The sequence below is a fragment of the Mobula birostris genome, chromosome 8, assembly GCF_030028105.1.
Source record: "Mobula birostris isolate sMobBir1 chromosome 8, sMobBir1.hap1, whole genome shotgun sequence".
NCBI classification, from domain to species: domain Eukaryota; kingdom Metazoa; phylum Chordata; class Chondrichthyes; order Myliobatiformes; family Myliobatidae; genus Mobula; species Mobula birostris.
Genome location: NC_092377.1, coordinates 136,099,700 through 136,372,763, shown reverse-complemented (window position 1 = coordinate 136,372,763; position 273,064 = coordinate 136,099,700). Strand labels below are relative to the sequence as shown.

General features: G+C 42.4%; 6 protein-coding genes and 2 long non-coding RNA genes across 11 annotated transcripts in view; 4 read left to right on the top strand and 4 right to left on the bottom strand.

Annotated features, from left to right (window-relative positions):
- Window positions 1–14,332: 14,332 nt before the first annotated feature.
- LOC140201756 (gamma-glutamyl hydrolase) lies at window positions 14,333–37,950 on the bottom strand. 2 transcript variants are annotated; one of them, XM_072266378.1, is made up of 9 exons: window positions 37,558–37,950; window positions 33,123–33,237; window positions 32,197–32,247; window positions 30,582–30,666; window positions 29,653–29,791; window positions 23,726–23,826; window positions 22,427–22,520; window positions 16,761–16,898; window positions 14,333–14,730 (listed from the first exon to the last, which is right to left on the bottom strand). In XM_072266378.1, the coding sequence occupies exons 1-9, from the start codon at window positions 37,649–37,651 to the stop codon at window positions 14,615–14,617; spliced, it is 933 nt and encodes a 310-aa protein (XP_072122479.1). In that variant the 5' UTR covers window positions 37,652–37,950; the 3' UTR covers window positions 14,333–14,614. The 2 variants fall into 2 exon arrangements, with proteins under 2 accessions (XP_072122479.1, XP_072122478.1); XM_072266377.1 differs by having other exon boundaries at window positions 23,726–23,832; window positions 37,558–37,943.
- Window positions 37,951–68,357: 30,407 nt separating this feature from the next.
- On the top strand, window positions 68,358–81,000 carry LOC140202324 (uncharacterized). Its single transcript, XR_011887074.1, has 3 exons — window positions 68,358–68,390; window positions 79,341–79,539; window positions 80,067–81,000. It is a non-coding gene; the product is annotated as an uncharacterized lncRNA (long non-coding RNA).
- A 4,818-nt stretch (window positions 81,001–85,818) lies between these two features.
- ncaph (non-SMC condensin I complex, subunit H) lies at window positions 85,819–155,930 on the top strand. Of its 2 annotated transcripts, none has more exons than XM_072266373.1 (18): window positions 85,819–85,972; window positions 105,242–105,465; window positions 105,777–105,864; window positions 110,691–110,783; window positions 115,920–116,040; window positions 116,351–116,484; window positions 116,902–117,091; window positions 122,582–122,670; window positions 130,194–130,381; window positions 131,526–131,674; window positions 132,219–132,322; window positions 134,613–134,735; window positions 140,430–140,534; window positions 140,636–140,800; window positions 141,212–141,325; window positions 142,649–142,728; window positions 152,314–152,389; window positions 152,610–155,930. In XM_072266373.1, the coding sequence occupies exons 2-18, from the start codon at window positions 105,248–105,250 to the stop codon at window positions 152,667–152,669; spliced, it is 2,097 nt and encodes a 698-aa protein (XP_072122474.1). In that variant the 5' UTR covers window positions 85,819–85,972; window positions 105,242–105,247; the 3' UTR covers window positions 152,670–155,930. The 2 variants fall into 2 exon arrangements, with proteins under 2 accessions (XP_072122474.1, XP_072122475.1); XM_072266374.1 differs by lacking the exon at window positions 85,819–85,972 and adding an exon at window positions 104,550–104,677.
- tmem127 (transmembrane protein 127) lies at window positions 154,746–162,357 on the bottom strand. The gene is made up of 3 exons (XM_072266376.1): window positions 161,994–162,357; window positions 158,001–158,165; window positions 154,746–157,282 (listed from the first exon to the last, which is right to left on the bottom strand). Exons 1-3 carry the CDS (start codon window positions 162,232–162,234, stop codon window positions 156,975–156,977), a joined length of 714 nt encoding a protein of 237 aa, XP_072122477.1. The 5' UTR covers window positions 162,235–162,357; the 3' UTR covers window positions 154,746–156,974.
- Window positions 162,358–162,428: 71 nt separating this feature from the next.
- Window positions 162,429–175,348, top strand: ciao1 (cytosolic iron-sulfur assembly component 1). Its single transcript, XM_072266372.1, has 7 exons — window positions 162,429–162,603; window positions 162,689–162,837; window positions 165,917–166,028; window positions 169,978–170,066; window positions 171,846–172,047; window positions 172,936–173,023; window positions 173,482–175,348. The coding sequence occupies exons 1-7, from the start codon at window positions 162,465–162,467 to the stop codon at window positions 173,714–173,716; spliced, it is 1,014 nt and encodes a 337-aa protein (XP_072122473.1). The 5' UTR covers window positions 162,429–162,464; the 3' UTR covers window positions 173,717–175,348.
- A 79-nt stretch (window positions 175,349–175,427) lies between these two features.
- snrnp200 (small nuclear ribonucleoprotein 200 (U5)) lies at window positions 175,428–238,839 on the bottom strand. The gene is made up of 45 exons (XM_072266371.1): window positions 238,737–238,839; window positions 237,051–237,214; window positions 234,850–235,021; window positions 230,335–230,527; window positions 228,907–228,962; window positions 225,722–225,820; window positions 225,251–225,403; window positions 224,906–225,005; window positions 222,174–222,310; window positions 221,996–222,079; window positions 220,757–220,930; window positions 219,886–220,023; window positions 219,638–219,793; window positions 217,643–217,813; window positions 217,127–217,320; window positions 216,707–216,830; window positions 215,481–215,630; window positions 214,932–215,042; window positions 214,526–214,657; window positions 213,707–213,895; window positions 208,852–209,049; window positions 208,436–208,588; window positions 203,920–204,000; window positions 202,230–202,313; window positions 201,600–201,706; window positions 200,893–201,011; window positions 200,428–200,582; window positions 200,007–200,196; window positions 197,109–197,282; window positions 195,600–195,760; window positions 193,601–193,828; window positions 191,345–191,536; window positions 190,557–190,735; window positions 189,622–189,773; window positions 188,907–189,015; window positions 187,176–187,284; window positions 186,869–187,058; window positions 184,220–184,384; window positions 183,963–184,084; window positions 183,689–183,832; window positions 183,420–183,596; window positions 181,042–181,202; window positions 176,574–176,655; window positions 176,388–176,480; window positions 175,428–176,005 (listed from the first exon to the last, which is right to left on the bottom strand). The coding sequence occupies exons 1-45, from the start codon at window positions 238,779–238,781 to the stop codon at window positions 175,856–175,858; spliced, it is 6,417 nt and encodes a 2,138-aa protein (XP_072122472.1). The 5' UTR covers window positions 238,782–238,839; the 3' UTR covers window positions 175,428–175,855.
- Window positions 238,840–251,649: 12,810 nt separating this feature from the next.
- On the bottom strand, window positions 251,650–264,739 carry LOC140201750 (sodium-dependent phosphate transporter 1-like). The gene is made up of 11 exons (XM_072266370.1): window positions 264,488–264,739; window positions 262,357–262,922; window positions 262,074–262,214; window positions 261,447–261,532; window positions 260,370–260,466; window positions 258,982–259,101; window positions 257,667–257,945; window positions 254,800–255,358; window positions 254,059–254,244; window positions 252,608–252,692; window positions 251,650–252,323 (listed from the first exon to the last, which is right to left on the bottom strand). Exons 2-11 carry the CDS (start codon window positions 262,619–262,621, stop codon window positions 252,168–252,170), a joined length of 1,974 nt encoding a protein of 657 aa, XP_072122471.1. The 5' UTR covers window positions 262,622–262,922; window positions 264,488–264,739; the 3' UTR covers window positions 251,650–252,167.
- A 4,603-nt stretch (window positions 264,740–269,342) lies between these two features.
- Window positions 269,343–273,064, top strand: part of LOC140201751 (uncharacterized) — a 19,620-nt gene continuing 15,898 nt past the window's right edge. Inside the window, exon 1 of one of the 2 annotated variants that reach the window (XR_011886953.1) lies at window positions 269,343–269,422. This is a non-coding gene — a long non-coding RNA (uncharacterized lncRNA). Of the gene's footprint in view, window positions 269,423–269,461; window positions 269,507–273,064 lie in introns of those variants that run through there. The other variant, XR_011886952.1, reaches the window with a different exon arrangement.

Sequence of the window (273,064 nt, the reverse complement as noted above, 5' to 3'; positions counted from 1 at the left end):
AATGTGCTGTAAATTTCTACGTTCTATGTTTATAAAACTCTGGTTAGGCTTCATCTGGAGTGCTGTTTACATTTCTGATTGCCCCATTACAGGAAGGATGACAAAGTCAAACCTACACACCTACGCTCTGTCTGCCAGAGAAAGCAGGATCTCCCAGTGGCCACACATCTTAATTCCACATCCCATTCCCATTATGATATGTCTATCCACGGCCTCCTCTACTGTAAAAATGAAGCCACACTCAGGTTGGAGGAACAACACCTTATATTCCGTCTGGTTAGCCTCCAACCTGATGGCATGAACATTGACTTCTCTAACTCCGGCTAATGCCCCAACTCCCCCTCGTACTCCATCCATTATTTATTTATATACACACATTCTTTCTCTCTCTCTCCTTTTACTCCCTCTGTCCTTCTCACTATACCCCTTGCCCATCCTCTGGTTTTCCCCCCCTCCCCTTTTTCCTTCTCTCTGGGCCTCCTGTCCCATGATCCTCTCATATCCCTTTTGCCAATCAACTGTCCAGCTCTTGGCTCCATCCCTCCCCCTCCTGTCCTCTCCTATCATTTTGGATCTCCCCCTCCCCCTCCCACTTTCAAATCTCTTACTAGCTCTTTCTTCAGTTAGTCTTGATGAAGGGTCTCGGCCCGAAACGTCGACTGTACCTCTTCCTAGAGATGCTGCCTGGCCTGCTGCATTCACCAGCAACTTTGATGTGTGTTTTTAGGAAGGATGAGGAGGCTTTGGAGAGGGTGCAGGACAGGTTACCGGGGGGGGGGGGGTGGCTGCCCGTTTGGAGGACGTGTGCTAGGAAGAGAGGTTGGACAAGCAGTGGCGTTTTCTCTGGTTTGACAGGGGCAGAGGGGAGCGGCACAGAGAAGAGTGGACACCCAGTGTCTTTCTTTCCAAGATTGAAATGTCTAGTATTAAAGGGCATGGGTTTAAGGTGAAAGGAGAAAAGTACAAAGGAGATGTGTGAGGCATATTTTTTTTAATCAAAATACAGAGAATGGTGGGTGCCTGGAATTCACCGCTTAGGGTGATGGCAGCAGATAGGAGTAATTCAGAGGGTAATGCAGAAAACAGATTGAGATGGTCTAATGTGTGAGGAAGAGGGATTAGATTAATCGGAAGTCATTGGTTTCAGCACAATATGGTGAGCCAAAGTGCCTGTCCTCATCTACCTCCCATGTCAACGCATTCTCTGCTGGGTGGCAGTAGATGCCAGTACAATTGGCCCTCAGACCATGTGTTAGGAGAAAATAATCTTCCAGGGTTCGTGTTTGTAATTATTCTCCCTGACTAAAAATTACAGTTGCAAAGACTGGATCGGGCTTGCTGTATTCCATGGTCAAACAGCGCCTGTGTACTGGGGAACAACAACTGTCGCGGTTTCTCGTTTCTCACAAACGACAAGGGGACACAGAAAACTCGTCAAGACGTTTTAAACTTTAATTTGCAAATCAAAGCTGAGACAATCAGAAAGCTAGTAGCTGACTGCCCATCGAGGCTTGTATACAACATTTTTTATAGCAATTTCCTATCTTAGCTACATTATCATATCCAGTCGGCCTGTGATTACATATCATCAATATATCCACTCTCGACTTTCCGCTATTGTTTTACTCCCCAATTTAATTATGTCTTAGTTTACATTTTAGACCATATGTCCTCTCATCCCTAACCACAGTTATTTCTTAATTAGTCTTGTGTTGACATACTACCACATATTTCATCACCTTACTCGCCACCGTTATCTTTCTACTTGGTTTCATTCTAGTTCTCTTCATGAATTAATAGTGAACAGGTCAAAAGTCATGGCTACATAGTGAATACCTTCTATTGAGCTAGCAGTGGTTACATAGTAAATATAGAAAATACGATGTGTGCATTTGAGTAAATACTGTAATACATAGAAAATACAATGCATGCATTTGCATTTTCCAATATAATTCTCCCTTTGAGATCCACAGGGTCTCATACAGAGAGAGAGAGGACTGAGAGTCTATGCACAAAAGCTCAAATAAAACCCCGCATTTACTCCCAAATTTGGGTTAAACTATAGTTTCTTGCACTTAGGACTCAAAGTGTTCTCTCCCTACCTCCCTAGGCCGCTGAGCCAAAAACCCGTCCCTTCGTATCTGAGACAGGGAAAAAGACTCAGGAGCCTTCACAGCCTAATCCCCACATATTTCATCTCTCTCCTGTTCGTCTTGCGTGTCTCGTAGACTGTACGACTGCATCATCGGTGTCTCCCTCTCCATAGGGCTCGACCCAACAATTTCCAGGAGCATCGGAAACCGTTTCATTGCAGCACGCACTACAAGCGAGTTGAGGCGTGGAAGAAAACAGCACAGAATGACCGCACAGCTTAGCCACACAATACCGATGGTTACTGCAATCTTGGTCAGCCATGCTCCCCATCCTCCTAGTTTACTATTTAACCAGTCAAAGAACTGGTGTCCAAACCCTGCATTTTGTTTAACTTCCTTTCTTAGATTTTTCAGTTTATTCATTGCTCTGGTAAACGATCCCTCCGGACTAGTGTTATTCGGTATAGAAGTACAGCACTGTTCCCCAAACATTACACAAACCCCTCCTTTCTCTGCCAATAGCCAGTCTAGTACCTGTCTATTCTGCCACGCCACTCTACTGGTTGCATCTAGCTGCTGCCCCAAGGCCTCTAGTGCATCATCAGTGTAGTTAATGAATCTCTGTTGATTATAATATATATAATTTATCCATTCAACATTTTTGCTAACCCCTATCATAGGTATAAATGCTTCCCAGCCCGCAGCAATCTCATTCCTTGCCTTAAACTCATTAGGTATACCCCTCGGTTGTCCTATACTATCGATCCGAATCGTCAGGTCGGGCTCATAATTTCTCTTCCTCCGTTTTAGTGTCTGTTGCCTCGAGGTGTCAAACTGTGTTTCAGGGGATACTACAACTTCTTGAATCAGCATAACACGCGTACATGTACCCGCCCAATTAAGGGGAAGCGTGGATCTCAGACCCCTCTCCTGTCCACACAGCCACCAGGTATCTGCTAACGGGATGGTCTGGGAGTTCAGTGCACCCTCGGGCAGAGGGGTACCTGTCTGGTATCTTCGGCCTGGGGTTACATCCCAAATCTTAACACAGTTGCCGCTGAAATGCCCAACCGAGAGGTCACCCGTCCGCGTGAAACATTCATAACTCAAATGTTCCTGCATTTTAAGCTTTCGCAATGTGGGTGTCTGGCTTCTTTTATTCATAGCCCAGGGTCTGCTGTAATTACAGTTAGAGGCAAGCTTGTTTTGATCAAACTGCGAGGAAGCCTGGTATAACATACACCAATAAGGGCATATTGCTGTGTTATCAATACATTTCTGATAACAGGGATCCGTCCCGCTACAAATTCCCATACTGCAGGTCTTGACTACACTTGGACACTGCCGCGCACACTGACCCTCCGCTCCTTTCGCCATTGCGTGCAGGTGGAGGGGTTATAAGACATGGGGGCTACGTGTTGCACCGGACTTGCCCTTGAGTATAGATAACAATTCTGTCTCCATCATCCCTGCTGTATAATTTGCCCATTGGTACCACATGTTCTGGTACCATGGTACGGAGGTAACCGTTGTGCTCCTCTTACTGCTTTCTCTCAGGTTTTGTGGGATCCTAACAGTCCCATGCCACATCTGCCAAATTAATGGTCTCCAAATCTGCACAAGAGTATCTGAGTGTATCCTCCCGGGGGGCGGGACTGGTCGCCCCCAAGTCGTCCCCATTATCTGAAAGAGCACTACCATCCATAACCCCATCCTTAGGGTCTTCGGGCCTGTCCTCAGGACCAAAAATTTCCCTTATTACTTGGTCAGGTTCCTGCGGTTCAGTGTCAGCTTCTTGTTGCTCTTGTCTGTCCCCTACTGTTTGTTCCTCTTCACCACTTACCTCGGGTGGCCCACCTGACTGTACCTGCGGGATTGCTCTAGTGCAGTGATTGAGATGATACCAGGTGGAGCGTCCTTCCACTTGTACTGCGGTGGGTGATGCTTTGGTTACTGTAAAGGGCCCTTCCCTTCTCGGTTCGTTCCACTTTCTTTGAAACACTCGCACCTAGACCTGATCGCCTGGCTTGATTGATCCTTCCCCTTGATCGATCTCTGGCTCTTTCTGTTTTTCCTGTGCATAAATAGACTTATGTATTGTAGTTAATTGCCGCATGTGTTGTTTTAATTCCAATTCCAAATGTTCCAAACTAGGCCCTTTATATGGTCCTCTCCACTGGGGCACTGGTATGGGCCTTCCGGTTAGTATTTCATGCGGTGTGAGACTCGTCATCCGATTAGTCTGCATGCGGTAACCCATCAATGCTATCGGTAGTGCATCGACCCGGTTGAGTTTAGTATCTGCACAGATTTTGTTTAGTTTGGTTTTTAAGGTCCCATTAATTCTTTCCACCATACCCTGCGACTGAGGGTGATACACACATCCGAATCTCTGCTTTATTCTCAGTGCCTGCAGTACTAACTTGACCACTTTTTGAATGAAAGCTGAACCATTGTCTGAGCTCATTTCTGTCGGTATCCCAAACCTTGGAATCACTTCGTTTGTCAGGAATTTCACCACTGTTCCTGCCCCTTGATCTTTCGCGGGTACTGCGTCTACCCATCTGCTGAATCTGTCGATTACCACCAACGTGTATCTTTTCCCGCTCACTGTTTTTATCATGTCTACATAGTCAATCACTAGGTGTTTAAATGGCCCTTCAGGTACGGGTATATGACCTATTGGGGTTGTAATTCCTTTCCGAACATTATTCTGCGCGCATACCTCGCACTGTGACAATGCATGGTCTACTGAAGCCTGTAAATAAGGCGACCAAAATCCAACCTTGTTTTTATTTTCCTTTATTACTTCCCCCCTTGCACAATAATCCATCCCATGTGCTTCTGAGATCCAGTAGGCCATCTTCCGTGGTTCATAGGCCTTCTGGGTTCTGCTTGGCCCTCCTTCGTCTCCACAGTGTTTGTTCTGCCAAAGTTGCCTTTCTCTGTATTTCAATTAGGTCCTCTACCATAGGTTCCGGCTCTAGACTTACCTGGGGTGCAATAACAGCGGATGTACACCCAGACGCTTTCCTGGCTGCTTCATCTGCAGCTTGATTTCCCTTTGTTACTGCATCATTTCCTTTTTTATGTGCCTGGCATTTTACTATAGCCAGTGCTTTAGGTTTCATCAGTGCTTTTATTAGATCTAAAATCTGCTGACAGTGCTGTATGGGATCTCCACTGCTCTTTTTAAAACCTCTCTGTTTCCACACTGCCCCAAACAAATGACACACTCCATGAGCATATGCTGAATCTGTATAGATATCTACTTTCTCTCCTTCCATCATTTCACACGCTGCCGTCAAAGCTCTGATTTCCGCTAGCTGGGCGGAGCACGGCTGGGGACACGCCTCTATTCTGATGACCTTGAAGTCTGCCTGATCCTGTTGCACTGCTGAGAACCCTGCGTGATTCCCATCGTGATCCCTGTAACAAGAGCCATCTACGACCAGGACCTTTTTATCTTCGTCCTCTAATGGTTCTGATCGTAAATCTGCTCTCAATTTAGTGAATGCCATTGTTTTCCCTACACAATCATGGGGTTCTCCTTCATACCCTAAAGGGACATAATCAGCTATGTTACTGGTGGTGCATCTCTGTATAGTTCTATGTGGAAATGTCAGTAGCATCTGATATGCTGCTATCCTGGCTGGTATCAACATGAATTTCCCTCTTCCCAGTAATTCTGCTACCTTGCGGTGTGTGTGTACAGAATCACAGGATAGCCCATGGTTATGGATGATACCTTTTCATATGCATAGTATAGTGCCGCCAATCCCTGATAACAAGGTGGGTACCCCTGAGCCACCTCATCCAGTTTCGCACTGTAGTATGCTATCGGTTGCTTTGCTTTACCTGTGCCAGTCTCCTGCGTTAGAAATGCCGTGGCATAACCTTCCTGTCGGTTGGATACGTACAGATGAAAGGCGTTCTCGTAGTCAGGCAAAGCTAATGCTGGGGCTGACTGCATTATAGTATTGAAAGCCACTTCCGCCTCCTCATTCCACTGTAGATCATTCCTCAAGCTTGTATGTCCTGCTTCCTTCATTAGTTTCCTTAGTGGCGTTATAATTTCAATCCAATCTGAACTATATCCTGTCAGTCCCAGAAACGTCATCATCTGTCTCACTGTCTGGGGCTTGGGAGCTTTATTTATAGCCTCAATTTGATCCGGCGCTATCGCCTTCACTCCCTTGGATATCACTCTACCTAGGTAGTCTACCTGTTGCTTGCAAAATTGCAGCTTCTTTCTAGATACCTTATGCCCTCCATGCGCCAGTCTCTCGAAAAGGGTTATGGTATCCTGTTCACACTGTCCCTCACTTTCAGAGCAAATCAACAAATCATCCACATACTGTATCAATGTACTTTCCAACGATATGCCCTCTAGGTCCGCCTTTAACACTTGATTAAATGTGTGGTGAATGTTTAAATCCTTGAGGCGTTCTAGTGTAGGTATGCTGGTTGTTTCTGTTTGTAAATGCAAATAGGTACTGACACTAATCTGCCAGGCGAACGCTGAAAAAAGCCGAACACAAATCAATCACTGAAAAATAGTCTGCCTCTGGTGGAACATTAGTCAAGAGCGTGTGTGGGTTGGGAACTACCGCTGGCCAGTCCTCCACTACCTCATTCACCTCTCGCAAGTCATGCACCAGTCTCCAATTAGATTTATCCGCTTTAAGGGCAGGTAACTGTGAAGTATTACATGGGCTGTCTGTCCTTTTGAGTACTCCTGCCTCCAGTAGCCCCTGTATCGTTGGCGCTATTCCCTCTTCTGCCTCTGGTTTCAAAGGATATTGTGGTCTCCTGGGTGGAACTGCTCCCTTTTTCAGCTTTATTTCTACCGGACTGGCTGTTCTTATTCTCCCTACATCCGTGTCATGTTGTGACCACAGAATAGATGGTAACCTATCCAGCCTGTTATCTCTATGCTGGCCTTCCTCCTTTCCCAATAACGTCAAGTGTGGTTGGGGAGTTACTTCGACCTCCTTTGTTGTTCCTACCATATCTATATCTACCTCTATTTTAAAGTAGTCGTTGTCTCCCGATACCCACATCTGCGGCATAATTTTCCTCCACACTGCCACGATTCCAGCGTGCTTTACCAAGGGTCCCAGGTCTTTAGACTGATGTCCCTCATTTACCAGCAGCGTTATGTGGGGCTCAGCTTCCAGTATCCTGTACCATTTCTCCAAGAAGGTATTCCACCTGACTTGCAGGGCTGCCCCTTGTCTCCCAATTATTATAGCCTCTCCTGTTAGGTGCTGCGGGTTACCTGCCTCCTTGTGCCATCTCTCCTCTAACTCTTTGTTCTGAGTTTCGTCAAAAATCACTGTGCAATGTAACTCGGGTTTGGGCGCTGGAGCCTGGGGCAATATAGCCTGAACGCCCTTTTTCCACTTTCCCCAGGTTTCCCAGATCTGATCTTCTATGTCTCCTATCCAAAAGACATTAGCTTTCTTGACTTCCTGCACTAGTAATTGAGCATTTACTCTTTCCACACTCAACCCGCTTCTGGTACATTCTAATTTTAATTCTAGTCTTAATAGGGCATCTCTGCCTAGCAAATTCATCGGAGTTCCTTTGGACACTAATATCGGCAAAACTATTCCTTTGCTGCCCATCCTTAATCTCACTGGAGCTGTACATTGTGTCAACTGTGTTTTCCCCGAGAACCCTACAGTCTTAATAAATTTTCCTGACATGGGAAGGTGAAGGGCATACTGCGGCTGTACGCAAGTATACGTGGCTCCAGTATCTATCATCATTGGTGTCAGCTGCCCTTCTAACACAACCTGAACAATGGGTTCCTCCTCTGCCTCCCTTGTTATCACTGGGTAGTGTCCCGTCCCACCTGGGTTCTCTGGGCACCCCTAATGTCTTTCATAGGGGTTCACGGGTCCACTAGGACCTGCAGGGACTGGTCCTGGGCTGGACTGTGGTTCCCATCTCATTGGTTCCCGCTGGTACGTGACGGCCCATGGCTTACGTGGGCAGTCCCTTCTTATGTGTCCTGGCTGGTTACATCCCCAGCGCAGTCTCTGTATCTCTCTTCCCCCCTGTTTCCTTACTGGTCCTTCCTGCCCATAACCTCTCTGCCCCCCTCCTTGGGATTTCCAGTCCTGTCTGGGTTGCTGTTTAAATTTATCCTGTCCCTGATAGGGCATTTGCGGAAAAGCTCCCCCAAAGACGTTTATTATTGGCATGGGGTTTTCTGGGCCCTGTCTTACGGCACGACCGGCCCCTCCATATAATGGCATTTCATTCATTTCAACGGCTTAAATCGGTCATTGCTGGCAGCATCTTCTTGCCTTTTTCTTTTTCCTTCTTTTTAAGTTCTTCAAGCTGCATTCGTATCAGCTTTCTTTGCACTTCTTCCTGCTGCTCAGTCAACTTTCGTTTGTCTTTTCCATATTTTTCGACCGCGTGGACTACGTGGTCCCTGAATTCCTGTGGGGTCATTTACATCAGTCCGACCATTTCCTCAAGTTTAGACTTAACTTGGGAAGGCATCGCATCCAAAACAATATTTCGGAACATCACGGTCATAAATGGGTTGCCTTCCACCTCTTGTTCAGTTTCCAGTCTCCACCTTTTCAACTGATTTTCTATATCGGCTGCTGGATTTTCAGTGTCTCCCAGTGGATCCTCTTTCATGGCTTTGGGGTCCATTTTGGGTGGATAGAGCTCCCTGAGGGCCCCCCACATACCCTCTGCCTCACTGTGTCAAATCTGGCCCTGTCAATCAGTGTGCTGTCCGCATTCTGTATACCAGCCGCTTCCATCAGCTCTTGTAGTTTGGAGGTTCCCATCAACCTTATCAGCAGCGCCTTCAAATCTCCCATAGCCAACATTCGTCCCGTGGATTCCTCCTCAAAGGTCCCAATCCACGTCCCTGCACCCTCATGTAGGCTGGGCAGGGTGTTTTTCAGCCCTTCCAGGTCCTGGGATCCCCAAGGAATATACTGTACTTGTCCCAATCCTTTTACTAACAACGGCATCATTCTCCCTTTCCTTTCCCACATCTCCTGACCCTCCTCCTCGCCTGACTCCCCATCTGTTTCTGAGCACGTTTTTACTGGCTGCCACATGATTCTTTCCGGGGTTTCCTTTCTCCCTTGGCCTCCTCGTGGAGTTCTTCTTTCTGCCTTGAGCTAGCATTTGCTTTGGCCCATGCGAAATCCTCAAACTCCCCTTTAGAAATTCAGTCTCCGCTGTAATTTCCTAATCTCTCCCTCTGTTTCTAATATCTGCCTCTTCACTCTCTCTTTTTCCCCTTCAAGGCTCCTATCTCCTATCCTCTGCCTACACTCTCTCGTACCCTCTCTTTCGCTACTTAACTCTTGCTCTCCCGACAAGTTACCTTCTGCTTTGGCCTGTTCAGTTCCGTGCCCACATAACAAAGATTTCTCTTCATCCCTTTTCGCTTTTAATTCCTGTAACCCTTTGATCTCCTCTTCTATTTCCCTTTTCTCCTGTTCTATCTTCGCCCTGTCTTCTTCTATTACCTTCCGTAGTTCCTCCTGCTGCTTTTCGTGATTCTTTCTTTCCTGCTTGGTATCCCAGACTTTAATTTCTCCATTTAGATCCACTCTTCCTGTTATCATCGGACACTGCTTAAGGGTTTCTTTCTCATAATAGGGAGGAGATTTTACTACGTCTTTCAGGTCTGGGTATAGAGCCGAAGCTGACTCCCTGTTATGCTTTTCCTTCTCTTTATCAGACTGCTCGTTGCGTTTCTCAGTGTCTTTTTTACTTACTATTAATATACTTCCCGTCTTTCTTAACCTTTCTACCTCCATCCTAAAGAGTTTTAACACTTCCATTTCTTGTTCCCTTTTTCCCTCTCTTTTCTTAGATTTATCTTTGGGTTTGTGATTTTTAATTAGCGCTTCCATTTCCTCACATAAACTTACATCAAACGTTCCTTCTCTTGGTCATTTCGTGACCAGTTTTTTAGTTCTTTTTTCCCATTTTTTCTGAAATTTCCGCGATCTTACCTTGACACACCGGGAATTTCCTGCTCAATATTTCTACTGCTGCTCCTGTCTCTGTCATGTTGTTCTCTTTTTCCTTTTTCTATTATGGTATTTTTAGAATCTCACGACTTGCCTATTTAATAATACTATTTCTCTAACTCTATTTCTATGCCTAGCCTTATGGTTTATCTCACCAGCGTCTGAATTATCTATTAAACTATCTTTATCTCTTATTGCATTCTGCCCGTGCAGACCCCTACTTAGGGCGGTATCCACAGAACCTTTTCCTTTTACACCTCACCTATGCAGACCCTTACACTTCTTAACGCGGTATTCACGAGGATTTTTAATTCTCTTTCCCTGCCCGTTCAGACCTTCGTTTTGTGCGAAGCGGTATCCACAGGGACTTACCAAAACCACGTGGAATTTTCTTACTTAACTTATTATTACTTTATTCGTACTTAACCCCACTGCCGTGCTCTTGATTAATCCTCTGAGCCTCCTTTTATCCCCAATCCTGCCAGATTCTTTGGATCGGAGAGACCCTTCGGCAGTTGCTTCACACTTCTGAGTCCACGAGACCCCCTAAAACCAACAGAATTCTTAGTCCAAATTATCGCAAAAAGCGCTCAGCTTTTTTCTTTGGGTGCACCCTTAATTCTGTTAACCCCGTGAGGGTCCCCAAGGGACTGAGAAGCGTCCCAATCTGCCGTTCCCTTCCTCGCGGGTCTCTATCCGATCCCGTTCGTGACGCCAATTTTGTCGTGGTTTCTCGTTTCTCACAAACAACAAGGAGACACAGAAAACTCGTCAAGACGTTTTAAACTTTAATTTGCAAATCAAAGCTGAGACAATCAGAAAGATAGTGGCTGACTGCCCATCGAGGCTTGTATACAACATTTTTTATAGCAATTTTCCTATCTTAGCTACATTATCATATCCAGTCGGCCTGTGATTACATATCATCAATATTCCATGGTGAAACAGCGCCTGTGTACTGGGGAACACAAACCAGTATTCCATGGTCAAACAGCGCCTGTGTACTGGGGAACACAAACCAGTATTCCATGGTCAAACACCGCCTGTGTACTGGGGAATGAAAACCAGTATTCCATGGTCAAACAACGCCTGTGTACTGGGGAACACAAACCAGTATTCCATGGTCAAACACCGCCTGTGTACTGGGGAACGAAAACCAGTATTCTGTGGTGAAACAGTGCCTGTGTTCTGGGGAACACAAACCAGCATTCCATGGTCAAACAGCGCCTGTGTACTGGAGAACGAAAACCAGTATTCCATGGCAAACAGTGCCTGTGTACTGGGGAACGAAAACCAGCGGCTGAAGAAAACAAAACTGGCAATACAGTGAGCTGCAGATTTGCTGCTTTCAAATGTTTTGTTTAGTGAAAATTCAGAATTAGAATCATTGGATCGTGATATTTGCTAATTTAGCGGCAGCAGCACAATGCAATATATAATAATACAGAAAAAATGTGAAGTACAGTAAGTATATATATATATTTATAATAGTAAAATTAAGTAAGTATTGAAAACATTTAAAAAGTGAGGTAGTGTTCATGGGTTCAATGTCCATTCAGGAATCGGATGGCAGAGGGGAAGAAGCTGTTCCTGAATCACTGAGTGTGTGTCTTCAGGCTTCTGTACCTCCTTCCTGATGGTAACAGTGAGAACAAGGCATGACTTGAGTGATGGTCGTCCTTAATGATGGACACCATCTTTTTGAGGCATCGCTCCTTGAAGATATCCTGGATGCTATGGAGGCCAGTGCCCATGATGGAGCTGACTAAGTTCACAACTTTCTGCAGCTTGCTTCGATCTTGTGCAGTGGCCACCCCCCATACTAGATAGCGACACGGCTAGTTAAAACGCTCTTCATGGTATACCTGTAGAAATTTGTTAGTGTTTTTTGGTGACATTCCTAATCTCTTCAAACTCCTAATGAAATATCGCCACTGTCGTGCCTTCTTTGAAGCTGCATCGATATGTCAGGCCCAGGATAGATGGTCAGAGATAGTGACATGTAGGAACTTGAAATTGCTCACTCTTTCCACTTCTGAATCCTCTGTGGAGGACTGGTGTGTGTTCCCTCATCTTACCTTTTCTAAAGTCCACATTAATTACATGGGCTGTCATGTTATAGTTCTGCAAGGTGCTGGCGGGACTGGACGTGGAATACTGTGTGTGGTTCTTGCAGAAAAGATTCAAAAAGATGTTATTGAGACTAGAGGACTTGAACTACAAGGAGAGATTGGATAACTGGAGCAAAGGAGACCTATATAAACATGAAGGGAGTAGGTTTCTTTCCCCAAGGTAGAGAAATCTAAAAGTAGAAGGCATGCCCTCCTTTATGAGTATTGACTCCTAAATCCTATGTGTCATTTTGCTTCCTTTCTAGTTAATTTATTCTTAAGCATTGACACAGACTTTTACTTCAACCACAAGCTCCAGTAGTGCAATCCACGGTTTCATAGACACAGCCCACATAATGTCCTTCTCTTGCTAGAGTTCCTCAAAATCATTTGAACTCAGCAAGGAATCAGCTCCTAACCTCTGGGCCAACAAGCAAGAATACAGTAGTCGGTTTTTAGATGTGGAAACACTCTCTTTTCTTTCTCAGGCACAGCAACCCAGAAGACGCAAGTTCAATCCTAATATTCACTTGCGTTTACAGGATAAGCAAATCAGTGCAGCCTGTGAACCATCTTCTACCTCCACAATACAGAAAGATCCATGGTCAGGTATCTCACCTTTAATGAGTATCAGAGGGCGTTTACTCAAAAGAACCTCCATGCTGCTTCCCAATTCTGCCTACATGAAACTCAAACATTTGCCAAAAAGTTCTGGTACCGAAGATGTTGGTGAGGCATAATTGTACGTGCAGTTCTGGTCACCAACCTACAGGAAAGGTCTCAACAACTTTGAAAGAGTACAGAGAAGACTTAAGGACTTGAGGACCTGGATTATACCTGATTTGCCTTTGCAATATCAGAACCCAAGTGCAGAGGAAAGATAGACTTCAATGTAGAGATGAAGACCACAGTTTATTCATAGTAGTTCCAACACCGCGAGATGTTACATTCTCAAAAGTCGGACCCCTAATTGGTGCTGATCAGGCGTCTGCTTAACTAATACAAGTAACACGCAATCCCCGAGCCTATCAAAATAACCTTAACAAGCTTAAGCAGAAAGCACCAGGAGACCACTTTCCAGAGTCGCTGGAGAAAAACACAAGGAAATCTAACTGATAATGACTCATTAAACAACAATTAACCAATCCAGGTGTTCTTAAAAACCTCAGAGGCCAACACTCTCCAGCTCACCGCACAAGCCTGAAGAGCTCATTACAAGGTTGAATTGGTTAGGACTTTATTCTCTGGAGCGTAGGAGAATGAGGGAAGAACTATACAAAATTATGAAGGGTATACAATAGGGTAAAAGCAGGCAGGCTTTTTTCCAGTGAGGTTGGGTGAGTCTAGAACTAGAGGCCATGGGTTAAGGGTGAAAGGTGAAATATGTAAGGGGGGCATGAGGGGAATGTTCTTCATTCCGAGGCTGGTGAGAGTGTGGAACGAGCTGCCAGCAGAAGTGGTGGACATGGGTTTGATTTCAACATTTAAGAGAAATTTGGATAAGTTCATGGATGGGAGGGGTATGGAGGGCTATAGTTCAGGTGCAGGCCGAGGGGATTAAGCAAAATAATAATTTGGCACGGAGCAGATGGGTTAAAGGAGCTCCTATTCTCTTTAGTCAGAACACAACAGCACACAAGGAAGAAATATTGGAAGAAAATATCCTAGTATTTTTATTTTAGGTGTGCTCAAAGTTTTCCAGTCTGTTACTGCACTACATGCGAACTCTTACGGGCACTGCTGCTTGGAATCTGCCATCAACCAGTCAGTAATAAGGTTTCCTGTCCTGCCGCTCTAAGCTGGTTTGTATTTGTCTGTCTCTGCTGTCACTTTCACTCTTTTCTCCCTCACTCTGTCCACCTGTTTTTAATTTTGCTTCAGTGGTACTGTAATTTTGGTAGAATTGAAATTTGAAATCTGTCTTGGGTATTGCTTGGATTTCCAGCATCTGCAGGTTTTCTCTTGTCTGTGATTAAAAAAAGAACATAGTTCGGTTGTGTTCCTTCATCAAACCAGGACGTTACCTAAAATGAACCAACATCACACCTATTTTCTGTGGTTGCACTGGGATGCAGTACCAGTGAATTAAGAGCTAAAGCATCCAACCTGTGGAATAAATATTTATTGAAGTAATTACATCAACATACAAATAATGTAGACAGAACAAAGTAGAGGAGAAATTACAGAGGGGGTTTTAGGAATGGCAAACTTCAATTTTTGCATAATGTATTAATAGTGCACATAAATTTACGCATGTTCAGGGTCTGAATCCATAAGTGATGTTCACATTCATTCCAAGCAGATGAGCTCGACAGTCAGGTGACTATAATGCGGATTTTACTAAAGGAAAGGTTATCGCAGTAACTGATACCGTCTTTGTATTTGTTTAGAAGAAATAAACTTGAATATAGCTGGATGCAGGTACATATCGTGGATTGTAGTTATAGATCAGAGATGCGCTCTCTTCTTCTGGGCTTGGGAAACTATGCAAGTTCTTCCTGGCTGTGAAAGAAATTTTGTAGTCAGCGGCAAGTAAATCAGGAAGGGGATTTATCAAAATAATGGTCTTTGAGCTCAGGAACAGGTTCACAATGAACAATGGGAGAAATGTTGTCTTCAGCCTGTGACTGGTGTTATGACTATCATCCTCATTCCAGAGACCAGCAGGAACAATCACAGTCTCAGCTGAAACAGTCACCCAGTGATCAATCCTCAGAAAGCATGACCTCCCGTGAATTCGAGCTTCTCTTTGTACCAGAGAAGGTAAACGCACGTACAGGAAGTAAATCGGGAATTTATATTGAAATCTGAGAAGTGAACCGTAGTAACAGAGAGCTCAAATCCAATACCTCAATCAAATTTTCATGTCTGAAAGCGCTCGCCAGCAGGGCATTTAGCTGCGTTATAATTATAGTGAAGGGAGATGCTGTATTCTGAAAAATCTACACCAATACATTGACAAAGGTTACTGGACAGTGTTCAGGAACAAAGCATGGTATGATGGTTCTTCCTTCAGGAGAAGCTGGGGAGGGGGTGGTGATAGGTGGAAGAGGCGAAGGAATCTGATTAAAGAGGGCAGTGGACCATGGGGTAAAAGGAAGGAAGTGGAGAACCAGAGGGAGGCGATTGGCAGGGGTGAGAGGGCCACTATAATGAGGGAGGACAAAGGTGGGGAGCTGGGGGAAAACAGAGGGAAGCAGTTACTGGAAGCTAGAGAAATCGATATCGATGCCACCAGCTCGGAATGAGAGGTGTTGCTCCTTGATCCTGCATCTGGCCTCATCGTGGCAGTGGAGGAGGCCCTAGACATGCAGTTTGGTGTGGGAATGGGGAGTGGCCACCAGGGGGCAGTTGTGACGGTGCTCGGCGATTAGATTTGCCTATTCTTCTTCAGCCCTCTTCCATCACTTCCTTACCTCTCTCACATCATACCCTTCCAATACCCTCCTACCTTCCCCTCTCTCCTGGATTCACCTATCTCCTACCAACTTACGTTCCCCCCCCCCCCCGCCAACCCACCGACCCTTTTATTCTGGCTTCTGCCCCCTTCCTTTCCAGTGCTGATGAAGGGTCTGGGCACAAATGTTGAATGCTCACTTTCTTCCCACTGGCCTGCAGAGGTCCTCCAGCATTTTGTGTGAGCTGCTCACTGTCTCCGGCACCCGCAGAATCCCCTTGTGTCACCCCAATTAACCTCAGCTAAATCGGAATGGAGAAAACAATAAATCTGGGACTATCCTGGGTTTTTTTTTTAAGCGTGTCGGACCAGACATTCAGCCATTCCTGTCTGGCATGTGGTGTCAGGATTAACCGGGTCACGTTATGAACGTTCCTGACTCGACCTTTGTATTTTTTACAAGGCCGAGTGGCTAGCTCAACACTCAACCCGGCACGGATGGAAAGCGTGCTCGGGGGCGGCCCGACCTGGATTCGAATTCGGGGACCTTCGCTCCGGAGTCCGTCGCTGATCTCAGTGCGCCACCAGTTGGTCGAGGTGCAACCCTCCCAGCACCAGCTGACCACTAGGAAGCACCAACATTTTAGCTGCCCTACAGTCAGTTCCGTTACTTGAACTGAAGTAGGAGAACTGGACATACTGCTCATGACATCTGTGTAGGAGATTTGATTCGCTCCACGTTAAACACTTATGTGAGGGCCTAATTCTTTTGGTTTTCACTTCTAGATTATTCATCAGCATACAAAAAAGAAAAATAAGTTTTTAAAGATTTAGTTCGGAGATACTGCATGGTAACAGGCCCCTGATGCCCAAGTACGCCCATGTGACCAAGTAACCTGCGTCTTTGGAAAGTGGAAGGAGAGTGGAGTATCCACCTGGTCATTGAGAGAAGATACTAACTCAATACAAACAGTGGTGGGAATGGAACCCAGGTCACTAGTGCTGCAATAACATTACGCTAGCCATTATACTACCGTGTTGCCTGCCACCCCTCGCCCCCCCCACCCAAATTGAAATTCTGTTTTCGGATATGGTGACCTGCTATCTTTCATGCTCTTGGGCGTCAACACAGTACCTTCATTCACTAAAAAATCAGCGAGGAGAAAGGAGACTTGAACCGCATATGGAGAGTGCGGGAAAGCCATATCCGGCTGCCACTGGAACCGATTTACTTCTGGATGCCACTGGACCCCGTAGAAAGGATAATGGACCCCTGGAGTGATGGACGAATGAAAAATCTTCATTAGGAACCTAAGTGAAAATAGCCAGGTTTACCATCTACTCATCCTGACTTTAAAACAGATCATCGTGCAATTCTGTTATGCTTGCAGCTCCAAGTTCAAGTTCTTGGTTACAGTAATTTCATCTGTGTGCACATATATAATACCACATGAAACGATCAATGTGCACACAACCCATCCACAAAACATACAATAATACTGCCACAGATAAATTAACAAACAGTAAGCTGCTTTTACGTCACGAGTGAAGAAGTGAACAGTGTAACACTATTGGTGCTTCATACATGATGAGACCTGGGTGGTGGCGGAGAGCCGAGTAGTCTCACGAGCTGGGTGGAGAAGATGCCTGCCGTCCTAACAGTGCTTGTGCTGGTGCTGTGGTGTCTCCTGCCGGATGGTAGGGGGTCAAGGAGATTGTCGGACGGATGGGAGGGATCATTGACAATGCTGAGGGCCCTGCGTACACGGTGCTCTTGGTAAGTATCTGTGATGGGTGGGCCTCGATGGTCCTGTCAGCAGTCTGCCCAATCCTTTGTCGGGTCTTGCGGTCAGTTGTAGCTGGTCAGGAGACTCTCAGCGGCGCTGCTGTAAAAGTTGGTTAGGATGGAGGGTGGGGAGATGCCGCAATCACCTCAGCCTCCTCAGGAAATGGAGACACTGCTGTGCTTTCTTGTCTAAAGAGGAGGAATTGGGGAATCTTGGTGCTCCTAATTCCCTACACAGAGGAGGTGTTTATGGTCAGTGAGGAGCGGTCAACCTGCACCTTCTTGAAGTCCACAATCATCTCCTTAGCCTTGTCCACACTGAGACTCAAGTTGTTGCGCCCGCACCATTCTAGTAGTCACTCTATCTCCTCCCTGTACCTCGTCATTGTTGATGAGGCCCAACCACTGTTGTGTCATCCGCAAACTTAATGATCTGCCAGTGTAGGCAGCAGGCCAAGCACGTAGCCCTGAGGGGCGTTGGTGCTCAGTGTGATGGAGCCAGAGACGGAGCTACCAACACAGATTGACTCTTTCTGTCAAGAAGTCCAAGATCCAACTACAGAGAGAGGTGTAGCGATTATTCCAATAGAAATACAGAGAAAAGTCCCGTGGAATATTTTCAGAAAGTCATTGAGAAGCACAAGTTCTCTGGCCCACCAAGTCCCTGCAGATCATCAGGCACCGATTTCTACACCAATCCTACACTAACCCATCAATCCTATTTTATTCTCCCAGGTTCCCTTCAATTCCCTCCGTCTACTCACTGGAGGGAATTTATAGAGGCTACTTAACCCACTGACCGTCACATCTTTAGGACGTGGGAGGAAACCAGAGCACCCAAAAGTAACTCACACAGACACAAAAGAATGTACAAAAAAATTCACAAAAAGCCCAACCCAATCTTTTCACAAAAGGATCCCGTTGAGCTCGCTCCACATTATTAACACGCACCCAATTTCCTTCTCCTGTGTATCTACTTGGCTTTTATATTACTTTTATTTTGATTGTTCACTTCAAATGCTTCTTACATTAAGAGGTTCTTGGAAAAGAATATTCTACTCAATTTCTTAATTTTCATATCCCTGGGGGTGTGGAAGACTCCCCCCCCCCCCGGTACAGGAGAGCTGGCTGTGTGAGAAGACATTGCCCACGATGGAACTGTGAGGGTAAAAGCATTTACCAAGAGGCTGGAGAGACGATTAGAAGCCTTGGGGATTTGGAGAAAGGCTTAGGGAGGTGGTCAGGCAGAAAAGTGGAGGAAATGAACGGGCCAATGACCTGGTTGCTGGCTAAAATAGTCAGATTATCATTAACAGGGGTCCTGATTCTCAGTTTCGCGGTGTGAGAGTCTCTCAGGATATTTATTGAATATATTTCAACATCAGCTTTCATCTTTTCAAACACCACTGGGTATAGGATAATCTTACTCGATGTTGCAGGATTTAAATGTTCAACCGTGACAGAGAGGGATGTGAAAGCGGTGGGGAGCTGCATTATAGATCAAGGAGAATGTCACTTAGAGGAGGCTCCATCCAGCAAGGTCTATGGATGGAATCCAGGAGTAAGAAAGGGGCTTTCACTATGATGGGATGGTACAATTGGCCTTCCAATAGCCAGCAGGAGCGATAGGAACAAATGTACAGGCAGATCATGGAAAGATATCAACATAAGGTAGTTGCAGTGGATGATTTCAGCTTCATTAATGTTAATTAGGACTCTCCTTTTGCTGATGGGGAAGAATTTACAAGGTGCGTTCAGAAGGTTTCTTTGAACGCATGTAGATAGTCTAATTTGGCTTACTAGATCCTGAGCTGTGAAATGAGCCCCATCAGTTTTGATGGCTATCATAATTCTCTAAGATTTAAAACAGTTATGGGTAAGGATAAGGTGGGCCGTCATAAGGAATTGCTAACTCAGGGGAAGAAAGTATGAGGCAGGAACCAGGGAGAGTAGCATGGGAGTGGTTATCTAGGGGTAAGTCCGTATTTGTCAGCTTTTAGGGCCCAGATGGTTGGAGTTCAGGATCAGCAAGTTCAGAATCAGATTTATTATCACTGGCATATGTCCTGAAATTTGCTGTTTTGCAGCAACAGTACATAAAAATACGTAATAATAAAAATATATATTATAATAAGATATATATGTAAATTAAATAGGTAGTTCAAAAAGAGGAACAGTGTATTGTCCATTCAGAAATCTGATGCTGGAGAGGAAGAAGCTGTTCCTGAAACATTGTGTGTCTTCAGGCTCCTGTACCTCCTCCTTGATGGTAGCAATGAGAAGAGGGCATGTCCTGGGTGATGGGGGTCCTTAATGATGGCTGGCACCTTTTTGAGGCATTGCCTTTCGAAGGTGTCCTGGATACTGGGGAAACCAGTACCCATGATGGAACTGGCTGTTTGCCACGCTTTGCAGCTTTTCCCAGTCTTGAGTAGCGAACCCTTCATGCCAGACGGTGATGCAGTCAGTTAGAATGCTTTGTATAGAACAGCTATAGAAATTTGCCAAAGTCTTTTGGTGATGTACCAAATCTCCTCAAGCTCCTAATGAAATATAGCTACTGTTGAACCTTCTTTGTAATTGTATCAATATGTTGGACCAGGGTAGATCTTCAAAGATGTTGACACCCGGGAACTTGAAACTGCACACCCTTTCCACTGCTGATCCCTCATTGAGCACTGGAGTGTGTTCCCTCGACTTCCCCTTCCTGACGCCCACAATCCGTTCTTTGGTCTTACTGACGTTGAGTGCAAGGTGGTTGTTGTGACACCACCCAACCAGCTGATCTATCTCACTCCTGTATGCCTCCTTGTCTCCTTCTAAAATTCTGCCAACGATGGTGTTGTCGGCAAATTTATAGTTGCCCTGTCTGAACTGTGCCTAGCCACACAGTTGTGGGTGTAAAGAGAGTACTTTTCATCCTCACATGTTCCCGGTAAGGTTTGGGAAGAGATACCATGTTAACTTCAAAAGGCAAAAAATAAGCTATAAGATTTAGGTCAGGACTTGAGGAATAAAAAGGAAGCAGGAAAGAACCTAATCGATGAATTAGGAAGTCTAACAAGGGCCATGAAGTTCCTTGGCCAGTAGGATTAAGGAGAATACTAAGGCATTTTATATTTGTATTAAAGCAGGAGGGTATTTAGGGAATGACAAGTCCATTCAAGGACAAAGATGGGCATTCATGCTTGGAGCCTGAGGAAATGGTCAAGTCCTAAGTTACTACTTTGTACTGGTATTCACCAAGAGGGTCTTGGGAGATGGTGAGGCTTATGGGAGTGTGTGTTGATATTCTAGGACATGTTGATGCTAAGAAGAAAGATAGTTTGGGTCCCAGAGTCCAAACAGGATCCATCCCAGGATACAGAAAGAGGTAAGGGAAGAAATACCTTGACAGAAATCGTTGTGTCCTCTTTAGCTGCAGGTGAGGTCCCAGAGGACTGAAGAATAGCTAATGTTATTCCTTTAAGAAGAGCAACAAAGATAAACTAGGAAATTATAGGCAAGGGGACAGGATGGGGTAAAAGGTGACATATAGTGAGCTTGCCTTCATTGAGTACAGAAGTCAGGAAGTCATGTTGAGGATATACAAAATTCTAGTTAGGCCATGTTTGGTGCATTTCCGGTCACCTCATGGGGGGAGAGTGCCGAAGAGGTTCACCAGGAAATTCCCTGGATTAGACACTATTAAATAGAGGCTGGGTTATCTTTGAACGCAAACAACAGGAATTCTGCAGATGCTGTAAATTTAAGCAACACACATCAAAGTTGCTGGTGAACACAGCAGGCCAGGCAGCATCTGTAGGAAGAGGTACAGTCGACGTTTCAGGCCGAGACCCTTTGTCAGGACTAACTGAAGGAAGAGTGAGTAAGGGATTTGAAAGTTGGAGGGGGAGGGGGAGATCCAAAATGATAGGAGAAGACAGGAGGGGGAGGGATGGAGCCAAGAGCTGGACAGGTGATAGGCAAAGGGGATATGAGAGGATCATGGGACAGGAGGCCCAGGAAGAAGGACAAAGAGGGGGGGAACCCAGAGGATGGGCAAGGGGTATATTCAGAGGGACAGAGGGAGAAAAAGGAGAGTGAGAGAAAGAATGTGTGTATAAAAATAAGTAACAGATGGGGTACGAGGGGGAGGTGGGGCATTAGCGGAAGTTAGAGAAGTCAATGTTCATGCCATCAGGTTGGAGGCTACCCAGACGGAATATAAGGTGTTGTTCCTCCAACCTGGTTCCTGTGTTTTCACCTGTTTGTTGCCAGATTGTGCTAGTGAATTTTCCTGAGCCTTTCCAGCATTCATATCTATACTCTGTCCATCCGAATATCGACTCTGCCTGTTTCCCAATTCTGGTTTTTGGATTTCTCTGGAATTTTTGATCTACGCCTGAACTTTGACACCAACTTAGTTGCCCCTCTGGATTTGCTACTCAGTAAATATGACAGTGCACACAGTACTTGGTCTGTGATTGGGTCCCTGCTTCAGCATCCTGACAGTAAAATCTGAAAACACAGGACTGGAATACACTGAGCAATACACAGAGAGGCAGATGATAGGTGGAGCACAATGAGATGCAGGTGGCAGTAATACAGGTAATAATGAGAAACGGGTGAGAGACGGAGTACTCAGTAATCCAGGGGACGGAGTAGAGCAGGGGCGGGGACAGGAGCACATGGGGCATGAAAACAAACAAGAGCACATGGCAATACAAAACCACAGACTGATGGCTCGGAGGAAAACACACAAGACAGAGTTCAACTGGAGGTACTGACAGTTCTGCAAGTTCTACAAAAAACAGTTCTCAACCTATTACTTCTACAGTGAGGGTTGATAAGGTACACGGAAGAATGGTGAAAAATACACGCTGACTTCTTCTGAACAATTCTTATCGATTTTATATTTCAAGAATGACTAATTCGCCTGCAGGTGGATATTAAGGCAGATAAGGAAATTGTGCTAAACAACCAGTTACCCTCTTACTTTCATTCTACAACAGCAATCACTTCATTCGCCTTACCCTCCATCGTTGACACAAATTGAATGCCCTTCCTATCGGTATTCGTGGTCAGGATCGAAAAGAATGTATTTAGCTTCTCATTTTCCTGAAAGGCCTGTGAAAAAGCAGAAACAACTGTACACAGAAAGCAAATGCAGTACATGCTTGCTACAAGGGAGGAAGGTGAGCATCTTTCTGGATGGTTACATTTAGATAAGTGAATTGATTTTGCTTGCCAATGACTGTTGTGTGAAAGAGAAACTTCCTTAATCTAATTAAATGACTGATGTAAGAGATTGCAATATCTTCCTCATTCCCTCAACTGGTTCTTCATCCCTCTTCCCCCTAAAGCATTTAAATTTGCTGGAATCGACAGCAATGCTGTTAATTAACAGGTCTGAGTGCAGTGGATGCATACGATGAGTCACACCACTATGTAGTTATACTTGGGGTGATATACTGCGTCCAGTGCTCCCGATGTGGCCTTCTATATATTGGTGAGACCCGACGCAGACTGGGAGACCGCTTTGCTGAACACCTACGCTCTGTCCGCCAGAGAAAGCAGGATCTCCCAGTGGCCACACATTTTAATTCCACATCCCATTCCCATTCTGACATGTCTATCCACGGCCTCCTCTACTGTAAAGATGAAGCCACACTCAGATTGGAGGAACAACACCTTATATTCCGTCTGGGTAGCCTCCAACCTGATGGCATGAACATCGACTTCTCTAACTTCCGCTAATGCCCCACCTCCCCCTCGTATCCCATCCGTTATTTATTTTTATACACAGATTCTTTCTCTCTCCTTTTTCTCCCTCTGTCCCTCTGACTATACCCCTTGCCCATCCTCTGGGTTCGCCCCCCCGCCTTGTCTTTCTCCTCGGGCCTCCTGTCCCATGATCCTCTCATATCCCTTTTGCCAATCACCTGTCCAGCTCTTGGCTCCATCCCTCCCCCTCCTGTCTTCTCCTATCATTTTGGATCTCCCCCTCCCCCTCCCACTTTCAAATCTCTTACTAACTCTTCCTTCAGTTAGTCCTGATGAAGGGTCTCGGCCCAAAACGTCGACTGTACCTCTTCCTAGAGATGCTGCCTGGCCTGCTGTGTTCACCAGCAACTTTGATGTGTGTTGCTTGAATTTCCAGCATCTGCAGAATTCCTGTTGTTTATGTAGTTATACTGATTTAGTTATATTGCATCAACCTACAGTGCCAACCCGGTCCTTACGTTAGCCTTTCACAGAATTCCTTGTGCGCTGCACAGTACCTGCCGACTGCACAGGCCGCAGAAACATACCAGACTTCAGGCAAACTTTACCTGCACGGAAAGAGAAAAGTGATGGAAGTTTGCAGCCAGAGGCTCAGTGGACAATGCTCTGTAAACATCGGGTGGAAAGCTCTGAAACATTTTGCTGGATGCTGCAGCTGGGAAGAAAGAAATGGTGCTGATGTGAGTTGACGAATGAAGTTCAGAATACAAAGTTCAAAGTAAAATTGATTATCAAAGTACATATTTGTTACCTTGTACCACCTTGAGATTCATGCTCTGCAGGCATTTACAGGAAAATACAACAGAACTTTATGAAAAACTGAACAGATGCAGACTGATAAGCACCGATCTGCAAAGAAGACAGACTGTACAAATAAAAATCACACTGAGATCAAGTTGTAAAGTGCCCTTGAAAGTGAGAGTGCTGATCATAGCATCAGTTCAGATTTGTGGTGAGTGAAGTTATCCGCACTGGTTCAGGAGCCTGCCTGATGGTTGTAGGGTGATAATTGTTCCTGAACCTGGCGGTGTGGGACCCAAGACTTGTGTAACTCATACCCGATGGTAGTGGTGAGTGGCCTGGATGGTAGGGGTCTTTGATGATGGATGCTGCCTTCTTGTGCAAATGTACTCAGTGGTGGGGAGGGCTTCACCTGTGATGGACGGGGCTGTATCCACCACTTTCCGTAGTTTTTCCTGCTTCTGGGCACTGGTGTTTCATACAAGGAAGTGATACAACCAGTTAGGATACTCTCCACTGGGCTTCTATAGATAGAGGCGTCAACATTTTTGGCGACATCAATGCAAACTTCTAAGAAAGTCGAGGCACTGCTGTGCCTTCTTTGTGGTGGTATTTATATGTTGGTCCCAGGACAGATCCTCTGATCCACCAAGGAATTTAGAGTTACTGACTCTCACCAACTCCAATACCCTTAATGAGGACTGGCTTACGGGCCTTTGGTTTCTTCCTCCTGTCATCAATGATCAGCTCCTTTTGCTTACGTTGAGTGAGAGGTTGTGGCACCACTCAAGCACGTCTTCAACCTCCCTCCTTTATGCTGCTCTGTCAACACCTCTGACTCAGCCGAGGACGGTGGTGAACTCAAATGCGGATTGGAACTCTACTTGGCCGCATAATCCCAACTATAGAGTGAGTAGAGCAGAGGGCTAAGCACACAGCTGGTGCACCTGCATTGATACTGAGTGTGGAGATGTTGTCCCAATCTGTAGTAATGTTGGTGTGTTCTTCTTCAAATAAGTGTAGGGTTCTGGTTCACCACACATCTGAAAGATTGCACCTGCCAGTGCACAAACAAGTCAGCCCAAACCGGCAAAGCATTTGGTTTGGGGCACAATGTGGTGTAGGGGTCAGCACAACGCCATTACAGCTTGGAGTGTTGGAGCTCGGAGTTCAGCCCCGATGCCCTCTGTGAGGAGTTTGTGCACCCTCCCTGTGGAATGTGTGGGTTTCCTTCAGATGCTCCAGTTTACCCCCGCCCCCAGTCCAAAGACATACCGGTTAGTAGATTAATTGATCATTGTCAATAGTCCCGAACAAGAGAAAATCTGCAAATGCTGGAAATCCGAATAACACACACAGAACGCTGGAGGAACATTTCGGCTGAAACGTTGACTGTTACTGTTTTCCTAGATGCTGCCTGGCCTGCTGAGTTCCTCCAGCATTTTGTGTGTGTTGTCAACAGTCCTGTGATTCAGCTAGGGTTAAATCAGAGGTTGCTGGTGGCACAGCTCGAAGGTTGAGAAGGGCCTATTCCCCACTGTATCTCTAAGTTTAAAACAGAACTTCCTTCTGATCTGCACCAAGCATGTTACCATAGAGGTTCTTACCCAATTTACATAATGAACACCTGTCCAAAAATGCAAATTAGGAGCACGTCTACTCCACCATTTTCCACGTAGCCGACCTGATTGTAACCTCAACTCTGTCATTCCGTCTGCTCACAGTAACCTTTCACCCCTCACATACAGGAACCTGTCAGCTTCTATCTCAAAGCTATTCAAATAGTCTGCTTCCACTGTCCTCCAACGAAGAGGGCGCCAAAGACTCACAATCCTCTGAGGAAGAAGAATTCAAGATTCAGGATTGCTTATTGTCATTTCCAGTACAAAAGTGTAAAGGAGAGTTGTAACTCCAAATCCAATGCAGCACAAAAAGAACACAGTACGATATAGAACACAATAAGTATAAATATATAAGAGATCTTATATACAAAAACTGATTGTATGTCCATATGTCCATAATACACACAAGGCCTGAGTGTCTGTACATCAGGTAACTCCAACAGGATATGATAAGGTAGCGGTGGTGGAGGGCCAGATTAAATGCTTGGTCCAACCAAGCAGAGTTCACGCCAAGAAGGCCCACCAGTGCCTTTACTTCCTGAGAAAACTAAAGAAATTTGGCCTGTCCCCTAAAACCCTCACTAATTTTTATAGATGCACCGTAGAAAGCATTCTTCTAGGGTGCATCACAACCTGGTATGGAAGTTGTCCTGTCCAAGACCGGAAGAAGCTGCAGAAGATCGTGAACACGGCGCAGCACATCACACAAACCAATCTTCCGTCCTTGGACTCACTTTACACCGCACACTGTCGGAGCAGTGCTGCCAGGATAATCAAGGACACGACCCACCCAGCCAACACACTTTTCATCCCTCTTCCCTCTGGGAGAAGGCTCAGGAGCTTGAAGACTCATACGGCCAGATTTGGGAACAGCTTCTTTCCAACTGTGATAAGACTGCTGAACGAATCCTGACCCAGATCTGGGCCGTACCCTCCAAATATCCGGACCTGCCTCTCGGTTCTTTTGCACTACCTTACTTTCCATTTTTCTATTTTCTATTTATGATTTATAATTTATATTTTTAATATTTACTAATTTTTACTATTTTTAATATTTATTATTTGTAATCCAGGGAGCGGGAAGCGCAGAATCAAATATCGCTGTGATGATTGTACGTTCTAGTATCAATTGTTTGGCAACAATAAGGTATAAAGTATAAAGTTTGCCTTATTTTTAAAGTGACTGTCTAGTTGTAGATTCTACCACATGATAAAATATCCTTTCCACACCCAACACGCACAACATCATCTATTTCAATCATGTCCTCTTTCACCTTTCTGAACTAGCAGATACAAGCGAAGCCTGTCCAGCCTTACATTTGGGTCCACTCCCCCCACCCCCCACTGTTCCCATCTGCCCTCCCCACCTCCTTTATTTGGTTCCATGCTCCACCTTCCCACATCACTCCATCATCTGGCCTTCGTTACCTTTAGCCATCACCTCCCACCCTTCCCTTTTCCATCTGCCAATCATCCCTCTTCACTGAGTAAAATTTATTATCAGAGTACATATATGTCACCACATACAACCCCCAGATTCTTTTTCTGCGTGCGTACTTAGCAAATCTATAGAACAGTAGCTGTAAACAGGATCTGTAAACATCAGGAACTGTAAACTGTAAACAAACTATGCAAATGAAGTTAATAAATAAATAGCATTAAATAACGAGCATGAAATAACAAGATAAATGAGTTTTTAAATGAGCGTAGTTATCCCTTTTTTTTTCCAAGAGCCTGATGGTTGAAGGGTAGTTACTGTTCTTGAGCCTGGAGGTCTGAGTTCACCCATTGCATTGCCAGATCTTGACCCACCCCTTCCCTTCACTTATCCATACTGGCTATCTTCCCTCTACCCTCTCAGTCCCAATGAAGGGTCTTGAATAGAAATACTGACTGTCTATTTCCCTCCACAGATGCTGACTGGCTGCTGAGTTCTTCCAGCAATTTGTCATTTGCTCACAAGATAACCCACGTGTAATCCAAGCTTACTTAAAGAAGGAGGTCAATCATTGATTGTTTTGTGAGCAAATTTAGGGGTATATATTTGTATTAATTACAAAAGGTTGAGGGCAAAGCACCATTCCTGGGGCACATCAACTTGCCAACCAGATTTCAAAATTCAAAGATTCAAAAAAACTTTATTGTCATTCTAACCGTACATCAGCTCTGCAGGGCAGAATGAGACAGCGTTTCTCAGGAGCAGTGCAACCATAATGGCCAATACACGATTACTCTTTAGCCAGCCAATTAAAACCAACGTTACCTCCTACACCATGAGTATTTATCTTCCACAATAACATGTGAAGTGGAACTTTACCAATGCCTTGGGAAATCTAAGACCTTGCCTTCCCTTTCATAATAACCTTGTGCATGGGATGGGGGGGTCTTTGGGGTTCTGATGTTGCAATCATTCATTCTTTGGGGTTTCTTGTTCCATAGATGTCTCTGTGAAGAGCAAGAATTTCAGGTTGTATTCCGTACACATTCTCTGATATTAAACTGAACCATTGAACTTTGCCTGGTTACTTTGGTATGTTTTCTAAGGGCCCTGATATATAAAGTCATTTGTAATAGAATCTAACATTATCCCTCTGGGAGATATTAAACTAAATGGCCTGAAGCTTCCTGCTTTCTGTCTCTCTCCCATTCTCGATAAATTGAATTATATTTGCAATATATATATAGAATCTTCACAAAAAGTAGAAAAACAGAACCTCCCCCATCAACTAAGACAGACCATAGCATCTCCAAACTTGTTCAGCTGTAGTTCCATCTTTTCTTTTGTAACATTTTCTGCGTGACTGTAGTTTTTTTTTGAGATGGTTCCTCTCTTTCAATTCCTGGCTTACGGCTGCTTCTGGGAAGTTAGCTGGGTCCTCAACGTTAACACTGATGCAAAACACTCATGACTTCTTGGGCACCTCCCTTTATTTTGCATTTTTAATCACCAGACTTTTCCAACAGGACTGGCAGACTGTTAACACTTTTTTAGAATACCTACAGGCATTTTTACTGTCTTCCTTGCAGATGGAGTACAATGTTGGTAAATGTGAGGTTATCCACTTTGGAAGGAAAATAGAAGATTAGATTATTTAAATGGTAAAAGACTGCAGCGTGCTGCTGTGCAGAAGGACTTGGGAGTGTTTGTGCATGAATCATGAAAGGTTGGTTTGCAGGTGCAGCAGGCTATCAGGAAGGCAAATGGCCTTCATTGCTAGGGGGATTGAATTTAAGAGCAGGGAAGTTATGCTGCAACTGTACAGGGTACTGGTGAGGCCGCACCTGGAGTACTGTGTGCAGTTCTGGTCTCCTTACTTGAGGACGGATATACTGGCTTTGGAGGCAGTGCAGTGGAGGTTCACCAGGTTGATTCCAGAGATGAGGGGTTAGACTGTGAGGAGAGATTGAGTCCCCTGGGACTGTACTCGCTGGAATTCAGAAGAATGAGAGGAGATCTTATAGAAACATATAAAATTATGAAAGGGATAAATAAGATAGAGGCAGGAAAGTTGTTTCTGCTGGTAGGTGAGACTAGAACTTGGGGACATAGCCTCATGATTCAGGGGAGTAGATTTAGGCCGGAGTTGAGGAGGAACTGCTTTTCCCCAAGAGTGGTGAATCTGCGGGATTCTCTGCCCCATGAACCAGTGGAGGCTGCCTCAGTGAATATATTTAAGATAAGGTTGGAAAGATTTTTGCATAGCAGGGGAATTAAGGGTTACGGGGAAAAGGCAGGTAGGTGGAGATGAGTCTATGGTCGGATCAGCCATGATCTTATTGAATGGCAGAGCAGGCTCGACGGGCCAGATGGCCGACTCCTGCTCCTAGTTCTTATGTTCTTATGGTTTACGTTTCTGACTGGCTTTAATTGGCAAATGATTGAAAGATTATCGACCTGTTTATGCATTATATACTTCTTTAAGTTTGATATCAGCATTTTCGGCCCTGATTGGTGTGACCTCCTCTCTTGCTGCTTGGATTAAAGTGATGCAGCACTGGAGTTTTGTTTACAATATTAACCTGCCCAAACTTGTAGTGCAGTACAGTCCGACTGCATTCCTTTTACATAGCAAATTCCCAGCCACGGATACTTTGTCACAAAGCGTTCTTACCTTTGGTCAGATTAAGTGGGAGAGCAATGTTCTCACTGTCAGTGTGTATTAGTAAGTTCTTTCCAGCTGTCAACATGGCCAGGGCCTGTAGTCCCAAACAGGTTCCCCATATAGGAAAATAATCACCACTATCAAAGGCCTGTAGAAACAACAGAGAAATGGGATGAAACTCAGAAGAATGAACTTAATAAACATGGGTTGCAAGCAATAATCTATACCTGTTAAACTTTTAAAGTAACAAGGCACTTGGCACATCAAGCCATACCAATGACTCTGACAAAGCTTGTGAGAACCCCATGACAGACCTCACATTCATTTTAGAAATCTGAGATCAGTAGCAATAGGCAAGAGAGAATTGAACTTGCAGATGTGTCAAAATAGTTGGCCAATCCTGTCTTAATTAAATTCAGAACAACTACGCGATTACCTCGGTGTCCTCTTCCACTGTCATGACGCTCCCCACCCTCAGTTTGGAGGAACAACACCTTATATTCCATCTGGGTGGCCTCCAACCTGGTGGCATGAACATCAATTTCTCAAACTTCCAGTAATGCCCCCCCTTTACCATTTCCCATCCCCTCTTCCCTCTCTCATCTTATCTCCTTGCCTGCCCATTGCCTCCCTCTGGTGCTCCTCCCCCCTTTTCTTTCCTCCATGGCCTTCCATCTCTTTCCCAGCTCTTTACTTCATCCCTCCCCCCTCCCAGTTTCATCTATCACCTTGTGTTTCTCTCTCCCCCCCACCACCACATTTTAAACCTACTCCTCAGCTTTTTTTCTCCAGTCCTGCCAAAGGGTTTGGGCCTGAAATGTCGACTACTTTTTTCCACAGGTGCTGCCTGGCCTGCCGAGTTCCTCCCATATTTTGTGTGTGTTGCTCGAATTTCCAGCATCTGCAGATTTTCTCTTGTACTCGATGACTAAACTTACCTTCATTGCAAGGTCATAGAATATTTTTGCAACTTTAACAAAATTGGATGTCTTCAAGTTAGCTTCTCCACCAGGAAAGAGAACGCTAGGAAGAGGAAATGGATGATAGAATGTTTTCAAAAAGTTCAAAGCAATATTTACTATCAGAGTACGTACATGTCACCACATGCAATCCTCAGATTCTTTTTCCTAGGGCATCCTTAGCAGTAACTGTAAACAGAATCAACTTATGCAGCATTATGTCCGTTTTCTTTGTTCCTCCATCCACATAATATTTTAACCCATTCATTCTTCATGTGGTTCATAGCATTGACAGCAAAGACTGGCACAACTCTTTGATCAGATGCCAGCGACTTGGGAGCCCGCCGTCTCTTCATTCAGCAGGTTGTGGGTTCAAACTGCACCTTCAGCAGATAACCTTGGCTAACAACTCAGTGCAGTGTCGATGGATATTAAATCAAATCCTTCTCTCCTACGTGGACATCAGAGTGACTCTGGAGAGAGAGCACAGGGGCGTGCTCTGGGTGCCCAGCCCAACATTTATCAGAGTCACATTCTCAGTGACGTTCCCACAAGGAGTGTTGGGGAAGGCGGAAGCGGGTATGTAGAATGGTGATGTTGAGGTGCAAGAGGAGGAGGGATACTAGTGGATTTGTTAAATCACAAGATGTGCATGATTGCACTGCAGAGGGTGGAGAGGTGACTCACCAGGATGTTGCCTGGGACAGGGTAATTATGAGGATGGAGTCAGCCAGCTGCTTTTGGAGTGGCAGAGAGTAAAGGGCCAAACAAACTGGGAAGTGGAGGTATTAACTGGGTAGTGGATGTATAATTTGTCCATCAGTGCTGATCACCCTCATCCTTGACCAAGCTGTTGCACCACGAACACCATCTGTTACGAGTCAACATGATGCTTTCAGATCAGGTCATGCATAGCACATACCTCCCCCGCACCGCTCAGGTGTGTTTCTGGGGTACAGGAGCGAGCGACCCTTGTGCCTGCTCTATGTACTTGCTACGACCTATCACTGAGCAGCAGTGAACAATCTGATTGGCCTATCGGAGTTTGCTTTGAGAACTAGTTGACCTGATCAGCATTTCTGATCTGGCTATTGTTCACGATTGCACTTAAATAACGAAAAAAAAAATTTAAAGGTCGGATGATAGAGTGGATGAGAGGAAATATTTCCCCATACCTCAGATATCTAAACTGGAAGTTGCAGGTTTAGCTTAAGGGGCAAGAAGGGATGAGAGAAAGAACTTATTCACCCAATAGCTGGAATCTGGAACTCACTGCTTGAGTGAAACCACACAACAAACATTAGAATCAGTAGGGGACAGAAGCTTCGATCCAAGTGGCACTACGCGGATGTAAAATTTGTACTTGATGGTCAGCGAGAGCCAAAGAACCTGTTCTGTGGATCAGTACAGGTTCAGGTATGAATGTAGGTACATAGTTCAATAAAGACTCAGGATATTTAATTAACCGCAGATAATTCACAGGACCATTAATTACAGCACAGGAACGACATGTGGCAGCATGTCTGTGGTTTAAATCAAGTAGTCAGATTTTGACAGCTCACCAGTTATAGGATTAAATTATTAATTTACGTACCCATTGATTGAATAGAATATCCTTTCATACTCTTCATGTGTCAAATTCATCCTGTGTTCAAAATAAGCATGTCAACCCCAAAGTTAGTGACATATTTTTCACTCTTTACAAAAACATCCCTATATTTCATTACCTAAATTAAAAGCTACTGAACACTTTCTTAATTATGAACCTGGATTGATTTCCTCTCACCCCCAACAATTCTCTCTCCTAATCTTTGAAGTATATACTCTTGCTGGTATAAAACTGCACACTTTAGACAGCCTCCTGTCTTTGCTGCAGAAGTTACTTCAGAAAGGAAAATGTTAGCTAGTAGCACTGATGGTATGCACTTTATGATCTCAGGACTTCCCAAAATGCTCACGACCCATGGAGTACTGTAAATCCTTCCTGAAGGTAGTCATTGTTGTCAGCTAAATAACTCTGATCAACTTCCCCGTGATTAGCTTCAGGGCATTCAGGCAACACCGAACCGAGAATATATATACTTGACAATAGATATACACCATTTTGCTCGACCATTGTTCACACATTTAACTCGACAATGGACAGTCCCAAGCCCAGCTGCGAGAGGAGGGGGTTTGGGCAGGGGGCGAGCAACCCCCTCCCATAAAAACTCACAGCTACAGAAGCTCCAAAGACTGGGAGAGGAAAGGTCTTTGCCTGGAAGATCTATGAAGTCGTGTGGTGAAAGTGGAGGCCACAGGGCCAGTTAACCTTCAGCCCAGGACAGAGGACTCCAGCCAGCTGCTGTCGCCCCAGTAGGGGTGATGGGCTCAAGAAGAAGACATACACACACTTAAAAAGTAGTTGGGCTGAGAAAACAAAAACTGCTCTCGTTATGGGATGTGTATCTAACCCAAGTGTATTTATCGAATTCAATACCATTTGTTGAGAGGAACTGATCTAAGGACACTGAAGAGTACCTGATTGGCGTCACTCTGCAGCCAGCTGACTCCAGGTACTTCACATAAGGTGCAGCAATGTAAGTCTTCCCATATGGATGGAGGACTGGATCATGGGATTCCTGTGCCAATATTCCTATGGAGAATGCAAGTGTAGAGAAAGCTAATAAACAGCATATTAGGGAAGTTTGCCTTCCACCTTTTCCTCCTCGCCGGAAGGTTTCACTGTTGCATGGTACAGTTGTACAAGTAAAAAGTTCAAAAGTTCATTTATTATCAAAGTATACAACTCTGAAATTCTTCTCCTCCAGATAGCCACGAAACCAGAAAAGAAAAGAACGGCAGCCCGATTATCAACCCCGCAAATCCTTCCTCCCCGCACAAAAACGGAACAGGCACATTGGCCCCCAAATCCCCCTGCACACTCACAAAAAGCAAGAAAGATCAGGCGAAAAACACAGAATATAAAAAACTGTAAGACCAAAGAAAAGTCCATAGTCGAAATCCAACAGCACTTTACCCAAGAATATCACCGTCCAGCAATAAAGAGCATCCATGGAAGGTGATCCCAGAACTGTCTTTATTTACTGCTCATAAAATTGATTCCGGTGGACCATTTGAAATGTAGTGAAGGCTCTATATTAAGAAACGTGGTAAATTCTGAAAGGCAGCAGGAAGATGTAGAGATGCTGGCAAATGAATTGATTCTATGTTTAGAATAGGCAAGTAACATTTTTCAAAAAGGAAAGGAAATGCATTTTTCTTCAGTCCTTCTGAAGGGTCTCAGCCTGAAATGTTGACTGTACTCTTTTTCCATAGATGCTGCCTGGCCTGCTGAGTTCCTCCAGCATTGTGTGTGTGTGTGTGTGTGCGTGTGTTGCTTGGATTTCCAGCATCAGCAGATTTTTCTCTTGTTTGAGAATGTAGAAGTGGCCCTCCATCACAGGGTAGTGCACCCGGTCATCGGCTGCACAGTGCTCTCAGTGTTCCTGTAAGCGGTGCTGGTATGCCCCACCCTCAGCTCCTGTGCCGTGACAGTCATGTGGGGCATCTTCCATTTCATACAGAGATCCAGGTATGCACTAAGTCATGTTGTACAAGTCTTGAGAAAAAGTGGAGACAACGTACCTGATATAGCCCCAGTTCTGACGGCCACCTTTGTGTTTAGTGTAGCAGGCTGTGTGTATAGAACAGGAATAGTCAAACAGTGAGAGTCATTACATGCCAAGGTTCTCTGTTTTCCCAGTGTCATGAAGGATGAACCTGGCCTCACTGCAGTGCAATGTTTTATTCAGTTGTATCTGGCAACACCCAGGGGGGATTTCATTGAAATGATAGAATATCAAAAGGCCCTAGTAGAGTCAATGTGAAGAAGATGTTGCCTATAATGAGGGAGTCTAGAACCAGAGGGGACAGCCTCAGAATAGAAGGACATCACTTTAGAACAGAAACGAGAAGGAATTTCTTTAGCCGGAGGGCGATGAATCTGAGGAATTCATTGCCACAGGTGACTTTGGAGGCCAAGTTTCGTGTGAGGGAGCTCATGTCTGATGAATCTTTTGAAGTTTTTCAAAGAGGTAATGATGGGGATAGATGAAGGTAGTGCAGTAGATGAAGTCTACATGGACTTCAGTAAGACTTTGACAAAGTCCCACATGGCAGACTAATCTGGAAGATTAAGGTTCATGGGGTTCAGGGGTCAGTTAGTAAGGTGGATTCAAAATTGGCTTGATGAAAGAAAGCAGTGAGTGATGGTTGAAGGTTGATTCTCCCACTAGAACCGAGGTAAGGAGGATTTATTTTTTAGCCATAGAGAAGTGGCTCTGCCACAGACTGCGGTGGAGGCCAAGTCCGTGGGCATATTTAAAGCTGAAGTCGATAGTTTCCTGGGTACTTTGTAGGCTAGTACACAAGATCCAGCTGACTAGATTTACAACCTTCTGCAGCTTCTTTTGGTCCTGTGCATTAGCCCTCACCACCCACCCCCCCCCGAATACCAGACAGTGATGCAGCCTGTCAGAATGCTCTCCATGGTACATCTATAGAAGTTTTTGAGTGTATTTGTTGACATGCCAAATCTCTTCAAAGTCCTAATGAAGTATAGCCGCTGTCTTGCCTTCTTTATAATTCCATCAATATGTTGGGACCAGGTTAGATCCTCAGAGATTTTGACACCCAGTACTTGAAGCTGCTCACTCTCTCCACTTCTGATCCCTCTGTGAGGATTGGTATGTGTTCCTTCATCTTATCCTTCCTGAAGTCCACAATCAGCTCTTTCATCTTACTGATGTTGAGTGCCAGGTTGTTGCTGCAGCACCACTCCACTAGTTGGCATATCTCACTCCTGTATGCCCTCTCGTCACCACCTGAGATTCTATGCTGACCGTTGTCAGTAAGAATAATGAAATTAAGAGTAGGGACATTATGTTGTTGGTACACAAGTTGCTGTGAGGCTGCACTTGAAGTACAGTGTATGGTGTTGGACGCTGTGTTATAGGAATGATGTTGTCAAGTTGGGAAGAGTGCAAAAGAGATTTATGAGGATGCAGCCTTTGATCAGAGGCCTGAGCTATAGGGAGAGGTTGGCCATGATTGACCTTTATTTCTTGGAGCACAGTAGAATTGGGGGGGGGGGCATCTACTCACAAAAATGTATAAAATCATGAAGGGTATGGATAATATGGACAGTCATAGACCTTTCTCCAGGTTTGACACATCCAGACCTAGTGAGCACAGATACAAGATAAGAGGAGATTCAAACAAGACCTGAGAGGTAACTTTTTAGCTAGAGGTTGGTGAGTATCTGGAATGAGCTGCCAGAGGAAGTGGTCAAGGCAGGAATAATTACACCACTTAAGAGGCATTAGGATGGGTACATGGAAGGGTGTGGCTTTGGAGGGTTATGGGCCAAATGCAGGTGACTGGATTACCAGGGAGAATACTGTGGTAGGCTTGAACCATTTGAGCGGAAAGGTCCGTTTCCATAGCAACACACAGAGAATGCTGGAGGAACTCTGTGGGCCAGGCAGCATCTACGGAATAGAGTGAACAGCCAACATTTTGAGCTGTGACCCTTCATCAGGTTGCAGGTAGCATCTATGGAAAAGAGTAAACAGCCAACATTTTGAGCTGTGACCCTTCATCAGGACTCAAGCCTGCTTCCACGCCATATTATGTAATGTTTCTAACTAGAAGCTGGACAGGCAGTTTCAACATTCTAGAAACAGAGGAAAACATGAGGAGGAAAGGAGCATCATAGCAGAGCTGTGGGTCTCTGCAAAAACCAATGTATTTTCATCGAAGACATCACCTAAGTTGCGTATAGAGTTGAGAAAGGGGAAGGAAGCCAAGAATGCACAGTTAGGAAACTGACATTAAGTTTGCAGGAAACCATTGCTAGATATTGCTGTTTTTGCAGATCTATGGGCTCATATCCTGTAACTCACCACCCACTAGCACAATGGATATATCTGACCAGGAAGACTGAAGCAGGTCAAGACAGCATACTACCCCTTCCGAAGAGCAGTTAAGTGCTGGCCAAGTACAGTATATCCCCTAAATGAGAAAGAGTGTGGATGCATTAGTAGCAGCACAATTGCTATATTGAATTGAAAGAATTGGGGGGCAGGAATGGCCATTAGGAGCTTTGATCTTGCTCAGCCACTCAGTGTGGTTGACGATTCAAGTTCAAGATCATCTTCCTACTTTCTTCCCATATCCTTTACTTATGGATACAGCAATGGGCCAGCGTGAGCCTTCTGGCCCAACGAGCCCACGTCGTCCAATTATGCCCATGTGACCATTTAGCCCACTGACCCTCATTGGTATGTGGGGAGAGACTGGAAAACCCACAGGGAGAAGGTACAAACTCCTTACAGGTGGTGGAGGGAATTGAACCCAGGTCACTGGTGCAATAAAAGTTTACCTACCGTGCCACTCCTATCCCACCCTCTTAGCCAGTACATCTAACTTCTCCCCCAATATATATAGCGATTTGGCCTCAGTTCCATCCAGCGGCTCAAAATTACACCTTTGTTTAAAGGAATTTCTCCTCTGCTCAGTTCTGAATGACCCAGCATGTGACTTCTATGTTTCACAGCGATAGCTGAGGAGTTCCGCAACCCATATAAATACTGTACATCTGTGATTTCCTTGCACGTTCCTGGGGGCGGGGGGGGGGGGGGGGGGGTCGAGGATAACTTGTTTCCACTCCAGTTCTGAGGTACTCCAGCTATCAACAATAGGGGCAGGAGATGCCTCCTGAGTCCATCGGGTAACATGGGAGTTGGTGAGAAGTTCACCGATGCCAGGCCATAGACTTGGACTGATTTGTGTAGCTGATCTGATTGTTTTCAACAACCGGAACAAGAACAAGAGGTGCCAGAATCACGGGAATTAAGAGCGGAGAGATGGTGGCAGGGAGATCCCTTTGGCAGTCCCCTCTGCAGAAACTTACCGATGATGGGTCTCTGGTTGACTTTCAGCGCCCTGAGTCCAGCGAGACAGCTGCAGCCGAACGTGAGGAGGAATAGCGCCCCTGCTCGAGTCATTGCGCGGCTGAACAGACTGGCAGGGAGATCCGACAGCTGGAGGTTACCGGCGGCGGCAGTTCGGCTTATCTCACCAGGTGGGGCGGTCTGCGAGCGACTGGCGATGCGCTCACCCGGCTGTCAGGGTCAGGGCTCCTCGGGATTCCCCGCGGCGTGACGTGACGGCCGCTGACGTCAGAGGGGCCGGTGCTGTAGCGAAATGGCAGCGAGGAGCCGGGGTCTGCCTTCCTGCTGATCGGCTCTGGGGCCGCTGCGTTACAAGTGCTCCATTCTCCGCGGCAACGCACACAAAATGTTGGAGGAACTCGGGTCGGGCAGCATCTGTGGAAAAGAGTAAAAGGTCCACGTTTCGGGCCGAGACCCTTCTTCAGGGCTCCCTACAAAGTAGCCAGCGCCTGCAAAGGTTCGAAACTGTCGGGCCCAATTAGCAGCCTCAGCGCGTTTTTTTTTGCTAATCACCACTTGGTAGCATCTTGCATTATTTTGCATTCTTTACCGCTCTACTGATCCGCCCAAGCGCTTTGTACTCCTTTCGGTGACAATGATTTGTCCACAATAAAGCTATCTTAACGATGTTGATTGAGGAATTTGTCGAAGAGAAACCTCCTGCTCTTCTTCGAATGGTGCCACGGGATCAGAGAGAGCAGACCGAGCCTCGGTCGCATCTGATCCAGAAGACGGTGCAGCACTCACTCAGCGCCACACTGGAGCGCAAACCGGGAGTTTCATGCCTGAAGGTAGCCGGAATAGAACTTGAACCCACTATTCCAGCAGAGGGCTATGCCAAAGGGATCTCCCTGCCACCATCTCTCCGTTCTTGTAATCCCGGCACTTCCTGTCCTCTTCTAGTTGTTTGTTCAAATCAATCAGTTCATCTACACAAATCAGTCCAAGTCTATGCGTGGGGCACAACTAATTCCTTTTGTGATTTAAAAACAAGGCAAAATACATCCTTGTTACCTTAAGCTAAGGTAAGGTAACTTTCAGCCCCAGATCAGGCCAGTTCAAACCAGTTTAGCTAGGTCAGCCAAATCTGGGTTCCTATTACTTCAAACCACAGGCTTTTGGTTTTACAATCCTGCCACTTCTGCATGGCTAAATACCGTGGGAATGTTATTTATTTATGTAGAGTTACAGTGCGGAATAGGCCCTTGATCATCAGGCTCCTGAACCAGAGGGAATAATTTCACTCAATTTCATTTGCCCCATCACTGAACAGTTCCCACAACCTATGGACTCACTTCCAAGGATTCTTCATCTCATGTTCTCAATATTTTCTATTTTATTTTTTGTTGCATTTTCTTTATTTTTGTGTTTGCATTTTGATGTCTTTTGCACACTGGTTGGCTGCCCCATTGGTGTGGCCCTTCATTGATCCTATTATGGTTATTGGATTTATTGAGTACACCGGCAAAACATGAATCTCATCGTTGTATATGGTGGCATATATGTTATTTGATCATAAATTTACTTTGAACTTTGAAGCCGCATCACCCAGTTTCTTGAGTTTAGAAGGCCATCGGCAGGAAAATCATTGTGTCCAGTTTAATTTGTTTTAATTAGACCATCAGTGAGCAAGAACTAGTTAACTCAACAGTTCACAAAATGGCAGCCTCCATTTCTTCAACGACATTTGCTTTGTTTGCCCCCCAGCTCATTCCCGCTTGCTGATTTGCAGATTTTAGTTCCTTCTGGCCAACAACAGGAACATTCCTACACCTCACTTCCACCTCCAGGCAGTAGAATTTGCCACGAACTTCTTTAAAAACGAGTCTGTTTTCCCTAGTTCCCATCTCCTCCTGTCAAACATCTTTCAAAAAATTACTTAATATTTACTTTCAAGAATAATGTATGAATGAAGCCTTTCTTGTAAATGGCTGCTCTTCCAAGATGTGTTAAAATACTTTTTCAGGAATCAGGTTTATTATCACTGGCATGTGATGTGAAATTTACATCAATTATAGAACAGTGAAGTGCCAAGGCAGGCCATTCAGCCCATGACGTTGTGACAATCTAGATGCCAATTTGTTCTAATTCTCCTCCTCCTCCTCCTATGTGTTATCCACATCCCTCTATTCCCTTCGCAGTCATGTGTCTATCTAGGAGCATCTTAAATTCCACCAGACTGTCTGATTCCTCTACTACCACGGCAACCAATTCCAAACACCAACTTTATGTGGAAAAAAACTTGACCTTCGCATCATCTTTGAACTCCTCACCCCACCTTAAAAGCATGTCCTCTGATTTTTGATCTTTCTACCCTGGAGAAAAGATTCTGACTTTGCCTGTCATAATTTTCAAAACCTCTATCAGGTCGCCCCTTGGGTTCTAACACTAGAGGGAACAACCCCAGTCTGTCCAGCATTTCCTCATAACCCATACCCTCCAATCCAGGCATCATCCTGGTAAACCTCTTTTGCACCCTCCCCACATCCCCACATCCTTCCTATAATGGGGCAACTGGAACTGCACACAATACTCCAAATGCAGTCTGACTAAAGGTTTATGTCGCTGCAGCAAGACTTTCTCACCCTTATACTCAACACCTCTACCAATGAAGGCAAGCATCCCATACACCTTCTTCACCATCTGGCCCACTGTCAGTGAACTACAGACCTGGACCTCAAGATCCCTCTGAACCTTAATGCTATTGAAGTGTCCACCAGCTTGCAGACTTGCTTCTTTCATTTGACCTCCCAAAGTGCAACAGCTCACACTTGCCTGGATGAAATTCCATTTCCTTGTGTGTAACTGAATTATATCCCCCATGGTATTCTTTGATAGTGCTTTGCACTGCCCACAACTCCAATGCTGGTGTCATCCACAAACTTGCCAATCCACCCATCTGCATCTTCATCTAAATCATTGAAATACTGTGAACGCCAGTTAACTGGGACCAGTACATTTTGGCCCAATTAAGTGGCTGCCCCAATTAGCTGAAGTTTTATGAAAATAGTTGCAAAAGGTATTAAAAAAAAGGCAAACTACCATTTAACTGAGTAACAAATTATGTATTTAAATGAAATATAGAACAGATTAAAACACAACCAATACTAGTATAGTACTATAAAATTGTGTATTTTTTCCTAATAGTTATCAGTGGATGAATTAATCCAGTGTTCACTGCCTTGTTCATTTGATTGACTGTAAATAAACAAAATCATCTAATGTGGATAGCGCCTTCATTACCTTCCTGCCTGAAGTGGTGTCAAAAATCACTGCTTTTTAATTTGGTGTCCATTGGCCCAAAAGTATAACATAATACAAGCAGATGCAACTGACACTATTGAAAAATCATTCATTCTAAGCACAGTGTAGTGTCTAACCATCACACAGGTGAATGTGACTGATGCCAGTTAGGAACTTTAGCAGCAGTCTACTGTTCCAATTAAGTGGCATAGTATCCCAAATAAACAAGGGGCATCCTGGCTATTTTCTTGATCTTTAAGAGTGGGCCCAAATAATCGGCTGCCCCGATTAACCAAAGGCCTAATGAACCAAAACCCACTGTTTATGACAAACAACAAAAGGTCCCAGCACTGATCCTTGGGGAAAACCTCTGGTCACAGATCTCCAGCCAGAACAGCCTTCCACCCCTACTCTCTGTCTTCTGTGGGCGAGCAAGTTCTGAATTCAGTCTTGGAATTCACCCTGGACTCCATGCATCCGTATCTTCTGAATCTGCCCACTGTAAGGTACCCCTTATCAAATGCTTTACTGAAGTCCATGGAGATAATGCCCACTGCCCAACCCTCATCTACCTCCTTTGTCACCCCTCAGAAAAACTACAAAAAGTTTATAAAGCATGGCCTGCCCTGCACAAAGCCATGGTAATTGTCTCTTTCCAAACTGACATAAACCCTATCCTTTACAATAGTTTCCCTGTCACTGATGTAAGTCTTACTGGCCTATAATTACATGGATTGTCCCTACTTCCTTTCTTGAACAAAGGCACGACATTTGCTACTGTCCAGTTCGCTGAGATCTCATCTGATGCTAATAAGGGCACAAAAAAATCTTTGTCATAGCACCGGCAATTTCATCACTTGCCTCTTCCAATATTCTATGATTTATACCATCAGGCCCTGGGGGCGTGCAAGTTTAATGCTTTTCTGAAGACCCAGCACTACCGTCTTAATCTCAACATGTATCATGCCCCACTCTGCCTTCACTCACCCTCCAAATCCTTCTCCTCGGTAAAAAACAACACTAAGTACTTGTGTTTTGTAATTGCATTTCTGGTGAGTCCCTGCATTGGGCAAGCATGCTCTTGAAAGGACTCTCTGTGTCCTGTATTCAGCAATTAGTAATGTGTGTTTATTTTCAGTTAATCCCAATAGAAAACAACAAGCCAATTGCTACCAAGTCAACAGGATATGTGTATAAAATGATGAGAGGCATTGATCGTGTGGATAGCCAGAGGCTTTTCCCCAGGGCTGAAATGGCTAACACGAGGGGGCATAGTTTTAAGGTGCTTGGAAGTAGGTACAAGGGGGATATCAGAGGTACATTTTTCACACAGAGGGGTGGGTGCGTGGAATGCACTGCCAGCTGCCGTGGTGGAAGCAGATACAATAGGGTATTTTAAGGGACTCTTAGATAGGCACATGGAGCTTAGAAAAATAGAGGGCTATACAGTAGGGAAATTCTAGGTAGTCTCTAGAGTAGGTTACATGGTCGGCACAACATTGTGGGCCGAAGGGCCTGTAATGTGCCGTAGATGTCTATGTTCTATGAATCAGAATCTGGTTCAATATCACTGACATAAGTCATGAAATTTGTCATTTCACAGCAGATAACAATACGATATCAGAATCAGGTACAAAGTCACAGACATATGTCATGGAATACATAAAATATACTATACACTCAGTGGCCACTTTATTAGGTACACCTGTACCTTAACGCAAATATCCAATCAACCAATCATGTGGCAGCAACCAAATGCACAAAAGCATGCAGACATGGTCAAGAGGTTCAGTTCTTGTTCCGTCCAAAGATCAGAATGGGGAAGAAGTGTGATCTAAGTGGCTTTGACCATTGGCATCAGACAGGGTGGTTTGAGCTTCTCAGAAGCTGCTGGTTTTCTGGGGTTTTCATGCACAACATGCTCTAGAATTTACAGAGAATGGTGTGAAAAGCAAAAAAAAACACCACGTCCGTCGAGCAGCAGTTAATGAGAGAGATCAGAGGAGAATGGTCAGACTGGTTCAAGCTGACGGTGGTGTGTAGAAGAGCGTCTCTGAACGCACAACGCGTTGAGCCTCAAAGTGAATGGGCCACAGCAGCAGAAGACCATGAACATACACTCAGTAGACACTTTATTAGGTGCAGGAGGTACTTAAAGAAGTGGCCACTGGGTGTAAATGGCAATAAGAAATATATATTAAAATAATTAAATTAAATAACTAGTGAAGAGAGAGCAATGTACTGAGGTAGTGTTTGTTGTCCATTCGGATATCTGATAGCAGAGGGCAAGAAGCTGTTCCTGAAACACTGGGTGTGTTTTTAGGCTCCTGTACCTCCCCCCCCCCCCCGCCCCGATGGTAGAGGTCACATCCAGGGTGATGGGGGTCCTTAATGACCGATGCCACCTTTCTGAGGCATAGCCCTTTGAAGATGATCTCGGTGCTGGGGATGTGAGTTCTCATGCACTCTTCAGGGTTTTTAATGAGAAGGGCTTGTGAAACTGCAGAAAGTTAAGTAAAGTGTATTAGATTCAGCACAGAATCATCGTGTGCCTGAATTTGCCAAATGCTATTGATTATTCTCGTGATCAGTGTTAACCAAGCTAGTTTACACGTGCAACATACCAGAACTATGCCATGTAGACCAAAGCAAAGTTGTAGTTCAACAACAGCTTACTAGTGATAAACGATAAACATAATACTTCCTTCAAAGTACACCAACTAAGTATTTACCAATATTAACACGGACTTAAGACTCACAGATATTGCTGTTTTAAGGGCAAGTAACGAGCGCATGGAGGGAAATTTCTTTCCATCAGGTGCCTCAAAACAAAATCCAAATTACCCGCACAGGAAATGATGTAAAAATGCAGCTTGCATACAGGAAGTGATGTAAATACAAAATGAACAGCACCTCTGGAGGCCGGAAGCTTACTCGTTATTTCATTACCATTGGCAGTAATCCAACTTTAACCCTTAGCTGTAACACCCTGGCCCTTAACACCCAGAAGACCGAGGAGATCATTGTGGAACTCAGGCATGCTAGGAGTCACACTCACGTCCCCATCTACATCAACGGAGCTGTAGTGGAGCGTGTATCAAGCTTAAAATTTCTTGGTGTCCACATTTCCGAGGATCTCACCTGGTCCCTGAACTCCTTCATCCTGATCAAAAAGGCGCAACAGCACCTTTATATCCCGCGGAGCATCAAGAAAGCTCACCTCTGTCCCAGGATACTGACAGACTTTTACCACTGTACCATTGAGAGCATACTCACCAACTGCATTTCAGTGTGGTATGGCAATTGTCCCGTATTGGACCGCAAAGCACTCCAGCAGGTGGTGAAAACTGCCCAGCGAATTATCAGCATCCAATTGCCCACCATTGAGAACATCTAACATAAACGCTGCCCGGGCAGGGCGAAAAGCATTATCAAGGATGCATCTCACCCTAACCATGGACTTTTTACTCTCCTCCCAACCGGTAGGTGCTACAGGAGCCTCCGTTCCCGCACAAGCAGGTACAGGAAGAGCTTCTTCCCTGAGGCTGTGACCCTGCTGAACCTCTCATCACAGCGCTATGCAGTATTGCACCCATGTTGTACTGTCTCAGTACTTTTATATTTGTGTGCTGTAGCACTTACTTTTTACTCACAGTTATTTTGTAAATAACACTATTCCTTGCATTTCTGGTCAGATGCTAACTGCATTTCATTGGCTTTGTATCTGTACTCGGCACAATGATAATAAAGTAGAATCTAATCTAATCTAATTTCCACTAGTAAATTCAAAGCTTTAAGCAGTTTGAATTGAATTGAATTGACTTTATTTCTTATATCCTTCATATACATGAGGAGTAAAAATCTTTACATTACATCTCCATCTAAATGTGCAATTTTCAGTAATTTATAATAAATAGTATGTACAACAGAACCATCAATATAGTTTAGAAATACAATTGTATCAGTATAAATTAATCAGTCTGATGTCCTGGTGGAAGAAGCTGTCCCGGAGCCTGTTGGTCCTGGCTTTTATGCTGCGGTACCGTTTCCTGGATGGTAGCAGCTGGAACAGTTTGTGGTTGGGGTGACTCGGGTCCCCAATGATCCTTCAGGCCCTTTTTACACACCTGTCTTTGTAAATGTCCCGAATAGTGGGAAGTTCACAACTACAGATGCGCTGGGCTGTCCGCACCACTCTCTGCAGAGTCCTGCCATTGAGGGAAGTACAATTCCCATACCAGGCAGTGATGCTCTGTGCTAAATCTGCACGTGCACATCAGTTGTGGGGAATTAGTAAAATGACTGTCTGAAGGATTCCAGGGTTTCAACTTTTCAAACTGTGAACTAGTGCAGATGAAATTCATTTTATGTGTAACTACATCCATAACCTGGTAGTGTTGTATTAAAAGGCCAGCAACCCAGATTTAATTCTGTGAGGAGTTTGTCCATTTTCCCTGTGGCTGCATTGGTTTCCTCCAGGTGCTCCTGTGTCCACTGCAATCCAAAGACACACAGGTTAGTAGGTTAATTCGTTACATGCATGTAATTGGGCATCATATGGTTTCAGATGGCATGGCCTCCACAGAGCTTTGATCTCAACATCATTGAGGCTGTCTGGGATTACCTGGAGAAGCAGAAGCAAGCGAGATGGCCAAAGTCTGCAGAAGAACTGTGGCAAGTTCTCCAAGATGCTTGGAACGACCTACCAGCCGATTTTCCTATAAAACCGAACTTAAGAGAATTGGTGCAGTTTTAAAGGCAAAAGGTGGTCACATCAAATAATGACTTGATTTAGGTTTTTTTTTAACTGTTTACTGCTCTTTACAATAATTTTTTTTGATATTTAGAAACTTTTCACTTCATTGTTTTTGCAAGCATCTTTGCTTTACAGAACTTGTTTTACAAAGCAAGACAGTTCTGTAGATTGATAAATGAAGACACGACCGAGTACAGATGTTGGAATTTGGATCAAAAAAGCAACAACTGAAGGAATTCAAATCTCTGCCATGGACGGTCCCAAGCCCGGCAGCAAAAGGAAGAGACAATAGGCAATAGGTGCAGGAGTAGGCCATTCGGCCCTTCGAGCCTGCACCACCATTCACTGTGATCATGGCTGATCATCCACAATCAGTACTGGGCATCATCATCATCATCATCATCATCCACAATCCACGAAGGCACTGGACTAGTAACCCCATCCTGTGAAAACCCAGAGCTGCAGAAACTCCAAAGACCTCATACCTGGGAGCTTTGATAGGCTACACCTGGATTGGCTTTGTAGTTGAGGACTCACTCTCATGAACTTCAGTTCTGATTGTTATTTGCTTGCTTTTATTGTTCGCAGGACCTGTTTTATTTTCCTCAGCACAATGGGTGTTGGACAGTCTTCTTTTTAATGGGTTCCGTTGGGCTTCTTTGCTTTGTGGCTGCCTGTAAGGGGACGAATCTCAAGACTGTATATAGTATACATACTTTGATAATAAATACACTTTGCACTTTGAACCTGGGGGCAATTTGAAAGACTGGCGCAGGACAGAGCTGCTATCAGAAGCCTATGCCCCAAAAGAGGGAAGAAAGGAGGAACTTAGAGGATCTAGCAGCAACCTTAGTTGATTCCAAACTCTGCCCCTTTTCCGATAAGATTCTACCGTTTGCAGACCTGTGTTGCCTCAGCCCATCACCTCAAGCCTCTGACACTATTTCAACTTTTCCCTCCCCACTTGACTCCATCTGCCAATCACCCCTCCTCAGCTGGATCCACCTATTCCTTGCCAGGCCCTCCCCACCCCCAGCTCTTTATACTGGCTATCTCCCCTCCATCCTGTTCTTTTGCGGGATGTGAGAAGTTGGGGCTTGGATGGAAAGAGCTGTACAGTCAATATCAACAGCTACTGTTGATGAGGTTATTGGGCTTCAACCACAGGGCACGTGAAAGAGACTTTGGCTATCTAACCTCCACGTGCCTCTCAGGATTCCTAAATCACGAGAGGTATAGTTAAGGCGTGTGGGCAGAGTCTTTTTCCCAAGGTCGGTGAGCCTAACTCGAGAGGACAAAAGTGTAAGTTGAGAGCGGAAAGATTGAAAAGGGGGCTGAGCGATGAGCTTACCATGCAGGCATGGTGGATATGTGGGACCAGCTGCCAGAGGAGATAGGAGAGGCAGGTACGATTGCAATGTTTAAAAGACATTTGGTCTGGTACGTAGTTTGGAAGGTTTTAGAAGGGTATGGGCTAAGCAAAGACAAATGGGACTGGCTGGCAGAGACATTATGGCTGGCAGGCGGGAGTGGGCCAAACTGTAAGATTTTATACGCATATAAGTGCTTGGCCACGTGGTGAGAGATACACTGAGTAATTTGGATACTTGCTGTGTACACATGATTTATTGTTGTTTTCTGTTCCAGATTTTTCTGCAGACAAACTCTGTAATGTGGCAATTCCTAACGGCCCGTGTCAGCAGTTTCTCCGGCTCGCTGAGGCCAATCCAGCCCGAGGAGTGGAAACCGGTGGGACACTCTGTGGAACATTGGTAATTGCAAACTGAGTCACCAACAGGTGTTCTCATTTCGTAGTTGGCGAGCAAGCACGAGGTGTTCAATAGGACAGCCTAATCAGAACAGTGTACAGCCACGTATTCATGATTATGTCAGGGTGTTACTGTGAGCTTACTTAATTATTCATTAAGCCTTCTATTTTGAAATCCCCTATTTAGGAGTGACTATTTTAGACTCCTCCCTGTTCACTGCTATCTTTCCATTAGATCGCATCAGCACTATCTTGGCTGGTATACAGTATGTGCCAGCTTTCTCTAAACTTTTACCAATGTTGGGAAGGTGTTGGAACTGTCCACTGGAATCTAACACCACGTCTTCTGTCACCACCCCAGCTCATACTCACCGATGGGTCATCTGTCCACTTGAGCTCTCTCATCCACCAGCCTTCTCCAAGGGATTAAACTGACAGACATCTACATCTTCAGAACACCACACTTTGCAAAGAACTCCCACACCATGTCTTCCTCAGACCTCTGAGACTCCCCGTCTCATTCTCGCCACCAGCCCTTCCCCTCCCATCCATCCCTCTTCCTTTTAAGTAAGTCATTGAACTGCATCCTGCTCCCTGCATCCTCAATTCCCTTTGGAAGGTTCCTCAGCCCAGACTTTCCACTCATGTCCGCTGCATTTACTGCTATTGACCATTCTGAGAGGGATAACAAATCGGTCATGACTGAATGGCTGAACAGACTTGATGGGCTAAAATCTAAATGACAAGTCAGTCCTTTGTCTTATGGTCTTATGCTTGCTACTGATTTCAATCCAAATGCATCGTCTCAACCCAAATTGTTGACTGTACATGTTCCTTTACTCATGCTGCCCAACCACGGAGCTCCTCCAGAAAAAAATATCTTTTTTTACACCTATGATAATGTTAGATACATATGATAAGAAGATAACCAAAGTAAAAATTAAACCAAGCATCTGCTTATTTTCTCTTGTTTGTGATAAAAAAATGAATCCATTGCTTAAGAATAATGTTTTAATTTCATCCATTGGTTAGGTAGGGCTCGGGTTGTGCAGGCCGGACCACGAACATGATGCTTGAGGGAAAATAGCTCAACTTGAACCTGTGGTGTGGGGCTTCAGGCTTCTGTACCACCTGCCTGATGGTGGCTGGGAAAGGACGGCGTGGCCCAAATGGTGGAGACCTTTGATGAACAGATGCTTCCTTCTTGAAACAATGCCTCCTGTAGATGCCGTCTGTGGTGGGGAGGGCGGATGCAACCTGTAGGAGACTTTCAACGGGGCATCTGTAGACGATTGTGATAATATTTGGTGATGTGACAAATCTCCTTATGCTTCTGAGAACGCTGAGGCCTTCTTTGTGATTGTATCAAAGTTCTGAGTTCAGGACAGGTCATCTAAGATCTTAATACCCAGAATTTTGAAGCTGCTTACTCTTTCCACTTCTGACCCACCAACTGGTAGTAACAGTTTAAAATTTGCCTCCTGTTGACTCATATACTTGGGTGGCTCTCTGCTCAGAAGCAGGTTCTATTCCCAGTTCCTGTGCTCAATCTAAGTTAGGTACACTACTGAAAGACGAAAGAACAAAGTTCCTAATGAGAGAGGGTAGATGGGTGTCAACCACTACCTTCACCATGATACTTACAATAACCTCTAGCTGCCTATGTTATTCATCTGCTGCACCTATCATAATTTACAGTGCACTTTGCCTTCAATATTCCAGGTATAAGGCATTTGACAGGTGGCTTCCTAACTTCCAAAGAGATGTCAACATATAATTCTCACCTATATTATTCCTAGGTTGTGAAAATTGTAACTTACCAGAGTAGATTTACGGAAATAGTGTCTATTAATGACCTTCACTAGAAATTACTGGAATTTAATATAGTGTCATGGGTTGCTTAATGCAAAGGGCTGACATATGACATGACACGAGTATCCAGATTTGAAATGCTTATTAGAGAAGGCAGCTTAAACAACTGTCTTAGCTGACTGTCATACCAAAACTAGCAAATCTGACTTCCCAATTTTTGTAATTTCTTACATGTGATTCAAAATGTGTTGGAACTCGGTGCAGTCACGTAGCATTTTTCATATTCCAAGTTTCTATCTATAATGTGGTGTCATGGTTCTGAGCAGTTGCATCACCGTCTGGTATGGGAATTACAAGGCATTGGATTGCCAGGACAGCTGAGAGGATAATTACTGTCTCTCTTCCACCCATCCAAGGTATTTTGTCAGTACCTCCAGTTGAACTCTGTCTTTTTGTGTGTTTTCCCCCTAGCTGTCAGTCTGTAGTTTTGTATTGCCATGTGCTCCTGTCCCCACTCCTGCTCTACTCCGGCCCCTATATTATTGAGTACTCCGTCCCTCACCTGTTTCTCATTATTACCTGTATTGCTGCCACCTGTGTCTCATTGTGCTCCACCTATCATCTGCCTCTCTGTTTATTGCTCAGTGTATTTCAGTCCTGTGTTTTCACCTGTTTGTTGTCAGATTGTGCCAGTGAATTTTCCTGTGCCTTTCCAGCATTTGTATCTGTACTCTTTCTATCTGAATATTGACTCTGCCTGTTTCCTGATTCTGGTTTTTGGATTTCTCTGGATGTTTAGATCTCTGCCTGAACTTTGACGCTGACTTTGTTTGCCCCTTGGGATTTGTTACTCAATTAATATCGCTGTGTGCACAGTACTGGGTCTGTGATTGGATCCCTGCTCTAGCATCCTGACGGTATTTCTCAGAAGCACTGTGCACTCTGGGCCCTTAGCATTGTCAAGGATCCCTTCCTTCTGTCCCACAATCTCTTTGACCACCCTCCCCACCCCACCACCAACCACCAGGCAGGAGGCACTGTAGAATTAGGGCAAGGACAGTAAGGATGGGAGACAACTTGTACGCAGGGGCCGTGAGACTACTGAATTACCTCCCACCACCTCAGTCTCATCACTTACAAAGTGCCAGGAGTGTTATACTGTTTACTTTTTAACTTGTGTTATAAATGCACCTCATGCTAAACGTCAACCTCCTGGAACCTATTTTATTAATTGTTGATTTATTTGTGGTGATATTACTTTATACATAGAAACATACATAGAAAATAGGTGCAGGAGTAGGCCATTCGGCCCTTTGAGCCTGCACCGCCATTTATTATGATCATGGCTGATCATCCAACTCAGAACCCCGCCCCAGCCTTCCCTCCATACCCCCTGACCCCCGTAGCCACAAGGGCCATATCTAACTCCCTCTTAAATATAGCCAATGAACTGGCCTCAACTGTTTCCTGCGGCAGTGAATTCCACAGATTCACCACTCTCTGTGTGAAGAAGTTTTTCCTAATCTCGGTCCTAAAAGGCTTCCCCTCTATCCTCAAACTGTGGCCCCTTGTTCTGGACTTCCCCAACATCGGGAACAATCTTCCTGCATCTAGCCTGTCCAATCCCTTTAGGATCTTATACGTTTCAATCAGATCCCCCCTCAATCTTCTAAATTCCAACGAGTACAAGCCCAGTTCATCCAGTCTTTCTTCATATGAAAGTCCTGCCATCCCAGGAATCAATCTGGTGAACCTTCTTTGTACTCTCTCTATGGCAAGGATGTCTTTCCTCAGATTAGGGGACCAAAACTGCACACAATACTCCAGGTGTGGTCTCACCAAGGCCTTGTACAACTGCAGTAGTACCTCCCTGCTCCTGTACTTGAATCCTCTCGCTATAAATGCCAGCATACCATTCGCCTTTTTCACCGCCTGCTGTACCTGCATGCCCACTTTCAATGACTGGTGTATAATGACACCCAGGTCTCGTTGCACCTCCCCTTTTCCTAATCGGCCACCATTCAGATAATAATCTGTTTTCCTATTTTTTGCCACTAAAGTGGATAACTTCACATTTATCCACATTAAATTGCATCTGCCATGAATTTGCCCACTCACCCAACCTATCCACGTCACCCTGCATCCTCTTAGCATCCTCCTCACAGCTAACACTGCCACCCAGCTTCGTGTCATCCGCAAACTTGGAGATGCTGCATTTCATTCCCTCATCCAAGTCATTAATATATATTGTAAACAACTGGGGTCCCAGCACTGAGCCTTGCAGTACCCCACTAGTCACCGCCTGCCATTCTGAAAAGGTCCCGTTTATTCCCACTCTTTGCTTCCTGTCTGCTAACCAACTCTCCACCCACACCAATACCTTACCCCCAATACCGTGTGCTTTAAGTTTGCACACTAATCTCCTGTGTGGGACCTTGTCAAAAGCTGTGTTGTGCACTTCAGTCCAGAGGAACTTTGTTTCATTTGGCTGCATACATGTGTACAGTTGAATGACAATAAACTTGAATTATTTCCTCAATGTTAGCTGTCTGATTCCTTTGCAATGGTCAACATCGAGGAAGGGAGTGGGAATGTCACTTATAATTAATTGCTGTATTAGTGCCAGGGAGGCCTGGATTCCACTGATTTATTTAACTAAATGCTGACTAAACTTCTAGTGTGACTAAGCTGTCTAGTGCTGATTACAAATTTATTTAACTGTGAGTTTTCCAAAAGAGGGGTATTTTGCTGTGTTCTCTTTAGCTTGCTTGAGCTCTGGCTCCGCAAGTGACAGCAGCCCGGTGACCGTCACAAGCATCCATCTCCGAGACGAATCTGGGGCAGGAAATATTAGTACTTGTTCGTCAGTACAGAAAAGATGGAACTTCTTAATGGATCAGGGAAACTTTGCCTGCTAGATCACCAAGACGGGAAGATCTGCGGCGCTGCAAATCCAGAGCAACACACACAAGATGCTGGAGGAACTCAGCAGGCTAGGCGGGAAAGAGGAAACAGTCGGCGTTCTGGGCTCAGACCTTTCATCAGGTGATAAGTGAGAGCAAGAAGGTGCGGTGAGGGGTGGGGTGGAGGAAGAAGTACAAGGTGGTAGGTGAAGCTGGGAGAGGAGGAGGGCTGAAGTAGATCACTGTGTAGAACTCCTGACATTTTGCTATTTCATTCGGCGAGTATTTGCTGTGCTCCTCATCTGAAAGATGCATAGAAGTAATGCAAGGGGGGCTCTTCCTCCATCACCGATGCTGCCCTCGCCCGCACCTCCTCCATTCGCCCCCGCCCCATCTTGCCACCGCGTTAATTAGAAGAGGGACGAGGAGAAATTCCTTTAGCCGGAGGGTGGTGAATCTGTGTCATTCATTGCCACAGATGGCTGTGTAGGCCAAATCAGTCGGTGTATCTAAAGCAGGAGCTGATAGTTTCTTGATTAATGAGGGCGGCAAAGGTTACAGGGAGCAGGCGGGAGAACTGGGTTAAGAGGGACAATAAATCAGACGTGATGGAATGGCGGACCAGACTCGATGGGCCAAATGGTCTAATTCTGCTCCTATGTCGAATGGTCTTATAACAGTGGTCCTTATCTACCACCCCACTAGCTATTGCAGCCAGCATATCATTCTCCATAACTTACGGGATCCGATCGCTAAATACATCTCTCGTAAGACCAAACAACCATAAGACTTAGGCGCAGAATCAGGCCATTTGGCCCATCGAGCCTGCTACACCATTTAATCATGGCTGATCCTTTTCTTCCCCTTCTCAGCCCCATTTCCCACACTTCTCCCTGTAACCCTTGATGTCGTGTCCAATCAAGAACCTATCAATCTCTGCCTTAAAGACACCCAATGACCTGGCCTCCACAGCTGCCTGTGGTAACAAATTCCACAAATTCACTACCCTATCACTCCTTTTCACCTCCCCCGCTCTCCATTTTCCTCAGGGATTGCTCTCTCTGTGACTCCCCCCCCCCATCCATTCATCCCTCCCCACTGATCTCCCTCCAGACACTTATCTCTGCAAGTGGTACAAGGCTTACACCTGCCTATTAACCAGCTCTCTCACCACCATACAGGGAGCTAAGCAGTCTTTCCAGATGAGGCAGCACCTCACCTGCAAGACTGCTGGGATTATCTACGCATCTGGTGCAGCCTCCTCTATATTGGCGAGACCCAACGTAGTTTGGAGAGCCGCTTAGTCAAGCACCTCTGCTTGTCTGTAATAGGTAGGATTTTCTGGTGGCCACCCACTTAAATTCTACTCCACATACTTATTCTAACCTGTCGGTCCATGTTCTCCTCTACTGCCACGATGAGGCCACTCTCAGGTTGGAGGAGCAATGCCTCGTATTCTGTCTGGGTAGTCTCCAACCTGACATCATGAACATTGATTTCTCTAACTTCAGGTAATTTCTTTCTTTATCCACTCCCTATTCTGGCTCACCTCTTATCCCTTCTGTTGTCCTCACCTGCCTTTCACATTCCTGGCACCCCTCCTTCTTCCCTTTCTCCCATGTTCTATTCTCCTCTCCTATCAAATCCTTTCTTCTTCAGCCCTTTAACTTTTCCACCTATCAGCTCACAGCTTCCCACTTCGTCCTCCCTCCCCCACCCACCTACCTTCCACCCCACCTGGCTTCACCTATCACCTGCCAGCTTGTACTACTTCCCCGCTCTCAACCTTCTGGCTTCCTCCTCCTTCCTTTCCAAATCTGCTGTCATAGAAAATCTTTCCTACCAAATGCAATAAGCATATACAACAGTTCATCTCTGTGCGACAGGAGAACACACATCATAGTACAAGGTAGCCACACATTTTAATTCCACATCCCATTCCCATTCTGATATGTCTATCCACGGCCTCCTCTACTGTCAAGATGAAGCCACACTCAGGTTGGAGGAACAACACTTTATATTCCGTCTGGGTAGCCTCCAACCTGATGGCATGAACATTGACTTCTCTAACTTCTGTTAATGCCCCACCTCCCCCTCATACCCCATCCATTATTTATTTATATACGCACATTCTTTCTCTCACTCTCCTTTTTCTCCCTCTGACCCCTCACTATACCCCTTGCCCATCCTCTGGGCTTCCCCCTCCCCCTTTTCCTTTTCCCTGGGCCTCCAGTCCCATGATCCTCTCATATCCCCTTTGCCAATCACCTGTCCAGCTCTTGGCTCCATCCCTCCCCCTCCTGTCTTCTCCTATCATTTTGGATCTCCCCTCCCCCTCCCACTTTCAAATCTCTTACTAACTCTTCCTGCAGTTAGTCCTGACGAAGGGTCTCGGCCTGAAACGTCGACTGTACCTCTTCCTAGAGATGCTGCCTGGCCTGCTGCGTTCACCAGCAACTCTGATGTGTGTTGCATAGTACAATAGTCTCTGTTTCATTATCTTGTACATTAGTATTGCACATTGGTAAATTATTACTGTGTATATTATTATTCTGTACTTTATTATTAGTTCTCGAGCTGCGAGAAGCAAAGTGCAACAGGCTGCAAGGCAGTACTGTACGCAAGTGAGCACTGGCTCCAGCTCAGTGAGGACACTCAGACAGCAGCTGTGACAGGCAACATCAGATCGATGTATGATGGTATCAAGAAGGCCCTTGGCCCATCGCAGAGCAAGACAGCACCCCGAGGTCATTCAGTGGTGAAATAATCACCGATAAAAGCAAGCATATGGAACGCTGGGTAGAACACTACTCTGAGCTCTACTCAAGGGAGAATGTTGTTGTTAGTTTAGCCATTGATGCCATCAATTGTCTACCAGTCATGGATGAACTCGACTCCGAACCAACCATTGAGGACCTCAGCAAGGCAATTGACAGTCTGGCCCCAGGGAAAGCTCCTGGCAATGATGGGATTCCTCCTGATCTGATCAAACACTGCAAGAGCTCACTTCTCCAGCCTTTACACGAGGTCCTCTGTCAGTGCTGGAAGGAAGGAGCTGCACCACAAGATATGCGCGACTCCAAAATCGTCACTTTGTACAAGAATAAGGGTGATAGGAGCGACTGCAACAACTACAGGGGTCTCTCCCTCCCGAGTATTGTCGGCAAAGTCTTTGCTCGCGCAACTCTGGCACATCTACAAACTCCGGCAGAACGGGTCTACCCTGAGTCCCAATGTGGTTTTCGCGCAAGGAGGTCAACTGTCGACAGAATCTAACATCCATTGGATAGTCAAGCTTGGTTTTGTGTCTGGGAGGTAATCTCTGATGAAACTTCTGGAGTTTTTCAAAGAGGTAACTGTGGGGATTGATGAAGGCAGGGCAGTGGTTGGTGACTAATGGAATTTAGTAAGGCCTTTGACAAGGCCCTGCATGGCAGGCTGATTAGGTAGCATGGTCAGGTGGATTTAGAATTGGTTGGATGATAGAAATTCCTCCACTGGAGATATTGGGGTGCCCTAGGAGTCATTGGTTGAACGAGGCCCCCGCGCCCAGTGAAGTGAACTTCGGGCCATATTCGACCAGGTCCCATGGGTCGGCTCGGGGCTACTGCTTCAGGCCAGGTTACAGTTGCCCCATCCCCTCTCCTGCCCTCTGTCAGTGCCTGCAGAAGTTAGAATCTGTGTACTTTTCTCAATCAGCGTGTTTTTTTATTGCTGATCTCTTCTTCCGCACCTTTTGTCCCATAACAAACGGAGCTCCCATCAATTTCCCTCCCAGATTGTATTTGCACCTTGTACTCCACCAAAATGCTCACTGATTTTGATTTAAGTAGCATTTTCAATTCGTTTACACTGGGTACTTTAGTATTATTTATTCACCAAGTGCGGTGTCTTTAACGCTCCTTTCAAGGTATCCTAAGCGCTTTGCACTCATTCTTTTGAAATATTATAATTTAGGGACCAGAGATCATTTGCACGTAGCATTGGCTCCCTTGTAACAATGTGATAATGTTAAGCTTTTTTTTAAAACAATGCTGATGGAGGAATCAATTGGAGTAAACACCCTGCTTTTCTTCGAAGTAGTGCTGTCGCATCTTTTACTTGCATCTGAGAGGGCGGACGGGGCTTTGGTCTAACATTTCATCCAGCAGGCAGAACCTCTTATGGTCTAGTACGCCCTCCACACCGGAGCGCAGACCGGGATTTTTATGCCTGGGTAGCTGGAATAGAACTTGAACCCACTATCTTCTCGCTTTGGAGATGCAAGTGCTACGATCAAGCCCAAAGTAGGTAGGACATCATAAACCCTAATCCTCAGTATCCCCTCCAGTCGCACTGACATGAGGCTCACTAGTCTATCATTACCTGGATTATCCCTGCTTCCTTCCTTGAACAAAGTCACAACATTTGCTACTCTTTGGACCTCACCTGTTGTTAGTGAGGACCCAGACATCTTTGTCAAAGTCCCAGCAATCTGATCACTTTCTTTGTTCAATATCCCGGGCTACATGTGGAACACCTTGGGAAAGGGTTCACTGCTAACGTGATGGTCCTTCTGTAGAAGCAGTGTTTGGGTTATGGTGAGAGATAACGGGAGCTTTGGAATATGAGCCGTCCAATGACGGGAGGGTGCTTTCAGGCTGTCTGCCTGACACTGGGATGAGCCGGGTGGGAGATGAAAGAAGACACCGGAGAGAAGAGGTGGTAGGACTCAACCCAGAGTGGCGCCATGGTCCGACGAAGCCCGGGGAGATTGAAGGGGGATCAGCGAAGGGGAAGCCATGAGCTCCAACTTGAGCACGTTAGACTGTTCCATTAAAATGGGCCCTTTTCTTTATTTTTGCTCTTTCTTCACAAACCCTTTAGTCAAATTAAGAATTATAAAGCTAAATGGTTTAATTGTATGCGGTGTACTGTTTGTTAGTTACTAATTTGTAGCAGGGTGACACATCACGCAGCATCCACACAAACAGGAGGGGTTTCAGGGTGGACTCGCACCTCAATCTCACACGTTTGGTGGGGCCAGAGACAGTCTTCCCTAGACTTACACAGCCAACAGAACCTGAGGGTTACATATGGCATCAGGACCTGGTGACTTTACAGTTAGAAGCTCTTCCGAAAACCCGGCACCATCTCCTCCTCAATCTCAACCTGTTGCGGCACATTGACAGATTACACTGTGCCTTCCCTATCCTCTAAATCCTTCTCTTCCGTAAATAGCGACACAAAGTACTCATTTAATACCTCAGCCACTTCCTCTGACTCCAAGCAAAATTCCCATCCTTTATGTTTGAACAGATCCACCCTCTCCTAAGTTTTCCCCCTTTTGCTTAATATGAGCTGCCTTGTGATTCTCTGTGATCTTGCTTGCCAAGATCCTTCTTGCTGAGACTTTAGAAAGCTCTGCTCCAACCACATTTGGAGTATTGTAAGGAAGGATGTGGCTGGCATTGGAGAGGGTCCAGAGGAGGTTTACGAGAATTATTGCGGGAATGAAAGGGTTAACATATGAGTAGCGTTAGATCGCTGTGGCCCGTACTCAATAGAGATTTACAGGATAAGGTGGGGTCTTATTGAAACCTACTAATCATTGAAAGGCCTAGACAGAGTGGATGTGGGGAGGATGTTTCCAATAGGATCAGAGGGTACAGCCCCAGAATAAAAGGAGTGGATGTTAGGAAAAAAACTACAAACATTTCTAGATAGACCTTTGGTTGCTGCCCTATTAAAAATAATCCATTTAGTCTGTGCTCGTTGTCATTCTACTTACCAAACTCGCAGTATTACGGGAATTCTTGATTGTTTACAAGACATAAAGAATAATTCTGTTTCACTTGGCACTTCTTTCAACTCAGAAGGTTTTTGGAGAAATGGTTATAACTTTAACAGTGAAGTGTCTTTTCCCCTGGGGAATAACAGTACAGAAGTGGACTGGAACCTTTTTGGGCTGGGATGGAGCTCAGCAGGAGTAAAATAAACATGAAATTTTGAACAGAGTGGCTTCCTAGTCTCACCACGAGGTCGGAGAGGAACAGTTTGTATTCCCCCTCCACTTTTGTTAGCTCCTTTTACCTGACTTGTCACCTTTCCACTCTGCAGAGTCCTCAGAAAAATGTGTTCACAGTGTTATGATGCCCGCACACTGAAATTGTTAGGGGAAAGTGGATCTTTTCTTGTTGTTGTGTTGGCTTTCTGACTAATGTTGATTTGCACACTACCAGTGCTTACCCCCTCCCCCACCCCCACCCCCCCGCCTATTCTGCAGCCTGTAATGACTCATTTATTAATAGATTGGGAATCTTCCACTTCTTCCCAATTGTGGTGCAACATTCTGTCTTTAATCATCTATTGACAATGAAAATACAGCTTTTCAAAGTCTAATCTCGGCAATATATTGGCGTCAGGAACTTAGCTCTGCCTTCCTCCTAATCAGAAATTTTTAATGGGTGCAAATGTTGTCATCAGTTATAACTGTATCCCGGTGTTGGTAATACATGCTCTTGAAGTGTTTGTGTCCTGCGTTCAATAATTGCTATCCAGCTGCTAGCTCCAGAGTTCTGCTTGTTGTTCGTAGGATGTTAAGGGTGTTCATGGCGTGCTTCCTGATTATCTCGGGGAACTTGTTCTATCCCCGCTTCCTGAGTGACAAAGGGAGAGGGAATACATCCAGATGAACGATCAGTGCAAGGTGGAAATGAAACAGCTCCATAAAGATCTGCAGGAGAAAGGTAACCAGGATCATTATATGAATGTGAATACATTTGCAAAAATGGAAGCCTCAGTAAAGGTGGATTAGAGGATCCGTGATATTCTCTCAATTGTCATGAATCTATTGTCGGTACTCTGGCATTATTCTCTTATCTCCAGAGAAAAGACATATAGCTATGTATTTCCCAATTGTAACAGCGAGGAAGAGGACAAAGAAGAGACGGGAAATAAATTTTTTCAAAGAACTTACAGGAACATTTTAAATATTCCTGACGAAAGCGTGCTGGATCTGTTTTACCACATCTGTGTTTCTGGAGGTAGGCCAAGAGTCAAGGCAGACCCGTGAGTTCGTAGAAAGTTCTGTGGACAATCTTTTGGATATCTGCAGAAATCATATCTCGTGGGACTCTGAACTGATCGCTGAAGATTGCCTGGGTATTGGAAGTCATTTTGGAAAATGGGGCTCCAAGATGCCATTGCTACATGCTCAAGGAGATCTGTTTTTTTTGGTGAGAATGCTTTGCAATGGTCTTTTGGAGGTCACCTGATGTGATTTTCCCGCCGATGTGAGGTCACGTGATGACATGTGCCCCCCCCCCGTGACTATATAAGGGTCGACTCAGGTGACGCAGTAGGGTTTTTGAGTTTGTAGATTTCCGGGTAGAGCGTGTTGTATCTCCGTTTCTGTTGCGTTTGTTTCTGTGACGCAGTTTCAATTTTAAAACGGTTGTACGTTCTGTTGAAAGATTCCATATTACTTGGACTGGAAATTTGTGGCTGGAAGCGCCAATTTACTCAATTCCGACAGTTTTGAAGGGAGAGTGAAGAATTCATCGAAGTGAAGGATCGAGAGAAGTCGGCATCGTTTGGTAGTTTAATAAAGGATCGACCTTATTGAGTCTTCGTTGAAGAGAAGCTGTATTGAGATAACTCTTGCAATAGAGCAATGAGTTCATGCAAAGGCTCTCTCTCTCTAAAAGGAATTTAAGGTCAGTCGATTTAAACTGTTTATTTTCGGCATCGGGAATCCTGTGGACAGAACCGGCAGTAAAGGTTCGTCGGTGAAGAAATTCTTCTCCAGAGAAGTCTCTCCCAATTGAATGCGTAAAACAGTTGGACTTTGAAGTTACCGCTTTAAGAACTGTATCTGACTATCACTTTAAGAACTGGTTCCGCATTTAACTCTTTAAGAACCAGAGCCGAGGGGAGTTGATGAACGGCTGCGTACCTGTTTAACCTCCGGTTAAAGTTTTCCTTTGTTTTTTTTTCCTTATCGCTTATATGTGTTTAATAAATGTTCGGTTATTTTTATAAAACCTGTCTCGATTAATATTCATTGTTGCCGGTTACGTAACACCATCTTGTTATATTTAGGTTCCAATTCTTCTCCAGGATGGATATTGTTTTAAATCAGAGATCTCTCTCTGTGATGTCACGTCTGATGACCAGAGTTATGGCAGGATTCTCATCAGACGAAACTGCTTAGTTTGAACAGCCAATGCCAAACCACAGAAGCTGAAAGAAGTGTTCTTTCCCTTAGTCATACCAAATGATTTCAATCTGATTTTAATGCCAATTCTATCAAGTGTTCTGAGTGGTATTTGGATTATAAAAAAAAAGTTGTGAAATGGTTCAGGTTTGTATTAGCCAAGTCCTGGGACAACATTTGTTATAAACATGATTTTGAAATTTTTGGTGCAGTGTTACTAATATTACTGGTTACTGTGATTTACAAATGTATTATCATTCAGAACGAACCATTCACATAAAGGTCTTCCCTGCTGTGAGGCTGAAGGGTTCGGATGTCTATCTTGTTCTGAGTTTTTCAGGACGCATCAATAATACTTCGATGCCCACTTCATACTGGCATAATTTCCCGCGCTGTTTTAAGAGCATAGGTTTCTGAAAATCATGCCCAAAAGTGTCCCCAAGAGCAGCTGCCACCCCAAAGACCTTCAAATATTGATCTTTCTAACTGGAAAGCTACACAATTATTCAGGTCAGCAGTGTGTTCCTGGGTCCTATCATTTTAAGACTATCCTCATGCATCTGTTGTTGTCAGCCATTTTCAAACTGGCATAACTATCAACTAGAACATAGGCTTAGGGATGTTTTGAAATATCTTGGAATATCCTTGAATAAGAAATAGCTCCACTGGTATATGATTGGGAATTTTCTAAGGAAATTGTGATTCCAGAAATGTTTCTGCATGCAGAACCGATAAACCTCTTCCTGTTCTTTGTAACGCAACATGATTCTTACTATTAGGCAATTCTGGAGTATCATAAAATATTAAGTGTCATGGGTCCATTAATGATGGAATGCATTAAAATAATAGATCTCTGACTGAAAAGACAAGAGATTCTGCAGATGCAGGAAATCTTGAGCAACACACAAAATGCTGGAGGCACTCAACATGTCAGGTAGCATTAGTGGAGGGGAATTAACAGTTCATGTACCAGTCTGAGACTGTTCATCAGGACTGATTGACTGAAAACCTTACCTTTGCTCCTAGGTTGGGAGTAGTTATTGAAAATCTGTAAATAATTAGTTCTGCTCAGAGTAGAATCTTCTTTAATCAAAATGAATATTATTAATAAAAAGTACTTTTAAGTATAAAACTGTTGAACGTCTTTTCATTCTTTCTCTCACAGACAATATATTTAGTGTTAAATAACATTTTTTTTCCCAAACCAATACCACCATTACCATTCATGTGGCTCCCTGTGGCAATACACCACTATCATACTTGAGCTTCCTCACCCAGCCTGGCCTCTTCCTATCCAATAGCGAGCAAACCCTACACTGTTGTCTTCCCGCACAGAGCCCAAACTTCAATGTGGCCCTCAGGACGTCCTTCTGCACTCTGGAATGTGCATTCAGCTGTGGACGCCTCGACGTGGTGTCAACCGCACAAGTTTCAGGCAGACGAAATTCATCTTTCACTGAGCTGATGATCTTCCAGCTAACAAGACCCTGGTCAGACCCCACTTGGAGTACTGTGCTCAGTTCTGGTCACCTCCCTATGGGAAGGATGTGGATACTATAGGGAGAGTGTAGAGGAGTTTTACAAGGACGTTGCCTGGATTGGAGCATCTATAGAGGGGGATAAACAGTCGACATATTGGGCTGCAACCCTTAATCAGGACCGGAAAGGAAGTGAGCAGAAGCCAGGATAAGAAGGTGGGGGAGAGTGGAGGGGAAGGCGTGTAAGCTGGCAGGTGATAGGTGAAGGGGAAGGAGGGAGGGGATGAAGTGAGGACCGGGAAAGCTATCGGTGGAAGAGTAAATGACTGAAGAAGGGTGGGCACCTCAGTTTTTTTGTATTTTCTCTCCATTTTGAAAATAGTCTACCCTTTAATTTATTTTACCAATGTGCATGACCATATACTTCCCAATACTGTATTCCATCTACCACTTCTTTGCCCATTCTCCTAATCTGTCCCGAGTCCTTCTGCAGCCTCTCTACCTCCTCAAAACTACCTGCCCCTCCATCTATCTTCATATCATCCACAAACTTTGCAACAAAGCCATCAATTCCATCATTCAAATCATTGACACATCACGTAATGAGAATCAGTCCTAACACAGACCCTTTGGAACACCACTAGTTACTGGCAGCAAACCAGAAAAAACCTCCCTAGTTCCCACTCTTTGCCTCCTACCAATCAGCCACTGCTTTATCCATGCTAGAATCTTTCTTGTATACTATGGGCTGGTAGCTTGTTAAGCAGCCTCATGTGTGGCACCTTGTCGAAGGCCTTCTGAAAATCCAAGTACACAACATCAACCAATTCTCCTTTGTCTATCCTGCTTGTTATTTCTTCAATGAATTCCAATAGATTTGTCAGACAAGATTTTCCCTTGAGGAAACCATGCTGACTCTGACCTATTTTACCATGTGCCTCCAAGTACCCTGAGACCGCATCCTTAATAATTGACTCCAACAACATCCCAACCACTGAGATCAGACTAACTGGCCTATAATTTCCTTTCTTCTGCCTCTCCCTTCTTGAAGAGTGGACTGATATCTGCAATTTTCCAGCCTTCCAGAACCATTCTAGAATCTAGTGATTCTTGAAAGATCACTAATGCCTCCACAATCTCTACAGCCACCTCTTTTAGAACCCTGGGGTGTAGACCATCTGGTCCAGGTGACTTAGCTACCTTCAGACTTTTCAGTTTCCCAAGAACCTTCTCTCTAGTAATGTTAACTTCACATACTTAATGACCCCTGACACCTGGAACTTCCACCATGCTGCTAGTGTCTTCCACAGTGAAGACCGATGCAAGATACTCATTCTGTTTATCTGTCATTTCCTTGTCCCTCATTACTTACCTCTCCAGTATTGTTTTCCAGCGGTCCGATATCTGCTCTTGTCACTCTTTTGCACGTTATTAATCTGAAGGAAATTCTGCTATCCTCTTTAAATTATTGGCGAGCTTACTTTCATATTCCATCTTTACCTCCTTAATGACTTTTTTAGTTGCCATCTGTTGGTTTTTAAAATCCTCTAACTTCCCACTAAATTTGATCTATTTTATGTCCTCTCTATGGCTTTTATGTTGGCTTTAATTTTTTTTGTTAGCCACGGTTGTGTCATCTTTCCTTTAGAATACTTCTTCCTCTTTGGGATTTATATATCCAAAGCCTTCCGAGTTCCTTCCAGAAATTCCGGTCATTGCTGCTGTGCCATCATCCCTGCCAGTGTTCTTTTCCAATCAATTCTGGCTAACTCCTCTCTCTCATGCGTCTGTAATTCCCTTTACTCCACTGTAATATTGATACATCTGACTTTAGCTTCCCCCTCTCAAATTTCAGGGTGAATTTGATTGTATTATGATCACTTTCCCCTAAGGGTTTCTTTTACCTCAAGCTCTCTAATCAATTCTGGTTCATTGCACGATACACAATCCAGAATAGCTGATCCCATAGTGGGCTCAACCATAAGCTGCTCTAAAAAGTCATCTTGTAGGCACTCTAGAAAATCCCCCCTCCTATAATCTAGCACCAACCTGATTTTCCCAATTTACCTGCATATTGAAATCCCCCATGGCTATCGTAACATTGCCCTTTTGGCATGAATTTTCTATCTCCCATTGTAATTTGTATATCACATCCGTACTATTGTTTGGGGGTCTTTTTACCCTTGCAGTTCCTTAGCTCTATCCATAATGATTCAACACTTTCTGACCCTATGTCACCTCTTTCTAATAATTTAATTTCATTTTTTTTACCAACACAACAACACCGGCCCCTCTGCCTTCCTGCCTGTCCTTATGATACAATGTGTACCCTTGGACTTCAAGCTCCCAGCTATAATCTTCTTCCAACCACGATTCAGTGATGCCCACAACATCCTTCATGCCAATCTGCAACTGTGCTGCAAGTTCATCTATCTTGTTCGATACACTGCGTGCATTCAAATATAACGCCTTCAGTCCTGTATTCACCTTTTTCAATTTTATTTGCCTTTTATGTTGCAATTCATCCTGGTGACTGCAATTTTGCCCTATCAACAGCCTCAACTCACTACACTTTGCCTCTGTTTGTAAACAAGCTACCTCATCTTCAGCACTACCATCTGCCTTGCCTACGATACTTCTAACATTGAAATATATGCAGCCCAGGACACTAGTCGCACCATGCTCAACGTTTTGGTTCCTAACTTTGAGGTCTTACCAACATCTAATTCCACAATGCCTCCACTAACTCTTCTGGCACTTTGGTTCCCATCGCACCGTAATGACTGTATGGGGCCCTGAGTGGTGGTGAGGAAGGAGGTGCAGCTCAAGTCTCACTTGCAGGGATAATTAAATCGCAGAACCAGAAAAGTAACAATCTCTGGATTGTTATTTAAACCTCCTGCAAATTGGGATAGGGTGAGTAAATCACAGAAATAAATGTATGACTCAAAAATTGTTGTGGGAGAACTGGATTTGCATTTTGTGGGATATTAGTGCCAGTGCTGTAAAGGAAGAAGTTGTTCTGATGGGAGGGCCTCCACATGAACCTTGCTGGGATCAGAGTCCTGGCGAATTACATACCTAGATATCTAGGGCCCTGAATTGGGCTTTACACAAAATGCTGGTGGGGAACAGCCAGGAAGAATGAGGATAAAGTAAAATGGAAGGAGAGTGCAGCACAGGTTACAGTATTCTCCAGAATTTAAAAAAAAGACAATAGTTTAGAAATGGATAGGAATTTAGCAAATGGAAAATGACACTGGAGAGGTGGTAATGGGAGACAAAAAATGGTGGATGAACTCAATAAGCATTTTTGCATCAGTCTTCTTTGTGATAGACACCAGCAGCATGCCAGAAATTTGTGAGTGGAGAAAACAAAGAAATACAATAGAATCAATTAATCAATAGCATCTGACCCATATACTGTACCTGAAAACTTTTGCTATCAATGAACCTGTCCAAGTGTCTTTTAAGCATCGTAATTGTACCCGCCCCTTGGTACCCTGCATCCTCAGATGGTTAGTGCAGTGGTTATAATCCTTCAAATCTCCATAGTTCCTCTGGAACGAAGGCAGAAAATGTAACCCTGCTTTTTACGAAGGGATGGGGAAAGTGGGGAGGCAGGTGAGGCACTTGTCCCACTTGCAGGGATGAATGCTAGGAGGGAAATCAGTGGGGAGGGACGAGTGGACAAGGGATCACATATAGAGTGATTCCCACGGATCACAGAGAATCATGGGGAAGGATTAGATTAGATTATGAGGACACGCAGTCCTCTTTTATTGTCATTTAGTAATGCATGCATTAAGAAATGATACAATTTGTTCCCTCAGAATGATATCACAGAAACACAAGACATACCAGGACTAAAAAAAAACTGACAAAAAACACATAAGTATTAGATACAGTTACAACAGTGCAAGCAATACCGTAATTTGATAGAAGAACAGAACATGGGCACGGTAAAAAAAGTCTCTCAGTCTCTTGAAAGTCCCATCTTCTCACGCAGATGGTTGAAGGAAGAAAACTCTTCCTGCCATGAGTTTCCAGCGCTGCAAATTTGCCAATGCAGCATCCTGGAAGCACCCGGCCACAGTCCGACTCCGAGTCTGTCCGAAAACTTCGAGCCTCCGACCAGCTCTCCGACACCTAGCACCGAGCACCATCTCTGCAGAGCGCTTCAACCCCGGCCCTGGCAACAGACAATAGGCAAAGCCAAGGATTTGGGACCTTCGTCTCCGGAGATTAATGATCGCACAGTAGCAGCGGCAGCGAAGCAGGCATTTCAGAAGTTTCTCCAGATGTTCCTCCGTGCTTCTCATGGCTGTCTCCATCAAATCAGGATTGTGCATGGCCCCCTACTTGACAAATATGATACAATTCGGAGCGGCCGTGTGCGTTGCATCGCACCTCCATCTTCTCCTCCCCCTCACAGGAAAAGATGTTCTTAGTGGTAGGATACCATTCTAGATCAGGGGTTCCCTACCTTGGGTCCACAGACCCCTTGGTTAACGGTAGAGGTCCATAGCATAAAAAAGGTTTGGGAACCCCTGTTCTAGATGATGAATCATTTGCTGGACTCATGGAGCCTCAGCCCTTGAGCTTACCCAGTAGATCCGAGATTGTTCCTCTCTGTGAGAATGAGTGGGAATGATGAACAATGAACCATGGCACCATGGTTTGGGGGGGGTGGGGACAGGGAAGAGAAATGTAGTTGTAATTGGGGATAGTATACTCAGAGGAATAGACGCAAGTCTCTGTTGCAAGGATGGAGAATCCCGAAGGCTGTGTTATCTGCCTGGTGCCTGGGTCCTGTTCATCTCATCTGACCTGGGAGGGAAATGACCTAGTCGTCGTGGTCCGTGCTGGTACCAAGGACATAGCAAGAACAAGAGAGGAAGTTCTGCTGAGGGAACTTGAGCAGCTAGGGGCTAAATTAAAATGCAGAACCAGAAAGGTAACCACCTCTGGATTGTTACCTGGGTCACCTGCAACTAGGCACAGGGTGATTAAGATCAGAGAGTTAAATGCATGGCTCAAAGGCTGGTGTGGCTCTTTAGTCCAATTTGCTCACGCTAGTGGAAGTGCCTTCTGATCGAAACGCACTTGTATGCATCTGTTCAAAGTTCAGGGTAGATTATCAAAGTACATATGTACTAACCTAAGATTCATTTTCTTTATGCATTCACAGCAGAGAAAACAAAGAAATACAATAGGATCGATGAACTCAATAGTATCTGACCCGTATACTGTACCTGAAAATTTTTACTATCAATGAACCTGTCCAAGAGTCTTTTAAGCATTATAATTCTACCCACCCCTACTACTTTTTTTGTTGGTACCCTGCATCCTCGGATTTGGAAAGGAGATGGTTAATGCATTGGCTGTAATCTTTCAAACCTCCATATTTTCTCCAGAAAGTGGGCAAATATTGTAACCCTACATTTGAAGAAAGGATAGGGAAAGTAAAGAAGCACTCTGGATCATTTAGGCTGATATTAGTAGTGGGGATAATGTTGGAATTTATTATTAAAGAAATGGTAACAAAGCACTTGAAAAATAATATGATTGGGAAGTCAATGTTGATTTATGAAAGGAAAATCCTAGCACTGGTAAAGATGAACCAATTGATTAAAACTTTTAAAGCATAATACTTGCAGTAATATGTTGACATGTGTTGAGATTGGAACACAGAAAACAGCGGAAACAAAGGGGCCATTTAAAAATTTGCAATCTATATCAATGGTTTAGATGAGAAGGTCAAATATAGATTTGTTGCTGATAAAAAATCAAGATGGTGGTATGGGTTTGAGGAAGATGCAGAAAGGATTTGGAAGATCTAAATAGGGTAAGTGAATGGACATGGACAAAATTTAAAAAAATGAGGTGTTCCACTTTTACATGAAAAATAAAAGTGTACTTTTAAAAAATATTAGTGTTCGAGGGAATGTGGGTGACATTGTACACAAATTGATGAGAGTTAATATGCAGTTTCAGCAAGCAAATGATAGGTTAGCTGTTTTTCTATGAAGCTTTAATTACAAGAGTAGCAATATCTTGTACCAGTTTATGTACAGTAAATCCGGGTGAGACAGTATCTGGTATATTATGTACAGGCCTGGTCTCTCCATCAAAGGAAGGATGTATTTGCCCTGGAAGATGTCCAGTGAAGTTCACCAAATTGATTCCATGAAAAACAGGCTTTTTCACAGAGATCAGAGAATTCATCTGTACTTTCTGAAACTGAAAGTAAAAACAAATCTAGATGTAGTTATTTCAAGATGTTTTATGCACTTCCTCGGTTTCAGTGTGTGGATGTGTGTGTGCGTGTGTGTGATAACGCTGGTGCTGCAAGGTGCTTGGGTATAAAATTGGGGCTAGAACTGCAATGATCCAAACTGAGCTGAGCTTAAGTGCTTATGGTCTGAGCTGACACTATCTATGGGTGCTGTAGGCTCAGACATACATTCCAAATATAGCAATGTGTGGAAGTTCTCTATCTGGATGATGTGCCAGCCGAACCTGGTCCAACCCAAGTGTTGCATGACACAGTATGGACCCAACATCAACACAAGAAAGTCTGCAGATGTTAGAGCTCCAAAGCAACGTGCACAAAATGCTGGAGGAACTCAGCAGGTCAGGCAGCATCCACGGAAGTGGATAGATAATCAACGTTTTGGGCCAAAAACCTTCTTCAGGACCGAGAAGGAAGGGGGAAGATGCCAGAATAAAAAGGTGGCCTCATCTTAGCACAAGTGGAGGCCATGGACCGACATGTGCGGATAGGAATGGGAATTGGAATTAAAATGTTTGTCCACCAGGAGGTCCCGCTTGCGGTGGATGGTGTGGAGGTGCTCAACAGAGGTGGACCCCCAATTTACGGTGGGTCCTGTCAATGTAGAGGAGGCCACACCAGGAGCACCAGATACAATAGACAACCCCAGCAGATTCGCAGGTAACGTGTTGCCTCACCTGGAGTCCTGAATGGAGGTGAGGGACAATGTATATGGGCAGGTGTAGCTTACAGGGAGATTAGTGAGGAGGGATGAATGGACAAGGGAATCGCGGAGGGAGCAACCCCTGCAGAAAGCAGAGGGGGTAGAGGTAAAGATGTGTTTAGTGGTAGGATCCCTTTTGAGGTGGTGGAAGATGCAGAAGCTGATGGGGTGGTAGGTAAGGACAAGAGGAACTCCATCACTATTAGGGCAGTAGGAAGACTGGGTAAGTGAAGATGTAAGGGAAATGGAGGAGATGTGGGTGGGGGCAGGATCAATAGTGGAGGGAGGGAAACACCGTTATTTAAAGAAGGAGGACATCTGTGATGTCCTGGAATGGAAAGCCGTGGAGGAGGCAAAGAAACTGAGAAAAGGCAATAACATTTTTACAGGAGATAGGGTGGGAAGAGGTATAGTTGAGATAACCGTGGAAATCAGTGGGTTTATAAAAGATAGCTGATAGTTTGACTCCAGAGATGGAGACAGAGAGATCGAGAAAGGGGAGGGATCTGTTACCATTCTGATTCTGCATCTTATTTAACTTAGAGGTAAAGTTGGTAAAATTGACGAGCTCAACATGGGTGCATGAAGCAGCATCAATAGTAGAGAAGAGGTGGGGAGTATAACAGGGGAAGGCTTCAAACAGGGACTGTTCTACGGAGAGGCAGTCATTGCTGGGGCCGGTGCAAACGTGAATGGCTTCCTCTCAAGTTTGGAAAAAGTGGGAGGAGCCAAAGGAAAAGTTGTTCAGGGTGAAGACCAGTTCTGCCAGATGGAGGAGGGGGTGGTGGAGGGGGATTGGTTGGTTCTTTTATCAAGAAAGAAGTGGCGAGCTTTGAAGCCTTCTTGATGGGGGATAGAAGTGTACAGGGACTGGACATACAGGGTGAAGATGAGGCAGTTAGGGCCAGGGAATTGAAAGTTACTAAAGAGATCGAGGGTATGAGAAGTGTCATGAATGTAGACGGGAAGGGACTGGATCATGGAGCTGAGGAATGGGGACACGAGTTCTGTGGGGCAGGAGCAGGCAGAGACAATAGGCCTACCCAGACAGTCAGATTTGTGGATCTTGGGTAGGAGGTAGAAGCAAGCAGTGCGGGTTAAGGGAACTATGAGCTTGGTGGCAATGGGGTTGTCCGGAGTGGATGAGGTCAGTGATGGTGTCGGAGACAGTTTTCTGATGGTGTGGAGTGTGGTCCTCTTCAAGGAGGTGTCTGAGAGTTGCCACCTGGCCACAGCAGGGTAGAGGTCAGTGTGCCACACGATAGAAGCACCTGCTTTGTCTGCGGGTTTAATGGTAAGGTTGGGAGTGGTGCAGAGAAAGTGGAAGGCAGTGCGTTCGGAGGGGATAAGGTTGGAGAAGGACAGAGGAGTGCTGAAGTCAAGATGGTTGACGCCTTGCCGGCAATTTGAGTTGAAAAGATCCAGAGCGGGCAGAGAACCAGGGCGGGGTATGCAAGAAGAGGAGGAGGAGTCATTGGTGCGGATTGTGGAATCTTTGTCAAAGAAGTGGGCTCGGAGATGGAGGCGACGGAAGAAGAGCCTGACATGGCAGTGGGCATGGAATTGCACAGAGGGAAGTAGAGTTGGTGGTGCCAGAGGGGTGAGGATGGCCGGGGCGTTCAAGGAAGGAAGGGAAGGAGGAAGACGAAGGTGCAGAGGATGCAAGGGCTGGTAGTAGGGCTTGAGAAACACATTACTGCATAGCGGTGGTGGTGAAAAGTGAGACTGGGGGTTCAGCGGCAGCAGGTGCTCTCGGAATGGGGGTGCTGCTGATCAAGGTCCAAGCTGGAGCTGGAGCTAGAGGCCGCACAATTAGCAGTCTGAAGTTGTCTGGGGTCATAGGAACTGACATTGATGGAGGTGAATTTTACATACGTGGCTAGGTCTTGAGATAGGTTATGTTCGACCTATTATTTGTTAATTTGTCTATTAGCCTATTATTTGTTAATTTGTCAGAAAGCAGCCGATGGCTATATACTGACACATCTGATCAAACCTAAGGACATCATGAACACTTGGAGACTTCTTGACCTCTCTTTGTATTGGAAAACATGTCATTGTCACTCACATAAGTCTGTAAAGCAGTGGTTCCCAAACTTTTTTGTGTTACCACCCCCTTGTCTCCCAGACTACATCCTCATGTGCACTGCACCCCCCCCACCCCTTTCTGGCCATTGCATAAAAACTAAACAGAATTTTGACTTACAATGCACAGTGAACAAAAATAGAAACTGCAAATTCAAATTAGTGACAAATAATTGCAAAATATTATTCAAATTTATTAAAAGCTACAAAATTATTTTAATTAATTACAGTAAAAACAATTTTCATCAACAATTTTAGAGCATATATTAGTAGTACAACTCATTGCTTTTTCACCTTTCAATGAGATGGATGGGCTTGGTGCAGTGATATCAGCTTCTCAACATCAGGCTGACTGTCACTCAGAGGGAGTCTCAGATCCCCACATTGCAGTCTGTTTCCTTGCTTTGAAAGAAGTTGGGCAACTGCATTGAAACCACAATCCCCTAAATGTGATGTTGGAAAGGCATTAAAGAACACCTTGACCTTTTCCCTCAGTGCAGGATAGTGTTCAGAGATTGCTTTCTGCAACCAAAAGTCTTAATATGACTTTTTGAACCTTGGCTTCAGCTTAAAGTCATTTTGTAGTGAGATCAGTTCTCCCTCCACCTTCTCCTCCTTCATGTGCCTCGCGCGTTACATGCCTGGGTGATCATGGCTTTCCACATCCAATGATCCCACGCAGCGTCAATGATATCTCACACACTTAGATCTGTTAGTTCTTTCACAGTGTCCATATATTTTCTTCTTTGCCTTCCTCTCCCGTGTTTCCCAGGCATACAGCCTTGTAATGTAAGGCATTCTATTTCTCCCTTTCTGATGACATGGCCCAGGAATTTAAGTTTCCTCTCATTTAATTTTCTCATTACAGATCTGTTTGTATGGGCACGTTGGAGTACTGTCTCATTAGTTACCCTATCTCTATATGATATTTTCAGCATTCTTCTAAGAAACCACATTTCTGTTGCTACTAAGTTTCTTTGGAATTCTGGTGTTATAGTCTCCATCCTTCCTGTTAATTCCTCATCCCAAGTGTTCAGGAATGGATTTATTACCCAGGCTGGAATTTGGATTGAGAGATGATGCTCAAATATCTCTGGCATGTCTTTATGTAGCTCACCCAGCTGGGAACAATTTACCTGCTGATCATCATCTGGCATTCCTTCTTTCTTTCCCCTCCAACTCAGAGCGGCTTGGAAATTGTACGAGGTTGCAGCAATAGGGTTAACTTGGACAGAAATGTGGAGACAACTGATTTCACTTTGATAAGCTTCACATCATTTTCTTAGAAAATGAAGATTGATTTAATTAATCTTTGCAAATAATTCTGACAAATAAGCAATGCCATGCCTAATATTCTTGAGTAATTACTAAATGAAGCATTAAAATCTTTAAAGAATTTTATTACAGTTTTGAGAGCTATCAGACTTCTGTGTATAACGGCAAGCATTCAAACTATTCATCATGCTCAATACAAAGCTCTCAAAATAGTTGAGAACCGAGAGCATGGGACTTGATTTTGTTGTGTAGCTGATCACATATGGTTTTTTTTGCTACAAGATGTTGTCTATGAACTACACAGTGAATTTTGATTTGCTTTTTAGATGGTTCAGTACAATATTGTGGGCTGAATGGCCTGTTTCTGTGCTATGCTATTCTAGGTTCTATGTTCTATGAATGGTAAATACGTTAGGTACAGCTTTTTTCAAGAAAGTATTAACCCAGTGGTGGCATCCTATTTGTTGCATAAACAAGAATATTGGTGAGCAGAATGTCCTTCCCTTTGAAAAATTTCTCAACAATCCGATATATTGACTACACCTTCACATCTGTTTCTAGTCCCTTTGCAAATAACAACTCCTGAACCATCCTTCCATCTTTTATGAAGCAAAAATAACTAAGAAGCAAAGATTCATTGCCTGGCAAAGTTGACTCATCCAACTGCAGAGCAACTTCTGTTGCCCCAAGTATTTTGCACAATATGTCTTCCACATTCTCAGACATTTCATCCATTAATTTTTGAACAGAGTTGTCTGTGAGAGGAATTGGTTTAATTATTTGGCCTGGTGACTTATGTAAAACTGTACTCAACCTCCTTCACAGCTGGAAGTATTAGTTCTTCTCCAACTGTATGGGGCTTTCCAGATTTAGCAATGAGCAATGACATGTTGTATGAAGCACGTAAACCATCACTGTTCTGTTGTGAAGTGCTGAAAATATGCTTTGGAGTGGTTTCCATTTCTGAAAGTTTTCATGAAGGATTGAAAATAAGCCAAGTTCTTGTTTGCTTTATCAGAGTGTATTCTCTTCAAATGTTGAGGAGCCTGACGGTTTTATTATCTCATTTGAAAAAACTGTATTAAAACAAGATTGTCTGCTATTGGTTGCTTGGTGCTGGTATAAATCCACATGTCAGATATTCCACACTATACTGTCCACGCTTCTTTTTCGTTTGGTCTGCTTCTGCCATTTTCGCTATGGATTAATGACCACGGTCAATCACCCATTGTGACTCTCTGTCCGAAAGTACATAAAGTGGGGCAGTGATATTTTGCTAGGGCCATGGGCTAGAGAAATGTGGTTAAGATCATCGAAAGGGCAGATTCGGAACTTTACCCCATTGAATGCCATATCCTAATTCCCAGGAATTGTGTCACTGCATGATTAGTGTATGGGAATTGTATTAGCTAACACTTTTCCCAGTAGTGAACGACAATGATGTGTGGGCTGATTTCTTCAGTCCAGGTTTCTGAAGATATGCTACGTGCAGAGTGTCACATGGCTTTTCAACAACTATAATGTCTTTCAACCAAAATCTAAGAGAACAGTGGATTAGCAAGAGATTAAGATGAGGTGATTAAGTGATCGTTGTATTCAATTGTGAGGCACTGAGGATCAAATGCTTGTAATAAGTAATTCCTCTAGCAACTGAGTACTGCCTTAACACTCCCTTTATTTTTATTACACTCATAGAGACTCCCACCACCCCTGGGGTGGGCAATATCATCCACCTTAGGAACTACTGCAGACATCCCATGCTGCAAAAACTCATTTTAGGGAGGTAGCACCCCCGCCCCCCACAACCCCATATCACACCCCCCCCCCCCCAGTTGACCTCCAAGGGTGTATGTAATACTTAGTTTAGTGATTTTGTCTAATCTGTAAACCAAGTTGGGTATATGCAGAAAATATGACATTAAAATATGTACTTATGTTTATTCTATTACAACTTTAAGCAAGTCTACAGGGAGTTTGGCCTCATCACGTAGGACATTAATAGAGTAGCTCCTTAGCAGCAAGCCAGCTAGTTTAAATAACTTTAGCTGTGCTAATGAACGAATGACACCTGTTAAACTCACCTCAACATGTCTTTTACATTTTAACCCACCATGGGCAATAGAAAAGTCACTGTTGCAAACAGTGCAGCGAGCAACACTGTCATTATTTTTGAGGTTGACTGTAAAGCCCGCCCACAGAGAAAACTGATAGGTCTACTTAGCAGGGGTCCCCAACCTTTTTTGCACCGCGGACCGGTTTAATATTGACAATATTCTTGTGGACCAGCCGACCGGGGGCGGGGGTGTTAATCACAACTGGGAAATAGGTGATAAGTCAACTATAAGTCACTTATAAGTGGCTAATACACTCAATTTCGTTTCTCTAACGAATTTAATATTAAACACACAGTGCATATTTTCTTCACGTGAATATAGTGATAAGTCAATTATAAGTCAATAGCATCATAACATTTTAAGTAACGTTTGGATATTAAACACACAGTGCGTATTTTCCTTGTATGAACATATAAAATCTTTGCAACACACCAATATCGCTGAATCAAGTGTGAGCCCTGGGCTTGTTTTCCTGCAACATGACGATGCCATCGAGGGGTGATGGGAGACAGCGATACTCGAAGGGGGTTCCTTATGTCCAGTCTATTTTGCAATTTAGTTTTCGTTGCATTCATTGCAGAAAACCCTGCTTCGCAGAGATATGTTGGAAATGGAAGCAATGTTTTCAGTGCTTTTGTTGCTGTCTCAGGATATCCAGCCTTGACTTTGAGCCAGAATGCTGGCAAAGATGTTATGTCAAACATACTTTTCAGCCCGCCATCATTTGCAAGCTCAAGGAGTTGTTCTTCCCGCGCTGACATGGATGACGCATGCGTAATGACCTCGCGTGCGTTCAAGTTCAACAGTGCGCGTGACAGGGAATGAGGAAAGGTGCAGCTGACTCATATCGTTTCATATCGCCAAATCAAGGGCAGATCGTGTCTAACAAGCCTGATAGAGTTCTTTGAAGAGGTGACCAGGCATATAGATGAGGGTGGTGCAGTGGATGTGATCTATATGGATTTTAGTAAGGCATTTGACAAGGTTCCACACGGTAGGCTTATTCAGAAAGTCAGAAGGCATGGGATCCAGGAAGTTTGGCCAGGTGGATTCAGAATTGGCTTGCCTGCAGAAGGCAGGGGGTGGTGGTGGAGGGAGTACATTCAGATTGGAGGATTGTGACTAGTGGTGTCCCACAAGGATCTGTTCTGGGACCTCTACTTTTTGTGATTTTTATTAATGACCTGGATGTGGGGGTAGGAGGGCGGGTTGGCAAGTTTGCAGACAACACAAAGGTTGGTGGTGTTGTAGATAGCGTAGAGGATTGTCGAAGATTGCAGAGAGACATTGATAGGATGCAGAAGTGGGCTGAGAAGTGGCAGATGGAGTTCAACCCGGGGAAGTGTGAGGTGGTACACTTTGGAAGGACAAACTCCAAGGCAGAGAACAAAGTAAATGGCAGGATACTTGGTAGTGTGGAGGAGCAGAGGGATCTCGGGGTACATGTCCACAGATCCCTGAAAGTTGTCTCACAGGTAGAGAGGGTAGTTAAGAAAGCTTATGGGGTGTTAGCTTTCATAAGTTGAGGGATAGAGTTTAAGAGTCGCGATGTAATGATGCAGCTCTATAAAACTCTGGTGAGGCCACACTTGGAGTACTGTGTCCAGTTCTGGTCACCTCACTATAGGAAGGATGTGGAAGCATTGGAAAGGGTACAGAGGAGATTTACCAGGATGCTGCCTGGTTTAGAGAGTATGCATTATGATCAGAGTTTAAGGGAGCTAGGGCTTTACTCTTTGGAGAGAAGGAGGATGAGAGGAGACGTGATAGAGGTGTACAAGATAATAAGAGGAATAGATAGAGTGGATAGCCAGCACCTCTTCCCCAGGGCACCACTGCTCAATACAAGAGGACATGGCTTTAAGGTAAGGGGTGGGAAGTTCAAGGGGGATATGAGAGGAAGGTTTTTTTTACTCAGAGAGTGGTTGGTGCGTGGAATGCACTACCTGAGTCAGTGGTGGAGGCAGATACACTAGTGAAATTTAAGGGACTACTAGACAGGTATATGGAGGAATTTAAGGTGGGGGGGTTATATGGGAGGCAGGGTTTGAGGGTTGGCACAACATTGTGGGCCGAAGGGCCTGTAATGTGCTGTACTATTCTATGTTCTATATTGTTTCCTCACGGCCCGGTGGTTGGGGACCACTCTTAGCACAAAGAGAGACCAATCAGGGTGCTCGCTCTCCCTCTCCCTCGCTTTCTCAAAAAAATTGATTTCCGGGATATTGTATATAATTTCCGGACGTCAGGGAGCCACTATCAATATGCGGGAGACTCCCGGAACTTCTGGGCGAGGTGGGATGTCTGCCACTGTAAAGCAAAAGCAGGTTAGGTTTGGTGTTGGAGATGCACATTTATCATCCAAGTTGCATAATTGTTCAACGGTATTTTAACCTTTGTGCCTTTCTCCTCCCAACAACAGTGGGAGCTCTGTTCCAAATGCACGGAGACTGTGAATAGGCTGGTTAATGGTGATTGACATGGCTGTTGTTAAGGTATTTATAGTAATACTATATGTAATTTTATTCCGTGGCTTTTGTGGGAAATTAGTACCCAGAATGCCTTTGGTCTTCATCTATCGTAGAGGAAGAGGTGGTCCATAGTGTTCCATTACTTAGGTGGGGTTAGAGTTCAAAAGCATGGTGGTTGAAGGAAACTACGTGTCCATGAACCTAGAGGTCTGGGATTTGAGGCTGAGGCAGCAGTGTGAAGAGGGCATGACCCAAATGGTCGGGATCTTTGTTGATAGATGCTGCCTTCCTGAGGCAATGCAACTACGGATGCTGTCAGTGGTGGGGAGGGTGGATGCAGCGATGATGATGATGAATGTGAGTGTGTAGAATGTTCATACCTTTAGGTATAACTGTGCAATTGTATTTTTTTGCAGTTTAACAATAAATTATCTGCTTGTATTTCAAGTAGCCTTCATATGCCTAACATTTCATATGCCTCTCGCAGTTACACAAAGTATAATTCTGGAAAGCTCTGGAAGCTCTCCATTCGGTGAAAAAAATGTTCTTCTCATTGGTTAACTTTTTACAGCAGTATTGACTAAATATTTTCTAATTAGATTATTATTCTATAGATTAGAATGGAATTTTCCTTATCCCTATTCATATAAAATAGCCGTTTTTGTGTAGGCACCATATTCTTATTTGTGAATCTTAGCTTTCCCTGTCACTGTCTCTTCAGTTTCCTCTATCAACTCTTAATAATATAATATGCCTTGCTCCTGACTTCTAAAAGGATCTTGAAATCTAAACACCAGAATCCAACATACCATAGATGTCAAGCACATGATCTGGCACTCATATAGAGGCATGAGTTTCCAGTGAGACATAAACTTCACAGTGGCCAACTTCCCAGTTTCCAGAAGCTCTTATTTAATTAAAATTGTATTGTAATACAGTGAGCAAACCAGGGTGAAATATAGAAGAGTACAGCACAGGAACAGGCCCTTCGGGTCACGTTGCTGAATTGAACTAATCGGACAGGTCTACTGAACTAATCCCCCTACCTACATAAGTTCATATCCCTTTATTCATGTGCCTGTCTAAGAGCCTCTTAAATGCCAGTCATGTTTGCTTGCAGACATGTCCTTTGCACAATTCTACCACCAGGGAGGAAGTATAGGAGGCTTCTTCCCCTCCACCATTAGATTTCTGAGTGGTCCATGAACACTACCTCACTATTTAGCTCTTTTTGTGCAACTTATTTATTTTTTTTTATATATATATATATATTTCTTAATGTAATTTTTTTCTTATGCATTGCAGTGTATTGCTGTTGAAAAACAACACATTTGACGTCCTCATGAGGAATTCTGCAGATGCTGGAAATTCAAGCAACACACATCAAAGTTGCTGGTGAACGCAGCAGGCCAGGCAGCATCTCTAGGAAGAGGTACAGTCGACGTTTAAGGCCGAGACCCTTCGTCAGGACTAACTGAAGGAAGAGTTAGTGAGACATTTGAAAGTGGGAGGGGGAGGGGGAGATCCAAAATGATAGGAGAAGACAGGAGGGGGAGGGATGGAGCCAAGAGCTGGACAGGTGATTGGCAAAAGGGATACGAGAGGATCATGGGACAGGAGGCCCAGGGAGAAGGAAAAGGGGGAGGGGGGGAAACCAGAGGATGGGCAAGGGGTATAGTCAGAGGGACAGAGGGGGAATGGGAATGACATGTCTATCCACGGCCTCCTCTACTGTAAAGATGAAGCCACACTCAGGTTGGAGGAACAACACCTTATATTCCCTCTGGGTAGCCTCCAACCTGATGGCATGAACATTGACTTCTCTAACTTCCGCTAATGCCCCACCTTCCCCTCGTACCCCATCCGTTATTTATATACACACATTCTTTCTCTCACTCTCCTTTTTCTCCCTCTGTCCCTCTGACTATACCCCTTGCCCATCCTCTGGTTTCTCCCCCCTACCCCTTTTCCTTCTCCCTGGGCCTCCTGTCGCATGATCCTCCCATATCCCTTTTGCCAATCACCTGTCCAGCTCTTGGCTCCATCCCTCCCCCTCCTGTCTTCTCCTATCATTTTGGATCTCCCACTCCCCCTCCCAGTTTCAAATCTCTTACTAGCTCTTCCTTCAGTTAGTCCTGACGAAGGGTCTCGGCCTGAAACGTCGACTGTACCTCTTCCTAGAGATGCTGCCTGGCCTGCTGCGTTCACCAGCAACTTTGACATTTGACGTCCCAGTAATAAATCTGATTCTGATTCACCACCGACCCTAGTAGCACATTTCAGTGTTAATAAATAAAAAAAAACTTGCCACGCTCATCTGCTTTGAACTCCCTCCCCAACTTCTACCTCACCACAAATACATGCCCTCTAGTATTAGACATTACTTAAATAGTATAAGTCACAATAATCAGTATGTTTAAAATCAAGTAAAGTAGTGCAAAAAGAGAGCAAACTAGTGAGGTAGTGTTCGTGGACTGTCCAGAAATCTGATGGCGGGGGGGGGGGGGAGTTGTTCCTAAAATATTGAGCGTGCACCTTCAGTCTTCTGTTCCTCGTTGATGGTAGTTATGAGAAGAGGGAATGTCTTCAATGGGGAGGGTCCTTCTTGATGGATGTTATCATCCTGTGCATTGCCTTTTGAAGGTGTCCTTGATGATGGAGTCGGCTGAGTTTACAACCCACGGCAGCTTTTCTCATCCTGTACACTGGCACCTCCATACCAGATTCTGCGGACGAGAAAGAGACACCCATTTGCCAGGATCAGTGAGATCTTGAACCGAGACCACAGCATTCGAAAGGCGGAGAGTGAATTGTCAAAAGATTACTGGTACCAACAACATAGGTAAAATAAAGGATGAGGTTCTGAACAGAGAATATAGGGAGCTAGGTAGGAAGTGGAAAAGCCAGACCTCGGGGGTAGCAATTACTGAGCCTGTGCCACATGGCAGCAAGGGTGAGATTAGGACGATCTGGTAGATGAGTGTGTGGGTGAGGGATTTGTGCAGAGGGCTGGGTTTCAGATTTCTGGATCATTGGGATCTCTTCTGGGGAAAATACGATGTGTACAAAAAGGATGGGTTACACTGAACTTGAGGGGCAGGTTTTCTAGATCATCGGGGAGGGTTTAAACTAATTTGGCAGGGGGATGGGAAACTGAGTGATAGGGCAGTTGGCATACAAGTAGAAGCAGTGTGTAGTGAGATTGTGAGGAAGGATAGATATGTCTCCGATGGTGGGGAAGCTAGTGCCTAGAATGGAACTGGCTGCGTCTACAACCCTCTGCAGCTTTCTCCAATCTATACCAGATAGTGTTAATGAACCAATACTGATACCAAGAAATCCTATTTAATGTTGATTATCCCTCTGCAGTATCAGTCCTGATGCAGGGTCTCATGTCCAATATCCCTTTGCCTCTACAATTATTGCTCGAGCTGCTGAGTTTCTCCATCAGTTTGTCTTCTGCACCATACGTACATAGGGAAGGATGTCTGGTTGGCACGCAAACAGAAGTGTTTCACTGTGACGATAATGAACCAATATAATATTGAACAAAACTTTTCAAACTTTCCATGTAAAAAGGATAACATTTTAAGCCTTATTGTGCCTTGTTCAATGTTTTCATGAACAATTTAAAAAGCAATCTATCTTCATTGTACAATCTATTTCCTGAAAATTCCATGATCTCCATTCAAACTGCTTTCCATGCATTTTCCTTGAGGAGGGAGGAGAAGATGGCAGCGCGACGCAGCGCACACGGCCTCCCCGGTGAAATGATATCGTATTTGTTAAATAGGGGCCGTGCACAATCCTGATTTGATGCAGACGGACGTGAGAAGCATGGAGGAACATCTGGAGAAACTTCTGAAATGCCCGGTTCGCTGCCGCTGCTACTGTGCGATAGAGGATCTCTGCAGGGGAAGGCCCCAAATCCTCGGCTTTGCCTGTTGCTTGGCGGCCGGGGCTAGGGTCGAAGCGCTTGGCAGAGATGGTGCTCGGTGCTCGGTGTCGGAGGCTTGAAGTTTTCAGATGTACTGAGAGTCGGACTGTGGTCGGGTGCTTCCAGGATGTTGCATCGGCAAGTTTGTGGCGCTGGAAGCTCATGGCAGGGAGAGTTTTCTTCTTTCTACTGTCTGCGTGAGATGTTGGGACTTTCGAGAGACTTTGAGACTTTTTTTACCGTGCCGATGGTCTGTTCTTCTATCAAGTTACGGTATTGCTTGCACTGTTGTAACTATATGTTATAATTATGTGGCTTTTGTCAGTTTTTCAGTCTTGGTCTGTCCTGTGTTTCTGTGATATCACACTGGAGGAACATTGTATCATTTCTTAATGCATGCATTACTAAATGACAATAAAAGAGGACTGCTTGTCCTCATAATCTAATTATGAGACTTTTACCTTCACCACACTTCATGCAACATACGTTTTTGTCTTGACCATTGGAGCTGAGATTCTATATTTTTCAGTTAATTCTAACAGAAAAAAAAAACAAGCCAAATTGCTACCCAGTGAACAGAATGCTTTTTCTCACAAAGCAACTGTTCACCCACTGTATACTATGGGTATGCCTAAACCAGACTGCCTTCTTAAACTCACCACCAGAGTATGCTAGTCTATTTAAAATAGTCCTGTGCCTAAACCTGAACATCACTTAATGGTGATTATAAAACTATTAACTCCAGATGGTGGCCATATTGATATGGTGTGTGATGCAGCAAAAAGTTACATCAGCAAAAGAGGCATTGTGCTAACTTGTAGTTCCATGCAGTTATTTTACAGGATAGCTGAGATACCTAAATGAATCAATGGTTAAACATTTTCTATATTTGCTTGCAAACAAAAAAGGAATGTACATGATTCATTCTGAAGGCTGCAACAAAATCTGTAGATGCTGGAAATTCGAGCAACACACACAGAATGCTGGAGGCACTCAGCAGGCCAGGCAGTGTCTATGGAAAAGAGTACAGTCGACATTTTGGGCTGAGACTCTTCATCAGGACTGGGTAAATTCACCTCTAGCACCATTTCCATTAGTAAGTTCAAAGCATTAAACAGTTTAAAAGTTCAATGTTCAAAGTAATATTTTTATCAAAGTACATACTGTATATGTCACCATATATGTACTTTGGTAATGGTTTGTATTAAATCTGCACTCTCACATTTATGACTATAAATATTAATTACAGGAATATTAATTTCCCGTCAATTGTGGGAAATCAGTAAATTGACTGGCTAAAGGATTCCCGCGTTTCAACTTGGCCTTACTGAACTAGTGCAGATGAAACTCACTCTATGTGCAACTGCACTGATGCCAAACGAAGGGAGTACAGGTGCTGGAATCTGGAGCATTAAAAAAATCACTGGGGGAATTCGGAGTCATTTACTTGGCTCCAACATCTACCCACCTTCCTTTGAGATTCCACCATCTGCAGCCTTTTGTTGCCTCCACCCATCACCTCCACACTTTTGTTTCTTTTCCCTCCTCCACTTGACTCCACCTGCCAATCACCCTCCTCACTTGCATGCTCCTATTCTTTGCCAGATCTGTCCCAGTCTCCTGAGCTCTTTATACTTGCCATCACTCTACTAATTTCAGTCCAAATGAAAGTCTCAACCCAAAGAGTTGACTATCCATTTCCCTTTACAGATGCTGCCTAAATGCCATTCCTCTAGCAGCTAATTTCTTTTTTCCCCACTATGATAATGTTAGATAGATCTGGTAAGCTGATAGCCAAATAAAAATTAATCCAACACTGACTTCTACATTCCAAGGAATAAAGGCCTAATCTACTTAATCTTTCATACAACTCAGGTCCTCCAGATCCAGCAACAGCCTTGTAAACTTTCCCTGTACGCTTTCGGCCTTATTTACATCTTTCCTACAAGTAAGTCTCACTAATGTCTTGTACAACTTTAACATAACATCCCAACTCCTGCACTGAATAGCAAGACACACAAAAATTGCTGGTGGAATGCAGCAGGCCAGGCAGCGTCTCTAGGAAGAGGTACAGTCAACGTTTTGGGCCAGGACCCTTCGTCAGGACTAACTGGAAGAAGAGATAGTAAGAGATTTGAAAGTGGGAGGGGGAGATCCGAAATGATAGGAGAGGACAGGAGGGGAAGGGTGGATCTAAGAGCTGGAGAAGGGAGAGGATCATGGGACGGGAAGCTTGGGGAGAAAGAGGAGAGGGTAGGGGAGTAGGCAAGGAGTTATAGTGAGAGGGACAGAGGGAGATGAAAGAGAGGAAAAAAAGGGGGGGAAATAAAAAATATATAAAATAAATAAGTAAGGGATGGGGTGTGAAGGGGAGGAGGGGCATTAGCGGAAGTTAGAGAAGTCAATATTCATGCCATCAGGTTGGAGACTACCCAGATGGAATTTAAGGTGTTGTTCCTCCAACCTGAATGCCCCTCCTCCCCTTCACACCCCATCCCTTATTTATTTTATATATTTTTTATTTCCCCCTCTTTTTTTCCTCTCTTTCTTCTCCCTCTGTCCCTCTCACTATAACTCGTTGCCTGCTCCCCTCCCCCCTTCTCTTTCTCCCCAAGCTTCCCGTCCCATGATCCTCTCCCTTCTCCAGCTCTTAGATCCACCCCTCCCCTCCTGCCCTCTCCTATCATTTCGGATCTCCCCCTGCCCCTCTCAAATCTCTTACTATCTCTTCTTTCAGTTAGTCCTGACGCAGGGTCCCGGCCCGAAACGTCGACTGTACCTCTTCCTATCGATGCTGCCTGGCCTGCTGCATTCCACCAGCAATTTTTGTGTGTGTTGCCTGAATTTCCAGCATCTGCAGATTTCCTCGTCCTGCACTGAATACTTTGATTTATGAAGGCCAGTGTGCCAAAAAAGAATTCTTTCCAACCCTGTCAACCAGTGATGCCACTTTCAATGAATTATGGACCTGTATTTCCAGATCCCTTTGTTTTACCACATTTCTCAGTGCCCAACCATTCACTGTGTAAGATCTATTCTGGTTGGTCCAAATGAATTGCAACACCTCATACTTGTCTGCACTAAATTCTATCTGCCATTTTCCAGCTAATCCAGATCCCTCTGCAAGCCATGATAGTCTTCCTCGCTGTCCACTACACCCCCAATTTTGGTGTCATCCACAAATCTGCTGATCCATTTAACTGTATTTTCATCCAGATCATTGATATAGATGACAAACAACAAAGGACCCAGCATGATTCCTATGGCACACCACTAGCCACAGACCTCCAGTCAGAGAGGCGACCAAATACTACCACTCTGTAGCTTCTCCCACAAAACCAATGTCTAATCCAGTTTGCTACTTTATCTTGAATACCGAGCGACTGAACCTCTTAACCAACCTCCCAAGCAGGGCCTTGTCAAAAGTCCACGCAGACAACATCCACTGCCTCGTTTTCCTCAACTTTCCTGGTAATTTCCTTGAAAAACTCTGTAAGATTGGTTAGACAAAGCCATACTGACGATCATTAATCAGTCCATGTCTATCCAAGTACTTATATATCCGGTCCCATACAATACCTTTAATGAATTTCCCAATACAGACATCAGGCTCACTGCCTTGTAATGTTATGGTTATATTTAGAGCCTTTCTTAAACAGTGGAAGAACATAGACTATTCTCCAACTCTCCGGCATCTCACCGGTCGTTAAAGATTTAAATACCTCTGCTAGGGCCCTGGCAATTCCTGCCTCCTGCAGTTGTTGGATATCAACTGCATTCTGAAAATATTTTGTTATTTTTAATGCTTTCTGATCTGTGACTTTGGAAACTTTGCACTAAAGAGCTAATGAATGTAAATTGAAAGATGAGCATCAATTCCTGACATAGTTCCTTGAAAAAAAGCTACTCTATTATTTTTCTCTTCATGCTATTAATGCCCGTCTACGGAGATCAACACTGAGGGCAACTCCATGATGTGGCTCCTTATCAAGTGGCATTTGGAGGTCCAAATATACCATATCACTCTAAGTACATTTAGTATCAATATCAAGAAATTCTTCACAAGAGACTAATACATGAAATGCATCTGAATGGGAGTAAGTGGGAAAGAAAATTCAGAATTCCTTAAACAAAAACTGGAAGCTGTAATGACAGGATATAGGACCACAAGCTATAGGAGCAGATTAGGCCATCTGGCCCATAGAGTCTGCTCTGCCATTCAATCATGGTTGATCCTTTTTTCTATCTCCTCAACCTCAGTTCCTGGCCTTCTCCCCGTAACCTTTGATGCCATGTCCAATCAGGAGCATATCAACCTCAATCTCTTTCTTTTCAAATATTTTTATTGTTATATTATACAAAAGAAGTAAAACGAGAACATTGAAGTAACACTTACAATGTCTCAAAAAAGACATTATCTTAAAGATTGAATAAAAGTGATAACAAAAAAAACCTACTAAGCAGAAAAAGTGAGAAAAAAACCCATTAGGTGTACAACCCTGGAGCCATGCGTCATACAAAAAGCTTCTAAAAATAAACATCAAACCTCCAGCAAGAAAAGAAAATATACCAAAAAAATTTACAATTCGATCGTGGAAAAAATCTATCAATTAGCTCAAATGATAATAACAAGCAAATGAGCCCCATCTTTTCTCAAAATCAAGTAACGGTTCAAAGGTTCGACTTCTAATTTTCTCCAAACTAAGACATAGTATCACTTGAGAGAACCATTGTGACAAAGTGGGAGCTGATGTATCCTTCCACTTCAACAAAATGGCTCTCCTAGCTACCAATGTAACAAGTGCAGTAACATGTTGGTCAGACACATTAACTGTGCTTTTTGGAATAATTCCTCAAAATATTCATGGTATTTCTGTGTCTGATCAATCTCAATCAGACCATGTCTCCTTCATCCAGGAATTAAAAGTAAAAAGTCAGCTTCTTGACAGCCAGACAGTGCTGTCTTCTGAAAGGATTCTCTGCGAACGACAAGCAATCTGAATAAGACTCAAACTGGGCTGGAACAACTCAGCAGGTCGGGCAGCGTCTCTGGAGAGGAATAAAGAGTCGACATTTCAGACAGAAACATAAATAAACTACGATCTTTGAAACCAGCCCGCCAACGACCCAGGTGCACGCATGCGCGGTCCTCCGGCCAACCACGCATGCGCGGGCGTTAGTCCTGGGCGCGCATGCGCGGTGTTGGGCCGCGGGAGATTTTGAATTTTCCTTCATTAACGGACGCCGGTCGGCGGCGGGACCGGAAGTGCGGCGATCGCTGGTCTAGGGTGGCAGAACTGACGGACAGCGGCGTGTAAACGGTGTTCTAGTGAGCCAGGTCAGTGTGGTGTGGGAAGGGGTCGGTGATTGCCCATCCCCGGTCGGGTGCGGGAGCCCCGGGCTGTGGGTGGGGGCGTGTGTGTGTGATGGCAGGCTCATGTCATCACACACGTTCCCATAACATTAGTTATATGCAGAGTGCTCTACGGCTGACGATGAGGTGCACTGACTGCTGTGAAGCAGAATAATAGAAAATGTTTATTAATTGCGATGAAATGGTCAGCAAGTCCCAAAGCAGCTCGGTCTACAGGAACTTCCTATTGCCACCCCACTCGAATCTGTCTGTAGTCACAATCACAACAGGAGCATCACCTCATCTTCCTTCTGGTTACGTTACACTCTTCCAGATTCAATGGTGGTGTCTTCAGCCTCTGAAAACCTGTTATAATATTTGGTGACTTCTGTAAGTTATCAAGCTGATTTTTAAAGTTGTTTTTCTTGTCTTTAAATAGCTCAGTCCTGATGATGCAGGGTTTCGACCTGAAACGTTGACAATTCTTTTCCTCCTACAATTGCTGAGTTCCTCCAGTAGATTGTTGTTCCAATGTGTGCAGGTTGCTCTGATTTTCGTTTTTTTGTTGACATATAGAGTGACTGCTGCTTCTGATTTTTGGATCAATGGGAAGCTTAGGTCTGTTTGTTTTCAAATCAGACTCTGACTACTGTATGTCCGTCTTAGAGAGATATTTATGACGTTTACAATGTTTTGTTTTTCAAGTGCAAAGAGATTTAAAGAAATGATCGAAATCCACTTCTGCACAGGGTAAAACTTTGCAATGTTGGGAAGAGATATCAGTCTTAGTGGATGGCACTGTCATTTCATGTATCAGCAGGTTATAGATGCAAGTAGTCTAACATACACTTATTGTAGGAGGTACTTTAGTACTCTGGCAGTTTTGCTGTCTTTCCCATGTGCTTGGAATTATGAGATTCTAAGAGTGACTATGCAAGAAGGTGACTAGTGAAGGAGCCCACCAAGAGACCTAGGATGACGCTGAAGGAGTTAAAAGTGGCTGAGATGGGAGAGACTGTGCATACAACTGTTGCCCGGGTGTTTCACCAGTCGCTGCTTTTACAGTGGCTGTTTTGAGAATCATAATGGTGGTCATGGACGCTAATTAAGATGTAATTCATCGAAGATTTATCTGATAGGTTTATGCACTGTAGAACATGTGCTGTTGCTGCTTAACACTTTGATCACCAGCAGTTAATGTGAAAATAAATCTGGAAGTATTTTAAGAATAAGTGGTTAAGGCATTGGACTACCTACCTGAAGGCCGTGAGTTCGAGCCCAGCCGAGGGAACGTGTTGTGTCCTTGAGCAAGGCACTTGATCACACATTACTCTGCGACGACACTGGTGCCAGGCTGTATGGGTCCTAATGCCCTTCCCTCGGACAGCATTGGTGTCGTGGAGAGGGGAGACTTGCAGCATAGGCAACTGCTGGTCTTCCATACAACCTTGCCCAGGCCTGCGCCCTGGAGAATGACGACTTTCCAGGCGCAGATCCATGGTCTTGCAAGACTAATGGATGCCTTTACTTTATTTTAAGAAAGGTTCTAAACATAAACCCGGAAACTATAGGCCAGTGGTCTGACATCAGTAGTGGGAAAGTTGCTGGAAGGTATTCTAAGAGACCAGATACAGAGCCTATAAAAAGTATTCACCCTTCTTGGAAGCTTTGATGTTTTATTGTCTTACAACACTGAATCACAGTGGATTTAATTCGGCTTTTTTTGACACTGATCAACAGAAAAAGACTCTTTCGTGTCAAAATGAAGACAGTTCTCTACAAAGTGATCTAAATTATTTACAAATATAAAGCACATAGTAATTGATTGCATAAGTATTCACTCCCTTCAAGTCAATATTTAGTAGATGCACCTTTGGCAGCAATCACAGCCTTGAGTCTGTGTGGATAGGTCACTATCAGCTTTGCACATGTGGACTCTGCAATTTTCCCTCATTCTTCTTTACAAAACTGCTCAAGCTCTGTCAGATTGCATGGGGATCGTGAGTGAACAGCCCTTTTCAAGTCCAGCCACAAATTCTCAATTGGATTCAGGTCTGGACTCTGTCTTGCCACTCCAGGACATTAACTGTGATGTTTTAAACCATTGCTGTGTAGTTTTGGTTTTATGATTGGGGTCATTATCTTGTTGGAAAACAAATCTCCCAAGCTGCAGTTCTCTTGCAGATGCAGTAGGTTTTCCTTCAGGAATTCCCTGTATTTTGCTGCATTCATTTTACTCTCTACCTTCACAAGCCTTACAGGGCCTGCTGCAGTGAAGCATCCCCACAGCATGATGCAGCCACCACCATGCTTCACGGTAGGGATGGTGTGTTTTTGATGATGTGCTGTATTTGGCTTACACCAAACATAGCATTTAGACTGATGGCCAAAAAGCTCAATTTTTGTTTCCTCAGACCATAGAACCTTCTTCCAGTTGACTTTAGAGTCTCCCACGTGCCTTCTGGCAATCCCTAGCTGAGATTTCATTTGAGGTTTTATTCCAACAGTGGCTTTCTCTTTGCCACTCTCCCATAAAGCAGCGACTGGTGAAGCACCCAGGCAACAGTTGTTGTATGCTCAGTCTCTCCCATCTCAGCCACTGAAACTTTTAACTCCTCCAACATCATCGTAGGTCTCTTGGTGGGCTCCCTCACTAGTCACCTTCTTGCATAGTCACTCAGTTTTGGAGGATGGCTTGCTCTGGTCAGATTTGCAGCTGTGCCATATTCTTTCCATTTCCTGATGATTGACTTCACTGTACTCCAAGGGATACTTAGTGACTTGGAAATGTTCTTGTATCCATCTCCTGACTTGTGCTTTTCAATAACCTTTTTGTGGAGTTGCTTGGAGTGTTTTTTTTTTTGATCAAAGTATTTTTATTAACAAAGAAAAATAGCAGAACATATGTTATAATACAACCAACCATTTTGTACCAGTTACAGAAAGAATCCCTCCACCCCTCAATAAACAAGAACAAATAGAACCAGCCAGACTAGTCAAAAATAAATACAAAGGCCTAGTGTACATATAAAGATACAGCACCTACACACTCAAATAATTTTTCCAGCATCCATATTTTTGACAAAACTTAAAAAAAGGTTGCCAAGTGGTGTTGAATCTTGCAGACTTCCCCCTGACCGAATAGCGGATCTTCTCAAATTTTATAAAGTACATGATATCTTTGATCCAGTGTCCATTGGTTGGAGGGGAAGAGTCTTTCCATTTGCACAAGATGAGCCTTCTGGCAAGAAGGGAACAAAAAGCGATGAGATTGGTTTGGAATTTGCTGAGGTTAATATTCTGAGAAGGCACTCCAAATAGTGCTATTGACCAAGATGGTGTAACTAATTGTCCAAAAATTTTGAAAAAGTTTCAAAAATCAAACCCCAGAAATTTACTAATTTTGGATATGACCAAAACATATAGCAGAGTGTAGCGGGGAATTGTTTACATCTGTCACACATTGGATCAAGATCTTTATTAACCTTAGCCAATCTAATTTTAGACCAATGACAACGATGCACAATTTTAAACAGAACAACAACATGACTAAGACACACAGGATGAATAAATTCTCTGAATTTGTTCCTCAATATCCTCTTCCCATTTATGTTTTAATAAATCCAAATTCTCAGGATTAACTACATTAAGTAGCTCATAGATTTTGCTTACAGATTGTTTCACATCAATTTTGCACTTAAGGACTGAACCTAAGAGTGATGAAGGGGGGCAGTAGGGAAAGCACCCAAGATGAGAGGCCTTAAAGCTTCCAAGTTGTAAATATCTATAGAAGTGTGTCCTAGGGATCTCAAATTTCTGAACTAGCGGTTCAAAAGAGGCAAAATTGCTGTCAATGTAGAGATTATACAATGAAGTGAAACCACGTTTAGATGAAATATCAAATGCTGCATCCATTATTGATGGGGTGAACATGTAAATTTTTGCTACTGGTGCAGCAAATGAGAGGTTATTAAGTGCAAAATGACCTCTAAATTGGAACCAAATTTTAATGGAATACATTGCAACTAGATTCAGTGTGAAACTAGATGCAGGTTGTGACAGTGGTAGTTTAGCATATATTACCAACGAAGAGGTAAATTGTAAGGATGACTTCTCCATAATCACCCAGCTAGGAGCAGCAATATCATCTCTTGTCCAATATAAAATTGCTCTTATATTAGCTGAACAGTAGTAATATAGAAAATTTGGAAGTGCCAAACCCCCCATCTTACGAGGCCTCTGTAGTATTTTTTTTCCTTTACTCTGGGCTATTTTTTATTTCAAACAAAACTTGAAATTTGACTGAAAGTCTTTGTTAGTAAAATTGGGAGGCTTTGGAACATATATAAGAATTTGGGCAGGGCAGTCATTTTAATTGTATTAATCCTCCCGCTAAGAGAAAGAGCTAAAGAATTCCAACGTTCACATTCCTGTTTAAGATTGGAAAGGAGATGTTGATAGTTGGCTTTATAAAAGTCCTTGTAATTATGTGTTATCCAGACCGCCCAAGTATTTAAGTTTCCTATAGCTGATTCTAAAGGGGGTCACAGAAAAAGAAATGTCCAAACATGTGGTCCCAATTGGCATTAGTTCACTCTTCTGAAAGTTAACTTTATAATCAGATATTTGACCAAATTTAATGAGCAATATTGATAGATTTGGGAGACTTCAAGTTGGATCTGAGATATACAGTAGCATATCATCCGCGTACAGAGACACTTAACGTTCCAAAGCTCCCCTTTGGATGTCCTTTATACTAACTGATGTTCTCAGGGCTATGGCGAGTGGCTCAATTGCCACAGCAAAAAGGAGTGGAGATAAAGGGCATCCCTGTCTTGTGCCACGTTGCAGTTCAAAACAGGACAACATACAGTTATTTGTACGCACTGCTGCCAATGGGGACGAGTAAAGTACTTCAATCCATGAGATAAATGTAGAACCAAAACCAAATTTTCGGAGAGTATAGAAAAGAAAGTCCCCTTTCACACGGTCAAATGCCGTTTCAGCATCAAGTGAGGGAATAATCTCTGGGGTACTAGATGCAGAGGAATCATATAGTATATTTAGAAGACATCTTATATTTAAAAAAAAGAGTACCGATTTCTTATAAAACCTGTTTGATTGGGTGAGATAATTAATAGAAACATAGAAAATAGGTGCAGGAGTAGGCCATTCGGCCCTTCGAGCCTGCATCGCCATTTATTATGATCATGGCTGATCATCCAACTCAGAACACCGCCCCAGCCTTCCCTCCATACCCCCTGACCCCCATAGCCACAAGGGCCATATCTAACTCCCTCTTAAATATAGCCAATGAACTGGCCTCAACTGTTTCCTGTGGCAGAGAATTCCACAGATTCACCACTCTCTGTGTGAAGAAGTTTTTCCTAATCTCGGTCCTAAAAGGCTTCCCCTCTATCCTCAAACTGTGACCCCTCGTTCTGGAGAATGGTAGAATCTTCTCCATTCGGTGTGCCAGAACTTTTGCAAGGATTTTGGTATCCGTATTTAAAAGGGAGATTGGTCGGTATGAACTACATTCAAGGGGGTCTTTGCCCTTTTTCAAAATTAATGAAATAACTGCTTGATGCATTGTGGGAGGTAGGGAGTGGGATAAAAAAAGACTCTTCAAAAACAGATAATAGTGATGGGGAAAGTTGAGTGGAAAACTTTTTTAAAAATTTGGAAGAATATCCATCTGGGCCTGGGGATTTTCCACTCTGCATACTCCTAATTGCTGAGTCTATCTCCAGAGTCGTGATTGCCTTCTCCAGATCAGCAGCTACATATGGATCTATACATGGGATGTTCAGCTCTAACCAATATTATAGAATTTTTTTGAATAAGTTACCAGGACAGAGAATGAAGGCAAGGCAGTGATTGTTATCTACATGGACTTTAGCAAGGCATTTGACAAGGTCCCGCGTGGGAGGTTAGTCAAGAAGGTTCAATCGCTGGGTAATCAAGATGAGGTAGTAAAGTGGATTGGACATTTGATATGTGGGAGAAGCCAGAGATTGGTAGTAGATGGCTGCCTCACTGTCTGGAGGCCTGTGACAACTGGAGTGCCGTGGGGATCGGTGCTGGGTCCGTTGTTGTTTGTCATCTGTGTCAACAATCTGGATGATGTAATTTATTGGATCAGCAAATTTGCGGATGACACCAGGATTGGGGGTGTAGTGGACGGCAAGAGGGACTATCATAGCTTGAAGAGGGATCTGGATCAGCCGGAAAAATGAGCTGAAAAATGGCAGATGGAATTTAATGTAGACAAATGTGAGGTGTTGCACTTTGGTAGGACCATCCAGGGTAGATCTTACACAGTGAATGGTAGGGCACTGAGGATTGTGGTAGAACAAAGGGGAGGAGTGTGGTAGAACAAAGGGATCTGGGAATACAGGTCCCTAATTCATTGCAAGTGGCATCACAAGTAGTTAAGGGTCATAAAGAAAGCTTTTAGCACATTGGCCTTCATAAATCAAAGTAATGAGTACTGGAACACGAGGAATTCTGCAGATGCTGGAAATTCAAGCTACACACATCAAAGTTGCTGGTGAATGCAGCAGGCCAGGCAGCATCTCTAGGAAGAGGTACAGTCAACGTTTCAGGCCGAGACCCTTCGTCAGGACTAACAGAAGAAAGAGCTAGTAAGAGATTTGAAAGAGATATGCCCCACCTCCCCCTCGTACCCCTTGCCCATCCAAGGGGTATAGTCAGAGGGACAGAGGGAGAAAAAGGAGAGTGAGAGAAAGAATGTGTGTATATAAATGACAGATGGGGTACAAGGGGGAGGTGGGTCATATCTCTTTCAAGTCTCTTACTAGCTCTTTCTTCTGTTAGTCCTGACGAAGGGTCTCGGCCTGAAACGTGGACTGTACCTCTTTCTAGAGATGCTGCCTGGCCTGCTGCGTTCACCAGCAACTTTGATGTGTGTTAATGAGTACTGGAGATGGGATGTTTTGAGATTGTATAAGACATTGATGAGGCCTAATTTGGAGTTTTGTGTGAAGGTTTGGTCGCCTACCTACAGGAAAGATGTAAACAAGGTTGAAAGAATACAAAGACAATTTATGAGGTTGTTTCTGGGTCTGGAGGACCCGAGTTATAAGGAAAGGTTGAATAGGTTAGGACTTTATTCCTTAGAATGTAGAAGATTGAGGGGAGATTTGATAGAGATATACAAAATTATGAGGGGTATAGATAGGGTAAATACAAGTAGGCTTCTTCCCACTGAGGTTGGGTGATACTCCAAAGGGGAAACTTCTTAACTCAAAGGGTTGTGAGAGAGTGGAATGAGCTGCCAGCACAAGTGGTGCATGTTCGCTCGATTCCAATGTTTAAGTGAAGTTTGGATAGGTATATGGTTGGTAGGAGTATGGTGGGCTTTCATTCCTGTGCAGGTTGATGGGAGTAGGCTGTTTAGATGGTGTTGGCATGGGCTAGATGGGTTGAAGGGCCTGATAATGTGCTGTACTTTTCCTTGACTCTTTTCTTTTGATGACTTTCCTTGAATCCGTGACTTGTTTTGCTGAGAATTAAATACTCCAGGATGCCTAATTTTAGGAAGAGGTAAAATGGCGTATGTGGTGGGCTGACCCTGACTTTAAAGAATGGGCTAATAGGATGGATTTTAATAATAGACAAATGGAATCAGTTTCTGTGGAGCTAGGGAAAAGCGAGGGACAAGAATCATTGACGGGAATTGGATGTATAGGGCATTGTACCAATCAGGAAATTAGTGGCGATTGTAGCAAGGGTAGTAGAGCAATTGTGGGGACTTTAACCTTTATAGACTTGGCAATCAAATATGTGGTATCAGTGTGAGATGGTTCTTTAATAAATTAATCTTGGAAACAAGCTATTATCAGTCAAATATTCTTAAAGTGCTGGAGGAACTCAGCAGGCCAGGCAGCATCTACGGAAAAGAGTATATAGTTAACATTTTGGGCTGGGCCGAGACCTTCGTCAGGGGTCTCGGCCTGAAACGTCGACTGTTCACTCTTTTCCATAGATGCTGCCTGGCCTGCTGAATTCCTCCAATATTTTGTGAGTGTGGTTTTGGTTTTCCAGCATTGCAGGTTTTCTCATTTATAGGTAAAATATTGTCCATTTTCTGATAAGACACACATGATAAATTGTGTGCCTTATGCAATGGTACTGGTATCTCAGTACCTTGGATAAAGCGAAAACATGTTTGCTAAGTTTTCAGATAATACAAAGTTGAGCGGAAAGTAAGAGGGAAGAAGGAAGTTGTAAATAGATATATATGGGTCAAAGGGGTGACACATGGCATATAATGTGAAATTAACCATTTCATCAGGAAAAATGTTATTTTAGTGATGAGAAAAAAGCTAGATACAGGCATCGCTAGGGATGGTTTATCAGACCTATAACAGGAAGTAACACTGAAGAAATTTAAAATAGGCTGGGCTTCAAAAAGTGAGAAAGGACTTGATTGCAAAATTATATCCTGAAGAATCTTGATACGTAGGATGTGAGGATGATTCCTGTCGAGGTATTCTGGAACTAAGGGGTAACTGTTTGATAATAAGGAATCACCTGTCCGAGACACATGCAGTGAAAACACTTTCTGTTATATGTCTTTGGAACTCTGTCTCTATAATAGTGGCAGAAGGGGAGTTTTTGACCATTTTTGAGGATGAGTCAGATAATTCTTGATTAGCAAGGGGAGAAAAGTGACTGATGTTGAGATTATTATCATACCAGTCATGCTTTCTTTGAATAACATGGCAGGTTTGAGCAGCAGAAGTACATTTCCTGGTCCTAATTATGTTAATATATACAAACACAAAGAATTATTTGCTGATCTGGTAATAAAAGAGCCTTTAGGAAGGAATGATAATATATAATTTTATATGAAAATTGAAGGTGATGAAGTTCACATGGGAACATTAGTCTCAGATTCAAATGAAACAACTATGATGGTATAAGACTTTAGTTGGCTATAATAAATTGTGGAAAGATAGGATAGTAAACCAATAACTGAAAAATTGTGAAGATTTTACTGTATATATGTTTTAAGGCAAAAAAAGGACAAATAGTCAGCAGGTCTTGCAGCATGCAAGACTAGAAAAATGTAGTTAATATTTTAGGGCTGCAAAATTGTTCAGTTGAAGGGTCGTTGATCTCAATTGGTAAGTTTGATTTTCTATCCACAGATGCTGCCTGACAGCTGAGTAGCTCCAGAAGCTTTTATTTTCATGTTGGGTTTCCAGTGTGCTTTTTTCAGCCCAAGAAATAAAGTGGCCATAGTTATCAAAAGAAGTTAAAGATAGTGTTATCATAAATGCAAGAAATTCTGCAGATGCTGGAAATCCAGAGTAACACTCACAAAATACTAGAAGAACTCAACAAGTCAGGCAGCATCAATGGAGAGGATAAAGAGTTGAAGTATTGGGTTGAGACCCTTCATCAGCACTGGAAAGGAAGTGGGGAGAAGCCAGAATAAGAAGGTGGGCGGTGGGGAAGGAGTACAAATTAGATGGTGATAGACGTAACCAGGTGAGGAGGAACGTAAGTGGTTATGGGAGGTGTGGATGAAGTGAGAAGCTGGGAGGGGCTGAAGAAGAAGCAAACTGATAGGAGAGGAGAGTGGACTGTAAAAGAAATGAAAAGAGGTGAGGCACCAGAAGGAGGTGGAAGGCAGGTAAGGAAAAGGAAGAGGTGAAAGGGAAGTGAGAATGGAGATTGGAAGTAGAACGAGGGGAGGAGAAATTACCGGAAGTTAGAGAAATTGATGTTCTTGCAACAGGTTAGAGACTGAATATGGAATATGGGGTGTTGCTCCTCTAACCTGAGCGTGGCCTCATCGTGGCAGTGAACCGATATGCTGGAATGGGAATGGGGATTGGAATTAAAATGGTAGCCACCTGGAAATCCTGCTTGTTACAGATGGAGCTAAGGTTCTCGACAAAATGACCCCCCCCCCCCCCCAACTACGTCGGTTTGCACTTGTTGTGTTCGTTATTGAGGGATAGTGCAGAGCACACCAGGATTCCAGCATGCAGGATACTCGACTGAACTTTATTGATAACCCTGCTTGTATAATATGTGAACTCCTCCCTTGTCGGAGTGGCTAACTGAGTGGACGAGGAATAATACTATTAACTACCATTAAATCTCCCCTTCTTGGGGGGAAGAAAAACTAGGTATGCACTTCTTGTTCATAGAACTGCATTGAAATTATAGTCACTGAAATTGACTATATCTTTCTCTCTCTTCCCTTTCTGCCTCCTTTATATCAATAATTCCTTTTTTTAAATTAAGAACAGTCTCATTTTGTAAAATATTTTCAACATTAGAACTTTTTAAAACAACTCTAAACTTAATGGAGGTTAGGGTAGACTACCTGAACACTCTGGCAAAGATTTTTCTGTTTCTTTAGTCACTTGCCCTAAGCTTTTAGGCTGAGTAAGGATCAGGCCACTCTATTTCTTTCTCTACCTTTCGTGCAGGAGCGCACGCCTGTTCCACTTAATTTCCCCTTGTGATATTCTGATCACAAACGTTTGTGGTGCATGCTGCTGGACTATTATTTCTTTGGTGGATTGGTCTGAAACCCAAACAGCTTCACCACTCTTGAGTGACAACAAAGATTTTGCTCAGTGTCTGAAATCATGCATGCTCTTTGTTTTCTTGCCCTGTGTTGCCTCAAAATTTCTCACTTTGTCTAAGTCCGGGAAGTGAGGTTGGACAAGGGAAGGAAGAACAGCAGGCTTGTTCTCAGTCTCACCAGCTCTGATGGACTGTAAGCATTCGCCAGAAGGAGACTCTTAACAGTTTGCACTACTCTTTCTATTTCTCTATTTGCCTGTGGGTACTGAGGACTGCTTTCTGGTGTTTGAACTCATAGTCCCTAGCAAAGGCTTTGAATTCTGAACCGCTGAATTGTGGACCGTTGTCTGACACAAGTGTCTCTGGTATTCCATGGTGAGTGAATATAACTTTCAGGTCTGTATAACTGCTGCTGAGGATTTAGAGGACGGCTCAGGCACCTCCACATTACATGAGTAGTAATCCACAGTGAGAAGATATTTGTCTCTTTTCAGCTCGAAAGTGCCCGTGCCTGCAATTCTGTGGGGCAGAGAGGTTCAACATAATTTTTGTGCAGTTTTCTGCAAGCTTCAGTTTGCTTTACATAATCTCCCAGTTGTATGCTTAGGCCAGGCCACCACACAGTTTGCCTTGCTCTTAGGCGATGCCTTGGTGGATTTGACTGATGATTCTGGCGTGCATAGAAGCAGGAATCATAAGTCTGGAGCCCTTTAACCACAAACCATCAAGGATGGTGAGTGTGTTTGTTTCAAGCCAGTAATGTCTAAGTTTTTGAGCTTCTTTTGGAACAGCTGGTCATCCGTGCTCACAGTATTGCATGATCTTGCTGATCTTGTGAATTTCATCCAGTTTACTCTGTGATGCAGGAAAGCTGTCATGTACCTGAGCGAGGCAGTTGTTGATATCTTCCATGAGGGTGGAGTCAGCTTCTGTCCACTCACATTTGCATGGCACCCTCGACAGACTTTCTGGTGTTGTGAAAGATTCATCAGGGACATGTTTGATGTCTTAACAGTATTGCATAAACCTCAACTGAACTTTGGTAGGTGTGGAGGTAAGTTATCCAAGTGCTTTCGAGCTGAGGAGGCTGACAAGTGGCTTGTGGTCTGTTTGAAGTGGGAATTTACTGCCAGTCAAGTAGCACCTGAAATGTCAACAAGCTCACACAAAAGCCAGTGTCTCCTTTTCGATCTGGGCGTAACACTATTCAGTTGGAGTCAGGTTTGCATGAGCACTCCCCCCTAGGCCAAAGGAAGAGGTGCCTGATGAGACCTTGATTATTTTGTTCGGATCAAAGAACGCCACTGTTGGCGGAGAGATAAGCTCTGTTTTAAGTGATGAGAATGACTTTTCTTGTGGTGTGTCCCAGGTCCAAACATTTCTCTGGGAGAGGAGGTCACGTAGTGGCTTTGTTTTCTCTGCCAAATCTGGAATGAACTTTCCCAACTGCTTTACCACGCCGAGGAAACTGCTGATCTCTGATACGTTTGTAGGTTGTTCCATGTTCCAAACTCCTGCCGGTTTGTCTGAATCTGATTATAGGACAGTTAGTGGTGAATGAACATCACCTCCTACTTTGCAAACTCACATTTCTTTTCGTTCAGGGTGATTGTAGCCTGTTTCAGTTTCTCCAAGGCAGCTTCCACTCTTTTGTCATGTTCCTCACTTGAGTCTCTGACGATGAGTATATTGTCCACGTGGCAGACTACTCCTTCCAGTCCCTCTAAAATTTGGTTCATCCTCATCTGAAAGAGTTCAGGGGCTGATGAGGTGTGAAAGGGGAGTCTCTTGAAGGTATAGTGTCCATATAGTGTGATAAAGGTTATGAGCTTCTGTGACTCAGGAGCTAAATGGATCTGCCAGAACGCTGAATTTGCATCTAGCTTAGTGAAGAACTTTGCTCTACCCAGCCCTGTGAACGACTCCAGGTACTTCTCCTGCCCCGAACATTGTTTAGTGAATCCATTCTTGCAATGAGCTTCAGCTTCCCGATGGAATGTCGTCCCAGTAGTGGTGAGAAGAGATTCTGACAACCTCTTTTAACTGCTTCTCATTTTTACGGATGGAAGGAAAAAACATTCCTTTCACACTGAGCTTGTGTTTCCTTGTGCCCATGAGCACTTCTTTTGTTGGCTTTAGCATAATGCCTGTTTTCTGAACATTTGAGGATGGCTGTGATATCTGGCCCAGTGTCCATTTTGAATGTCACTGCCTCCTTTTGCAACTGAACCGTGGTATACCAGCCTTGTCTATTTGAATCCAGAGCCCCAAGGAAAGCTCTCTCTCCATCTGACCTTTTGAAGAACTGATTTTTGAGTGATACTGGCTTTGTAATGGCCCACTCTATTGCATTGGTGGCATTTCACTCTTTTGCTGCAGAGCTCTTTGAAGTGGAATGGAGACTTCTTGCATCTCCAGCAGCTGGACATTTTATCTGCTCTTTATTTTGCTTATCTGTTTTGTTTGAGCTGAGCACTACTGTCACCTCTTTCTGACTGGTCCTTGTTTGTACCCTTTTTTTATGCACAGCTTCTAGCTTTACCTCAGCATCGTTTTTGTGCCTGAGTTTTGCCTGTTGCTGTTGAACGTTCTCACTCTGCCTAACCATAGTAATAGCTTTCTTTTGTGTGAGATTTGCCTGTATCTGAAATCTCTTTGACACTTTGACCCCCACAGAGGCACAGGTGCCCTGAATGTAGGTGAGGAGGAGCTAGATGGGCAGGTGAGCACTTCTTCCACTTGCAGGGATAAGTGCCAGGAGGTAGACCAGTGGGGAGGGACGAATGGACAAAGGAATCATGGAGAGAGAGAGTAATCCCTGTGGAAAGCAGAGTGCTAGAGGGGGATGGAAGTAAATGTGTTCGGTGGTACGATCCTGAAGTTGCGGAGAATAATGTGCTGGATGCTGAGGCTTATGGAATGGTAGATAAGAACAAGAGGAACCCTGTCCCATCTAGGTCGGCAGGAAGATGAGATGAGGGTGGATGTACAGGCGATGGGGATGACGCGGTGAGAGCAGCATCAATGGTAGAGAAAGGGAAACCCTGTTCTTAGAAGGAGGAGGACATGTCTGATGTTCTAGAAAGGAAGGCCTTATCTTGGGAACAGATGCCACATAGGCGGAGGAGCTGAGATAGATGAGAAAAGGAAATGGCATTTTTACAAGTGACAGGGTGGAAAGGTGTATAGTCAAAAATAGCATTATATCAGCTTATAATATTGTCAAAAGATTGGGAAAACTTAAGAATTCAGCAATGATAGGTGGAGTTAATAAGAGAAAGTAGAATACAGGAATATTCTGACAAGGAACATAAAGATTGCATGAGCCTCCAAGGACTATATAAAGGAAAGATTAGCAAAAGTTAATGTGCGGTGCCTGATAGATTGAAGAAAGATTAATTATATTGGTGAATGAGGAAACAGGGAAAAAAATCAAACCAATATTTTGTTTCTGTCTTTATGGAAAAAGGCACAGGAACCTCAGGCCTTGAATAAATGAAAAGTTGAAAGAAATTAGTAAAATAAAAATACTAGAGAAACTAATGGAGCTAAAAGGTAATAAACCAAGACCTAGATTCATTGAGTATTATAGCACAGAAACGGGCACTTCAGTACAACTTGCTCATGCTGAACAAGGTGCCTTCTTGAGTTAATCCCATTTGTCTGCATCTGGCCCATATCCCACTAAACCTTTCCTATCCATGAACCTGTCCAAATGTCTTTTATACCTGGTAATTATAGTCGCCCCTACTACTTTCTCCTGTGACCCTTGGTGCCTGACATCCTATGATTTAGTAAGGAGATGGCTACCAAGATGGTTAATGCACTAACTGCCACCTTTTATATCTCCTTAGTTCCTGCAGAACGAAGACAGAAAATGTAACCCTACTTTAGAACATTACTAAGTTTTTGACAAGAACAGGCAATTTTGCCTGACAAAGCCTGCCAAGTTCCTATTCACATAGTGTGTTGAAATAACTATTGAGTTTAGATTTGAAAGTCTTTAAGGCGCTACCCTCAATTACACAACTAGGTAGTTTGTTCCATTGTCCAAAACTCACTGTGTAAAGAAATGCTGATGTTCGTCTGAAAACTGTCCTTAACCGTCTGTGTCCTTGATGATGGATTAATTTTGAGGTAGCTGCTGACATCCACTTTACTTATACCCTTAATAATTTTAAAAACTTCTATCATGTCTCCTCTCATTTTACATTTACTGAGGCTAAGAAAGGTTTAATTATTTCAATCTTCCTTCATAGCTCATAACCTACAGACCTGGAATGAATCTGGTTGCCCTTCCCTGGACTCTCTCCAGCGCCTGCTCATCCCTCGCACAATATAGAGGCCAAAACTACGCAGTATTCAAGGAGTAGCCTCACAAGCACTTTATACAGCTTAAGGAGAACGTCTCTTGATTTGAACTTCATTGAGTGCATTATGTAGCCTAAATTTCTGTTAACCTTCCTAATCGCTTCTGTGCATTGTCTAGATGTTGATATTGGTGGGTCTCCCAGGACACCCAAATCCTTCCCATCCAATTCACTTTGTAACTCAAGGAACCCCCCCCCCATTTTATATTTATATCTAATATTTCTACTTTACTTTACATTTACTTACATTAAATTTCATCTGCCATTTATCTACCCACATCTGGATTTTGTTTAGACCTAACCATATTGATTCTGCTGCCAGAATGTTATCAGCCCATCCCCTAATTTTGTGTTATCTGCAGACTTTACTAGTTTACCTGTTATGATGTGCTTATTCAAATCATTAATGTAAATTAAAATCAGCAGCGGCTCCAAAACCGGTCCCTGTGGAACCCCGCTTTTAACTTCTAGGTGTGAAAATGATCCGTAACTTGTTTTCTGTTTTTGAGCCAATTCTGTATACATTCACAAACATTACCCTGAATCCCTACCTCTTGTAATTTGATTATTAACCTCTTGTAGAGTCTTGTTAAAAGCCTTCTGAAAATCCAGGTAAATAATATCAACCACTCTGTTGTTATCATATATTTTAGTTGCCTCTTCATAGAACTCCAGCATATCAGTAAAACATGACTTCCCTTTTCTGAACCCATGTTGGCTTTATGCAGACATGCCTGTTCTTATCAGCTGCTTTTCCATCTCATTATTATTCTTTCCATTATCTTGCCTGCGATGCACGGTAAGCTTACTGGTCTCTAGTCACCAGGGTCAGTGCGGTCACCCTTCTTATATACTAGCCCATGTTAGTCCTTGGGGATTTCACCAGTCGTCAAAGACTTTTGAAAAATACATGTTAGGGATTTGTACAGTCGACCTTCACTAATCCGACTACCTGTAATCCAGTTCCTTCAATAATCCAGCACTGATTATGCTTAATGTGATCCTTCTGTAGTTCGGCATTTTCACTAATCTAGCATTCCTCAGGTCCCAATGATGCTGGATTAGTGAAAGTCGACCTGTACAGACATTCACAGACCTCTTTAAGTACTCTTGGATATATGTTGTCTGGCCCTGAAGATTTATTAAATTTCAGCTGAAGCAGGACCTCAGTTTCTAAGATCCCTAAGTCACTGAAAACAACCTTATTTTTCTCTAAACATATTGGCATATTGCTTACATCTTCGCAGGAATATTTTAGCAAAATATGAGTTAAGAGTATCTGCTATGTCCTTCTCTGCATAAGTTGGCACCCTACTATTATTCCTGATAGACTTAACTTCCTCCTTGACTTTCCTTTTACTACTAAAGTGTTGAGAAAATCTCTAGGTACAATCTTAGCATTATCAGCAATACCCTTCTCAGCCTTCTTTTTGGCAATCCAAATATTCCTCTTGATTATGGCTCTCATATTTTCATCTGCCTTACGGTTAACATCATTACTATTTTTTAAGAAAGGATGGACAAAGAAAAGAAGTAACTATGGATCATTTCGTCTGATATCAGTATTGGTGGAAACGTTGGAATTTATTATTAAAGAAATAGTAACAGGGCGCTGAGAAAATAATATGATTGGGAAGTCGATGTTGATTTAGGAAAGGAAAATCCCAAATTCCAAATGACAAATTTGAGAGTTCTGATTTTGTAGCTAGGGCTGGCAGCATTAGTAAAGATGAACCTATTGATCTGATCTTTTTGAGAGCCTTTGATAAGATGTTCGATTATCAAATAAAATTATATAGCATAATATTTGCTGGTGTGTGTTGAGATTGGAAAATAAAAAACAGTAGAAATAAATGGCCATTTGAAAAATTTGAAATCTATATCAATGGTTAGATGAGAACTAAATGCTGATTTTTAAAAAATCCAGGTGGTAGAAAGGGTTGTAAGGAAGATGCAGAAAGCATTTTGAAAAAAAATGAATCCTTGTACTTTTATATGAAAAGCAAAGGTGTACTTTTTATAAGTGATTGAAAGAAATTAGTGTTCAGGGGACTGTAGGTGACATTGTACACAAATAGCTGAGAGTTAATATACAGGTTTGGCAAGCAAATGATCGGTTAGCTGTTGCTGCAAGAAGCTTTGAATGCAAGAGTAGCAATGTCTTGTACCAGTTTATATGAGTCCAGGTGAGACAGCATCTGGCCTCCAACCTGATGGCATGAACATTGACTTCTCTAACTTCTGTTAATGCCCCACCTCCCCTTTGTACCCCATCCGTTATTTATTTATTATTATTTTTTCTCTCTCTCCTTTTTCTCCCTCTGTCCCTCACTATATTCCTTGCCCATCCTCTGGGCTTCCCCCCTCCCACTTTTCCTTCTCCCTAGGGCTCCCATCCCATGATCCTCTCATATCCCTTTTGCCAATCAACTTTTCAGCTCTTAGCTCCATTCCCACCCCCACCCCCGTCTTCTCCTATCATTTCGGATCTCCCCCTCCCCCTCCCACTTTCAAATCTCCTACTATCTCTTCTTTCAGTTAGTCCTGACGAAGGGTCTCGGCCCAAAACGTCGACTGTACCTCTTCCTAATGTTATGTACCCCGTAACTGGGTTGCCAAACCAGCAGAAATGGATCACTCAGTTGGAGTCTGGATTACTGGAACTAAGAAAGTCTTATTAAAGAAATAAGCAACACAGTACTCTAATCAAAAGGATAATAAATGCAACAGTTCAGCAATGATAAACACACATGTACACAGAATTAGGATAACAGGATCAATCAAGCTCTATCGTCGTCTAGGGGTAAATGACCAGTTTTAAAGTGACGCAAAGTTCAGTTCAATTGAGTTCAGTTCAGCTCACAGTAATCACTGCCGTGGCGATGGATGGGGGGGGGGGAAGGAGGGAGAGAGCAAAAGCGAATGAATATTCAAACGGCTTCCACGCAGACCTTTGATATTCTTCGCAGTCAGCTTTCGGGCGAGCCCTTTGTAATGTCTTCTGAGGTCACCGACTGTGACCCCTCCGTTTTCAGATACGATCGCTCCTCTGCAGTGAACATGGCACCCAGGCAAGGGTGGACACACACCAGGTTCCCGCCGATCGTACCTTTCCACCCTGTGCGTCTCTGGCTTGGTCCCGCGACCAGTCCTCCAAAACTCCCACTGACTTGTGGGAGGCGCACCGCTTCCAGGGTCTCGTTATCTCGTGGTGTCGTGTGTGTCTTGCCTTAGCGAACCTGTCCCTTTTTATCCCCCTGCTGGGGTATCGCCTGTCCATCACTTCAAGCAGTTCAGGGTTCAAAGAGAAGCCGATCTTGACAGCTCTTAGACCATGTCTCCTTCCGTTAAACTCTCCCGTCCCTTCATTAACATCTCCAAATGCTGCTCCATTGTTTTCCTTATCTCTCTTTCTCCTGAAGACAGGTGGCAGACCAACTGCTGATCCCACTGGTGCCAGCACAGAACAGTTAACATCTTAGTCTATGTGTACTTTTGTCACACTAGAGATGCTGCCTGGCCTGCTGTGTTCACCAGCAATTTTGATGTGTGTTGCTTGAAATTCCAGCATCTGCAGATTTCCTTGTGTTTGAGCATCTGGTATATTCCTGGTCTCCACACCCGAGGAAGGATGTAACACACATCAAAGTTGCTGGTGAACGCAGCAGGCCAGGCAGCATCTCTAGGAAGAGGTACAGTCGACGTTTCAGGCCGAGACCCTTCGTCAGGACTAACTGAAGAAAAAGTTAGTAAGAGATTTGAAAGTGGGAGGGGGAGAGGGAAGAATGTACTTGTTATAGAAGATGAAAAAGTTCACCAAATTGATTCCAGGAAAGGCAGGCTTTTCCAATTAGGAGAGATTGGAGAACTGGCCTGCACTTTCATGAGTTTAGAAGAATGAGAGATGTTCTCTTTGAAACATAAATAATATTTCTGTAGTTTGTCATGGTAGGTGTCGAGTTGGTTCTGCAGGCTGGGGTGCCCAAAAGCAGGGGGTTGTAGTCTCAAAATAAGGGGTCAGCTGTTCAGGACAGATGAGAAGTTTCTTCACCTGGATGATAGTGAATTGTTGGAATTTAATAACTTGGGGATTATGCGTACTCAGTTACTGAGTATCTTTGAAACAGAAGTGGATGGATCTTTACTTAACAAACAAATCAAGGGGTATTCAGTTAGCACAGAGAAGTAGTACTAATGTAGAAGCTCAGCATTGGCAAAGTAGGTGCAAGGGTCACATGGCTTGCTTCTGTTATTTCTTATGTTCCAATGACAGGTATTGGTGATCTGATCTGGTGTTTGTTTCCCACAGGCCAAAATGAATACTTCCACACCAGTGTCCTGCATGAGCCCTGCTGGCCTAGTGTTTATATCTCCATCTACAAAGCGGCAGGCTATTCCAAGCTTAAAGAGCACTGTAAAAATGGATGTTGCAGCAAATGATGATGAGCGCGAAAGGAGGGAGAGGAGACGTTCGAAGGTGACTGACTTACAACTGAGTGGCATAGACACCCCACTGGTATCCCCAGTGCAACGGTAGGGCTCATCACTTCATTTTGTTTTGCTTATTTGTGATAGGCACCTAAGTGCTCTTTTGACTGTCAAGAGTAAAACTCCCTAAATTGCAGGTCCTGGTGCTTATGACCATGTAGCAAGGATTCTTTCTTTCTTTCCCTGGAGCCCTAGCATCCCATGGTGATTTCTAATTATATTTGCATGGGGAAGTGTATTGTTGGCTGCAATGCTAGTTTGATTATCTCATGTGTTTTAAGTTTCTGACTAGCTCTGAGCACTGTGTAAGCAACTCTTATACACTGACTCATTCTAATTTTCATTCGTTGTTCCAGAGGGACCCCCCAATCCTTTGAAGCTAAGTTATCAAATAATCAGATATCTGAACATTATTCTACCTGCATCAAACTGTGTTCAGAAAATGTAAGTAGAGGACTATCTTTGTGCTAACTTTAGAATACTGGGTGAAGGGTACTGCAAGTCTGTGTCTTTGCTGATGCTTTGCTGCACGCTTGCGTGCTCAGTGGTGGGTGCCGATGCTTTTTTTTTTGCTGGTGAGGGAGGGGGGATCGTTGGTTTGCTGCTGCTTACCTGTGGGAGGGGGAGCTGGGGGAGGCTTTGGGGTTCTAACATTTAACTGTCATTCATTCTTTGGGGGCACTCCTCTGTTTTCGTGGTTGGTTGTGAAGAAAAAGTATTTTAGGATGTATATTGTAAACATTTCTCTGACCTTAAATGTACCTTTGAGACCTTTAAATATTTGTGCATGATATAGCCTGTTAATTTGCTCATTTCTGGTAAATGATTCCACTGTGAGATGTGTCAACTTTTGGGTGGTTAAAAGCTTTGCATATAACACACCTTTCTCAGTATCCCGGCAGGTAGGAACAAATGAGGTCCTTGTATAAGAAATGCAAGAGAACGTCATCGTCGTTGTTGTGGCTATCCCTCGAGGTTGAGGATGATGGTCTTCATTCTGTTGATCTATTTATGGGCTCTCAAGTGGCTTATGAGTCCAATCTTGGCTTTGAAAGTTCTTCCGCATTCAGGACAGCTAGTTCCAGATGGCAGATCGGGCTTTGGTTGTTGCTGCCTCTCTTTCTATTTTCTTCTCTTTCCATTTTCTTGTCTTTCCATTTTCTTCTCTTTTCTTCTAATTCTGCACATCTGTTGGCTTCGAAAGTTGCTGTTCCTTCTCGGATGATGGTTTGCCAGAGTTTCCTGTCCTTGGCATTGGTTTCCCAATTGTTGATGTCGATGTTACATTTCTTCATGTTGGCTTTTAAGACGTCTTTGAATCTCTTCTGTTGTCCGCCTCTTTTACGTTTGCCTTCTTTAAGCTGGGAATAGAAGATTTGTTTTGGCAGACGTTTGTCTTTCATCCGAACAACATGACCGCTCCATCTTAGTTGGTTCTTGATGACGTAGGCTTCGATGCTTGTTGTTTTTGCTTCATTTAGCACACTGACGTTGGTTCTTCTATCTTCCCAGCTGATATTTAAGATGTTTCAAAGACAGCATTGGTAGAACTTTTCAAGTGCCTTCAGATGTCGTCGGTATGTTGTCCAGGTTTCTGATGCATACAGGAGCGTTGGGATCACCACTGCTTTGTACAATAACATTTTGGTGTCCGTTTGGATGTCACAATCATGAAAGACTCTTGTTCGGAGACGTCCAAAAGCTGTTCCAGCACAATTAAGACGATGTTGGATCTCATCATTAAGGTTGACATTGGAGGAGAGGTGACCTCCAAGATACGGAAAGTGGTCCACATTTTCCAGGGTTGTTTCACCAAATTGATGGTTCTATCTGATTTGTCTCAATTGGTGACGGTTGGTAGATGATCTGGGTCTTCTTGGAATAGATGGTAAGTCCAAGTTTCCTGTATACACTGTTGAAGGCAGTCAGAATCTGCTGTAGGTGGTTTTCTGAAAGAGCTGCAACACTGTTGTCATCTGCGTATTGGAACTCGATGAGGGAACTTGTGAATGTCTTGTTTTTGGACGAGACGGGCAAGATTGAAAAGTCTGCCATCTGTTCTGTAGACAATTTCGATTCCTGGGGGTCGGTCACCCTTGATGATGTGGATGATTGTTGCAATGAAGATGGTGAACAAGGTTGGGGCAATCACGCATCCCTGTTTTACTCCTGATCTAACTTGAAAAGGCTCACAGTTACTGTTGCTGACCATGACTGTGGCAGGCATGCCATTGTGGAGGAGTCTCAGGATTTGAATGTACTTTTCAGGGCATCCATAGGTAGATAGGACATCCCTTAGGACTTCCCTTGATACCGAGTCAAAGGCTTTGGTGAGGTCGATGAATGCCATGTACAAAGGTTGAAGTTGTTCACGACATTTTTCTTGTAGTTGTCGCATTGTTCAGGTCATGTCGATTGCTCCACGTAATGGTCTAAAACCGGCTTATGTCTCTGGAAGGATCTTCTCGGCTAAAGGCTGGAGCCGGTTGTTCATGATGCAGGTGAGGATCTTTCCTGCTGTTGCTAACAGGGAAATTCCACGGTAGTCTCAGCATTCAGATCGATCGCCTTTCCTTTTGTAGATGGTAACGATTGCTGGGTCTCTAAAGTCTGCTGGTAAGTCTTCATTTATCCAGATCTTGATGAGAAGTTGATGCAGTTGGTAATGAAGCGGGTTACCTCCAATTTTGTAGACCTCGGCTGGTATTCCACCGAGTCCAGTGGCCTTGTTGTTTTTCAAGGTTTTGATGGCTTCCTTGACTTCTTCAAGTGTTGGTATTTTGCTTGGGGAGTTGTCAACAGGCTGTTTTGGAATGTTGTTAATCACATTCCTGTCAAATGAGACAATTTGATTTAGAAGATCTTTAAAGTGCTCCCTCCATGTAGAATTGATGTCAGCTTTGCTCTTCAGGATGGTTAAACCATCTTTGCTTTTGAGACTGCTTGACCGTGAGTGGATGGGCCAAAAATAGCTTTAGTTGCATTGAAAAAGCCTCGAGTGTTGTTAGCGTCTGCTGGTTGTTGGATTTCCTGAGCTTTCTTCCTCCACCATGGGTTTTTCAGGTTTCGGGTGCTCTTTTGGACTGCAGCCTTGCATTCCTGATAGTGTTTCCTTTTGGTAGCTGATCGTTGGTCATTTTGTAAGGTGATGAAAGCTTTTTTCTTTTCGTCAATGAGTTGTTGGAGTAGTTTGTCATTATCATCGAACCAATCCTGATGCTTTTTCGTCTTGAACCCAATTGTTTCTTTGCAGGAGGTGATGATAACATTCTTCAATTGATTCCAGTTCCAGTTCTTCTACAGATGGTGGGACTTGTTGAGGCAGTTATCCTTGAAGATTTTGTTGGAACTTCTGTACATGGTTGATGTCTTGAAGGATGTCAACATTGAATTTCTTAATAGTGTTCTGATTTTGGTGTTTCTTTTTGGGCTGAATCTTCATTGTCATGGTGGACGATATGAGTCGATGGTCTGTCCAGCACTCGTCAGCACAAGTAACGGCTCTTGTTATCAGTACACCTTGTTGGTCCCGAGATCTTACGATGATGTAGTTGATGAGGTGCCAGTGTTTGGAGCGTGGATGCTGCCAGGAGATTTTGTGCCCGTTTTTCTGGCAAAATAGGGTGTTTATAATCACCAGGTTGTGTTCAGCACATTTGGAGAGGAGGAGTGTTCCATTGGCATTGACCTTGCCAACTCCTTCCTTGCTTATTATTCCAGTTTAGAGCCTATGATCTTTCCCGACTCTGGCATTGAAGTCTCCCAAGGGAATGATCTTGTCGTTGTTGGGAACAGAGGAAAGGACGTCGTCAAGTTGGGCGTAGAAGTTCATCTGTACTTCATCTTCAGCGTCCAGAGTTGGAGCATAGGTGCTGATGATGGTGGTGTGTTGGTTCTTGACAAGCTGGATTCGCAGAGTCATGAGACGTTCATTGATTCCCAGTGGTTGCTCTGTCAGCTTCTGAAGTAGGCTGTTTCGGATGGCAAAACCTACTCCATGGATCCTCGGTTGTTCAGGATCAAGTCCTTTACAGAAAGAGGTGTATTGACCTTGCTCTTCCTTTAGTTGCCCTTCTCCAGCTCTGAGGGTCTCACTCAGAGCAACAATGTCAAAGTTGAATTTTTGGAGTTCCCAGGCAACAAAGGCAGTTCTCTTCTCTGGTCGGTCTGAGATTGGGTTATCCATCAGAGTTCGTATATTCCAGGTAACAAATTTCATAGTTTCACTTCTCAATGTTTTTCGACCGCATGATGGTGATCCTTCTGGACGTAGCTTTCCAGACAGGATGGGGTGAAGCAGAGTATTTTTAGGACACCTTTTCTAGCCCCTTCCCAGTTCAGGGTGAGTAGAGTGGATCCTAAATAGGGCTGCTCAGACGTGAATACTGCTACTGAGCAACTTTCCTGCTTCTGTCCAAATGTTGAGCTACTGAGTCAAGTACTCACCGCTTTCCTGCCGGTTCTTGACCAGGAGCTCCCAGCCATCACATTGCCTGCTCCCGTGGCCCACCCCCAATCCCCAAAAGACTTGAAGAAGTGGCCCACAGAGCGAAGATGCCTGTGCGTGTATTTGTTTAACGTGTACTTGATGTTGCACTCCAAGAAGCACGTGATACTTCACAAATCAACCAACTGATTCCAATGGCGTGGAAACCACGACGATTGGAACTGATGGATTTGTTGCAGCCTTCATCCGCCTTCACAGCCTTTGAGTTTGAAGTAACTTCATCCGCCTGTTCCACCATTGAGGTCTTGGTTGGATTGTTCTTTGTCAGGGACCTCACCCTCGACCTTACCGCCATGGGATGGGTGACCCTACCAGGAGCATAGCTCCAGACGGCATAGCTCTCAGGATCTCAGGACCATATAAGCTTCTCCACTCGACAATCCATGGAGATGGCAAGAGAACACTGAAGAAAGAAAGCAACCAATGGCTATATACTGATACATCCAATTAAATCTTAAGGCATCACGCTCACCTTTAGACCACTTGATCTCTCTGCATTGGAAAATACTTTATTGTCACTGATTTAAACCTGTATACCAACAGCTGGTTAGATTTCATGTTGGAGATATACAATTGTGATCTAAGTTGTGTAAGTGTTCAATGTTATGTTAACCGTTGTGCCTTTCCCTACTGTACAGTAGTGGGAGCTATGTTTCACATACAAAAATAATCTGTACACAGACTGTTTGAAGGTGATTGACATGGCTGTTGTTAAGATATTTGCAGCAATACTATATCTAATTTTATTTTGTGCCTTTTGTAGAAAATTACCACCAAGAATGCCTTTGGTCTTCACCTGATTGATTACATGGCTGATCTCCTCAAAGAAAAGGAGTCTGAACTTACCAGTTTCAAGGTTAGAAAAAAAGTATAAGTTTAGTATCTTATTCAACAGTTTCTTACAAAATCTTCTGTGTGAATTTGCTAAAAGGTAATTACAACTTCATTATGATCCTAGGATGGATATGATGTCTGTTATCTGTTTCCAGAATTTGGATTGTATTTCATTAGGAGCCATTCAGAAGTGAAATAATGACTTCAGGGCCATCATATTGCCATAAAGGTGACGGATAAGAACAATTCCAAGGAGAATCTTGACAATCTAGTCAAGAAGAAAAGAAGAACTTACAAAAAGTTCAAAAAACTAAGTAATGATAGAGATCTAGAAGATTATAAGGCTGGCAGGAAGGAGCTTAAGAATGAAATTAGGAGAGCTGGAAGGGGCCATGAGAAGGCCTTGGTGGACGGAATTAAGGAAAACCTCAAGGCATTCTACAAATATGTGAAGAGCAAGAGGATAAGACATGAGAGAATAGGACCAATCAAGTGTGACAGTGGAAAAGTGTGTATGGAACCGGAGGAGATAGCAGAGGTACTTAAAGAGTACTTTGCTTTAGTATTCACTACAGAAAAGGATCTTGGCAATTGTAGGGATGACTTACAGCAAACTGAAAAGCTTGAGCATGTAGATATTAAGGAAGAGGATGTGCTGGAGGTTTTGGAAAGCATCAAGTTGGATAAGTCACCGGGACTGGACAAGATGTACCCTAGGCTACTGTTGGAGGCAAGGGAGGAGATTGCTGAGCCTCTGGCAATGATCTTTGCATCATCAGTGGGGACGGGAGAGGTTCTGGAGGATTGGAGGGTTGTGGATGTTGTTCCCTTATTCAAGAAAAGGTGTAGAGATAGCCCTGGAAAGTATAGACCAGTGAGTCTTACTTCAGTGGTTGGTAAGTTGATGGAGAAGATCCTGAGAGGCAGGACTTATGAACATTTGGAGAGGCATAATATGATTAGGAATAGTCAGCATGGCTTTGTCAAAGGCAGGTCGTGCCTTATGAGCCTGACTGAATTTTTTGAGGATGTGACGAAACACATTGATGAAGGCAGAGCCGTAGATGTAGTGTATATGGATTTCAGCAAGGAATTTGATAAGGTATCCCATACAAAGCTTATTGAGAAAGTAAGGAGGCATGGGATCCAAGGGGACATTGCTTTGTGGATATAGAACTGGCTTGCCCACAGAAGGCAAAGCATGGTTGCAGACGGGTCATATTTCGCATGGAGGTCAGTGACCAGTGGTGTGCCTCAGGGATCTGTTCTAAGACCCTTACTCTTCGTGATTTTTATAAATGACCTGGATGAGGAAGTGGAGAGATGGGTTAGTAAATTTGCTGATGACACAAAGGTTGGAGGTGTTGTGGATAGTGTGGAGGGCTGTCAGGGGTTACAGCAGGACATTGATAGGATGCAAAACTGGGCTGAGAAGTGGCAGATGAAGTTCAACCCAGATAAGTGTGAGGTGGTTCATTTTGGTAGGTCAAATGTGATGGCAGAATATGGTATTAATGGTAAGACTCTTGGCAGTGTGGAGGATCAGAGGGATCTTGGGGTCCAACTCCATAGGACACTCAAAGCTGCTGTGCAGGTTGACTCTGTGGTTAAGGAGGCATACAGTGCATTGGCCTTCATCAATTGTGAGATTGAGTTTAAGAGCTGAGAAGTAATGTTGTAGCTATATAGGACCCTGGTCAGACCCCACTTGGAGTACTGTGCTCATTTCTGGTCACCTCACTACAGGAAGGATGTGGAAACTATGGAAAGGGTGCAGAGGAGATTTACAAGGATGTTACCTGGATTGGGGAGCATGCCTTATGAGAATAGATTGAATGAACTCTGCCTTTTCTTCTTGGAGTGATGGAGATAGAGGTGTGTAAGATGATGAGAGGCATTGATCATGTGGATAGTCAGAGGCTTTTTCCCAGGGCTGAAATGGCTAGCATGAGAGGGCATAGTTTTAAGGTGCTTGGAAGTAGGTACAGAGGAGATATCAGGGGGAAGTTTTTTATGCAGAGTGGTGAGAGCGTGGAATGGGCTGCTGGCGACAGTGGTGGAGGCAGAAACAATAGGGTCTTTTAAGAGACTGCTGGATAGGTACACAGAGCTCAGAGAAATAGAGGGCTATGGGTAACCCTAAGTAATTTCTACGGTAAGGACATGTTTGGCACAGCTTCGGGGCCAAAGGGCCCGTATCGTGCTGTAGGTTTTCTATGTTTCTATGAATCTTGGAAGTCAAGGAACTTTCAGGGTTCAATTACAAAAGGAAGAAGGTTGAAGTTTAATTCCCATTCATCCATAGATAATACAGCCAAATGAAACAGCATCCCTCTGGTGCCAAAGTGCAGACACAACCATGGTCACACACGGCACGTATAATTTCAATAGCAGAAAAACATATGTTTACAAAGAATATTTCAAAAAAATAATAACAATAGCCCAAGTCCCCGGAGTGTCATGGCCTGTAGATTGCTGTTGCATGGATGTTGTTCTGGAGCCACTTTTCTGCAAGAACAGCCTGTAACAGTTCCTCATAAGGTGAGTGCAGCTGCAGTTGAATGCAATACAACTTGGCTCCCACAGAGCAAACACTGGAGAGCAGCACCGATGGGAGAGGCCAGCCCTCCAACCTAGCACAGAACCTAGAGGCACACAGCCAACTCCAGTGCCTCCTTCCCCCCCCCCACCCCGTGGCCACAACAGGCGACCTCCAAGGCATGAATGAGTCCTGGTCCATACAGCTTTACCACCATCAGTCTCACCAGGGTCTTGCGATCACAACAAAAACATCCAAAACAATCACCCCTGTCTACTGGATCACGCACCGCCTCCACACACTGCCTTCTTCCCTGGTTGGCTGAAGCAGGCTGCAAAACAGTATGCAACACGTCCAGTTCCATCACTATCCAGCAACTTGTTAGTGGGTTAGTCCTGCACTACTTGATGTCCTTGATAACCAGCAGTGTCTTGTGACCATGAAAGAGACAAAAAGGCTGAACAATCACACCTTTAGTTGGACCAAACATGGTGCCATCTTTCTGGAAAGACATGTGGCAGCTATAGATATCTGTAATAGGGGAGGGCCAACAACAATATAGAAACTGAAAAGTGTTCTATTTCCCATCTATCTTTCAGGCCCAATGAAGAGTCTTGACCTGAATTGTGAACTGTCCATTTCCTTCTGTAGATGCTGCCTGACCTGCTGAGCTCCCCCAGCATTTTGTGTGTTGCTACTATCAGAGACAAGTCCCTCATGGTCCACAGTGTTCCATTGCTTAGATAGGGATTGGGTTGTGCAGGTTGGTTCTAAAGTACGATGGTTGTAGGACAGTTGCTGTCCCTGAACCTGCTGGCACTTGAGGCTTCTATACCACCTGCTTGACAGTAGCTGTGAGAAGAGGACATGATCCAAATGGCAGGGGTCTCTGATAGACGCTACCTTCTTGAGGCAGTGCCTCCTGTCAGTCATGGGGCGAATGGATGCAGCCAGTAAGACTACTTCCAGCAGTGCTTCTGCAGAACATTTGGTGATATGCCATATCTCCTTAAGTTTCTAAGAAACTAGAGTTGCTGGAATGCTGCCTTTGTGATTGCATCAGTGTGCTGGGCTTGGGACAGATCATCCAATATGCTAATACCCAGAAATTTGAAGCAGTTTACTCTCTCCAATTCTGACTTGACAACTAGTAATAATATTTTAAGTCTTCTCTCCTGTTGACTCATATACTTGGGTGGGTCTCTGCTCAGAAACAGGTTCTATTCCCAGTTCCTGTGCTCAGTCTAAGTTAGGTGCACTACTGAAAGACGAAAGAACAAAGTTCCTAATGAGAGAGGGTAGATGGGTGGCAACCACTACCTTCACCATGATACTTACAATAACTACCGGCCGTCTATGTTGTTCATCTGCTGCACCTATCGTGATTTACAATGCACTTTGCCTTCAATATTCCAGGTATAAGACATTTGACAGGTGGCTTCCTAACTTCCAAAAAGATGTCAACGTATTAATAGGATTGGTTAAAGAATATTTTACAATCAGCCATACTATTAATGATATTTAATCTAATTATGAATACTGTAGGCAGATTTAAATTGCAGGCAATGGTGCAAGCACTTGCAGCTCAGGACAGATTTCTGCCCATATTGGTGCATACCATTCTCACATATTCACAGGTGGTGAAAATTGTGACTTACTGACTATGGATTAAGACAAAAGGTTAAGCCAATTTTTTAATGGAAAAAATCTGCTGGTGTAACTGGGTGAGCCCTACAAAAAATTCTTGGAATTTAATATAGTTTCATGGTTGCTTAATGCAAAGGTCTCTCATATGCTATGTCACGAGTATCCAGATTCGAAATGCTTGTTAGAGAAGGCAGCTTAGCAAACTTCTTAAATTGTTGTCATACCAAAACCAACAATCTGACTTTCCAAATAAAGCTGTGGTTTCTCATTCAAAATATGTTGGAACTTAGTTCTAATTCAAGATGCGCAATCACGTAGTATTCTCTGAATTCTATCTATAATGCAGTTTCATGGTCAGCTCCATCTTGGGTACTAGCCACTGTAATATCCAAGATATTTTCAGGGAGCTGTGTCTCGAAAAGGCAATGTCCATTATTAAGGACCCCCATCACCCAGAGTGTGCCCTTTTCTCATTGTTACCGTCAGGGAGGAGGTACAGAAGCCTGAGGGCACACATTTAGAGATTCAGGAACAGCTTCTTCCCCTCTGCCATACGATTTCTAAATGGACATTAAACCCATGAACACTACCTCACTTTTTAAAAAATATATATTATTTCTGTTTTGCACTATTTTTAATCTATTTAATATACATATATATACTTGCTGTAATTGATTTAGCTTTTTTTTCTTTCTATATTATCATATATTGCATTGTACTGCTGCTGCTAAGTTAACAAATTTCATGCTGCAAGCCAGTGATAATAAACCTGATTTTAATTCTGGTAGCAGCATTTCTCCATTGTTATTGGTTGCACTCAAATTAAAATCTTGAAGGAACTATATTCTATATTTTTTCTAATTTGCAGATGGATGTAAGTAGATAATTTAAAACAGTTTGCTAATTGTTTTCTGCAGTAACCTTCAAATACTGGGTTGATATATTAACATTTTAATTTGTAATTAACCACAGATGGCAGCTGGCACTTTGGATGCCAGTACGAAGATCTACGCTGTGAGAGTGGATGCTGTTCATACAGATGTATTCAGGATCTTGGGGGGCCTAGGGAAGAATCCTGAAGAACAAGGTGCAGGTAAATCACTTAATTCTTCAACAAAACAATTGAAATGATTTCATTACCTCTGGTTTTAACATGAAGGCACTGTGCATTGGCAGCCTGGGGTGGCTGTTGTACAGGCAGTGTAACAACTCTGGTGTATAGCAAATTGCTGGTTGGGAGAAGTCTTATTTTACTGTGAAAATGTGGATTTTTTTCTTAATTCTAAATTATATTAAAAAAAAACTAGTATAGAGCATTCGGAGATTCAGGAGAGGTCCTTATTTCCTCTTCTAGATCCTGTTGTGACAGCCAAAGTAGTTTGACTATGTTTATCTCCCTGCAGAGGTACATCCTGGATCAAGTGAAGCTGAACAGGAGAAGGGCTCACAGAAGCAACAGAAGAAAAAGCATTCATACAAAACTATTGAACAGAACTTGAGTAACATCACATATTCCATGAATGACATGAAGTGTGAGGTGAGCTAATTTTTCTGGTGTTGAATGTGGACATGTGATTTGGAGCATTTGAGCAGCGTGACGGTGAGGGTTGACAGTCTCTTCATCCCTTGGCTGAAATTAGTTCTGCTGAACCATGCTTTTCATTCCATACCTGCGCAATTTTAGTTGAAATAACTAAATAAAAATAAGGAACAGGGAACCTGGTTTGTGTTTTCAATAATTTACTTGTATTGATAAAGAAATTTTTCTAGTGCTTGAAGACTTTTGAAATTTAATTAAGCAATTACAGTCCATAGAAGATAGATTTATATTTATTTTAAAGTACTTTACCTCAAGATGAACGTGAAAGACAAGTTGGATTTGTGAATCCAACCAGAAATGCTACACGTCACTCATTTCAGTTGAAGTTTAATGGATGCCCTTTATATTTTTTAGACTGACCCAATGTTCCAGAAAGCTGCCTCATTGTTTGATGAGTCCAGCACAGTGGGTGTTTTCATGGTGAATCTCCAGACGTATGGACACTCTGCACAATTGCTGTTCGATTCAGATGCAAAGCTCATTCAAACTGACTCTGCACCAGAACTGCCACCAGTTAGTCATGTGGAGATGCCTGATCTTCAAGGCAAGTTTAAATAAAATTTTCAGGAATGATGGCATTTGTGTTAGCAGAAATACTTTCACATGTTCATTTTTCATAACATTTGTTATTTTATTTTCTCCTTGTAAACTACAGAATGTTACCTTCCATGTAGATGGTGTTTACATACCAGTTACTTCTCCCTGCTCTGAGGTTTGCAAATGATTGAACTTGTGTTTCCTTTGAGATAGTCAATATCTAGGGAGGGGCTGTCTCCAGTATGGTGTGGGAACATCACTTATGACTAATTTCTGACGGGAGTTTGTGGAATTCACAGCTTTATTTAACTAACTAGTGACTAAACATCTTATGTGACTACAAATATATTTATCTGTGAGTTTTCCAGAAGAGAGGCCCTTAAGCTTGCTGCTGCTGTAGCTCCAAATGTGAAAGTAACCTGACAACTGTCCAAAACATCCATCTCCACGAATAATCCCAAACAGGAAGTATTAGTACAGTTGAGTACTGCTTAACTGATTATCAGATTTTTAGATTTTGGAATATATAATGAGATAGCTTGAGATTGCCTTGATTTCTGACTCTGAATTTACGTGCTACCGGTAAGCAGTCTTTGTCTTGCACTTGTTCATCACACATAACAGTAAAAATTATGACATACCATTAATATAATGAAGATATAATGTGTTCAGGTTAACAAAAACAGCACAGCAGCATTGGGAGAATTCCTGAATCAGTTGCTGACCAACAGCAAACAACGGTAGGGTTTCAGTCTCTGCTCACAATGCCATCTTTGATTAGAAGGTTGCAGTGTACTGTATTTGTATTTTACTTTTTTTTAGGTTTTATGTAAGGTGTATATATATAAAAAAATCAGCATTACAGACTTGTTCTGGTGTGAGATTTTCATCAGCGACAATTTGGCAAATGCATCAATGAATTTCAGAAGCTTTAACTTTAATTTTTTTTTAATCTTTTAAAATTTGTGCCGTATATTTTCTTAAATTTCTGTAACCAGCCTACTGAATATTCACAATTACCTTCAATTTTCAGTACGTCTTCTTAGATCTTTGCTTGTTTCATGATCAGCATGCCGTTAAGCAGCATATGTTCATATACAATATACAATTGAGATCTTTTTTTGCTTTCTACAGTGTTTTTCTATTTTTTTTATTAACTTCTGTTCATTACATAAGTGAGGTCACTTCTCAGAATTGTCTATGGTGCACAGAGACCTGCACATTGCTTGGGGAGCTACCCAATGCCTTGTGGAATTTCCATTTGTGATGTCATGTCAGTGCTCAGAAACATTTTGGATTTTGAATTTTCAGATAAGGGGTACTCAACCTGTACTACTTCATCAATGCAGAAAAGATGGAACTTGCTATTGGAACTGGGGTCCTTGTCTGCTTTTTATCTGCTAATTCACCATTCAGAACTCCTGACATCTTGTTATTTCACTCAGTGAAGAATATTTTATGTACTCCTCATCCAACCAGCTGCATCCCTGGTTCCTGCATTGTTTTAAATTTACTTGTTCACTGAAAAGACTGAGAAACAGGCCTTCTGCCCATCTAATCCATACTGAACTATTGTTCAGCCTAGTCCCATTGACCTGCACCTGAACCACAGCACTCCATACCCTTCCCATCCATGTACTTGTACAAACTTCTCTTAAATGTTGAAATCAAGCCCTCAGCCGTGATTTCTGCTAGCAGCTCTTTCCACAGTCTCATCCACCCTCTGAATGAAGATGATTCCCTTCATGTTCCCTTTAGACATTTCACCTTTCACCCTTAACCTATGGCGTCTAGTTCTACTCTCACCCAACGTCAGTGGGAAAACCCTATTTATACTCATGATTTTGTATATCTCTATCAAAGACCTCTATCAAATCTTCCCTCATTCTCCTGTCCTCCATGGAAAATATTCTAACCTTTTCAACTTTTCCCTATAACACTGGTCCTGGCAACTTGTAAGTGTTCTCTGTACTCTTTCAATCTTACCAATATCTTTCCTGTAGGTAGGTGACCAGAACTGCATATAATGCTCCAAATTAGGCCTCTCAATGTCTTATACATCTTCAACATAACGTCCCAAATCCTGTCCATAATATGCTAATTTATAAAAGCTGATGTTCCAAAAACTTTCTTTACAACTCTACTTACTTTAAAAGAATTATGGATTCATATTTCCAGATACCTCTGTTCTACCGCACTCCTCAGTGCTCTAACGTTCACTGTGTAAGTACTATCCTGGTTTTCCCTCTCAAAGGTCAACACCTTGCACTTGTCTGCATTAAATTCCATCTACCAATTCAGAATTTTTCTTTTGAAGGCCTCCCACTTATCAAGTATGCCTTTGCCAGAAAACAGCCTATCCTAATGCACATTTGGCAGGTACTTTCTCATGCCGTCGAAATTGTCCTTTCTCAATGTAGAATCTCAGCCCTGAGGACCAGGCATAATCTTCTCCATAATTACCTTGAAATTAATGAAATTTTGATTAGTAGACCCAAGGTGTTATCCCACATGCACTTCTGTCATCTGACCTGCTTCTCTAGCAGGACATTCTTGTTCTCTAATGGGACAACTTTCTGTGACCTCTACAGATTTGCTCCTTTAAATCCTGCTGACTATTGGGTGGTCTTTAATATAATCCTAATAATGTGGTTATACCTTTCTTATTCTTTAGTTCGACCCATATAGTCTAAGTTGAAGAGCTCTTTAGTATGTCCTGTCTGAGCATTGCTGTGACATTTTTCCCTGTAGTGCCATCCCGCTTCCATTATTCCTCCCTGCTCTATCATGTCTAAAACAACGGAACCCTAGAAGTCTGAGCTGATAGTCCTGCCCCTCCTGTAACCGTCTCACTAATGGCTGCAATGGCATTATTCCAAGTGCTGATCCATGGTCTAAGCTCACTCGCCTTTCCTACAATTCCCCTTGCATTGAAGTAGATGCAACTCTAATCATTATTCCCACCATGTTCAACCTTTCGATTCCTTTCTTTGTATGTAGGCTTAACAGCATCTTTCCCAACAACCCCTCCTCTACCTGCCTGCCATTCTGGTTCCCATCCCCCTGCAAATCTAGTTTAAATCCAGCATAAGCAAACCTTCCTGCAAGGATATTGGTCCCTCTCCGGTTCAGCTGCAAGCTTTTCCATCTGTACAGCTCCCATTTTCCCTTGAAGAGAGCCCAATGATCTAAAGATCTGAAGCCCTCCACCTTGTGCTAACTCTTTAGCCACATGCTAAAACTGTATTATCCCCCTAACTCGGGCCTCACTAGCATGTGGCACGGGTAGCAATCCTGAGATCACAACCCTGGAGGTTCTGTCCTTTAATTTAGCACCTAACTCTGAGAACTCACTTTGCAGGACCTTGTCATTGCCACCAATATGGACCATCACCTCTGGGTGGTCAACCTCCCAATTAAGAATGCAATGGACTCAATCTGAGTTATCCTTGACCGTTGCACCTGTGAGGCAACATATCATCTGGGAATCTTGTTCTCGTCCACAGAACCGTCTGTCTGTTCCTGTAACTGATGAATCCCCTATTGCTATGCTTGCCTTTTCTCCTCCCTTCTATTCTGAGCATGGAGCCAGACTCTGCTAGAGACCTAACCACTGTGGCCTTCCTCTGCTAGGTCATCCATTCCCCCCCGCCCTCTTCCCTAACAGTGTACTTTTACTGAGGTGAATGGCCACAGGGGTACCCTGCACTAGCTGCCTATCTCCTTCCCCCTCCCGACAGTCACCCAGTTACCTGTGCCCTGCACCTTAGGCGTAACTACCTTCCTGTATTGCTTGTCAATCAACCCCTCAGCCTTCCGAATGAGCTGGAGTTTATCTCGCTCTAACTCCAGTTCCCTAACACGGTCTGTAAGAAGCTGCAGCTGGATGCTCTTCTCCAGGTGTCGATATTAGAGACACTGGAGTTCTCCCTGCATTCCCACATCCTGTAAGAAGAGCATGCCACTGTCTTGCCTGGCACCCCCACTGCTCTAACTGTGCATAAGAAAGCAGGAAAGAAACAAAGTGACATGAAAATCTACCTACAGCCTCTGCTTCTCGAGCCAAAGCCTCCCAGTCTAACACACTGGCTCACTTGTACAGTGGCCACTCCCACAATGGCAGCTCTGTATAAGCCTAACTTCTTCTTGTTGGCCCTTGCCAATTGAATTGACTTTATTACTTAAATCCTTTATATACATGAGGAGTAAAATCTTTACATTATGTCTCTGTTCAAATGTGCAATGTGCAACTATAGTATTTTATAATAAGTATTAGTATAACAGTATAGTCAATATAACATAGAAATACAGTTACATCAGCATGAATGAAGCAGTCTGATGGCCTGGTGGAAGAAGCTGTCCTGGAGCCTGTTGGTCCTGGCTTTTATGCTTCGGTACCGTTTCCCAGATTGTAGCAGCTGGAACAGTTTGTGTTTGGGGTGACTCAGATCTCCAATGATCCTTCGGGCCCTTTTTACACACCTGTTTTTGTAAACGTCCTGAATAGTGGGAAGTTCACATCTACAGATGCTCTGGGCTGTCTGCACCACTCTCTGCAGAGTCCTGCAGTTGAGGGAAGTACAGTTACCATACCAGGCAATGTTGCAGCCAGTCAGGATGCTCTCAGTTGTGCCCCTATAGAAAGTTCTTGTAATTCGGGGGACCATACCAAACTTCTTCAACCGTCTGAAAGAGGCGCTGTTGTGCCTTTTTCACCACACAGCCAGTATGTACCTACCATGTGAGATCCTCAGTGATGTTTATGCCGAGGAACTTAAAATTGTTCACCCTCTCAACCCCAGAATCATTGATGTCAATAGGGGTTAGCCTGTCTCCATTCCCTCTGTAGTCCACAACCAGCTCCTTTGTTTTTGCGACGTTGAGGGAGAGGTTGTTTTCTTGACACCACTGTGTCAGGGTGATGACTTCCTCTCTAGGCTGCTGCATTATTATGCCTTACTGCCGTGCCATCTCTGGTACTGAAAATGATTCAGCTGGCCTCACTCACTTTTTAAAATCTCGTTCTCACAATCCAATGACTCTTAGTGATCTCTAGCACAGAGAAATTTAAAAAGTGTGTTTGAATATTAACAAAGTATTGCACAATAGTGTGGAAAATCTATTAGTCCAGTAACAACCAAGCATGCTGGATTACTATATATTTTTTCCTGCCTCTTAACTTCCGTCTCCGTGTTGCAGCTACCTGTGGATACAGGTTGTCTTTGCTCTCTGCAAATTTGTGCATTATCACTCAATGCCAGTCTGATTGAGCTCATCTCTAGTAAGCTAATGTTAGTTAACAAAGAAATGTTTAAGTCAACAATTGCATAAATGTTGTCTAAAAATTCAAATATTACCAAAGTTATTGCTTATTGATGCTTGTGTTACTATACCTCTTTTCTGTTGACTGCGTGTTGATTTCATCCTTGCATCTTAATCACAAACACTGAATTTTATTGATGTGCTGTATTTAAAGTTGTTTTCCTTTTTCTGACAGTCTTTCAACAGTCTCTGGAAAACAAGACAATCTGTCCTTCATTTGAAGATTTTCAATTCACAAATTGGGACAGTGAAGCACACAATCAGGTAATCTTGTTTTCCCCTACCCTGAATTTCTCATTGTCTATATTTACATTAGTGTATAATCCCATTTAAATGTATCTTGCAAAAGAAGTGAATCATGCAGGCTGTTCATATTTAGTGTTGCCTATGGAATGTTGCTCTTTCATTCTAGTTTTTAAAATGGATATGTGCTAAGGTTTCCCTGTGATGACTGACAGGAACAATTCCTTCTTGCTTTGCGAATGTTGGTTTAGTGAATAGACTGTACTCTTGTTAAAAGTTCAGAAGTAGTGTAGAATTTTACTAAGTGGAGGAAAGGTTGGCTGTGGTAGATTAGAAACCTATTACGACCATTAGGTTACATATTTGGCACAACATTGTGGACCGAAGGGCCTGTAATGTGCTGTGGATTTCTATGTTCTATGTTAAAGGGTATGACAGGTAATGGTAGCAATTAAAGTAATAATATGATTTCCTTTTACATGGAGGCACAGCAGGAAGAGTGGTCCAGCTTTATATTATAGAAGGAATTAGAGATGATATTAAAATTAAACAAAAGATTTGGCATATGGGGGACCACGTGAGCAAACAATGGAGTAATGCGTGTTTGGCTGGGCTCCCGCCTAACCTTTACTTTATTGTATATTTAGAATAGCGCTTTCTTTCAAATCTTATCAAGATAAGTAAATAAGTCATGTAAGTACATATAGTGAGAGTTACTTTGTTCTCTGACATGCGGTAATGGCATCTAAGCTTCAAAAATATAAATACACTGGGCCTACTAACACCAAGACAACTGACTCCCCGGCGCAAAGTTTGAGTGCTGACCATGAACGTGCAAGTACCCCACCCCACATGAACTCAGGCAAAATGGACACGGAAGACATGAAGATTCAGCTCCTCCTGGAGCTAAAAATGGACATCTCTGTGGTGATAAGAGCAGAGCTGAAAAACGCCATCACCGAAGATTTCAACTACCTGAAAAACGAGAAGAAGAACGCCCTAGCCGAAAATTTAAACTACCTGAAAAATGAATTGCGGGTAGTAAGAACTGAGTTAGCAAACAACGCAGCACGGACCCAAGTTGAGATTGACCAAGTAAAGGCTACTGTTAAAGACGTGGAAGATGCCATATCATCGTGGTCAGAAGAAATGGTATCGCTTCAAACCATCGTAAACGCCCTGAAGTTGGAGTTGAAGACTTAAGTGATAAATGTGAAGACATGGAGGGAAGAATGTGGAGGTGCAATATCCGTATTTTGGGGGTTGCTGAGGGACCTGGGTCAAGTTCCACGGAGTCCATTTCTAAATTACTGTTGGAGGTGCTTAAACTGAACAAAGATATTCTTATCTACCGCTCGCATCGGACTCTCACACCAAAAGAACCCGGCGGTAAACCGCGTGCAATTGTAGTTAAACTACATTATTATCAGGACTGTGTCGATGTTTTACGTCAAGCTCGAAACCAGACTCCGCTTAACTACAATGGGAAACCCATCGCTATTTTTCCAGACTACACTGCAAGGGTTGCCAAAGCTCGAGCTGTGTTCACGGACGTCAGGAACCTGCTGTGTGACCAGCCGGATATCCGACACGGTATACTGTTCCCTGCTTGACTCCGCATTACACACAACGGGACGGAGAAAGAATTTCTGCACCCAGAGAAGGCCATGGCCTACGTGATAGAGTATATCGTCATGGTGGCAAAACACAAAACATGATCACGGACCAGTAATGCATTTTTTACATGTGGAACTCCAGTGGGCTACTCATAAACAGTTGCAGAATAGATAGTTTCCTGCAGTGCCCAGAAAAAGTATTATGATTATCCTAGTCTTTTGTCGTAGAAATATGTTTTCTTTGTGGTCACTATCGTTGAGATGTTAAAGCATTTTTTGCGGTGGGGGGGTATCTTTTCAAGATTAGGTTTAATTTTGAATCCTTCAATATACTTAAACCAAACTGGATTCGTCTCTCGTTAATTAGCAAATTCATAATACCAGTTGTAAGTGTGTGTGTGTGTGTGTGTATATATATATGTTACATACTATGTTAAAATCCCAAACAATGTTGATATTTATAAGCCGGGGAATTTCTAGTGCTTTTCTTTCTTGTTTCTTAATTTAGGGTGGGTTGGGCAGGAGCTCAACCTGAGTTAGCTCAGAAGGCACGCAAGTAAACACTTAATGTGTGGATATGGTAATAAAAGGTCTTGGGTTCATCGTGTTTGTATTGGTGATGAGGGTAGGGAAATTGCCAGACTATTTCTTTTTGTTTCATACTTAGGCCTATCGTTGTTTCTGTCTATGTATATTAGCAGACACCTATGTGATATTCTACTTCCTTCAGTTCCATATGGTTAATAATAATATTTCATTTTAGACAAACGGTTGCTCTGTTAAATTAGTGAGTTGGAATGTTAAATCCCTTAATCACCCTGTAAAACGTAAAAAGTTATTTACTCATTTGAAACACCTTAAGACTAATATAGCATTCCTACAGGAGACCCACTTGCGTATCTCTGATCATTGTCGACTAAGAGGGGGATGGGTTGGTCAAGTATTTCACCTAATTTTAATTCAAAGGCCAGAAGAAAAGCTACAATAATTAGTAAAAATACGCAGTTCGTGGCAACGAGTGTTGAATCTGATCCAGCTGGACGGTTTTTAATTGTGACTGGGCGGCTATATGGGCTGCCTGTTATTCTTGCCAGTGTTTATGCACTGAATTGGGATGACCATATGTATTTTAGTGATTTCTTCTCCAAGTTGCCAAACGTGGTCACACGTAAGCTCATCCTCGGAGACGATTTTAATTGTGTCCTCTCTCCAATTTTGGACTGCAGTGCGGAGGGGAATGTCCCTATCTCTAGGTCAGCACAGTCTATCAGACATTTTCTTAAAACGTACGGAGTGGCTGATGCATGGCGGTTTCATAACCCTACCTCTCAGAGTTACTCTTTTTTCTCCTCAGTACACGGTTCCTATTCGCATATAGATTATTTTTTATGGACACCAGCCTCCTCTCTTCTGTAGCAGAGTGTGATTATGAAGCCATAGTTATATCCATCATAGTCCACTGACTTTAATATTACATATCCCTACTACACAACCAGGTTACCGCCCTTGGAGGCTAAATCCTGCTCTCCTCTCAGATGAATGGTTTGTGAAGTATATTTATTCTGAAATAGAATCTTTTCTGAGAATTAATCAAACGCCAGGGATGTCTCCATCAATTGTGTGGGAGGCGCTAAAAGCATATTTAAGAGGCCAAATAATCTCATTCTGTGCACATTAGAGAAAAATAAAGACTGAACGTATTAAACAATTGACGGATCAAATACTGGAATTAGACCTCTTGCATAGCATCGGCTTTGCTCAAACAGCGTTTACTACTTCAGACCGAATACAATCTGTTAACAACTCAAGGAGCTGAATATCTTATCTCCAAGTTGCAATGTGAGCTTTATGAACCTGGAGAGAAAGCAAGGAGGCTGCTAGCCCAACGACTGCGTCACAAAACGGCCAGACATGGTATACCTGAGATACAGGATGCACAGGGCATAAAATAAACAGATAATGTAGAAATTAACTCATGCTGCCATAGCTTTTACCAATCATTGTACTCCTCAGATTCATCCACCACCCCATCAGATCTAGATGATTTCTTTAAAAAGCTAATCATCCCATGTATAGATCCACATGTAGCTGCTGATCTGGAGAAGGCAATCACGACTCTGGAGATAGACTCAGCAATTAGGAGTATGCAGAGTGGAAAATCCCCAGGCCCAGATGGATATCCTTCTGAATTTTTAAAAACGTTTTCCACTCAACTTTCCCCATCACTATTATCTGTTTTTGAAGAGTCTTTTTTATCCCACTCCCTACCTCCCACAATGCATCAAGCAGTCATTTCATTAATTTTGAAAAAGGGCAAAGACCCCCTTGAATGTAGTTCATACTGACCAATCGCCCTTTTAAATACGGATACCAAAATCCTTGCAAAAGTCCTGGCACACCGAATGGAGAAGATTCTACCATTAATTATTTCACCCAATCAAACAGGTTTTATAAGAAATCGGTACTCTTTTTTTAATATAATATGTCTTCTAAATATACTATATGATTCCTCTGCATCTAGTACCCCAGAGATTATTCCCTCATTTGATGCTGAAACGGCATTTGACCGTGTGAAATGGGACTTTCTTTTCTATACTCTCCAAAAATTTGGTTTTGATTCTACATTTACCTCATGGATTGAAGTACTTTACTCGTCCCCATTGGCAGCAGTGCGTACGAATAACTGTATGTTGTCCTGTTTTGAACTGCAACGTGGCACAAGACAGGGATGCCCTTTACCTCCACTCCTTTTTGCTGTGGCAATTGAGCCACTCGCCATAGCCCTGAGAACATCAGTTAGTATAAAAGACATCCAAAGGGGAGCTTTGGAATGTTAAATGTCTCTGTAAACGGATGATATTCTATTGTATATCTCAGATCCAACTCAAAGTCTCCCAAATCTATCAATATTGCTCACTAAATTCGGTCAAATATCTGGTTATAAAGTTAACTTTCAAAAGAGTGAACTAATGCCAATTGGGACCACATGTTTGGATATTTCTTTTTCTGTGACCCCCTTTAGAATCAGCTATAGGAAATCCAAATACTTGGGGGTCTGGATAACACATAATTACAAGGACCTTTATAAAGCCAACTATCAACATCTTTCCAATCTTAAACAGGAATTTGAACGTTGGAATTCTTTATCTCTTTCCCTTAGTGGGAGGATTAATGCAATTAAAATGACTGTCCCGCCCAAATTCTTATTTATGTTCCAAAGCCTCCCAATTTTTCTAACAAAGACTTTCTTCAATAACCTAAATAATCAAATTTCAAGTTTTATTTGGAATGAAGAACAGCCCAGAGTAAAGGAAAAAATACTACAGAGGCCTCATGAGATGGGGGGTTGGGCACTTCCAAATTTTCTATATTACTACTGGTCAGCTAATATAAGAGCAATTTTATATTGGACAAGAGATGATATTGCTGCTGCTAGCTGGGTGATTATGGAGAAGTCATCGTTACAATTTACCTCTTCGTCGGTAATAAATGCTAAACTACCACTGTCACAACCTGTATCTAGTTTCACACTGAATCCAGTTGCGATGTACTCCATTAGAATTTGGCCATTTTACACTTAATAACCTCTCACTCGCTGCACCAGTAGCAAAAAATTACATGTTCACCCCATCAATAATGGATGTAGCGTTTGATATTTGGTCTAAACGTGGTATCACTTCATTGTATAATATCTACGTTGACAGTAATTTTGCCTCTTTTGAACAGCTAGTTAAGAAATTTGAGATCCCTAGGACACACTTCTATAGATATTTACAACTTGGGAGCTTTACGGCCTCTCATCTTGGGTGCTTTCCCTACTGGCCCCCTTCATCGCTCTTAGATTCAGTCCTTAAGTACAAAGTTGATGTGGCACAACCTGTAAGCAAAATCTATGAGCTACTTAATGTAATTAATCCTGAGAATTTGGATTTATTAAAACATAAATGGGAAGAGGATATTGAGAAACAAATTCCAGATGACATATGGCAAAAAACAATTCATAGAATTTATTCATCCTCTGTGTGTCTTAGTCATGTTGTTGTTCTGTTTAAAATTGTGCACTGTTATCATTGGTCTAAAATTAGATTGGCTAAGGTTAATAAAGATCTTGACCCAATGTGTGACAAATGTAAACAATTCCCGGCTACACTCTGCCATTTGTTTTGGTCATGTCCAAAATTAGTAAATTTCTGGGGTTTGATTTTTGAAACTTTTTCAAAAATTTTTGGACAATTAATTACACCATCTTGGTCAATAGCACTATTTGGAGTGCCTTCTCAGAATGTTAACCCCAGCAAATTCCAAACCAATCTAATCGCTTTTTGTTCACTTCTTGCCAGAAGGCTCATCTTGTGCAAATGGAAAGACTCTTCCCCTCCAACATATGGATATTGGATCAAAGATTTCATGTACTTTATAAAATTTAAGAAGATCCGCTATTTGGTCAGGGGGCAAGATTTAACACCACTTGGCAACCTTTTTTTAAGTTTTGTCAAAAATATGGATGCTGAAAAATTTATTTGAATGTGTAAGGTGCTCTATCTTTATATGTACACTAGGCTTCTGTATCAATTTTTGACTGGTCTGGCTGGTTCTATTTGTTCTTGTTTATTGAGGGGTGGGGGGGTTCTTTTTGTAACTGGTATAAAATGGTTGGTTGTATTATAACATATGTTCTGCTATTTTTCTTTGTAAATAAAAATACTTTGATTTAAAAAAAAGATTTGGCATATTGCTGAAATAAAACAATGAGCTTGAGGATTTGGAGTGTTCGATAATTCAGCCAAAATGATCAAGGCCTATGCTTTTCTGTAATTTATTTTCATTCCAGTTTTTAAAAAATCAAACTGTGGAGAAGCATGAGAGAATTTTATAGGCCCATAAAGGAAAATACTTGCAGGGGCAAATATGTGTTCTTAACAGGTAGCGATGGGAATAGGAATTCAGGTAGTAACAGAAGAATAAGATTCACGAGCCAGAATGAAGTCAGAATAATGAAAAATCAAGTGTTCATTGCAATTGAAATACTCAATTACTGAAGAAATATTCTTAGAAAAATTAATGAGCCAAAAAAATGCGTTCAATTTTTTGCTTCAATCCATGAATTGTAAAGTATCTGTTAATATTGTTGATTGTCATTACGTATGCACAACTGATTATTATGCAACACACACAAACACTGGGCGAGTTCAGTAGGTCAGGCAGCATCTATGGAAATGAAGAACAGCCAGCATTTTGGGCTGACTCCCTTCATCAGAGAAGGGCCATGGGAGAAGGTGATAGGCAGGTAGGGGGAAGTGGTAAGAGGCCAGTGTGGAGAATAGAAGTACAGGGGAGGAGAAAATAATTATCAGAAGGAGAAACCGATGTTAATGCCGTCAATCTGGGGGCTACCTAGATGGAATATGAGTTGTTCCACCACCCTGAGAGTATGAGGAGCAATACCTCATATTCTGTATAGGTAACCTCCAACTTGATGGCATGAAAATCAATTTCTCCTTCTGGTAATTTTTCCCCTCCCCCTTTCTTCTTCTATTCCCCACTCTGGCCTCTTGCCTCTTCTCCTCACCTGCCTATCACCTCCCCAGTGTTCACCTTCCCTTTCTCCCTTGGTCCTCTCTCTTCTATCAGATGCCTTCTTCTCTAGCCCTTTTCCTTTTCCACCTATCACCTCCCAGCTTCTTACTTTGTTACCACCTCCGCCACCCAGCTGGTTTCACCTATCACCTTCTAGCCTTTCTGGCATTTTCCTCGTTCGTTTCCACTCCTAATGAATGGTTTTCGCCTGAAACGTTGGCTATTTTTTTCACTTTTATAGATGCTATCTGACCTGCTGAGTTTGTGTGCGTGTTGGTATGGATTTCCAGCATCTGCAGAATATCTTGTGTTTATGATTATTTGCAATGTTTTCCAATTTGTTCTGTCCAGGCTGTTACTTCAATATTAGAAAAATTCAAGAAGAGTAATCATTTATTTGATGTAAATGCGGAGTCAGAGTTTGCCGATAATCAGCAGGATGTCTGTTGCAATGTAGTGGATGACTTTGACGGGGACGTTTGTGACGATGCTGGAGACGATCAGCGAGAATTACCTATGATGAATCATGATGAAGAGAGGTAAAAACACAGCTCTAAAAACACTCATGAATTATAAAATTACCATTGTTCTTAAGAACTAAAAGTTGAACCCTGTTTCATTTATGATATTTGGAGTGAACGCAAAAAGGCTTGCTGAAATGGTCCATCAGTATCTTAAGGGCCCCTTGGGTTGAACAGTATCAACATAAATCTGTTGATCTTGAATATATAGTGGATTCTGGATAATTGGGATGCATTGGGATCAAAACATTTTGGCCCTATTAAGTGGCTGCCTCAATTAGCTGAAGTTGCATGAAAATAATTAAAAATGTATAAAAAGACAAACTATTGTTCAACTGAGTAACAAATTATATATTTAAATGAAATACAAACCAAATTAAAACACTATCAATACTACTTCAGTACTATAAATGTGTATTAGTTGCTAATAGTCATAGACAGAGTTCATTCAGTTTATCAACACACACAAAATGCTGGTGAATGCAGCAGGCCAGGCAGCATCTATGGGAAGAAATACAGTCAACGTTTTGGGTCAGGACTTCACCATTCAGTGTATGCCTTCTTTTGATTGACTGTCAACGAACAAAATCAGCGCAGATACCTAGTGTAGATAATGGAGTGCCTTCATATTTTGCTATCAGTGACTGCATCCTCCAAATCTTAATTTTCATTGTAACATTCAAGATAATTTTCGATACTCTCAAACTCTTGCAGTGAAATTGTTTCATTTTCACTCCCATCTGTTTCTGACATTTCCAAACGTGAATGCTTGAAACTGCAGTGAGTAAAACGGTTCTGAGTTGTCTTACTGTTTATTTCTCCCAACTGTCAGTGACAAAACTCTCAGCTTCTTGAACACAAAGCGCATGCAACTGATGCTATTTAAGAACTGTTTGCTCTAAGCACGGTCTAACAGCCACACAAGTGCACACATCTTTCGTTACTTAGAAATTGTTTAACAACTGTCTCCTGCCTCAGTTAAGCAGCATAGTGTCCCAAATAATCGAAGAGAATCCTGGCTATTTTCTCAATTAGTTTTTGTTCTTTAAGAAGTATCCCAAATAATTGGCTGCCCCAATTAATCGATGCGATTAACCAGAATCCAATGTATTGAAATTGGAAAGCTCTTCATTAACATGCTTCAACTCTTTTTTTTCCATAGTAATGATGTGATTCCACTCACAGACGTGGATTTCAGCAGCCTGTGTGTCCAACTTTCAAATAATCCAGGGGAATATTCCTATTTTAGTCCCAGAATAATGAGGATGTGGGCAGGGCCTAATCACTGGCACTTCAAAACTCGACACAAGGGTAAGTATAACAACTGATGCACCAGTGCAAGTCCTGCAGTAGAAACACTGCAGTGTTAACATGTTGAATTTCTTCAGATCAAGCAGTCCTAAAACATGATTACATTTTAAGGCAGGGTACTGTGTATCCTTGAGCAAGGCACTTAACCACACAATGCTCCAGTCTTCCCAGCTGAAAAATGGGTACCGGCAAAAAAATGCTGGGGGTCAACCTTGCGATAGACTGGCGTCCTATCTGGGGTGGGGGGGGGGGAAGTCTTGTACTCTCAGTTGCTCCACACCACAGAAATCAGCATAAGCACCAGCCTGATGAGCCACAAAGGCTTGGGACAGGACTGTATACTCACTATTTAAATTGAAATTGTTTAAAAATGTATGATTTGAAAAGACACTTGATAATTTAGCCTCTAGCAATTCTGTACTTGGAGCTGAAGGGGAATAGAAAACTAATAAGCATAGAAAAGTTGCAGGAAAAGGACCTTTTCCATGTAGCATGGAAGTTGGTATTTCTAAACACCTTCAATAACTTTTCTTTTTCTCATCAGGAATGGAAATACTTGATAAAAACAGGAAAAAACAACCGAAGAAAGCATTTGAAATTGACTTTGAAGAGAAGATAAATTTTGAGAATCATTTCAGAGAAACAAGGGTCTGTATCTCACATTGGTTACTTTGCCTACTTGTAAGGATTTAAATCATTTGGGGGACGGTTGTTGGTGAGGACCACAGCATTAGGACAGCAGGTGGAGTGATTGAGGAGAAGGTAGAGGTTTAATCAAATAAATCGAATAGCAATAACAGGCAGGACCACAATGGGGAAAGCAGATGTGCTTAGAGTTTGATTTGGTACATGAAACTATGATGTTGCAGTCATTACAGAAACTTGATTGAGACAAGGCACAGTTGGCAGATCAACATTCCAGGGTACAAATGTTTTAGATGTGATAGAAAAGGATGTAAAAGAGGTGGAGGAATTACTGTTTAGAGAGAAGGTCACAGCTGCACTTAGTGAGAAAATCTTAGAGGAGAAGGTCAATAAAGCCACATGGGCAGAACTTGTGGATAAGACGGGTGGAATCATTGTGATGGGATTATACTGTGGGTCTCTCAATAATCAGTAGTATCTAGAGGAACAAATCACAGAAAGGTTAAAAAACAACAAAGGTTGCTATAGGGTTTACTCCTTATTGCCAAGGTTTGCATGGGAAAGAATTTATTAGGTGCATGCAAAAGTGTTTCTTCAGACAGAATGTAGGTAATCCAAGGTGGGATTAGGCCGTATTGGACCTTGGATTGGGAATGAGCCTGGCCAGGTGATTGAAATTTCAGTGAGGAGCTTTTTGGGGGCACTTGATACGGTGCAGAAGATTGAGTCATATGGGACCTGAGAGAGGATAAGTTGAATACTAAATTGCCTTGGATATAGAAGACATGGAAGTAGTGGAGGGTGTTCCTCTGACTGGAGGCCTATCACCAATTGTGTCTGATAAGGATCAGTGCTGGGATCTCTTTTATTTGTGAAATAATTGTGGGAGGTCTGATTAGCAAGTTAGCAAATGACTGGCAAATTGGTGGAGCTGTGGACTGAGAGGAAGGTTTACAAATGATACAGTAGGATATAGACTAGTTGGAAATATGGGTGGAGAAATAGTAGATGGAGCTGAAACCAAATATGAATGAAGTGTTGCGTTTTCAGAGATCAAATACAAGAGGAAAATATACAATAAATGGCAAGAGCATTGATGTACATAGGGATCTTGTGGTGTCAAGTACTCGTGAGAGGGAGAATGATCAAAAGAAGTGTGCTAAGCAATTCTTCTCTTACAAGCAGTGGAAAGTGCTGCCAGTAGATGTGGTAGAAGCAGATGTCAGAGGGGCATTCAGACGCGTGAAGAGGTAGGAAATGGTGAGATATAGACTATGATCAGGATGATGAGATTTGTTTAGATTGGCATCACAGTTGGCACAGACGTGGTGGGCCAGGTTGCCTGTTCCTGTGCCCCACAGTTCTGTGATGTTCTATTAGTCTGCAATGTAAGGGATTTTATTTCCATTAATTTGACACACCAAAATAAAGAGCCAAACCTATAAAGCTTGGCATATCTAGAGTTTAAAGGAAAGGTAAGCAGATGAATAAGAGAACAGTTAAGTATGATATTTAGAGTTAAAAAAGGAGAGGGAACTGAGGGAGCTGCGTTATTAATGAAAGGCAGAAATAAAGCATACGGAAAAAAATACTAGAGAGGACCTGAAGCAAAAGGAATGTTGACAATTCCTTTATAGAACTGAATTATGTAGCATACAAGAGAGATATTGGTGTTACATCTATGATCATCTACATCAGTGTTTCCCATTCTGGATTATTCCTGACAGTTACAGTTATATACAAGTAAACTTATCAAGCTGTGCTTTGACTGCTAAAGGACTGAGGATGCCTGCATAAGGTGGTGTCAATGTTTTAACATAAGGCATTAGATGCAGTGGTAGGCCACTCAGTCCCTTGAGCCTGCCTCACTATTCAATATATTTGTGAATATTCTGCCCCATGCCTTGCCTTCACCTTTGTCAATTCCGTTAGCACCCAGTTCCTATATTGTTCAAAAAATATCTACTTTATTTTTAAATATAGCAGATGATATACCCTCCCGGAAGTCCCATGTTAGAGATTCCAGAGATCTGTAAGAATCAGCTGTGCAGCTCAGTTTTAAATCACATTCATTGCCCCTGTCCCCTCACTTTATCTGAGGTTCTCCCACTAGTGAAAACATCTGACCAGCTTCCATGTTGTATTACCTCAGGATCTTGCATGTTTAAATAATATTACTCCTCGTTCTAAACTCCAAAGAATATAGATCTGATATCTAAGGGATGGAACTTGATTTAATGGGGAGCAAGAGATTCAATGTTTGAACTATTACTATTGTACCCTGTTTCTCTAGGCTGCTACAACTATCTCTAAAGCTACATTAGACCGACATAACGGGAAGTTGACGACACTGCCTACAGATTTCCACTATGATCCAGACAACATAACCTGTTTGTTCCTTAAACCATCTATCAAGGTAAATAGAGATCCTTTTCAGTAAATTGAAGTAATATACATAAGGTAATGATATATTGCATTCTATCTCTATGATGAGGGTTTGAAAGGCAAGGTACCTTACCAGAGCCCTAAAGCACATTGGCCTGTGGGCTCATAACAAGTTTTCATTATTAGATTTACTTCCAATGCAACTGAGAAGGATGATTTCCCCCATTCCTGTATGTATTAGGAAGAAGATTGAAGAGTAGATCACCGTCCTTGTGAATAGAAATAAACAAAAATAAAGACATTTCAGAAATAGAATAACAAATGACTGACTACCCTAGGTAGACAGTATTTCCACATAAAGTTCTTTCCCATTGAAACCCAGCACCTAACAGACAGCTCCTTCTATGTCAATTTGAGCAATAGTTCCCTCCCCCCCACATTGCCCTTCATTTTTCTCTCCTTCATATGGCTATTTAGGAGTCTCTCGGATGTCTAATGTATCTGCCTCTATCATCATGCCTGGTCGTGCATTCTATGCACTTATGACAATCTGAGTTAAAACAAAATACTACCTTTGACATTCACCTTAATATTTTCCTCAGTTCACCTAATAAATATGCCCTCTGGTATTAGCTGTTTCCGCTCCAGTGAAAGAGAAATTGACTGTCCACCTCATGTGTGATTCTTACTATCTTATACATCTCTACCAGGTCAGCTGTCATTCTCCTTCACCCCTGAGAGAAAAATCCTCGCTTGCTCAATCTTTCTTCATAAGACATGCTCTCTAATCCAGACAGTATCATTGTAAATCTCATCTGCATCTTTTCTAAAGCTTCTACATCTTTTCATGAAGAGGCAGCCAGAAATACACAATATCCAAGTGTGCTCCAACCAGGGTTTTAGAGAGCTGCAACATTACCAACTGGTTGTTAACTAGTGAAGTTACCTCAACGTATGTCATCGTAACCACCCTTTTAACTTGAGCAGCAACTTTGAGGGATCTATGGACATAGACCCCAAGGTCCTCCTGTTCCTCCAGTCTGCTAGGAGTCATGTTATTGACCTTTAACTTGGCCTTCTAGACTGTCTAAGTCTTTCTGCAGCTCTCTACTCCCTCAACACTACCTGCTCCTCCACTTATCTTCATATCATCTGCAAATTTGGCCACAAAGCCATCAATTCTGTCATCCAAACCACTGGCATATAATGTAAAAAGAGGCGGCCCCAGCAAAGATCCCTGTGGAACATCACTAATTACCGACGGCCAATCAGAAAAGGCTCCCTTTATTCCCACTCTTTGCCTCCTGCCAAGGAGCTAATGCTCTACCCATGCTAGTATCTTTCCTGTAATACCATGGGCTCTTGACTTGTTAAGCAGCCTCATGTGTGGCACCTTGTAAAAGGCCTTCTGAAAGTCCAAATAAACACCATCCACTGACTCTCCTTTGTCTATCCTGCTTGTTATTTCCTCAAATAATTCTAACATTTTTGGACTATTTAATCAGGCATCTCCAAGTACCCCCAAAACCACATCTTCCTAAAGACTGAGATCTGACTAACTGACCTATGTTTTCCTGTCTTCTGCCTCTCTCTCTTCTTGAAGAGTGGAGTGACAATTTTCCAGTCCTGCTGAGCCATGATTCTTGAAAGATCATTACTAATGCCTTCACTATCTTTCCAGCCACCTCTTTCAGAACCCTGGAATGTGTAGACATCTGCTCTAGGTGACTTATCTACCTTCAGGCCTTTCAGTTTCCCAAGCACCTTCTCCTCAGTAATGGTAATCATTCACTTCTGCCCCTGATACTCTCAAACTTCAGCATAATGCTGGTGTCTTCCACAGTGAAGACTGATGCAAAATACTTGCCTCCCATTACTACCTCTCAGACATCATTTTCCAGCAGTCTGATATCTACTCTTGCATTTCTTTAGCGCTATATATCTGAAGAAACTTTTGGTATCCTCTTTAATATTATTGACTAGCTTACCATCATATTCTATCTTTTCTATCTTTATTACCTTTTTAGTTGCCTTCTATTGGGTTTTAAAAGCTTCTCAATTCCCACTAATTTTTGCTGTATTATATGCCTTTGGGTCTTATGTTGGTCTTGACATCCCTTGTCAGCCATGATTGCATCATCCTGCCTTTAGTGTACTTCTTTGGGATGTATCTATCCTGCGTCTTCCGAATTGCTCCCAGAAACTCCAGCTATTGCTGTTCTGCTGTCATCCCTGCTAGTGTCTCCTTCCAATCAACTTTGGCCAGCTCCTCTCTCATGCCTCTGTAATTCCATTTACTCCACTGTAATACTGATACATCTGACTTTAGTTTCTCCTCTTCAAATTGCAGGGTGAATTTGATGATATTATCATCACTCGCCTCTGAGGTTTCCTTTACCTTCAGGTCTCTAATCAATTCCGGTTCATCGCACAACATCCAATACAGAATAGCTGATCCCCTAGTGGGCTTAATCACAAACTCCTCTAAAAAGCTATCTTGTAGGCATTCTATGAAATGCCCCTCTTGTGATCTGGTGCCATCTTGTTTTTCACCTTGTACCTGCATATTGAATTCCCCCATGACAAGCATAACATTGCCCTTTCAACATGCATTTTTTATCTCTTGTTGTAATTTGCGGCCCACATCTTCGCTACTGTTCAGTATAGCTCCCATCAGTCTTTTTACCCTTGCAGTTTCTTAGCTCTACCCACAGCGATTCTACACCTTCAGATCCGATGTTACCTCATTCTAAGGATTTGATTTCATTTTTTATCAACAGAGCCACCCTGCCCCCTCTGCCTACCTGCCTATCCTTTTGATACAATGTGTATCCTTGGAAGTTAAGGTCCCAGCTATAATCTTCTTTCAGTTCAGATTTAGTGTGGCCTACAACGTCATACATGCCAATGTGTATCTGTGCTACAGCTTATCTACCTTATTCTGTAAACTGCGTGCACTCAAATGTAACACCTTCAGTCCTGCATTCAACACCCTTTTCAATCTTGTCCCCCTTTTACGCTGCAACTCATCCCATTGACTGCAATTTTGCCCTATCATCAGCCTCTCTTTGCTAGCAGCCTCAGTACACACTGCCTCTGGTTGTAAACCAACTACCCCATCCTCAGCCCTATGACTCCAGTTCCCACTCCCCTGCCAAGTTAGCTTAAACCCTCCCAGACTTCTCTAGCAAACCTGCCCACAAGGATATCGGTTCCCTTACAGGTTCATTGCCTAGTATGAGATTCAGTATGGCCATCGAACTAAACTCTGGAATATCCAGCAGCTATTCCTGCCCTTGTGACAGCCAAGTCTCTGTAATGGCCACAGTGCCATAATTCCATGTACTCTTGTTCCTGATACTTCTCATATTGAAAGTAAACACATTTCAACCCATTCAACTGACACGAACCGTGCCCTATCCACTGCCTTATTGTTCCTCACTGTCTTCCTACACATTGCATCTTTACCCCAAATACTCCATTATCTGACCTGTCACTCTGGTTCCCATTTCCCTGCCAACATAGTTTAAACCCTCCCCAATTGCTCCAGCAAACCTGGCCACAGGGACATTTGTACCTCTCGAGCTCAGGTATAGTTTGTCCTATTTGTACAAGTCATACATTTCCCAGAAGAGATCCCAATGATCCACAAATTTAAATCCCTGCCCCCTGCACCAATTCTTAAGGCACACTTTCATTTGCCATATCATCCTACTCTTACTCTCACTGGTGCATGGCATAGGCAGCGATCCAGGGATTGCTATGCTTAAGGTCCTGCTTTTTACCTTCCTTTCTAGCTCCCTATGTTCTCTCCAGGACCTCTCCTCTTTTCCGAGATGTGTCGTTGGTACCAACACCCTTCAGGCTGTACACCCTTCCACTTCAGAATGCTGTGTACCCACCTGAGATGTCCTTGACCCTGGCACCTAGGAGTCAGCACACCCATCTGGGAGTCTCTTTCACATCTACAGACTCTCCTGTCTGATCCCTTTAACCACTGAATCCCCGAACATCACCATTTTCCTCTTCAGTCCCTTTTCCTTCAGAGACCTGGTTGCCTGGTGCCAACTAACTGTCGGGAGTGTTCAAAGATATTTTTAGTCTCTCACTGCTTTATTTGGAGGTTCCCACCTGTTTCAAAAGGGTGCCAATCATACCAGTCTCCAGGAAGAGCAGAGTGAGCTGCCTCAATGACTATCACTCATTTGCACTTGCATCTACTGTGATGAAGTGCTTTGAGAGGGGGGACACGACGAGAATTAACTCCTGCCTAAGCAAGGACCTGGACCCGCTGCAGTCTGTACTACCACAAAAGGTCTACAGTGGATGCAATCTCACAGGCTGTCCATTCAGCAACCTGGACAACAGCAATACCTATGTCAGTTTCAACACACAGAAAATCTGCAGATGCTGGAAATCTGAGCAGCACACACAAAATGCTGGAGGAACTCAGGCAGTATCTATGGAAAAAAAAGTACTGTCGACATTTCGGGCTGAACCCCTTCCTGGCGAGTATTAGTAAGACCAAGGAACTGATTGTGGACGTCAGGAAGGGGAAATTGAGGGAGCACATACTGGTCCTCACTGAGGGATCAGCAGTGAAAAGGGTGAGCTTCAAGTTCCTGGGTGTCAACATCTGAAGATCAATTCTGGGCCCAACATATTGATGCAATTATGAAGAATTACTAAGTGGATATATATGATTAGGAATTTGAGGAGATTTGGTGTGTTACCAAACATTAGCAAATTTCTATAGATGTACCGTACAGAGATGTACATACGGTGATGCAGTTAGTTGGAATGCTCTGTACCATACTGATTGCATCACTATCTGGTATGAAAGACCCATTACTCAAGATCAGAAGAAGTTGCAGAAGGTTGCAAACATCAGACCCGATCATGGATACGAGCTTCCCCAGAATCGAGGACATTTTCAAAGGGCGATGCCTCAGAAAGGCGAGATCCATCATTTAAGGACCCCATCACCCAGGATACACACACACACACACACCCCATAAAAAGTATTCACCTCTTGGAAGTTCTCATGTTTTATCGTTTCACAACATTGAATCACAGTGGATTTAATTTGGCTTCTTTGACACTGATCAACAGAAAAAGACTCTTTCGTGTCAAAGTGAGAACTAATCTTTACAAAACAATCTAAATTAATTACAAATATAAAACACAAAGTAATTGATTGCATAAGTATTCACCCCCTTCAAGTCAGTATTTACTAGATGCACCTTTGGCAGTAATTACAGTCTTCAGTCTGTGTGGATAGCTTTGTACATCTGGGCACTGCAATTTTTCCGCATTCTTCTTTACAAAACTGCTCAAATTCTGTCAGATTGCATGGCGATCATAAGTGAACAGCCCTTTTCAAGCCCAGCCACAAATTCTCAATTGGATTGAGGTCTGGACTCTGACTTGGCTACTCCAGGACATTAACTTTGTTGTTTTTAAGCCATTGCTGTGTAGCTTTGGCTTTTTGCTTGGGTTCATTGTCTTGCTAGAAAACTTAAGTATTTAATAGAGATATACATACTTATGTAACTCAGTTTTTTTTCTCTATCTTTATTTATCATTTATTTCATTATTCTGCTGCCATAAAGTTGTCAAATTTCACGACATATGCTGGTGATATTAAATCCGATTCTGATTTTCCTCTGTTGACTTGTGTGTTTTGTTCAGTCTGAAATTTTTCACTAAAATTGTCTGTTTACAGATAAAGCCAAATGTGAAAGAAAATGTCTCTGACCAAGATGAAAAAATTGGGGAATATGATTATAACAATCCCAATGACACTTCGAATTTCTGCCCTAGAGCTGAGGTTTGTGTTTTGCTCAAACACATTTTGTGGAATTTTCTCGAGCAGTTGACGTTATCTACTTATGAAATAAACTCCTTGGTTCCCCTCTATTTTTGTGACAGATGGATAGTGATGATGAGCATGATGGATTTGTTGGTGCGAATGACTCCTTTGAGTTCGGAGCTAATGCTGAAATGGAGCAGGAGGAGAATATCCTGGAGCAAGATAGAAAGTGGTCAGATATCACAACGTATGGAGGAGAAAACTTAGTGGCAGAGCCCCAGAAAGTAAGTGTGCAACTGGTTGTAGTAAAGACAAATAAAGGAATGTTGCAGTGTAATCGAACAGTACACAGAATAGATTACGCTTGCTTGGAATAGAAATAGACTTATCGGATCCTTCACTGGAAATTAAGTGTTGGTGGCAAACGTTTTTGTGGGTATGTACTACAATGTGTTGGGTTGGGTCATCTGGGTCACTCATAACAGTTAGAGAAGGAGTGTACAGTAGAAATGTCAAGCTTGGTCACTAGTAGTCTCTAATCATTTTGCAGTGATCCCACCGTGTTGGGATCGTTAACTATTGGTAAAGCTGGAAGCTCCTTCTCATCCAAGACCAGGTTTTGAGTTGAATGAAATAATAGACTTGGTTGGCTCCAAGATGCAAAAGTTTACGATTCTAGCTTGAAATTTTTACAGGTCAACAAAATTCTATTGAATTATTCAAAAACAGCAAAAATGATGGATGTAAAGAGATTAAAACAGAATATGTGGGAACTCCTTACTGGAAACGCAGCGGTCTCTGACGGAAAGGTAAGGCATGTGCTGAGTGGGATTAGCAAACATTTTAAAGTAATTGATCCCCTGAATCTGTAATACCCCTGTCTTGGTAATCCTCTGACGAGCTGGTTGCTGTCAGCACTCGGGTTGTGTGTCAGAGGTCAGAGGTGTGTCTGAGGTCAGAGGTTTGAGGCTGAAAATCCAGTGCAGTGCTGAGGAAGTACTGCAGTGCATTGTCTGAAAAAGCATCTTTCAGAGAAGACATATGGGGATGCTGTCTTTCCTGAATGAACTCTTTTGAAGCAGAGAGGAGACAGGAGACTGAGAAGCTACAATCCAGAGTGACACACAAGATGCTGGAGGAACTCAAGTGGGTCAGACTGCAGCTGTTGAAGGGAAATGGACAGTTAAGACTCTTCACCTGGTCTGAAAGCCGGAGCGGAAGTAGCCACGATAGGAGTTGGAGGGTGGGGATGGAATCAAGTGAGGGAGGTTGGGAGCACAGATGGGATGTAGAACCTGTGGAGGAAGTTTGTGAGTAATAGGCAGAAGGAGTGGGTAGAGGATGAGAAAGATCTGGGTGCTGGGGTGAATGTGGGAGTAAACAGGATAGGTCAGGAGGATGGAAAAAATGGGTAGAAGGGGAGCATTTTACTGAAAGTTGACAAATTCAGTGTTCCTTCAATGAGTAATGACTGGAAGCAGGTGAAACTCGTCTTGAACCCAACTGCACCTATGACAAATGAAGACACAAGACACTGCACGTGCCGGAATCTGGAACAAAAATCAAACTGCTGGAGGTTCACTGCGGGTCAAGCCTGATTTGGTTCCATGCTCTTCCCTCTTATCAGATTCCATCATGGATCAGCCCATGATTGAATGATGGAGCAGACTCGATGGGCTGAATGGCCTACTTCTGCTCCTATATCTTATGGGCTTATGGTCTTTAGCTCTTGTAGCCTCCTCCCAGCTTCTGTCCACTCTCCCTTCCTCCATCTGCCTATCGCCCCTCCTCACCTGGATCCTACCAATGACTTGCTATCTGCCTGCTCACTCCACTTCTTTATACTGGCCATCAGCCCAACGTCATTTAGTCCAGATGAAGGTTCTTGGCCCTAAACATAAACTGACTATTTCCCTCCTTAGATGCTGCATTCCTCCAGCATCTTGTCTGTTGCAAATTTGAAGCAGTTTGTCCAGGTGTCTGTATCAATATTTGTCCCTCATCCATCAATTATTCAGCTTTGGTATTCTGTGTCTATATTACATTAACACTAACCCTTCATTGGCTGTAAAGTTATGCGATGTTCTGAAAGCAAGTACTGTATTCACTCACGTTTCTGTTTGATTATTTAGGATAAAGAAACTGAAGAGCCAAAGGTAACAGTGAAAGGACAGCAAAGCTTAACAGCTGTTACCACGGAACTCTTTAAAAGGTTTGCTTTTTTATCTTAAATTGTTCTAACCAAAACGTGCACTGTTCTATGAATAATTTTGCTCTTGAATAATTATTAAGAGAAATTAATTAGTCAATTGATTAGAATCATAAAATTATACAGCTCCAAAGGAGGAATTTTACTTCATTATGCTAACTATTCTAAAGTGCAACCTGTGTTTGTCTCCGTATCACTGTGAGATAGAGTAACACAGGACAGAAACAGGCCCTTTAGTCCAACTGGTGTATGCTGCCCGCTCCGTCCTCCCTGACAGTCCCATTTATAGAGTCATGGAGCACTGCAGCACAGGAATAGGCTCTTTGGCCCAGCTAGTCCATACCGAACTATTAAACTGTCTAGACCCATCAATCTGCACCAGGAACATAGCCCTCCATACCATGTACTTTTAAATGTTGAGATCGAACCCACACCAACCACTGCCACTGGCAGCTCAATCAACACTCTCACCAGCCCTAGGTGAAGAAGTTCTCTCTCATGTTCTCTTCAAATATTCCACTTTTCACCCTTGACTATGACAGTTTAGTCTCACCCCACCTCACCGGAAAAAGCCCGCTTGCATTCCTACCTATACCCCTCATAATTTTGTATACCTCAATCAAATCTCCCTTCATTCTCCTGTGCTCCAGAGAATAAAATCCTAACATATTCACCATTTCACTGTCACTTAGGTCTTCAAGTTCAGGCATAGATGACAAACAACAACAGACCAGCACTGATCCCTCTGGCACACCACTAGTCATGGGCCTCCAGTCAGAGAGGCAACCATCTGGCTTCTGCAAAGCCAATGTCAAATCCAATTTTCTAGTTTATCCTGAATAGTCATAGTCATACTTTATTGATTCCGGGGGAAATTGGTTTTCGTTACAGTTGCACCATAAATAATAAATAGTAATAGAACCATAAACAGTTAAATAGTAATATGTAAATTATGCCAGTAAATTATGAAATAAGTCCAGGACCAGCCTATCGGCTCAGGGTGTCTGACTCTCCAAGGGAGGAGTTGTAAAGTTTGATGGCCACAGGCAGGAATGACTTCCTATGACGCTCTGTGCTGCATCTCGGAGGAATGAGTCTCTGGCTGAAAGTAATCCTGTGCCCACTCAGTACATTATGTAGTGGATGGGAGACATTGACCAAGATGGCATGCAACTTAGACAGCATCCTCTTTTCAGACACCACCGTGAGAGAGTCCAGTTCCATCCCTACAACATCACTGGCCTTACGAATGATTGATTCTGTTGGTGTCTGCTACCCTCAGCCTGCTGCCCCAGCACACAACAGCAGACATGAAAGCACTGGCCACTACAGACTCGTAGAACATCCTCAGCATCATCCGGCAGATGTTAAAGGACCTCAGTCTCCTCAGGGAATAGAGACGGCTCTGACCCTTCTTGTAGACAGCCTCAGTGTTCTTAGACCAGTCCAGTTTATTGTCAATTCGTATCCCCAGGTATTTGTAATCCTCCACCATGTCCACACTGACCCCCAAGAATACCAAGTGACTGAACCTTCTTGAGCAGTTTCCCATGTGGGACTTTGTCAAAGGCCTTAGTAATGTCCATGTAGACAATATTCACTGCCTTTTCTTCATCAATTTTCCTGATAACCACCTCAGAAAACTATAAGATGGGTTAGACACGGACCTACCATGCACAAAGCCATGTTGACCATCACTAATCAGACTCTGTCTACCTAAATACTTCTCTATCGGGTCTATAGAATATCTTCCAATAATTTGCCCAGTACTGAGGTCAGGCTCACTGGCCTATAATTTCCGGGCCTATTCTTAGAGATTTTTTAGCCAATGGAACAACATTAGCAATCCTCTAATCCAGGGGTCCCCAACCTTTTTTGCACCACGGACCGGTTTAATATTGACAATATTCTTGCAGACCGGGGGGTGGGTGGGGGGGGTGTTCAAGTAGGGTGAAACTCACCTCAACATGTCTTTTACAGTTAGGGTTGCCAACTTTCTCACTCCCAAATAAGGGACAAAAGTAGCAGTCAAATCCCGGGACACTTGAGTTTACCCTGAGAAAGACTACCATGACCATGAAGCCTTGCGCGGGCACCTGTGTGAGCATGCGTGTACGTGCCGATTTTTTTTTTCTACAAATCGGTTTTGGCTTAATCTTCCCGATTCCGTTAAGTGAAACTACACTGTACATACATTTTTTCTACTTTATATAGGCTGTGTATTTATCATATCATTCCTGCTTTTACTATATGTTAGTGTTATTTTAGGTTTTATGTGTTACTTGGTATGATTTGGTAGGTTATTTCAAGTTCAACAGTGCGTGACAGGGAATGAGGAAAGGTGCAGCTGCCTCATATCATTTCATATCGCCAAATCATATCGTTTCCTCGTAGCCCGGTAGCATATGCTTTGTGGCCCGGTGGGTTGGAGACTACTGCTGTAATCCTCCAGCACCTCACCTGTGGCCAAGAACATTTTAAGTATCTCTGCTAGGGCCCCTGCAATTTCTGACAGGAAGCACCTCCTTCTCTGTAATCCATATATGGTCCATGATCTCACTGCTGTTTTACCTCAACTCTGTAGACCATGTCCATCTCTCAGATACAGAAGCAAAAAAATCCATCTACAGTTTCGCCCATCTATTTTGGCTCCATGCATAATGACCATACTGATCTTCAAGGGACTAATTTTGTCCCCTGCTAAACATTTGCTCATAATATATCTGAAGAAGCCCTTAGACGTTTCTTTCACTTCACAGCTAAAGCAAGCTCATGCCTTCTTTTAGCTTTTCTGATTTCCCTCTTAAGTTTCCAGTGTTCAGCCCATAATCCCCCAAGCCCAGAGAAAAGAATATAAATGTCTATATTATCCATACCTTTCATGGTTTAATAAACTTCTGAGTATCACCCTTCTTTCTGCTGCACTGCAGGGAATAAAGATCGAGTGTGACTAAGCTCTCTCAACTCAGGCCCTTTAGCCCAGGCAGCATCATCATGAATCTATTCTGCACCCTTTCCAGGTTGATATTGTCTCTTCTATAACTGACTAAAGCGGTACATAATACTCCAAATGCGGCCTTGCTAATGACTTGTATGACTGCAACATAATGTCTCTGGTGCTGAACTCAGTGCCCTGAATGATGAAAGCCATCCTGTCTACTTGTGAATTGTGCACTTCTACAACACTCATTGGTGCCCTTCAATGGTTTGATTCATCATTCACTGGTTTGACTATCCAAACATTTATCGCAGTTGAAATCCATTTGCCATTCCTCAACCTCTTTGGAAAAACTGCAACAGTTTCATCAAACACGACTTCCCATGCACAAAACCTTGTTGACTTCTCCCAAATATCCAAGTGTTGCTCCACCTTGTCCCTCAGAATTCCCTCCAGTAACTTCTCTATAACTGAAGTCAGGCTCATTGTCCTCTCGAACCTTGGTATGTCCTTGCTGCCCTTCTCAAAAAGTGGAACGCCCTCTGCAAGAACTTCGCTACTGGGTATTGAGGAAGCAAATATCTCTACAAGGGCCTCCATGATTTATTTCCTGGCCTCCCATAGGAACAGAATTGGGCCATTCTGCCCATTGAGTCTGCTGTGCCATTCGATCACGGTTGATTTATCTCTTTCAATCTCATTCTTATGCTTTCTCCCCGTAACCTTTCTTGACTAATCAAGAACTGGTCAACCTCTGCTTTGAATATAACTAATGACCTGGCCTTCCACATCCATTATTGGCAATGAATTCCACAGATTCACCACCCTCTGGCTAAAGAAATTCCTCCTATCTCTGTTCTAAATGGATGTCCCTCTATTCTGAGGCTGTACCCTCTGGTCCTAAACTCCTTCACTTTAGGAAACCGTCTCCACACCCATCTTTTCTTGGCCTTTAAATATTCAGAATCAGAATCAGGTTTATTATCACCAGCATGTGTATTGAATTTGACTGATTTCAATGAGATCCCCCTTCAGACTCCAGCGATCCAGGTCCAGAGCCGTTAAAGGCTCCTCATATGTTAACTTTTTCCTGGAATCATTTTCATGAACTTCCGCATGTCTCCCTCTAATGTCAGCACGTCTTTTCCTACTTAAGGGCTCCAAAACTGTACACAACACTCCTTGCAGTCTGACCAATGTCTTCTAAAGCCTTAACATTGCATCCCTTTATATTCTAGTCCTCTTGAAATGAAAATTAACATTGCATTTGCCTTCCTTACCACTGACATCAACCTGCAAGTTAAACTTTAGGGAATCCTGTACGAGGACTCCCAAGTCCCTTTGCACCTCTGGTTTTTGTATTTTCTTCCCATTTAGAAAATAGTCTATTCCTTTAGTCCTTCCAACGTGCATGACTATAAACATTCCTTTTTCCATCTGTCACCCTTTTGCCCATTCTCCTAATCTGTCTAAGTCCTTCTGGAGACTCCCTGCTGTCTCATCACTACCTGTCTTTCCACCTACCTTCATATTATCCACGAACATGGCCACAAAGCCATCAATTCTGTCATCCAAATCATTAACATATAATGTAAAAAGAAATGGTCCTAACGCTGACCCCTGCAGAACACCATTAGTCACTGCAGCCAATCAGAAAAGGCCCCCTTTATTCCTTACAATACACATCAAAGTTGCTGGTGAACGCAGCAGGCCAGGCAGCATCTCTAGGAAGAGGTGCAGTCGACGTTTCAGGCCGAGACCCTTCGTCAGGACTAACTGAAGGAAGAGTGAGTAAGAGATTTGAAAGTTGGAGGGGGAGGGGGAGATCCAAAATGATAGGAGAAGACAGGAGGGGGAGGGATGGAGCCAAGAGCTGGACAAGTGATTGGCAAAAGGGATACGAGAGGATCATGGGACACGAGGTCCGGGAAGAAAGACAAGGGGGGGGGGAACCCAGAGGATGGGCAAGGGGTATATTCAGAGGGACAGAGGAAGAAAAAGGAGAGTGAGAGAAAGAATGTGTGTATAAAAATAAGTAACAGATGGGGTACGAGGGGGAGGTGGGGCATTAGTGGAAGTTAGAGAAGTCGAAGTTCATGCCATCATTCTTTATTCACCCTTTATTCCCTACTTTGCCTCCTGCCATTCAGCCAATCTTCTGTCCATGCTAGTATTTTTCCTGTAATAACATGGGCTGTTATCCTGTTAAGCAGCCTCAAGTGTGGCACTTAAACTACTGGCGCCTTCCCCCTTCTTTTACAGTACTGAAAAAAGTTCTTAGCCTGAAACATTGACTATTTATTCATTTCCACAGATGCTGAGTTCCGCCAGCATTTTGTGCATATTGCTTTGGATTTCTAGCATCTGCAGAATTGTTTGTGTTTATGACCCAATGACCTACTGTCTCTCCTTGTCTATCCAGCCTTTATTTCCTCAAAGAATTCCAACTGATTTGTCAGGCAAGATTTCCCCTTTAGCCTATTTTATCATGTGCTTCCAAGTTCCCCAAAACCACGTCCTAAATTATGGAATCCTGCATCTTTCCAATGCACTGAGTTCAAGCTACCTGGACTATAATTTCCTTTTTTTCCTGTCTTCCTCCCTTAAAGAGTGACATTTGCTATTTTCTATTCCTCTGGAACCATTCCAGAATCTAATGATTCTTGAAAGATCACTAATAATACCTTTGCAATCTCTTCAGCCCCCTCTTTCAGAACCCTGGAGTGTAGTCCATCTGATCCAGATGACCTTTCGGCTTTTCAAGAAACTAATAGCAACGACACATTCACTTCTGCCCTGACACACTCAAATTTCTGGCATATTGCCAGTGTCTTCCACAGTGAAGACTGAAGCAGAATACATGTTCAGTTTGTCTGCCATTTCTTTGTCCCCTATTACTAACCAGTGTCATTTTCCAGTGGTATGATGATATATACTCTCGCCTCTCACTTACTCTGCATACATTTACCTGGAAAAATGTTTTGTATCCTCTTTAATCTTGTTAGCTAGCTTATCTTCATATTTCAACTTTTCTCTCCTTTTGGCTCTTTTAGTTGCCTTCTGTTGATTTTAAAAGCTTCCTGATCCTCAATTTCCCACTAATTTTTGTTGTCTGAGTTCCCTTATCAGCTATGGATGCGTCATTCTCCCTTAAAATTCGCTTGGTCTGACCCTGGGGATTTGCCCATTGTATTGTGCTTCCAGGCTGCAAATCCTTCCCTTCTCATAATATATCTGAGATTTGAGACTTCGCTACTTATTTCCCTAATTTCTTTGACATCCATGATATTCTCCTCCGTAAGCATCAAAAAGACATTAAAAATCTCAATCATCTTTCACGCTTCCACACATAAGCGGCCCTGATGATCTTTAAGAGGACCTAGTCTTTGCTTAGTCACCCTTTTAGTGTTAACAGAACTGAAGAAACACTTGGGATTATGCTTAATACTGCCTGCCAAATCCATCTCATTCCCTCTATTTGCCCTTAAGCCTGGTCATACTTGTTGAGGAATTCATTCGTAACCTATTGCCTAAATGTGATGCATGTATGTTTCCTTCCTTTTCCTTACCAGAGCCTGTATCTCTTGTCAGCCAAGGTTCCCTGAGCTTGTTATGTCTACTCTTCACTCTAACAGGAACGTGCTACCCCTGCCCCCTTTGCATAACCCTTTTAAAAGCCTCCCACTTGCCAATTGTTCCTTTACCTTTAAATAACTAGTCAACACCAGCTAGATGCTCCCTAATGTTCTATGTTGGCTCTGTTCCAGACCAGGACTATAACTTGTGGACATTAGTCTGTGAGCCAGTAGGGCTGGTCGGTACCATCTGAGGGGAATAATGCTCATAGTGATTTTTGGCAAGGTGTTCATCTCTAGAGTTAGAAAACATGTGATAACATTGCACCAATGGTAGCTTTATGTTTCTAGATGAAGTTCCTTCCTGATTAGCTCTGATTGGTTCAGGATTTCAAATACTGTGGTCAACTCTGTGGCTGGTGAATTGATGGTTGGCAGATACCCAGCAATATCTTGTGAGATTGGTTCTTGGTCCCTGGTGCTGATATTAAAACCAGTCCAGCTTGGGATTGTCTGATTTTCTGGATCTGTTTGCCTTGCAAGTGTCCACACCAGGTTCTTCTTGCAGGTAGGAAGAGCAGCTTCCTTGGTTTCCTGGACACAACGTTCCCTGGCTGGGAGAGGCTGTGGGCCCACACGTACACCTGCTACATATACTTCCAGTTCTTGGTCCTCAATGGTGACTGATCCCTGCTTCAGTTTCTCACTGTGTGGAAGCTCAGCTCTTGGCAGAAAATTGGCCTGTACCACTATGCCATTGACTCTATGTGATGTACCATTTCCAGTGAGAGTTTCCTCAAGTCTTCGATATTGTCCCATGCAAGATTGGTGAAGACATGAGACTTGAATGGAGGCTGGAAGTACAATTCTCTGGTTGGAGGCTGTTGCTAGCTTTTGGAGACACAGAGTAGTGTCGTTCTCTTCAAGTTGGGAGTAAGACACCCCATGCCCGGGCCTGTTCAGTGTTTGGATGAGCTCAGTGTTACCCGTCAGTGTTTTTACTGCATAAGGAAGTAGAAGGTGCTTTGGTGGTTTATGTTGACCACATGTCACAGCATATATTATGCCTTGACTAAATGACTGAACCCGAACAGTGACCTTCTGTGTTTGAGTCTTGGTGACGGGATTTCCAGTGAGCAGTCCAACAAGAAGCCGCTCTAGTTGATCCAGTGTGGAGATATGAGCACTGTCTTTCACATCAGATGGATGGAATGGCCAGGGAGACACAGTCATCTCCTGTCTAATGATTGCTGTGATATGTGATGAAATCTGATCTATGATCTTGTTGAAATTGGTTGCTTTGGCCCTTCAAACTTTGAGTTCCCTCTGTATAGTTTGAATTTCCAAGACAACGTCCCTTAATGATACACTTTCAGGAACCATTAACAATTTTCCTTTGTTATCTGGAAATATATCCACTGAATTGCCCAGCTCAGATTCCGGTTTCCTACGAATGTGCTTCCTTGTAGAATCTTGGAGGAGTGTAGCTCCACCAGATAGCATGAAGGATTCAAGTTTCGTGACCAAAGAAGAGACTTGTACAATCATCTTGTTGGGTGTGATATCAGTTCTGATATACTTGAAAAGGTCTTTATAGGCTTCCCTTTCAATCCTTTTATACATTTCATCACCATCTGTTTCATCATTGTTCTCTTTTTAATTCAGGTTCCTTTTTCTTGATTCTGGTTTAATCCTTATAGCATGAAACATGATAGTGGGCCTCTGCAGCAACTTTGTCTCTGCTTGTTACTGCTAGAACCTTTCCATTTTCCTTTTGGGTTGCACATTCCTGTAGTGTTTGGACAGCTCTGAGTTGTACAGCTTGTGTAAGGCTTTTCACGTGACTTGGAGTCCTTCAGAAATTTCAGCTTATTACAAAAAAATGCAGATTTGATCATACGCCCTTGCTTCTGATGAAGATCTCCTACTTGGCCTTTTTGATGTACAGGTATTCTCACCAGCTCCATCAGTAATGCTTCCCTCGGCTTTCCTTTCCAGAGTCTCAAAGTCTCTCTTCATGGTGAAGAGGCTTCGACACTTTCGGTGATAGTAGATTCTCGGGATTTCTTTTTCTTCAAGTTCTTTAGCAATGTCTCAAATAGGGGCATAGTTTCTCACTTGGACTGCTTCAAGTAATGTTTTTTCAGGATTCATAGTCTTGAAGACTAACTAAATGGTCATCATCTTCTTTTGATGTTTTCCAGTGTATGATACACTGCTTCTTAATAGAAAGCTACCACCGCTGCAATGCTATCACATATTTTCTGGCACTAGGGGTGTATACTTTGCCAAAAGTCACTACAAGAATTATTCCCCCCAGATGGTACCAGTGGCCCAAATTTGGGGTCCTGGCTCATGGACGTTTCATCCTTTTCCTTGACTATTTTGAAACTAACAGAAATGTGGTCACTGGACCCAAAGCAGTCTCCCATTGCTAATTCAGTTACTGAGCACCCCACCTCTTGTTCCCTGAGAGATATTTGCCTTTATGTTTCCGTTGACGAAGGGATGCATAGAAACAGAGATTATTGCACAATGTTTAAACCATAAAGTACCTGGAGTATTGTGGGCAATCCTGGATTGGAGCAGATGCACAGGAGATTCACAAGGATAGTGTTGAGTTAGTTGACAGAGATTGTGGGTGGGGCATAGCTATGGTGAATAGTGGGAAGCTCTAGCATATTCTATAAATTATATAAATATATAAACTATGTTATATTTCCATAATAGAAATGCCTAAGGTTAAACAGGATAAGATTGTGGCAAGCAGTAAGAGGTTCAAAGTTATCTATAGATGATTATTTTCATCTGTTGGGTGTTTGAAATCTGCAATGTGCTGCCTAAGAGGGTGACACTTTCATATCATTTGGAAAGCATCTTGAGTTGCCAAGGCATTAAGAGCCTATCTGCCAAGTACCTGTTCAATAACATGAGTACTGATTGGGTACTTAATGATCAGTTGTGGGCTAAAGGCCAGTTTCTGTGCTGTATGGCTATGATTCTATGACATTATTTTATATATATGCGGTCGGTGTAATTATTGTGCTCATGTTTGTTTTATTATTTTGTCTGCAGGTTACCAAATGCATTGGCCAAGAACTTGTCAGTTCCCATGGCATTTGCCTGTTTATTGCACTTGGCCAATGAAAAGGTATGTATATAATATTCCATTCGGTGCTACATGCGTAACTGAATATTCATCCTAAAGTATAGATTCAACCCTTATAGTTTAGAGGTGATGGGCTGGAAAGCCAAGAACCTTGTGATTCTAAGGCACAGATATCGGTTGGGTTGGGTGAAGGTTTGGTTAATACTGGATGGGCAAATGTGGCTGGATAAAGTTTGACAATTCCATATTTATTATTTTCCAGAACCTCGAAATCAAAGGGAAAGAGGATTTATCAGATGTTTTTATCAAACAGGGAATCTGAAGCTATTTTGTTTGTACATATATATGTAAGCATTTGAAGAAATTGTACATATATTTGTAAATGTTTACTTGTGATAGTGAGCCTTGTGTCAGGATTTAACATTACCTCAATTTCTTGTTGTAGTAAATCTTGCATCATGGATTCCTTTTGAGACATTGGAGAGAAGTGTGTTTTTATCCATTAATACTAAATATATGTGAGAGTATTGGTTGCTATTTGCATGCTTGGCTTCATTGTTAAATGGAACCAAATGTGTGGAGCCAATGCTTGCACAAGGGCTTATGTGGTCAAAAATTTTTTTTTTACTTACTACTTTTCAGAAGTGTATTTAGAAAAGCAATTGAGAATTTACTGATCTTGCAACTATACTTTTTATTTGAAAATAGCTAAACCCATACTCCTTTGGCAGAATAAGAATTTTCTTATGAATAAATTATTTGTACCTCTGATCTATCTACTGTTACTTCAAGACATTTTAATTTTGATTATTATTCAATCTTGTAAAATAATTATAAACAATGGGTTATATACCTTACCAAATAATATTCATAAGACCCTAAGGCACAGGAGCAGAATTAAGCTCCTCAGCCCGTTGAGTCTGCTGCAACATGACTGATTTATTTTTCCTCTCAACCCCATTCTCCTGCCTTCCCTCCATGACCTATAACACTCTCACTACTTAAGAACCTATCAGTATTCACTTTAAATATATCCAATGACTTGGTCTCTGCAGCCATCTGTGGGAATGAATTACAGATTCACCACCATCTGGCTAAAGAAATTCCTCACCTCTGTTCTAAAGGGACGTCCTACTCTGAGGCTGTGCCCTCTGGTCCTAGATTCTCCCACTACTTCCTCGCAATCTTGGCCTTTGACTATTCAATAGGTTTCAATGAGATCCCGCCACACTCTTCTAAACTCCAGGAAGTGCAGTCCAAGAGTGATCAAATACATTAGGGTACCATGGTAGTGTAGTGGTTAGTGTGACACTTGTAGTTCAGAGTTCGGTTCTGATACTATAAGGAGCTTGTACATCCTTCCCGTGAACACATGGGGGTTTCCTCCCATATTCCAAAGATGTTCTAGTTAGTAGGTTAATTGGTCATTGATTAGGCTACAATTAAATAGGTGGTTTGCTGGGCAGTGCAGCTCATCGGGCTGGAAGGTTCCATGCTGTATCTCTTAAATAAACAAACACACAAATAAATAAACCTTTTTGTTCCTGGGATCATTCTTGTAAATCTCATCTGGACACTCTAATACCAGCACATCCTTTCTTGAGACATGGACCCAAACAGCGTACAATTATCCCAATGCAGACCAACCAATCCCTTATAAAGCCTCACCATTACATCCTTGTCCTCCCAAGATGAATTATTAACATTGCATTTGCCTCCTTTACTACTGAATCAACCTGCAAGTTAACCCTGCACTTTGACTCTCAAGACCCTTTTCACCTCCAACTTCTGAATTTGCTCCCCATTTAGAAAACAGTATAGACACCTTTATTCCTTTTACCAAAGTACATAACCATAAACTTCCACAGACAATGTTCTATCTGCCACTTCTTTGTGTATTTTCCTTGTGATTTTAAAAGAAGAAAATTCAAGTAAACCTGTGGCTTGAGGTCACTGAATTTCAGTTCTGCCTGCTCATTTAAGTGAGCCAAAAACTTCCCCACACAGTTTTGCACTGACTAGTATTTATCCTGTTCAAGTCCATCACCTTTGTTCATGCAGTAACAATTTCTGTTTCCATTTCCATACATACAATGGTGAATAAAGTATTTCCTCAGTACTTCATTACTTGGGAATATCACTAGAGTAAACAATGTAATATAAATAACTTTGTTTAGGTGCATTTTTCTTGGTGGCATTTCACAGGAAACTACATAATCTTTCTCAACTGTGCTCTAGAGATAGGTTCCAATCGATGATGCTTTCTGCTACATATTTACCACAAAATAGCTACATTAACGGAACAGAATGTTTACCAGAAGATGGGCTCAATTGAGTGCACTTGAGCTATATCCAGTCTGAACAGTTACTTTGCTCAATGATTTCAAATGGAAGGATCTAAATTACACTTTGAAAAGTTTATTTCTAAAGATATGAACATTAACACAGGCATTGGATTTACAGAATTGCTTGTAATGACAAAAGCCACTCATCATGGCTCAACATTCAACATTTATTACAAGTCATCAGCTTTACAAATGTAAGCTTCTTCCAATGTTTCCACAGTAGAATGCGTCAGAAGCTTTTAGTCTCTGGTCCATTTATTTTCCATACTGTGTGAAATAGATTTGGCACTGATTCTATATTAATATAATTTTGTTGAGTAATTTTGCCTTTGCTAGTCAAAATTTTGTGAAACTTCTTGCTGTCCTTAATTTGCTAACTGTTACACTGGCTTCCTAGCTGGAGAATCCACTTCTCTCAACTTGTTTATATGCTGTGCTACTGAATCATGACTCAGCTCTATTAGACTGGCACTAAATGTGCTTTTGAAAATGGTGGTTTTGTATCCCATCAGAAATTCCACATTGATTACAATTTTATGTTGACTAAGCTCTCTTAACTAACATTGTTCCAACTTTTAATGTATACAGTGGCTGAAATTATTTTTAAAAAGGCTTTGAATAATGTGGTGGAGCTAGGCTTGAAAAATAGCTCTTCCCTTGTCTGCATTTTCTCTTCCAGCATCCTTTACTGGCTTAATGCATAATGGGAACAACCAAGAATTGACAGCAGACACTGCTAAAAATCCACCAGGGAGTAGCTTTGGTTAACTATATAGAGAGAAAACAGAAGTTTTTGAGATGAGAGCACATTTTCTATTAAAAGACAAGTTGCATTTAGTATATAAACTACCGACATCAGTGACTGAAATAACTTCTTTGTCAAAACAGTTATTTCCATTTGGACCCCCTAAAACCAAAGGCTCACTCTTCTTGTAGGATTAAGGTTACTGCACTTTAGTGAGTGCACCACTTCTTGGTAAAGAAGCACTAGGCTTTTTGGATTTACATATGACTTCGTAAGATTCTTGATATCCAAATTAATTGAGAGATTGCTTATATTGGAAAACAAATATAATTGATCAGTCATCATAATTCTAATGTAAAATTTATTTCATAGTTAACTGGTAAAACAATTGATTAAAAAGTAGCATGATTAAATTCCTATTTCACTTGAGCCTCATTAATATTTCTGTATCAGATGGGTCCCATTGTATATCTTCACATTACATTCATTAAACTAATAAACTTTTGATATCAGAATCAAATGTTTGAGGTGAACAATGTTGATATTTTTTCACATCAACTGATGTACAAAAACCTGTGTATCAAAACATCTCTGTCAAGGTTTGTGTGAATTGAAAGAAAATGAAATTCTCCCACTTAACTTTTCCACTTTACCTCTTCATCTTCCTTCGTTATTTGACCAATTTTATCTTTTGATGCAAGGCGCATTGAATGTTTGCTATGTTAGAAGGTGCTGTATAAATGCAAGATTTTAAAATCATTTCTAAACCCAATCTAATAAAGTGCTTTTTCTATCTTTGTGACATTAGGAAAGGGTAATAGGCTTCTACCAATGACGATCAAACTTTGAATATTATGTAGTCAGAAGCACAATCTTATATAAATCACTTGGCTGTTCACAATATAGATTTGTCTAGTAACCCCTCTCTAACAAATGTTGATAGGTTCCCTTAAACTTGGGACTGGCACTTTTCAACTGAATGAATGAAAAAATATTTCCTAGTATTAAGACACTGTACAGTGAGAATGAATAGATGACAATAAGCTATGAGAATAAAATTTCCTTGTCTAATACAAGAAATTTGCCAGTTAAAATCCTTCTAAAATAATTTGAACATGTTAATTACTTATGAAATGAAACATAACTTTAGTTTGTTTAAAAGCTCTGAGGGAAAACAACTTAAAATTTACATTTCAAATTTAGATTTAGTTTAAAAAGATACTGCCTCTTTAAATAGTTATGAAGATGTATTTTACTTACATGGAAGGATTTGCAACTCCCCCACCCACCTGCAGAAGGCTACTATCATCCCTTGAACAGCAAGGGAGCAGAAAAATCAGCAAACATCTGACTTTAAGATGACTGCAGCTCCTGACCTCCATTTTACCAGCAAGCTTTAAGCTGAGTTGCACAAATGATAAGTGGTCAGAGAGGAGAGGCAGCTGCTCTAGTTAAAAATCTACTAAGGTAAAGTACAAATTCAAAGAATCAAATGATGATAGACTTAAAAGTGAAAAATTGTAATATGTCCTGCTAATCAAGGTGTGTATGCAGGGGGAGGTTGGAACTGATTAACAATCTCATATTCCACTGGATATGGTTCGTTCTCTTCCATTTCTGAGAGCAGTTCCAGAGCTTGTTCTTCTTCTTCTGTTGGGTAGTGTCGCAAGAGGTTAGCAGCTGTTGCTAAGATGGATGCTCCTCCAGCTCCTGCCACCAAATAAAAGCTGACTGCAAAGGTCACGTAGACACGAGAGCCATGATATTTCTTGTGTTGCTGCTGAAGTGCTAAGATCAGCTCTGATGCCCAGTAGCAGAACCCTATCACCGTGGCACATTGGAGAACTGTAATAATAAAGAAAGCCAGTGAGTGCAGCATGAAACAGACATGTTACATCCCCTGTAACTCTCACAACAAAGCAGTGTTCTGACTATACTAAAGACGATAACAAGCTTCTTATTCAATGTTTGTAATTGAGGGAATATCCTAAAGATAATTTACTCTATGGTACTCAAACAGCCTTAACCACTCCCTATTATCATAGTGATGGTGGGAATTTGCACTGCGTGTTAATATTTATTTATCGAGATTCTGTGTGGAATCGGTCCTTCGAGCTACACTGCCCAGCAACCCGATTTAACCCGAGCCTAATCACAATGACCAATTAACCTACCAACTGGTACATCTTAGGACTGTGGCAAGAAACCGGAGCGCCCAGAAGAAACCCATGTAGTCATGGAGAGCATGTACAAACTCCTTACAAACAGCAGTGGGAACTGAACCAGGGTCGCTGGTACTGGAAAGCGTTGTGCTATACTACCATGTCGAATTGAAAAATCATCATGTGATCAAGGACGATATCAGCTCTCCGTAACGTACTGATTATTTAACAATTCACCATCAGAGTTCCTGAGCACATCTTACTTTAAATATGTTCACAGTGTGTGCAGCATCTACACTATTTGCTTTTGTTTCACTTTCAAAATGATTGTGCAAGAATCAAAAATAAAGCCACACCCTACTTCGGTAAATGTAAAAATTCGTAGTTTCGCTTCAACAGACCTGTGAGAATATGTGCAAATGCATATCTGCGGGTAATCTTCAGTGCTGGGTGTTTTGGTCCAAACACATCAAGTAAAAAGGCTGACAAACTGCAAATAATCCCCAGGAAACAGAAGGCACCAATGACCCGCAGAAGCAGCACAGTCTGAGAATTCATACAATATTCTGTAGAAAATGAAAGTGAGTTAATCTCCACATGCAAGACAACAAAAATAAGCAAAATAATCTTCCATAGAAATATCAAGAATAAAAATAATTTGAAAACTACATCCTTTTTGACATTCATTTATAACTAATTTCACGATTAAGCAATTGGTGCTATTTTAAATTTGGGAATTAGTCCATATTACTTTAGACTTGCAGACACCTGCTCAACCATTTCTTTTGGCAGCTCACTCTGTACACTGACCACCTTCTGAGTGAAAAAGTTACCTTTCAGATTCATGATAATTTTCTCTCCCCTTGCCTTAAAACTATGTTCTCTAACTTTGAATTCCCCAAAGAGTAAACATTCACCATATCTGCCCCTCATGATTTTAACACCTCTATAAGAAATGCCCCTCAATTCTCCTACACTCCAACGAATAAAGACCTCACCTGCTGAAATCCTCTTTGTAAACCAGTCCCTCAAGTTTCAGCAACATCCTGTAAACCTCCCGTGCACGCTTTACTGGCAACTTTCCTATTGCAGGGTGACCAAAACTGAGCATGGTATTCCAGATATGGCCCCACCAACGTCTTGAACAACTTATATACTCAGATACCCTGACTAACGAAGGCAAGTGTGCCAAAAAGACTTCACCACCCTGTAACAACACTTTCAGGGAACCATGTACTTGTAATCCTAGGTACCTCTGTTCTCCCTAAAGCCCTACCATTTACTGTGAAAGTCCTATCCTCATTTCCCAAAAGGCAACATTTCGCACTTATCTAAATTAAACCTTCATTGGTCCACTTATCTAGCTGATCAAAGATACTTTGTAATTTCTGATACCACCTTCACTGTCTATGTCACCAATTATTGTGTCATTTGCAAACTTATTAAGCATATGTAAATTTTCATCCAGATCATTAATATAGATGACAAATAGCATTGATTCCAGTACCAAACCCTGGAGAACACCATTAGTTATGAGCCTCCGGTCTGAAAAAACAACTTTCTACCATCACACGCTCCTTCCTAGCATGAAAGTAAATTTACTATAAAAGTATATATATGTCACCAAAATTCATTTTTTGCATGTATACTCAATAAATCCAATAATCAGAATCAATAAAAGACTGCACCAACAGAGCAGACAACCAGTGTGCAAAGGAAAACAAACTACAACTACAAAGAGAAAGCAAAAAAAAAACTTAAGAATCAGGATCATGAGATGAAGAGTCCTTGGTTGTGGGAACGATTCAGTGCTGAGGCAAGTGAAGTCATCCCCTATGGTTTAAGAGCCTGACGGTTGCCGGGTAAACTTGGAACCCGGTGGTGTGAGTCCTGACACTTTTGTACCTTCTTCCTGATGGTAGCAGTGAAAAGAGAAAATGACATTGGTGGTGGGGATCTGTGACGATTGATGCTGGTTTCCTGTGACAATGTGTAAATGTGTCCAGTTGTGGGGAGGGTATACTCATAATGGACTGGGCCGTATTCACTAATCTTGTAGGATTTTCCACTCAAGGGCATTGGTGTTTCCATACCAGGCTGTGATGTAGCCAGTAAATATACTCTCCAGAGGTTTATCAAAGTTTCAGATGTCATGGCAAATATTTGCAAACTTTTAAGGAAGTAGAGGTGGGGTCATGCTTTCTGTGTAATTGCACTTGGAAAGGCCCTCTGAAATAATAACACTGAGGAACTTAAAGTTGCTGATCCTCTCTACCTCTGATCCCCTGGTGAGGACTAGCTTATAGACCTCTGGTTTCCTCCTCCTGAAGTCAATAATCAGCTCCTTTGTCTTGCTGGCATTGAGGAAGAAGTTGTTGTTGTGGCACCACTCAGTCGGATTTTCCATCTCCCTCCTATATGCTGATTCATTACCACCTTTGATTTGGTCAATGGCAGTGATCATCCACAAACTTAAATATAGCACTGGAACTGTGCTTAGCTACACAGTCATAAGTATAAAGTGAGTAGAGCAGGGGGCTAAGCACACAGTCCTGTGGTGCACCAGTCTGTGCTGATGGAGATCACTGAGGATGCTGCCAATCTGAACTGCATGGGGCTGCAAGTGAGGAAATCAATAATCGCACAGGGAGGTATTAAGGTAAAGATCTTGAAGCTTATTCATTAGTTTGGAGCAGATGACAGTATTGAATGCCGGGCTGTTGTGGAGAAAGAGCATCCTGATATATGCATCTTTGCTGTCCAGATGTTCCATGGTTGAGTGAAGAGCCAACAAAATGGCATCTGCTGTGAATCTGTCGTGCCAGTAGGCAAATTGGAGCAGATCCAAGTTGCTTCTCAGGCAGGAGTTGATATGTTTCATCACGAATCTCTCAAACCATGTCATCACTGTATGTAAGTTTCACTGGGTGAAAGTCATTGAGGCAGCTAACCCTGTTCTTCTTAAGCACCAGTATAAATGAAGCCTGTTTGAAACAGGTGTGGACCTCAGACTGCTGAAGTGACAGATTAAAGATCTCAGTGGACACTCCAGCCAGTTGATCAGTGCATATCTTTTGTACTTGGCCAGGTACACCATTTGGGCTGGATGCTTTCCGTGGGTTCACCCTCCTGAAGGATGCTCTTAACATCGGCCTCAGAGAATGAAGTCAGAAGATCGATGGGGCTGTTTCCAATCAGCCAGATCCCTTTGGATGCCACTTGATCTAACTTTTCATAGCGGCCTATCATGTGGAACCTCAAAGGCCTCACAGAAGTCCAGGCAAACTATATCTACCACCCTGCCCTCATTAGCCTTTTTGGTTACTACGAAAGAAAACTCAAATTTGTGAAACACAAGTACATGTAGCTGGGTAAATGAGCTACATTCCAAACTCTATTGAAAAAATGCGACCTAGATAAATTGAACCTTCCAACATCTGGTTCATCGCCTTATGGATCATAGCTCTTCAAATACTTATTATTTTTAAATGTGATGGGGTACTTAGTTTTCAATAGTGAGTTCCAGACCCTAAATATGCTGGATGAAACAAATTCTGAGAATTATTTTAAATATCTGTCCCTTCTTCTTCAGTAGTTTGGTCTTTCATCAGTAATCCAGGACCCACATAATTTTATACATTTCCCAGAAATAGTGGAAAACACAGGCCCTGGGTGAATGAGGGGCGGAAATAAGTAAGCATTTAAAAATAAGCTTTAGAAATCACAAAAATTAACATAGAGGCACAGCAAGCGATTTGGAAGGCAGGTGGCCTGTTGCCCTTTGTCCCTATTCAGAGCAACAGCAAAGAGGTCTTTCTGCAATTACACAGGGACCCAACACCACCAATTGTCTGGTGGTCTGGGCTATTTAAGGACACACAAAACAAGGGACTGTCATAAAGATTCAACAGATTATTCACGGAATCGTTGGGTATTGTTCTTTTGACAGGAGTTAAACAGACCAACCTTATTTTCTCCAGAGAATAGAAGAATGAGGTTCCAGCACATTAAAAAAAAGTATAAAACTCATACCGAGTTCAAAAGGATAGATGTTGGGATTAAGTTTCACCTAGCTTGGGGCATTTACAACCAAAGCTTGCAGTCTCCAAATAGTTTGATGTTCAGGATGGAGAAGAGAAGGAACTTCTTCAGTCACAGAATCTGAATTTCTATGCACAAGACTGCAGAGGACTGTTAATGATAGATAACTTGATAATTATTACTAATAATTCTTGGGTACAAGAGATTTGTATACAAAAATAGCGAAGGTGAAACATCTTAATGGTGAAGCGATCGGGGAGAGAGGGAGCAGCGGGAAATGAGATCTCCATAGTCCGGGGCACAAAGACACCGTCAGTGAGCAGATAGCCCGCCAGCCTCTCCCATCCCATTACCTTCCAGCAGAGCCGAATCCAAGTTGCCCAGGACATCGGCCACGCCGAGCTCCTGTCGCTGGCACAGGCCCCCGTGGGCGCGCAGCCAGGCGGGCTCCGCCAGCGCCGTGCACAAGGCGGTCACCGAGAGCGCGCCGGGTACCGCCGACGCCAAGCTCCGCTCCGTGTGTTTGGGGAGTGCGCCACCGGCGCCGGGTCGCCTGCGCGCCCCCGATAGACCCGACCCCGACGGCCCGTACATGTTTCCCCGTTCCTCGCCGGGCGAATAATGGCGAAAGACCGACCCGGTAATCGGCGGCCGGCACCGGCCAAGCTCTCCGCGTTCCCAGCGGAACCGATAGCGCCGACACCGGACGTGACGCCTGTTTGAGGGCGGGGCGGGGGCCGAAAGCCGACCTGCGATTGGCGCTCCGGCGCGAGTTTGCGTGCGCCGGCAACCAATCGGCCTCGGCTCCGGGGCTGTGCGCGGCGATGAAGCGGCGGTTGGAGCTCGAGTCGCGCTTCCCGGCGCATCCCGACAGCCGGGCCTGGTTCGTGGCCTGGAGCCCGGCCGGGACGCTGCTGGCTTCGTGCGGAGGCGACCGCGCCGTGCGGATCTGGGCCAGGGAAGGTGCGAGTCGGTGCGCGGCCGAGGGGGGCTTCGGGGCTCCGGGGCCTGCCGCCGCCTTGCTCACTCGTGTCTTGCTGTGTTGCAGGAGCCGCCTGGGTGTGCAAGTGCCTGCTGGAGGACGGGCACCAGCGCACCGTCCGCAAGGTGTCCTGGTCACCCTGCGGCAACTACCTGGCCTCGGTCAGCTTCGACGCCACCACCTGCATCTGGAGGAAGAAGGAGAGCGGATTTGAGGTGAGGTAGCGCACCCCAAACTCGGGACGCTGGCGGCGGCTGAGGGTCCGAGGCCGGCGGTGGATGGGCCGATGTGCCTGGACCCTGCACATTGATCTCTTCACGGGGTCTTGGTGCAGCAATCCGGGGCTCCAGCGAGAAGCTGCCGGTGATGCTGCTTTGAGTTTTGGCTCCCTAGTTTCATGAGAGTTTAATTTGCTGAGATACCGAGTGTTGCGCTTCGGTAAGGCAAAATACAGGGAGACAGAGCAGAGAGATCTTGGGATCAAGTTCACAGCTCCTTGAAAGTCTGTACACAGGTCGATAGGGTGGTTAAGATGGCTTATGGCTTGTTTTTATTGGCAGAGGCAGTGAGTTTAAGTCAGGAGTCATGTTGCAACTTTATGAAACTCAGGTAAAGCCACATCTGGAGTATTGCATGCAGTTTTGGTCACCCCACTGTAGGAAGGATGTTGAGGCTTCGGAGATGTTGCAGAAGAGGGTTACCAGGATAATAATTACAAAATAATCTGCAGATGCTGGGGTCAAAGCAACACTCACAACACGCTGGAGAAACTCAGCAGGTCGGACAGCATCCGTGGAAAAGATCGGTCGACGTTTCATCCTGATGAAGGGTTCCAGCCCGAAACATTGTCTGATCGTTTCCACAGATGCTGCCCGACCTGCTGAGTTCCTCCAGCGTGTTGTGAGTGTTGCTTTGACCCCAGCATCTGCAGAGCATTTTGTGTTTATGCTCCAGGGAAACAGCCCCAGTCTATCCAGTCTTTCCTTTATCTCAAGCCCTCCAAACCCGACAAAGCACAATGTAAAATCTACAATTTACAACTAGTTGGAACAAAGCAAGCTCATTAAATGATGGCAATTATCAAACTTCCACAGCTATTGGGCAAATGTAACATTGTCAAAAAAAGAGTTAATGGCAAAGTTAGGAAACACATTCCCTGCTTCCCCCTACGGTCCTGACGAAGGGTTCCGGCCTGAAACGTCGACCGATCTTTTCCACGGATGCTGCCCGACCTGCTGAGTTCCTCCAGCGTGTTGTGAGTGTTACCAGGATAATACCTGATCCAAAGGGCATGTGCCATCGTGAGAGGCTGGACGAACCTGGGTTATTTTCTCTGGAGGCTGAGGGGAGACCTGGAAGAGGTTTACACGATTAGGTAGAGTGGGCAGAGAGTAGCTCAGATGTCCGATGCCAGAGGGCATGCATTGAAGGCGAGGGGTGGGTAAGTATTTAACTCAAGGTTGTGGATGCAGGGCATGCGCTGCCAGATGTGGTGGTAGAGGCAAGTACATTAGAGGCTCTTTAAAGAGATGTTTGGATAGGCATCTGGATGTCAAGAAGATAGAGGGATATGGCATGGTATAGGTAGGAGGGATTAGAGTTTAGGTGCTTTTGATTTACTTTATATCTGGTTCAGCATATCATTGTGGACCAAATGGCCTATTCCTGTGCTGTGCTGTTTTATGTTCTCTGTTCTATGATTCCTTGGGAGAAAAGCTTGAGTAGATTAGGCGGTTTCCTCCCAACTCATTTTAGTAAGAAATGTGATGTGAAGACGGGCGCCAGGAAGGGACGAGCTAAATCAACCTGTCACTGGAATTGTAAACTTAAGTGAATTGTTGGTTATCTGTAATTAAGTTATGGTTATCTAAAACGTTTCCTTAACAATCCTAGGAATTGGATGTTAGAATTAACAACTACAGGTATTGCAAGCTTGGTTCTTTAATTCAGCAATGCACAAAATCTGGATGAACTCAGCAAGTTGAACAGTGCCCTTGTACTTATGACTGTGAGGCTAAGCACAGCTCCAATGCCATATTTAAGTTAGCTGACTGTTACACTGTCGTTGGCCGAATCGAATGTGGTGATGAATCAGCATATAGGAGGGAAATTGAAAATCTGGTTGAGTGGTACCACATCAACAACCTCTCATTTGACGTAAACAAGACCAAGGAGTTGCTTATTGACTTCAGGGGAAGGAACCGGGATGTCCATGAGCCAGCCCATGTCAGGGGATCAGAAGTAGAGAGGGTCAGCAACGTTAACTTCCTCAGTGTTCTGGGCCCAACACAGAGCTGAATGCAATTACAAAGAAAGCAGGGCAGCGCCTCTGCTTAGAAGTTCGTAAAGATCTGGCGTAACATCTAAAACCCTGACAGGCTTCTACAGATGTGTGGTGGCGAGTATATTGGCTGGTTGTATCACGGCCTAGTATGGAAACACCAATGCCCTTGAAAGGAGAATCCAACAAAAAGTAGTAGGTACGGCCCAGTCCGTCGCAGGTAAAGTCTTCTCCATGATTGAGCACATCCACCATCGAGGACCCCCACCACCCAGGCCATGCTGTCTTCTTGCCATCAGAAGGAGGTTGCGGAACCTCAGGACACATGCCACCAGGTTCAGGAACCATCAGGCTCTTAAACCAGTGGGGACAACTCCACCCGCCCCATCACTGAACTTACCCACAACCTATGGACTCTTGATATTGACTCTCGGCTCCATCCCTCCCCCTCCCATCTTCTATCATTTCGGATCTCCCCCTCCCCCTCCCACTTGCAAATCTCTTGCCAGCTCTTCTTTCAGTTAGTCCTGACAAAGGGTCTCGACTGTACCTCCTGCTAGAGATGCTGCCTGGCCTGCTGCGTTCACCAGCAACTTTTATGTGTGTGACTCTTGATATTTATTGCTTATTTATCTATTATTATTATTTCTCTTTTTGTTCTTTTGTATTTGCATAGTTTGTTGTCTTTCGCACTTTGGTTATTTGTCCACCCTGTTTGATGTTTCTTTCATTGATTCTGTTGTGTTTCTTGGACATAGTGAGTATTCCTGCAAGAAAATTAATCTCAGGGTTGTCTATAGTGACATATGTGTACTTTGATAATAAATGTACTTTGAACTTTGCCTATGGGGTGGGATGTTTCAGGCTGAGACCCTTTTATCGTAGAATCCTTTGACATGAATAATTTTTTTGCATAATATTGAAGTAGCAAAGTTGCTTTAAAGTAGCAGAGTTTCTTAAACCTTGTTTGTGGTTTGTTGAGATGCTTAGACCAAGTGTTTTATTCTTGACAGTGCCTGACAACTCTGGAAGGGCATGAGAATGAAGTGAAGTCTGTTGCCTGGGCTCCGTCTGGCAATCTCCTGGCAACATGCAGCCGAGATAAAAGTGTTTGGGTTTGGGAAGGTGAGCATATTTAGCAAATTGAGTCTATATAAAGATATGTTGAGAAAATATGTTGAACTGTGTAAGTGGAAATCACGTTGTAAGATGCATCAACAAACTACATGAAGAAAAAGTGGCAAAAGAGTTGTACAGCACAGCAGTGCTTGACCAAACTGCTACATACCAACCAAGATGCCTATCTAAAGTATGTTTGACTAAATACAGTACTGTGCAAGAGTCTTAGGCACCTGAGATTTTTCTATAAATTTTGTTTCAGATATTTAGTTGTTATGCTTTAGTGTGTTAGGAGAAAAGAGCAAATTTTAGACTTCCAAACATTCATTTTCCAAAAAATTAAATGTTACAGAGAAATTTTAAGGAAAGTGGCATATTAAGTAATAGACCAATTTTCAAGTTTAGTGACAATTTTCAAGTTGAATGACCAAGTTTAGTTCATTCAACTCATTAGGTCACTGATTATTTGTTGCCCAGTGCATGATTAAACAAATGATCAGTGACATATTGAGTTGAATGAACTAAACTAGTCGACTACTTTAGAAGGAATCAAACTGGGCAAAGGACAGTGAAACCAGAAGGTGAGGGTGTAGCAGGCGTGACAGTTTAACCTTTAAATAATCAGATCTTACACCATGGCAAGAGTGAGCATAGGAACAAGACACAGGTGGTCATCCTTCATCAGCAAGGGCTCCCAAGCAAGGAATTTTGCCTTCCAGTGTCTGATACGGTATTGACAATGTGGAGTTTGTGATAATTTGTCTACAGGTTTTAGAACTGACTTATTTATACTGTTTTTATTGAAGAAATTATTTGTTCACTATGTCAAATTCCAAAGAAGCAAAGGGTGTGAAGTGCAAAAGATTTGCTAACTCAATATACTCTGCAGATGCTGGGTCAAAACAACACGCTGGAGGAACTCAGCAGGTTGGGCAGCATCTGTGGAAACGTTGACTGTTCGTTTCCACGGATGCTGCCCGACCTGCTGAGTTCCTCTGGTGTGTTGTGCGTGTTGCAAAAGAAATGCTCGTTCACTTAAAGCAGAATGGCTTAATGAAACAGTAGAAATCTCTACACTGAAAGCTCATGAGGTCAGGAACATGCAGCTACGAGAAATATTTATCTACAATACAGGAACTAGTGTTAGCTGCGTGTATTGTTGAGATGCAAAAGTTGCTGGAGAATTTGCGAGTAAGAAGAAGTGGAGCGATATTTGGAAACTTTTTATAACATCATTTAACATAGAAAACAGTTTGCAGGAGTAGGCCATTCGGCCTTTCGAGCCTGCACCGCCATTTATTATGATCATGGCTGATCATCCAACTCAGAACCCTGCACCAGCCTTCCCTCCATACCCTCTGATCCCCCTAGCCACAAGGGCCATATCTAACTCCCTCTTAAATATAGCCAATGAACTGGCCTTAACTGTTTCCTGTGGCAGAGAATTCCACAGATTCACCACTCTCTGTGTGAAGAAGTCTTTCCTAATCTCAGTCCTAAAAGGCTTCCTAGCAAGCCAATCACATATGGTCGGTGTGCAAAAGTCCTAGCAAGAAAATCCTTCATTACCCACTACAAGCCTGCTATGTATGTTTTGTGAGAGTGCAGATGAACGAGAGCAAAAATGATCAAACCAAGAGGAGGTTAAAGTTCCTAATGACAGAGTTTTGCGAACTGTTATAATGAATACCTCTCTATATAAAATTCAGCACGCACATGTTGTCACTGGGTAAAAAATTGCACAACACAAGATTTTTGTGCACACTGGTAATTACAAATTAGAAGGATCATTGGTCTAGTCTCTTTTGAAGAAGCACAAGGAAATGGGCAGGGTTGAGGACCAGAAACGCGGTGGTTAACCACGGAAGTTAAGTGCAGCAGATGAGAGATACATCAAACTGAGGTCTGTCCTGAATCATCAGTTCTGAACTCACAGAAACCACTGGAACCCGGATACAGTCCAGAGGAGTCTTGTCAGTAGTGGTCTTCATCAAAGAGTTGCTGTCAAAAAGCCATTCCTCTGAAGTGGAAGCAAAGCCAAGAGACTTGTCTATGCACATAAACACAAGGACTGGGGTGCTGAACAATGGCAGCAAGTGCTCTGGACTGACTGAGTCAAAATTTGAAATTCTTGGCTCAAGCAGGAGGCAGTTTGTCTGTAGAAGAGCTGGACAGAACGATGTGGATGAGTGTCTGCAGCCGGCAATGAAGCACAGTGATGTTTCCTGTAGGTGTGGAGTTGCATTTCTACAAATGCAGCTCATGATCTGGTCAGGATTAATGGAATCCTAAATATTGAGAAGTACAAGCAGATGCTCATTCATCATGCAGTACCATCAGGGAGGCGCCTTATCTACCCAACTTCTTTATGCAGCAGGGCAACAACCCCAAACACCTGACCGTAGTCAAAAGAACTACCTTCAGGGAAAGGAAATTGAGGTATGACCTCCACAGAGCCCTGAACTCATCATCATTGAGGTCATCTGGGATTATCTGTAGAGACAGAAGCAAGCAAGACACCTGAAGTCTGCAGAAGAACCTGGCACATTCTCCAGGATGCTTGAAACAACCTTCCAGCCAATTTTCTTGTGAAACTGTACGACAGTGTACCCAAGAGAATTAATGCAGTTTTAAAGGCAAAGGATGGTCACACCAAATATTGATTTAATCTAGTTTTTTAAAAACTGTTTACTGCTTTTCTATAGTAAAATTATCGGTATTTAGGAAGTTATTTATTTATTTTTGAAAGCATCTTCACTTTATGAATTTTTTACGTGTGCACAGTACTGTAGATCTTATTCATGTACATGTTTTATTAACCTAGTTGTAACTACCTCTACCACTTCCTCTGGCAGATCATTCTACATACCCACCAGATGTTGAATGGAATATGTGGCTCCACAAGTAAATCTTCCTCTTTTCATAAACGCGTGTCTTTTAGTTTCAGACTCCCCTATCCTGAGGGGGGAGATCTCTATAGGTCATCCCTCGGCTTCCTTTGTTGCAGGGGAAAATACTCCCAACTATAGTGTCATAGAACAGGAAGATAAATAAACCCTACTGCCCGACTGATCTGTGCTGACTAAGGTTGCCCATGTTTGGTGCATATTCCTCTAAACTTTTTCTATCTATGTACCTGTCCAGATATCTTTTATACACTATTGTACCTGTCTCAACCAGTTCCTATGGCAGCTCATTCTTTATACTGACCTCTGGATGGAAGAAGTTGCTCTTTGGGTTTCTTTTAAATCTTTCTCCTCACCTTAAACCTGTGCCCTCTAGTTCTTAGTTCCCCACCCTGGGGGAAAAAAAACTCTGCCTATGCCCCTCCTGTATTTTTATACTGCAGTAAGATCAGTCTTTTGCACTCTAATCTATAAAGTCCTAGTTTGCCCAACCTTTCTGTATAATTCAGTCCCTCAACTCCTGGCAACATCCTTATAAGTCTTTTATATGCTCTTTTCCCATTTTCCTATAGCAGTTTGACCAAAACGGAGCACGATACTTCAACTCTGGCTCGCTGATGTCTTGTACAACTGCAACGTGACATCCCAGCTTCTATATTCAGTTCCCTGACTGTTACCACCCTATCTGCTTGTAATGCCACTTTCAAGGAACAACATATATACTTCTACGTCTCTCTGTTCTGCAAAATGAATTTAAGACCAGTAAATGTTACAGAATTATGTGATTGATTGCTGGGACAAGTTGATGGGCCTGCTCTTAAATCTATACTATCGTACAGCATTCCACAGTATCAATGATTTAAAGAGAATTTTACAAAAGGAAAATATCATAAAAATACATCACAGTTGGATCAATAATACATATGTTTTATAAGGTCCCTGGCTGCCATGTATTTTTGTATTCATGAATTGGAAACAGCTCTGTAAATGAGATGTCCCTCTCCCCTCCCTCCCACACACACTGCTAACTTATTTTTTTTTTGTTGTAGTGGATGAGGATGAGGATTATGAATGTGTGAGTGTATTAAATGCTCATACGCAAGATGTCAAGCACGTGATCTGGCATCCAAACGGAGAGGTAAGAGTTTCCAGTGAGAAATGAATTTCACAGGTTTCTAGAAGTTCTTATTTAATTGCGATTATACTGCAGTACAACGAGCAAGCCAGGATGAAACATAAAACAGTATAGCACAGGAACAGGCCCTTTGGCCTAGGAGGCTGTGTTGAACTAATTAAACAAGTAATTAAAGGACTACAAGCTAACCTCTCTGCCTACGTACAGTAAGTCCATATCCCTTCATTCATGTGCCTGTCTAAGAGCCTCTTAAATGCCTGTCGTATTTGCCTCTAGACATTCCCTTTTCCCAGTACGACCATCAGGGAGGAAGTACAGGAGCTGGAACTCGAGGGGCAGGCTTCTTCCCCTTCATCAGATTTCTGAATGGTCCGCGAACCCATGAACACTGCCTCGCTAATTTGCTCTTGCTTTGGACTACTTATTTATTTTTTATTTACTATTGTAACTTGTAATAATTTATTACTGCTGCTGCAAAACAACAAATTTCACAACATTTGTCAGTGATAATAAACCTGATTCTGATTCACCACACCCCTAGCAGCACACTTCAGACACCCACTGTGCTCTGTGTGTTAATGAAACAAAACTTGTCATGCACAAACAACAGGAATTCTGCAGATGCTGGAAATTCAAGCAACACACATAAAAGTTGCTGGTGAACGCAGCAGGCCAGGCAGCATCTCTAGGAAGAGGTGCTGCCTGGCCTGCTGCATTCACCAGCAACTTTTATGTGTGTTGCTTGTCATGCACATCTCCTTTGAACTACCCCACCTCAATTTAAATACATTCCACCTAGTATTAGACATTACCATCATCATTTTCATTATGTGCCATGTTGTATGACGTTGGTGATCTTGGTGAATTTCTCTAGAGAAGTAGCTTACTGTTGACACCTTCTGGGCAGCCTCTTTACAAGACAGGTGACACTAACCACTATCAATACTCTTCATAGATTGGCATCAGTGGTCGCATAACCAGGACTTGTGATGTGCTCCTGATCGGTGGGGGTGGGGTGGGTGCTAAGCAGGTACTACACCTTGCCCAAAGGTGACCTGTGGGCTAGCAGAGGGAAGGAGCGCCTTGCATCTCCTTTGATAGAGACGTGTCTCCATCCCGCTTGCAATAAGATATTATGACCCTGGGGAAAAGATTCTGTCTGCCCTTCATAAACGTAAACTTCTATCGGGCCTCCCTTCAGCTTCAGCCAGTCCAGAGAAAACAACTGAAATATGTCCAACCTGTCCTTTTAGCACATTTCCTCTAACCATGCAGCATCCTGGTAAACATCTTCTGCACCCTCTCCATAGCCGCCTCTTACTGTCTGTAATGAGGCAACTAAAATTGAATGCAGTACTGATGTGCGACTCTTGGACTCCACTCCCTTCTTTTTGTTACCACCCTGTTAACTTGTGCAGCTACTTCCAGGGAGCTCTGGAAGGTCTCACTGAACATCGATTCTGTTCATGGTCCTGCCATTTACCATGTACAGTCCATTTATATTTGAAGGGTCTGGGCCCGAGGCGTCGACTGCAAGTGTCCTGCTGAAGGGTCTCCGCCCGAAATGTCGGCAGTTCTCTTTTCCATAGATGCTGCCTGGTGGAATGAGTTCCTTCATTGATTGTGTGTGTGTGTGTGTGTGTGTGTGTGTGTGTGTGTGTTGCTTGGATTTCCAGCATCGCGGATTTTATTTTGTTCATGTTTGAAGACATTGAATATTAGCATAACAATGCGATTGATCAGTTCTGGATGTTTAATCAGTATTTCTGAACCCTACACAAGCTGCTGGCTTCTGGAAGTTACGACAACAGCATTAAACTTTACAAGGAGGAGGACGATGACTGGATCTGTACCAACACCCTGGAAGGTCATGAGTCCACAGTCTGGAGCATCGCTTTTGATAAAACAGGGGACCATCTCGCATCTTGTAGTGATGACAAAACTGTGAAAATTTGGAAAGCATACAGCCCTGGTAATGAACAAGGTAAATAAATTAAACTCGATGCAACAAAGTTCTTAATCTTTGTTAGATGCAAGGGCAAAAATATATATATATGGGGTAAATCAGGCATACTGGATATGAATAGGAGAATAAGGAGTAAATTACTGGAGGGTCCAGAGGAGGTTCATGAGAATTATCCTGGGAATGAAAGAGTTAATGTATGAATAGCATTTGATGGCTCTGGGCCTGTAATTGCTGGGCTTTAGAAGGGGGGTGGTGAGAGAAATCTCACTGAAATCCATTTGAATATTAAAAGGCGCAGATAGAATGGATGTGAAGAGGATGTTTGCTATAGTGGGGGAGCCTAGGACCAAAGGGCAAAGGCTCAGAATAGAAGAACATCTCTTTAGAACGGAGGTGAGGATGAATTTTCTTTAACTAGAGGGTGGTGAATCTGGAATTAATTGCCATCGATGCCTATGTAGGTCAAATTATGAGTATATTTAAAGTGGAGTTTGATAGTAAGACTGTCAAAGGTTACAGTATGAAGGCAGGAGATTGGGGTTGAAAGGGATGGTTGGTCAGCTATGATGGAATGGCAGGGCAGACTCGGCCTATTTCATCTCCTATGTTTTATGAAATTTTTAAGTTTATGCAAGGATTATCTTGATTGAATATTTACTGTGAAGGGATTAATTTGTGGCTGAGATTGCTGAAGCTGAATTGCACAATGATTATCATATTTTACATCCAGCAAATCAGATCAGTCTGCAGGGAGAATGTTTTCTTGTTGCTTCCTTCAAGAATAAGATTTCTTGAAGCCTTAAGAGGTTTGGTACCTTGTATAATGGCATCAGCCTGTGAGTGCTGTAGGTGGTTATGTGTTCTGTGATTTTTTCTCTCTCTCTCTCTCTCTCTCTCTAAATGTAGGTGTGGTCTGCAATGGGTCAGATCTGTCCTGGAAATGTGTCTGTACCTTGTCTGGGTTCCACACACGTACTATCTATGACATCTCTTGGTAAGTTTCAAATTGTCACTTTATTTGGGTCATGTCAAAAAGAAAGTGTTTTTTTCTCATTTAGAATTCCTGCATGATTATTACACACTACTCTGCTTTGTTAATGCGTAGAGGGCATAGCATAGAGTCGTAGAGCAATACAGCAGATACAGGCCCTTTGGCCCAATAAGACCATGCTGACTACAGTGCCCACCCAGCTAGTCCCATTTCCCTGTGTTTGGCCCACATCCCCACCCTTCCATGTATTTATCCAAGATGTGATGTAGTGCAGCAGTGAACATCACCTTTATTTGTTGTGAAATACTGTAATTTCCTGTAACCTAATTTCAAATTTGGCCTCCAGGTAGGTTTCTCAAAGTCTTAATTTTCCTAGATTATCATACAAAATTAAAAAACTCAAAAAAAAAAAAAAATCCATTATTAATTCTAATTAAAATCTGCTATTTTTTTTTCCTCAGGTGCCATATAACCGGTTCTATAGCAACTGCCTGTGCTGATGATGCAATCAGGATATTTGAGGAGGATCCTGGCTCAGATCCACACCAGCCGACATTTTCACTCACTTCACACATCCCAAAAGCACACACTCAGGACGTCAACTGTGTGGCATGGAACCCAAAACAGGCAGGAGTTTTGGCATCATGTAGTGATGATGGGGACATTAACATCTGGAGATACAAGTTTGATGATTAGTTGTTCTATGTGAACAATTAACAAGTGTGGTGTGCAATAGCAGCCCAGTTTTATTAAATCACCATGACTACTTCATGTAACCATTTTCAAATTTGCACTAACAATCTTACTACTTGATGTTCTATCTACCAGTAAATGTTGTACAGGGCTTAAGTTGCCATTAAGTATAATTTGCCAAGAAGTACTATCAGTACTCATTTATCTTGCTGTTGATTTTAGATCTATGTGAAAGGATCTTGCAAATATAATTACACATTCTTCTTGTCCCTAACCTATTACATGTAATTATTTCTTGATGTTCCAATAGATATAAAACTGATTCTCCCAGGCCCTTCTTGCTCTGAAATTTATTATGAGTGATTCTACAAAAGGTTGTTTAATAATATTCATACTAGTTTTTATAATTCTTTACTGTAATTGTTTTTTTTGTAGTGTGGATTGTAACATGCAATTTAATGTCAGTTAAAGGATATACTTCCCACATCATTTGTGGTTGACAACCAGTTTGAGCAATGAGTAAAATTCTACCTAAATACCTACTCCTGAGGGCTAAGAGTGAAAAAAGGTATGTCGCATCCAGAATTTTCCAGTTAGCGGGCGATTTCCTTCCACGCCGCTCTGACGTATTGGGAAATCGTGTATGAGGCAAGTTATAGCAGTGGTTTGCCATTGCCTTCTGCTGGGTGAGGTTTTTTTTAAAGAGATCACCAGCTCTTAACCCAGCACAGATGGAAAGCGTGCAAGGGTGCTGGCTGGAATTGAACTCAGGACCTCTCACCTGCAAGTCCAGCGCTGATGCCACTACGCCACCAGCTGGCTGAGAGTGAAAGGGAACTCAAATTCTGTGGATTGGAATTGATAATGTGAGAGTGTGTCGTTTTTGGAAAATGAGAAGCCTGATCTTGTTTTAATTATGGTTGGGGATAGTGGTCATACCTATAGCCGATGGGTATAAATGTTAAATTTGTCCTCTTAATCACAGCCCATTGCTGAAATACTGTGGGTAGAAAATGTTAATGATTGGCCTTAAAGGTAACAGCACAGACATACTATGTTTCACAAAGTGATTGAGTTCCTTTGGCAAATAACTCAACCCTTAATCTCAATGTCGAAGGACTTTGAATGTGGTACTTGCTGGAAAAATGGGTGGAATTAAGAATGATTTTTAAGATTGTCAGGTTATTTTGAAATGCAGTTACTTTCTTTCCTGCAAAAGGCAGTGGAAATCCAGAACTTGCTATTTTGAGTGTTTCTGCTCAGGCTCCTAGCCAAGGGATTATGCAGTGAAATTTACATTAAGGGCCTATTTCCTACTGGTGCTTGCTGAGCATGATGGCGTAATCCACAATAAAGTACAGCAACAGCTTAGGCCTTACCAAAAGGCATGAAGGATCAGTTGTGTGCTTTGTTCACAAATGGCCATAATTTACTTCTGGGTATCAGGGACATAGAGGAAAGTAACACTGACCCAAAAAAACATCTATGTTAGCAGAGAGATGAACTTGTGAAAATGTTTAAGGATATGAAATTCTGAAGCACCGGATTTCATTTCCTTATCATTAAACCCAGTTTAATGCTTCCAATGCAATTCCAATGGCTGATTTTCAATAAATCTGTGTCTAAATAAATGTCCCTAATGCATTAATGTAACATTTCTTTCACCCCAGCTATCACTTGGAATTTGAGATCTGTGGAGTACAGAAGTCAAAAATTGAACAAGCATATTTCATTTTTTATTTGGAGCACTCGGTCACATGTAGGGAAAAATCTGTCACAGACTTGAGGATCAACATAAAATGTACAGATTACTAACATTTTTTTTTACAAAACCCCAGGCTCAATTTTGGTCAACTTTAGATACATTTAATAAGCTGTAGAAGCAGCCAGTGATAAGCAACTTCAAATTTTCAAACCTAGAGTATATATTCCTGGAAGTTTGCCACAGTTGAAAAGAGCTACACATTTACCAAAAAATATAATCTACAACAAAAGCAGATCAGTTTCAATTTCTGTATCAAGTTAAAACAGTGGAGTTGCTCAATACTGTATTAACAATTTCAGAGACGTTTTGGAGATTCTTTAGGATCCATGCACAACCTCAGCCACTTTTACAAAGCAACGGAACTTGAATTCAGCTGCTTAGTCAGAGTCACTCTCGCCTTCACTTTCTGCTTCTTTGACATCAATGCTGAATTTGTACTCCTGATCACAGCCCATATACGCATCACTCATGAAATACAGTGTGTAATGTTGGGTACTGGGAGCTGGAGCAAGAAAATCTAGTTTCACCTGAAAAATTAATACAATATATTAGATGGAGAGCAGTATTATGAGCAAAAGATTATTTTCAGGTTATTTTCTCATTGTATGTGTGCTAGCTTGTGAACCTCTGGCATTGGCAATGAGAGAATGATGTACCCTTCTCCTTTGCAGTTTTGGTTTTTATTCAGTATCCAAACATGTCAGAAAGGAAATGAAGAGACTTGTGTGGGAACCCTCCCCTCTCTCTACCCCCCCCCCCCCAAGTGTGCTAATTCCCATTTAGTTTACAAATGGCAATGTACAAGTATAAGCTGTGTACTAGGTATTTAGCATATTAATTCACTCTCTTGCATGACTATTAATTCTTCTGAGTAATCATCTCCCTCCCTAAAGCAGAGATGAGACAAACCTTAGCTTTCTGTTGCAGGGTCAGCCTCTTGATAGATATCAAGCTGTTTGTCTTGGGGTCACCAACCACCACCCACCATCCTTCCTCGCGTTTCTGAAGGAGATGAAATAGAGTTAAGAGAAACAGAACAAAGTTTAAACCAAAAAATATACATCTGGAAAACATCTCACTGGTTTACGTACTCACCTGAGGGAATAGAGGTGCAATGACAGGTCCGGTCACTTCTTCCTCACGCTCCAACTGTACCATTACTACGACTGAGGAGCCACTGCACAAAAATGTACATTGTTTACAGGGATACCCAACCATTGCCTTTTAAAACTAAATACATTTAAACAGATTTTTTCCCTTCTTAGTTGAGTTATTTTCATTTGCATTTGAGCTGCTGACTAAGTCAGTAAAGGCCACTGCTTTTTTTAATGGGGGGAGGTTGGGAGGTGGATAAGCAATGTAATCTGATGTCTCAATATCTGCACAAATTTTAGTTCAGTTCTTGTTAATTTTCAACTCCTAAAAGGACCATTAAGTTCAGTACATCAGATTACTGGTAACACAAAATCAGCTGAAGAGCTTGTTTAATGAAAGCTTTCTTCACAGACTACAAACTGATCATTTGATTGAGCTTGCTCAACCATTCGTCGTGATTGTGGCTTAAAAATTTTTAAACTCCACACTCTCCCAATAACCCTCAATATCCTTAAATAATTAAAAGTCTATTTACTGAAGCTCTGAACACATTTTATTTGGAGATACCAACCAACCAGTTGGTAGGTTAATGGGTGGTTGTAAATTGTCCTGTGATTAGGCGAGGATTAAATCGGGGGTTGCTGGGCAGTGTAGCTTGAAGTGCCGGAAGGGTCAATATCACAGTGTGTCTCAATAAATATAATGAATAGATACAGTGATCAGGCTCTTCTGACCTAATGAGCTACACCCAGCAACCCTTTTTAACCCTACCCTAACCACAGAACTTTAGCCTCCACAGATTTCTGGGGCAACAAAATCTCACATGGGGAAAAAACCACCCACAATTTATTCCATAAAGCCTGCCAACAACCCCAAATATTTCAATAACGTACTCCAGTGAGAACAGAACCAACGTCTTTCACCTTTCCTCACAAGACAATTCCTACATAGGATTATCCTACTGAACCTCCTCCAATGATAGTACATCATTCCTTAAATAAAGGGACACTGTCCAGATGTTCCAGGATTGAATGAAGAGCCAATGAGATAGAACCATAGAAACTGCAGCACAGAAACAGGCCTTTTGGCCCTTCTTGGCTGTGCCAAACCATTTTCTACCTAGTCCCACTGACCTGCACACAGACCATATCCCTCCATACACCTCCCATCCATGTATCTGTCCAATTTATTTTTAAATGTTAAAAAAGAACCCGCATTTACCACCTCGTCTGGCAGCTCATTCCATACTCCCACCACTCTCTGTGTGAAGAAGCCCCCCCTAATGTTCCCTTTGAACTTTTCCCCCCTCACCCTTAACCCATGTCCTCTGGTTTTTTTCTCCCCTTGCCTCAGTGGAAAAAGCCTGCTTGCATTCACTCTATCTATACCTATCATAATTTTATATACCTCTATCAAATCTCCCCTCATTCTTCTACGCTCCAGGGAATAAAGTCCTAAACTATTCAACCTTTCTCTGTAACTGAGTTTCTCAAGTCCTGGCAACATCCTTGTAAACCTTCTCTGCACTCTTTCAACCTTATTTATATCCTTTCTGTAATTTGGTGACCGAAACTGAACACAATACTCCAGATTCGGCCTCACCAATGCCTTATACAACCTCATCGTAACATTCCAGCTCTTATACTCAATACTTTGATTAATAAAGGCCAATGTACCAAAAGCTCTCTTTACGACCCTATCTACCTGTGACGCCACTTTTAGGGAATTTTGTATCCGTATTCCCAGATCCCTCTGTTCCACCGCACTCCTCGGTGCCTTACCATTAACCCTGTATGTTCTACCTTGGTTTGTCCTTCCAACGTGCAATACCTCACACTTGTCTGTATTAAACTCCATCTACACATAAACAACAGGAATTCTGCAGATGCTGGAAATTCAAGCAACACACATCAAAGTTGCTGGTGAACGCAGCAGGCCAAGCAGCATCTGTAGGAAGAGATGCAGTCGACGTTTCAGGCCGAGACCCTTCGTCAGGACTAACTGAAGGAAGAGTGAGTAAGGGATTTGAAAGTTGGAGGGGGAGGGGGAGATCCAAAATGATAGGAGGAGACAGGAGGGGGAGGGATGGAGCCAAGGGCTGGACAGGTGATTGGCAAAAGGGGATACGAGAGGATCATGGGACAGGAGGTCCGGGAAGAAAGACGGGGGGGGGGGGGGACCCAGAGGATGGGCAAGAGGTATATTCAGAGGGACAGAGGGAGAAAAAGGAGAGTGAGAGAAAGAATGTGTGCATAAAAATGAGTAACAGATGTTTTACGAGGGGGAGGTGGGGCCTTAGCGGAAGTTAGAGAAGTCGATGTTCATGCCATCAGGTTGGAGGCTACCTAGACGGAATATAAGGTGTTGTTCCTCCAACCTGAGTGTGGCTTCATCTTTACAGTAGAGGAGGCCGTGGATAGACATGTCAGAATGGGAACGGGATGTGGAATTAAAATGTGTGGCCACTGGGAGATCCTGCTTTCTCTGGCGGACAGAGCGAAGATGTTCAGCAAAGCGGTCTCCCAGTCTGCGTCGGGTCTCGCCAATATATAAAAGGCCACATTGGGAGCACCGGACGCAGTATATCAGGTGAAGTGTTGCCTCACCTGGAAGGACTGTTTGGGGCCCTGAATGGTGGTAAGGGAGGAAGTGTAAGGGCATGTGTAGCACTTGTTCCGCTTACACGGATAAGTGCCAGGAGGGAGATAAGTGGGGAGGGATGGGGGGGACAAATGGACAAGGGAGTTGTGTAGGGAGCGATCCCTGCGGAATGCAGAGAGAGGCGGGGAGGGAAAGATGTACTTAGTGGTGGGATCCCGTTGGAGGTGACAGAAGTTACGGAGAATAATATGTTGGACCCGGAGGCTGGTGGGGTGGTAGGTGAGGACCAGGGGAACCCTATTCCTAGTGGGGTGGCGGGAGGATGGAGTGAGAGCAGATGTACGTGAAATGGGGGAGATGCGTTTAAGAGCAGAGTTGATAGTGGAGGAAGGGAAGCCCCTTTCTTTAAAAAAGGAAGACATCTCCCTCGTCCTAGAATGAAAAGCCTCATCCTGAGAGCAGATGCGGCGGAGATGGAGGAATTGCAAGAAGGGGATGGCGTTCCATCTACACATGTTGATCTTTTGTGACAGTAGGCAAACTGCAGCGGATCCAAGTTGCTTCTAAGGCAGGAGCTGATGTGTTTCATCACCAATCTCTTAAAGCACTTCATCACTGTGGTTGTAAGCACTACTGGAGGATAAGCATTGAGGCAGGTTACCATGTTCTTACTGGGCACTTGTATGAATGAAGCCTGCTTGAAGCAGCTGGGAACCTAAGACTGCTGAAGTGAGAGGTTGAAGATGTCAGTAATCACTCCAGCCAGATGCTCTCCATGGGTTTACCCTCCCGAAGGATGCACTTAGGTCCTTGTGTGATTCAGGTTTGATCCAGAATTGCCACTTCATATGTGAGGTGGCTTTCCAGAGGACATACCTGGACCTCTTGTACTTTCCTTGGTCATTAGATTTAAAAGCCACTGATCTAGCTCTCAGAAAATTGCAGATAACTTGGTTAATCCAGGGCTTCGGAATGGGGAAGACTGAAATATTTTGAAGCGGTACACTCGTCCACAAGCATCTTTATAAAGTCTGTGACAATCATAGTGTATTCAACTAGTCGTCCGGTGAGTCCTTGAACTTGGTCCAGTCCACCAGCTCGTCAACCCCATATCCGCTCTTCTGTCTCCCATGACCGTATCTTTGCTGTCTTTATCTCATTAGCCTTTGTCTGTACTGCAGGCAAGCAGTGGAGGACAGCCAGATGATCAGATTTCCCAAAACGTGGTATAGGGATGGAACTCAAATGCTGGCAGAATACATAGAGTTAATGCCAGCGATCTCAGCATTGCTACAGAGCAACCTCTGGATGCAAGTTCACAGTCCCCTAAAAGTGGCAAGCAGGATGGATTGGGTAGAGGAGGAGTATTCACCAGGATGTTGCCTGCAATGGGGGGGGCATTAGTCCCAAGGAGAGTTCAGACAAGCTGGGTTTGTGCTCTCTGGAGTGTTGGAGGTTGACAAGTGATACAGTTTTATAACTTCAGAGTCTTTTTCTCAGGTAGGAAAATGTAAAGCTAAAGGGAACAGGTTTAAGATGAGAGGTAATCTGAGGGATACATATTTTTCCCCACACAGAGGATGTATGTTATCTGTAACAGGCAACTGGAGGAGTGGTGGCACAGAAAAATCACAGTGTTTAAAAGTCAAATGGATGAGTACTACAGGCAAATTGGATTAGCACAGATAGGCACCAGACAGCTGGGCTGAAGGGATATTTCTGTGCTATTGAGTTCTATGACACCCCACCCCTTTCTAAGTGAATTTCACATTATACTCATTTGCCAACTTTTGCCCACTCATTTAACCGATCAAGATTACAACACTGGCCAATCAACTCCTTCTGTCTTTCAGTCAATCACTCTCACCTTTTGATGTTTTCTTTATCCATCACCTCATAGGAGAGCTCGATGTTAGGATACCGGTTACAGAAGCGGGCAACGTCCATCATCTGTGCATCAGTGAGCTGAAGGAGCATGTTGCGCTCATCATCCTCCATTTCCATGATATCGAAGATACTGTCAGTCCCCTGCAGAAACATCACCGCACTGCTCAATAGGCACAGACCTTCGCTTACAGCCAACATCAGTTCTCAAAACAAAGCAGGGCAAGACTTTGAAAATATTCATATTCATAACTGCAAAGCCTCAGAAGATTTCTTAGATTGTTCATCCATCTTAACATCTCCCTAAGGTGCAAAGCAAATTTATTAATCTAAGTATATATATATATGTCACCATATACAACCCTGAGATTCATTTTCTCAATAAATCCATAACAGTATCGATGAAAGACTGTACCAATTTAGGTGTTCAGCCAGTGTGCAAGACACAAACTGCAAATATAAAAAGAAATAAAAATAAATAATTATCAAGAACATGAGATGAAGTGTCCTTGAAAGTGTGTCCATAGGCTGTGGGAACATTTCAGTGATGGGGCAAGTGAAGTTGAGGAAAGTTATCCTCTTTGGTTCAGGAGCCTGACAGTTGAGGGGTAATAACTTCCTGAACCTGATGGTGAGAGTTCTGAGGCTCCTGTATCTTCTTCCTGATGGCACAATGAGAAGAGAGCATGGCCTGGGTGGTGGTGGGTGTGCAGGGTCCCTGACGATGGATGCTGCTTTCTCGCAACAACGCTCCATATAGATGTGCTCAATGGTGGGGAGGGCTTTACCCAAGATGGACTGGGCCGTATTCACTACTTTTTGTAGGATTTTCCATTCAAGGCCCTCCTATGTGCTGATTCGTCACCACCTTTGATTCGGCCGATGAGTGATGTCATCAGCAGACTTGAATATGGCACTGGAGTTCTGCTTAGCCACACAGTCAAAAGTGTGAAGTGAGTAGAGCAGAGGGTAAGCACACAGCTTTGTAGCGCACCTGTGCTGATGGAGACTGTTGCCAATCTGAACCGACTGGGGTCTGCAAGTGAGGATTTCGAGGATCCAAATGCACAAGGAGGTATTGAGGCCAAGGACTTGAAGCTTATTGATTAATTTTAGGGGGATGATGGTATTGAACGCTAAGCTGTAGTTGATAAAAGAGCACCCTGATATACACATCTTCGCTGTGCAGATATTCCAGGGCTGAGTGACGAGCCAATGAAATGGCATCTGCTGTGGACCCGTTGAGCCAGTTGGAAAATTGCAGTGGATCCAAGTCGTTTCACAGGCAGGAGAGAATTTCATCACTGTGAATGGACGGTAGTTGTTGAGGCAGGTTCTTCTTAAGCAACTGCATAAGTGAAATCTGCTTGAATCAGGTGGGTACCTCAGATTGCCGAAGAGAGGGGTTAAAGAGCTCAGTGAACACTCCAGCCAGTTGATCAGCACCGATCTATAGTACCTGGCCAGGTACCCATCTGGGCCGAATGCTTTCCGTGGGATCCCCCCTCCTGAGGGCTGCTCACACGTCAGACTCAGAGACTGAAAACACAGGATCACTGGGGGCTGTGGGAGTTCGAGATGTTTGAACAGTGAAAGTGAGCATAAAGTCATTGAGCTCATCTGGAAGCAAAGCCTGTTGTCACCTACGTTGCTTGATTTTATTTTATAGGAGGTGATAGCACTCAATTCCTGCTACAACTGTCCAGCATCCTTCATTGATTCAAGTTTACTCCAGAATTGCCACTTCGCCCATGAGATGGCTTTCTAGAGATCGTACCTGGACCTTGTGTAACTTTCTTGGTAACCAAGCTTGAATGGTTCTGACCTGGCCCTCAGCTGATTGCAGATATCACTATTCATCGAGGGCTTTTGGTTGGGGAAGAGTCTGAATGATCTGGTGGGGTCACACTCAACTACAACTGTTTTTATATAGTCTGTGACAACCACGGTGCACTCATTCAGATCCACGGATGAGTCCCTGAACATGGCCCAGTCCAACGACTCAAAGCAATCACGTAGCAGTTCCTCTGCCTCTTGCAACCACCTCTTTGTTGTCCTAATCTCTGGAGCTTTGCTCTTTAGCCTATACTTGTATGCAGGTAGGAGAAGGACAGCCAAGTGATCAGATTTCCCAAAATACGGCCTGGGCATGGAATGCTAAAGCCCTGCTTTGAAGTCAATACAAGACTGCAACTAATTGTTTGCACTGGAAAAGCAAAGTAGTCTGAGATTCAATATTACAGACCTGTGTGTTTAGTTGTACAGTTACTGTATCATTTAAAACCATGGGTCCAGCTACAATGTGGGCAGATGTGACCCTGATAATAGGTCAGAGCATTGGGTACCCTGCCATGATCTTACCCTGTCTGTACAGCGTTTGACATGCTCTGATGTGAAGTGTGGAAGCTGCTTCAAGTACGAGTCCTTGGACCACATGGCTTGCGTTACCATCTGGGCCAGTTCCATCGCAGCCAGAGCCGGACTAAGCCAGCCATTGCTGGACAGCACATCCACACAAGCTTGGATTAAGCGGATCGCCTGGAGGGAAAAACAGTGCATAGTTAAGAAAGGTTTGCCTTATCAATCACATCCGAAATGACGAAAAATCTTGCAACACTATTGTTTCTCACCTTACTGAGAATCTCCTCTGTGTCAGACTGTAGCTCAGCACTCAGCTGCATGCGGGAAAGGTGTGCCTGCAGGAGGAGGTTTGTTTTCACGTGCGGGTCATTGAATTTCGGGTTGTTCAGCTTGTGAGGAACCTTCTGGTACAGCTATATAAAAAACACAAGGGACGAGGAACACAAAACAGTAAATGGATCCATTCATCTTTCAAGTCCGACCAACATCCACGTCACTGTGACCTTTCCCCCGCCCCACCCAGCAGCATCTAATAAGTCTGACCTGTCGCAGCAGATTGTCCTCGTGGTGCCTGATGGGAATGTTTTCATACTCGGCTGCATTGGAGATGATTTCAATGAGGCCCCGAATTTTTGTTTTGGCATTCAGAGACATACTGAACAGCTCTAGAAATTAAAGCATAGAAGATCAGTTTCACGCTGCAGCATGGCTGACACCACTGGCCTTGGGCATGGCCGAGTAGACCACCACCTTCAGCGTACAAGTCTTGTTACGAGAACAGCACCCACAATAAAGCTTACCGATGGTGGTGTAATTGATGTAATAATAAGCTGCGATCATTCCCAGATTCAGTGGGGCCACATCCATCTCATCCTCTATGCTGATGCACTTGGACTGCTCCAGGTCATTGAGAGTATTTTCCACCAACTGGGAGAGATGATCCGAAAGATGTCTGTGGGACACACCTGCGGCATAAAAAACAGTACACAATTACTCTAAGTCTGAAGTCTTATAGACAAGAACAATGTTGGGTCTACTGCATCTAGACAAACTTACTCTGACCACTAGAAAATTCATTTTAGAAAACAAATTCAAATAAGGTATTCCTCAGCTCATTTAATACCACAACTTCATTTCTCCCGAGCCAGAATCAGAGCTTTACAGCACAGAAACAGGCCCTTCAGTCCATCTAATCTGTACCAAACTAGTATTCTGCCTAGTCCCATCGACCCACACCTCTAGCTCTCCATACCATTCCTATCCATGTACCTGTCCAAACGTCTCTTAGATGTTGCAATCGAACTCGCATCCACCACTTCCACTGGTAGCTTGTTCCTCACGCCACATGCTCTGAGTCAGTTTACGACATGGACCAATACCATTCAGTAAGGGGTCCAGGACCCCAGGGTGGAAACCCCTGCGTGACAAAGTTACCCCTAGGCTCCCTGTAAATATTTCACTTTTCAGCTTTAACTTTTGACTTCTAGTTCAAATCTCACCCAACCTCCTTGGGGGAAAAAAAAATGCTTGCATAAGCTCTATGTATACCTCTCATAGTTCTGTATATCTCAATCAAATCTCCCCTCTTTCTCCTATGCTCCAGAATTAAAAAATAATCCTAACCTATTCAACCTTCCCTATAACTCAGGTCAAGTACTGACAACATTCTTGTACATTTTCTCTGTACTAATTCAGTTTGCAAGAATACAGCCACAAACTCCACAGGATTCTTACTTCCCTACTGCGGGACTGAATTCAGCAAGCAAGCAACCGAACAGAGGCACAACACACAGCAAAATTTGGTTCACTTCCCTTCACCTAATTAATAAATTGGTATGTTGATTTGTGCGGTACAAATGAGGCACAATTACAATCTAAGCTTCCAGCTGGTATTGTGAAGCATTTTAAAATTTGTATTTGTGGTCTAAATAGAAACATAGAAACATAGAAAATAGGTGCAGGAGTAGGCCATTCGGCCCTTCGAGCCTGCACCGCCATTTATTATGATCATGGCTGATCATCCAACTCAGAACCCCGCCCCAGCCTTCCCTCCATACCCCATGACCCCGTAGCCACAAGGTCCATATCTAACTCCCTCTTAAATATAGCCAATGAACTGGTCTCAACTGTTTCCTGTGGCAGAGAATTCCACAGATTCACCACTCTCTGTGTGAAGAAGTTTTTCCTAATCTCGGTCCTAAAAGACTTCCCCTCTATCCTCAATCTGTGGCCCCTCGTTCTGGACTTCCCCAACAGCGGGAACAATCTTCCTGCATCTAGCCTGTCCAATCCCTTTAGGATTTTATATGTTTCAATCAGATCCCCCCTCAATCTTCTAAATTCCAATGAGTACAAGCCCAGTTCAACCAGTCTTTCTTCATATGAAAGTCCTGCCATCCCAGGAATCAATCTGGTGAACCTTCTTTGTACTCCCTCTATGGCAAGGATGTCTTTCCTCAGATTAGGGGACCAAAACTGCACACAATACTCCAGGTGTGGTCTCACCAAGGCCTTGTACAACTGCAGTAGTACCTCCCTGCTCCTGTACTCGAATCCTCTCGCTATAAATGCCAGCATACCATTTGCCTTTTTCACCGCCTGCTGTACCTGCATGCCCACTTTCAATGACTGGTGTATAATGACACCCAGGTCTCGTTGCACCTCCCCTTTTCCTAATCGGCCACCATTCAGATAATAATCTGTTTTCCTATTTTTGCCACCAAAGTGGATAACCTCACATTTATCCACATTAAATTGCATCTGCCATGAATTTGCCCACTCACCCAACCTATCCAAGTCACCCTGCATCCTCTTAGCATCCTCCTCACAGCTAACACTGCCACCCAGCTTCATGTCATCCGCAAACTTGGAGATGCTGCATTTAATTCCCTCATCCAAGTCATTAATATATATTGTAAACAACTGGGGTCCCAGCACTGAGCCTTGCGGTACCCCACTAGTTGCAGAATGATTGAGAACAGGAAAGGAGGAAGAAAGAACCCACACTTGTATTAACGCTTGCAGAGTCCTACATCACCAAAGGGTAGTCGCTGCGGCATTCCAGTAAATATAGCAGCTGAATTGTTCAAGTTTCCACAAACAGCAAGAGTCAAATGACCAGATCATGTTTATGTTGTTTGAGGAAAAGGTTGGCAGCATATCAGATAGAACTCTACCATTAGTCTACAATTATCCTTCAATTTTTAATAAAACATCAACCCTAAAGGTCAGGAAGAACCCCGCCTTAATATCTGATCTGAAAGATGGTACCTCTGACACTGCCACAACGCTTCAGTCTCACTGGCACTGGCACCCTTTGGTCAAATGATTTTATGTTTAAACTCTGCTCCATAACCTAGGCTCGGGACTCCATGATGCAAGTGCCAGTGAAACAATTTTGCTGAATAAGTAATCCAAAGTTCGCTTTAAGTTTAATCTGTATAGCACACCCTGTAAATTGTAGTAATTTGGATTCTGGGTCATCCTTCGGTAAAGGAAGGTCCAAGTGAGGTAGTCCACAGCGTCTTGCTTGTTTTCTATGGTTTTGGTGACAATCTCAGCATTGAAATGGTCGTGTAGGCAATGATCAAGATGGGACTCGACTGGTAGTGGCTCATACAAGAACTTCTTGAAGAAATCCTGGAACAAAGAATGAATGCAAGCTTTGATAACTTTGTAGGTAAGCGTCAGCAACTTGAATGGTCATTCAGAACTAACCAACAAAGGTGCACTTTATTAAGAACCTATTGTGCTCACCTTTTTTGACCCCTGACACATTATTACACAACGTCCTTCATCGTCCTGTAAGGGCCGGTTAGCACGTCCCACCATCTGTAGAACATCATAAATGGGATAATCCACATACCTAACATAATGAAAATACAAGTCAATTGGAACCCAAGTATTCAGAAGCCTGCATATTTTCTAAGCATAGATTTCTTTATATTTGTGCACTAGCGATCATGATCAACAAATCATCTACTTCTGAAAATTGTCAGTCTGCTTCGTACAACACACCTGCTGTGAATTGTCGATACGCTAACTGGAATTCTTTAAGAGATCAATAGGTAGATCCAGTGATCAAGACAGTGTTGAACAAAATAAAGTACACTTGGATCTAAATAATAAGGCATCCTTAGTCTTGCGAGACCATGGATCTGCACTTGGAAAGTCTTCACCCTCCAGGGTGCAGGCCTGGACAAGGTTGTATGGAAGACCAGCAGTTGCCCATACTGCAAGTCTCCCCTCTCCACGACACCAGTGTTATCCAAGGGAAGGGCAAGGACCGGTACAGCTTGGCACCAGTGTCGTCGCAAAGCACTGTGTGGTTAAGTGCCTTGCTCAAGGACACAACACACTGCCTTGGCTGGGGCTCGAACTCACGACCTTCACATGCCCACACTTGGATCTAAAGATCTCGTGATATGGTACAGAAATTAAAGAAATATTGATAAATTGGGATGTATCAGCAAATTTTTTTAAAATAAAGAGGTAGGTGACTGGATTGTACTGCTAGGGAAGATGGTAGAAACAGATAGGACACTAATGTTTAGGAGGCATTTAGAAAACCAAATGAACAGGCAGGGAAGAGTTTATGGACCTTATGCAAGCAGATGGGATGAGTTAGATTGGCTGACAGGCCTGTTCCAGAGCTGTACTAAATGTTCAAACACAAGGAGCAAGGGAACAACATAACCCATGGCATTTCACTGATATTTATCCTGAGAGCCTTCTGCTGCTTAAAGTAGTTATGAGAAAGCCTTTGTGTTGGTGAGATAAAGTGCATAAAGCAGCGCAGGAACAGAACGGACTGCTTTTGCTTCGCTTGGAGAATCAGAATGAGGTTTATTAACACTGTGAAATGTACTTGTTTTGTGGCAGTAGTACGCTGCAAAAACAGTTACTATAAATTGTAAAATACATAGTGCAAAGTGTTCCTTGGTTCCTGGATTGCTCAGAAAACTGATGAAGAGAAGGGAAGAAGCTATTCCTGAATCGATGACTGTAGGTCTTCAGGCGTTTGTGCCTCCTCCCCAATGATAGTAACAAGAAGAGGGCATGTCCTGGATAGTACAGATCTGACAGTGGTAAGGAAAATCATGAGCAGACAATAGGAAAATTTTTCTTGCAGTGAGGCTTAAAGTTCTTTTTGAGAGGATATGAGAAAGAACTTTTTAAAGAAGTAGAAATATGCTGAAATTTGGGACACAATGCCTGATGGACCAAGCTTTGGTAAATGGGACTAATGTCATGGGTGTGATCATCAGCAGGGCTGGTTTTTGTGTTCAAATCGCACAGCTGCTTGAGACAGTTTTAAACTACAACAAATAAAGGGGGGAAAAAGGGAGCTTGGGAGCAGCAAGAGTCAATTTAGATCATCTGCGACATTGCAGTGTCTTAAAACAACATTCTCAGAAGTGTTCCACTTCATTCTCTTAAAATTTGGAAATGACTGAGATAACAAGTTCGTAAAATGAAAATACTCACGCATGAATTTTCCCATTATAGTACTGAGTATCCATGATGGTGACAAGGTGGGAGGAGATATTCATTCCCCAACACAGACTACGAGATGCCACCACCACCTGCACTGCACCTGGGAGCAATGATGAGCAAAATGAGGAAAAATATTTACACACAGTCAAATATTTTTAAAGACAATGTAGCATTTGTCTTTTTAATGGATGAATGTAATAGAGACATTTTCTGTGTCAAATAATGAAAACATGACTATGGAGAGAGTGAGAGTAGGTGTGGGTGTGGGAAGGAGAGGAAAAAAGAGGGGAGAAGAAGAGATGGAACAAGAGAGAACTGTCAGAGTGTGATGGACAGGATTCCTGTGAGGAATTAGACATGGCCCCACAGATAAGACAGGTCCAGAAGGTTAAGGTGAGCTGGCTGGATGAATCCAAAACTGTGAAAAATGGAACAAAAGCATAATGATTATAGAACTCAGTGGGTCAAACAGCATCTGTGAAGACAAAAGGCGTGTTGACATTTTTTTCATTCTCACCCTACGCCAGGAGCAAGAAGAGAGAGGAATGAGGAAATGCAAACAAGGGACAATGGAAGAGAAGGCAAGACTTATTATCCATTTGGAAAGAAAGCACTGCTAAAAGCATTAGATAATTTGATTTATCTGATGCATTTGATGTTTCTAAAACCATAAAGAACCATGTACTGAGAGTAAATTGGGCCTTACCAGAACGGAAAAGCTGCTCCACAATCCTACGTTCTGTCAGGTTGAGTCCCTCGTGCAGATAACCGACTCCATTAGCAAGTGTCTCCTTTAGTGTGTTGTCATTGAGTTTCTCAAGATATGGAATCAAATCTTTCTCTGTACAGTGCAAAAACCTGGAGACCACGGAAGAAAGCAACAAAGACTCTAGATCAACTTGATCAGTAACACAGAATATGGACATTCTCTTCCAAAAAAAATCTAACACCAAACTAGATACTGAGGTTAAACCTAGCCTGACTGAAGACTTAAGGTTCAGGATAAACAAGACATCACAGTATTATACCCAGAGCAGAAACTGTTTTACATAAAAAAAGGAGGAGCCCTCTGAGCCTTCTGCACCACTCACCAAGAATGTCGCTGGTGATCTACCACGTTCATATGCTGCCCCCACATCCCTCAATTCCTGAAAAGGCTACAAAGTTATCAATCTCTGTGTTGAATGAACACAACGAAGCAAAGTAGAGAACTCACTAGATTGTGTGCAAAGAAAATCTCATCTCAGTCCTAATTGGCCTATCTTCATTCTCAGACCACAGTTTCTAGACTCCTCAGCTAAGGGAAATGTTCTCCCTATATCCACCCATCCAAGCCACATTAGATTTTTTTTTTAAGTTTCAACAATACCTCCCCTCACTTTTCTAAATTCCAGAGAACAGAAATCTTGTCTATTCAATAGCTCCTTCACACAGAAACCCTGCCATCTCTGATCAAGTCCCGTGAATCTCTCCCACTATGACATGCAGATCCTTTCTTTAGGAACCAAGGTGTACACAATATCCAAGGCGATTTTATAATTGTAATAAGTCATTGCTACTCCTGTACTCATCCTCTTGCACTGGAAAAAAAAACAAAGATTATTTAAAAAGAACATTTTTTATAAAGTTAACACAACTTGCCTTTGTGGCTGAATGTCAGCAGCGCAGAATGTAAGGATATCGATGGCTGTCAGCCTGGTCTGCTTGCGGGAGGGGACAAAGACAATGACTGGTTTCTTGGGTGAGTGCTTCATGATGGCATGGTAGACAGGTTTGGACATGGACAACAGTCGTGTCTGAGTGTGGCTGACATTGAAGCCCTGCAGAGTAAAAGATTTAAGAAACGTCAATTGTTTCCTGCTTCTACACCTCAGCCTCAATAATTTTCTCATGCAGATGCTGCCCGTTAATGTGGCATGAATTCCACAGGACACTCACCCTCCAGTACCGTGTTCAAATTCCCATTCCTTACCGCGAGCCCACAGTACCACAACACTGAACCAAGTACCACCCTCCCCCTGCCTTCTTCAACAATATGCACTTTGCATCAGGGGTTCCTGGATAGCTATCAGGCACTGAATGTTCGGTTCATCAATCAGGAATATGGAGAACAACTACGCAACCCTAACCCTCACATGCTTCACCTACCGAGTTCATTCAACACTAACCTTGGGAGAGAAGCAGGTCAATACAGTTCAATTACTCAGAAGCTTTCAAAGGTTGCAGTAAAGAGAATACACAACAAACAAAATTTCTAGTTTCTTAGATCCCTTTGACATCTGATTAACGTTTGTCTAATTCCTTGTGTTGTAATCAAATAAAATTTGACTAAATATTAGAAGCCTTAGGACTGGATTATTCAAAATTGTGATAAGAGTTAGGAGCTGGTGATACGTCTGGTTGTGCTTCCTGTGCCTGCACCACCATACCTGTATGTGCAACTCCAGGGGGACAGGCCGCACGTTGGGATGGAAGTTGAAAGTCGCTGTGGTGCTGCAGCCAAGCCAATGTGCCACATCTTTTGCATTTGATAATGACGAACTTAAAGCCACAATCCTGATCGGCCGCTCAATCTGGGAGGAGATGTATCGCATTCGGGAACAAATAACTTCCAGAACGGGCTAAAAATGGAGAAAACGAATAAAGGTATCAGAACCCACAGGGGGTTGTACTGTTTTATCCAATTATCAACTTCAGCCATGCATCCTGACTGTAATTACAGCCAATCAATTTATAGTACATATTTAGTACTAATAAATAGCCTTCCTGCATATTTTTCAACAATTTCTTACATAAAATGTAGTAATGGGGGGGGGGGGGGGGCACATTGCCTACTTTCCGACAACTGTTGAAATAATCATATGGACTCCATTTCTCTTGCTGCCTGATCAGCTTCCCGTATTCTCGTGTATGCCCAGTTTCAAAGGTCAAAGTATATCCATTATCAGAGTATGTACACTATATACAACCTTCAGATTCGTCTCCTTACAGGCAGCCACAGAACAAGAAACCCAAAAGACCAATTTTTAAAATGTGCAGAGAGCAAAACAGGTGCAAGTTGTGTTAACAATAAAAGGAAGCAACAGCATTCAGAATGAAGTGAGTCCATGGACACGAAGTGCAGCCCCAGTTCGTCATACAGTGGAGCAAAATGTCACTGAGCTTGCAGACATGAAGTCAGGAGCAGGCCCAGAGCCTCAGCCTTAGCCAGCAAAGAGTGTGGCCTCTGGTCCCGACACATTGCCTTTTCAATCCACCTGGCCTGGTGTTTAAATTGCCATTCCTCACTCTAAAACTTGTGCTCCGTCGCATCGATACCCCCTGGGCCTGGACCCTGCCACCATGACTCGGCCCGTACCCGACCTTTCCAAATCGGCCCGGCACCTAGATCGATCAGACCTCACCCTTGGTTTTGGCAGGCAGGCTCAGAAACCCCTCCGCTTTGCATGTCCCAACTCTGTCACAACCTCGCTCTGCCCACTTCTACTTGAACTTGAAACCCTGACCTTTTCAATCTGGCACGGTGATTAACTGGCAAAGACTGGGTTCTTCATCACTCTTGGACCTGGGCCCTGCTGCTTTGATACGCTGTTGGGCATGGGCCCCACCGTCTCCATTTGGCTCGGCCAAACAGTGGGTCATTCCTCAGTCTTGGACCCGGCCTTGCCGCTCGTTTCTGCCGCTTCGAATCGCCTGCAAGTCTGCACCAGCAATAGCCAAACATTAGCCCATTCTCCACTCTTGGGCACAGATTCGGCCCATACACGTCACGCCACAACCATCCTGCACCCTGAAGACTTCAGTTCACACCACAAAAATGCCAGGTCGTACACACGGTTCAAAAGCTCAGCTTCGACAGGGAGGTTACAAGCTATTGATTGCAGTGATCATTGCTGAGAAAAAGTCTGATTAATAAAGTAGTTTACGGTTTTGTTTACCGCCAGCAAGTTATCAAAGTTGCAGAAAGTACTATCTTAAAACTTCAATCTATCTCCCTCTATCAACAGGCCTTCACCACCCCCTCTCTGTTGGCAGCACTGTTATTTGTGTTTTTCACCTTCTCTTGGTTTTCCTCTTGTCATCAAATGAAAACCTCTCTGATAATAACTTTTTGGGGGTGGAGGTACAGTGGTCAATCTTTTTGTGTGCTGTTTTTCATTGTTTCTATTGTGTTTCTTTGTATTTACTGTGAATGCCCACAATAAAATAAACCTCAGGTCTGTATATGGGACTTAGACAATAAATTTACTTTGAACGTTTGAGATAGTAGAGCTGCTATCTTACCACTCTAGAGGCCTGACTTCCTGACTGCAGTTGTAAGTGTGTGGGTTCCCCCCTGGATACCTCGTGTTTCTTCCACATCCCAATTAAATGCTAGTTGGTTGGTTAATTAAATTTCCATTCTAAATTGTCCTAAGTATATAGATGAAGGTTAGAATCTAAACTCTACATTCTAGAAAGAGCAACTGGGATATAAGGACAGGTCAAATACGATTACATTTGGATCAGTGAAAAGGGGTGGATTTAGTGGGCCATGGGACCTGCTTTCTATGCTGTATGACTCGATATCTAGTTTCAATCAAACTGTTCCTCTGTCTGATCTGCTGAGTATTAACAGTGAATTTTGCTTTTATTTTAGATCTTCATCATCTGCAGCTTTTGCTTTCCTTCCTCTGTTATCTTACCCCGTTCTCTCCACCAATCAGATGAACTTCATCCACAACAAAGAGGTTTACGTTCTGGACATTTTTCCTCTGTTTCCATCGCCTGGAAAGGATGTCCCATTTCTCTGGGGTGCTGATAATGATGTTCCCTTTGCCCAGCAGTTTGAGATCTGTGCTGGTCTCCCCAGTTAGCAAGACAACTTTCTTGCCCAATTTTTGTTGAAACTTCTCATACCAGTCTGTATAAACCTGAGGAGGCAAAATCACTGCTTGGTTACAGTACAGAGGAAATCCATTTGCAAGAACAATCCAGTTAATTCAACTTCCCACCCTCACCCCATTGCCCTGATATTCATCCAGCTCCAATTGAAAGCTACAACTGAATCTGCCTCCACTCTTCTCCCAGCAGTGTGATCGACACTTCTTGTGTCACACCTTTATTTTTTGTTCCCAAGTTTTTAGTTCTTCTATATAGCTCCATGATCCAAAACAAATCCCATTGCATCCTCCTCTGCTCCAAGGAGAAGAATTCCAGATTTTCCAGTCTATCCACATAACTACACTTCATTATTCCCAGAATCATTTCTGTGTATCTTTTTGGACTCCTTTTAAATCCTTTACATCTACCCTTAAACGCATCACCCAGAAATGGAAATAAAAGTCAGACATGCTCAAGACTCCAAGCATCATGATATCACATCCACTATTAATCCCAATCAATATCTGGTTAATCCCGATCAGCACAGGAATGCGATGCACACAGCCTTCATTAAAGTAACTCGACCTTCACTGGAAGGCTGCAATATCCATAAGCCATAAGATATAGAAGCAGAATTCAGCCATTTGGCCCATCGAATCTGCTCCGCCATATCATCATGGCCGATCCATTTTCCCTCTGGACCCCAAACTCCCACCTTCTCCCTTCACGCCCTGAACCAATCAAGAATCTATCAATCTCTGTCTTAAAGACTTGGCCTCCACAACCGCCTATGACAATGAATTCCACAGACTCACCACTCACTGGCTAAAGAAATGCCTCATCTCAGTCCTAATCATTTTTGCGAACCTCCTTTGACACCCTCTCCAACACATCCCTTCTAAAATAAGGGCCCCAAAACTGCTTTCTCAATACTCCAAGTGAGGCCTCTCCAGTGTTTTATAAAGCCTCAACATTACATCCTTGCTTTTATATTCTAGTCCTTTCCAGAATATCCAATATCGAAACATAGAATGGTCAAGAACAATAAATACCCAAGGCCACGATACGTGGGCATTGTCCAAATGGCGGGCTGAGCAGCAAGGAAGATGGCATTCCCGGAGCTGCACTTACTCACCGATATGTTCCACAATTTCCCTGAGCATACCCCACTCATTCAATCTTTCAGCATTGGCCAAAAAGAGCCCAATCAACACTGACCCTCCATTTAACAGAACCAGAGACTTTAATAACGGGTATTGTCACCTCTCAACTGACAATACAAATACATGCAAATGTAATTATCTAAATTTAATCTGGATATAAATTACCTCTTCCTGTCTGGGAAGCACCAAGTCTCCTTTCTCAGGAACACTCAAAGAACAGGAAGCCATTTGTCCACTGCAAAATAGGCGCAGAAACCTGTGCTAACAACCTAGCATCTTTACCGCACTGGACCACGGAGTTGCAGCAAAATAGCTTCTTCCCTGGTTGCATGGTACAATGTCTTAAAGTACTAATTCAAGTACTTCATGGAAATATAAAGGAGTATGTTTCTGAGAACAATCAAAACAACATCTGAATATGTTAAGATGAGGAAATCTGCAGATGCTGGAAATTCAAGCAACACACACAAAATGCTGGTGGAACGCAGCAGGCCAGGCAGCATCTATAGGAAGAGGTGCAATCGACTGTACCTCTTCCTATAGATGCTGCCTGGCCTGCTGCGTTCCACCAGCATTTTGTGTGTGTTATCTGAATATGTTTTTTCCTTTAATTTCCAAGACACGTTTATCACACACGATTTATAGCACACAATTTTACCTGGTCAGCAAGAGCCTCCATTGGAGTAATGTACACACAGCGGCCTTCAGAGTTCTGCAAAAGCATTCGCAGGATAGCAAACTCCGCACAAATAGTCTTCCCACTGCCCGTGGGGGCCCCCACAAACACATTGTCATCGCTGTTATAAACTGCGTTGAAGACTGGAAACAAAGAAATATTTCTTCAGTGTCCTCATAATCAAATCAAATCTAATTTTATGACCACAGGCTGTCAATCAGAATGAATCAAGCAGAACAGAAATCACTCAGTTAAACCTCTCACCTATGAAGGACGTGCAGCAAGTGAGAGCAGGTTTACATTCACCACCCTCAACTTCTGTCACTGCAATTAGGACCATCAGCTATTTCAAATATCAGGAAGGAAGAAGAATACGATAGCAGAGGACAGTGGACCATGGAAGATAGGGAAGGAAGAGGAGCACCAGAAGGAGATGATGGACAGGTGATGAGAAGGGAAGGGATAAATAAGGGGTGGAGGTGGAGTCAGAAAGGGAAATTGAAAAGAGAGGAGGAGGATGGGGAAGAAATTACAGGAAGTTAGAGAAATTGAGGTTCACACTGTCAGATTGGAGGCTACTCATTTGGAACATGGAACCGTTCTCTTCAGTTCCTCCAACCTGGCAGTAGACGAGGCCATGGATTGACATGTGAGAATGGGAATGCGAAGCAGAATTAAAATGGGTGGTCACCGGGAAATCCCGTCTGTTGTGCTCAATGAAGCAGTCCTCGTGTTTATGAGTTCATAGCCTACCCTACAAGAGGACAACTTCATTTTACTTAATTAACTAAACTAAATTAAAGAAGTCTAGAATTAAAAAGTTGTATCAGCAATAGTGACTATGAAACCATCAGATTACTGCTTTAACAAAAAAAGCAACTAGTTCACACATTTTAATGGATGGAAACTGGTCTGTTTATTAGTCGAGCGCAAGCACGATTCCAGATTTGTAGCGGGTGGGGGTAGCATCTTTTGAAATGAGATGGCATTGCAAGTTGCTCATTCTATTACAGTTGGGGATCGACTATAAATGGTGATTTTTGTAGTGAATCCCATGAAAGAAGATTTAAGAAAAAACTCAATGTGACAATTTTTTTTACAGAACTGGCAAATTCTTTAAATTTAACTCACACTGGCAAGCTAAACATTGGGAGGTCGACTGGGACAATATGACAGTTAAGAACAGTAAAACTTTGTAGAACACCTTGCTGACAGAAGGAATCAATTGCTTAGGATTGAAGCAGCATTTCAGTCAGTGTTTTGTAATGAAGGTGACAATTCAGACTTTTCCGCTCAGATATGTACAACATTTCTGTTCCTTCCTTGGTCAGTCTTACCACCCATTTCGCCATTGATTGAGCAGATAAAATTTAATAATATATCTATATCCACTTGTACATGTTCTTAAAAATAAATTTATAACTGCTGTCAAGCAAACAAGTTCACACAAACCACTAAGACAGGTGACACGCTGGATGACAGAGGTAGTACCTTGTGTTTGGATTGGGTTGAAGAAGGGGAACTTATCCTGATAGAGGTGTTCAAAAGCACTGTTCCGCAGCGCTGACACGGGCAATGGCTGTAAATCCAGGAGCTCTGTGGGAGGAGGATACTTCTCTGGAAGAATCAGATGTCGGAATGAAACAGGAAGTTGAGTCTCACAGGCTGCAAGGGAAATAATGGGATTCTCTTTCAACAGGGTTGGCAAAACAAAATACAATAAGAACAAAAGTTGTTAAATAGATCTACAGAAAACATCATGGACTTCAGCTAGGCTTTATGACAAAGACCAACACAGCAGTATGGTCCGGAAGTTTAGGATGCGTGGGATCCAAGGTGTGTTGGCAAACTAACTTTGGCTTGGTGACAGGAGATAGAGGAGAGGTCAAGGGGTGCTTTTCCGACTGGAAGTCCATAACTAGCAGTGCACCGCATGGATCAGTACAGTGCCTTTGCTGGTTGTTGAACGATCTGGATGAAAATGTAGGTGGATTGATTTTTAAGCTTTAAAGATTAAAAAAAAATTAGTTTTGTAAGTACGGGAAAGTCTACAGATGCTAGAAAGCAACACACACAAAATGCTGGATGAATTCAGCACGAATAGATAGTCGACATTTCAGGCTGAGACCATTCTTCAGGACTGAGGAGGAAGGTGGAAGATTGCAGAATAAAAAGATTGGGGAAGGGGAAGGAGGCTAACTGGAAAGGTTATAGGTGAAGCCGGATGGGGAAGTTCAAGGGCTGGAGAGGGAATTTGATGGGAGGGGAGAGTGGACCATAGGAAAAAGAGAAGGAGGAGGCGATCCAGGGGAAGTAACAGTTAGGTGAAAAGATGTAAAAGGTCAGAATAGAGAATAGGGGAAGGAGGTGAGGGAAATTTGTTTACTGGATGGAGCAATCAATATTCATGCCATCAGGTTGGAGGCTACGCAGATGGAACACAAGGCGTTGCTCCTCCACCCTGAGGGTGGCCTCATCCTGACACAAGAGAAAGCCATGGATTGGAACGGGAATGAGAATTGGAATTTAAATGTTTGGCCACTTGTGGCGGATGGTGTGGAGGTGTTCGACGAAATGGTCCCCCCCAGTTTACAATGGATCTCACCAGTGTAGAGGAGGCTGCACCAGGAGGATCGGACACAATAGGCAACCCCAGTAGAATTGTTGCCTCTCCTGGGTCCCTGAATGGAGGGAGGAAAATGGTGTATAAGCAGATGTAGCACTCGGGCGACTTGTAGAGATTATTGGGGGGGGGGGGGGAATCGAATGGACAAAGGAAATGCAGATCCCTGTGGAAAGCAGGGGTTGGGGGGGGGGGGGGTAAAGATATGTTTAGTGGTAGGATCCCTATGGAGATGGCGGAAACTGTGGAGGACAACGTGTTGGATGCAGAGACTGATGGGATTAGTTTTATTTGTCACACGTACATCGAAACATACAGTGAAATGCATCGTTTGCATCAATGACCAACACATTCCAAGGATGTTCTGGGGGCAGCTGTAAGTGTCGCTATGCTTCCCACACCAACACAGCATGCCCACAACTTGCTAACCCTAACCTGTACATCTTTGGAATGCAGAACGGAATCAGAACATCTGGATGAAACCCAAGTGGTGACAGGGAGAACTTACAAACTCCTTACAGACAGCTGCAGGAATTAAAACCTAAAAGCTGCCACTTGTAAACTGTTGTGCTAAATGCTACCATGCTGCCAGCTTGCAAGCGACACAAAAATTGATGAGACTATAAATAGTGAAAGTGGTTCTAAAAGAATGCAGAAGGACACAGAATTTCATCCAGATAAACATGAGGTGATTACTTTCGGGACAACAAATACTAACAGGACATACAGGAAATGGCAAGGACCTCAGGAGAGTTGATGTACAGAGGAACCTTGAGATGCAAGTTCATAACTCTATGGTGACACAGGTGGATAGGGTAGTGAAGGCAGCATTTGACATGCTTGCTTCATAGGCTGAAGCATTTAGTATAAAAATTGACAAACTTCTACATTCATTGTCATGTTGCAGCTATACTAAACATTGGTCAGGCTTCACTTGGTAGTATTGTGTACACACAATACTCCAAGTTCTTGCTACCACAACACAGGAAGCATATGGCAGCAATAGAGAGAGTATAGAAGAGATTCACTAGGATGTTGCCTGGAATGGAGAGATCACAGTCACACACACAAAATGCTGTAGGAACTCAATAGGTCAGACAACATCTATAGAGAGTAATAAAGAGCTGACATTTTAGGTCTCGGTCCAAAACATTGGCTCTTTATTCCCCTCCATAGCTGCCATGACCAGCATTTTATGTGTGAGTTACTCTGGATCTCCAGCTTCTACAGAATCTCTCGTGTTTTTGAGAGATTACAAAGGCTGTTTTGTTTTACTGGAAGCTGACTGGAGTTTTATAAACTTATGAGGAGCACAGATAGGGCAGATGGTTGTAATTGTTCTCCCAGGATGGGGATATGAACAGTTCTATGATGAGGGGAGAAATTTAAAGGAAATCAGAGGGGTAACCAATCGTAACAGGAAGTGGTAAAGGAGGATGCTTTTGCACTGGTTCTTAGAATTGGAAAGTAGAGCACTAAGGCTCTAATATGGGGAACTAGAATCAGCATAGGTACGCATCACAGTGGGAATGAACAAGTTCAAGACTTGCACCAAACAACTTTACAACTCTCAAATGGTTTCAGGCATCTTCCTGTAGTCATAAAGAGATTGTTCTTAAATTTGGCCTTACTAAAACCAGTTAACTTTAATCTATATTAGCTGGGATAAGAGTAAATTGACTAGTGCTGCTGATGGCTGACAGTTATGTACTGAAGTAAGTATATTTGCCCATATCAGCTGCCATTTGAAATACAAGGTTACTTACAGAGCCAGCGATCAGACACAACTCTGATGAAGTATTGTGGAGGGAGGGGCTCAAAGACAGGTACAAAGAACATGACCAGATGTTCATCCTGGGCGTATTTTGCTTTCAGCAGAAAGTACTCATTGTGTAGAATGACTTCACTGTCCACATCCTCAACAAGGATCCAGAATGCCTCGGAGGATCCGTGAATCTGTAGGAATGGAGAGCGAGGAAAGAGATTAGCAAAAGCTATCAACTCAATTCTTTCAGATAAAGAACAGCAAGCAATCTACCTTCACCTTTCAAACATTATAGTTAACAATTCTGAGGTAAGCAATTGGACATACAAGGCCAATTGGACGTTTTGATTTTAAAAGAAGCCTGATAAACTAAGTTTGCAACTGGATTTTCTTCTACAGAGAGAAACCCTGACTCACACTACCTTTTCATCCCACTGGAAGTCAGGTGTGATGGTGAGTTCCACTTTCAATGTTGAGCGTGTGATTGGCTGAATGTGAACCGACAGTTCTAGTTTCGGGAATTGATGGATGTACTTGTGGATTGTCTTGCCCATCTTTGGCATTCGGATCAACTCACCTGGTTGGGGGAAAACAAAAGCGGAAGTAATCAGTCGGAGACCAATCCACAGCATCCAGTGGCAACCACCTACAACAACTTTCAACTTTCAGCATCAAGGCCACTTGAGAAATTACAAGTGTAAAATCTTCAGCACGGTCCTGCTGCAATTCTAACCAACAGCATCCACCTTGACAAAGGAAACACCCATCACCAACACACAAACAAACACAATCGCATTTCCAACCAGTGAACCTGTAGTCACCATGGAGGATAAAAGCCCACCCTGTCAGCAGAGATGTCATGCTGTAAATCATTTCACAGTTCTTACCAATTTCATTATGATTCAAGTCATACAGTCGCTCAAATGGGAAGTTCTTCTTCTCTATTTTCTTGATAACTTCCTCTGGCAGCTTTCTGAACTGTCGCAAAGGCGACATTGACTGCCACCTGCCAGAAATACAAAGTCATCAGTGGTTTATTCCACAAGCATAAACGATAAATCACTCATCAGCACTGTGGGTTCAAAATAGACGAACAACTGGATATTGGGTCAAGATTTGGGTCAAACAGGTCATTCTGGATTCAGATTCAACCCAAGGTGGTACTCACAACTAAATATGGTGCAGATCCAGATGAATCAGCACTAACAAACAAAGTAATGAAACAAGAATTCATTTATAACAGCAGAATCAATAGATTACATTTTTGTTTAAAAATCTGGTGATAGAAGGAAACGTGCTTGGCTTTATCCTCAAATAACCAAATACCCTCTAAATGCTCTCCTTGTGTTATACAAAACTATTATATCGGATCTCCAAGTTCTAACTCAAAAAAGAAACTGTCAACAGACAGGTAGTACAGAATATGTGGGTGATCAGAATATGTTGTCTTCCCAAAGGCACCCGTGTTTGAAGAGTGTCCACTGGAGAAAGGTGAATTACAACAGTCAAATAATTTCATGTTTTCTTTTATGTAGTCAGCTGATGATTTGTTTTTATTACAAGTCCAGAATGTGATTTAGTGCTGGCTTCTTACATTCGTTTGTCAATCATTTTGCAGAGATTCACAGTCTTGTCTGTCAGCTGGGCCCAACCTCGATTTAAAACAATCTCAAAAATGCAACGCATCAGACGGCCTGCAGACTGAGACACAATTGGAAAAAAATATTAAGAAACAGGCAACTTATCAAAAGTTCAATACTTGTGCAAGTAGCTCTATCACATCCAACTTCAAAACAACAGTGTTAGCAAATCGAAATCTGCACAATAAATAAGAAACAAAAACCATTTGCAAACCATAAGTCTTAGCAGCAGAATTGGGCCAATCAACCCATCAAGTCTACCTTGCTATTTAATCATGGCGAATTTATTCTTCCCTCTCAACCTCATACTCTTGCCCTCTCCTCATAAACTTTGATACCATCACGTATAAAGAATCTATCAGTCTCTGCTTTAAATATACCCAATGACCTGACCTCCACAGCCATCTGTAGCAAATGAATTCCACGAATTCGCCACACTCTAGCTAAAGAAATTCCTCCTCATCTGTTTTATTCTGATCCTAGACTCTTCCAACTACATGAGATATCTTCTCCACCTTCACTTTACCCGGGCCTTTCAATGGTTGATAGGTTAAGCAATGAACTCATTGTACCCACTGACGCACCTGAGTGACATAGACCATGTCTGCCATCAGCGCAAATCCCTCCAGCTTCAGTTGGGAGATGTAGGCTTGCAGCAACACATTGATCTGAAACACAGGATACAGTTATGAAACGTGATATTGAATCAGTCTCTCAGCATTCTTGTGCACAGGCACAGCAAAGTTGGAAGTAAATTTATTATCGAAGTACATATATGTTAGCATATAGAATTCTGAGATTCATTTCATTGCAGACATTCACAGTAAGTACAAGAAACACAATAGAATCACTGAAAGACTGCACCCAACAGAACCGATAAACAACCAATGTCCAAAAGACAACAAGCTGTGTAAATACGGAGAAGCAGAAATATAGAGGACATGACATGAAGTATCCTTGAAAGTGAGCCCATAGATTGTGGGAACAGTTCAGTGAGTAAAATTGAGTGAAGTTATCCCTTGGTTCAAGAGCCTGATGGTTGGAGGGTAAATAATTGTTCCTGAACCTGGTGTGGGTCCTGAGGTTCCTGTACCTTCTTCCTGTTGTCAGCAGCAAGAAGACAGCATGGCCTGGATGGTGGGGGTCCTTGGTGATGGATGCTACTTTCCTGCGACAGCTCTCTGTACAGACGTGCTCAATGGTGGGGAGGATTTTACCCATGATGAACTAACCACTAATTTTTGTAGGCTTTCCCATTCAAGGACATTGGTGTTTCCATACCAGGCAGTGATGCAGCCAGTCAACATACTCCCCACCACACATCTATAGAAGTTTGTCAGAGTTTTAGATGATATGCCGAATCTTTGCAAACTTCTAAGAAAGTAGTGCCGCTGCTGTGCTTCCTGAAGCGCTGGAACCAGGACAGATCCACTGATAACGATAACACCAAGGAATTTAAAACTGATGACCCTCTCCACCACTGATCCCCAGATAAGGACCGGCTCAAGAACGTCCTGTTTCCTCCTCCTCAGGTTAATAATCAGTTCCTTGGTTTAGTTGACATTGAGTGAGAGGTGGTGGTTGTGGCACTGCTCAGCCAGATTTTCAATCTCCCTCCTAAATGCTGATTCGCCACCACCTTGGATTCAGCCAATGACAGTGGTACAGGCAGCAAACTTAAATACGGCACTGGAGCTGTACTTAGGCTCACTGTCATAAGTGTAAAAGCAAGCACGGCTTCTCACGGCACAGCTACTTTAGTGAATGGCACACTGATATACAGTAACATTCCCAACCACCAAACTCATAAATTGTGCCAAAGCACCTCCTACTCGTGGACGAAAGACTCCCAATATGAACAGAAAGGCAGTGCATTTTTATGTACACTCAATCATATAAAACATCGCAGTACCATTTTCCCCCACAAGATGTATTGTCACTTCTCCCAAGTTACAGCAGTCCATTCTAATAAATAGTCACATCCAATCATCCACCCGGTAGACAATGCCTTATAGACACAATTCCCCAGTCTTTCAAACCTGAGATCTTGCTTTCTGCCATATAATTCAAACCTGTCATTATAGATATAAATATATTCTGTCCCAGTACATTACCCCCGTAAGGGTTTCTGGAGAGCAGATGCAAAAATAATTTCAGATGTCCAAATAATGTGATCTTGCAGCCCTTAAATCCCCATATCTAACAATGTGACTCTACAGAGTCCACAAAAGGACTCAAAGAACTTGGTTAAAACAACTGGGTTATTCTCATTACCTTCGCACTAGGCTCTTCAATGCTCTCCTTGACGGGAATAGGAACACGTTCCAACAACTTCTGCAGTTCAAGTTTCTCTTCCTGAGGGGCACAGATAAGAGGGAACTCATCATTGTTCCAAAGATGTGGAATATAATCGGCACATAACTGTGTTTTACTTGTTGTTAAGCTCTGAGATAATGCCAAAGTATTGCGACTAACTCATTACAGCCCAAAACTGAAGATAAAAAACAGAAAATGCTGGAAGGAGAAACTGAGTTTCATTCAGGACTGAAGACCTTTTGTTCCTCTTCTCTGGTTTTTCATAGCAATTGGACTGATTTGCAATGTGCTTCTGCACATGATAACGTAGTAACATCTGCAGGCTCTACTGTTACTTGAAAGTGTTGGGGGCAAAGGTGAGTTCGAAAAGAAGTGTAAAAATGAGTTAGAACATAAACAAGCCTGTGAGCCAGCATACACTTCTTCAAGCCTGTTCCTCCACTGAAATGAACGCAGACTGACAGTTAGCGTCAATTTACTTTCAAACTTCATCCCGCTAACATCCAATATCCCCATGCAGACCAAACATCTACCTCAACCCTGAATATACTCACATGTACCTTTACATAGAAAACAGAAGCAGGCCACTGGTCCTTTAAGATACTCCAGCATTTAGCATAATCATGGCTAGTCATCCAAAATCATTAACCTGTTCAAGATTTCTCCCCATATTTTATCTATCTAGCCTAAAGAACAATATCTAATTCCATCCTGAATATGTTAAATAAAGTGACTTCAACAGATTCCTGTGACAGAGTGGCACAGCTTCATCACTCTATAAGCGAATGGATTTCTCCTCATCTCAGTCTTCAATGCTTGCTCTCATCTAGTACTGGACTCGCTGGTCATCAAGAATAGCCTTCTTGAATGTAATCGGTGCAGTCCCATTCGGATCTTGAGGGATTCCATAAGACCCCTCTTATCCGTCTGAAATGTAGTGAACATATGGCTCAATGCCCTAAACTTTCTTGTCCTGACATCCCAGAAGTCAGTTTAATAAATCTTCACTGAACTCTCACCATACAAGAACATCTTTCCTCACATTGAGACTAAAACTGCACACAATACTCCAAGTACATCCTCACCAGGTTTCTATGCACACCGTAGCAAGACATCCCTAGCTCTAACCACAAATCCTCTCATTATAAAGGCTAGAAAACCATTTGTTTTTTTAATTCCCCCATTACATCTGCATGTTCACCTTCAACAACGGGTGCATCTCCTCCTTTCTCAATCTATTACCATTCAGATAATGGCCTATCTTCCCGCTACTGTCACCAGACACATTTCTCCAAATTATACTATGGCTGCCATGCATCTGTCTTCTTACTCAACTACTCAAGTCGACCCAGAGCTCCTTTGCATTCCTTTCAAGTTCACTCTCACCCCATTTTTTTTGTCTTCTACAAACTTGGAGACATTATATTTGATTTCCTCATTTAAGTTATTTTTGTTATAGCATATCACGACTAGCTGGATTCCCAGCACCAATCCGTGGTGCTGCTCCAGTCCCCGGTCACAGTTTGCCACTCGGAGAACAATCCATTTACTCCTACACCTTGCTTCCTGCTGACAAACCAGTTCTCCAGCCAGATCACTACCTCACCAAGTCCCATGTACCTACATTTTGATGCTAATATCTTAGGTGGGACCTTACGGCAAATCCAAAGATGCCAAATCCCCCTATTCTTCCTCATCTATTTATGTCCTCAAAACATCCCAGTAGGTTTGTCAAGCAAGACTTCCTTTTTAAAAAGCCACATTGAGAAAGTCTGATCCCGTTACTCTTCACCCAGTGCTCTGCCATTACTATTTCCTCAGATACCTTTATGTTCTCTGTTAGCTTATATTTTCTCTGTTGCTCTATTTTCTCCTTCCTAAATCAACCTCTGAATCCTCTCTCACTGCACTCTAAACTGCACCCAAATCTCAGGTTTTCTACTTTCACAGGTCTTTATATTTATCCTCCTCCATTCTAATTCTGTCACCAACTTATTTTAAAATCCACAGTTGAACCAGCTTTGCTGTTTTATTTTTGTGCCAGACAGGAATGAATATTCTATCTATGCTCTTTATAAAAGGTTGTCATTACCTCCACTGTCAATTCTTTAAATAACATTGTCAAATCTACCTGAACCAACCTACACCTTGTACTTTCAGCTTCTACTATTTACATTCAGGATTTTATTCTCTCACTCTATATCTTAATGAAGAATTCTAACACGTTATGGTCACTTTTCCCCCTCAAGGGACCTCGCAAAATAGGATTGTTTAATTAATGCTTTCAATTTACACTTTATCAGTTACAATGACAAAAGCAAGAAAGGGCTAGATTGATCTGCTTTCTATTTGGCTCCTCAACACCACAGATCAAAAGAGTTATCTCAAATGTATGCCAGAAATTCATCCTTGACATTATTATTGGTAATCAGACTTCCTCAATCTAAATGTTGAATAAAGTTCATAATTATAATTGCACCCTTGCAAATGGGTCTCTAATTTCCTATTTAACACCATTTTCCTACGTCACCACTATTGTTTGGCGGTCTTATAATACAGCTGCGAATAACACTTCCTGTCCATTAGTGTTCCTTTGCTGCGATCATGACGATTTCTTATCAGTTTCTTGGAGTTAATATCCTTCCTCATTATTGTATAGTTTTCCTCTTTTACTAAGCACATACCACCAACCTTTCCCCCCTTTTGCTCAATATTCCTAAATATTGAGTCTCCTGGATAATCTGTTCCTATCCCTCCCCTTCACCAGTCACAGTAAGATTATGCCTCTAAAAACATATCCATTGGCATATCCATTTATTCCTATCTGCATAATTAATTCATCTTATTGTGTTTTTAGACGAAATCCTTCAGACCTGCCCCTTAACAACCTGAGCACTATGATCCTGGTTGCCTTGCATCCAGGGTCTCTTTGTCCTCCTTCAGTTTCCTCTTTTTTTTATTCCTATCCTCATCTCCTTCTCCTCAATCTCCCCAACTCAGTCTAGTTTAAATCCCTCCCCCTCATCAGTCTAGTTTAAACCTGAGCACTATGATCCTGGTTGCCTTGCATCCAGGGTCTCTTTGTCCTCCTTCAGTTTCCTCTTTTTTTATTTCTATCCTTGTCTCCTTCTCCTCAATCTCCCCAACTCAGTCTAGTTTAAATCCCTGCCCCTCATCAGCCTAGCTGAAATCCTTCTGAGCAGCGAGTAAGAGTATTGGCTCCAGTCCTGTCCATGTGTAACCCATCCTACTTGTCTTACAATTCCACTTTTCTGTAGAACCAGTCCCAGTGTTAGCCATGCTTTCATGTGATCTAATAACCTGTTACTATACATACTATCACTAGCACTGAGGTCCTGGCTTCTAATATACCCTTTAAATTTAAGGCTGATTTACACTTGTGCGTCAAATGTACACTGCAGGTACGGCATAGTCCCATACCCTATGCTACACTCTACGCCAACCCTATGCTGTAGCCTAACGCGCACCTCTCCCAAAATGTAACTACGCGTTGCGGCGACGCAGACCGATCAACTGTGATTGGTCTGCTTGGTAGCATCGCATTTCCTCCTGCGCTGCAATAGCTTCCCATTGGGCGACTGAAGGGCAGGGAAGGAACTCTGGCTGCAATGCTTTCCATAAAGCTTTACAGACCTCCGAAATCATGGAGGACCCTGTGCTTGACGCCAGTTTGTAGCTAGCTGCTACAGCCTGTTGACCTCCACCTGAAGCTAAAGCTCAAATGGTGATTGCCAGTCTCTGAATATACTGTGCGTACACTGATGCAAAATAAATGGTTGGAGACAATGAACCAAATCGTCAAATCTACCTGCCGACATCCGAAAATATCTGAAATGCATTTCCTTGTCCATGTCTCTCAGTGGCCGGACAAGCACAGAAAATTCACCCTCCTTCAGTTCCAGTCGAAGTTGTTTGAAGTTTGAGTTTCTTTGTGTTGCGTTTCAACACGAAGAAACTCAACACACTGGCGTAGAAACCCCACTGCCAACTAGCGTCTTGGCGGTGAATTGCAGAGACACAGACGCACCAACGCACAAGTATAAATGCTCACAACGGCGTAGCCCACTTGCGTAGGCTACAGCGCAAGTTAGTACGCACAAGTATAAATCAGCCTTCAGTCTTTAAATTCATGTTGCTAGGCCTTGTGCCTTTTCTACCCATGCTGTTACCAACGTGCACCAGGTCTTCTGGCTGTTCACTTTCCCCCTTCATATTGGTCTTTAGGACATTTGACATCCAGTGTCTCCATAATATTCTGCAGCCACTCTTGAGAAGCATTGAAATCTAAGCTGTGCTACAGTACTCTGATTTCTATGTAGAATTACAGATGCTTTAGTTAAACATTAAGACGTTCCATGGGGTCACAGGAATCTGATGGAGAATGCTTCACTGCTTACTCCTTACAGGAAGAGTAAGTCCTTTGAGGCCCAGCGTGCCTGCTAAATTCACTTACCTCTCGTACAGTGATGTTCTTGAACTCTGATGACAGTGAAAAGACTCTGAACAACTCAATCTCGCTGAGGGTGGGTTTCAGAAGCTGATTGTAGGTGGCCATACTTTCATGTGTGATATAATAGTGACTTGCAATACGGCCCAGATCAGTGACCTGCCCAAGACATTTTACAATTAAAGGGGTAAAATGTCTGTTTCATAAAAACTCCAGTGTAAATAATGCAATGTATTAATTTCAAATCAATAGCTTTGAACTTATTTAAATTCAGATTATTTAAAAGACAAAACTAAAAATAAACATTAAAAGTATGCGTAACTCAGATTTCTGAATTTTCTTTGTCTAAGTCATGTTGTGTGCAATTTCCCAACCTGATGATAGATCAGCTAAGACTGCAGATATTAAAGCTGTGCACTTACCTGAAAGTTTCCACCTTTTTTATCATACTTTACAAGGTTGTTTTTGTCAAGGATGAGGGCAGCAGTGTGAATGAGATCTAGTCTACGCTGTTCCAGCAGGGGATCATTCTTCAACTCATCATGCGATATCCCATATAGATTGGGAGTTCTCAACATCCGGATATAAAGGTATGTGTACCCCAACCAATTAACAGCATCCTGCAAAGTCAAACGTTAAAACTTAGTTTCTATTAGTGGTCTCTTAAGTTGATTTCTCATCTCTGTAACCATGTTAAGCTGTGCAGGTGTGTGGCCGTGAGGTAACTGAAATGCTCCCACACATATAGCTACCGTTGTCACGCAGCTGGAAATTTCTTTGATGTGAAGTTAATGTTGATATATTTTGAAATCTATGTTAATATAATTTTGAATCAGGTGGGAGGAGAGAGCAGCGTGCAGCGCGTACGCAGCCCTCCAGTGAAAAATGATATTGTATCTGTTAAATAGGGGCCGTGGACAATTCTGATTTGATGGAGACGGACATGAAAGCACAGAGGAACATCTGGAAAAATTTCTGAAACACCAGTTCACTGCTGTTGTTACTGCGTGATCGGGAATCTTTTGAAGGGAAGGCCTCAAAATCCCCGGCTTTGCCTGCTGTTGGCAACCGAGACGGAGGTCGAAATGTTTGGATAGAGATGACGCTCAGTACTTGGTGTCAGAGAGCTGATCAGAGCTCGAAGTTTTCGGATGACTCAGTCAGACCATGGTCGGGTATGGCAGGGAGTTTTTCTTCCTTCTCCCATCTGTGTGAGATGTGGGACATTTGAGAGACTTTGAAATTTTTACTGTACCCATGGACTTCTTCATCAAGTTATGGTATTGTTGCACCGTTGTAACTATATGTTATAATTATGTGGTTTTGTTAGTTTTTCAGTTTTGGTCTGTCCTGTGTTTTGTGATATCACACCGGAGGAAACATTGTATCATTTCTTAATGCATACATTACTAAATGACGATAAAAGAGGACAAAGAGGACTGCGAGTCTTCATAATCTAAAAAGTACCTTGTAATTACTGTTTCAATGAATATAACCCACAAATTTTCTAAATAATAAACATACCATAACCTTTACTTCGAAACATTTTAGAACTTCAACATATTTACATTGTCAGTATTTCAAATTACTACACTGTTACAAATTGTAACAATAAACACAATAGAAGTTGGTAACTCATTACTAATAAATCATCAGCCCGCTGAATGCAGGCGCCATCTAGTCAAAACAGTTTACTTTTGCCATTTGCCTGTCAGTTGCTTTGACTGTCTGACATCGTTTGCTTGTGTTGGAGTTGTGGTTTGTGTTTGACCGATGTGAAAAATTCTATATTTTAACTTTTCTGGTAAGTAATCTTTCAAAAAAATCATAATCTAATAAGAATTTTTAAATAAAAAATTGTTAGAAGGTAAAATTTTGTTTCTATTAAATTGTTTGCCTGACTATATTATCTTATTAAAATTATAAAACTTTTGACTTACTTTGATAAAATGTTCAAATGATAATTATTATTTTTAGTATTCTCAAATAATAAGTATTATTGTTATCCTAAGGATGTCAAAAAGCAGAAGAGTTAAATGCTTTGAAGAACAAAGCTTGTTCAAAATTTAAGGTAGAATGGCTTTCGCAACTAGTAGATAACACCTTTGTATCAAAAACAAAAAAATAAAAATTGTCCATATTTTTTCACATCAAGATACTGGTGATGTTGTGCGCATCATTTATGTGGAAGTGAAAGATTGCTTAAAACGACATGTTAACCAAAGAGTTTATATACATGCTGTTACCAAATTATTCAACCAGAAGAAATGTAGAATTTTGCACGTTAACTGAAACTCCAAAAGAGCATGAAGCGAGAGTGAAACAAGATGCACAGAAGTCGTCTGACTCTGATATGGTCAAAGTGGTAATTGGTAACATTATCCTAGCAATTAAAATCAACGGTTCTATGCATTCTGTACAAGAAATACATGCACATGTGGCCAGGTATGTAAATATACCTGAGAGCTGGTGCAGTGAGAACTATGTGTTTGAATGTGTTGAGTACATCAGAAACAGATCATGGAATAATTGCAGAATTCTGCTTTCCATACACAAATTGCTGATGAAAGTGCAGATACACAGAAAATGTAAATTCTGTATTTTAAGCTTTGACTGGAAAATGAAGCCTTCAATAAGACTCTGTGGGTATTTTTAACCCAGCTGCACGCAGCAGTATCACTATCGTTGAAGCGATTTAAAAATATATATCAACAATCTTGATATTCAAAAGGTGGCGATGTTTACATCAAACAGGGTCAATGTTATGCTTGCAAAGAATAATTTCGACAAGAAATAATACATCTATCTGAGCAACATTGTATTGCACACAGAGAAAACCAGGGATTAGATGATGCATGGAAAAAAATATCAATTACACAGGATATAAAAACACCGTTACAAACAGTGTATACAATGTTCAGCAGACCGTCAGTGAAATATGAAAAGCTAGGAGAATTAGCTAATGTCACAGAATATGATGTTGTGTCATTTAGACTACTAACCAATGTAAGATGGCTGTCAAGGCATCTTGCCAATACAACTTAATGAGGAATTATGAAGTTTTGATCTAGTATTGCAAAGAGCAAGTTAATGAATGTAACAATCCAATCAGCAACTACTGCCTGAAGACTTGGACCACCCCAGAATAAAGAGTAGCATTAACTCTCCTTAACGATGTTTTAGAAGATCTGGCATCTCTTTGTAAATTCCTTCAGAAAAGCTGTTTGAATACAATTGAAGCACTGCAGTTTGCAAAAGCAAAAATTAACAAGTTACAGTCACAGTATCATGCAATCCCATTTACTGGAGTGACAAAATGACATATCTGCTTGCACTTCGTTCTGACAATGATACTGCACCTATTATTAGATTCCTTCAATGTGTGTGTAATGACTTGGATAACAGATTCCCTGATGATGCAATAAGAGAGTGGCAAGTTTTTGACTCTGTTGTTATTGCAAATGCAATAATTTTGAATTTGGAAAGAGAAAGTTGTATGACTGACAAAAAAAAACCTCAGCTGCTATTACGGACTATGACGAAAGTATTGCCGCAAAAATATTGCGGCAATACTAAGATTTTTTTTGTTTGTTGGAGATAGTCTCTCTTCATTTGAGCAATTGTCAGCTAAGTATAGCCTACTCAAAACCCACTTCTTTCGATATTTACAAATTAGAGACTTTTTGCGTATTCAAGTACATACATTTCCTAAAAGTCCAGATAAGAATTTACTTGATACAATTTTTAATTTGAAACCCTTCCATAATGGATCTATATCTAATATTTATGGTATGCTGTTGGGAATGAGAGATATTCCTTTAGGGAAAATTAAAAATCTCTGGGAACAAGATTTACAGATTCCAATTTCTGAGGATACTAGAAATGAAATTTCAAAATTGGTTAATACCTCATTGCTATGTGCCTGTCATTCCCTTCTACAATTTAAAGTGGTTCATAGGGCCCACAGGACTAAAGATAAGCTCACTCACTTTTATTCAGATATATCTCCCTATTGTAATAGATGTAACAATGGAGAAACTTCACTAATTCATATGTTTTGGACTCGTCCGAGTCTCGAAAAATATTGAAACGAAGTGTTCCAAACTTTTTCGGTGCTTTTTAAAGTAAATTTTAAACCTAACCCTTTGACTGCCTTATTTGGTATTGTTGGGAGGAAATGGTATTATTTTGGAGCCACATGAGTTACATATTTGGCCTTTATTTCTCTCACAGCCAGGAGGGAATTATTGCTTAAGTGGAAGGATGCCACTCTGCCTGCTCATACTCATTGGTTAAATGATGTCATGTCTTGCTTAAATTTAGAGAAGATTCGCTGTTCAATTTCTGAACCTAGACAAGATTTTTTAATATTGTGGGGACCTTTTTTGAATTATTTTCAAAATCTTTGATTTGCTATTAAGCACAGATGTTGGCTAACAACATGTTTTATTATATAAGGATTTTTTCCTTTTCTTTTAAACCAAGCAGCTGTTTTTTATCTGGTAGTGGGTCTAGATTTTTTTTATATCTTTTTAATATTATGCTTAAATTTAATGTATACAGATATGGGGTAATGAAACTGTATTTGTGATTCCAATATACTGTAATCGATATATTATCTTACTGTACTCTGTATTCTTTTATGTAAGAAATCAATAAAAATATTGAAAAAGAAAAAAGAATACTGTGATTTAAAACTTGACGTTTCAGAGAAAACCATGACTAGTTCAATTAAGATATTTGCTGATAAGCTGGACTACAGTACGTGCTCAGAAACAAAGAACTTGAAGAACTATCAATTTTTGTTGGAAATCGTTGGAACATTTTAAGCTTCTAGCACTGACTGTGAATATGGAATCAGCCTTATGAACGCAATCAAATGCACATCCAGAAACAGACTAGAAGTGGAACACTTGTATGATCTAATGAGGATTCAGATGTATCTTTCATCTGGATGTGAAATTAATCTGGACAGTGATTACAGAAAATGGATTTGTAATAAAGACAGATTAGAAAATGTTTACGAAAATGGGGAAGATTTTCTTTGTTGTACCCTATCATTATACTCTTCAATTAATAAGCAAAATCAAAAGAATGTGATCATTCTAAGTATTCACAGTATGCATACTACAAAAAAAAATTGAAGTACCGGGCAGTTTTCAGGCTGTGTAAACATTTCCTGCTCAGAGCTGCAAAAAAAATTAGAGGGCACATTGTCCGTAACCCTGGCAGGCGGAGCTTTTCACTTCTGGTCTGAACAACACGTTGGCTTCTTACCTTGGCAGTCTGAACATTTCCAAGAACAATCTCTGCATTGAGCATGTCAGGGAGTTTGGTGATCATCTGGCTCTCAATTGGCAGCTGCTGGTTGAGAAGGGACAGGTAATACTGCAACTCGCCGTGCGACGTAATCAGGATACCTTCACCCTTCGTGTCATACTGTGGTCGTCCTGCACGGCCTAACATCTGAAAATATATTAATATCGAAGGAAATAAATCAGAACCAATATCTCTGTGGTAGCACAACATTCAGCCTTTGACTCTCAGTCCCCTTGGATGGTGAAATTAAAAAAAAAATCTCTCCCAAAGTCACACCATGGCTGCAGGGCAATTCTTGGCAATCTACCCGTGGCTTTCTAGCTCAACCCTGACATCTCTTTTTTTTAAGCAAAGAACTAAGAACACCATTATTTAAAGAATTCTTTTAGGAAACTTTCACCAATACAAACAAAATTTGGCACTCCTGGGCAAACCTGCCCCCGCCATCACCCCATCTTGTGGCTCCTCCCATTTCCTGGCAGACTTAACACGTTATCAGGAATCCACAGTGAGAGTCAGCTGATGTTTTAACTGCACATTCTGATTTCAAATTTATCTTCACTAAACATCTGCATGGGGCGTTTACAACAGAAATATCAGGACAACCAAAAGAATTCCTTGTGTGATTCCCTACCAGTCCCTTAATACAATGCACTATTTTTCTCTTTAAGGCTCCTAGTATGGTCAAAAGGGGACTGGTTCTACGTATTACTTATTCAAACTTTTAAAAGGCACTTGACAAAGACATGATCAGTAAGAAATGATGGGTTGTCTTACCTGAAGTACATCCAGTGCACCCAGTTCAGTCCAGCGGCCCTTCTCTGGGCTGTACACCTGTGTGCCTTTAATAATAACAGTGTGAGCAGGCAGATTCACACCCCAAGCCAGAGTTGCTGTGGACACCAGCACCTGAAACAAACGAAGGTCACAATTATTTTTTACAGATGTAAAATCCGCTAGGGAAAATGAGCTGTAAATACTGACGGGAGATGACCGTTGTCCCTCACTCCCAAACTTCTGTGTTTAATGAAACTACAAACCAATTACTAGAGTCCATCAAGCACAAATACAGAGAGTGACAGAAAAAGTACCAAGAAATGCTTGTGGCTCCAAACATTGAGCCACTTACTTACAGTACAGAAGCAAATAAGCTTCACATAATGTGAATAAGACTGGAAACTACCTGAATATGCCTGTCAGCAAACAGATCTTCTACCAGTGTTCGATCCACTCTCGTCATCCCAGCATGGTGAATCGCAAAACTGTAGGGGAGTAGGTCTTTCAACTCCAGATTCTGAAAAGAGAGGCAGTTATGGATTCATAGACCCACAAAACAGAAACAAACCCTCTGCCCATTACACTATAGTACCATTTGCTACATAAATAAAACAAGCTGAAACAGGAGGAAATGTGCACTGGGTTTCCGTATTTAAAATTGAAAGGCCCCAGAAGTTTTCAACCTTCCTGAATTTTTTAAGCCGAAGCGTTTCTCCTCTCTATTTTCTATAATTTGACAGATGAGGCATGTTACATCTAGGAAGAGTGAACAAGCACTGCTAATCTTGTTTTTCAAGGATCTCTGGTTCTGCTGAAGCTGTACAAACGATCATTCCCGATTCACCTCTGTATTTCATCACTTTCAGATAACATGGTGCTGTTATGTATAATATTGTGACAACCCAGTGCTGCAGTCAACGAGACACAAGTACAGAAAGGCCAATAAAGAATGTACCTTGCACTGTTCTGCCTCTGTGCGCAGCACTTCTGTGGAAGCTGAGCCCTCTCGCAGGAACAAACCCAGTGTATCCTTCTCCAGGCACATATCTCGGATTGCTCGTGCTGTCTTTCCCGTTTCCTTACGAGAATGAACAAACACCAACACCTAAACAAAAAAAATCAATCTTCTTACAAGTGTTCACCAGGAATATGAGAGATGGAACTTGAGTAAAGGTTACTTAGAGGTGAAACTATCTTAGATGGTCCTGCAGAGCAGATGCAAGGATGGCAGGAAGGGGGCTATGCTGGACAAGAAAATGAAGAGAGGCAATCCCCGCAAGGAAGACAAAGAGAGTTCGAGAGATAAAGTATATGGGGGCTTTATCCATCGAGAGCAAAACACTCTCCAGAAAGATAGAAAGCCCCTTACACTTCTCACCACTGACAAGATTGATAATCCACTGCCTAACCAGTTGAATAGTTCCAGCACTTTCCCTTTTTATTTCAGAATTTCCGCAACTACCGCTTTATTTAAATTTTAAGGTGGATTATTAATTTGCATGAACTCTGTCCCCCCCGCCCCCCCCATGGGTGCACAGTTCATTGGATGGATACTAGGGCATAGACAAAAGGGACCACAGATACTGGAATCTGGAGCACAAACAAACAGAATGATTTGAGTACTCTATCGCTGCTGGCATCAATTTGTTAATTGGGTAAAAGAATATGGAAGGAAGTACACACTGATTATCAGACTGCTTAAATTCAAGACAATCCAATTACTATACACATCATGTGATATTCTGTAGTTTACTTTAGAGAAGAAATAACATTGCTCTGGTTCAGCATAATATAGTTTTTCATTGTAATGGGACGGGGTTTGGCATGGATTGACACTGACATCACAACATTCATTAAGCTGGCCCTGTAGTCTCCTAAATTTTACCCAGTGGTGGCATATGGTCACAGCTTTCTTGCAGATTTAAGTACAGGGCTTGAGTGAGGAGCAACTTGAGTCACATGTGCAGAAATACGAAGAACGAAATGATGGCAATCAGCCCCATTGTTGGATTTTCCAAACCAATGATCGAGCATTCCAATAAACTTCTGTTCAGGAATTAAATCCAAACTGGCAGCACACATTTACTCTGGAATGCTGCAGGTTTGCATTTCAGTGTCCCAGTGCCTATATACCAATCCAGAAGGTGAGAGGGATTACTGCTTCTAAATAAATTCACTGACCTGATTCTTCCCAGCATGCTCCATCACCTTCTCATACACAATCTCATTCATAATCTGGAAACGCTTGATGGCTTTCTTCTCTGTGATTCCAACATATGTCTGCTCCAAAGGAACAGGACGAAAACTGAAGGGAAAGACACAGGATTGGATAAGTATTTCACACTGAATAGCACACTACTTAAATTTCAGCCTTCTAACTTGTCTTTATCTTTGTTATACAACTTGGCTTTGCATTACCATTCAGACACAATCCCACCTTCTACCAAACAATTCATGTACGAAGGCTATCTGAACAATATCTAGCAAAGCGGCCCATGCACTGACTAGTGATATTACAATACCCAGTTGCAATATGTAACTGTATTGCTAAATTAGTAGCATGATGTCATCATGTACACACAAGGTCCCAAAATGGGTTACCTGTTATCGAAGTAAAAAAGGCCCTTAGCTGGATCAACTCTCAGCAGCGTAGCAACATCTTCATAGTTGGGCAGTGTGGCACTCAATCCAACTAACCGCACATCTTCCTGAGTCATCTCAATGTTTCTAATTGTCCGGGCAACCAAAGCCTCTAGTACTGGACCACGGTCATCATGCAGGAGATGAATCTCATCCTGTGACAATGGAAGTCAAAGAATAAATAGCTTAGGGCAAGTCTAGAAAGCAAAATAAATGCTGTCATTAGCAGACGATAATTCCCCTGCTCAGAACTTCAGTATCAAGTTTCAATACGCGCTTCCATCAAAAGGAAAACTCTCTTAGCTTAACTCCATGGCTTTAGTTTGGAGGATAGAAATAGTACTTTTTTGTTCAGAATCTTATGAACTCTGATGCGTTGTTTAAACTGGTACTGAATTAGGGACATCTATCAGAAAACTCACACTGGCACCAACAGGAATAAGCAAAATTGAGGCCAGTGTTTTCTTTCGTACTTACAATGATCATGAGTCGCACTATTTGAGTATAGGTACGCTCTCCTCCTTTACGAGTGATGATATCCCATTTCTCCGGGGTGCACACTATCACCTGGGTTGCATTGATCTCCTCTTTACATAACTGATGGTCTCCTGTCAGCTCTGCAACACTGATCCCATAACTTGCTAAACGCTGCAAATGAAAAGAAAATCTATGATACTTTATGAGCCCATGTCAGTTCACCAATTATGGATAGCAATAGACCATTCATGGAAGACAATTCAGGTAGCTCTATGCTTGGCCATACTGACCAGGGACAAAGGAATGTTCAGAGTAAAAATACTGTAATCTAAGTAAAGCTATAACTGGTGGTGCATTTGGGGTGGGAAAGCATGTTAAAAAAAGGAGTCTGTAAAAGGAAGAGAGATAAAACCAACAGAAAAAAAGATAGTATGTTGTTGCTACGCATTTAGTTCCTGAAGATTGCTGTGTTCCCACGAGGCGAGGGAAGAGATTCCTGAGCCTCTGGCTAGGATCTTTATGTCCTCATTGTCCACGGGAATGGAACCGGAGGATTGGAGGGAGGCAAATGTTGTCCCCTTGTTCAAAAAAGGTAGTAGGGATAGTCCGGATAATTATAGACCAGTGAGCCTTACGTCTGTGGTGGGAAAGCTGTTGGAAAAGATTCTTAGAGATAGGATCTCTGGGCACTTAGAGAATCATGGTCTGATCAGGGACAGTCAGCATGGCTTTGTGAAGGGCAGATCGTGTCTAACAAGCCTGATAGAGTTCTTTGAGGAGGTGACCAGGCATATAGATGAGGGTAGTGCAGTGGATGTGATCTACACGGATTCTAGTAAGGCATTTGACAAGGTTCCACATGATAGGCTTATTCAGAAAGTCAGAGGGCATGGGATCCAGGGAAGTTTGGCCAGGTGGATTCAGAATTGGCTTGCCTGCAGAAAGCAGAGGGTCGTGGTGGAGGGAGTACATTCAGATTGGAGGATTGTGACTGGTGGTGTCCCACAAGGATCTGTTCTGGGACCTCTTCTTCTCGTGATTTTTATTAACGACCTGGATGTTGGGGTAGAAGGGTGGGTTGGCAAGTTCGCAGACGACACAAAGGTTGGTGGTGTTGTAGATAGTGTAGAGGATTGTCGAAGATTGCAGAGAGACATTGATAGGATGCAAGAGTGGGCTGAGAAGTGGCAGATGGAGTTCAACCTAGGGAAGTGTGAGGTGGTACACTTTGGAAGGACAAACTCCAAGGCAGAGAACAAAGTAAATGGCAGGATACTTGGTAGTGTGGAGGAGCAGAGGGATCCGGGGGCACATGTCCACAGATTCCTGAAAGTTGTCTCACAGGTAGAGAGGGTAGTTAAGAAAGCTCATCGGGTGTTAGCTTTCATAAGTCGAGGGATAGAGTTTAAGAGTCGCGAGGTAATAATGCAGCTCTATAAAACTCTGGTTAGGCCACACTTGGGAGTACTGTGTCCAGTTCTGGTCGCCTCACTATAGGAAGGATGTGGAAGCGTTGGAAAGGGTACAGAGGAGATTTACCAGGATGCTGCCTGGTTTAGAGAGTATGCATTATGATCAGAGATTACGGGAGTTAGGGCTTTACTCTTTGGAGAGGAGGATGAGAAGAGACATGATAGAGGTATACAAGATATTAAGAGGAATAGATAGAGTGGACAGCCAGCACCTCTTCCCCAGGGCACCACTGCTCAGTACAAGAGGACATGGCTTTAAGGTAAGGGGTGAGAAGTTCAAGGGGGATATTAGAGGAAGGTTTTTTTACTCAGAGAGTGGTTGGTGCGTGGAATGCACTGCCTGAGTCAGAGGTGGAGGCAGATACACTAGTGCAATTTAAGAGACTACTAGACAGGTATATGGGGGAATTTAAGGTGGGGGGTTATATGGGAGGCAGGGTTTAAGGGTCGGCCTAATGCTAACCCTAATGTGTGGGCTGGAGGGCCTGTACTGTGCTGTACTATTCTTTGTTAACAAGCTTACCTTACTGAAACTGCCCACCATCTCCTGCACCAAAGATCTCATTGGTGCCACATAAATAATCTTGAAGTCATCCACATTTATGGTCCCATCCAGGTTGATATGCTTTCCAATCTCACGTAACATGCACATTAGAGCTACATTCGTTTTGCCAGCTCCCTAAGAAGTAAAATAATTTAAATAATGATACCTATTACAATCACTGCAGAGTACAGCGAACAGATTAACGGCATCCAGTAGTGAATACTCACAGTGGGAGCACACAACAGAAGGTTTTCATCTGTTTCCATGGCTGCCCTACATAATTTACTCTGAATTCGATTCAGTGTCTTAAAGCCTTCAAATGCAGCTTGTGTATACTTGGGCATCTTCTCAATGGATATCAGTTGCTACAGGATATGAAGCAGTAATTCAGAATCAGTTATTTACACAAAGGGATATCAGTGTCACCGCCACATAATTTTTCCACTATTCCTGCTTTACAGATATTTAATCAGAATATATTAATACACCTGTGTAATTATACTCGTGTTAGTCTACCTAGATCTGTCAGCTCAAATACAAGAAACTGGATGCTGTAAATGTGAACCAGACAGGAAGTGCTGGTCTTCATTAATCTGGTAAACATTATCAATGAAGAAGAGAGAAGAGTTAACTTTGTTAGTGGAGATTCATGTTAACAAAGAGTTAAATTCTCTCCTCTCTGTAAAGATGCTGCCCGACCTACCAGGTGTTTTCAGTACTACTTCTTTACTTTTCAGGACAAGATTGGTTACAGGAAGTTGTGGGCACACATCAAGAAATGGTCAATGCTTTCACCGGGGCATGCTTAATGGGACTTGTGGTTGAGTTCTGTGCCAGTATGATAGCTTTCTTGAGATATACCATGCAGCTTATCACTGAATGAATAAAATCAAAATCTGACAGGGAAAAGACAGATGAATATACTGACAGACCCACTATGTACTTCATCGATTACACATGATCAGTAATTACCAAAGCACACTAATTGCAGATTGCTTAACAGTCAGTCAACCATGAAATCAGGTAACTTATTACAAAACTGGAATTGATATACAGATGCAACAACAATGATAGAAGGATCTCATGCTGATCCCTCACCTCATCAGAACTGAAGGGTTTGGGCTTAAGAGCTGGTACGTGCACTTCCTCATATCCCTTGCGCTGCTTGCGGAATGAGCCATCTGGTAGCTGACATCGCTTGTTTGCCATGAGGTGACTTCCCTGTGTAAAGGCCAGGTCTTCTAAATCCAAAACTTGTCTGGGGGCCAGAATCTAAAAGAGCAAATCAGTTAATAGCAGAAACCAGAAATATTGTACAAATAAATACTTATCGTCGTGGAGCTTGAGGATGAATCATTCCCTTCATGCACAACAAAATAATACAAAATGGCTATGCTGCATATTTAGGATAGTGTTGAACTCAATCAGCAACCCAAGGCTTGACTTCATAGCACATCTGTATGCAACAACTTCAGCAACTGGCAGCTCACCAACTATAATTTTCACCCTCACATCTTTATGCAACAATGTGGTAGCGGGAGGCCAATAATTCAATCAGCATCAAAAATGAATCCACAGCATGCGTAAACAGTCTGAGAGGAAATTGGTCTTTGACTGGGTAAAGAATCTATCTTTACTCTAAACCAAAGCTTAGATAACTGCAGCCTCTGATACCTTCATTACTTTGGCCACGCATGTGCATGTTGTCTTTGCCACTCCTCCCCTCCCCTATGGATTTTCCCTCTCTCTAAAATGACAGGCCTGGAACATTCATATTAACTTTCCATGTTTAAAGTCCTTTTATTTAACCTTATGCTTGAACTCTTCACCACATTAAACAACTTGGCTATCGGTTCCTTCAGTAATTTTGTGCACTGAAACTAGATCCCCTAAGGATAACCGCCTCCAACTTCTGATTAGGTTCTAAACTTAAGAATCCCTTTGACTGCTTAGCTATTGTTGACAAAATTTCCACACAGGTTAAGTTTGCAAGTACTGGCTTCACCACAGAATAGCAATCAACAGCAGAAACTCTGGTTAATTCTTTATTTTTTCTAACCACACTGGGATGGTATTATTTGTATCTTTCGATTAGGGGAAGATGCTGGAAATCCACAGCAACAGATACAAAATACTGGAGGAACTTAGCATATCAGACAGCATCTATGGAAAGGAATAAACAGTCAGGGTTTCAGGCCGAGACTCTTCACAGGACCGAGGATCAAGATTAGGGAAAGACAAATAGTTTTTCAATTAATTAGCATATCTTAATCGTTTATCTTCATCTATTTTTTTTCTGACATCACAACTGTTGCATTAAATTCACACCAGACTCACCTCCCCTTCTCTATCGAGATCCATTGCTTCAAGGTCTGTATCCACACGAGACTGGCGAACTCGTTCTCTACGAGATCTTTCTTCCTACAATGGGACAGATCATTTTGATGAACATCAATCAAAATTCTTTTAGCTTCCAGTTTGTAAAAGGGATGGACCAGTACAATTTAGAACTTACCCGAATTATGTCCTCTTTTTCAGTTTCCTGAAGTTTATAGAGAATCTTAGAAAGTTCTGCATCTGCCTCCATCTTATTCTGGATCCTCTCCTTCTCTGCCTCACTCTGGGCACTAGCCAGTAGAGTGCAGTACAGAACTACGAGGACAAAACAGAGGAGCAAGTGAAATGCACTTATTGTAAGTACTGTTGCATAAGTAACATATTGAAGACCAAGGGCTTGCAGTACTTACGATTATTCCCTCTATGAACCCACAATTAATGCTACACAAATTGTCAGTACTACAAGCAACAATCCTACAATCTTCCTTATCTCACTGAAGGGAAAATAAATCAGATAAGACTGCATATTGGAATGAAATCAGCACCTCAGTCAAACAAAATAATGACATTCATCAGTCTAGCCAAAATTTCTACTTTCACTTCTCCACATAATTGTGACTAGAGACTGGTGGGCGTGTGTCTTTTCTCCTTCAGAGAAAAGGGCATTTAATTATATAAGAGAGCGGTATAAACTGGTTACATACCTATAATACTCATCTTCTATTATGACAAAGGAGGATGACATTCAGCCCTTTACTCTGAGAACCAGCATAAATTTAATCCCATTCTTCCACTCGCTATACCAGCAGTAAATTACCTTCCCAATTACAGCTGCAAGAAAAAGTTTGCAAACACTTTGCATTTATCTGGTTTTCTGCATTATTTATTCATAAAATGTGGTATGATCTTCATCGAAGTCACAATAGCAGAGAAACACAATCTGCCTAAACCAGGGTTTCTCAAAGAATTTTCTTCTTTTTAAACCATTCTGTAGTGGATTTACTCTTGTTTCAGATCACTGCCTTGCTGCATCATCCAACTTCTATTAGGTTTCAGGTGACGCACTGCTACCCTGACGTTCTCCTGTAACCTGGCTTGATACAATTTTGAATTCATTGTTCACTTGCAAATTGCAAGCTGTCCAGGTCCTGAGGCAGAAAAGCAGCCCCGAACTATGATGCTCCTTTCACCATGCTTCACAGTTGGGATGACGTTTTGGTGTTGGTGTGAAGTTTTCCAAGCTTTGGTTTACTTTACAGACCAGTCAAAGACCAATGTTCTCTAAGACTGTTTACACATGCTGTGGATTTTTTTTTATGCTGATTGATTTATAGGCCTCCCCATACTACAATGTTGCAAAAAGATTTGAGGGTGAAAATTATAGTTCGTGAACAGCCAATTGCTGTAGTTGTTGCACTACAGATGTGCTATGAAGTTGAGCCTTGGGTTGCCTATCGAGTTCAAGACTATCCTAAGTATGCAGCACAGCCCTTTATTCTCCCAACATATTGGTGTGCATTTCTGCCAAAAAGTTCAACTTTTGCCTCATCTGTCCACAGAACATTGTCCCAGAAGTGTTGTGGAACATAATGTTTTGCAAACTTGAGATGTGCTGCAATATTTTTGTTTTGGAGAGCAGTGTTTTCCTCCATGGTATCCTTCCATGAACACCATTCTCATTCAGTGTTTCTCTTATAGTGGACACATGAACAGAGATCTTAGCACGTTCTGGAGATATCTGCAGGTCTCTTGCTGTTACTTTTGGGATCTTTTTCACCTCCGTCAGCATTGTGCTCACTCTTGGTGTGATCTCTACAGGATGCCCACTAGGGAGAATAGCAACAGTACTGAATTTCCTCTATTTGTAGACAATTTCTTTTACCGTGGACTGATGAACACTGAGGTCTTTAGTAATGCCTTTGTAGCCTTTTCCAGCTTTGTGCATCTCTACAATTCTTCTTCTGAGGTCCTCTGAAAGTTGTTTTAATCGATGTACGTTGCCAATAAACAGATCTTTCTTGAGAAGAGCAGGCTCTATCAGTAACCTGACTTTGTGTGTCTTTTTTATAGGGCAGGGCACCTCTACAACTCACACCTCCAATCTCTTCTCATTGATTGGAACACCTGACTCCAAATAGCTTCTGTAGAAGGCATTACCCCAGAGGTTCACATACTTTTTTGAACCTACACTGTGATTGTTTAAATGGTAAACGCAGTATTGATGAGAAGTACAATTTTTTGTGCGTTGTTAGTTTAGACACATTGTGTTTGTCTATTATTGTAACTCAGATGAAGATCAGACCACATTTTATGAGTAATTAATGCAGGAAACCAGGTAATTGCAAAGGATTCACAAACTTTTTCTTACAGCTGTAACCTACATGCTGGTATGTCTTTGGCATGCAGGAGGAATCTGGAAAGCCATACAGTCACAGGGGAGTGTGTGAAAACTCCACAAGACAGGGTCATAGATCAGGATCGAACCCGGATTGCTGGAACAATGAAACAGCAGCATTAGCTACTGCACCAGTGTCCCACCCATACTCTCCAAAACGTACCACTAACCATCAGAACCAAGCACCAGCAGGTCTTTCCATTCTCCTCTTTACTTGCTCAGTCAATATCTATGAATAGGATATTCATCTTTCCTATCTTTCATTTACAGTGTAAGTAGCAATTTGTGCAAACTTGGTATTGTTTACTGCTGAAGAGTCGTGCTAGTTGAGCTAAGCTTTGAGTTTCCGATCTGATAACCACAAGATACATTCAGCCAGCAAAGGGGGTGAGAGTGCCAATGAAGGCAATGGAGGTATGTGCAGTTCTGAGCATCAAACTTATCGCTGACTTTCTGTAGACAAGTACAGGTAAAAGGTATATTTTAGATTCTGCTACATGCACCTTAGTACTTACTCATCATGCGATGTTGACGCAAGACTTTGATAAAATCAAAAGTGTTAAATCCAAGAAGCAAGACAAGCTGATTCTCACACTCTCGATCATCTCCAGCTGTCTGAAACAAAAGCACAATAAATCTATTATGGTACCGGAGGCCAGATTACCCACTGAGGCGATGAAAACAACATGAATCATATGGAAAGAACAGTTGTATAACCCCATTTGGAGTGTAAAATAAAGCATTTTATATAAAAATTAGTCAGTGCTGCAAAAAGAGAAAAGGAATTATAACTAAAGGAAAAGCTGCATTCAAAATACATCGCCCATTTCTGGGCACTCTACCATCAGATTGGAATTCACCTTAAGAATATCCAGCACTTCGTCAGCTTTCTTTTGCGACATGATAGCATCATCATAGAAGCGACTGAGCTGCCTCTGGAGCCAGAAGGCGTCAATGTCCCGGGGGTGAAGGTCTTTCTTCTTTGCGCTGAGCGCATCTCCGGCACTGCCCAGCTAATGGAAGGGAAAGCAGCTCATTAAACAGTGCTACAATACACAGAGCACCATTAATCTGGCCTCAAATTTTAAGCTTGGAACCTATAATTTTAGTTTGGAATGGTCCTTACAAAATGGTCATTTGGCCTTTCTCAAATGAGGTGGGTATTTTGTTCTAAACCGACTCACAGTCCAACTTTGTAAATGGTATAGAATCTGACAAATCAAAATATTTTCCAAAATAAGCTAGCTTCCCTTTCGGCAACACCCCCCCGCCTCCACCTCTACCATTCAGGGCATTCATTGTCATGCCACACCATTCATGCCATGACTTACGTTAGCAGAAAGAGTGCAGCTAATGTCTGCTTCCTCGCCTTCCGTGTCCTCATCTGATGCTTCTTCCCGCACTTCACCAAATGCATCTTCGTCTCCCTCCTGAAATAGAAGTTGAACAGAAAACAGAAAAATGGCCAAGTTAAACAAGTAATCATTTCAGGAATACATACAATTGCAAATTTCTACTTCATAGAATCTACCAGCATGACAATGCTGTCTCAATTAAGTCAGAGGAGAGCAATAGGCTTTTGGTCAACCAAGTCTACGTGGACTATCAATCACCTATTTACACTTATCCAATTTTATTTTCCACACATTCCTACAAAGTCTCCCCACTAAAACTTCACCACACACCTACACAACAGGGCTATTTATGGTGGTCATTTAACCTACCAGCACACAAGCCTACTGGATCAAGGAAGAAACCTGATACTTAGAGGAAACCCCAATGGTCAAAGGGAGGAATGCGCAATCTCTCCACACAGGTCAAGACCGAATTTAGGTCACAAGAGCTGCGAGACAGCAGCTCTACAATCTGTCCCACTGTGCTGTGCCTAAAATACTACATGCATCAGAGAAGATTAGAGATTAACCTAAAATCAGAGATTACGGATTCCAGCAATAATAAATATGTGATGATTATTTTCTGATACAGTCCTACCCACTATCCTTGTCGGCAAGTTGGCTCACCTACATCAATGTGCACTTTCATACTGATGGTAAAAGCTTAAGAAATAGCAGAACAAACCCATCTCTTCGTGCCATTCGGCAAGATTATGTCTGTTCTTTCACCTCAGTGCTATTTTCCTCCACTGATGTGATACCTCTCAAGTACTTTAATAGCTACAAGTTTACCAAACTTTGTCTAGAGGACACTCTGCAACTGAGTCTTTACAGCACAAAGGTTTAGTGCCCCTGGGTGAAGAAATTTCTTCTTATCTCAGTCCTGAATGGCCATTATTTTGAGACTGGACTGTGATCCTCAGCTCTGGACACCCCCGCCAAGGGAAACATCTCTGCAACCCCCGCCAAGGGAAACATCTCTGCAACCACCACCAAGCACTAAAGAATAGCAGCTTGTTCAGCCAATTATTTCCTCATAGGACTAACTAACACCCCAGGATTTAACATGGTGAACCTCTGTTGTACTCTGTTACATGTACACCCTACAGTGCTCAGACGTGTATATTGTCAGATCATAAATGCACCTTTGGTGATGGTCTTTCCAGGGTGATTGGAGGGTGGTAATGTTATTCCTTTGCTCAAGAAAGGGAGTAGGGATAACCCTGGGAATTACGGACTAGCAACTTGGCAAATTATTAGAGAAGATTCTTAGTGACAGGACTTGCGAGCATTTGGAGAAACATAGCATGATGAGGGATAGTCAGCACAGCTTTAAGAGGGGCAGATCACGCCTCATGAGCCGGACTTAATGCGCTGAGGATTAACAAAGCATATTGATGAGGTAGATCAATGGATGTGATGTATATGGATTTTAGTAAGGAGTTTGATAAGGTTCCCCAAAGCAGATTCATTCAGAAAGTCAAGAGGCATGAGATCCATGAAGACTTGATAAAAGGTGTACAAAATTATAAGAGGCATAGAGACTTTTTCCCAGGGTGGAAGTGGCTAATACTAGGAGGAAATTATAAGTAGAATGTCAGAGGCAAGTTGTTTACACAAGTGGTGGGTGGGTGCGTGGAATGATCTGCTAGGGGTGGACGTACAGCAGATTCAGGAGACTGGCAGATAGGAATGTGGATGATAGAAAAATGAAGAGGTATGTAGGAGGGAATGGTAGAATGATCTCAGAGTAGGTTAAAAGGTCAGTCCAACATTGCAAGCCTAGGGGCCTCTACTAACCTCTAATCTTCTATGTTCTATAATATTCTAAGTGTGGCCTCACTAGGACTGTATGTAATTCCAGTTAGGTGTCTTTATTCTTGTACTCAAAGCATCCTGCAATGAAGTCCAACATAATTATTGCTTTACTAATTTGCCATACATGCAGGTAAACTTTCAACAATTAGTGCACACGAACACATAGGTCCTTGAACACCAACACCTTTCAATTTGTGGATGCAGAAACGGTACATAGAGTTTAATCCAGAAAAATGCAAGGTGATACACTCTGGAAAATCAAATGAAGAAAAAGTGCAAGGTTAACAGCAAGATTCTTAGGAACAAAGGGATCCTGGGGTCCAAGTCCACAGATCCCTCAGAATTGCCATGCAAGTTGATAGGATGGTCAAGAAGGCCTACGGTGTGTTGGCCTTCACTAGTCATGGGACTGAGTTCAAGAGCCAGGAGGTTATTTTGCAGCTTTATAAAACTCTGGTTATTTCACACTTGGAATAAGTTCTGGTCATCTCATTACAGGAAGGATCTGAAAGCATTAAAGGTGCAGAGGAGATTTACCAGGATACTGCCTGGATTAGAGAGCATGTCTTATGAGGAAAGTTGAGTGAGGTAGCGCTTCTCTCGCTGGAGTGAAGGAGAATGAAAAGGGGTTTAGCAGAGGTTATGAGAGGCATAGAGTGGACAGCTGGTACCTTTATCCCAAGGTGGCAATGGCCAACATCAGAGGACATTGTTTAAGGTGAGTAGAGGGAAGTTTAGTGGAGATGTCTAAGGTAGCTTTTTGTTACAGAGCAGTCAGTATGACATTGTGGGCTTCAGGGCCCATATGGTGCTGTGCTATTCTGCGTTCTCATTGTTTAATATACCGTCTTTCTACAGCAACAAATGCAAAATGCTGGAGGAACTCAAGTTAGGCAGGGAGGGAAATGATTCTATGGGGGGAAATAAACAGACAACATTTTGGGGCTGAGACCCTTCATCAGGCTGCCCTTCTACTGCTTTTGGTACTCTATATATCATCGGCCATGACCTGGGCCACTCTCTTGGCCCATCTACTTCCGTCTGAAGTCCTGCTGCATTCTACTCACAATGACACACCAGCAAGGAAATACAAACAAAGATGTCTGGGAAAAGGCCAGCAATATCCCACCCACCCGGCTCATGAACTATTTGTCCCACTTCCATCAGGGAGGAGGCTATGTAGCTATGGTGCAGATTAACTCTCATTCACCATGCCCTTCTTCCCACTCCACCAATGGTTAAACTTCTAAACCCAAGTAACAGGAGTGTAAAGGGTGAGCAATCTGTAAGGCGGCTTTCCTCACCTCCTCATCAGACTCAAACTGCACATTAACTCCATACGTCTCATCAATATTGTCATCTGAAAGAGGAAAACACATTGTTAATTCAAATATCTTGAAGCCAAGAACAGGAAGTATGTCTCTATCTCATCTTGGGACTGATTTGTTTTAATAAATCCATTGGGGAAATGAGCATAAGAATGACAGATGGAATTTAACACAGATAAGTGTGAACTGATGCATTTTGGAAGGTTAAACCAGGCAGGATATAGATGGTGAGTATTACTGAACAGAGGGTCCTACAGTTACAGATATATAACTCTCTGACAGCGGTGACACAAATCGGAAGGTGGTGAAGGAGGTCTGTGGCCTCCAGTAGTGAAGGAGGTCTTCACCACTGGGGGCATAAGAGTTCAAGAGTCCAGTGTTGTGTTGCAACTCTACAAGTCATTGGTGAGTCAACAATTGGAGCATTGTGTTATCACCAATTGTCTGATCACCATACAATAAGAAGGATGTGATTATGCTAAAGAGGGAACAGAAAAGATTCACCAGGACTCTACCTGGACTGGAAGGCTTCAATACAAGGGGAAGTTGGATAGGCTGGAATTGTTTATCTGGAACAAAGGAGACTGAAGGGAGATCTTAGAGGTTTATAAAATCACGATGCGTAGATTGGCTTAGGTATTTACAGTCTTTTCCCTGCGGATGGGGAGTCTAAACCTAGAGGGCACAAGTATAAAGGAGGGAAAGATTACAGGAGATCTGAAAGACAGATTTTTCCATGTAGAGGATATATGTTATGAGCTGCCAGAGGAAGATGAAATAACAGTATTTAGAAGACATTTGATCATGGGTAGGCAATGCTTAGAAGGATATGGGTCAAATACAGGTAAATGGGACTAGTTTAGTTAAACACCTAAGTTCAGAAAGAACCTATGATTAGTTCTAAAAAATGCACTTTACTTCCTCAAAGAAAATATCCAGGAAAAACTGTAAAGCTCGAATATGTCAGGACGAGATATTATCTCTTTAAGCAGATGTACTTGCATCCATCTGAGATATTTTAACAATGTGCAAAGGTGTTGAGGAGGAAATAAGTTGGAGAAGGGGACAAAAATACCTCAACAAATCCCCAATCCCACTTCATTGATTTACTAGATGATTGGATGTTATGACTATTCATATTCCAATTCATTTTAATTAATATTTTAAAAATAAGATATTACACAATCGAATGATAAATGTTCCAGTGATTACAGCAAGGTTTAAGGGAGTGCAGAAAGCAGAGCCCCAGTGAGCAGGGCACACAAGAACTGGCATCCTAGAGAACAGCAAACATTACATGGTTTTCCAAACTAGCTTTTTTAATAGTCAGGCTGCACATTAAAGTTTTATTGTGATAAGTTTCAACCACCTCTTTTTTAGCTGGTAAATGTTGATCCCACTTACCCATATTCTGAACCTCTTTGTCTCCTCCATAGTCACTAATTTTTTTTCCCAAGTTTACTAGCACGTGGTAGCGAGTATCTTCCAATTGTCCCAGCAGCATTTCTATCTCCTTTCGTCGTTCCTTATCACGCAGTTTATCATTTTTCAACACAGCCAAGACCTCATCTGCAGCTCCACAGAGAATATCACGGGGCTATAAAAGAAACAAAATAATCTTGCATACGTAAAGGAAATCTCATTATAAGTATGAATGTAACTGCACTCAATGGAAAATTTATTAATTTTCTTCTCCCACCTTTCTGTACAGAAAGTCACTGATTATTTGTGTTTCAGATGTAACTGCAGAGAGAATATACAGTGACAATGTACTCATCCTATCCATACAATACTTTTGCAGTGACATGGGGACATAAGACAGACAAGCTGAGAAACACAAAACTAACTGATAGAACAAAGACTAAACAATAGGAAAGGAAGCTAATCAACTTGGATTATATGTGAAAATTAAAATAATCTAAAGGAAGAGTAATGAAAATAAGTTAAACAAAAGTATTGAAATAATAACCTGCCAAAACGTGATCAAATGGAAAAAAAAAGCCTAAACACTATTTGATCAATATGCTTGTCGTAGATTGACTGGTTGAGTTTTCCACCACTTGTCTGTTTCGTTCAGATTCCAGCATCTGCAGTCTTAATAGTTTTCCACTACTGGTGAATAATTTCATTGAGCAAAATTAATTCTACAATTCTAAATCATTACCTAATTATTTAGCTCATACAAAAAGTTAAATAATTTTGGATAAACAAGAACTTGTCTTACATAAAATATGTTACATATCGTCAGCCAATCATTGTCCTTAAAACAGTAAAGGCATCCCTCTGTCTGATTTATCCAGGGAAATCAATCACTTAAAACTTCCAGTGCAACAAACACTTTTTTTAAATCTGTGGTTGCAGTGCATGAAATTAATATATGTTTACATCAAAACCAATCTACACCAGTCTTTTTGGACAAAATGAAACCATACCACTTAAAGTTGTATATTATTAACTTATGATGCCTAAAAACATACATCTCACAACCTGCAGTGAAATTTTTTAAAAATTCCTACTTTCTTACAAACTCTCCAAATAACATTCCTATATGCTTGGATTTATTTTCTTAATTTTAGGCTATTTATCTGCATTGAATAATTCCCTCAAATTCAACTTTATTTATCTTTAAAATGAAAATCAAATGAACTGCAGATGCTGAATATATGAAATAAAAACAAATCCTGGGCATGCCCAAGGGGTCGGACAGCATCTGTGGAAAGTGAAACAGAATTAAAGATTCAGATGGAGACATTCGTCAGAATTGGAAAAACGTTTTTAATTGAAGAGAGAATAGTGACAGGATATCTGTGAATTAAAGCGATTATCTGTAAGGGTAGGGTTATTATGGAGATAGAATGAGAAATCATCCTGACAACAGTTAATTGGAGACAGCTACAGAGTGAGAGTATAAACAATGGAGTTTTAAAAAGTTGAAAAGTACAAGACTGTAGGGTATGTACAGAGTCGAAGTGTGCAAATGGGGAGAGAAAATTTGAAATGAATTTCACAAATGACTAATCCTGCTACAGAGAAAGCAGGAAGATGATGTGCTTTCTCTCTCTTTCCCTTTTCCGTTCTCTCCTGTAATGTTTCTTCTAACGAAACAAGAGGCCGGTGACAGACATTTCAATATGGAAGTGTGACAAAGAAATAAGGAAGCAGGCAACAGGAACTTTAGGGTCAAACCTGCAGACTCAATGCATGTGCTCGGCAAAGCGGTCACACAATCTGCTTTCTGCTTCTGTAAAGGAGACAACACTGTGACTACACCGACTACATGACCATATATAGGAAGCATAGTACAATGCCTATAAAAAGTATTAAAAAGTATTCACCCCCCCCCCCGGGAAGTTTTCACATTTTATTGTTTTACAACATTGAATCATAGTGGATTTAATTCTTTCTGATCAACAGAAAGACTTGTTCATGTCAAAGTGTAAACAGATCTCTACAAAGTGATCCAAATTAATTACAAATATAAACCACAGAATAATTGATTGCGTAAGTATTCACCCCTTTCAAGTCAGTATTTAGTAGATGCGCCCTTAGCAGCAACTACAGCCTTGAGTCTGTGTGGATAGGTCTCTACCAGCATTGCACATCTGGATACTGCAACTTTTCCAATGTTCCCATTGATCAAGCTCTGTCAAGATTGCATGAGGATCATGAGTGAACAGCTCTTTACATGTTCAGCCATACATTCTCAATTGGATTCAGATCTGGACTCTGATTTAGGCACTCCTGGACACTGAATGCTGTTTTTAAGCCACTCCTGTGTAGTTTTGACTTTATACTTGAGGTCATTGTCTTGCTGGAAAACAAATCTTCTCCCAAGTCACAGTTCTCTTACAGACTGCATCAGGTTTTCCTCCAGGATTTCCTTGTATTTTGCTTAAGCCAAACGTAGCTTTTGGTCTGATGTCCAAAAGGCGCAATTTTGGTTTCACTAGACCATAGAACCTTCTTCGAGCTGACTTCAGTCTCCCACATGATGTCCAGCAAACTCTAGCCGAGATTTCACGAGTTTTTTTTCCAACAGTGGCTTTCTCTTCGCCACTCTCTCATAAAGCTGCGACTGGTGAAGCACCCAGGCAACAGTTGTTGTATGCACATTTTCTCCCATCCCAGCCACTGAAGCTTGCAACTCCTCCAGAGTTGTCATAGGTCTCCTGGTGGCCTCCCTCACTAGTCCCCTTCTTGCACTCTCAGTTTTTGAAGATGGCCTGCTCTAGGTAGATTTACAGCTGTGCCATATTCTTTCCATTTCTTAATGATTGACTTCACTGTTCTCCAAGGGATATTCAGTGACTTGGAAATTTTCTTGTATCCATCTCCTGACTTGTGCTTTTCAATAACCTTTTCGCAGAGTTGTTCTTTTGTCTTCATGGTAGTTTTTGCCAGGATACTGACTCACCAGCAGTTGGACATAGAAACATAGAAAACCTACAGCACAATACAGGCCCTTCAGCCCACAAAGCTGTGCCGAACATGTCCCTACCTTAGAACTACCTAGGTTTTACACATAGCCCTCTATTTTTCTAAGCTCCATGTAGCCATCCAGGAGTCTCTTAAAAGACCCTATTGTTTCCACCTCCTCTACTGCCGCCGGCAGTCCATTCCACTCGCAGAATGGACTTTTCAGATACAGATGTATTTTTACAATTCAAACACCTTGACTGCACATAGGTGATCTCCATTTAACTAATTATGTGACATACAACCAATTGGCTGCACTAGTGAAGATTTGGTGTGTCATATTAAAGGGGTGAATATTTATGTAATCAATTATTTTGCATTTTATATTTGTAATTAATCTAGATCACTTTGTAAAGATCTTTGACGCGAAAGAATCTTTTTCTGTTGGTCAGTGTGAAAAAAAGCAAAATTAAACTCACTGTGATTTAATGTTGTAAGACAATTAAAAACACGAAAACTTCCAAGGGGGATGAATACTTCTTTTTTTACAGGCACTGAAAAATTGCTGGCTACACTTGGAGGAATTGTTTTGGATCACTTGATGAGGAGAGACAACATGAAGGGGTCCATGCAGTCACAGGAAGAACATGTAAACTCCACACGGACAGAACCAGAGGTCAGATTTTAGCTGAACAAGCTGTTCCGCTGTGGACAGGTACAAGAAATAGGTATGGGTGCAATCAAGGACTCAGCGAGAGAGGGGAAGCTGTAGTTCAGGAAGGAAGGTATTTCAGAGGCATCTGCATCAAAAGTCTCATCAAAGGAAGTATGACAGAGACATTGGGAGAATGGAGGTAGTTTGGGAGAAAACGTAGTAAATTTTTACTACGCAAGTTAAAGCTTTTAGACTTGTACTGTGTGTTTTCCATTAGCATTTCCCCAGATGAAGACAGACAGATTCAGAAAAGTAAGAGATGAATTAGAGATTAACCATGTGAGGGGAAAGAGGTGGGCTAAAACTGGCAGCTAAAATAATGAAATTTTTGAGTACTGTTTTGAATTATTTATTATTTATTCTTACATAAGTGATCATGCAAAAATTGAATATGAAACAATATGATTAACATTCAGAATCTATCCATAAAGACTTGTATTTCAAAAACAACTGAGATGTTCTATATTTTGAGGTGTAGTCAATATGATAATGTAACAAAAGCAACAGCTAATTTTATGCATAATCTCCCAAAAGCACTAATGCGAAATCAAGCCATTATTCCATTTTATTGACCTTCCTGTCTGAAGTGACATGCATTTTTTCTTGCAGGCAGAAAAGTCAATGGCAACCCTTGACAAAACAATGTTACCTCAGCACTAAAAAGAAGCTTCAGCACAGATTATACACTTGCACCAACAATGGAGCAAACCATTAATATTTTTATCTCAGTGAACTGGCCATGAAAGTAACCCAGCTGGCTGGGCTATATATATCGTGGATACTCATACCTGGTCACCAAGTGCAGCCTGAATGAAGCTAAGTAGCACCTCATAGGTCTCTCTTGTCTCTTTTGTTTTTGGTTTGTACACAATGCCAACCATCTCATCAATGCCCTCCGACAGTAATGTATATCCTTTCATTTTATTCATGTCATGACGATCTTCATCACGCTTCCTACGCCTGTGTGAAAAGAACCAAATAGTTAAATAAAAGAAAAGATGAAATAGGAAGCCTACAGTAATGCATTGTGTGGAAAAACTATCCAGCTCAGAGCCCAGCAAAATAGCTTAGAAACACGACCAGAAAAATTCTAGTAAACTCCAAGGCAAAGAAACAATTTAACCAACCAGACTTGTGAAAAGAACTTCCATAAATGAATTTTGTTGACCAAAATAATGAATACAAAAATCACATTTATACAGGGTCTCCACACACCACCTGGAATCAGCCCCGTTAAATCATTTTAAAGCCTAGCTGTCACTATTTTCAAGTGTAAATGGCAGAAAATTTATAAAATGTAAGAACTCAAACAAAATTTACTCGATAACTAGTTTCTTCTCTCCTGAATTTCCTCAATTATTATTAAGGACATATATACCGAAAGGTGTCAGAAAAGGGACAGTAACATCATGAAGGATCCTATGTACCCTGCTCCTAGACTGTCTGCCTCACTCCCATTAGAGAGTTGGCTATGTAGCATCAAGCTAGGACCAGACTTAAAAACAGTTACTTTTCCCAAACAACAAGACTGATCAACACCTCCACACACACTACCTCCACCACTACTTTACTGTCTCGCATCAGCGCCCTTACGTCAGCCTAGCATCACTTTATAGATGTACAATCAATGAATATAAACCCTTGTGTATTTATATTTACTTACATTTTTTCATTATTGTCATTGTGTGCTTTATCTTTAACCAATTCTTTTTGTGCTGCATCGGATCCTGAGTAACGATTATTTCACTCTCCTTACACTTGTGTATAGGAAATGACATTAAACAATCTTAAATCTTGAACTGTAGAAATATGAACACACCTGCATCTTCTCCTCACCAGAATGCCAAGGGATTTTAGCACCTCCCCAATGACCTTCACCAAGTTTTATAGATGCAGCATAGAGAGTATCTAAGGCAACTGCTCTGCCCAAGACAAGAAACTGCAGAGTTGTGAACATGAGAACCAGCTTCCTTTCCACTCTGTGCACACTTCCTGCTGCCTCAGATAAGCAGCCAACATAATCAAAGACCCCTTTATTAGGCACAAGATCGAAAAGCTTGAGAATACGTACTACAAAGGACAGATTCTATTTAGCAGCATGAAGACTCCTGAACAACCCCCTTGTATGATCGTTTCATTTCTCAATCTATGTCACCATGCCCCTTTCGCTGTAACTCTAACACTACATACTGCATCATGTTATTGTTTTTCCTTTTGTACTACCTCAGTGTGCTTTAGAATGATCTACCTGGATGACATGCAAAAGAATTTCACAGTATCTAGGCACACAGAGGCTGTATACGAGAAAGGCTAGAATCACCTCTACTTCCTGAAGAGACTGAGGCCCTTTGGAGTGTGCAGGCTTCTTGTGCACATGTTCTACCAGCCTGTTGTTGCCAGTAATATCTTCTATGCGGTGGTGTGCTGGGGCAATGGCATCAACCCGGGTGATGCCAACAGGCTCAATAAACTGATCAGAAAGGCTGGCTGTGTTACAGGAGTCAAACTGGACACACTGGAGGCTGTGGTAGAACAAAGGACCCTACGGAAAATCCTGGCAATTCTGGACAATGTTTTCCACCCTCTGCATGCCACCTTGACTGAACAGAGCAGCATTCTTACTAACAGACTAAGACAACTGTGCTGCTCCAAAGAGTGCTACATGAGGTCATTCTCACCCTCGGCCAATAGGCCCACAATGAGTCAACCTATAGCTGGTGAAGTGATGACCCCCCCCCCCCCCCCATTAGACTGTTTAAGATAACTTATTTTTTATTCTTTCTTACTTCTCTTCTAATATTTGTATATCTGCGCACTTGTATTGCTACTATGACACTGTAATTTCCTTTGGGATCAATAAAATATCTCTCTACATATGACTGTAACCAAATACAAAATGGAAAACTGGTATACCATGACTAGACAACCAATGCCTCCAATTCCAAATTAACTTCAATGTTAAAATGTCGGCAATATAAGCATGACTTACTTTGCTCGCCTCTCCTCTTGCAGCTGTGGTTTTGTCCTCTGAGCTTTGTCTCCCATCCGGGACCCTTCCAGCTTTCCCACCAGCGACAGTACTTCTCCTGTTGGCTCATCTCGCCTCGTTCGGTCAATTAAGGAACGATCTGCTTGTAACACAAGGTTGGAATTCTGCAAAAGAGAAAACAGTAAATTATTGCAAAATATAAACTTAACAATAATTCACAAAAACCTTTTTCCAAGCTTGCAAACTCCACATATAAACCTCTATAAAATTAAGAAGCATCTGCAACTACTCAACAGGGAATTAATAGGGGTCCTGTTAGAAATGATGTCGTGTAATAATAAGAAACATAGATGATTTGGTGTGTTTAAGAAATACACCAATGGCTGGAGATAATTACTATTTTGTGTTTGCAAGGAGTGTAGAATATACAATTTTTTTTTACAGCAGTGGGCAATAAGACCAGTGGGAAGAAATTAACACAGATGTCACAAAAACTGGTGGTTTTGAGGTTTCTATTATCCTAAATTCTCAGAAAATTTGAAGAAATATACAGTAGATCCATGGTAGCCTGCCAATGCACGCTAATCCAAAAGCAAAACACTGCCAACATTGCAATTAAACACAAACAGTGAAAAATACTCAGCAGTGTTTATACTTAAACACCATCAACTGAGATTTATCACCTTGAATCAATGGTCTGATGAAATCAAAGACTTAAAAATGCAAACTTTATTTCTCACTCCATAGATCCTGCCTGACCTACTAAATACATAAGCTTCAACTTTAGATAGCTCTATCCTTATCTTCAACTTGGCCCCTGCAGAATATTCGATCCCTATGAGTTTAGGAGAACAGATGATTTAATAAAAGCATGCAAGACTGACAGGGCAAACAACAAAATGATTATTTCCCAGTCAGGGAATCCAGAACATGGGTGGAGTATCTCAGAATCCATGGTCACCCACTTACATAACACAGGGAGTTTGTCCTTTCAGAATATCCTGGACCTTCGTAATTCTTTACTCCATAGAGCTACAAAGCTCAAGCTTTGATTGTATTCAAAATTCAGAAACAAGTCAATAGCCTATGTTTGTGCCAAGGCAGTGTTCGAAATCTAGAACTCAACGTGTGAAAGAGCAGCAGAAGCACACACATTTACATCGCATTCACGTGTGTATTTGAGATGCAAGCCTGTGATATAAAGCAGGATTGGGTACTTTTTTTTCACTGAAACGGGAAACAAGGCCTCCTTCTATTGCGAAAATGTCACTGTGTGATTCTTAAAAAAGGTCACAATCCACCAAAAGTGCACTATTTATTGTAGTTAATATTCTTGCAATGCCAACAATGCGAAACTTTATCCAGGTTTTTAAACTGGTACAAGCACACGTGGGAGCGTGCACGCAAGGCTTCACCAATCAAAAGTTTCTTTGGTGTATAACCCTGTTTTTCTTTGCTTTCTACTCCTCACCCCCAACAGACACCATGACAGGTAGTACTCGGACCCTCTCCATCATCGCTTACTACCCACTGGGCTCATCACCACAGCAGGCCTCAGCCCGAGTACCAACATCCCACCAGGCGAGCTCTAACCCTAGTCGGCAATATAACTGAAGCACGCTTCACCTAAAAGCAATACCTTTCAGCTGCAGTCAAGAACTGAAATAGTGTTCCCTCCTTACTTACCGCTTTATACTCATACTGCAAACTGCGAGCGGTAACATCCGCCATGTCTGCCGCGGCTCCCCTTTCCCAACGACCCCGCCACCTTCCAACCTAACTTCCGGTCCAGCATGTATTTCCGGGTTAGGACTGAGTGGTCTCCATGGTTACAGTGCTCTCTCCTCATCTGGGCGGACAACGAGGTCATTTTTTTCGACGTTAACTGGGATTTGTACTCGCCGCGGAAAGTTTTAACCTTCATAATGTCGAGTAGGTTTACAGTTTGTTAGCCTGGATGAGTCGGCTTATTTGGCCGCCATTTTATCTGCGGCCCGTCGCTACCCGCTGTGTAGGCTGAACGCGATGTGGTGTCTGGCCGCAGTGAAGGAGTGAAGAGATGAGACAGATGTAGAACAATACGGTCTGTGGTACGCAAACTTAATTAAATGCGCTGAGCTTCCCCATCCTGGACGTCAATGTCATCCCTATCAGACGTGATAATGGACGTCTGTTGTCGGAACTCAGCAGGTCAGGTAGCATCTATGGAAATGAATTAACATTTGATAGTCCGAGCTGAGTCCCTCCAGCACTTTTAATGTCTTACAATGAACGTCTGCAGAGTATTGATAAAACTCTGAAATTTGGTTTATTTTCAGCTATTTTTAAAATTTCATATTTGCAACACGTTCAATGTATTTTTATAATTTGCTATTTTATTGATGACTGCACTTCAGATTGTGTGCTGTCCAGTTTATTCTGAAGTCTTAGTCATAGTCATACTTTATTAATCCCGGGGGAAATTGGTTTTCGTTACAGTTGCTCCATAAGTAATAAATAGTAATAGAACCATAAATAGTTAAATAGTAATATGTAAATTATGCCAGTAAATTATGAAATAAGTCCAGGACCAGCCTATTGGCTCAGGGTGTCTGACCCGCTAAGGGAGGAGTTGTAAAGTTTGATGGCCGCAGGCAGGAATGACTTCCTATGACGCTCAGTGCTGCATCTCGGTGGAATGAGTCTCTGGCTGAATGTACTCCTGTGCCAACCCAGTACATTATGTAGTGGATGAGAGACATTGACCAAGATGGCATGCAACTTAGCATCCTCTTTTCAGACACCACTGTCAGAGAGTCCGGTTCCATCCCCACAACATCACTGGCCTTACGAATGAGTTTGTTGATTCTGTTAGTGTCTGCCACCCTCAGCCTGTTGCCCCAGCACACAACAGCAAACATGATAGCACTGGCCATCACAGACTCGTAGAACATCCTCAGCATCGTCCGGCAGATGTTAAAGGACCTCAGTCTCCTCAGGAAATAGAGACGGCTCTGACCCTTCTTGTAGACAGCCTCAGTGTTCTTAGACCAGTCCAGTTTATTGTCAATTTGTATCCCCAGGTATTTGTAATCCTCCATCATGTCCACACTGACCCCCTGGATGGAAACAGGGGTCACCGGTACCTTAGCTCTCCTCAGGTCTACCACCAGCTCCTTAGTCTTTTTCACGTTAAGCTGCAGGTAATTCTGCTCACACCATGTGACGAAGTTTCCTACCGTAGCCCTGTACTCAGCCTCATCTCCCTTGCTGATGCATCCAACTATGGCAGAGTCATCCGAAAACTTCTGAAGATGACAAGACTCTGTGCAGTAGTTGAAGTCCGAGGTGTAAATGGTGAAGAGAAAGGGAGACAAGACAGTCCCCTGTGGAGCCCCAGTGCTGCTGATCACTCTGTCGGACACACAGTGTTGCAAGCACACGTACTGTGGTCTGCCAGTCAGGTAATCAAGAATCCATGACACCAGGGAAGCATCCACCTGCATCGCTGTCAGCTTCTCCCACAGCAGAGCAGGGCGGATGGTGTTGAACGCACTGGAGAAGTCAAAAAACATGACCCTCACAGTGCTCGCTGGCTTGTCCAGGTGGGCGTAGACACGGTTCAGCAGGTAGACGATGGCATCCTCAACTCCTAGTCGGGGCTGGTAGGCGAACTGGAGGGGATCTAAGTGTGGCCTGACCATAGGCCGGAGCAGCTCCAGAACAAGTTTCTCCAGGTCTTCATGATGTGGGAGGTCAATGCCACCGGTCTGTAGTCATTGAGGCCGCTGGGGTGCGGCGCCTTCGACACAGGGACGAGGCAGAATGTCTCCCACAGTACAGGAAACCTCCGGAGCCTCAGGCTCAGGTTGAATACATGGCGAAGTACTCCACATAGCTGAGGGGCACAGGCTTTAAGCACCCTGGTACTGACACCATCCAGTCCTGCAGCCTTGCTTGGGTTGAGACGTTTCAGCTGTCTTCTCACCTGTTCGGCTGTGAAGCCCACCGTGGTGGTTCCGTGTGGGGAAGGGGTATAGTCATGAGAGCAGGGTGGGGGACTGTGAGGAGGGGTAGGAGGGGAGAGTGGAATATGTGTCGGTTGGGGGCCGACAACAGATGGCTCGTGTGGGATGGGCAGGGGCCACACTGTCAAATCTGTTAAAGAACAGGTTAAGTTCATTGGCCTTGTCCACACTGACTATTGTCTCTTGAAATGATTTATCTAGAGAGCTGGAGGATCCAAGGCGCACTGTACACTGGTGAAGAGTGTGCGAAGGCAAGAACGAGGTTCCTGGGTGTTCCTGCCTTCACTTTCTAGCTTGATGTGGAGCGTTGTTGTGCAATTTATATTTATTAGATTTCCTAAACTGTTCCCAAAGGTCAAAGCCTTGCCCATTGCCTACTTTGTAGTAGGATTTTGCTTTAACCTGTGAACTCCTGCATTGAGAGTTTTTAATTAACACTGTGACCACTTTGCACTAAAATGCAAACATGAGGAATTCTGCAGATGCTGAAAATTCAAGTAACACACATCAAAGTTGCTGCTGAACGCAGCAGGCCAGGCAGCATCTCTAGGAAGGGTAAGAATAAGAGTAAGAGTAAGAGTAAGCTAGTAAGAATCTCTTACTAGCTCTTTCTTCAGTTAGTCCAGACGAAGGGTCTCGACCTGAAACGTCGACTGTACCTCTTCCTAGAGATGCTGCCTGGCCTGCTGTGTTCACCAGCAACTTTGATGTGTCTTGCTTGCACTAAAATGCATTGTTTCTGTTTTGTTCTAAATGTTTTCTTCCATAAAAAAGTGTATAATTTATATTTCTCATGTGTGCAGCTTATTTGTTGTTATGTGTCTATAGTCTGCCAGTAAGTTATTCATTGCATCTGTGCATAGATGTGCGTATCGCAAACTCAACTTTGGCTATCACTGTTCAGATTGAATACACTTGACAGTTTAGCAAGATTTTCCACTGTAATAGTAAATAGGCTGCAACTTTTGACAAGCCTTTGTTTATGACAACAATTATGTACAGTAAATGCTATCCACAGAAGCAGTCTTGCAGAACCTAATCATTAGTAGGCTATTTGTGTAATGATTAAAACATACCCAATATTACCCTCATTCTGAGGACCACATGCTGCGGCTGAGTCAGACTGTGTGTGGAATCTGAGTAGCACTATGTGCCGATGTTCCGTTTGTCCCTGGTGTTGCGAAGGATGGGTCTTGCCTCCTTGCCGTGCAATGCCAGTCAGCAGGACATTGGCACACTATCTGCCCTGCGTTGAAAAGTTCTTTCAGACCACTACCTTCAACCACACATCCATCGGGCAGCAGAACTTCCTGCAGACATTGCATGAGGACGCAATGGATACAGTGGGGTGGCTCCCTGAGCAGACTGTACAGACTAGTAAAATGTCTCATCGTCAGATTTCACCAACAGGCCTTGATGATTAGAGGGATCCTCCTAGTCGGATCCTTCCTGCATGCCTGGACCAACAACCCCTCTTTGCGCCGACCATGGGGTGACTGTAATGGATAGAGATGGTGGCTCACCTCTTTGCAGAATGTGGGTTTGCAAAGAAGGTGTGGATATTGATGAAAAGGCCTGTGTCATCTAGAGAAGCTGTGTGACAGAGGACTTTCTGATCTTCGGGCTGTTCCCAGGTACACACAGACAGATGCGGATACAATAGGGTCTTTTAAAGAGACTCTCAAATAGGTACATGAAGCTTAGAAAAATAGAGGGCTTTGTAGCAGGGAAATTCTAGGCAGCTTATAGAGTAGGTCACATGGTCAGCACATTGTGGGCCAAAGGGCCTGTAATGTGCTGTAGATTTCTATGTACATCAGGTGCTGCTGGTCAATCATAAACATAGTGAAAGACGTCCTATGATTCGTTTGAGAGTTGTTTGCCATCCCTGGAGGAATGCTGTCTGTCAGGCTGCAGAAGTATGCGCTGAGGGATTGAAGCTTGGTGCAGCCACCGCAAAGGCTCAGTGGGGAAGGACCACGATCTAAGTTCTTCCATTACTAGAGAGATTGATGAGGAAGCCCTCAAGTATTGTAATAATACGACAAGTGGCCCCAGTATTGTTGGTGTGTCAGAATGTATGAGTACAGTACTGAAAGCATTGATTGTGAATGTAAGAATGAACAGGCATTGCGCAGTTTATTCTTGGAAATTATTTTTTATTTATGAATAAAGTTTATTTTGATCAAAAAAAATGACCCTACCAGTAAACACACCACCCCCCACTCTCCACTTTCTGTAGGGATCGAACTCTACGTGATTCCCTTGTCTACTCATTTCCTCTTCACTAATTTCCCTTCTGGAATTTATTCCTACAAGCAGGACAGTGCTACACCTGCCCTATACCTCCTCCCTCCCCACTATTCAGGGTCCCAAATAGTCCTTACAGGTCAGGCAACACCTCACCTGCGAGTCTTTTGGGTTTATCTACTCTCTCTGGTAATCTTGATGCAGCTTCCTCTGTATCAGTGAGACCTGACGTCATTTGAGGGACCACTTCTTCGAGCACCTTCGTTATCTACCACAAAAGATGGGATTTCCCGGTGGCCATTCCTATTCTGACGTGTTGGTCCATGACCTCGTCTACTTCTTACCTCCCCCCCCCCCCGACATTCGCTTTCCATGCACTCACCCATCCCAATTATGTTGGTGGGTGGGAGGAGGGGTGAGGGCAGATACGTGGGAAATGGTAGAGGTGTGGGTGAAGGCAATTGCAGTGGAAGGGAAACGTCATTCTTTGCAGGACATCTTCTTACCTGCCCATTATCTCCCTCTGGGACTTCCAGTAAGATGGTGGCATGCTTGGTCACAGCAGCTTCTGGGGCCAAGGTGTTACTGGCTTTTTTTAAACGTATTTATTTATGATTGCAAGACCCTGCTGGACATTAAGAACTTAAAGTACTGCATGTCTACCCATCAGTGAGTTGGTCATTGGCAGAGGAAACTGAAGGAGCTAGACTTGTTGTTGCCTGCAACTGAGAAGAGTTGGTGCGAGAAGACAGTGTGCAGTCAGTGAATGACCATCTCAGATGATTTTCCTGTTATTGCAAGACCCTGTGGAACATTGGTAATGTGAAATATTGAAAGTTTGGTGAATGGGGATGCAGATGGAGGGAGAGCTGCGTGGCCTCGGTCACCCCACGGTGTAAACTAGGCCTGTTTGCAGCCGCCCAGGAGAGGCAGCAGTCAGCGTGCTCTACTGGAGTGCTGGAGGTGGTGTGGCATGGCATCCATGCTGGAATTGGTGTTCGCTCGGCAGGAGTCGAGATGTATTGTGTTCGACAGCAGGCTGCTGCAACATTCAGGCACTTAGGGACTTGGATTATATTTTTTTGTGTGTGACTATTCTATTCCTGTCTTATATGTGCCATGTATTCCTGGATGGCTGAATGACAATTACTTGAATTTGAAGCCCCTCCCCCTTCCCTTCCATGGTTTGCTGTCCTCTCCTATCAGATTCCGTACTCTTCAGCCCTTTGCCTCGTCCACATATCACCTTCCAGCTTTTTCCTTCTTCCTTCCCCACCTATAGACCTTCCCCCTCACTTGTTTTCACTTACCACCTTATACTCCTTCGCTTCCCCCCACATTCTGGCATTTCCCACCCTTTTCCAATACTTTGGAGTCTCAGCCTGAAACATTGATTATTCCTCTCTGTAGATGCTGCCTGCCTTGCTGAGTTCCTCCAGCATTTTGTGTGTGTTTGCTCAAGATTTCCAGCATCTGCAGAATCTCTCGTGTTTATAACCTACCACTCCGTGTATTATAAAAACTTGAACCACATATCCCCTTTAAACTTTCCCCCTCTCAGCTGAAGGCTACGCTGTCTAATATTGAAAATTTCTACCCCAGGAAAAAGACTCTTGCTGTCTCTGTCTTTGCCTCTCATAATTTGTAATCTATCGTGTCTCCCCTCAGCCTCTGATGCTCCAGAGAAAACATTTCAAATTCATCTGGCCACTCCTTATAGGCAATTGCTTATAATCCAGGTAGCGATCTGGTAACTCTCTTCTAAACCCTTTCCAAAGCCACCTACACACAACTCCAAAGTTTTAAATAACTGTGTCATAACGTCCTGACTCTTATATGCCACGTGCCCTTTTTTTTAAAACCATTTTATCTACTTTCATGGACTTAGTCATAGAAGAGCATAGCACAGAAACAAGCCCTTTGGCCCAACTGGTCCATGCTGAACCAGTTACACTGCCTAGTACCATCAGCCTGCACTCTGACCATAGCCCACCCATTCATGTACCTATTCAAACTTCTCTTCAATGTTGAAATCAAGCTTGCGTGGACCACTTGCACTGGTAGCTCTTTCCATACTCTCATGACTCTGAGTGAATTAGTTTCCCTTCAGTCTTCACTGTGGAGGGCACTAGCAGTGTGCCAGATGTTGAAATGTGTGAAGGAAGAGAAGTGAGTGCTGTTACTATTACAAGGGAGAAATTGCTCAAAAAGCTTAAAGACCAAAGGGTACACAAGTCACCGGGACCAGATGAACTGTGCCCTAGGGTCCTAAAAGAGGTAACAGTGCATTGTGGAGGCATTAGTAATGATCTTTCATATATTATTGGACTCTGACATGGTACCAGAGGACTGGAAAATTGCAAATGTCACTTCACTCTTTAAGAAAGGAGGAAAGCAGCAGAAAGGGAATTGTAGACCATTTAGCTTGACCTCAGTGGTTGGAAAGATGCTGGAGTCAATTGTTAAAGATGAGGTTATAGAGTACTTGGTAAGATGAGACAAAATCAGCATGGTTTCCTTAAGGGGAAATCTTGCCTGAAGAACCTGGTGGAATTCTTTGAGATTACGAGGATAGATAAAGGGGATGCAGTGGATGTTGTATATTTGGACTTTCAGAAGGCCTTTGACAAGGTGCCACATGAGGCTGAGAGCCCATGGTATTACAGGAAGGTTACTGGCATGTTTAGAGCATTGGCTGATTGGTAGGAGGCAGTGAGTGGGAATAAAAGGATCCTTTTCTGGTTGGCTGGCGTTGACTAGTGGTGTTCCACAGGCTTAGTGTTGGGACCAATTTCTTTTTATTCTGTTTATCAATGATTTAGATGATTGAATAGATGGCCTTGTTGCCAAGTTTGCAGATATGAAGAATGGTGGAGGGCCAGGTAGTGTTGAGGAAAGTGCTCAGGTCAAGGACTTCGGTAGTAGAAATAAATGTGCAGACTATTTTCTAAACAGAGAAAATCCAAAAATGCAAAGGGACTTGGGAGTTCTTATGTAGAACACCCTAAAGGTCAACTTGCAGGTAGAATTGGTGGTGAAGGCGGCAAATGCGATGGCAGCATTGATTTCAAATGGTTCAGAATACAAGAGCTGGATGTGATGCTGAGGCCTTATGGTACTGGTGATGCCTCACCTTGAGTACAGTGAACAGTTCTGGGCTCCTCATTTTAGGATGAGAGGGTTCAGAAGTTCACAAGGATGATCCCTACGGATAATGTAGTGGTATGGGTAGGTTTTCGTGGCAAGATATGGAAGTCGATTGTCAAGCCGTTTTTCCCCACACAGATACTGGGACCCAGCCAGATTCGAACTCAAGACCATCCGCTTCGAAGCTCAGTGCTGAAGCCGCTACACCACTTGCTGGCCCACCCTATCTATACTCATAATTTTGTATACAGCTATCAAATCTTCCCTTAATTTTCTACATTCCAAGGAATATTCCTAACCCATTCAAGCTTTCTTTGTAACTCAAGTCTTCCACTCTCTGCAGCATCCTTGTAAATTTTCTCTGTACTCTTTCAACCTTATTTACATCTATCCTGTAGGTAAATGACCAAAACTGCAAACAGTACTGCAAATTAGGCCTCACCATTGTCTTATACAACTTCAACATAACATCCCATCTCCTGTGCTCAATATCTTGAATTATGAAGGCCAATGTGCCACAAGCTTTTTTTATGACCCTATCTACCTGTGCCACCACTTTCTTTGAATTATGGACCCATATTCCCAGATCCCTTTGTCTACAGCACTCCCCAGTGCCCTACTGTTCACTATGTAAGACCTGCCCTGGTTGGACCTACTGAAGTGCAACAATTTGCACCAACTTCCATCTGTCATTTTTCATGTTGGTCCAGATCCCGCTACAACCTCAGTCTTCCTCGTCATCTACTATAGCATCAATCTTTGTGTAATCTGCAAATTTGCTAACCCAGTTAACCACATCATCATCCAAATCAAATGATAAACAATGGAGCTGGTACCAATCCCTGCAGCACACCACAAGCTGCAGGCCTACTGTCGGGGTCAACCATCTACTACCACTCTCTGGCTTCTCCCACAAAGCCAATGTCTAATCCAATTTACTACTTCCATCTTAAATGCTGAAATAATTGGAACCTTTTTGACTAGCCTCTCAAGCAGGACCTTGTCAAATGCCTTACTGAAGTCCACGTAGACAACATCCACTGCCTTGCCTCAATCAACTTTCCTGGTAACTTCCAGGAATAACTCGAAGATTGATTAGACACAACCTACCTATGCACAAAGCAATGCTAACTATCCTTAACCAGTCCATGTCTATCCAAATATGCATATCCAATCCCTTAGAACATCTTTCAATAACTTCCCCCACTACTGATGTCAGGCTCACTGGCCTATGATTTCCTGGTTTATTATTAGAGCCTTTCTTGAACAGTATTACAGCATTAACTATCCCCCAGTCCTCTGGTACCTCACCTGTCGCCAACGATTATTTAAATATCTCTGCTCGGGAACATCTCATCAGACCCTGAGGATTTTTCCACCCTAATTTGCCTCAAGTCAGTAAACACCTCCTCTGTAACATCTATCGGGTCCATGACCTAGCTGCTGCTTTGCCTCACTTCTATAGACTGAGTCTGTCTTCCACGTAAATACAGATGCAAAATATCCATTTAAGATCTCTCCTTTCTTTTTCTCCAGGCATAATTACCGTTCTGATCTTCCAGAGGACCAGTTTTGTCAATTGCAACCCTTTTGCTCTTAACTTTAGAATCCCTTAGGGTTCTCCTTCACCTTGTCTGCTAGAGTAACCTCATGCTTTCTTATAGCTCCCACACCATTTTTTTTTTGTTAAGTGTTCTCTTGCATTTCTTATACTCCATAAATACCACATTTGTTCCTATTTGCCCATACTCCTATGAACTACCTTTTTTATCCTAAGCCAAGGCCTCTATCTTTTAAACAGAGGTTCCCCAAACCTGTTATCTTCACCTTTTATTCTGACAGGCACATACAAGCATTGTACTCTCAGAATTTAACTTTTGAAGGCCTCCCACTCAGACCCCAAGATCCCTGTGAAAATAATTCTTAAGGTTCCTATATTAACTGTATATTTTCCCCTTGTTCTCACACTTACACTAATCTGCTATTTCTCTGCCCATAACTGTAACTGATCTATTTCTTGTGTTGCTTGAAGACCTTCATGGTATGTTAACACCACCCATTTGTGTCAAATACAAAAACTTATTAACCAATCCATGAACTTCACTTGTCATAGATCCCCACATAGAATAACACCCTTCCATCACCACACTATCTTCTATGGGCAAGCCAATTCTGAATCCAGACCACTATGGATCCCAAGCATCTTAACGCTTCTTGATCAACCTACTCTTACTTGTGAAATGCTTGATGAAAGTCCATATAGATAACATGCACTGCCATACCCTCCTCAATCACCTTGGTTACTTCATCAACTTTACCTTCCCTTGCTTATTAATTATCTTAATTTAAGGAGTTATGATTACTATTTCCAATATGCTTTCCCACTGAACCACCAAGTCACTTGGCCAGGTTTGTTTCCCAATAAAAACTTCAATAGCAGTTAGCACAACACTATTAAAGGTCAGTGCGTTCTCTATAAGAAAGTTTGTATGTCTTTCTTGTGAGCACCTCTTTCCTGAGTTATCTGGTCTCCTCCCACAATCCAAAGATGTACTGGTTAGTAGATTAATTGGTCATCGTAAATTGTCCTGTGATTAAGCTAGGGTTAAAATAGGTGGGTTGCTGAGTGGTGTGGTTTGTTTGGCTGGAAGGATGTGTTCTGTGCTATCACTCAAAATAAATAGATAAAACATGTTTCCTCCATTAGTTGGATTACCATATTGTTTCAAGAAATCCTTTCGAAACACCTAACAAGGTTTGGCCTGTAAGCCTCCTGCACTAAGGAAGTCCCAGTCAACATTAGGAAAGTTAAAATCACCAACCGTTACTTTGATCTCCATATAGTCTTGCCAATGTATTTGATTGTTGTCTCCTGTTGAAAATTAAGAGACCTACCATATAATTACATCTTTCTAATTTTGAGCTGTACTTAAATTGCCTTACTGAATGAGCCCTCCAGTATGTGCCCTCTTGTTGTCCCTGATTAGTAATACAATTTCTCCTCTTACCTCCCCATCACATCTGTAGTGCAAGATTAGTGTAAATGGATGGTTGACGTTCAGGAACAGGGACTTAGTGGAATTTATAGACCTGTGTTGTACAATGCCATGACTCTACTGATTCAGAAAGCCAGTAACATAGTGGAGCTAGCCTTCATCACTGGGGATTTTCTTATGATCCTCCAAGTAACTGTGCCAGTGTTGCATATTATCATAATTTGTTCTCTAACCAAAGTCAAGAGCTTAGAGTCAAAGCAACACAGCATAGATATAAGCCCAGTGTGTCTATGCTGACCATGTTTTCCATTTAGTCCCAATTTCCTGCATATTGTTCTGGGCCCCTTCCTTCTAAGTACCCAACTAACTGTTTCTTAAATGACACTGTTGTACCTGCCTCAACCACTTTCTCTGGCAGCTCATTCCATATGCTCATATGCTACACGAAAACATTGCCGTTCAGGTCACTTATAAATCTTTCCCCTCTCACCCCAAATCTATGCTGTGTAGTTTTGCACTCCCCTAACCTGGCCACCTTATCTATGGCTCATAAATTTTAAACACTCCTATAAACTTCCCCCATTCCAAGGAATAAAACCTAGTCCGGCCAACCTCTCCCTTTAACTCGGGTCTTCAAATCCTGGCAACATCTTCATAAATGCTTTCTGCATTCTTTGCAGTTTAACCATGCCGTTCCTATAACAGTGACCAAAACTACCCAATATTCCAAGTGTGGCCACATTGAATTATACAACTGCAACATAATGTCTCACCTGCTATACTTAATGGCTTGATGGATGAAGGCCAGTATGCCTCACACCTTTTCCCCACTACCCTGTCAACCTGAACCCTGCTTTCAATAAAGCAGAAGGCTATAAAAATCTCAAGGAACTAGTTTTTCATCTCTTGTAACTAGTTTGCCTTAGTTTGTTTTGAGTGGAATCACCATGGCATTAAGATTGGCTAGCCATGTGGCAATGTCTTAACACATGTAGAAAATAAACTGAAAGGGTAATTTTCCGCTACTTTCTAGTTTTCAATTCTTAGTAAACTTTCCATTCATCTGTACTAGGTTTCAAATTTTGATCTTTAATCCAAGGATTAGTAAATGAAGATTATTCCATGTTTTTTTACTCTCACCTGGCAAATACAAGATCTTCATTACAAGTCTACACTGGTTTAAGGTTGTATTAGCTGCATTCTCGTTTTTTGACAGTGGAACACAGCATCATAATGAAAATACCGTAGGCCCTTCAGCCCACTATGCATGTGCACACAAGTTCTGCAGATGCTAGAAATACTGGTTTAAGGTTAATGGTTTGTTGATCTTAATCCCCTAATAAAATTCAAGAGCTACGAGATAATATTGCAGGCTCTAAAACCTTAGTTAGATTACACTTGTTATAGTCTTCAGTTTTGATCACATTATAGCTTTGAAAAGGGTACAGAGATTTACCAGGATGCTGCCTGGACTTGAGGGCATGTCTTATGATGACTGGTTAAGTGAGCTAGGAATTTTTTCTTTGGTGCAAAGGAGGGCAAGAGATGCTTTGTTACAGGTGTAAAGAAAATAAGAGATATAGATAGGCAGATCATTTCCCAGCTAATGGCTAATACAAGGTGGTAAAATTTTAAGGTAATTGGGGGAGAAAAAACTATATTAGTTAAGTTCTTCAGAGTGATGGGTGTGTGGAACAGGGGTGATGGTAGAGGCATTTAAGAAACTTAGGTACATGGATTTTAGAAGATTGGAGGCTATGGGGGAGGAAAGGATTAGATTGATCTTCGAATAGGTAAAGGTTAGCATTTTGATTTCCCTCATGGCTGCTGCATGACCCACCAAGTTTCTCCAGTGATGTGCTGCTCCAGATTCCAGCATCTGCCGTCTCTTGCGACTCCAATTGTGATTTTTTTTTATTATTATATAAACATACCTTGACTATGTTGTCCCATAATTGATCTTTCATTTGTTCAAATGTGAGATACACCTTTACTAATAATGCCTAACTTGTACTGGCTAAATTAGATTGTAAATTGGGTCACAATATAGAGACTCAGTCTGCAACTTTGGATATTGCATTAATCAGTTGCCATATCTGTGGATGCCCTACTCCAATCTTCCATGAAATGAAAATGTTTTCTACTTTGCATACTAGTGCTATTTTGCAACAGAAAATGTTTAAGAAATACAAAGAAAAATACAAGGTATGCTAATCTTTAATGAACATTTGACCAATTCAATTACAAATGAGTAATTTTCTATAATAGTTAGATTTAAATGGAAGACTTTGTAAAACAACTGCTCATTTGATTGCCCCACTCTTTGGTACCTTACTGTGGTCTTAACTGGATTCTAGTTGCTTACCATGTGGCTAAATGAGAATCCAGTGCTTTATGCATACATGTGTTAAATTCAAAAAGCTCAGTTCACAGTATTAAATAGCATTATACCTTGTTTAAAAACATGCAGTAATATAAACACTATACAAAACAAATGACAATGGTTCAAATAAAAAGTGAAATTATAAAGAAAAAAAAACAGCATTTAGCCAGTCAAGTTGGACTCTCTTGCAACACATACTGATGTTAAAAAGACTCAAGTTAAAGCTGTGACTTCCATTGAACAGGTTTCACATTAAACAATTTGAATAAACAGGTCTACAGTAGCACAGTAACAACCATAACACTTTGCTGAAGATAGGTGGTACTCAGCACATTTACAAGATAGCATATTTGAATACAGCCATGATGGCAGCACTAATAAGACCAGAGATGGGTACTGTAACAAACCACGCCATGAAGATGTTTCGAAAGAGGCGCCAGTCAACAGCTTTTTTTGCACGCATCCACCCAACAGCTACAACTGAACCAACCTGCAGAAACAAATACAATACATAGTGAAGTGGCAATTCACAGGTTAATAGGAAGCATGCTTTAGCCAATTTTATCATGAATATGTTTGACAATGTCTTAACATGCATGGATGGGAGGAGAAATGAAAAAGCCAACTGCAAGTCTCAAGCCCATAGTCATTGAAACTGGCCTGCCATGAACATAGCAATTCAATATTAATCAAGAACATTGTATTTTTTTTTTTTGCACTGAACCCTTGTTGATTAAATTGTCACAATTGGAAGACCCAAGTAGCAGAACTCACCTTGCAATGTGTTGTGCTAACAGGAAGACCATTATTTGAAGCAAGAACTACAGTGAGAGCAGAGGCCAATTCAATACTGAAGCCACTATAAAAGAAAAAGTAAATAACATTAGTCCACTTCATTGGCTAGTATGCTGGAAGAGAATTTCTAGCCAGTTCACAAATCACATTAAATCAAAACACAAATCTAATAATATTATAATTACCTAATCCCAGTGCAGTTCACTTCCTGTTTAGTGAGTCCTGCAAACAAAGCTATACAAATGCAAGATCCTGTCCCAAATGACTCCACTGGTGTTGGTGAAATCTCAAATGATGATGAGATAGATTGACTGGTGGAGATGCAGGTGACCTCGACCTCACAAGCAAGGCCAAGGAACTGATTATAGACTTCAGGAAGTGAAAGTCATGAAAATATACATCATTCCTCATTGAGGGCTCAGTGCTAGAAAGGGCAAGCAGCCTGAAGTTCCTGGGTGTCACCATCTCACAGAATCCATCCTGGGCTCACAGATGCAATCATACCAGAAATCTGTAAATTTCTACAGATGTATGGTGGAAAGTGTACCGACTCATTCCATCATAGCCTGGTATTGTGGCTTCCACAAGATTACAACATGCTGCATAGCATTGTATATTGTCAGCCAGCCAAAGGGAATCTTCAACAGGAAGTGTCTCACGGCTGCATCCATCATCAAGGACCCCAACCATCTGGGACACTCCCGCACTGAGGAATAGGAGCCTGAAGACCCAAAGTACAGTTTCATTAGGAACAGGTTCTTGCCTTCTGCCATCAGATTCTGAAGGGTACACGTACACTGACTTGCAATTTATAATTTCTTTGCACTGTGCTGCAAATCAGCAAATTTTACATTGTCAGTAATAAGCCCTCTGCAGATGCTGCCTGACCAGATGAGTTCCTCCAATAAAACAGACATTTTATTCAAAAGTTTTGTGTTTCAGTCCTTTCAATGAAATAAATACAAGGATTTGAACATTGATTTGTTCTAGAGAATGTATCTGCTGTACAACATGCTTCTAGATTATCTGGACAACAGGGATTGGCCTTTCTGAATTCTTAGAACTTTGTGTATTTTTATTCATGCTACTGTTGCTGTGGAATAAAGACTGTGGGAGGTCTTTGGAGGAAGAATGAAAAAGCTTGCGACTATTTTATCTGGTGAAATTATCCAATAACACCCATTCAGAACAGAGTGTCTCCATATTACAAGGAGCCAAAATTCATAATTTCAAAGATTAAAAATACTTTGCTTACCCAGATAGTTTTAAGCCATTAAACTAACTTTTAAATACCAATATTTCTTTCAGCCTTTCACTTAAATAGATCCTGCAGATTCTAGCTAATCTAATTATCAAACAACCTTACAACTCATTTACATGCAGAATCTTCAACATAAAAATACTCCTAAAAATCCCCTAAAAGGACTTACCTTGAGGGAGTAATTGGTGTCAGATCCTTGCCCATTGTCTGAATAACTCTACGACCCCAGACCCACAGGCCAAGACAGATGCCCACACCTCCATATAGCAGAAGCCAGATTGGAGTATCAGTTTTTGAATCAACATCTTCTGTTGAGTACACAACCCATAAAGCAACCAGAGGACCAATTGCATTACTAAAAACAAAAACAAAAAGTTAGCATTGTGGAATAAAAACAAACCGACTAATCTCAAGCATTTAGTTTTGATGCAAACAAATATCTGCCCATGAAGCTACTGAACAGAATACTTGTCAATATTATTTCTAAACTGGGTGCAATCTTTCTGTATTCATATTTTAAATATTAATCCAATCTGTTGTGCTACAGTACATGTCTATAAACTGAAGTTTAAATTTTAAATATTGTATTTCTTTATTGTGGATAAGAACTTTGTTATTTTTCCTCAACATCTTGGCCCTTTCCAGTCCTATAGCTCAATGTTAATTCTCACCATTAACTAGATTTCAGATAAGGTTGTAAGAGTTTATTGGACACACCCATGTGTACTGTATGATGACCTACATAAAATTAGTTTAAAAACAAATCTTGTGCAAGTTCACATTTCTCTCTCACTATCAGGAAACTAATTTATACAGAAATAATGGAAAACCCAATATTGTTTAGGAGTTTCCTGATCAAATTGAGAGATGTGTATATCCCTTGTCAGGAATTAAAAGCAAATTTACTCACCTAACATCATTGCCACCATGAGCAAATGAGCCAAAGCAGGCTGTTAGGATCTGCAGGAACTGGAAAAGTAATGAAACTTCGGGCTTCTCCTGCTCTCGCCATTCATCCATTGACCCATCACTGCACTTGCGCTCTGTTTTTTCAATTTCAAGCGTCACACTTCTATCCTCGGACGTTGTATTTGAGTCAGCCATAGCATTACAGTAACTACTGTAACTGTCCTGTCGGATCCGTTTCTTTGATTCCAAGCCAGGTGTCAACTTTTCCATTTCCTCTGCCTTTACTTCTTCCTTGGGCTTGAAAGAAGCCAGAGGCATGCCACAAATCGCCATAGTGTAACAGGTATAGCTGTTGTTGCGACGTAGTGGCCTGCTTCCTGGTTCACCTGAGTCCCCAGCACAGTCTATCATTTTAGCCAAATGCAACTTGTGAAGAAGTTCTTTGTACAATCCCGAATCCTTGTGTACAGTGTGATAGTGACCTGTGTAGCTGTTGGTACTGGTCTGATTATTGATAACCTGGTTGAACTGCACATGACTGCTTCCAAACTGTACAGTTCCTAAAGGGATAATAAACAGAAACAAAGGCATGAAGCACAGCTGGTTGCACAACTATTATGATTCACTACTTCCTGCTCCTAAACTCACAAGAGTCATTAACATCTTCTGAGCCTGCTTCTTGCGAGGTTTTTACTCTTCCTGATTTGGGACTTGTGTCTTAACCACTACAGTTAAAATTATCATTGCATTACTCAACCCAGCTCCAGACTCTGATCTAGTTTATACCACCTTTCACACATCTAGACATCTCCTTCCAGTATTCTGAGGGAATCTGTCCAACTCCCTATCTCAATAGCTCACTCAGACCTTCATCTGCAGATTTCTCAGGAAGTCCTGCAGTGATTAAAATTTGATTACTGTGTTCAGAACATCCTCTTGTTTACACTGAACAAATTAATTTACTTTACAGAAGTAAATTCAGTCTTCAAAGATGACCAGAGCTTACAGATGCTTTTACTTAATATTCCATTGCAATCTAATCTGTTTTTAGGTCAGTAACTGTTCTAATTAAAGCAAAAACAATGAATTGCATTTCATCTTCTAATTACAACCCTCATGGTCATTAAATGCTTGCTTTTAATATCAGAAATGACCAGTTCTGATGAAATACCTTTTCAATCTAAATGTTCACTGGTATCCTTCCCTTCTCTAGTCCTCCGAACAATAAGACTTCACCACTCTCTCAACCAGCTGTACTACTATTTATACTGGTAATTGAGACCAAGGGCTAATTCTATTTGTTCTCACCAGCCCTTTCATGCAACTTAAAGCTACGTCCACACTAGACTGGATAATTTTGAAAACGCCGGTTTCGCGTAAAAACGATAGGCGTCAACACCAGGCGTTTTTGAAAATACCTCCGTCCACATTAAAACAGGTATTTGGACGAATCTCCTCCTACTGGGCATGCGCAGGACACATCTACACAAAACACACAAAGAGGAAACAGTATACTCAGTACGTGTTTGTACAGTTAAAGACTAGAAAAACTTAAAAGGAAATTACCAAACGACAGACAGCTGTTGGCTCTCATGCAGGAGGACTTAAAACTAAAAAACAGAAAAAACAAATACTGGAGCGTATGGAGGCAACCGACAGGGAGTTCATGGACAGTACGACCCAGCTGACGACGAACATTGAAAAACTGACTAACACTGTTGTAGAGGGATTTGCAATTATGAGGAATATGATGGCTCCCCCCTCCAGTACCTTTCACCGCCACAATACCAGCCTCATAGCCACTACAATAGCTACACACATGGACACACAGACCCCCGAGTGGCCCCACCAACATCTTCCCCACTCCTACAGCCATAGAGCGATGAAAGGGACGACGAATGTTTTTAAAACCTCCGGTTACTTTGTACACACAATGCTGAACCAGCGTTTTCAGATTTAAACACCCTGGAGAGCATTTTAGAAAACCTGTTTTCAGGGGAGGAAAATGCCATTTCAGTGTGGACAGAGGATCAAAACGAAGAGAAAAAGCTTCGGTTACAGATTTATCCGGTCTAGTGTGGACGTAGCTTAAGTTTCAATCAACTATGAAAACCCAAGTTATTAGTCCATGGCTGCTTAACTTGGACATTTCCAGCATATCCTGCTTCTATTTCAGATTGATCCCAAATGCAGATGCTGACAATTGTTCACAGCATCAGGTGAGCCTACTCTGATTAGAAGCTTAAAAGGAATGAAGTATGCTGCCATGCAAATTTTTCTTTGTTAAATACTGGATAAATTTCTCTAGCTTCAAAATATAACAACAAATTAAGTTTTTGAATAGCTCCTTACCAAAATAAAAACAGCAATTGTCTGGAGGCCATTTTAAAATAAAAAAGGAAAGACCACTAAATCTCCTCAGGAAGAAAATTAGCAGCCTTGTTGAAAATACTATTTTGAATTGTTGCTTAAAATCACAAGTTTAAAATCTTGAACAAAGAAATAAATTACATTTCTAACTTTTAAAAAAAACTATACCTTTCAAGGTCATCCTATTACAAGAACTTAATTTGATTTCTTTGTATTTAAACAATTTGAAATTCAGGGTTAGCCTGTACACTAACTTTGCAACTTCATAAAACTTGGCAGGGAGTTGACCATGTATAGCAAAAAATGTCAACAATTACCATATAGTTTCACTTGGGAAAGCAACAGTTTCTAAAGGAACAAGTAATTGAGACTAAATATTTACTGAATTGTTGGTGTTGACTCCAATGCAACAGCTGAAGTATTAGTAAGGAGTTCCAGGCAAGAAATGCGAATGAAAATTGTTGAAATATACAAACTGGAATATGCTATATCTCTCACCGTTCATCACACGATCAATATTGGTTTCCTTTATCTCTCCATTAGAAACACTATCCTTTCCTACATCCTCTGCTGAGTCCCCTATGAAAGCAATTCTTCCACTCTGCTTCATAGGCAAAACAGCAGAAACAGTGTCAGTCACAGGAGTCTTGATTTCAGATGCTGTGTCAGTCAAAGGAACTTTCAAATGCGGCTCTTCCAGGTCTTCTTTGGATACTGAATAGTAATCTTCACTCTTCTTGTCTAGCATATTATCTAAATTGGAGACTTTTCTCTCTCCTGTTGAGCACAAAAACCAAAATGAGTAACCTTTACCTTCGGAACAGAAAAAAAAAACACAATTAAAGTCAAAGTTCATCCATTCAAGATTTCATTAAAATGAAATTCAGTTAATGAAAAGATTGTGGATCAATCTCTACCACACCCCTAACTTCAAAAGCAGTCTTCTTGCATATAGAATTCAACATCAATAAGTTATCAATACACAGCAAGTTAAAATAGCAAGGTGGTGAAAAGCTTGCAAAATTTGCATTGTTTTTTCAAAAAGCTGGCTTGAATATAATTGCATTATGACTTCTGCAAATAGACATCCCAGGCAATACCCCATTGACTTAAGAATCCTTTATAGTCAATTTACTGTATCTAGCTTTGTTTCTATCCATAGTAAACAAGTCAATCCAGAGAGCAAATATTAACTATTTACTGCAGTGTTTACTCCTTATGCCACACAAGTTCTTTCAGCCTAACTAATGTTCGGTAGAACAAATAAGCAAAATAATTGCATACAAAACAGCTACCATTAATTACCCAAGAATCCCACTTAAATGCAAAATCAATAATTGAGTGGTACAGTTATCCAGAGTTGGTTCTTACTGAAAAGTATACTTACACATTCTAGCATAATTAGGTACCTGAAACAGAATCAAAGACTAGCTTTATAAAGCTGCCGGAGGGTTCTTAACCTGTAATGTTTCTTTCCACAGATACTTCCTGATAATTGAGTGAAGTGTTTTCTGTTTTATTCCAGCTTTATAAAGTCATTTCCCAGCTTCCTGGAGCCAGGGTGGACATTGGAAGCGAGAGCAAGTAGATTCTAGCCCACCTTAGCCTGGTGACACTGTTTCTCTAAATAAATGTTAGCCACAACAAATATGCACTTCATACGAAGGGAAAGAAAAGATGTTACATATTGTTGGACATTGCTTTTCAGTAAATTCAGAGCCGTTAACTCATACCCTCACCCTACACTTCCAATGCACTCACCTGAAAGCCCAATGTGGCATTTCGACCACTGAAGTCTCTAAATTTCACTTACTTTCGATTTTTCTCTTCATTGTGGGACAGACGATGAACCAGACGATGAATGCACAGATCACAGCACTTCCCAATGTAATCAAAATTGTACCCCAGAGTGGAATCCGGTCAAATCCCAGTACTAGGATTAAAAAAATTACTTTAGAATCACAAAAAACTGCCCTCAACACATCATTTCCACCCTTCCCAAATAAAACTGAACAATTAGATCATTTACCAATGATAAACTTGAGTCCAATAGAAAGAAATAGTGTAACTCAAGACTCTGGGGAAAACAGTTGTAAAAGTACATTGCCATCCAGCTCTGACATTACTGAAAAATGTGGTTCACAAATTGGTCTTTTAGAATGGCAAAAAAGAAATTCCAGGTTTTATCCGCAGTTTGAATTTCAAGGGTATACACTATTCAGACAAATGTAGAAAGACTACTTTAAAAACTCAGTTGTAGCAGTGACTTAGAATGCACACTGACACAACTTGACACCATTTTCATCATCATGGAAATCATCTTAACCCGCTGCTGCCAGGTAGTGTCCTAGGTTCATTAATGATAACGCAGCATAACTAGGTGTTTTTTTTTTTTTAAAAAAACACACCAGGTAGTGACAATCCGAATGCTTGATCTATGAAGCACAATTTTAATTATCATTCAACCATACTTGAATATAGCCAAGACAAAACAGAGTTCCTCTGATGCCAAGAAGCAAAACATTACCAAAAGCATATTGTGCTTTGTACAGTTGGTAATGTGTTTTGCACCTTGGCCCCAAGGGAAAGCAGTTTCATTTGGCCCCTATCCTCTGGTTTGAAGACTAATGCGGTCAAACATTTTTCAATGCAAAGGCACACTTTCAAAATGAGAGGCTGATTTGCTTGAAGCAGGGGTGATTAAGGGATAGGTGGTAGAGGAATCTGAATGAGGTATACAAAATGAGGGGCATCAATAAGATAAACAGCAACAGACATTTACAATTGACAGAGATATCCAAATCCAGAATGCACAAGGGCTGGTTCAGAAGTCAAAGGAAGATTTTTCAACAATAGTTGGGTTCTAGAATGCACTGCTCAGGGAGACTCAGCATTTAAATCTCTAGATCAGGGGTTCCAACCTGGGGCTTACAGATCCCTTGCTTAATGGTATTGGTCCATGGAATGGAAAAGGTTGGGAACCACTGCTCTAGACAAACATGAATCACAAAGGCATGCAAATTCATGGTCCAGGAGCTGGTAAATGAATTAGTATAGCTGGGAGAATGGTAATGGATCTAGTTGAATGATCCATTCTGTTCTGTAAGATTTTAATGAAGTGTTAAGTGTTTCTTTACAAAAATGCTGAAGGCCAAAAGAAATAAATTGCTCTACTTGGGTTCCAACGTAGTCAGTACTTACAAGGTGCTCCCGTATATATAATAGAGAAAAGATTAATTGCAATTGTGCAGGCATAGAAGACCGGCAGAGCTCGGAGTCCATTTGGCACAGGGTCAGCCTGAAACACATAAGTACCGAATTCAATAAAATGCTTTCTTCCCTTCCCATTTGTAATCTAATCTTCAATGTTCAGAAATCTGACCAGGACGTACATTTCATAAGTTAATTGCTATTGTTACAAACCTGTAAATCCCTGACATAGCAAAATACCCTGGGTGTGACACCAATCCCAAAAGAACAAATGGGAGATAAGCTTCAATTTTCTTAAAGGGGACAGAAAAATCCAAAGAGGAATTCAGGATAAACAGCTACCAATATCAAATTGAGGATACAGTAAAGTCTAGAATGAGTACAGCAAAAAGTAGGAATGGAGGCAGCTACAGAAAAAAAAACCAAATACACAGATTCAGATTATTAGGTTTCAGCCTCTCTCAAATCGAAACTAAACATTATCGGTGATTAACACTAGCTTAAAAAGGTATACTGATAATCCTTGCAGTGATCAAACTTTGTCATTATAGTCTGTATCCAACCATCCAAAAAAAAAAAAAAAAAAGTTTGTGAAAGACCGGAATGGATTACTTGTGTGGATTGCTATAGTGGGCGAGAAGCAACTTGCTGGTGCAAATCTTTGTATGGGAAGATTGAAATATTAGATTGACTTGGAAAATATAAGAACAAATTCAGGTGGATATTTCTTCTAACATAACCTTGGTATGCAGAAGCCATAATTTTCAAATTTATTCAAAATCAACAATTTAGAGTTCTGGAATTCAACAAATCCCACTGCAGAGGTTACCAAACTGTTTTGATACCACCTCCCAAAACCCATTTCAACCACTTTGGGGGGAAAAAAAATACAGTCAAAAGGCACATTGAAGCATCACCTCGGAGTTATATTCTTGGCATCCTGATATTCCTTCAGCGGAACAACCTCTAAACTCCATCAGCACCAACAGGGCAGCAATTCACCAGCAGCAAGCACAACTAAAAATTACCAAGTACAGCTTTTGCCAACTCAATGAATTAACAATTTACCTTGCGTAAAATAAAGCAGCGGACCAAGTAAAAGACAGCAGCAGACATGATTCCAGACAGCAGAGGTGAGATGAACCAAGAAGCAACTGTGCAAATTGAAAAAAATATAATGTTAGCAGAGGTAAATAACACTGTTCCTGAAACTGCAATGAGCTAACTTTGGTTCAGATTTGTGCTGCCCACCACCCGCCTCAACTGCTGTAGTGAGCTGGTTAAGTGTCAGATTATGTATTTAAAATTACTGGCTGCACACTTGGACCTGTTATATTTACATACCAGTGAAAGAATCAAAAGAAAATGTCCACAATTCTAAACGATCCTACAAATCATTGATTTATGTCTACAAGGAATAAGAAATTACAGGAAAGAAACAAGCCTAAAGATAATTTTAAACTATTCAGAGTCAACCATGATGATTAACGAAATTCTTCCAGCAAAATTTATGATTTGTAAGAAAAATTTGGTTATCATTTGCCTAGGAAAGTAAATGCATCAAATATTATCTAGCAACCAACTTAATGCACAAAGAGTCTGTCCTGCAACTGTTGCCTGTACTCTCCAGACTACCACCATGGAAACATTGCGGCCTTACACATTGAACTATTCTGAGCCCAAATTACAACTCACCAATCTTCAGCAGCTCTAGCCACTTCACACCATAAGCACCTGTAGCCACCAAACAAAAACCAATGGTTGCACCCACAATGCAGTGGGTACCAGATATAGGGAGCTTCAAAAATGAAGCTAATAACTGCCAGACAGCAGAACCTGTAGAAGACAGAACATTTCATCTCAAAGTGTTTGTGAGACATTAAAAGATTACTTTTCAATTATTAACAATGATGTTCTAAGAAAATCAACTTAAACTTCCCGGCACAAACTTAGGGAGAATGCATCACTGGTTACTTACCAAACATGGCACTGACCGACCCAGCCATAAGCACTTGTTGACTCGAGTTGAACATGTCCACATCAATTATTCCTTTGCGAATGGTTTCACTGACTTTGGCACCCAGCAGTACAGAACCCAGCGTTTCGAAGATTGTTGCCAGGATGCAAGCTCTTCTGAGTGTCAGCACTCCGGAACCAACAGCAGTCCCAAACGAATTGGCAACATCATTTGCTCCCACAGAGAATGCCAAAATAAATGCAATGATGAAACCCACCACAACCATCCATACATATTCCCTCCAACGCCATGGTCACTCGAGTTATAATGCTTTAGAGGTATGGATTTAAAAAAAATACTATTGACTTAAATATACAAAATGAGGTAACAAAATATATTGATATGTAATAAATAATGGATTAAATAGAATGAAGAGTAATGTGCACCACACAAGTACTGTGCAGTAGTATTCGCTATCCTCTGTGTTTGATAGTCTGTCTTTGACTGTCTTTACAAAAGTCAGCAGTTACAGGAATTGTATTGAAATCCATTGTGGACACGACAATAGATTTGGATTGTTCTTCATCCTATGGGAAAATAGAGGATACATTGTAAGCATGTTGTAATATTCCTGTATTCACAATTGACAAATTTCCATATGCAATGCTCAGTTTGTGAATAAATTCTTTCAATCATTTTCGTATTGCAAGATCAATTTTGGATACTGCACTGTTAACCAAAGATTAGAAATGACGTCTGATTGATATTTTATTTAGTACACAAGCCAAGTAATCTCCAATACAGTATAGATTCAAAACCAAAATCACGAATAACAAATTCAGATTAAATTCATTCTAACCAAGGTACTTTGTCAGTGGCATCAAGTGCCATTAAAATTCTTTCAAAGATTTTAACTTAAGTCACATTAAAGCTTCAGAAGCAGAAAGCAAGCTATTTAACTTAAGCCGTATTTAAAATTCGAATTCTGAGTTTACAATCCCTGTAAACGGACAGTATAATCAACTTATTTTGATTGTTAGTCGTCCCAATTTTGGGGCCCCTCTGCTGTCCGCAATTCACCCAAGCTTTTGAATGTTCCCAACAATCTGGCTCAACAAGTCATTTCCTAAAATATTAAAATACTTTTCATATTTATAATAGGAAACAAAAGGCAATGAAATTGAGATAATCAAAAATGCATTTCTGGAATGCAACAACGTTGAACCAAAGCACCAATGAATACAGTATCGGTTAGAGATTGAAGTATTTTTCTGCATAATCCTTAACTTTTGCCATTATTTCGATTGCAACTTAAATCAAACATGCAAATGTTAAAATGCTTTGCTCATCCAGCCATATCTCAAATGGTGGAAACTACCAGGAACATTTAAATCGAGTAAGCCTATCGATTATCTATCAAGAATAACAATACCGATGTAACAACCTTATCAAAATTGTATCATTTCTTAATACACGCATTACTAAATGACAATAAGAGGACTGCGTGTCCTTAATCTAAAAAAAAGACAAATCAGTTACAATACCAGCCTTTATCAGTGTAATAATATTCGGAAGCACAGTCAGTTGGAACAATTTCAAAACGCTGTTCTTTTCGCGCCTCCCTAATATTTGAAAACAGCAATCAGGAAACGGGTTCCCGCCAACAAAGCGCCGGCCCCAACCAGGCGGGCTGCGGGGTCCGGCCGGTGCCGGCAAAATGCCGCCGCTCTCCCCCCCCCCAAAAAAAACCAAGGGTCCCCTCCTCTCCCTCTCTCACACCCTCCAAATCAAGGGCACCCCCTCTCTCACACCTCCCCCCAAAAAAAATATCAAGGGCACCTACCTCCCACTCAAGGGCACCCCATTTTTGTCTAAAAACCCCTGCCCCGGACAGCACCGGCTCTCCGCCCCCCCCCGCCCCCGCCCCGGCCGCTCCGTGAGCTCCCCCTGGCGCTGCGACCCGGCCCGGCCAGGCCCGCCGGCTGAATGAATGAATCAGGCCGCGCCGCCGGATTGTTCCGGAACACGTCGGACTCCGGAGTCGGCGTTAGCCCAGCGGAAAAGACCCGGGGCCCCCTTTCCTCCCTCAGGTGCGGCAGCAGGGAGGAGGGGATGTTGGCCTTCGGAAGTAAGGCCGCCCGGTGCGACTCACCAATTAATAGTGCGACTCCGACGGATCGAGGTTAGAGCGAGTGCGGCTCGGGCAGATGGCGAGGGCCGGCCGGTAGGCCACGCTCCAGGCTTGAAGCCGCGGACTCCTCGGCAGGTTGGGCGCTCGCACGCAAGACCCCTATCAGCGGAATGCCCCCGCGCTCTTTGGCTTTCCCCCCCGCCCTGGTCTGCGTCGCTCAGTGGAAATTGCAGCTTCCCACCGCTAGCAGTCCACCATCCACCGCATAGCTCCGCCTCGCCGGCTCTTATAGGGGCGACGCACGATCGCCGGCCCAGCCCCGCTGGGCGGGGCGGCTCCGTTCTGCAGGCGGGTCGAACTCGAAGCTCTCAATTCCTTTGCCACTGAGCCACACTGACAAGCAACCTGACACATCCTTGGGGACGTGGGGAGAAACTGTTCGGTGAGAGCAGGCAAACTCCTGGCCGACAACGGGACTGGGTCCTTGGAACTGCTGTGCTTGAAGCGATGGGCCGAACGGTCATTATGGCCAAGTCAGGTCTCTAGCACTGGTAAAGAACTTGCTGCTAGAGCACTCAGTGACAGGGATCTGCGCTTGGGCAACCACTACAGTATTCGCAATCTGTAAACCGGACAAGTTTGCTTTCATCCAGAGTGGAAAATACTTGTCTCAAGTCACGTAAGCAGTGGTGCATGTTCCACCCTGGATTAAAGCAACAGCAACAAATCTCAAAAAATTAAACAGCAAAAAAGTCATCCACTTAATTGGTACCCCCTTCACCATGGTGCTCACTGAATGCCATTTATAAATTACTCTGCAGTTACTCACCCAAGTTACTCTAATAGCACTTCTCAAGCCACTAAGAAGGTCAAGGGCAGCAGGTGCATGGAAACATCACTACCTTCAAGTTCCTCTGGAAATAGCACAACATTCGGCATGGAAATATATCACTAGGCTTTTGTTGTCACTTGGTGTAAGTTCTGGAACTCTGTCACCAACTGGACTGGAAGTACTCCCACCAGAACTACTATTCAGGAAGGCAGCTTATTGCCACCTTCTCAAATGCAGTAGGGTTGGTCAATAAATGCCTTGACAATGACACCAGATCCCAGAAAGGATTAAATCTCTCTCCCTCCTGCTCCCCCACCCCCACTTCCCCTTCCCCTCCTGTCTCTCTCCCTCTCTTACTTCCCCTCTCTCTCTTCCTCTCTCTCTCTTCCCCTTCTCCCACTTCCCCTTCTCTCTCTTCCCCTTCTCTCTCTTCCCCTTCTCTCTCTTCCCCCTCTCTCTTCCCCCCTCTCTCTTCCCCCCTCTCTCTCTTCCCCCTCTCTCTCTTCCCCTCTCTCTCTCTTCCCCCCTGTCTCTCTTCCCCCTCTCTCTCTCTTCCCCCTCTCTCTCTTCCCCTCTCTCTCTTCCCCCCTCTCTCTCTTCCCCCCTCTCTCTCTTCCCCCCTCTCTCTCTTCCCCCTCTCTCTCTCTCTTCCCCTCTCTCTCTCTCTTCCCCTGTCTCTCTTCCCCCTCTCTCTCTCTTCCCCCTCTCTCTCTCTTCCCCCTCTCTCTCTTCCCCTCTCTCTCTTCCCCCCTCTCTCTCTCTTCCCCCTCTCTCTCTTCCCCCTCTCTCTTTCTCTTCCTCTCCCCCTCTCTTTCCCTCTCTTTCCCTCTCTTTTTCTCTCTTCTGATACATACATACACTTGTGTGTATGTATAGAGCATTGTTGAGATCGCATTTTGAGTATTGTTACAGTTTTGGGGGAAATTTAGCAGTTAAATGGAGAGTACGGTGAAGAATCACCAGGTTGTTTCCATGGACGATGGGCCTGTCAAGTGAGAAACGAATAAATGAGTAAGATCTCCAATCTCTGGAGTTTAGAGACTAGAAATAGAAAATTCTTAGTGGATACAGGAAAATAAACACAGAAAGGATGCTTTCCCTGTCTGGGGAATCCAAATCTTGGGGGTGACAGACTCAGATTAATTTAGTTTACTGTCAATAGACATTAAGGGGTAGGCCTTTCTCACAGAAATGGGGAGAGATTTCTTCACTCATTAAATTGTTAATGTTTTTAGGTTTCTATGTTAGAGAGCTATGTTGTCCCTGAGATTATATTCAAAACAGATTAATAGATTTCTGAATGTTAAAGGATGTGGGGATAGGGCATGAAAATGATATTTGAGATAGAAGGTCAGATCTGATCTTGTTCAGTGTTGGAGCAGGCCTGAACAGCTGATTAAACTACTTTTGCTCCTATTTCTTATGTTCTTATATTCTAATGTTGTTGGGGCCACACTCAACCTTTTTCATAATTTTACAAAACTTTACAAGGTCACTCCTGGGCCTCGTTAGAGAAAGCAATCCCAACCTATCCAATCTCTCCTCATAACCCAAGCCTTCCAGTCAAAGCAACATCCCTGTGAGTTTTTTTCATACCTGCTCTGCACTATTTTGAAATAGAGACAGGAAGGAAAAGGTGGTGGGTAGTTCTGCTATAAAAGTAGTCTAAGACATAAATGCAGGAGATTGTGCAAATGCTGGAAACCTTAGCAACAACCACAGAATGCTGGAGGAACTCAGCAGGTCAGGCAGGAGGGGAATAAACAGTTGATGTTTTGGGCTGAGATCCTTTACCAGGACAAGACAGTCTGGGCCTTAGAAGATGTAGTTTTCATTTTGGTGGAGGTAAACAAAATACAATGAGAGAAAAGACTGTAGTCAGAGTAATGTACTGTGGCAAATAAGGGCAATTTAAGAAATGCCAATGTCGTTTATAAAGAGAATTATATTAATAATGGTCGATTTTAACCTTCATGTAGGTTGGGTTAAGGAAACTGGAAATGGTAGCCATGAGAAGGAATGGTCTGGGATAGTTTCCAAGATCAATGTTTTATGGAGCCAAACAGGCATAAGGTAGTTTAGATTTGGTAATTTATAATGAGTCAGGCTTAATAAATGATCTCAGAGTAGAAGAACCCTTCAGGAAGTAGCGATCGCAGCATGATAGAATTTAGCAATCCGCTTGAGAGTTCAAAACTTGGGTTTAAAATAGCAATGTAAATCCTAAGTAAGGGATATTCCAAAGGAGTTTGGATAGCGTTGGCTAAAGTAGACAGAGTAAGCAGGTTAGCAGCTCGGGCAATAGACAAATAATGGCAGATGTTTAAGAAGCCAATTTGTGACAGCCATCCAGATGATGTCTCACTGAGGAGGAAGGATTTCAGGGGGGGGGGGGGGTTGTGAATCACCCACAACTGACCAAGGAAGTTTAGGATGGCATTAAGTTAAAAGAGAAAAACATATCTAGTAGCAAAAATTAGTGGCAGCCCCAAAGTTTGGTATGAAGTAGGAAAACAAAGAATGAGGAACTTAACTATGAACACAAAGTAATAAGAAATATAGAAAAAGAGTTTGTCTGATTGCACATATAAAAAGAGAGGGGTCAAAGTGAATACTTGTCCGGATAAATAGTTATTGGGAATTCCTCTGCTCTCTAAGAAATAGCAGAGGAATTAGATATTTTGCATCAGACAATACGATGGAAAATGTTACAAACATTGGAGGAAGAATTAACTAGAGCTGGATTGGAATATAACAATAGGATTGACCCAAATATTATAAAAGAAAGTGGTGTATACAGCCCAGTTCATCAAAGGCTCTCTATGGAACATATTTACATGGAGCACTGCCATGAGAAAGCAGCATTTATCATTCAGGACCCATGCTCTTTTTTCTCTACTACCATCGGGCAGGAGATACAGGAGCTTTGGGTCCCATACCACCCGGTTCAAGAAAAGTGGTTACCCTACATCCTTCTGGTTCCTGAACTGGTGTGGGTAACTTCACTCACCTCAACTCCATAACCGACAGACTTGCTTTCAAGGACTCTAAGATTCATGTTCTCAGTATTATTTGCTATTTATTTGTGCAATTTGTCTTCTTTTTTTGCACATTGGTTGTTTGTCAGTCTTTGTTTATGTATAGTTTTGCATAAATTCTATTGTGTTTCTTTGTTTTCGGTATTTCCTATAGATGCCTGCAAAAAAATGAATCTCAAGTTAGTATATGGTAACACACTGCATGCATACTTTGGTATTATATTTGTCAAGCTGACTAGTCAGTGGGATAGCTCTTCCCAATTTCGACTTCCCAGTGATTGTGAGGAGGACTTAACACGTTGATTGTGCTGGGAGAAATTTTGCTGTGTCTAAATCCAAGGTCATTTTATCTTTTCTCAGTTTTAATGTAATAGTTGATATAACTGATTGGCTTATGGCCATTTCAGCAGGGTAGTTAAGTAACTGTAAATTCAGGAATGGCATCTTCCCGAAAGTGGGAGCAATGCTAATAGGCAGCAATGGAGCACATAGGTAAGGGCAGATTTGGAAAAGCAGCAATGAAGTCGTATATCTTGTTAGCAGAGATAGAACAGACAGTGCATAAGCAACCTTTGTTTAACAATAATGTAAACATGCAATGTCGAATGATGCACTACCCAGGAACAGTGTTGCGAGTATCCAATGTAGGACCAGTATTGAGCAGTTTTAGAGCAGAGTTAGTATCTAATGTATATGTAGCACTATAATCTTGCAGACAACATTTGTATCTAAATGTATCACTGAGTTATTATGCTGTTTTTAGTTTTAGCTTTACCATTGGGATTACCAGCAGCTGTAGTTGCTATTGGGGAATTATGAGGGATTATTCAAATCCTGCATTTTGTTATTTTATTGCCGAGCCTATTACCAGGAAATGTCTTCCTCTTTAAACATGAAAATTGCTATAAATGCTACTATTCAATTGACTTTGCAAATTCAGAATTCCGTTTACATTTTCAATATCTTCATTTTTACTTTTTTCTCTTTTGGTTTAGTTTCGGTTTGGATGTGGCTTATAAACTGGCGCATTTCAACCTTTTCCTGGCAACTGCACAGCTTAAGAATCAATGAGGTCATGCACCACAGGTTATGTATATGTAGAAGACAAATCAGACTGGGTGGGGATAGCAGAGTTCCACCCTTGTCTTTGACATCAACTGAATGCCCTTAGTAAGAATGTTATTTGTATCCTATTTTTGTAATCCTTGTTTACATGAGAACTCCAGAATAACCACACATTAAATTCTAACCCTGAGCATGTTTTTAAATGCTACGTTTAACTAATTACTATAATTTCAAAAATGTGTTCTTAATCAATTTGTCTCTCCCCTTTTAGTTTCCATTCTCTCAGGGAGAAGATAGACTGACGAATTTCTCCTGGCTTTACCTCATTTTATGACTAGCTATTGAAAAATTTCACTCAAAGGACAATTTAAATGTAAAAACAAGCACATTTTGATGTATGTTGCTTTGAAAGTTAAATGTAGTTCCATAGTGTGAGTTGCAATCTATAGTCCCAGGTGATCATTTACATCTGCCCTTTGATGTCCACAGTGGTTACTGCTTTGTAATAAGAAAGTGCACAAAACAATGTTGATGGGGAGAGAGTAGAGACAATAATTAGAAATGGATGCCTAAATGTGGAGAGCAAGGGCAGATGAGGGGCAATCACCCCTGCAACTTAGCTGCCATGTGGAGCTCTCTGATACTCTTCCCAGTTAGAGAAATTTCATTTGGTGTTGCCCCTTTATGATCGACACTCGTCCAAAAATTGTATATATGGCCTTCATAGAACATAGAACAGTACAGCACAGTACAGGCCCTTCGGCCCACAATGTTGTGCCAACCCTCAAACCCTGCCTCCCATTTAAGCCCCTACCTTAGATTCCTCCATATACCTGTCTAGTAGTCTCTTAAACTTCACTAGTGTATCTGCCTCCACCACTGACTCAGGCAGTGCATTCCACGCACCAGCCACTCTCTGAGTGAAAAACCTTCCTCTAATATCCCCCTTGAACTTCCTACCCCTTACCTTAAAGCCATGTCCTCTTCCTGGGGAAGAGGTGTTGGCTATCCACTCTATCTATTCCTCTTATTATCTTGTACACCTCTATAATGTCTCCTCTCCAAAGAGTAAAGCCCTAGCTCATATTGAAAGCAAGTAGGGAAATATAGTGAAACACTGTTGTATATACAATGTAAAAATGGATATGAAAAAAGTAAATGATGGCTGGTAGGGAGCCAATAAAATTTCCATGTTTAGAAAGGACTATTAATGTTGGTGATAGGAAAGCGAATAAAATACGTACTCAAAGATGTCACGATTAATGAGAAGATAATAAGGAAACTCTTATGAATTTCAAAAATTGTTTTAACAATTTTATTGAATTCTTACTTAAAAATGGAGGCAATTCAAGCTTGTCATTCCTATTAGATTAACCCCAACATTCCCTTTCCTTTTTCCCCTCCCACATTCCCTATCTCACATGCCCATCAATTCCTGTTTGATTCCTTTGCTACTTTACCTATTAGTACGGATTGAAAATACGCGAAGAAACCAGAGGACCTGGGGAAATAAATCTATCAAAGGGAGAACTTGTAAACTTCACACAATTAACACCTGAGGTCAGGATTAAACTGGGTACCCAAAGGTGAGACAGCAGCACTCACAGGAGTCTTTTTTGAAAGATTAGCCACCAAAGCTGATTTAGGAAGTGAGATCTACTTAGATTGCCAAATGACTTTCAGGATGGTGCCACTAATCAGTGGTAGGATGTGTGGAATCTGGGGGCAAGCAGGAAATTTCTCAACCAAATGAGAAATTCTGTCACACAAGAATGCTTTGGATTGAGAATTGAAAGTGAAAGTTCAAAATTTGTAAATTGTACCAATTTGAAAATGATAGTTAAAACAGAGCAGAATTGTCAAAATTCTAAAAATTGATATTATTAAAAATTGAATGAGCGTGTAATTGGCAAAACAACAGGAATGGTGAAAAGTGTGATGCGATGTGTCTTGGTTGAAGAATAAGAAGGCGATCTACTGCAAACTATGTTTGAATAGAGAAGAGGAGCGGTGGGATCTGGTGGCAGAAATACACGGCGTATGAAAGCATCAGTGGAGACAAGTAGGGACTTTTTAGTCTGAAGAAGAAACTAAAAGTACTCAGGTTAATTTCTAGATGACTAAAGTTTCATATATTGAGAATATTGGAAACAATTCTGCTCTGTTACAGAGAAGACACGGAGACATTAGAGAAGATGCAGGAATGATGAGAAAAGGTTAACCAGATTTGGACTGATACAATAGAAGCTTTAAAGAATATTAAAATGTTTAATAAGGTAGACACAGAGAAGTTATTTCCACTTTTGCAGATGTAAGGCACTTATAAATACAATGACAATTCATGAGAATAGTCTTTACCTGGGCGCCGGTTAGAATGTAGAACAACACTACATGGAGTTGCCAAGACATCTAACTTGCATACACAAAGGAGGCAAATGTGTAAAGGAGAAAGGAATATAGAAATATTAATGTACTTTAATGAACAAGAATGGAAGAGAGAGGCCCTTGTTGAAGGATAAACATAATCAGACACACGTTGGCCAAATGGCTAGTTTCAGTTCTGTAAATACAATGTATAGCCACTTAGCAAACATGAGAATAGAACTGAGGTCAAGATGTGATCTTATTCACTAGCAGTGCCAACTTGAGAGACTGGAGGGCCAACTTAGTTGTTATTGGATCTTTGAGTGTAAGCAAATGAAGTGGCTGAGAATAACATATCCTTGGTTAGTAAGAGAAGGGCAGAAACAAATAGTCTTGGTTGATTACAGCCGCTAAATTCGAAAGGGAATCAGGAAGCAATTTTCAGCAATGAGAAGTTGTGGTAAAGTAAAAGTAATGGGAATGCTGGGTGGTGAATTAAATTTAAGATGACCAGAATTGGGACAACAGGGGAGAGGGAATGAGGCTGATTGAATGGCTCTCAAAGAGGGAGAATTAGCCAAAAAACAAGGTATGTTGAATGTCCCTCTGGGCCATACAAAACATAATGTCTAGAACCTAACAGAATTCAACAGCATAGCTATGATTTAAACAGCTATGAGAAGCGTCATACAACATTGCCAGGGGAAGGAAACGGTGAAACATGATTAATCTGGAGGCACTAGAGTTTCTCAGTTTTGGGGATGATTCAACTGTTTCTGTCTGAAGCAGATTTAAATGTCCTTTTTACATACCTTCACTGGTAATGATGAGATTGGGCATAATGAATTGAATATCCTTGGAAAGAAAATTTTTAAATACAGATATGCTGGAGGATTTTTATCTTGCACTTTGATCTTGTACTTTGGCTAGGAAACTCAATCCCCAGTTCTATAAGTGTGGTTATCTAGTCAGCTGATAGGAGATTGATATTGTACTCTCTTCTTCTTTTCTGCACTCTGGTATGTTTATCTCTTCTCTCATGCTTATCACCTCCCCCGGTTCCCTTCTTCCTTTTCTTTCTTCTAAGGTCCACTTTCCTCTCCTATCAGATTCCTTGTTGTCCAGTCCTTTATCCTTCCAACTTACCTGGCCTCACCTATCATCTTCTAGCTGTCCTCCTTTCCTTCCCCCCACCTTTTAATTCTGGTGCCTTCCCCCTTCCTTTTCAGTCCTTTAGAAGGGTCCTGGCTTGAAATGTCGACTGCTTATTCATTGCCATAGATGCTGCTTGACCTGTGA

Excerpts from the sequence above, each read along its gene's own strand:
- LOC140201756 (XM_072266377.1), bottom strand. The coding sequence starts at position 37,651 with ATGACTCGAGCAGGGGCGCTATTCCTCCTCACGTTCGGCTGCAGCTGT. Across the intron at positions 30,667-32,196 it reads ATATTCTATTCAATCAATGG|CGTTCTCTTTCCTGGTGGAG; the intron begins GTACGTAAATTA and ends TCCTCTTCCTAG. Across the intron at positions 16,899-22,426 it reads ATTTGTGTCAACGATGGAGG|GGGTCCATTATCCTTTCTAC; the intron begins GTAAGGCGAATG and ends CCATCACTCCAG.
- ncaph (XM_072266373.1), top strand. The coding sequence starts at position 105,248 with ATGAATACTTCCACACCAGTGTCCTGCATGAGCCCTGCTGGCCTAGTG. Across the intron at positions 116,485-116,901 it reads TGAATGACATGAAGTGTGAG|ACTGACCCAATGTTCCAGAA; the intron begins GTGAGCTAATTT and ends TATATTTTTTAG. Across the intron at positions 117,092-122,581 it reads GGAGATGCCTGATCTTCAAG|TCTTTCAACAGTCTCTGGAA; the intron begins GCAAGTTTAAAT and ends TTTTTCTGACAG.
- tmem127 (XM_072266376.1), bottom strand. The coding sequence starts at position 162,234 with ATGTACGGGCCGTCGGGGTCGGGTCTATCGGGGGCGCGCAGGCGACCC. Across the intron at positions 158,166-161,993 it reads GGATTCGGCTCTGCTGGAAG|AATATTGTATGAATTCTCAG; the intron begins GTAATGGGATGG and ends CATTTTCTACAG. Across the intron at positions 157,283-158,000 it reads ATTTGCACATATTCTCACAG|TTCTCCAATGTGCCACGGTG; the intron begins GTCTGTTGAAGC and ends TTATTATTACAG.
- ciao1 (XM_072266372.1), top strand. The coding sequence starts at position 162,465 with ATGAAGCGGCGGTTGGAGCTCGAGTCGCGCTTCCCGGCGCATCCCGAC. Across the intron at positions 162,604-162,688 it reads GCGGATCTGGGCCAGGGAAG|GAGCCGCCTGGGTGTGCAAG; the intron begins GTGCGAGTCGGT and ends GCTGTGTTGCAG. Across the intron at positions 170,067-171,845 it reads TCTGGCATCCAAACGGAGAG|CTGCTGGCTTCTGGAAGTTA; the intron begins GTAAGAGTTTCC and ends ACCCTACACAAG.
- snrnp200 (XM_072266371.1), bottom strand. The coding sequence starts at position 238,781 with ATGGCGGATGTTACCGCTCGCAGTTTGCAGTATGAGTATAAAGCG. Across the intron at positions 202,314-203,919 it reads TTGAAGAGCCTAGTGCGAAG|ATCAATGTGTTGCTGCAAGC; the intron begins GTAATGAGAATA and ends CCTGTGTTTCAG. Across the intron at positions 189,774-190,556 it reads GCTGACATTCAGCCACAAAG|GTTTTTGCACTGTACAGAGA; the intron begins GCAAGTTGTGTT and ends CGTGGTCTCCAG.
- LOC140201750 (XM_072266370.1), bottom strand. The coding sequence starts at position 262,621 with ATGGTTGTGGTGGGTTTCATCATTGCATTTATTTTGGCATTCTCTGTG. Across the intron at positions 262,215-262,356 it reads GTCGGTCAGTGCCATGTTTG|GTTCTGCTGTCTGGCAGTTA; the intron begins GTAAGTAACCAG and ends TGTCTTCTACAG. Across the intron at positions 252,324-252,607 it reads TTAGCACAACACATTGCAAG|GTTGGTTCAGTTGTAGCTGT; the intron begins GTGAGTTCTGCT and ends TTGTTTCTGCAG.